Genomic DNA, 256,317 nt, shown 5'->3' with positions numbered 1-256,317 from the left:
ATCAGTAAGTAAATTACAATTAGACTATATATAATAATATTTTTAAAGTACTTGGAACCTTCTGTATCTTCAAGGGAATCAATTCTTCGTCGCTCACCACCAATGTGGCCTGCAACATTCCCGTACTAGCAATACGGGAAGATCCAGGAAATGATGGTATGTTATCAGCAGTACTCGCCTCTGGCGCATCCTCATGTGCATCTCCTGCCACAATAAATGAATCCACTATGAAATGCCTCCAAGAAAGAACACTTCAAGGGTAATACACACATAACGAAAGAGAGAGAAAAAGGGGGATCTACCACCAGTGGGCGGGTCAACACGAGCCGGTGCAACAGACGATGTCTGCATGATACGTGTTGCCGACATTGCAGTTGGCAATACAGTTGGGGTCGACCTCGAACCCATGTCAGCACCTGAAGAGTAATACATTAAATATGTAAAACATTAAAAAAGCACGTTCACAAGTCCAAAGGAGTGGTTTTAATATATAGAACATGGTCATCACCTGAACTACCCGCAATACCCTGATCATCGCCACCAGGATGATGAGGCCCTATAAATTTCTGTAAAAACAACACATACATATTTTAGTTAATGACACAAAAGAGAAAAAAATATAAACCATTATTGAACTTTTGTTATGATTAAAGCTTTCATTACTGTTTACTTGCAAGTTTTCCATTGTCCGCAACAATAGTTGCACCCTCTCTGTTATCTCATCAGTCTGAGGGCTTATGGTTGCCAAATCAACAATCTCTTGTCTAATTTTTCTAATATTCTTTTGTACAAATTGTATAGGGTTTGCGCTAAGTGCGATGTCATCAGCGCATAACACTGTCAAGTGCCCCACATCCCTATGAAGGTGCTGAGGTACTGCAGGTTCCTTTCCCTTATCCCGAACATCCATCTGTGACAAGAATATAATTAACACTATCAACATTACTTCAAAACACTCAAGAAAAAGATCATAATGTAACAGTTTGCTTCTATCTAATTTGTACAATTACAATGAGGTTTTCCTGCTCCGTAGAAGTGTCGGGACCTACAACCCTATTCGTGCTATGTGATGGATCCATGTGGGCCTGTGAAAAAGAAAAAATATAAAAACGTTAGCGAAATGAAACCAATAGACTTAGCAAAAAAATTTAATAATACAATGGTTTATTGGATTCATTAATTGGAAGTTGGCTTAAATGGTATATATATAGTACATACCACCCCCATGATAGTAACTTTGTTTGTATCTATACGATTCAAATTGTAATCGATTAGCAGCTCTTCCCCTGCACTTATTGATTTTATCGCACATACAAACACACAATTTCCCTCATGTGACTCAAATATGCAATTGGGTTGCTTATTAGTTGACCTAGGTCGTGTACTATTTATAAAACCTGCAATATTCCCTGTTGCTTTTGGACTTCCATCAATGTATACAACCACTGGTTTACTTTGATCATTATCTTTTTGTTGTATATAATTGGCTGACAGTGCCTACCTACGCATACTTTTTTTTATATTGAACAATCTGCATCTAATCATTATAATTGTAACAAGGTCCAGCAAACTCCATCAATTCAACAACTTTGTTGTAACAGACCTTTATGCTGTCCATGGAAAATAGGCCCAAACCATGTAACGACGAAGGTGCTATGCGATATATCCTCTCATTAACACAAAAATCAGTGTTTATTGGAGGAACTTCCTTGGGTACACATTATTTTAGTAGATGTTTGTACCTCAAGGGCACCTCAATGTCGCCTTTGGTCTCATCATCATAAGAACATGACCCCCCTTGAGCAAGAAAAAATTCCATGCATTTATTGAATTTTCTTCTAATCTTTTGACCTCTAGTTGATCTCCCTTTTTGAGATCTACTACATGTCTCACTTTCCTCTTCTATTCCTACATTTCCCTCACTCGAGGAAGACACATCTGACAAATACCTATTTGGTGATACCTGTGCACTATCAAATGAGAGAGTTAGTTGGTAATGAGAGAGATATTTTGCAAATGAGGGTAATATTGATGAAGAAGTCGGCCATAAAGTTGATGTTGAGATTAAAATTTGTGTAAGTCCAACTGGGGCCTCAAGTGTTGATAACTGTATTAGATTTGCTGCTAATGTTGAGATTTGAAAAACTGAGGAAGTTTGTTTTTCTTGTAATTTTTTAAAAATATATTATTTCTATAAGGTGTATTGACTTATACCTATCGATCCATGAGACTGTGCTGGATCCTCGTCAAAGGGGTTCAGGTTCCTGCACCAACAATTGAGCATCATAAGCATTATATTTGTAATTTGATAAACAGTAAATACTGCAGTATCATAAGCATCATAAGCATCACATATGTATCATCATATATGTAATTGAGCATCATAAGAATCACATATGTATCATCACAAACATGTAATCCATCACATACGTATCATAAATCACCATCCATCACATAGCTAATAAGTAGTCCACATTCCATAAATAAACACAAAGTTCAAAAAATGTCACATGTATCATCATAAGCATGTAATCCATCACATATGTATTATAAATCACCATCTATCACATAGCTAGAGGTGTATCATGAATTAATTAAGTAATGGCATTAGAATTCAAAACATATTAATTATTTATGTAACCATATAAGTCAAATCAATTTCTATCAAGATATCAATATTAAATAGATAATATAATAATCGCATCTCAAACATTTCATTCATGTCATTGATCTTCTTCTTCATCCAACTCATCATCATCATCATCATCATCATCATCATCATCATCATCATCATCATCATCATCATCATCATCATCATCATCATCATCATCATCATCATCATCATCATCGTCATTGTCGTCGTCGTCGTTGTCATTGTGTTCGTCATCATCATCGTCATCACCATCACCATCACCATCACCATCACCATCACCATCACCATCACCATCACCATCACCATCACCATCAGTAGCAGTACCATCATCATCATCAGCGTCTTCTTCGTGTACATTTTCGTTGGGAACATCATCGAGTAACTGTCGATCGTGATCATCTATATCATCTTCTACTTCTTCGGTATCTTCTTCTTCCATCATATTATACATTATCGGCCTTCTTCTTGGATCATGTCTAACAACAAATAATCAACCCGGTTTATGTGGAACCTCCGAGTAAAATACCTGCTCACATTGACTTGGAAGAACATAGGGCTCATCCCCAACTCGTTCAGACGACCTTGTATTAACCATTGTAAATCCATTATCATGTTCGATAACAGTTCTATCAGGATCATTTTTATTCAGTCGTAGCCTATACCATTTGATGACGAACAAAACTAATTTGAAGGAATTAAAGTCACACTCAAGTATATCATCCAAAATGCCATAGTGTCGATTTTGAGACACTTGAGGATGTATGTCGTTTCTAGATGAAATATTGGTCACCTCAAAGATTGCGGTTATCCCAGAATCACAAGTTTTCTTTGTGTCATCCAACTGTTTGATGTGAAATTTATGACCATTGCAGCACATAGCCTTGTGGTGTTTGACCTGCAATATGTCTAACATATTAAAATTTTTGCATCATGAGTTGATAAACATACGGGTGATTAATAAAATTATACGTAATTGTTGATCTCTTAAACCGTATGCTAAATCAATTTCCCTTTGTGTAACATTGGAATCTCCATTACGATGAGCTTCTTTAACCAATGAAGCGACACCATCCCATGTTAATGTGCGACCAGAATGTTGACATCGTTCAATCCACACCGTCATCCAATCAAGATTGTTTGCAATATACAAATGTAGCGCATCCCACTCCCGACCAACTGTACAAATAATTAATAGACCACTTACAACTAATTTATTTAGAAGATGAAGAATTAATTTACTACAATAACATCTTATAATTACCTCTCACTTTCTTCAATCTACCTTTCCCCATCAAGTGCTTCCCTTCGAATTTATTAATGGGGTTGGGATCCCAAATGCGATCTACGTGGATTTTTGTTGCAAACTTAGGAAGATATTCAGTAATGTACACCATAGTTTGGTATACCATATATCCCTCCACCATAGAACCCTCAGGATGTGCTCTTTGTCGAACCAAAGCCTTAAAAAATTTCAAGTGCCTCTCAACCATCCACATTGACCTAGTGTGTATAGGTCCACACAATTCGATCTCCTCAACTTGGTGTATGAGGTAGTGTTCTTGTGCATTGAAAAAAGTTGAAGGTAGACACTTTTGCATTTCACACATTAGATGAGGGATTTTTCTCTTCCAATATTTTATATCTTCCTTGTGGATTTCTTTAGATGACAACCACCTAAAAGAGATTGAAGACGCAAAAATATATAAACGAGACTTTACAAAATAATATACAATATATTGCATAACAAGTAAAACAAATGACAAATATAATATCTATACAACAAATTGAACAAACATCACTACTTACCTCATGTATTTTCCAAGATCATATATGAGTTGCTTGATATTATTGTCGAAGTGGTCTGGGAGAGATAGAGGTAGAACGTACTGCAACAATTATAAAATGATCTCTTCATTGTTTTCTAACATAATACAATGAAAAGTACATGCGCAGTATACAAATATATAGTAAATACACAAGAACGTGAATTACCTTAATGAAGGTATGCCAATCATGCATTTTCATCCCTGGCCCAAATTCACTCTTCTTTGATATGAGATTGTTTATGTTCGCAGCAAATCCTTTGGGAAATCGAATTTTTCGTATGACTTCTTTTATAGAATTGCTTTGCTGATCCGTTAATAACCAAGGAAGGGCACTTATATTAATCTAATCTCCATTGCTATTTGATTGAATGACATTTTTCATTGTATGATTGGATTCCACAATGTCACTACAAATTTTGACAATTTTTTCTTTGTCACGCCCTCCATCCAATATTTTCCATAATGTCTCTGTTATATTATTTCCAATATGCATTGTATCAAACAAATGCACAATTTGTAGCTGCTCGTAGTAAGGCAACCTACTGAATTGTCTGGGATAACTTTTTAGTCCCTTTGGAAGGTGGCCATCCATGCCTTGACGACCTTCAGTATCATCAATTACATCATCAGTAAACAAAGCATGATAGAAAAATTCAAATTCCAAACATAAACCATTAGATGGAATGACATTACCTTGACGATTAATTCTATTATATTCCAACTTCCATAAGTGAGGAGTCATTCTTTGTGGCTTTGATGTAGTCTCTTTTTTCCCATTGAAAAGATGTTTTTCAGTATTTCGGTACTTATGATTTTTGTGAAGGAAGTGCCTATACTCATCAAACCCCTGCTTTCCTAAACTTTTTGAATGACGGGATTTCATCTTTGGACCACAAACTGGACATGCAAATTTTCCCTTTGTTTGAAGACCTACAAGATAATGTATAATTCTATTAAATCTGTTAATTTTTATAATTATAATTATCATGCACAACTTGAATACTATAACGTGCCACAAAAATGTGTTAGCCCTAGGGCATCATGTATTGTCCATACAAGCATTGCATGGAATTGAAATTGTCTTTATCCTATTGGTCTAGAGATGTCATACATGGTCACACCATTCCATAACTCCAACAATTCGTCGATAAGAGGCTCAATATATACATTCATATCTTTAACTTGGTACTTGCCTAGTGGAATGAACAAAAACATTACATAATTATTATGACCATTTTATAGCAATATTTATAATTAAATGTAGATGACTATTAAATGATAAAATACCTGGAACAATCATTGCCAACATTATGTGCTCCCTCTTTATTGACATCCATGGAGGAATATTATTGTTGATAAAAAAAATAGGCCACACCGAGTAAACAGATCTCAACTCTCCAAATGGATTGACACCGTCCGCTGCCAATGAAAGCCTGAGATTACGAGGTTCTTCTTTAAAGTGTGGCCACTTTTCCTCTATGTCCATAAATGCTGAACCATCTGTAGGCATTCGAATAATGTCATCTCGAATTCTATTGCGTGCATGGTAATCCATAAATTGTGCCAAGCTAGTGCCCCTGAATAATCGTTGCATACGTGAAATAATGGGAATATAACGAAGAACCTTGCGAGGCACCTTTTTTGTTATTTGATCTGTCCGATATCTACTGATATGACATTCAGGGCATTCTGTTCCAAATTCATGTTGTTTATGATATATAATATGATCATTGGGACAAGCATCTATTGTTTGATACTCCATTCCAATATTTTTCATAATGGCAGATAATTCTCGGTATGAGCGAGGTAGAATATTGGATGGTGGTAAGAAAAACTCACCTATCAATCTACAGCAAAAAAAAAAGTTTGAGGTGTTAATATAAAGAATATTAATGGTACATGATTCACCATTTATTAACTGTAATGACATGTATGACACACCTTAACATACGTGAGATTATTATGTTGGATAAACCATTCATAACCTTCAAGTTCACCAACAACAATACAACAAAGAGAAGAGTTGTTTGGGAGCCTTTGTAAAGGGGCTCATATGCCTTCTCAAGAAGAGGTAAATCATGAACATCAAGGTCATCCTAATCATCATGATTAGCTGTGCCAGTACTAAATGTGTCATGGATCAGTGTATTTGTACCATCATCTTCAATTGTGTTTTCTGGTGCATGATCGTCATCTTCCATGGGATCATTATCTTCAGCTTCGATATTCACACCTCCATGTTCCTCCGCTTCGAAAACCATATTCTCAGGGTTTTGTTGATCCATACCATGTGCTCCAGGGTGCTCCACCTATATAAAATTGATATACATAAATAAACCATGATCATGATCTCATTATCAAGTGATTTCTTATGTATATAAATTGTTAAAACGATATAATGAACAACTTACTAGTGGATGATAATCATGTCCCCCTTCAATGTGACCATGCTGCCTACAATGTTTCTTAGCTGATTTGATTAGAAGTCTTCTAGTCTTTAAGCCCTTACAAATTTTGTAGGGACAATAACATTTCCCATCACCTTTTCTTTTCAAGTTAGACCATAATCTAGCAATTGTCTCCTTATTTTGTTCTTCGCTGATATTATCTGACATGGTCTTTCTTCACAGGCAAAAAAATCAGGCTATGGAAACTTCAGTGCAAAAGCTTCACAAAAATTGCAAATCGAACCAAAACCATTTAACTCTTCTTTTTCATCTTAAAACATTGAACTTAATAGAGAACGTATTTAATGTAGCAAATTGTGTGAATTTCTGAGCATAGTGTCTGCAAATTCTTACTAAAAGTTTGCCTGTTGCAGACTTTCTGAGAGACATTTTTGAGTATTCTAAGCTAATTAGGCCATGAAAAGATAGTTTTACACCTTCCAAGGGTTAGAGAAAAAGGTTTACAAAAGTTACTCATAAGGAGTATGCAACATTGACAACTTTTCCTTTCTTGCTTTCTACAAACACATCTTTAGTATGAAAACCAATTACATTCTAGAACATGAGAACATGTCTATCATTAAAGACACAAGAGAATCACATTAGCCCTCCACAAAAAGACATTGGCAATTACAAAACAATAAGTTGTTCACTGTCAAGTTAATTATGACTGCATTTTTGCCCTTTCATTGGTTTTTCACTTTGGACCTGCACTTTACACTGTCTAAACTCTTTCCCAAAGGTCTGATTTGTGCTCTTTATTAATGCCCTATCTTTGGATGCTTGTTGTCCTTCATACCTGCTATTTGGAAGAGGAAGATAGCATAAACAACTTCAACAAAAGTGTAAAAATCAGTCATAATTGACTGTGACAGCCAGCTGGGCGTTACTACTTTGCCTAAAAGATCATTAATTGATCTTGGCAACCTCAAAACCCATGGGCAGGGTCAAAAACCACTCCTTGATCTTGTTTGCAAACAAATAGAAGGAGGTTTAAAGCTTTACAAACTCCAATGTATGGTGGAGAGTAAGCAAGTGAATGGAAATCAACTCCAAAACAGTGACTCACTAGTATTCTAAATGATCATTCGACTAAAGCTACAAACATTAACATGATGCGTTTCTAGCATGTCTACATGAATATCTATGGTTACTGTAATGTATTTCTATCATCATGAGATTTCTACTTTTTTGGTCAGTTTAGAATAGGATGTGTGTAGATGTATATATGTAACCACAGTTATTACTTCTGACACATCAAATAGACCTACAATTCTAGGTACTAGTTTGGCTAATTTTCCCAATGATATAGAACTCTTATGAGGTTTAACCCTCAAAAAGACTTTGTTTTGAAATTCCCATTCTTACGTGCATAGCTCTTCTATATGTTTTCTACCTCCTTTAACCACCCCTTGGTTAATCTCATTTCATCATGTATCTCCTAAGAATATTTGAACCAATTCCAATCTTGTCTTCAACTAGATATCCCAAATGATATGTGTACAATACTTTCATCCATAAAGATATTTAAATGGTGTCATACCCAAAGATGCATGATAGGAGTTATTATATGCAAACTCTTCCAATGGAAGATACTCCTCCAACGTAGACTATTAATCCATGGAATACATCCTAAGGAGGTCTTCGACTACTTGCTTCACTATCTTTGTTTGTCAATTTGTCTATGGGTAGTATGTCAAACTAAAATTCAATATTATCCCAAATATTTCATTCAATATTTTTCAAAATTTAGAAATTATATGAGTATCTCATTTTGATATGATCATCTCAAGTACTCAATTCAAATGAAATATCTCTCAGATAAACTTCTTAGCTAATGTAAACAATCCATCCTGAAAAATCCTTTGGGTGAAGTATGCTACCTTGGTCAACTTATCCACAACTACCAAAATGACATCATGTTTATTCTTTTATATCGGCAACCCTTAAATAAAATCCATGCTAATAACTTGTCATTTATATTTAAGTATGTCATGTGAGTATACAAACCCTACTAGGTGTATATGCTTAGTCTTGGCTTGTTTGCACTCCAATCATCAAGCTACAAATTCAATCTCATCATTCTCGATTCTTGGCTAAAAATATAAAGATCTCAATTTTCCTACCATCTTGGCTAGTCCTAGGCACCTTGAATAAGGTGTCCCGTGGATCTCCTCTAACATCAACCTCCTCAAATCCCTAAGTTTAGAATGTACATTCTCCCTTGGTATCTTAATAATCCATCTAACTAAAACAAATATCTATTGAATCGATGGTGCAAGGGGTTTTTCTCTACATCTTTCTCCATTATGGAATAATATCTTTGAAGATTATGAGCCAATTTCTCAAATTAGACCTTTTAATAATAATGGCTGCTAGATGCCTTCTTCTACTAAGGGCATCTATTTTTCTATGTTTCATCTCCTTGTAGTAATCATGTTTGCACTCCAATCATCAAGCTACAAATTCAATCTCATCCTTCTCGAGTCTTGGCTAAAAATATAAAGATCTCAATTTTTCTACCATGGTGTGTTGTGGATCTCCTCTAAGATCAACTTCCTCGAATCCCTAAGTTTAGAATGTACATTCTCCCTTGGTATCTTAATAATCCATCCAACTTAAATAAATATCTATTAAATCAATGGTCCAAGGGGTTTTTCTCTACATCTTTCTCCATCATGGAATAATCTCTTTGAAGATTATGAGCCACTTTTTCAAATTAGACCTTGTAGTAATCATGGCTGCTAGATGCCTTCTTCTACTAAGAGCATCTATTTATCTATGTTTCATCTCCTTAATGTATTCAATCCCAAATTTATATTCAATAAGAAACTATATCCATTTATTTTTGTGAGCATTGAGATTGGGTTGAGTAAATATATATTTAAGGCCTAGGTCATCCATCTTCAATTCAAAAGGCTTACCCAAAAGATAGTGCCTCCACATCTAAAACACATGAACTATGGCTAATAACTCTAGGTCATGGGATGCAAAGTTTAACTTATATTATTTCAACTCGGACTAGACTAATAAGCAACCTCTTGCCCATTTTGCATTAGCACTCCTCCTACTCCTTATCTTAATTCATTTTGTTATCACCATGAATTACCCATTTGGATTAGCTACAGTCAATATAGGATCTGAAATGAGCTTCTTCAAAAATTGGAAAGCTTGGTCACACTTCTCATTCCACTCAAATATTTTCCCTTTCTGTGGAGTGAAGTGATTGGTGCTACAATTTTAGAAAATCCTTATACAAACTCATTGTAGTATCTTGCAAGTCCCATGAAGCTCTAGATTTTAGTTACATTATGTGGTGTACGCAACCCCACAATTGCTTTTATTTTCTCTAGATCAACTACAATCCCTCCCACTAAAATCATAAGGTGTAGATAATTCACCTTGTCCTTGTAGAAAGTACACTTGAATAGCTTACCAAAGATCTTATTCTCCCTTAAGAATTATAAAACTATCCTCAATCTCTTGGTGCAATGTTCAATAAATTCATGAAAGTTGTAGCATTATTTGACTCAAATGACACTAATGTGAAATCGTGGTAGCCATAATAAGTCCTAAAATCGATCTTTTAAATATCCTCTTCCTTAATCCTCAATTTGTGGCAGCCATATCTAAGGGACCTATCTTAGATAATATTATAGATCGTCTCATATGATCAAAGAGATCATTAATCCTTCATAAGGGATACCCATTCTTGATTTTTACCTTGTTCAACATCCTATAGTCAATACACAAGCACAAGGTCCCATTCTTTTTCTTCACAAAAATGAGTAGTCCACTGCATGGAGATAGACTAGGTCTAATAAGCCCTTGGTTCAAAACTCTTGCAACTATGACTTCAATTCATTCACCTTTGTAGTTGTCATCCTATATGGATATTTTTATTGAGGCTCAATACCTTATAGAAACTGAATAGAAAATTCAAACTCCCTCTTAGGGGGCAATTTTGTTAAGTCTACTATGATTATATCATAAAATTGCTTGTCAATAGGGTAGTAATGAAGTATTGGCTTCTTTTTGTCAATGTCACTAACTTGGATGGCATATATGGAACAACCCCCCCTTAAGGCCTTCTTAAGTTGCATAGCTAAAATTTGTCTAAGATCAAGAGGCCTCTGAATGCTATGAATCATTTTACACCCCATTTTATGACTTTGATATAGTTTTAACTTTCATGTTAATGTGTGTGTATTTATGCTTATCAGAAACATATGTCATGCTTCTCAACATATGGGAAGTTTGCCTTGCTTTGTCTCGAAGAGATATCCATAGGAACAACAAAACAGTTCTTACAAAATACAATTGATGTCTTAAGATTACAAATCATCAAGAGGAATCCTCAGATTAAGAAGATTTATTCAAAATCATTGCTTGGGGACAAGCAATTTAGGGAGGGGAGGACTGTCATGTCCCCACCTATCAACCACTTCTTATCTGCCCTCTAGCATGAACGAAAACAGAAACAAATAAATAAAGAGAACTTGTTGATCGAAAAATTGTCTCATTTATGAGACTTCACAATTTTCTGAGGTGTTTGAAATGAGCGATTAGGTCAAACAAATTATGGTATGTGTTGTTTTTTGAATTTGGTAAACTAATGTTTGGGTATGTGTTGTTTGAATTGAGCAAGTTGGAAATTAAATGTTTGTGTATGTATGTTCTATCGAATTGACCAATTAGCTGGCATATGCAGGTATTTATGGGCCAAGAGGTGTGCAAGTCCCTGATCCTCTCCAAACAGTGTTCACAAGATGGGGTAGTGATCCCTTCAGTCTTGGTTCCTATTCACATGTTGCAGTTGGGGCATCTAGTGATGACTATGATATATTAGCAGAGAGCGTGGGAGATGGTAGGGTTTTTTTTGCAGGAGAGGCCACCAATAGGCGTTACCCTGCAACAATGCATGGTGCATTCTTGAGTGGCTTGAGGGAGGCAGCAAACATTTCTAGAGTCAGTTAAGAAGGTGATTGTCGTTGTTTTAGATTAGCTAATAGATTTTATTGGCACGAGAATAACAATGAATCCACCATACATACATACTAGGAAACAAAGATGAGGCCAGAGGTGGACAAAAGCGAGCCAGAGGTGGAAAATTCACCTGGACAAAAGCGAGCCAAAAACCCTTGCTTGCAGTGCAGAGATCGCTTCAGCGGGGGGGGTAGCGGCTTGCTTTCAAAATGAAAATGCGTTGTCTTTTTTTTTTTTTAATAAAATGCCCGGGGTCGTCGGAATTCCGACGAACACAAGCATTTAAAAAAAAAAAAAATCAAATTTTCACACAATGCTCCTTGTCCGTCGGAAACCTCCGTCGGAATTTGACCCCAAATGTATTAGTGTGTATTATTGGAAAAATAATTGGAGATACAATTACAATGAATTAATGAATGCTTATAAAGGATGAATTAAATCCTAGGTGCAAAACCCTAATATTAAAATTAGGAGAACTAAAGCAATCCAAAGTAGGAGCAAAATTAAGCTTATTGCAACTAGAAAGCAAACACTAGATAACAAATAGCACCTATTTAGCTTAAGTGAAAAAGCAATTAAAAGACCTAATTAATTAAATAATTGGAAAATTGCTCTAATTACTCCAACAATATGTCATATTAAGGGCTTGCATTCTCAAAGAGGGTGATGTTTGAGCCTCAAGAGAGTCCTAAATAGAATAATTGTTCCATAGAATTTCAACTAGATCCTCTTAGCCAAGAATGTTGAATGATTGTCTAAAGAGACCTTCCTACATGCAAAAGTATGATCCAACCAACCAATGGGAAAGAAAAATATTCAACATAAATAGAGATTCTTAAGTTTTCATTTCCAAAACCTTACAACATCCTTGGTTGAACATTTTTATATTTTAACTTGAGAAAATAAGGAAAATTCATAGAGAGAGGATTGTGTGAGGATTGTGTTAATGTTGGTTACTCTAGATCATTTCTTCCACGTAGATAGGTTGTTTAATGTTTGTTTGTGCTTGTTGTTATTGGCATGCAAACTAAGTATTTTGGTTAGTTTGTTTGCAATTTGTTGAACCTGTGAGTGCCAGCTAAAGCACACAATTGTAATCATATTTATGTATAAATTATCTTCCATAATGCAAGTAATAAGGTATTCGATTGCTCTGCAAGTTCTGATATGGTATAGAGCAGGCTTAGTGACAGGCAAATTTATGAAGATAATATTGTTTAAGCATGGGCGTCAGAGGAGACCTGGACTCACATTTTGAGACTTGCAAATCATTTCGTTGATAGAATTTTGGCTTATGTATTGTGCCATCAACATCATTTAGCAGCTTCATATTATTGTTTGATGGCTATGATTTGAGAGTCCCAGCAGTCCGTGGTGGTTTGGAGGTCGTAGCTATGGAAGAGGAGCGTTTGTATTCAAAAGCGACTTTGGTGTTGCTGACTCTAAATTACCCAATGGATTGCCAGAAACATCACGTGGCATTGGCAACACCAGATCTGCAACAGTCCCTCAATTGACTGTCTACTTCGCTTCCATACTTCACAAAAGTGGGTGTTGTAACATGTGTATCGTGATTTGCTCTTGTCAAGCTTGAAAATGGAAATGAAAGGAGGCGTTCAAAGGGCGTGAAATTCTAGGGATGGAGAAGCATTCTTGACCTTGGCCTGCTTCAGTACTGTGTCTTTGTAACATTTGGAACAAAGATTCATGGTTGCTGCACTTCCAAAGAAGCCACAGTTGTTGGCTTGTGCGAGAATGATGCCAAACCTATGTAAGCATCCAAGTCTTAAATTATTTTGATTTTGCTACGGTTGAAAATCCCTTGAGTACTTGAATTGCCACATGGACTTTTGCAAAGGCAAACTTGCAATATGATAAATTACAGTAGCCTAGAAATTTGTATTATCCTCAGTTCCACCGGTAGCCATTTCATTGCGTGGTATTCTTCATTTCATTGATTTTCCATCAGCAAATTCCAACCAGTCTGATCTGGTGCTCAACGCTGCAGTATGTTGCTAAATTAGATAGATCCCGAGGCATCGGGTCTAATATCAAATCTGCAGTCGGAGCATTTACAAACTCTGATAGGGGAGTTTCTTATTTACAACTCAGTCAAGGTGTCCACTAAGTTGTCAATTAGTCAGTTATTCATATCAAATCAAGAAGAGATTTATAAGCTCATGAGGGAGTTATTTTTTATTTTTTCTCAAAGGTGGGTGCTATTTTTCTTCTTTCTCTAGCAAAAATGGCAGGAAATTCTCCCAAGTTTCTTCTTCCAGATTCCTAATTGCTTCATGGGAATAATTATTCACTCTGGAAAACCAAACTCAAAGCTCAACTTGAGTTTGAGGAAGTTTGGAATGTGGTCAGTGGAACCACATCATGCCATAAAATAGACATTGATGAGTAAAAGAAATTTGATCAAGCCGATAGAAAGGCAAAATTGATCACTTTGTTCAATGTGTCTGATTATGTTCAACCCTTTATCTGTGATTCGTCCACAACCAAAGACGTGTGGGACAAATTGAACACGGTGTATGAGGCAAAGAATCAGAATCAGAATCAGATCCTAAATTTGTAGAGTCAGCTACAAAACTTGAACATGAAAAATGGAGAACAGTTGGAATCTTTTCTCAAAAGGATTGTAGAGTTGAGAGCTTCATTATAAGCGTTGGGAGAAAAAACTGAAGATGCATTTTTGGTGCCTATTGTTCTGCAGGCACTACCTCCTAGATATAAAGTTTTTGTGACAACTTTCAATGTCATTGAGACAACACCCACTTTTGAAAAGTTGGTGAATCTACTTCAAAAAGAAGAATCTCTAAGGCATGAACATGAGGAGGAGGATCATGCCATGACTACTCATCATAAAGGCAAGAAACCTAAGAAGCAATTTGGTGGACCACCCAAATCTGGCCATTCATCCAGAGCTCAGAAGAAGTGTCCAATTTGTGACAGAGTTGGACATGATGTGAAGAATTGTTGGTACAACTCCTTTAAGAATGGATCTTCCAACAAATTACATCCAAAGAATCCCTTTCAAAGCGACAAACCACAATGGGAGCAGAAGAACAAACAGAAGCAACAAAGCAATGTTGTTGAAGCAGATGATTCTCTAGATGAGGACTACGTGTTGTCAACCCACACTTCAGAAGATGGTTCACAATCCACCTCTATATGGTATGTGGACTCAGGTGCTACAAAGCACATGACAAGACAACATAAGTGGTTTCTCACATTGAGACCTTATCATGGTACAATAACTCTTGGAGATGATACCACCCATGAAATCAAAGGTATTGGTGACATCTCTTTACAGTGTGGCATACATAAGTGCAGGATTACTAATGTTTTGTATGTGCCAGGGCTTACCAAAAATCTTCTTTCTATTACTGAGTTTCTTGATCACAACCTTAGGATTGAATTTGATTCAACTAAGGATAAAAAGGCGTGTCTTGTCAAAGATAAGTCTAAAAATGAAAAGATTATTGCTAGTGCTATTGAGGTTGGTAGAATGTCCAGGCTTGATACAGTAGCAAATCATCAAGCCTTAGTGACTAAGGAAAATGATCTTTTGATGCTTTTGTTGGCAATTTGGAGGAATTGATTATGTGTTGCATTGATGTCAACACTAGCTTCTTTGGTTGTCCACCGGATTCCGGTAGAGTTGTTGGACTTTGATGATGATCAGGAGATTTTTCTTCGGTATATTCCGATTGGTGGAATTGGTTTGGTTCAGTCATTCATGTGGTTCAAATGCTTGTCACATTCAGTTGGTTCGGGATTTGGTGATCCAAAAGCTATCATATGTTCTAGTAAGCCTTTTGGTTACCGGTAAGGGTTCTATCGACAGAGCTTCATTGAAGATCTTTTGATGGATTTGATAAGTGGTGTTGGTGCGGCTTCTAGAAGGTTTTCAGGATGCTGATGGTTATCGTGTTCGTGTTCCATTTGATTGGTGGTATTTCATTTGGCTTATGGTGACCTATTTTAGGTCTGGTGTTATTCTGCTAGGTTATGGACCAGTTTATGTAACGTGTTGGTGGATGCTCCCGATGCGTTACTAGTTGGATTTATTGTTTGGTTAATGTTGTTTCGATCTTAGGCCGACTTGGTTTATCATTGGTTTGTGGTTTTATGTAATGGATTTATTGTATCATCTTTTAGGTGGTCGACCTAATTGTTTAGGTCCCGAGTTGGTATAAATATGATGTAAGATCTCTTTGTAGATCGTCGATCAAGGTTATGGGATTATCTGTGTGCGAATAAATTTGTAATCATATGCAAAAGGTTTGGTTAATCATAGGTGATTGAATTGGGTTTGTGTAAGAGGTTTTAGACCTCCGACATTGAGCTTAACCGAAACTGTACTCAGGCATAGGAGATGCTATTCTTGTAGTTCATTCTTATTTTCGGATTGTAATCTGGATTTCTTTTGTAGTCAGTGAGGCTCTTTTGTGATGAGAAGTGTGCTCTAGGTTGTTGGCCTTTCTGCATGTGCAGGTGCAAGTCCCTTATTGTAATCACATACTTACTGCATAAGTATCATTTGACTGTGGGTAGGCTTCCCACCGTGGTTTTTCCCTTTATCGAGTTTTCCACGTACAAATCTTGGTGTTATGTGTTGTGGATGCATGGTATTTGGTTTGTGATCTATGTCTGTGCTTAATTGATATATCTGTTATTCCGGTATTTGGTTTATGTATTCTGGTTAAAGGTTTTGTGTGCTTAAAGTTTCATAATTTGTTAACAACTGATTCACCCCCCCCTCTCAGTTGTTCACCGGTTATCCTATCAATTGATATCAGAGCTTGGTCCTCTTTGTAGAAGCTTAATTGCTTGAGGAAGATCCTATGGTGATCCGAATTATGGATTCAGATGACAACACCTGAGTGAGAACCTGCGGTATTGTGGATTTGTTTACATGAACAAGGTAAACACATAATTGAAGCAAGCCAAAAAGTAATCTATTCAATTCAAAAATCCAACATATATCAGTTCATGAGATTTCAAGGGTCACCAAAACCCCTTGAAAATCGAAACCCAACAGTCACATCTATTTATTTACATAATAAAATCTAAAACTACGAAAATTTTAAAAAAACTATATGAAATTTTGTCCTAACTTTAACTAGGCATAACTTTCTACTCAGGACTCGAAATTACTAGCCGTTTAACTCGTTGGAAAGGTCTCAAAGATCTTAAGGCGAAGTCTTGAAAGAACCTGCCTACGATAGCATTCTAAGGGATAGGCCAAAGTTTCAAGGGCTGAAAATGCCCCGAAGGCCTTCAAAAACGTCAATTACTAACATATAGAAAAACTAGAAAAAATATGAAAATATTATTTTCAATATTTTAAATTTGCTTTTGATCATATGATGAGTAATCATTCAACTTAAACTGCTTACCGGAAGGACAACCCTAGGCTTGAAGGAAAAAATTACAAGGTTTGGAAGCTTCAGATGGAGACTCATCTGAGATGTCTTAGCAAGGAGATTTGGGAGATCACTGGGAAAGGCTATACACCTTATGATCTGACATCTGGCAACCCTCCTTCGACAGACTTGGATAAGAACATTGAAAATGACTGTAGAGCTAGAGAAGCCCTCTTGAGTGCCCTTTTAGATCAGAAGGTAATGAGATTAATGGACAAATCATCTGCAAAAGCTATATGGGATAAGTTGGAGACTCTGAATGAAGGTGACCCTACTGTTAAAATTGCTAAAATTGATGGTTACCAGGTAATGTATGAGAACCTGAGAATTGAGGAAGATGAAAGGATTACTGCTTTTATGGAAAGAGTTAATGAAATTGTCTTGGGAATTCAATGTTGTGGTGGATCTCTAAGCGAAGATGAGATTGTTTCTAAAGTATTCAGAGCTTTGCCTCTAGCTTACAAGATGAAGGTTACTGAAATTAATGAGTTGAGAACTATGTCTAACACTTCTGTTAACAGGGATACTTTGGTTGGAAAGTTATCTGCTTTTGAGCTTGAAGAATTTGGTCCTCAAGGAGCTGCAAAGACAAATTCTGCATTCAAGGCATCTACATCATCAACCGACAAGAGTGATTGGAAAACATTATATGCGAAAGAATTGAAGGATATGAAGAAAGAAGATGAAGAGATTGAAGAACTTGAAGCCCTATTTGCGAGAAGAGTACCTAAAGGTTCGACAATAAGTAAGTATGAAGGAAAATCACCTTTCAAATGTTTTGCATGTATTAAGATAGGTCATTTTGCATCTAGATGTCCTGAGAGGAATTCAAGATTTGAGGAGAAAGCTAGACGATCTATTAGGCCTAACCATGATTATCAAAACAAGGATAAGTACAGGAGGAACAAAGACAAAACATGCTACTATGTTGATGAGGAAGGTGTAACTGATGATTTTGATGATGAACCGGCGAAAGATTCAACTAGTGGATCCGACAATGGAAAGGAATGGGTATTCTTGGCTATAAAGGAAGATACTCCGGAACTTGTCATTCATAATGAAGAGAAGGCACTTGGTGCTAAGGTTGAAGACAAGAATGAATGGGTGATAGACAGTGGATGTTCACATCATATGACTGGAGATAAAATGAAGTTTCTATCTTTGCAAGAATTCGATGGTGGTCTTGTCAAATTTGGAGATGACAAAGCATGCATGATCAGAAGAAGAGGAACTATATCATTGGATGGTAAGAATAACACTGATAATGTTTATTATGTTGAAGGTTTAAGGCATAATCTTTTGAGTGTAGGACAGTTACTGGATAAGGGATTTCAATTACAGTTCAAGGATGGAAAATGCAAAATCATTAACAAATTTGGATTGGAGATTGCAATCAACACTTAGACTAAAGGTAACATCTTTCATTTGAACTCTAGTGAGAAGACATGTTTGATTGCACATATTGATGAGAGTTGGCTATGGCATAAGAGGTTGTGTCATGTGAATTTTGATTGCATTGTAAAGATCAATTCAACTAAGGCAGTTAGAGATATACCTAAGATTGTGAAGCCTCTTAATCTGGTATGTAAGGAATGTCAAATGGGAAAGCAAGTCATAACTTATTTTAAGAGTATACAAGACAAATCGAATGATGTTCTTGATCTTATTCATATTGATTTATGTGGTCCTACTAGAATAAGAAGTTTTTAGGGTCATAGATATTTTATGCTAATCATTGATGACTATTCTAGAATGATGTGCGTTACTTTTCTAAGGGAGAAATCTGAAGCCTTTGAAAAGTTCAATATCTTTAAAGCTATGGTTGAGATAGAGACAAGATTGAAAATCAAATGCTTAAGATCCGACCAAGGTGGTGAATTCACATCTGGTGAATTTAACAATTATTGTGAGAAACATGGGATAAGGAGACAGTTGTCTGCATCCCGGACACCTCAACAAAATGGTGTTGTGGAAAGAAAAAACATAACTATCATGGATGCAGATAGATCTATGATGATGGAAGCTAATTTGCCACATATGTATTGGAGAGAAGCTACAAGCACGACGGTTTACACATTCAACAAAGTTCATATCAAAGGAGACAACGGTAAGACACCTTATGAGTTATGGTTTGGTCATACACCTACAGTTAAGTATTTCAGAATCTTTGGTAGTAAATGCTATATCAAAAGAGAAGATTCCATTAGAAAGTTTGATCCTAGATGTGATGAAGGAATATTTCTTGGTTATTCTAATCAAAGCAAAGCATAGATGTTATAAGAAAAGATTGCAGAAAATTGTGAAGAGCGTTAATGTCAAGGTAGATGAGCAGAACCGAGATCAAATCAGAATTTATGAGAGAGAACTAGAAGTGGAAGTGGTTATAACTGAACTGGTAGCACTTGTACCAGAACAGAATGTTGAACCAGCTACCTCGACAATATCGGAAAATTCAACAATAACTAAAGATTAGAGCAGTGAATCAGAAAGTCAGAAGACTCCTCAGTATGAAAGGTTGAATCATTCAGAAGATCAGATCATTGGAGACAAGAGAAAAGGAGTAATGACAAGAAGAAGGTTGGCATCTAAAGAGGTATGTTTAATTTCTCAAATTGAACCGACATCAGTAGATGAAGCATGTAAAGATGAATGTTTGATAAAAGCTATGGAAGAGGAATTGGATCAGATAGAAAATAACAACACGTGGATTTTAGTTCCCTGGCGTAAAAATAAGGATGTTATTGGAACTAAATGGGTTTTTAGGAATAAATTGAATGAAGATGGACAAGTTGTGAGGAACAAGGTTAGATTGGATTGTAAAGGATATTCTCAGAAGGAAGGAATTGATTATGATGAAACTTTTGCTCTGGTAGCTAGGATTGAAGCTGTGAGATTATTTCTTGCTTATGCTGCCCAAAAGAACTACAAGGTTTATCAGATGGATGTTAAGTGTGCATTTCTGAATGGAGATCTTGAAGAAGAAGTTTATATTGAGCAACCTGATGGTTTTTCACTTCCAGATGACAAAAATATGGTTTGTAGGTTAAGGAAAGCTTTATATGGATTGAAGCAAGCCCCAAGAGCTTGGTATGCTAGATTGGACAAATATCTTTTGAAGCTTGGTTTTACTAAAGGTAATGCTGATAGTAACTTATATTCTAAGATCACTGATGATGACATATTGATTTTTGAGGTCTTTGTTGATGATATAATTTTTGGAGGTGAGGATAAATTATGTTTGGAATTCTTTGATAATATGAAAAATGAATTTGAGATGTCTATGATTGGAGAAATGAGATTTTTCTTAGGTTTACAGATTACTCAAACGGATAAAGGTATTTTCATCTGTCAAACTAAGTATGCTAGAGAGTTGTTGAATAAATTTGGTATGGAAAATTCCAAACTGGTTGGTACCGCTATGGTTACTAGTGAGAAATTGACAAAGAAAGATGAATCAACTCCGGTAAATCCTACAGGGTATAAATCTATAATCGGAGGTCTGTTATATTTGACTCAGACTAGATCGGATATAATGAATGTTTGTATTGTATCAAGATATGATCGGAAGAGCATATTCGGTAGAGGTTTCTTTCTTGGAAAGAAACTTGTTTCATGGATCAACAAGAAACAGTCATGTACTTCTTTATCTACTGCTGAAGCTGAGTATGTTGTTGTTGCTACAAGCTATACACAAGTTCTATGGATGAAGCAAATGCTGAAGGATATAAAGGTAGATTGCAATGAACCGGTAGTTATTCACTGTGATAACTATGCTTCTATTGACATATCAAAGAATCCGGTATTTCATTCTAAGACAAAGCACATATCAATCAAGTATAACTTTTTGAAGGAGAAGGTGGAAGCAAATGAAGTTAGATTGGTTTATGTGAACATTAAAGAGCAGATTACAAATATCTTCACTAAACATTTGCCTAAGGAATCATTTGAGTATTTTAGAGACAGATTGGGAGGTCTCTACCCCTCCGATAAAGACTTGAGTGATGATGATTGGCATCAGTCCAATATGCATTTATCAAAACTATTATTTATTCCGAATTGATGAGATGGTGCTACTACTCAAGGGGAGTAGTCAGCTATATGGTTCAGAGGTTTTATGATTTTTCTTTGATGTTTATGTCAGATTTCTGGCATAGATGTCAAAGGGGGAGAGATATTCATGTGAAAAACAAAAAATAGAGCTTACTAGAGATATTAGTCACAAGGGGAGTTTGGTCTTTGGTTCAAAACTTCTTTGTTATATCATCTTGGGGAGATTGTTTGCCATCTTCCATTGGGGGAGACTTGTTTGGCACTTGGATGTTTTTCCCATCTAGTGTTGCCATCAATGCCAAAGGGGGAGGTTGTTGGCAATTTGGAGGAATTGATTGTGTGTTGCATTGATGTTTGTTATTGATGTCAACACTAGCTTCTTTGGTTGTCTACCAAATTCTGGTAGTGGTTGGACTTTGATGATGATCAGGAGATTTGTCTTCGGTATATTCCGATTGGTGGAATTGGTTTGGTTTGGTCATTCATGTGGTTCAGATGCTTGTCACATTTAGTTGGTTCGGGATTTGGTGATCCAGAAGCTATCATATATTCTAGTAAGCCTTTTGGTTACTGGTAAGGGTTCTACCGACAGAGCTTCGTTGAAGATCTTTTGATGGATTTGATAAGTGGTGTTGGTGCGACTTCCAGAAGGTTTTCAGGATGCTGATGGTTATCGTGTTCGTGTTCCAGTTGATTGGTGGTATTTCATTTGGCTTATGGTGACCTATTTTAGGTCCGGTGTTATTCTACTAGGTTATCTATCGATTTATGTAATGTGTTGGTGGATTCTCTCTATGCGTTACCGGTTGGATTTATTGTTTGGTTAATGTTGTTTCGGTCTTAGGATGACTTGGTTTATCATTGGTTTGAGGGTTTATGTAATGGATTTATTGTATCATCTTTTAGGTGGCCGACCTAATTGTTTAGGTCTCAGGTTGGTATAAATATGATGTAAGATCTCTTTGTAGATCGTTGGTCAATGTTATGGGATTATCTGTGTGCGAATAAAGTTGTAATCATATGCAGAAGGTTTGGTCGATCACAGGTGATCAAATTGGGTTTGTGTAAGAGGTTTTAGACCTCTGACATTGAGCTTAACCAGAACTGTACTTAGGCATAGGAGATGTTATTCTTGCAGTTCATTATTATTTCCAGATTGTAGTCTGGATTTATTTTGTAGTTAGTGAGGCTCCTTTGTGATGAGCAGTGCGCTCTAGGTTGTTGGCCTTCCTGCATGTGCAGGCCCCTTATTGTAATCACATACTTACTGCAGAAGTATCATCTAACTATGTTTAGGCTTCCCACCGTGGTTTTTCCCTTTACTGGGTTTTCCACGTACAAATCTTGGTGTTATGTGTTGTGGATACAAGGTATCTAGTTTATGATTGATGTTTGTACTTAATTGATATATCTGCTATTCTGGTATTTGGTTTATGTATTTCGGTAAAAGGTTTTGTGTGCTTGAAGTTTCATAATATGTTAACAACTGATTCACCCCCCCTCTCAGTTGTTCATCGGTTATCCTAACAACTTTGGCATCGTAGATTTGGTCACTTGAGTACTAATTACTTGCTCAAAATTTTTAAACATAACATGGTCAAAGGGCTTCCATCCCTTGAAAAATCCAATGCAATTTGTTCTAGCTACATTACTGGTAAACAACATCGAACACCTTTTCCTTCTAGTGAGCATCGTGCCAATCAACCTTTGCAGTTGGTGCATACCATTGGCACCTAGTCACAATGGATACAAGTATTTTCAGCTTTTTGTTGATGATCATACAAGGAAAATGTGGGTATACTATTTGTAGCATAAAGATGAGGCTTTTTCATACTTCAAAGAGTTTCATACTCTTGTGGAGAAAGATACAAATCATCGTATTCTTGTCCTCTTCTTAGATCGAGGGGGGGAATGCACCAGCACAAAATTCTCCACATATCTGAAGGAAAATGGCTTTCAGCGTCAACTAACTGCAACATACACACCTCAACAAAACCGTGTTGCAGAACGAAGAAATCGCATCATAGTGGAGATTCTTTATAGTATGCTGAAAGATTTGCAACTAGAGCGTGCATATTGGGTTGAAGTTGTACACACTGCAGTTTATCTTTTGAATCGTGCTCCAACCAAAGCTCTTGATGGCATCACTCTAGAAGAAGCATGGACATGGGTGAAGCCTTCTATTTCACATCTTCATGTTTTTGGATGCACTGCCTATATGCACATTCCTAAATAGAAGAGAAAGAAGCTTGATGAAAAATCCATGAAATGTATTCTTCTTGGTTATAGTAGTGAGTCTAAGGCATATCGCCGTATGGATCCTGACAAAAGGAAAAAATACATTAGCAGGGATGTAATATTTGATGAGAAGAGTGAGTCAAGTTCTCCTCCCACATCATCACCTACTTCATATAGTGCTCCCATATTTAACATGGATGGTAAAATTGATGAAAATGTTGATAGTCAATCACAACCCACCAATGTCACAAAACCATTCCCAAAATGGTATACTAGTACCATTCGAGATGCAAAGCTAGATGGAGTTCCAGACACTTCAACATGAGGTACGAGGAATCGTAACATGTCTCGTAATGAGGTAAATTTTGCACTAATGACTTCAGTTGTTGAAAATTTTGAGCCATCTACTATTCAGGAGGCACTTGAATCAAAGCCTTGGAAAGAGGCTATGGATGTAGAGTATTAATCTCTGATGCAAAACAACACTTGGGAGCTTGTTGATCTACCACCTGGTAAGCAAGCAATTGGTTGTAAATGGATTTTTAAAATTAAGTATAAAGCATATGGTATTATAGATAAACATAAGGCTAGACTTGTAGCCAAGGGCTATGCCTAGAAAGAAGGTATAGACTATGAGGAAACATTTGCTCCCACTGCAAAGATAAAAACTATTTGAATGATTTTTGCTTTAGCTGCCCAATTTGGATGGAAATTGTACCAAATGGATGTAAAAAGTGCCTTTCTTAAAGGAGACCTTAAAGAAGAGGTCTACATGACCCAAACAGAGGGATATGTTGCACCTGGTAAAGAAGAAAAGGCGTGAAAGCTAATCAAGTTCCTACATGGTCTCAAATAGGCTCCTAGAGCCTGGTATATCAAAATTGATGAGCATTTCCTAACACATGGTTTCACTAGGAATCCATATGATCCAAATCTCTACCTCAAGGATCAAGGGGGGGATATTGTGATCATTAATGTATATGTTGATGACTTGGTTATCATAGGTAGTTCAGAGGAAATGGTTGAGTCAACCAAGAATGATCTCAAGAAGGCTTTTGATATGAAAGATCTCGAGCTACTGCATTATTGTCTAGGCTTAGATGTATGGCAAACAAATCACCATATCTTTGTGTCACAAAGGAAATATGCCAAGACACTGCTTGAGAAGTTTAGAATGATGGATTCCAAACCCATGTCTACACCTATGGAATCAGGTTCGTAGATATCCACATCTGATACATCTTCTCAGGTGAATGCAACTCTCTATCGTCAAATGATTGGAGGTTTGATTTACCTAACTTATACTAGACTAGACATTAGTTTTGTTGTTAATTACCTATCTAGATTCATGCAAGAACCAAAAATTTCTCATTGGAATGCAACAAAAAGGGTCTTAAGGTATATTCAGGGTACGATGGATCATGGTTTGGAATATAAGAAGAGTGATCAATTCTTCTTAACAAGGTACATTGATGTAGACTATGTAGGTTCCGTTGACGATAGAAAATCCACTTGTGGATTTGTTTTCTTCCTTGGTTTAGGACATATTTCTTGGGGAAGTAAGAAGCAATCTACAATTGCTCGTTCTTCAACAGAGGCAGAATATCATGCAACAGTTTGGTTGCGTCGCATATTGGAAGGATTGGGCATACCTCAAAATCAGCCTTCCATCCTCTATTGTGACAATCAGAGTGTTCTCAAGCTTGTTTGTAATCTAGTGTTTCATGAACGAACCAAGCATATTGAAATTGACTATCACTTCATCCAAGAACATGTTCAACAAAACAACATCCAACTCCAAATCTGCTCAACTCAGAAACAATGTGCTGATATCTTCACCAAGCCTCTTGCACGTGTGAAGTTTGAAAGTTTTCAGGGTTCTCTTATTAGTAGTTTAAAGAAATGATGTAATAAGGGGGGAATGTTGGTTACTCCACCATTTCTTCCATGTAGATAGGTTGTTTAATGCTTGTTTGTGTTTGTTGTTATTGGTGTGTAAACTTAGTATTTTGGTTAGTTTGTTTGGAATTTGTTGAACCCATGAGTGCTAGCTAAAGCACACAGTTGCAATCACATTCATGTATAAATTATCTTCCATAATGCAAGTAAGGTATTCGGTTGCTCTGCAAGTTCTGATAGATCCCATGCATCTTCCAAAAAATGAGTATGGTCACTATATCTAACAATCTAGAAGAGGCCAACTTTAATCATATTACTTCTCAATTTCATTATTTTTTATATTTGAGAATCCTTGACAAGAGTTGACATCCTAGGAATGAAAAAGACATTATAAATAGTTAGATATTTGAGCTTAAGTATTCTCCCTCATAAGGCACGTCCGTCCACAAACCATCTTGAATACAATTTGGTGCTAGCACCACCTTGTTAATTATGGAATATCTCATACCTTATCCACCTTTCTATGGGTTGACAAATTTTATTCAAGTTAACCAATTGCCATTTCTTTTTCTCATAGTTCCCTTCTTCCAAAATCTCTCATTCTATGGTCCAAATCATGAAGGATGACTAAAAAAATTCAAGAGAAATAAATCTATAAATCATGAGATATTGTATCACAAATTCAAGGACCATGTGACCATTAAAAGTAATGTTGAAGAGAGAAGCAATAAATAATACTATATTGGCAAAAAATAATAAAATGCAAATGGACACAAATCTTTCTGTAAATAATTAAGGATGAGATGAGACATGAAGGTAAGAAGTGTCATAATCACATGACTTTAGACAAAGTAAATGCTATAAGGAAACTGAGTATGAAAACAACTCGAGATGGAAATTGGATAGGAAAGAGATTGATCCACAGAAACACCCCTTAGGTGTAACTTAGGGAGGAAAAAAGGCTCAAAGATGGATCTTAACAACTACATATGATTAAATACAATTGAAGATGCTAAGGTGATGCCAAAGGTTTAGTGAAGATATTTGCAACTTTCTCATCTATAAGAAAATACTCCAAGCCCAAAACACCATCTCGAAGAAGTTGTCAAATGAAGTGCATATGGATTTCATGTGTGTTTTGTTCATTGATACTACACTAGGTTATGAGAAATGTGTATAACACTAATTATCACATTAAAGAGTAGTGGTTGATCAAGGCAAACAAATTCTATCACCAATTGATGAAGCCTAAGAACCTCATAATTAGCAAGGATTACTCTTAAATACTCAACCTTTGTAGTGAAAAACCTTAAATATTAATCATTTTTGTAAGTATGGTTCTATGTGCAAATACTGTGCAAATCAAATTTACCTAAGAGCATCTCCAACTATCATATATCTATAGTTTACAATCATGTGAGCTAGGACTACCAACTAAACTAAAAATTGGACTAGCAATACAAATTGGTAACATGTAGGAGTAAAAACTCAATTAGTAGTGAATTTGGTGAAGTATTAAACATTAAAAAAAGTGATTGACTCTCTCCAACTAGCCTAACTATAATTTACCAGTGCACAAGTTGAGACTATCAACTAGATTGAAAATTTGACCAACTATGCAAATTGGCAACACATAGCACTCCAAAATCAACTAGTAGTGAATTTGACAATAGTGAATAAATGAATTTTAGATGCATCTATGCAAAGAAGTGCTTCTAATGAAAGTTTCTCAAAATTAGCTCTTGGAGTGACGTGTGATTTTTTTTTTCTTTTACCTTGTTTATTTTTATACAAGTTCTCATTCACATTCTAGTCATTAGCATTCAAGTTATAATTTTATTGCATTTCAATGCACTTGCATATTTCACTATGTGGTTAGAAATTCATGTTTCATATTTGATCATATAACATTATATTCAATTTTGAAGGAGGTTTGGATGATTACAAAGTCATAATCCATTTTTCTCCCCACTATTGCACATACAAAGTAAGCAATCCATTTCATCATTAGTAGTTTTTAACAAGTTTCCAAAGTGTGTGACAAAAAAAATAATATTACAAGATACATTGGATCCATATAAGCTTATGATATGAACCACATCAAGATTTTTTGATCCATGATCACCAAATTTATTCCAAAAGATTCCTTGACATGTTTGGTTGAGTCCATGTACCATATGACATCAAGCTTTGTGGCTCCTTACATTGGTGACTAAGATCATTCGTAAGGATAAAAACTAATAAATAAAGAACTCATATGCTCATTTGAAAGGGTTCAAGTTCAAGCTAGTGAGTTAGCTTTGGGTTTTAACTCAACATTCTTGCATTTCATTCTAATATCATTTGAATTCTATATTTTCTCCAATTTGTAATCAAATGACTATCATGTTGGAAGCTCATTATGGCGATTGTAATTCCTTCATGATTGAGAATCAATAAAGATCACATTATTATTTTACTATTTAATTGAGGTTTGACATGCATTGTTTCAATTTGCTACATGATTGGATAATCCTCATTTAGATCCTCCATCCATGAGTGCATCACATCTTAGCTCAATCATTTAATTTATAATATTATTTACATATACATGAAACATACTAGTTCACTATGCGATGAATTAGGTGGATTCATTCCATATTCAAGATTCTTCTATCTATAGCAACAAGTGAAGAACAACCATTGGACCATCCCACCTAGCCCTACGCAAAGAAAATAATACTAAAATAACATTAATAAGATCCAACGTTGAGTGATCACAAATAACTTAACACAATCACATTACTAATATATTATGCACCCTTGGAATGTGACATATAAAACTTGTGAGTGAGCAAGATTTCACTTATGATTGGACACTTTCACTAGTTGTTACAATGGAAATTAAGGGCATTGCTCAATATCTTTACAAGCCAACTCGAACATGCTCAAATGATGCAATTGATATAATCCAATCATGCAGTCTACACTATCTCATAAAAGAAACACATCCTCATCAATAGTTTAATTATAAGGGAAGAAAAGACAACTCCTTTCCAAGTAAAACGAATTCTATAATAGGCTTGAGATCAATTTTGAAGAAATTATTTTAGCACTTTAATCGTTTAGATTGTAACCCTTATTTATCTAAAAACTATGTTACTCTTGGCTAAGTGATTGTGTTTGACATTCAAACTTAAAAATTGCTTGTGATCTATGAAATATTCTACCATAGAGCCACTTGCTTTTCATGATAGCAATTAAATTCTATCAAGAAGTGTATTTCAATTGCAACACATTCCTCTGAGGTACATTCATGTTGAGGTCAACTACCATATTCATAATTTTAGATGGGATAGATTTTAGTTCTATAAAAGTATCAAGAAATTCTAATAAATTTTATAAGAAACTACCATATTCATAATTTTAGATGGGATAGATTTTAGTTCTATAAAAGTATCAAGAAATTCTAATAAATTTTATAAGAAATAGAATTTCAACTATAATATACAAATTTTAGTTTTAATAATTTTTTTGCTACTTTACGATAAAAAAATATTGCATTGATTACTATTCTATAAACAAACCATTTAATAAATAACAAAAAAATATATCACTTTTGTATGCAGAAAAATGGGGTGACCAAACGGAATAAATCGAGATCAAAAGACCCACATACCAATGAGACTCTTGATGCAAGTATATAAACTAATTGAACTAGTTTAACTTCCCAAGGGGTGTCCCATTGTTCTCTATCTCACAAGATTCCTAAAGTCATTGTTTTGCTCTCAGATCATTGAGCAAATGACGGAATGACAACTCCAAGAACGAGTGATATTGTGATCTACATGCATGAATGCATTTTAAGATCTATATGATGTGTTAAAACTATGATGATTAAGTTAATATGAAGATAGTGATATGATACAAGATTAACAAATTATCTTAACATGATATACTAGCCTAGCATGAATATTCTATGATATGGAAAATGCTTTTAAATGCTATGATGATGTTTTAACAAAGAGAGGTTAAAATGCTTAGCAAATTAGGCTATAATGTAGATGCATAAAAACTTGGATATATGGATAATGAAGAATGAGAGCTCTATTTATAGGGAAAATAGGGCAATGAATGGTTAAGATTGAATAATTTTAACAAGCGCTAGGATTGAAAGTTAATCAATCCATGTTTACAATTTTCACCAATGAAATGGTGACAATTGTCAACAATAGGTTGCTTGAGAGGAGATGCGAGAAGCATTAAATGCCTGAGAAGACATGACAGTTACCTTAGGAGGTAAGGGTTAAGGTTAGGTTAGGGGTAAACTCTTGTGCAAGGGTTAAATGGATAACTATGGTCAAAGCCACAAGTGTTTGATGAGATCCTTGAGTCAAAATGATGGTTAAGTTAGAGGAAAGTCTCTAACCAAAGGTCAAAGGTGAGTTAACCATAAATGGTTATGTAAGAGCCTTTAATGGTTTGGAAGACTTTAGAGGTTAACCATTTGAAGACACAGAGCCTTTAATGGTTATTGAAGACTTTGAAGGCTTTGAGAAGTGACTTCCTTTTACTTATGAATGTGACAATAATTAGGAGATGAATTAGGCTAAATTGGAAGTGATTAGAAAAATCTAGAAGGGGTTTAGGAGGCAAGTGGGAGATGTAGGAAAATGCAAGTGGATGACGGAAAAAGATTTTAATTAAAATAAAATTGCTTTATTTCAACCAAAAATAGATGCAACTTGCATAAATACAAGTGGGGGGATTTTATAAATAAATTTGATTTATTTATTTGCAAGGATCAATTTATTTATATATAAATTTAATTAAAAATGGAGAAAGGGGAATTAATTAAATAAAGTGATTTATTTAATTAAAAACTAGAAAATGTTTATGTGAATTTAATTAAATAAATTGAGTAATTTATTTAATCAAATAGATGAATGCGAAGAAATCAATTAAATATAATTTAATTAATAAAGGGATATGGTTATAATAAATATTAAATATTTATTTAGGAAGGTGGTTAGATTTATACGTCTACAACTTTTTATAATTAAAAAATGATAATTAAAAAAAATCATCTCTAAAATATTTATAATAATTTAATAAAAATGACTTTAGACATGTCCATTGAACCTATAAAAGTAATTTAGATATTTGTAAAATCTTTTTTCCTATTTAAAAGCCAATATGAAAGATTCACATAAAGGTGAGATCCATGGTCAAATTTGGCGCTCTCTATGGGGTCCATACGATGCATCAGCCCCATAATGCGATTATAAGTGTTGGACTTATAGATACACTATGGGACCACGACTAATAGTCAAAACCGCCAAATTTTAATAAATTTGATGCTTTCTATGGGGTCCATAAGATGCGCCAACAGAATAATGTTATGAAATTGAACTTATAAATACACTATGAACCGGATACAAATTTTGGTCCTTAATTTCACGAATATCTGCTACAAATATCTACCACACAAAAGACTGCGGCTGGTATATACTCATGGAACGGTGGTTTTACTATGAAATTAAGGCTCGCCAGCAATACCAACAACAAATCAAAACCGCAATTACTGACGTACTGATCTAAACGTTAAAAACATTAACATCATAAACGTGTCGAACTAGGTACAATAAGCCCGCGGTTTTTTACATTTCGAGGTCTCCAGTTGGACTCCACTTTAGAAATAATATAAACACAAAGTTCTTCACGCTCAATTGCACTGCAAAATAAAAAATCACACTCACAATGTTACGAATTGCGCAAAGAAAAAGCAGGCAGGTTGCGCGTTCGATTCTCACCCAAAGTCTCTATGCCATTTCGCAAAGTCTCTCCAGTGCTTCGGAAAATTTGTGGTATCTCGCTTCCGTTCGACAAATTCACAATGCAACGAGAGATGCAAGTACGACTAGAGATGCAATTTATGTTTACGACACGTCCGGCAATCCAGGGTTCGAATCTGATGCCGTCACTCTGGGATTGCTCAATTCTCTGGCTAAGCTTAAGCCAGGCCTTGGATTATTTTGTCCGGTTGATCGCTGTATGAGACGCGGCTACAAGTCGGAGTTATTTAATAAGATCATGATGTTGCATGGCTGCGATGTTGCTGTTAAGAAAGGTGTCACTATGGACCGCGCTTATCAGCTCTTGGCCGCCGATAGACAAGATGAACTTCTTGGTGAAATTCTCGAAGGTCAGGTTTAAATGTTTGGACTAGACTCAGAAAAAGTTTTAGTAAAAGCACAGGCTTAAAATAATATGCAGAGTATGCATGAGAGCAGAGAAAGCTTTTGTTTTACCATTAAAGATTATTCTGCTTAATTCTCCTTTTGAATTTTCGTCTAAGACAAACTTAAATTTAAAATTATTTGGGTCTAAATTTTCTATCTAAATTTCAAGTGACACAGAATTTTAGATCTTAAATTTGTTCTGATTAAAAAGTTAGAAATAATTTAAACTTTTATGTGCTTTACTTATAAACTGAGAAAAATACGCTGCATTTGACTATAGAAATACAAATTTTCTTCAGAGAAGAAAGAAGTTTGTTTGCACTTGAGATTAAGTAATATTTTTAAATTTGTTTTCCGATTAAATTGTTTGATGTATTCATGAAAATGACGGAAAATTAGTCTGCATTATAACACACGTGTTTCAATTTTTTGGATTCATTAAACAGCGGAAAATTAGTCTTGCGTTTCAACAAAGATTTCTTTTAGTTAATTTATTCATAAAAATAGGGGAAAAATTGTTTGCGTTTCAACACAGGAGTTTTTTTGGTTTGAATTATATTAACTGATACAGGCGAAAATTTATTTGCGTGGAATTATTATTTTTGCTAAATATATTTTTTCAAACAGCTGAAAAGTTATTGAATACAACAATTATTTATTTTTCATTTTTTATTTCTGTGAATTGCTTTTGAATGTGGATTTATTTAGAGAGCTAAAATTTGTGCTTGAACAAGGAAATCAGTTTGTAGTCTTTAAAAAGGAAAAACTAATGTGCATCTGGATTCTGAACAGAGATGTTACGTTTTTTTTTGTTAACAAAGAACTTAGGTTTTTCTTTAAACAAGAAATTTTTTGCCTCGAGTTTGGTCATATTAATTGGAAGGGAAAAATTAGCCTGCGATCAAAACGGGGAGTCAGTTTTTTCTTGAGGGAAAAGTTATTACGCGTTTTGAATATAATTAGTAGTTTTTCTTTTGTTTATAATTAATCAAATAGGTGGAAAATTAGTCTGTATTTCAACCTAGGAATCGGAAATAAGTTTTTATCTTAGACTTTGCTAATGAATGTGGAAATAAATTATTATTTAAACATGGAAAAATTGATCTATGTGTGAACGGAGAAATTAGTTTTATCTCTAAACGATGAAATTTTTGTTAGATTCTGAGCATATAAGTTAGATCTTCTTTAAAAAGGGAAAGAGTAGTTTGTGTTTGAACATAAAACTTTTTTTCTTTTAAAATTAAATAGCAAAAGCTTAATTTGTGTTTAAACATAGAAATTAGTTTTTTTTTAGTAAAAAACGAAGGAGAAAATTAAATTGAATTGGAAAAAAACAATTTATTTTTCTTTTTTTGTTAAGTTTCAGTTATATGACAGATCCTTCAGCTTAGATGTCACAACTATGTGGTATGCTCCTGGTTTTGAATCTAGAGTTACACTACATCTTCATAGCCATTCAATATGGGGTAGACATTTGATGTAGTGGGAAATCCAAACCCACTTCAACAACCACCTGAAACACAGTTCTAGCACTACGCAAATCTGACTTGAAACAGCAAATATTAAGAATCAAACACCAATTTTGAGCAAACAAAAACTTGAGATTTTCTATTAACCTTTTAATCAGCTTTTCATTACATAAACTTGAGCCTATTGGCTTCACATTTCATTATCCCAATCTGATATGGGTCTACACATAGACCTGCAACAAAATAAATTAACAACGACAAGGGGCTTCTCCAAAAGCCTTCTTCAAACTCTCCACCTAAAGCTACACCTGCAGCTAACAAATTAAATTTTCACCCTAAAACAATCCCCAACACTGAATCCTTAGAATCTCACCTTCCAAACAAAACCACCCACCCACACTTCCAAAACTCTCCTCTAAAATGCTACCCCCCCTGCCCGCCCCCCCTCCCCCCAAGAATCACATTTACTAAGTTAGGGACTTACGACAGACTCCACTACCCCGAGGATGTCAGCCTTATTCTAAAACTACTCCCCACTACTCCCAGCTAGTCACACTATTTTTAAATTCCCACTACTTGCAAATTCAAAGTTGGTCAGAGTGTATCAATGCCTTTTGTAGAAAAAAAATAAAATTGAAATTCAAATTTGGGCTCCTCCATGTGGATGCCCCTGCATCAGATACCCATGGTAGAAAGAAATGTTTCATGAGTAAAACTCATAAACATTTATAATTTCTATGTTTGTTCTGCATCCATTTCTTTGCCTCGTCTTCTTGAATAGGCTTAGCTAGTTTCCTTTGTAATTTGACGCCTTTGCCATTCTTCTTTTTTCCTCTTTTTCTTCCTCTTGTCACATAATCCAATTCCCACCAATATGCACTAGGGAACTCTGGAAAATAAAAAATATCAATGTCATTCCTTTCAGTTAAACAATCAAATTCTTGTATTATTTCATCCCTTGAAACTGCTGCAAAAACTTGTTCTTCATCTTTCTCCTTTGCAACATTGTGTTCCTCTCCCTTTGTGTCTTTCAAAAGACACTGCTTTGCTGTAAACTTTTCCTCCTCTGCGTTCACAACAATGTTAGAAAAACAACCAAGGGATTCTTCTTTCCCATCCTGCAACAAGCTATTAGTTACAAAACCAATATCTTCAACAATCTCTTTATTAAACATAAGATCATCCATCAATACAACCTTCTTTTGTTCATCCTCTTCCTCATTTATAACTTCATCTTGCAATGGATTATTTGATGCAACATCCTCTTCTACATCCTTAAATAAATCATTTTCAACAAGATTTTCACATAAATCTAATTTTACCTCTTTATTAGCTAAAAACAGTTCAGCCCATTCTTGTTCAATCCGCATTTCTAAATCAGCAATGTCCTCCAAAGGACTCTCGACCATTGCTGCAATTTCTTCTTCTTGTTTGCATTTATCTTTTCATCTTTGACTTCATCAAAGTTATCAACTGCTGCAATTATTTCCTCTATCTCTTTACGCTCATTCACCTCAAAGAACACATAAAAATCTGATTTTACTTTACCTTCTGCTGCAACCTTTGTTGAAGATTGGCAGCGTCGGTTATCACTTCCAGCCCGAGGAAGACAAATATGTAAGTGGCCTAATCAGCCTTATCGGCTAAGAGGGAGTGTTGATGCTATGGTCAAATTCCTTCAGGCCAACATAAACAACATAAAGGTTGTGATAATATAACTATTGTGATATAATAATTATATTGATAATATAATTATTATATTATTTTGTGATAATATAATTACATTATATTGAGACAATATAATATAATTATATTTATTGTGATAATATAATATAATTAATTGAATTAATTAATTGGGCCAAGAGTGGTGACCCTTGGTGAAGGGGCACCACCAATATATATATATATATATATATAAAGGAAGATCACATCTTCCTCTTGGTAATTAAGAGAATTAAAATATACAACAATGTGTATACCACAAAAACAACATGGTATCAGTGCATTCGTTTTCTGTGATAAGGAGAGCAAAAAGATTTCCAGCACATATTGAAAAAGAATGGTGATGACAGTAATGCTTGTAGATGCAAAGTTGCGTGAAAAGAAAGAAGATGCGATGGATTGTTAACAATTTTTAGGCAGTTAAATCATTTGTTCTCGGTTTTGACAATGGTCATTTATAACTCAATGATGATCGAATAGTACCAAACCGGTACTAAGAGGGGGGGGGTGAATCAGTACAGACAAAAAAATACAGTCTTAGACCGGTTTGACAGCAGACACTCCAAATGACTGGCAAACAGTGACACCGGTTTGAAATAGAATGCAACTGGTAAAGCTAAGAACGTCTGAGACAAGCATTAACCAGTTACTCACTTAGCTTTCCACTCAACTCAAGACTATACTACCATTTCACCCTTATGCATAAACAAGTAATCTATCATCAGATCATAATAACAGCTAGTTCAACATGTTTTATTGACAGGCATAAAACACAGAACCATCATATGCTTGACAGACAATAGCAAAGCGTCACAAGATAAAAGCATCACACATGACACACATTTTTCACGTGGAAACCCAACTGGAAAAAACCACGGTGGGGATGAATACCCACAAGCTGTTTTTGAACTCTTTAGAAGTCCGCTCTGTTAGAAGCCTTGTCCTGTTAGAGACATTACAATAGGTTCTGCTAGGAACCGATCCTGTTAGAGATCACCCGGTTAAGGGATGGCTAAAATACCCGGTTAAGGGTTAAACCCTGTTAAAGGTTACCCTGTTAGAGGATTTCAAGAATTCAATAGCTAAAGGATTCCGAACTCAGTAGCTTTGAATTACCCTGTTAAAGGATTTTTAGCAAGCCGGTTAAGGCTACCCTGTTAAGGGATTTTCCAATTGTTGAGGTGGTTAGAGATCAACAGGTATTACAATGATCTGGTAACAACACTCAATGCCAATGCAGATCCACTTAAGCTCCTCTTCACCTTCTGCACTTACACTCTGCAGGTATCACTTCTCTCCTTTTGGTCTGGCAAGAATCACGTATCCCTTCTCTTGGATACACACACACAACTTTTGCCAACAACCTCAGAAAAAGACACAACATCGACCTTATAGGAAAATAGATAGGTCGGTAGCATAAACCCTAAACCCTAAACTTGTTCGGTATAGGAATTCAAACGGTTCAATCCTGACCGTTGAGCACACTGCATTAAATGCAACAGATCTTGATCCAAACTCAAGACATTCTCTATCGTCCATTTCCATCGATTTTATGGTGGCTGATAACCCATCACATGTTATCACCGTTTTACAGACTTCGCACATTATAGGAACAATCTCCCTCATGCAAGATCCTTCACGCACATAGGCTTACATGGCAACACGATCTGTTCTTCTTTACAATGCTAACTCATCACACAATGTCACCGGTTGAGCCACACAGGCTTGAAGCACATCAACGGGAAACCCCGAAGTTGAGACTACCAACCGGTAGTCATACAATACTTCCATATGCCGGTTCCCATAACTATATGCCGGTTCATCATGAACAAGCACACCGCTTCACTTTGGCACAAATGCCGGTTCACAGTGTTATACCGGTTCTCACATATGCCTATTCACACCTCTTCAACATATTGATATCAATGACAACATACAATGTCATTATGTCCACATACCGGTTCACATAATGCCAACAATCTCCCCCTTTGGCATTGATGGCAATATACAAAGATCTTTCTCCGCTTCACATCTTCTCCCCCAATGTCTGCAGATATCTTCTCCGCTTCACATCTTCTCCCCCTTTGACAACAATGCCAAAGTGGAGGCACAAGTTTCCCTGTTCCATTATGCTGCTCCCCCTGAGGAGTAGCATCCTTCACACATCAATCCTGAAGAAAGATTTGACTATGCAATACATGACTGATGTGGAGCATATACCTTTAGTTCACCTCCGGAAGAGGCAGTACCCCTAATTCACCTCTTAAGTATATGAATGTAGTCTTTGGGAGAGGCTTGGTGAATATGTCTGCTAACTGCTCCTTACTGGAAACATGCTCCGGTGCAATCTCTTTGTTCTGAACCTTTTCCCTCAAGAAATGATACTTAAGCTCAAAGTGCTTGGTTCTAGAATGTAAAACCGGATTCTTGGAGATATTAATTGCACTAGTATTGTCACAAAATATACTTACCGGTTCAGATACAGGAATTTTGAAGCCATTCAATACATGCTTCATCCAAATTGTCTGAGTACAGTTCATGAAAGCTGCAACATACTCTGCTTTCGCTGTAGATTGAGAGATACAACTCTGCTTTTTACTCATCCATGAGACCAGTCTACCACCAAGGAAGAATGCACCACTGGTTGTGCTCTTCCGATCATCTACATTACCAACCCAGTCAGCATCTGTGAACACTTTCAGGTTAAAATCATTATTGTATGGATACCATAACCCATAGTCAATAGTTCCTTTCAGATACCTAAGAATCCGCTTGACTGCAACCAAGTAGGATTCTCTTGGACTTTTCTGGAACCTTGCAGTAATGCCAACTGCATGTGCAATATCCGGTCTGCTATGCACTACATAATGCAACTTACCAATCATTGATCGGTATTCCTTCTCATCAACCAATGCAGAGTCATCCTCTTTGGATAGTTTACAATCGGTCACCATCGGTGTACCAACCGGTTTGCTATCTTCCATGCCAAAGGTCTTCAACACCTCTTTGACATACTTGGACTGAGTGATAAAGATTCCATCTTTCATCTGTTGGATCTGCAGTCCAATGAAGTACTTAATCTCCCCTATGAGTGACATCTCAAACTCTTTCTTCATCTCATCTGCAAATTCATGACTCATCTTGTCATCTCCGCCAAAGCTAATGTCATCAACAAATACCTCACAGATCAGGATCTGATCTCCTTCAAACTTCAAGTAGATATTGCTATCTTCACTTGTTCTCTCAAATCCAATGTTCACAAGATGGGAAGGCAGGCGCTCATACCATGCTCTAGGTGCCTGCTTTAGCCCATATAAGGCTTTATGTAGCCTACATACCATGTCACTGCCTTCAGATAGGGCAAACCCATCTGGTTGCTCAATATACACCTCTTCTTCAAGTACACCGTTTAGGAATGCAGATTTTACATCCATTTGATATACTTTGAAGCCTTTAAAAGTTGCATATGCAAGAAGCATACAAACTCCTTCCAATGTGGCTATAGGAGCAAATGTTTCTCCATAGTCTTCTCCTTCTTCTTGGGCATATCCTTTGCACACCAATTTGGCTTTGTTTCTAATCACTGTGCCATCCTCATTCAGCTTATTTCTGAAGACCCATTTGGTACCAATAACATTTTTGTGCTCCGGTTTGGGTACCAAGGACCATGTACCATTTTTCTCTATCTGGTCAAGTTCCTCTTCCATTGCCTTGATCTAGTCTTCATCCTTATGTGCCTCTTTGAATGTTTTAGGCTCGAATTCAGAGATCATACATGAGTTTTCTCTGACTTTTCTTCTTGTAAGGATTCCTGCATCCTTATCTCCTATGATCTGCTTAGGATCATGATTCAGCTTGACATACCGAGGAATGGTCTTGATAGATTCCTCTTGCTTTTCTTCCTCATCCTCATCTCCATTAGTATCAGCATCTACATCTGCCGGTGTAGGAACACTGTGACTGGTACTCGGTTGACTGACAACCGGTTCCAGAAGCTTGCAACCGGTTCACTTACCGCTTGCTCACTACCGATTTCCTCAGTTTTCTCAGAGGTTTCATCAACTCTTACATTGATGCTTTCCATAATTCTCTGAGTCCTATTGTTAAAACACTTGAGAGCTTTGCTCTTGGTGGAATTTCCTAGGAATATTCCCTCATCACATTTCGCATCAAATTTGCTCTGGTGTTCACTCCTCTTGATGTAACATTTGCTACCAAACACTCTAAAGTAGCTAACCACAGGTGTCTTACCGGTCCAATACTCATAAAGAGTTTTATCCTTACCTTTCTTGATGAGTACCCGGTTCATTGTGTAGACTGCAGTGCTCACCGCTTCTCTCCAAAAGGTGTGAGCTACCTTTTCTTGAATCAACATGGTTCTAGCTGCTTCAACCACAGTTCGGTTATTCCTCTCTGCTAGGCCATTCTGCTGTGGAGTCCGGGGGGCAGACAATTGCCTCTTGATGCCATGTTCTTCACAGTACTTGTTGAATTCACCGGAAGTGAATTCCCCTCCTTGATTAGTTCTCAGGCACTTGATCCTTTTACTGCTTTCCTTCTCCACTAATGCTCTGAAAGCTTTGAACTTTACAAAGGCTTTAGACTTGTCCTTCAAGAATGTGACCCACATAATTCTTGAGCAGTCATCAGTGAGAATCATAAAGTACCTATCACCCTGCACACTTCTAGTTTTCATAGGACCACACAAATCAGTATGCACAGGATCAAGCAAGTTGTCAGCAGTGAAAGATTTACCTTTAAAGGTTGAGGAAGACATTTTCCCCAATTGACACTCTCTGCACAAGGTATTATCCGGTTTGCTTAGCACCGACAATCCTCTAACTGCCTTGATCTTACTAGCCTTCACAATGTTATCAAAGTTTACATGGCAGAGTCTCCTATGCCTGTAATAACCCAACTTGGCTCTCCTCTGCTGACTGTTTCTTTTGAATGCAGTAGATTTGAATTTGTTTTGGTTTTTGAATGTTTATGGTTTTTTTTGGTAATAATGAGCAATGATACAATACTGAAATAAACTCCTATGCTTAAAATAATACTGAAACAATAATATTACTACTGGAATTAATTTACGAGACTATCAAGGGAATGTTTGTTCTGTTTTATGGCCAATATGCCTGAAAAACAAATTCATTACAATGTAAGATAAAAACCTGATTTTTGCTGTCCCAGTAGATGAAAAAATCTGCAAACTGCAAATTTTAATTTTTAAATTTTTTTACTGTTCATGCGGCACTGTAGCAGTCCGTACGGTGGCACTGTTCACGCGGCACTGTTCACACGGTACTGTAGCAATCCGTATGGCGGTACTGTAGCAATCCGTACCGTACTTGTTAATCACCAAAATTTCTTCAATAAATCTGTAATAATTTCTCATGAATTTATTCTTCAATTCTGTGCAATTAGATGCAAATAAGACCTCTGAATGAAGTCTTCCTGAAACCAAATATCACTGAATATTTCATTAGCTCAGATGGTGAACAATGAAGCAACTACGTCTTCCAATGGTGGCTGAAAACCCTAGTCTCCAGAGCAAAACCCTTTCAATTTCACAAATGTCAAAATAAAAAATAGCAATCCTCCCCTTCTTCCCAAACTCAACGCTATATATCCTTTTTGGAAATCGTACCCTAATCCTCTTAATTACAATTTTGCTTGTAGTTTCATTTAATTTCACTTTGGGTGTCAAAACGATTTTAATCATTAAATGGGCATTTAATTTTAATATTTCAATAGTCTAGCTCAGATAATTTAATTAAAAACATGGCCCCGTCTAATGATGAGTTGACCCTCAAGTTAAGTGATTATAATATAAAGTCACTTTATAACTTTATTATTAAATCACTTAATAATAAATGCTAAGTTATTCAAACTTGTCTAACTCCATGAATATTTTGAATTTAGCTATGCCATCTGAAACTGGAGCTCACCAGTTGACCACCCATCTGACCGTGATGTCTGCTAAAAATCGCAGGGGTCCATCTCCAACTGCTAAAAATAGCCTGGCCAAGCCAAACTCAAAGCCAAACTCATCATAAGCAAACTCTGGCAACCCAGAAATGTACTCTGCTCTGTCCCCAGAAGATCTCCACGCCAAGGTGACCCTCTATCCAATCCTACTAGCCTATGAGGGTCTTTGATAGGCTAATCACAAGCTAGAGTGATGTCTCTAGCTAGAAGGGGACATCACAATGCCATATCAAGCTATCATCAAATTTAGCCATAAGACATGTACTTGTATTTGCATTCAGATGAAATAGGTTACCTTTGGTCTGCACGTCGGTGTCCACCAATTCACCATTCTTTCCTTTGATTCTGCAAACTCCATTATTGAATTTCAGAGTGAGGCCATTGTCATTCAGCTGGGCAACACTCAGAAGGTTGTGTCTGAGACCATCAACCCAATACACATTGTCAGCACTACTCTTTCCATTCAGAGAGATGGACCCTTTGCCTTTGACCATGCATGGTGCATCATTGCCAAAGCGAACCACACCACCATCATACTCCTCCAAGGATAGAAACTTGCTCCAGTCACCAGTCATATGGTGAGAACAACCACTGTCAATGATCCACTCATTGGAATTATCAAACCGAGAGACAAGAGCCTTCTTGTTTGACACATCTTCTTTGACAACAACAAACACAATATCTTCATTTTCTTCATCCTCTGATTCTTCATTTGTGACCCCTTCATCAACTGCCACAAAACAGTTTCTTCGGTTTCCTCCTTTGAATTTCTTGAACCTTTTCGGTTTGTCCTTGTTGTAGCCATTAGGACAGTTTACAGCAATATGTCCTATCTGGTTACAAGAAAAGCATTTCAAAGGTAGCTTGCCTTTGTATTTGCCGGTTCCTTTAGGAAGCTTCGTGGCAAGGAGAGCTTCAAATGCCATCAAAATCTCCTCATCATCCATTTCTCTGCTCTGTCTTGGTTCACCACTAGTGCTAGCTTCTTTTCCTTTTCTGGATGGTACAGTAGAAGCTTTAAAAGCTGATTCAGTCTTTTGAATACTGCCATCAAAACTATTTAGCTCATAGGCTGTTAACTTTGCTATGATGGAGTCTAGGGATACCTCAGTCTTGTCTATTGATCTCAGCTCCTGAATAGCAGCAACCCTTATTGCATAGACCGGCAATAGGGATCTCAAGACTTTGCTTACCACAGTGGAATCTTTTATTTTACCACCTGCACTCTTGATATCTCCAACAACGGTTTTGATTCTTATTCCATACTGTTGAATAGTCTCACTTTCAACCATCACATATCTTCAAACTTCCCTCTCAGGCTTTCTTCCTTAGCCTGTTTTACATGCTCATCACCGCTATAGATATTTTCAAGAGTATCCCATACCTCTTTGGGATTTACCTTATCCTAAACATCAATAAATTCAATGTCAGATAAACTACTAATTAGGGCTTCCATGACTTGCCCATTCTCCTGCATCTCTCTCTTTTGGTCATCGGTAAGGGTACCGGTAGGAGCAACATAGGCAGTCTTAACATAGCTCCAGTGTTGAGCACCCATGCTTCTAATGAATATTTTCATTCTGTCTTTCCATATATTGAAATTTTCCCTGTTAAACTTTGGGCCTTCCCTCTTCATCATTTGACTGAGGTCTTTACCTCAAGCGGTTAAGCTTAAAACACAGAGGACTTGGAGGACGCTCTGATACCAATTGATAACTCAATGATGAGCGAATAGTACCAAACCGGTACTGAGAGGGGGGGGGGTTGAATCAGTACAGACAGAAAAATACAGTCCTAAACCGGTTTGACAGCAAACACTCCAAATGACTGGCAAACAGCGACACCGGTTTGAAACAGAGTGCAACTGGTAAAGCTAAGAATGTCTGAGCCAAGCATTAACCGGTTACTCACTTAGCTTTCCACTCAACTCAAGACTATACTACCATTTCACCCTTATGCATAAACATGTAATCTATCATCAAATCATAATAATAGCTAGTTCAACATGTTTTATTGACAGGCATAAAACACAGAACCATCATATGCTTGACAGACAATAGCAAAGCATCACAAGATAAAAGCATCACACATGACACACATTTTTCACGTGGAAACCCAACTGGGAAAAACCACGGTAGGGATTAATACCCACAAGCTATTTTTGAACTCTTTAGAATCCGCTCTATTAGAAGCCTTGTCCTGTTAGAGACATTACAATAGGTTCTGCTAGGAACCGATCCTGTTAGAGATCACCCGGTTAAGGGATGGCTACAATACCTGGTTAAGGGTTAGACCCTGTTAAAGGTTACCTTGTTAGAGGATTTCAAGAATTCAATAGCTAAAGGATTCCGAACTCAGTAGCTTTGAATTACCCTATTAAAGGATTTTCAGCAAGCCGGTTAAGGCTACCTTGTTAAGGGATTTTCCAACTGTTGAGGTGGTTAGAGATCAATAGGTATTACAATGATCTGGTAACAACACTCAATGCCAATGCAAATCCACTTAAGCTCCTCTTCACCTTCAGCACTTACACTTTGCAGGTATCACTTCTCTCCTTTTGGTTTGGCAAGAATCACATATCCCTTCTCTTGGACACACACACACAACTTTTGCCAACAACCTCAGAAAGAGACACAACATCGACCTTATAGGAAAACAGATAGGTCGGTAGCGTAAACCCTAAACCCTAAACCTGTTTGGTAAAGGAATTCAAATGGTTCAATCCTGACCGTTGAGCACACTGCATTAAATGCAATAGATCTTGATCCAAACTCAAGACTTTCTCCATTGTCTATTTCCACCGATTTTATGGCGGCTGATAACCCATCACATGTTATCACCGTTTTACAGATTTCGCACATTCTCGAGGTAGATAGGAACAATCTCCCTCATGCAAGATCCTTCACGCACACAGACTTACATGGCAACACGATCTGTTCTTCTTTACAATGCTAACTCATCACACAATGTCACTGGTTGAGCCACACAGGCTTGAAGTACATCAACCAGAAACCCTGAAGTTGAGACTACCAACCGGTAGTCATACAATACTTCCATATGCCGGTTCCCATAACTATATGCTGGTTCATCATGAACAAGAACACCGCTTCACTTTGGCACAAATGCCGGTTCACAGTGTTATACTGGTTCTCACATATGCCGGTTCACACCTCTTCAACATATTGACATCAATGACAACATACAATGTCATTATGTCCACACACCGGTTCACATAATGCCAACAGTCATTTGACAGGGAAGAAAATAATTTGAATTTTACTGCCTGGGGGTCTGCGAAATTTGGAATCAAGGTGTCATTTTCGATTATTTTGCTGTTCGAAAACGACCGATGAGGGCATGTTAAGGAAAGATTAAAAACAGCGTCGTGGATTGTTATGGAAGTTGCCTCCTATTCGGTGATGTAATTTTGGAACAGATGGCAGTCTGAACTTGCATCATCGAATACCCATCTGATTCTTCTGCCACTCCAACTGCTGTTGTATTACAACAAAGTAAGAAAGCATGATAGTAGAAAAAATTGGAGTGGGTGTGCAATGGGGGCCTACAAATATTTTCCATCGACATTCAGCCCATTGGTTTGCGTTTTGCCATGGCTGGGGGAGATCACAAGATTCACATATGGAGCATGAAGCTAGTGGCAAACGAAGTTGATAATGATCAAGCAAGACACACATTTCTCGCCACTCTTCGTGACCACTTTGGGTTTGTTAATTGTGTGAGATTGGCTAAACATGGTCGACACATAGCTTCAGGTTCGAATGATAAGGTAATTCTCATCCACGAAAAGAAAGCTGGGTCTGGCACTACTGAATTTGGGAGCGGAGAACCTCTAGATGTTGAGAATTGGAAAGTTGTGATGACATAGCAAGGCCACACTGCAGATGTGGTGAATCTCAACTAGTCTCCAGATGATTCAATGCTAGCCAGTTGTAGCTTGGATAACACAGTTCATATATGGAATATGAGTGATGCAACTTCTATTATTTTTTTTAAAGGGTCACACTAGCCTTGTCAAAGGAGTTGCATGGGATCCAATTGGCTCTTTTCTTGCAAGCCAGTCGGATGAAAAAAGTGTCATTATCTGGTGCACAAGTGATTGGAGTCGAGAACATAGAACTGAAGGCCATTGGGGAAAATCAGTAGGATCAACATTCTCTAGGCGTCTTGGATGGTCACCCTGTGGACATTTTATTACGACAACACATGGGTTTCAAAAGTTGAGCCACTCTGCACCAATATTAGAAAGGGATGGAAATTGGTTTGGATTCAATACAACACCAGGCACTTCTTTATATCTTGAATATCATTAGCATCGGGGAGGTCTACACATCAGCAACCAATTGGCAGTTCAAGACTCAAGTATCTTTCATTTCATTGTAAGCATTGGCGTAAATATTAATATTTGCCAGAAGTAATTAGAGAAGCTGGCTCAAACAAGGATCTCTTTCTTTATAATAAGATCGATATATCAAAGTTAATATTTATTGGCTTTCCTGGTAATTGCATTTCATATCGCTTCATTTCATGGTGCGATATAGTAATCTCTGCTGAAAACTACATGTGGATGAATAAGAGATTTGTGGTTGCCATGAATAATCTCTGCAATTATTTTGAGTCACAAAGGTTAAACGGAAGAAGGAAATATTAAAGCTGTGGGCCTCTAATGTTTTACTGCAACATTGATTAGGAAGATTGATCAACATCAATGGAGACAATAATATTTTGGCTGAATATTGTTGTAGTGCATAATATTGGTGGGAGATGATTATTCTTGTTGCTAAAGCTTCTGTGGTAAATGCGATCCCTTTCCCATGCCATGGAACTCTCCATTCCTTCCCATGGAACAACGAGCTTAGCTGGTGGTGCGCAAGACTTTGCCAAAGATCGATAATAGTTACAATTCGGGCGTGACTTCATCCCTAGTCTTTGACAGTGATCTCATGGATGACAATGATCATACCTGGATGCCATGAATGTTTCAGATGAGTGCGATTTCTACATGTAGAATCTTCTTTCTTTTGGAATGCCACACTTTAGAGATTTACAGGTTGTTGGGCATGATAAGTTGTTCATTATATGTATGTCGATGGAAATAAACTAAATGCTATGTGTTAATGATAGTGTTGGGCAACGCTATGTAGTAATACATTTCCAATATACTTCTTGATCGCTACAACACTGGAGGTAGCAAAGTTGAGACAAGAGGACTCTCCCAGTGAGAGGGAGTAGACTGCAAGGGGATTTTGTTCTAATCTTAGGATGGTCATATTCCTATTTGGCCTAGGGCTCGATCTTTTGATAGGAGGTCCAAGGTGGTCTTGGATCTTGCACTTTCAGCCATATGTAGATCATACTAGATGATGAGAGTCTCTTGAAGCAAGATATCTTCCATGATTGGGACCATGTGAGCAGGGGATGCTTCCGTGACAGAGGGAGCAGCTAAGAGGATGTACCTCAATTGATATCCGAGGATCTTGGTCATATTGGTTTAGAGGGAGTGGACCATGTCAAGATGGTTTCTCTAGTGATCAGTCAAAGGACTATAATTCATGGGATGGAGCCCAATGTATGTAGGCTGGAAGGCCTTTATGCTGACTCCTAAGTCATGACATTCCCGAACAGATGAATACTTGGTGAGATTGAAATACACCAAGAGTGATGCAGACTCCAACCTTGTATGTCATGAAAGGTCAAAGCATGTGGAGATCAAGTATCACTATGTTAGAGACATGGTGGAAAGGTATGTTATTCAGTTAAGATACATTAGTACTAATGAGCAGACGACATACATTCTCACCAAGCCTCTCTTCAGAATAAAGTTTGTGTACTTTCGAGGTAAACTTGGTATGATGGAAAATGAAGGCCTAGCTGAGATTGATTCTCAGCATCATTGATTTGTTTATATTTTTTGTACTAATGTATTCTTCTCTTTATAAGATGTTTAAAGTGTAAACTCTTGTTATTGCATTTCTCTTTGAGAGGACTTAAGGTGAAAGCCCTTATCTACACCCTCCGATATGGTTCATGGTGGATGTCATGTGTGTGACGCCATGACAAACATCACATGAGAGAGTCCGTGATGATTTTATTGTACTTGTGTGTTTACCCTCTGGATGAGCCATGGTGAATATCATTGAGAGGTGACGATCTCACAATGATGAACACTTGTACATCTCACCATTATTGTGAGGTGACGATCTCACAATAATGGTTGATATCACGTGAGGTGATATCAATGTATAAACCAAAATGGTGGATGTCACATGAGGTGATGTCTATGGATATGCCATAATGGTTGATATCACGTGAGGTGATATCTATGTATAAACCATAACGGTTGATATCATGTGAGGTGATATCTATGGAGAAGCCATAATGGTTGATATCATGTGAGGTGATATCTATCGAGGAGCCATGATGGTTGATATCACAGTGAGGTGATATCTTTACTTTCCTCATATGGGTGTAGTCATTGTGGTTGACATCACGATGAGGTGATATGTCTTGTGCAGCTGGAAGTATCCTCCCTAGTTGAGAGGGAGTGTTGAAGATTGGCAGCATCGGTTATCACTTCCAGCCTGAGGAAGACAAATATGTAAGTGGCCTAATCAGCCTTATCGGCCAAGAGGGAGTGTTGATGCTATGGTCGAATTCCTTCAGGCTGACATAGACAACATAAAGGTTGTGATAATATAATTATTATTGTATAATAATTATATTGATAATTATTGATAATATAATTATTATATTATTATTGTGATAATATAATATTATATTGAGATAATATAATATAATTATATTTATTGTGATAATATAATATAATTAATTGGGCCAAGAGTGGTGACCCTTGGTGAAGGGGCACCAACTATATATATATATATATATATATATATATATATAAAGTAAGATCACATCTTCCTCTTGGTAATTAAGAGAATTAAAATATACAACAATGTGTATACCACAAAAACAACAACCTTTGCCTCACCTAAAATCAGCTCTTTCCATTCTCTATCAACCGCTTCAATATGCTTTAGCAAATTTTTCTTCTCAACTTCTTCTTGGTTAGCTTTAGCAAAATCTAACATGTTCACATTTCATGCCATCTATATCATCTACTAAACAAACTCTTGCATTGCTACATACCTTTTTGATCACATCATGCAATGGCTTTAGTTTATGTTTGACTCCATCCTTCATCAATGAGTAAACATTAGTATATCCATCATGTGCTGCTCTCCTGTCAACTTGCCAAGGGCTCCCTAACAAAACATGACATGCATTCATAGGCATAATATCACACATTATCTCATCATAATATGTTCCAATATTAAACTTTACCAAGCTTTGTTCGCTGACCAAAACTTTCTTGTCATCTTGTAACCAAGCTATCCTATATGGATGCGGATGCCTCCTTCTTTCAAGCTGCAATTCCTGCACCATCTCTTTAGAAACGAGATTATTAGTACTCCCACTATCTATGATAACATTACATACCTTTTCTTGACACTTGCATCTTGTCCTGAACAGGTTCTTTCTTTGATTAGATGCATTGTCTTCGTTCACCAATGCCCTTCTAGTCACTAGAACTTCACCTCTTTCAACTTCCTCTGATTGTGATGATTCACCATCCTCATTAACATTTGCAACTCTTGCATTGCCTTCATTTCTTCTTCTTGTGTCTCCACATTCTGGACATTCATACGCTTTATGTCCTTCTTCTCCACACTTGTAACAAGTTATCTTGTAGCTTCCTCTTCCAAACCCTCTACCTGATCTTCCTCTTCCTCTAGAGTTTTGTCCATGGGGGTAGGAGTCATCTTCCCTCCACGCTCTTCAAATTCCTGATTTTTCTGGTTTGAATCCTTATCCCAATCTCCATGTGATCTTCCCTCTTTCTTTCCATCTTGGCCTCTTCCTCTTTGCTTGTTCTCAAATTTCTTATTTAATCTTTCTTCAATCTTCAATGCAAATTGGAATGCATCTTCCATTGTAAGGACTTTCATTAAAGTCATTTCCTCTTGTATGCTTGGCCTCAAGCCATTAATATACCTTGCCACCTTCTCCTTAGTTGCTTCAGCATGCCCGGTTCTAATGAGGATTTTTTGAAACTCTTCTATATACTCTTTTACTGTCTTGGCTACTTGTTTCAATCCTTGCATCTTCTTGAGTAGATCTAATTCATAGTCTACAAGAATGAATCGTCTCTTCATTTTCTCTACCATTTTATCCCACTTTGTGATTCTTTCTTTTCCTTTTCTTCCTCTTTCTAATTGGACTTCTCTCCACCAAATTGAAGCATGTCCTTTTAGCTTGGTTTTAGCAAACCTCACTCTATCAGGATCTCCTATTTCCTCAAACTCAAAATACTCCTCCATATCATTCAGCCAATCTACCAATTCTTCTAGATTTAAATTCCCACTAAATGTAGGAACATCGATCTTCGGTCTTTTTCCTATCCTCGATAATGCAATTAGCAATGGGTCATTTGCAATTGCTGCCACTATTTCTCTTTGCTCAGTTGTTTGGCTAGCATTCTCTGAAAACTCTTCTCCTTCATCACTCACTGGTTCTCTTATTCTTGCGAATCCTCTTCTAATCTTCTCTTGTAAAGTTTCAACTTACCTTCTCAAGGCTCTAAAATCATCATCATGAACAAAATTATCACCTCTTCCTCTACCTCTAACTCCAACTCTACCTCAACCACGTGGGACTCCTCTTGCATACATTTTCCCAACACCTACAAACTCGACCCTGGTGCAAGCTGCCTCCCTCCGGCGAATTTTCTTGCACACTTAGAATCTTTTGGCTCTGATACCATTGATGCAGTGGGAAAACCAAACCCACTTCAACAACCACCTAAAACACACTTCTAGTGCTACACAAATATGACTTGAAACAACAAATATTAAGAATCGAACACCAATTTTGAGCAAACAAAAACTTGAGATTTTTTATTAAACTTTTAATCAACTTTTCATTACATAAACTTAATCCTATTGGCTTCACATTTCATTATCCCAATCTGATATGGGTCTGCACATAGACATGCAACAAAATACATTAACAACAACAAAGGGCTTCTCCAAAAGCCTTCTTCAAATTCTCCACCTAAAGCTACACCTGCAGCTAACAAATTAAACTTTCACCCTAAAACAATCCCCAACACTGAATCTTAATCCTTAGAATCTCACCTCCCAAACAAAACCACCCATACACACTTCCAAAACTCTCCTCTAAAATGCTACCACAGCCCCCCCCCCCCCAAGAATCACATTTACTAAGTTAGGGACTTACGACAAACTCCACCACCCTAAGGATGTCAGCCTTATTCTAAAAATACTCCCCACTACTCCCAGCCGGTCACACTATTTTTAAACTCCCACTACCTGCAAATTCAGAGTTGGTGAGAGCATATCAATGCCTTTTGCAGAAAAAAATAAATTTGAAATTCAAATTTGGGCTCCTCCACGTGGATGCCCTTGCATCAACATTTATCTTCATTACATTGTATTTACCTCTCCCTTCGCATTATGGCAACACAACTTGCTCGCACCATGGCTGCCATTCTCTTCTTTTCATCAAAACTTCAGCTCTACCATGCTTGAACAATGCAAACAATGAAATGCAGACATGCACCCCATGTTATTGATTTAATTCTTCAATCAAATTTAAAGTAAATGCTGGTTGTTTCTTTGAATCCATGTATCTGATGTTGCTTGAGGAATCTTAAGACTGATAAATTGCCTATAATGATGACATATTTTGTGGTCTATGTGATATCCATTTCAGTGTTGGTAGTGAATATAAGTCCATGGTCATCCCATGGGATAAGGAATTGCTTGTTACTCTAAAATACAGCTTTTCTGGCTTTATCGTGTGTTGATGTGTTTTTTATGCACATGCGAACACAGAATAAAATACCTAAAGGTACCTTATCCTCTCTTGAGTAAAGCTTTCGAATGCTAAAGATATCGTAGAAGGATCAATCGGAGAAGCTCCAAGGTTCTGTTTTGTAGGATCTCTACTCGTGGATAAGCTCTTCGTGGTATGATGTGATTTGCTGGAATCACAAGGGGACTTACACTTGACCTAAACGTCTGATTTGCTGGAATCACAGGTCCTATTAACTAACTGGAAAACAAACAAATGACAAAAGATGCAGGGTTCAGGAAGTCTACTCTACTATCTAGAATGCGAGAAGATGGATGAATGACTAGGTGGAGTCCTACTGGGCTGGGTCTCACCATCAGGTTGAACAATTCAACACCAACTCAGTGCGATCTTCTACGGGTTGCCTCCAATACGTTCAAATCGTACACCATCTGACAATGATCACCATTCAAGATAATGCATGAACAATAGACGTGTAACGACTTAAGATTAAGCTCATTTTATGCCAGTTGACCACGCAGGGCGTACTTACCATCAGTAAGAGGCTAGTGGTATGGACTAGACAGATTCCACACAGGTGCATTCAACAATTTTCTTCACTCAATCTAATCATCTATCATCAAAAATGAAGATTCAACAAGAGACCATGCACATTGCAAAGAAACAACATATTCCACCATATCTTCAATGAAAAGAAGTCTTTACAATTAAGGCAACAATGTCTTGCCTTCTCTTCTTAATCTTACTCTAATTGCTATTCTACTATTCTGGTCTCTATTACTAACTATTAACTATTAGCTATTAGCTAACTATTAGCCATTACAAATGAGGAGCTAGGGCTTATATAGTGCCCTCAATTCAATTCAATGGCTCAGATCAATTTGAGATCAATGGCCGAGATTTTACAATGAAAACCCTGATTAGGGTTAGCTACAACAAACTTAATTCTGACCAATGAAATAATTGCATTATTTGGACACATGACTTCTCTGGAATATTCGACCAATGGATAGCCGGGGTAGGTACATCAAAGTTAGTGCCATCTTTGATGAGTCAGGTACATTGAATCTGGACATGCTGAAGTGGACCAACCCGATTGGAGGAGTGATGACTGGGATGCCACCTTGGCTTTCCTTCAAATGTTGGACTGGAAGAGGTCATCCTTGATGAGGCTGGGCTGGAGAAGGTCGTCCTTGTCCTGGCCTGGTCTTCTTTCATCTGCGAACACAAACCAAAAGATGATTAAGGACACATGATAAATTCATTTCAACATGGCATTTTCAACTTAAATCATCAACAAAAAGATATTAACATGAAACTTGCCCAAGATTTTCTCCAGGAACAGACCCTATAAGAATTTCGCCCTGGACCCTCTGGAAGGGTCAGGAGTGAATTTTCAACTTTAGCTCAAAATTCACATTTTTGAAGGTCAAACATCTTTCCAAGGCATTCCAAATAGCTTTTCTCACCCTAGTCCAAGCCTGACTTAGCACAAAATTTGGAGAAAAGGATGGTTTTAGTGTTTTTTGCTTTGGACCCTTTGGAAGGGTCAGGAGCGATTTTCTCCTCTTGTAGCTCATTTTTTATCGTTCCAACTTCAATCCACCTCACAAAGCTAGGAAATATCTTTCTTCTTTCACCCAATCTAAGTTTGATTTCGTTTTGCAAGGCAGAATAAGAGATTTTAGGATTTTCGCCTTGGACCCTTTGGAAGGGTCAGGAGCGAAAATCCTCCTTTGGCCTAAAATCATCACTTTTGGAAACCAACATCAAGTCAAAGGTAGTCTCAAGGGCATTTCTTACCTTAATCAAGCCTTGTCTTAGCATAAATTTGAAAGGAATGGGTAGGTTTTAGGATTTTCGCTCTGGACCCTTTGGAAGGGTCAGGAGCGAAAATCTTGTTTTAGGGCTATCTTGCCATCCTTCCAACTTCAAATCACTTCCAAGGCATAGAACATCTTGTCTTTCTCCTTCCCATGGTATAAAAACCAAAATCTTATCTTGAATTGCAAGGAAAAAGGGGAATTTTAGAAATTTCGCTCTAGACCCTTTGGAAGGGTCAGGAGCAAAATTTTCATTAGGCTTTCAATTTTGCATTCTTGGCAACCAAAATTCATTCTAAGGCAATCCAAATGCCTTCTCACACCCTTGTCCTAGCTTGGCCTTGCCCAAAATTTTGAAAAAACAATGTTTTCAAGGATTTTCGCTCTGGACCCTTTGGAAGGGTCAGGAGCGAAAATCTTGTCTAGGCTCAATTCCTTCATCATTCATGGTCTTTGACAACTTAAAGTCATTCTTAAGGGCATGCTCTTCTTGATTTTGCCTCATCCCACATTTGACCTAGCAAAAAACTTGATAGCAAAAGTGGTTTTGAGAAAATTCGCTCTGGACCCTTTGGAAGGGTCAGGAGCGAAATTTTCATTTTTGACCCAAAATCATCATTTTCTAAACTTGAAACTTCTTTTCAAGGTAGTATTTCGTCCTTCATCAGCCTAGGAATAAGATTTCATGTCCAAGAAAGGTCAAAAGGTAGGTTTATAAGGAATTTCGCCTTGGACCCTTTGGAAGGGTCAGGAGCGAAATTTCCTATCCTGGCTAGAATTCTTCATTTTCACAACTTCTAAACATCCCCAAAGGCTAGACCATGTTCATACTTCATCTCATCATGCCTTGGACATCAAATTTTGGCCAAATAAGGCAAGAAATGTGTCTCAGAGAGATTTTCGCTCTGGACCCTTCGGAAGGGTCAGTAGCGAAAATCCCTTCTTGGGCTAAATCCTTCATTTCTACTTTCCAAAACGACCCCAAGAGGCAAAAGCAAGTCATTTTCCTTCCATCCATGCCATAACAAATCAAAACTTGATTTCCTTTACTGCAAAATTAAGAGCTTTTAGAAATTTCGCTCTGGACCCTTTGGAAGGGTCAGGAGCGAAATTTTCATTTTTGTCCAAAATCCTTCATTTTCAATGCTTTCAAGCCTTTCAAAGGCAATAAGAATGTCCAAGCTTCCTTCCAAGGTACCCTGCAAGTCAAAGATTAGCCAAACTTAAGATGAAATGTGCTTTGGGAATATTTTCGCTCTGGGCCCTTTGGAAGGGTCAGGAGCGAAAATCTCATTCCTGGCTAAATTACTCATTTTTCAAGCTTCAAACCACTTCACAAGCAAAATTAGATCATCATCCACATTAGGAGCAAGGTTCTTAATCCATTCAAGTCAAGAAGCAAGGTTTATGATGAATTTCGCTCTGGACCCTTTGGAAGGGTCAGGAGCGAAATTCCCCTTTAGGTCAAAATCTTGTCCTTAAAAATCAATCAAACTCCCTCTCAAGGCAAAAACATACCCATTCTTCTCCCATCAAGCCAACGCCTAGCCAAAATAAGGAGGAAAACAAGAGTTATAAAGATTTTCGCTCTGGACCCTTTGGAAGGGTCAGGAGCGAAATTCCTAATCTTGGCCAAGATCCTGACTTCATTTTCACATTTCTTCATTCAAACAAGCATTTTTACCTTCATTCAAGCCTAGGAATGCATTAGTTCTAGGTTTTGGTCAAAGTAGAATGTCTTACGGAGAATTTTGCTCTGGACCCTTTGGAAGGGTCAGGAGCGAAATTCGCTTTGGACCCTTTGGAAGGGTCAGGAGTGAAATTTGACTTTTTGAACTCTTCGTCAGGATCATTTTATGGAATATAACATTTAAGTATAACTTATACTTTAAGTTATATTCCATATATACTTTCAGGATGTTTGAGAGTGGTTTCGGACCTCCAGGAGTTATATTGCAAAATCTAGTTTTTGGAGGATTCTTCAGTTTTCCAGACTTAGTCAAATTTCAGGATCAGGACATTCCAGACTTAGCCAAATTTCAGGATCAGGACATTCTAGACAGCCAAATTTCAGGGCATTTGAAGATCAGGATGACATTTTAGACTTCATCACTCACCAACTCGACCTAGCTCGGACCTTCAAGAATGATACCCACTCACAAAGCAAGACACAATTAGCAACGAGAGCAAAACCAGGCCCTAAGGAAGACTCTCAAAGAAACCCTAATTTTGGGGCCCTGTGGACTCACCCTGGCTCAAGCAAAACCTACCATCCTATTGATCCCCTGGCAACACTCAAAATGCAAATGCTAACAGGCAAACCCTAGACACCTAGAAAGCAAAACCCCACAAAGCGAAAAAAAGTAGGGGTCCCCATTTGCAATGGGGCAATGTGTGAATACGTCACAACACCGTGGAGGATTGGGTTGAAGTCTTTGCAATGACTCAAAAATTCATACCAATCTTGTTTCCCCATTTGGTCATGAACAATAAAGCAAAGCTTATATCTACCAAGAGGATTGCATGTAAACACTAGGGTGTTCTATTCGTCATTCAAATTAGAGTATCACTCTTCAAGCAAATAGAGTGTCATACTTTGGCTTGTTTTATACAGATAGATGTCTCACTCTAATACATATTCGATTAGTAGTATCTCACTCCATTATGGATTTAATAGCCAAAGAGTCTCACTCCATTAGACTTTTGATAATCACACTCTAATAGGTTCTCCTAGGCAAAGTGTCTTACTCGAACATGTCACCTGATTTTTCCTTGATGTTGTCACATCATCTTGCTACACATGTCACATGCACTAGCATTGATCCTTACTTAACAAAATGAGTTGTATTCTTGAGCTTTAGTGGATGAGCTCTCTAATGAGTTAAAGAGCCTTAATCCTAATGAGTTAAAGAGCCTTAATCCATGTGCATAATACTTCAATTTGAACGAAATTCCCTAGCCCATTCTGCCCATGCATTTACCATTGTTAGAGAATTGTTCATGGAACTCATGGTTAGCTTTGATAGAGAATTGTTCATGGAACTCATGGTTAGCTTAGTGAGTACACTTAACTCCAAGTGAATTCTTATTCACTTGAGTTAAGCATCGTACCTGACCAAAATGCTCATCCTTAAGAGTTGTGTCACACAGCTCAGGATGACTAGGAGGATCAATGTTAATTTCTCTCATTCTGTAATGCAGTCAAGGATTGTGAACCCAATTAAGGGCCATCAATCCAAGCAGCTTCCTGCACAGCTGATTCACAATAACAGTAGTTTCAGAAATTACAGTATGATAGGCAAAAGTTTCATCACAGCATTATGCCAGAAGCTCAGAACTTCTGATATCAAGACGAAAGCACTTTACCATTGCCAATGCAACTATTATGTGTCCCTAATTTAGGTACTTAGCCCATGAACAAGTTCTGTTGAAAACTCAGAAAGTCATAATCCAAATTTTTTAGATTTAATCCTAACAGCTGCAGACATAAAGATCAGTGCAGCAGGTAGTCTTGATTCTCATGACCCTATCTGAATACTCTCGATTTCTCTCTCTCTTTATATATATATATATATTAAATTGCCAAATTGGGTATGGAAACGGGAATAGGTATGTGGGTATGAAACGCCGATATGCAGGGGATGGGAATGTTTTAGATATGTTCATACAAATATAAAATACACACACACACATATAAGTACATTTATATATATATACATATATACATAGATATGCATGTATACACATACACATACACATACACATACACATACACATACACATAGCTAAAAAATAGAATTAAGTTTAGAATGTCATATGCCAATACATATGCTAAACAAAACCATTACAAATTTTAAATTCAGTTTTCAATATCAAAAAGATCAAACTAGAATCTCATGATAGATAAGTTCTGGTTCACTAATCAGCACCGTAGGTCTTAAGAATATCAAAAAGATCAAACTAGAATCACTAAACAACTGGCATCTAAAAACAGGAACCCCGGATGCACCCACAGAAGATTCGTTTCAGAATCCAATTCCGGTACATTTTGTACCCGGAATTGCCTGAAAAGTCCCACGATTCAGTAACTTAGTGTGTATATATATATATGATTCCAATATGTATGTATATATATGTTTTGTACCTGGAATCGCCTACACAGTCCCACAATTCAGCAATATATATATATATATCCCTTGCGAATAAAAACTGCAATGATCTGTTTATTGTTCTTTATTGTTGTGACAGTTGTGTCTTAGCTTCCAGAGAGTACTTACAGTAGCTGCACAGGGAATTGTAACAGTCCAAGATTCTCTCTGCTAATAATAGTGAACATTGCTCATGATTATTGTGCTAGATATCCTTAAATTTGGTAATCACCCAGCTTGAGGAAGTTAGACTGCTGCCCGCCAAATAGGGTTGACCCATGATCCAAGTTGGGAATAGTTAAGGATAAACTGCCAAAGACGATGAAATGCCTCAGCTTAGAGGAATTACTCATAATGTCGTAATCCAAAAAATTTAGTTTTAATCCTAACAGCTGCAGCCATAAATTTCAGTGCAGCAGCTAGTCTCGATTCTCATGACCCTATCTGAATACTCTTGATTTTTTGTTTGTTTTGTTACAATCTTTTCATTATGTGGGACTTGGGAGTATATATAAATATATATCACTATTGTGAATGGAAACTACGATGACCTTTTTATTGTTGTGACAGGTGTGTCTTAGCTGACAGGGAGTGCTTAAAGTAGCTGTACAGGGAATTGAAGCAGTCCAAGGTTCCTATCTGCCAATAATAGTCAACATTGCTCATGATTATTGCGCTTGAAATCCTTAAATTTGGCAATCACCCAGCTTGAGGAAGCTAGACTGCTGTCCCTCAAACAGAGTTGACCCATGATCCAAGTTGGTAATAGTCAAGGATAAACTGCCAAATACGATGAAACACCTCAGCTTAGAGGAATTGCCAACTGTTTGGGCTCTATTGCTAGTTGAAGTTGATTGAAAATTTGAAGAAATGCACATTGGAGAATGAATTAGTAGAAACCATGGGCAAGAGTTGGATCCAGATTAGACAGAGATGCCCAAAAAAAAACAATCGCTCTTAGGAAAGGTATGGAAGAACATTTTGCCTCCCTGTCTTTAGGTTCAAGGGTGATTTGGTGGGTTCCATCACATTATCAACAGCAGCCAACCAAAAACAAGTCTGCAACATACAAACCTGAGAAAAGAAAAGTAAAGTCCTGCAGTCATATCATAGACACAAACTGTCATGCCAAAATTGGATAGAGTAGTATTTTTGGGTGTGTAGGATTGCACAAGCTTTGGATGCCCCTACATTAGATACTCCATGTAGGTAAAAATGTTCCATGAGTCTTGTAACTCATGAACATTTGAGAAATTTTAGATTTGAAATCCCACACTTGGTAACCTCAGATGCATGCAAGGGGGTTGCTTCATCTGCAGTCTTATTGCTCCATTCGATCAAATATATAATTTCCCTTGCTTAATATTAGCTCAAATCCACAAATTGTTTTTGCAATCACTCAAATCTTGGTTCTTTTTGATCATCAAGTGCCCAATGTGGGCAAGATGAGAGCATACAAAGACTAGAATGAGGACAATGGAATTAAATTGAAAGATATTGGTGGCTAGTTGACTGATTTACAAGAGAAGCAAAGCCGTAAAATTGATCAATTCCAAAGTGGCTGATATTGATATGCGAATTCCAATCAAGCCAAACTGACTGAATACAAGTGGAATTGTGTCAATACCATAATGATAGACTATCACCTAATTTCAAAACATGCCAAGAATGAAAAATAATATACTGAAAAATTGTAATGTCCCCACAATTCTTTTTCAATTTATTTCCAGTTACAACACAACAAGAACCCGTTAAGGATTAGAAATGGAAATACAATAATACTGAAATTGTAACCCTTCCACTTTTTGGTCACCAAGAGCCCAATATGGGAAGGTGAGAGCATACGGTGTTGAGGGGATTTTTAGCTTCAAACAACTAGAAATATTACAAAGCTTGGGCGGCAAGCCAACCCCTTCCGCTTATCCAACGGGTGAAAGAAATGCTGATAACAACTTGGCGGTAAACCAGCCAAGAACAACCAAGAAACTGAAGCAACAATCACTCAACCGCTTATGCAACGGAAGGACTGGAAATGTAATAAACAATCTACTCTACCGCTTATGCAACGGGAGGATAGTAATGCAAATAAAGATATAGGCGGCAAGCCAGCCTCTTCCACTTGTTCAATGGGCCTTCTTGCACAATCTTGAAAATAGCTGTAGTACTACTACCAACTTTACAATGAAGTACTATGAATTTAGAGTAGAAATGATATTGTCCACTGCTGATAAGTACTTGTATGCTCACCACACTCTGCAACTCATAACACACTCAAATAACTCCCAAAACTCCAAACTCTAATTCTGAAATATAAATTTTAACAGCATAACACACACTCAAACAACCACAACAATTCCAATAGAAATACTCACAACTTCTCTGAAACCACACAGATTGACACAAGAATTGAAACAAACAATTGCCAGAGGGAAGGCGACTAGCCTAGGAACTCCAAACCACCACAAAAATCACCTAAACAGATCTGCACACAACCCAAGGCAGCCTCGACATGGTACGACCAAGCATGGGGCAATTTTGCAATATAAAATTCAAATGTCCAAACTAGACTCTGCAAATTGGAGGAAACTATCGCCTAGGGTCAAGAAAGATTTAGAGAAAATTCCCAGGACGCACAGATGAACTCACGATGACTAATGAAGACATACCTCCTTCAACACACCCACACGAACTCAAAAAACACTCCAACACACCTGAAAGACAGTTACATAAATTTGCAACATCATATTCAATCCACTCCTCTGAATGAAGAGCAGTCAATGCCCCGACTAGTTGCTGTATTGCAAGCAAGAAATTGAGCTATGGCTAGGAGGTAAGGGTTCCTTGAAGCTTCACCTAACATTTTGGCAGCATTTCGTTATGATATGAACAAAAGATAGTCTCAAATGAAGGCCAAGGCACTTATTTATAACCTTCTCCCAAATCGAACCTCCTTTTCCCTCTAATTTGGGACTAAACAATGACATTCAAATTCACTTTAATTTGCATTTCATTTCATCCCTTCACCAAGTCATCCCATTTTGCCTAGACAAGACACCTTATTAAAATGCAAATAACACAATTTGAGCGCCCAACATATAATTGAGAAAATGACTTTAATATAACTTAAGCAACCCCTTTAATCGTCCATATTGCCTTAAGTTATAATCCAATTTAAACAACATTTTCCAACAAATTGACCCCCCTCAGGGTAACAAATATACTTCATAAAAATATCAATAAAGTGTGTTATGGCCTCCAAGGTAATAAAGTGAATTATTTCATAAAATTAACTTATTTCTTTCTAAGGTGTCCATCATGCCTTATAAATAATTCACTTATAAAATATTTTTCCTCAACCATGAAGTCGCTCAACATAAGCTCATACTTGCTAAAATAGCTCCAAAAATGCTGGAAGACCAATTGCTCAAACTGACCTACCGGAAATAGCCATCTGAACTGACCTACTGAAACCCTGCTAAAAATAACACTTACTAAAAATAGCATACTGCTAAAAATAGTAAGTTTGTTCAAATGCATTTTAACCACAGTCTAAGCAGTCTTCACAACTTACTAAAAATAGTAAGTCTGGAAAAGTCTTCGGATTCGTTTGCATGTCACACCATCGTGAGGCTCTCTGAAAGCCCAAAAGGAATCCTAAATCAGAACTATAAAATTTCAACATGCAAGCCACCAAAATTGCCAAAGCATCCTCCTAGAAAATAAGAAACCCTAATTTCTGCCTCTGATTGACCAACGGATCTCGGAATTGGCCAATAGTCCCCAAAACCAACTAGAGCGGAAAAGGGGACATTACAAAAATAGAGAGGATTCAATAGACAGACCACCCAAGATTTTTTAGAATAATAAACAAGGATCCAACAGTGAACAATCCAAGATCTTTTATAAAATCAATTTTTGGCAATAAAGTATCTAGTAATTATAATATTGGAAAGATTCAAATTGAGATATTTAGCACAAATTTAAACCAGCAACTACAATTTAAAACATGATTAGTTTCTTCAGCCATCGATTTCATCAAAATAAGATAACCTCAAATACTAGAATTATAGAATACTATTATACCATTGAGAACTAGTTAGAACAAGGGGCTGAATGTAATGTGGAGTTGGTAAAGAAATTGCTGATGTTCAAGGAATATTTGTATTTGCTGTTCAATACCGAGAAAATGGAGATGTATGGTCCAGGTTGACCAATAGAATCACAATCACTTCCCAATAAAAAGATGCCAAAAAACCACATAAGATTAATTCCAATAATAAATGATTTGGAAGGGTAAAAAGCTGCAATCAGGTTTGAATATACTACAGTGATTCAAGAATTGAAACATTCCTTCCAATGAAGGGCATGAACTGTAATACCAGCTCATCAACAACCCACAATTGGTATATTCCATCATCCAAAGAGGCGATAACCACAAATAAGCAGGCTAGAAATGCAACGCTTAGCCCAAGCAAGGTCATGCCCAGATTAGGACTGTATGGCTTGACAGAGGTAGGTATGGCATGTAGGAATTCTATACACAGAAAACTGCACTCAAATCTGAACTATATGATAGGGTATAAGGAGGGCTTCCAAAATCATTGTTATCATCTTTTCACCATGTACAACTTTCCAAACATTAATTATTCTTTCTTCATAGCACAACTAGGTTGATATCCTCATACAGCAGCAATATGACCTGGTAAAATAGATAAACTCTCCAAAATACAAACATGAATGCATACAGATTGATATCGCTACAAACTAAATTTAAAATCACAAACTTGAAGCAATAAATTGAATATTGATGTTGTTGTGTTGTAAACACACACACCTCATTGCAAATGGTGAAATGACCCCCTTAGTTTTTTCCCAATTTCAACACAACAATTTCACTCATTAGCGTTAGCAAAGATGAAACATTGAAAAGCATTACATGTTGGCGGTTGGACCGGCCACTTCCACTTTTATAGTGGGATAAGAAAATACTGAAAATTAAACAACTTGGTGGTATAACTTGCCACTTCCACTTATTCAGTGGGGAAATTACAAAATCAAAGGAAGGCTCAACCACTTATGCAGTGGGAGCAATACATCATTAGCTGACAACCAAAATGCCCGAAAGCTAAAATAACTGTGCAAGGCGGTAAACCAGCCTCTTCCATTTATACAGTGGGTATTATTGAACTAATCAAAATGACGTCTATTGTTAGTACTACTAATTAGCATTACATTATGAAGCATGAATTGCAAATCAAGTATTATTGCTGTCCAACAGCTGCAAATGATATCCAATTTTTTCTCCCAATTTTCAAGAGGCTCACAACCAAGGAAAACAACCCCAAACTCAAAATGCTAAAGTCTAGAATACTTAACTAGCAAACTGAAAATACAGACCAGCAACATGAGACACACTAAAATGCTCCTATCTCCTCCAAAACACAATGGATTGACTTGAAATAAAATGTCAATGAAGCCTAGAGAGGAGACATCTAAGCCAAGACCCAAAACCAGCTGCGAATCTGATCTAACAATTAAGCACACTTCCCAAGACAGCCACAGGCATGGTATGGTCTGAGAGGAAAGGGCGAACTTCAAGATCAAATTCCAATCTGCAAATTAGAACTTGAAAATCAGCAGGAAGGGGTGCCTAGACCCTAGGAAAACAATAAGTGATTACCCAAAAGCAACAAGAAATCCCTCGTAGACTTATGATTGAAAATCACTTTCATCTCCACAGTAAACCAGCAACCTGGAAACTTACAAACACCCCAAAAACATCAGAAAACATCAAAGACACCTTTACAATGAACTCCATCTGTTCTTCAGTGTAAAGAACAACCTCACAATCTCAACTAGTTGCTATTTTTCAAGCAAGAAGCCAAGAACATGCTAGGAGGTATGCATTCTTCGAGTCAATCTCAATTTTAGCAGCACTTCGTTACAAAATATTCATGGATAAAAAATAACAAGAGCCCAACACTCTTATTTATGGCCTTTGTGAATCCAAATTCAAATCTCCATTCCCTCCAAATGGGCGCCAAACTCAAATGCACAATCACTTCTCATTATTTTGAAATTTGCATTTCATTTCTCCTTTTTTCCCAAATCGTCCTTCACAAAGAGGCAAATATACTTTATAAAAAATATCAATAAAGTATAATGTGGCGTCCATAGGTAATAAAGTGAAATATATTATAAAATCAACTTATTCCTCCTTAAGGCGTCCATCATGCCTTAAATAATATTTCACTTAATAACACTTTTTACCTCAACAATGAAGCGCCCAACATAAGCTCTGAACTGCCAAAAGTAACTCCAAGAATGCTGGAAGACCATCTGTTCAAATTGACCTGCCAGAAATAGCCATCTGAACTAGCCTGCTGAAACCTTGCTGAAAATAGCATATTGCTAAAAATAGTAAGTGTGTCCAAATGCATTTTAACCACATTTTGAGCAACCGTCACAACTTACTAAAAATAGTTCGGAAAAGTCCTCAGATTCAGTTGCATGTCACACCATCGCGAAGCTCTCTGAAAACCCAAAAGGAATCCAAAATCAGAACTGTAAAACTCCAACATGCAAGCCACCAAAACTGCCAAAGCATCCTCCTAGAAAATAGGAAACCCTAATTACTGCTCCCGACTAGCCTACGGGCCTCTGGAATAGGATAATGACCAATTGAACTGATCACTATTGAGAAGGGGACATTATAGTCCGCCCTCCCCAAGATTGCTTGTCCTCAAGCAATCGCAAGCCTGGATGCTGCAAAATCTCCTCACTCTTCCAAGTAGCATCCTCCATAGGCAAATTCTTCCACTTCACCAAATACTCCTTGATTGTCCTTCTCCTCAAATAGCACTCTCCGAAATCGATGATCTCCTCTGGAACCAACACCAACTGTCCTTCCTCATCCAAAGGACGCAAATCAGAAGAGACAACTACATTGTGTCCAAGTGCCTTCTTGAGACGAGACACGTGGAAGACTTTGTGAACTTTGCTACTCGTTGGTAGCTCCAACTCATAAGCTATTGCACCAACTCTCCTGATGACTTTGGACGACCCATAGAAATGTGGCTTGAGTTTCTCCGCTCTACTCTTCTTGAGTGTAGACTGTTTGAAAGGCTGAAGTCAAAGATAGACCATGTCTCCAACCTCAAATGTGTGCTCTATACGCTGTTAGTTAGTGTACGACTTTTGCTGATTCTGTGCAATTTGGAGGTTATTCTTCAAAGACTTCAAAATATCTTGACACTGTTGCACCATATCCTTTGCTTGTGGGGCTTTGCTTAGTTTTGCTTAACTTGGCAATGATTTTGATCTTTTAGCCTTTGGGGAAGGTGGTGATGTCTTGTCAGTCTAGGAGAGAAAAATTCATCAATCCTTGAAATGAGTTAGAGTGCAAAACTTGTCCTTGGAAATGGATAGATTAAGTCAGGAAGTTAATTGAGTCTAAGGTCAATGAATGGGATCTTCATGTTGAGTGGGGGTATAAGGTAGTGTTGTGACCATTTCACACATCACCCCATCACAAATGGGGACTCCCTCTTTTGTTTTCAGTTTTTGGTTTTAGATTAGTTTGGTAGCAATCAAATCCCTTAGAGTGGAGTTGAGTCTGTTAGCTCTCAGGGCTTAGGAGAGGAGCGATTTGAGATGATCATTTCATTTGATCATCAACATCATATGCCTCCAAAATCAAAGATGAAATTGAGTCTAAGTATGAAGGGTTGTCAAAGAGAATTCAAGGATGCTTGAGAAGAGGATAGTCAAAGCATAGGCAATCAAGATGAGGTTGTGTTGATGACAAATGACCCTAAGATTGATGAAGTAAGTGGCACTATCAATGAAATTGCACAAGTGAGGTCATTGCCAGTGACGCCCTAAATCCCTGACCTACCTCATCCCTATTGTTAGCGATCCCCAAAAAGTCCGACCTGCCTCTTCCAACATTGCTAGTTGGTGGTAAGATCTCTGACCTCCCTTGAGATCACTTCTAGTTGCCCCCCTAAAGTCCGATTAGGCTGAGAGACTCATGAATTTGATAAGATTAGTGTTCCTTGAAGTCAATGCCTTAGAATTTTGAGGCTAATCATGTTTGAAATGGATGAGGTCACATAAGGGTAAGTGGAAGTATGTTGAAATGACTAAGTGAGTAAGATGAACTCACACCTTGAGATCACTTCCACTTCACTTCAAGATCTCTGACCTGCCTTATATCTAGTCAGAAGGTGTCTGTAAGTCCGAATTAATTGCATCATTTCTAGTTCAAGGCCAAATCCACAACCTTATTGCATAACTTTTAGTGAAGGGTCAAATTCGTGACCATTGTCAGCGAGGGGTTGAATCCACGTCCTATCACTTCCATTGTTAGTGCACCTCAAAAGTCTGACCACTGCTATTTGGGGTTAAAAAGTCCGACCATACTGAATACACTTCCAATCAGGCTTGAGAAGTCCAATCTAAGGTGAAAGAGAGCAATTTTTTTAAGGTTGATCAAACAAAAGATCAAGGGCGATAATCAAATGATGTAGAAGGCAAGATTGGAAGCTTTCACTTCCAACCAAAGGATTTAACCACGAACAAGGCATTGTCAATGCCTACCCAAGAGCTTGACCTTCCTAATGTTATTGCTAGTGAAGGGTCAAAAACCCGATCACTTTTGGTGATAGCAAGTGCCCCTTGTAGGGGAGGAGATTTGCCCCCTCCAAGATGACAAATCTTAGAAGGCAAATCTATCCACCGCTACCTCTTCGAACAGGCGCCAAGATGAGCCAGGGGATAACAAACAACTAAACTAACTATATTACACAAGTGATAAATAACAAAATTACAATGCAAAAACAATGAATATACAAAACTGAATTTACAAAACAGTGCAGTGTTAAAAGCAGATTATACCTGCCAACTGGGGAGCTCTTAGGTTCTGGACCCCAACGCGGGGCGCGGCACGCTGTAGTCCGTACGGCCCACGGACAAGGAAAAGTCCAGAAAAGAACCTGCAGATGGTCTCCTGCACGCAGAACTTGTTCGTCGCCTACACACATTGAGACAGGGAAAATTGTTGGGGCTGTATAGGGGCCTGCCTCAGTTAGACCCCCGTTTAGGTGTATCCACCACCACAAACAGCCAGATAGATAGATTGGAAAAATAAATTGGAACTTGGTAAATTGGAAAGTAAATGCAAATGGAAACTAAAATTCGTTTAAAAGAAGCTAACTCCTATTGCATGCAATAAATATTGGAATATTGGAATGTTGGAAATGAATATTTAACAATGCAAAGGACTCATTGCATGTAAAAGAAATTGGTAAAAGAGAGAGAGAATGAGCATGGAGCGAAACCCCTCGTATTTGGAATCGTGAGCGTGACGAAGCCCACTTGATTGCTTTGTTGGTAAGAAGCCACCACAAGATGGTTGTAACTTGATATTGGTAGAATGCATGTCCAAGAGCATAAAGAGAGCTTCAAAATATTGAGAGCACGATGAAAGCCAAGAGCCAAGAACCCAAGTTGGGAACCCTTCCAAATGAGAAAGGAAGGGTTCTTAAACCCAAAAGGGGTGCGGAGAGCCGTTACGACAAAACGTGAGCCAAAGGACACACGTCGGCTAGCGTCTGACTCTCTGCCAGATTCGAGATTCGGCCAGCTTTTCGGGACGTTAGTGCAGCGCGTAGATGTCCCTGTGTTGCACTTCCGTCCATCAAAAAGTAGGCCCAAAGGGGCTTTCGAGGCATTTCAAGGCACTTTGTCCTTCAAGCCCATGATGCTAAAATAACATACTTTTGATCATGGATTCGTCATAAATGCACTAGGCATCATGCGTAAGTGTCATAAATGCATCGGGCACAATTTAGGACACTACACCCCTCAAATTCAACAAACTTCTAGTGAGGGGTAAAAAACGCGAACTTCCTATGCTTATCCAAAACCCCGATCACTTCTTGTGATCATCAAGATCCATGACCAAGGTGAAGAGATATGAGTTTGAGCGCTAATATTAAAGGAGGGGCTCACTTAGGGATAGACGTTTCATTTCAAACTTAAAGGATAAAGCAAGTCGGCCTTTTGCATTGGGAAACAAAATTTGAAAAAAACAAAATTGCAAAACATTTAAAAGAAATGAAAAGCACAACAAGTCAGCCTTGAGATGAAAAGTTGCTCCCCTCAATGTCTATAAAGAAATAGATTGATCATTTCATTTGATCAACAAACGTTTTTGTCTTCTAAGTGCAGCGGTTTTGATCAAGAAATGCAGTGATTCATCTCTTCATCAAACAACAGCGAATTTGTTGCTCCATTAGAGGACAGCGACATACTTCAACATCAAGGTTGGTGATCAGACATTGTCAAAGCCCAAGATCAGCAAATTCACCTTCAAAGGCAGCGATCTTCAACATCAGAAACAGCGAATTCAAGATTCAGTATCAGCAATCAACTAATAGTGTTATCCAACTAACAAACCCTTATCAATTCGTAGAGGATTATGGATAATTTTTCCAAATTGAGGGCAATTCTGTAATGTCCCCTTTTTAGCACAACATGATATGGGGTGTCGTTAGCCTATTCTGACATGGTCCCAAAGGCTAACAAGGACATTGGTGGGATCCTGAGGTGTTTTGGCCTAGGTGTTTTCAGTTTCAGGCCAATTGGTGTTGCTTTGACAGGGTTTCTAGACACTTACTATTTATAGTAAGTTAGTCTCCAAGCAGTGACTTGAAATTTTTAGTGTTTCTCTGGTTGGCATAATTATCAGTAAAAAATATTTGAAGGCGACAATGATTTAAAAGGATTATCAACAATGTTTTAATATTTAACGATAAAGTGTAAAGTTAAATTAAATATTTAACTTTATCGTTATATTATACGGTTGGGAATATAAAGTAATGTTTAAAATATTAAAAGTTCCCTTTAATGTGTACATTGTGGGAAATAATATTTTATTCTAAAATGTATTATCCCACATTTAGGAAATGAAGTGTTTGCATCCAGGAAGAAGATATAAATGGAGGTTGAGAGCTCTTTTTTGGGATATGCTGGGATGAGATTAATGTTATGCTGTTGGATTTCGTAGAGATCTGATTATTGGGCTTGGAGGACGGAATCCCTCTTTGCTAGCATTCTCTTTGCTGTTGAAAGACACAGTCAGGAGGATTAATGGTGTTTTCATTCAGGAAACACATTGGGCTTCATTTGGTGCTCTCGCATGATGTTTTTACAGGGGTTTGAAAGTGCAGATTTGAAGATATTGATTTTGCTACAGTACCACGTGGATAGTGTTTTTGCTACAGTACCGCGTGAATAGTGTTTTGCTACAGTGTGAGTGAATAGTGTTTTGCTGCAGTGTGCGTGAATAGTGTTTTGCTACAGTACCGCGTGAATAGTGATTTGCTACAGTGCCGCGTGAATAGTGTTTTGCTACAGTGCCACGTGAATAGTAAAAATGCTACAGTGCCGTGAATAGTGCAGCTACAGTGTGTGAACAGTGTTTTCAGCAGGTTCTATACTTGTGGAGTTCAGGTTTGAATTTGTTTATTATCATATGGTCTGTAATATTCTTCAGATCTGATTTGTATGCTTGGAGTTGGAATTAAATAAATACCATCAGCATTAATCTTCTTGTTTTTGGTATTTGATATGTCTGGTTGTTTTTATATTGAATAAACTTTGAAAGCTTTACAATAAATATCAGTTTATCCAATTTATCCTATTGCAAATCAAGAACCAAAAAAAATCCAGTAGTCAGCTTGCAAGCCAACTGTTTGACAAAATTACACTAATTAAAAAGGACATAAATTTAGTGCCGAACAGGGGGTGCCCATTATAGTGGTATCAGAGCTATAAGTCCTGCCATCCTGTGGAGATCTTATAGAGACTTTGGAACAGCTGGATAGAGGGAAAAGTGTTTGACAAAATATCAAAACACTAAAATCAGAAATTAATGAATTAACAAACATGCTAAGCATGTATGTTTAAGCATGCAACAGGGGCCTTATAACTTCCGCCATACCAAAGCAAGACAAAACAGAAATTTGAACTCACAAAGCGAGCAGTCTAGTTCATCCATGCAGGTGGACATAGAATCCAGTCATACAGACATAGAGGAGATATTCTTTGATCAGGACAGCAGTATGGGTGACCGAGATGATAGGAATACCGGTCCAGATCAGGGAGAGGTAATGTTCAGACAGTTACTGGGTACATTAGAGCAAGGGCAGCGTATGCAGCAAGAGCAGAATAGGCGAATGGACATGATGTTGCAGCTTATGGCTAGACAGATGGGCATCAATATTAATCCAGGTGATGCCAACAATGGAAACAATAACAATGGGGGAAACGATAACAATAGGGGCGATGATAATAATGGAGGCCGAGGCAACAACAATGGCCCTGAGAATAATATTAATGGTAATAATGGACATGGCAACAATGGGAATGAGGCGGATAACTTTAGACACGTTGCACGCCCAGCTCGAACAGCGAGCTCGAGACCTCTTCTACCCACCTTCCCACCTAGGGATCCGGTTCAACCAGTGAATGAACCGCAGATTACTGAGTTACAGGGTCAGTTCAGGAGGGACTGGGAGGCCAGTGGACCCGAGTTTCAAGCAGATATTTCCCTTAGAGATTATATGGACTTAAGGATGAGACATATGCCTAGAGCAGGAGGGAGGAATCAGAATTTTGAGCTGAGAAAGAAAGCTGGAAAACTTTCCCTGCCTTATTATGATGCTTCAGGGAAGATGACCGCACGAGCTTGGGTGCAGAAGGTAGATACATACTTGTAGCTAAATCCTATGCCTGAGGAGAAGGCTATCAAGTATGCGGCTATGCATTTGGACGGCGTTGCGCATGAATGGTGGCATCATGGCATGGTGACTTTGGGGCATAATTAGATTACATCCTATGAGGAATTCACAGAAAGATTGATTGAGAGATTTGACACTAGGGATCCCGAGTTACATTTCAAGGAGCTAGCACAGTTAAAACAGTCAGGTTCTGTGGATGCTTACATCGCCGAGTTTCAGCATTTGTCTGTACTTGTTACTGACATCTCTCCTAGGAGATTGGTGGTGTTATTTTGTGATGGGCTTGCTGATCCATTACGTGGTTGGGTGAAGGGACATGATCCACTCACCTTAGCAGAAGCAACTAAAAAGGCACGAGATTTAGCCCCTTCGGTATACAAAGGAAAATACCATTCAACAGATTCTTCCTACCGCAAGGACAAAGACAAAAAACCATTTCAGAAAGATTATAACAAACCCAAAGAAGGATCAAAAGGACTAGACAGTGAAACCTTGAATGAACTTCGAAAGAAGAAACTGTGCTTCCAGTGTAGAGAGCCTTGGGACTTATCTCATAAATGCCCTCTCAAGGCTAAGGCAAATCAAATGGAGTATTTTTCAGCAGAGGAGTCAGAGTCAGAGGGGGAGGATCAGCACTCCGACTCAGATGAGGGTAACACGATAGAGGAGAGCAGCATTCCTAAGGAGGATAGATCGTTGGCACACTTGACAGGGGCCCAAAAGGCAATCACATTTAAAGTCAGCGGGACTATCCAGGGGCAGAAAGTGATATCTCTCATTGACACTGGGGCTACACATAACTTTATAGATACACAGTTGGTAGCCAGGAGAGGCTTACAGACAGAGGAGCATGATGGTTTTAGAGTCATGGTGGCTAATGGCCAAAAGCTATTATGTACTCAGAAGGTTTCAAATCTTCACATTAGATTTGGAGATGGCTATGAGTTGGAGGATGATTTCTATGTTGTGGACATGGGAGATTACGACGTAAGTCTCTTTGAGGAGAATGGAGAGACTTTTTCGGCATAATGACATAGAGTGGGCAACAGAGTGCTTAGTTATGTCATCTTCACCGGAGCCTCGAGTGAAGAGTCATCCACCAAATATACAAGAGATTCTTGACAGACATGCCAAGGTATTCAGTGATATTCCTCATGGGGTTCCTCCTGATAGGGGTGCAGAGCATGTTATTGAGCTCGAGGAGGGATCCAAACCAGTGATGATCACTCCTTATCGTCATCCTAAGAAACACAAAGATGAGATAGAGAAGGCAATTAAGGAGTTGTTGGAGATGGGGCACATTAGGCCTAGCAAAAGCCCATTTACTTCAGCAGTAGTTCTGGTGAAGAAGGATGGGACGATGCGCATGTGCATCGATTACAGGGCACTGAATAAGAAAACAATTAAAAACAGGTATCCTATTCCTAGGATTGATGAGCTGATTGATGAGTTGCATGGGGCATGCTTCTTCACCAAAATTGATTTGCGATCAGGATACCATCAGATCAGGATGAGAGCAGAGGACATTGAGAAAACATTCTTCCGATGTCACTATGGCCACTTTGAGTTTATGGTTATGCCATTTGGACTAACCAATGCACCTGCTACATTTTAGAGTTGTATGAACCAGGTATTCAGGGAGCAGTTGAGGAGATTTGTCTTGATCTTCTTTGATGACATCTTGGTCTTCAGTAAGACCTGGGAGGAACATTCACAGCATTTGGAGGAGGTATTATCTATCCTAGAGAGAGAGTCTTTATATGCCAAGGAGTCTAAGTGTGAGTTTGGTATGATAGAATTACTATACCTTGGGCATATTATTAGTGCAGATGGAGTTCAAGTAGACCCTGAAAAGATTAGAGCTATAGTTGATTGGCCTACTCCTACGAACCTCACACAGCTTAAGGGATTCTTTGGTCTTTGCGGATTCTACAGAAGGTTTGTTAAGGGTTTTTCACAGATGGCAGTGCCTTTGACAGATCTCACCAAGAAGGGGGCCTTCGTGTGGACAGAGGCAGCACAGAGGTGTTTTGAGCATTTCAAGCAGGTAATGTCTTCATGTCCAGTTCTAGCTCTACCAGATTTCACGAAGCCTTTTGAGCTTCATTGTGATGCATCGGGTGATGGGATTGGAGCAGTATTGATGCAGGAGAAGCATCCCATTGCATTCGAGAGTAGGAAGCTCCGGGGAGTTGAAAGGAGTTATTCTGTCTATGACCGGGAGATGTTGGCCATAATGCATGCATTGGCCAAATTCCGATCATATTTGGTAGGTGGGCGTTTTGTGATCAAAACTGATCACAACAGTATTAAATACTTCATGAACCAGCGTGATCTTAATGACCGGCAATAGAAATGGGTTACTAAATTGCAGGCTTACGACTTTGACATAGAGTTTGTCAAAGGTAAGAAAAACGTGGTGGCTGATGCCTTATCTCGGAGACTTCACTTATGTGCTCTAGCAGAGATTTCAGGAGATTGGAGAGATCAGATTATAGTAGAGTATGTCGGAGATGCTTGGGCTTCTGGATTGATTTCAAGTACTATACAGGATGATCGCTATGAGGTGATAGATGGATTGATCAGAGTTCAGGACAGGGTTTATTTGATTCCGTTATCACATTTGAGAGAGGTGATACTGAAGGCATTTCATGATGCACCCACAGCTGGGCATCCGGGGATCTTCAAGACCTACAGGCAGATCTGAGAGCGGTTCTCATGGAGAGGGCTCAAGGATGATGTTCAGAGGTATGTCAGGGAGTGTGCGGTTTCTCAACAGAATGAGGGAGAGCACACATTTCTTGCAGGTTTATTACAGCCCTTGCCCATTCCTGATAGGAAATGGGAAAGTATTTCGATGGACTTCATCACTGGTTTACCACGAGTGCAGGGAAGGGATTGCATCTATGTGGTGGTGGACCGCTTGACGAAGTTCGCTCACTTCTTTGCTATTCCGTCCATTTACACAGCAACACAGGTGGCAGATCTTTTCTTTAGAGAGATATTCAGGTTACATGGGTTGCCCAGATTCATTGTCAGTGATCGGGATAGTAAGTTTATGAGTGTTTTTTGGCAGGAGTTGTTTAGGTTGTGTGGTACAGATCTTACACCTAGCACTAGTTATCATCCGCAGACAGATGGGCAAACAGAGATTGTGAATAAATGGGTGGAGGGATATTTGAGGAACTATGTAACTGCACAACAAAAGGCTTGGGTCAGATGGTTGCATATGGGAGAGTATTGTTATAGCACCACTTATCATATGTCCATCAGGATGACTCCTTTCATGGCACTCTATGGTTATGACGCACCTAGCTTCATGGATTTAGTTTTGGGGGACAGCAGAGTGCCCAAAGCCAAAAACTTATTGCAGGATAGTCAGGACATCCTGAAAGTGCTCAAGGAGAATATACAGCAGGCTCAGAATCAACAGAAATTGTACGCTGATCAGCACCGAATAGAGCACAGTTTCGAGGTAGGGGATATGGTTTACTTGAGGCTACAACCACATAGACAGTCATCACTCAAGAAGAGCGGAGCTAAAAAATTGAAGCCTAGATTTTATGGTCCCTACAGGGTGATTCGCAGAGTGGGTGAAGTCGCCTATGAGCTTGAGCTTCCAGAGGGCAGTCGGGTGCACAATGTGTTTCATGTGTCTAGGCTTAAGAAAGCCATTGGTCAGAGTGTAGTGCCTTCTGCAGATTTACCCCCTTTGGATGAGGAGGGGAAGCTTGTGTTAGTACCCGAAGCTATTCTGGATGTCAGGGAAAGGACACTGAGGAACATAATCGTTAAGGAATACTTGGTGAAATGGAGAGACCTGCCAGATGAGGATGCTACATGGGAGAATGAGCAGGTATTGCAACATTCTAGACCGAATTTGCTTGAGGACAAGCAATGTCAAGGGGGGCGGACTGTAATGTCCCCTTTTTAGCACAACATGATATGGGGTGTCGTTAGCCTATTTTGACACGGTCCCGAAGGCTAACAAGGACATTGGTGGGATCCTGAGGTGTTTTGGCCTAGGTGTTTTCAGTTTCAGGCCAATCGGTGCTGCTTTGACAGGGTTTCTAGACACTTACTATTTATAGTAAGTTAGTCTCCAAGCAGTGACTTGAAATTTTTAGTGTTTCCCTGGTTGGCATAATTATCAGTAAAAAATATTTGAAGGCGACAATGATTTAAAGGGATTATCATCAATGTTTTAATATTTAACGATAAAGTGTAAAGTTAAATTAAATATTTAACTTTATCGTTATATTATAAGGTTGGGAATATAAAGTAATGTTTAAAATATTAAAAGTTCCCTTTAATGTGTACATTGTGGGAAATAATATTTTATTCTAAAATGTATTATCCCACATTTAGGAAATGAAGTGTTTGCATCCAGGAAGAAGATATAAATGGAGGTTGAGAGCTCTCTTTTAGGATATGCTGGGATGAGATTAATGTTATGCTGTTGGATTTCGTAGAGATCTGATTATTGGGCTTGGAGGACGGAATCCCTCTTTGCTAGCATTCTCTTCGCTGTTGAAAGACACAGTCAGGAGGATTAATGGTGTTTTCATTCAGGAAACACATTAGGCTTCATTTGGTGCTCTCGCATGATGTTTTTACAGGGGTTTGAAAGTGCAGATTTGAAGATATTGATTTTGCTACAGTACCACGTGGATAGTGTTTTTGCTACAGTACCACGTGGATAGTGTTTTTGCTACAGTACCACGTGAATAGTGTTTTGCTACAGTGTGAGTGAATAGTGTTTTGCTGCAGTGTGCGTGAATAGTGTTTTGCTACAGTACCGCGTGAATAGTGATTTGCTACAGTGCCGCGTGAATAGTGTTTTGCTACAGTGCCACGTGAATAGTAAAAATGCTACAGTGCCGTGAATAGTGCAGCTACAGTGTGTGAACAGTGTTTTCAGCAGGTTCTATACTTGTGGAGTTCAGGTTTGAATTTGTTTATTATCATATGGTCTGTAATATTCTTCAGATCTGATTTGTATGCTTGGAGTTGGAATTAAATAAATACCATCAGCATTAATCTTCTTGTTTTTGGTATTTGATATGTCTGGTTGTTTTTATATTGAATAAACTTTGAAAGCTTTACAATAAATATCAGTTTATCCAATTTATCCTATTGCAAATCAAGAACCAAAAAAAATCCGGTAGTCAGCTTGCAAGCCAACTGTTTGACAAAATTACACTAAGTAAAAAGGACATAAATTTAGTGCCGAACAGGGGGTGCCCATTACAAATTCAGAGACAACCAGTCATTTAGAAATCCATTTATAGGTCTGACTTAAGTTATTATGATCGTTTTTATTAAGGATCAGACCTGAATTTGATGATGGCACAGCTATAAAGCTAGGTTTTTGAAGAAATTTCAGTCATAGGATCTCTTTTGCATCATGCTTTAAAACACTTCATTGATCATTTGACAATTTTTAATGCAAAATCCATGATGATTTGATGATTATGTTCAAGTAGGATCAGATTTTACAAGCTAGGGTTTTAGATTGAAAACCTAGGGTTTTATAGCAATTTGAGGATTTTAATGAGTTATCAGCCGCAGTGAAGGAAATTGCTAACTTAGATGATTAATTTCAAATTGTAAGCATTGATATCATAATAAGAACCTAACTTGGACAATTCTTGCAGGTAGAGCATGGCAGCCCCAAAGGCAGCAATAGCTACAAGACAAACCCTCATCAAGGAGGACTCGAAGGGAGTGATGTTTGAATTGAAGATCACATCATTGTGGAGCAATATAGGAGACATCGACCTAGGTCAAATCGACATGAAGAAGTTCCAGGGTTCCCTATACACAAGCAAGCCTTTTGGATTTTCAAAGAAAATGATTGAGAGTAGGATAATACAAGTAGTAGGCTTCCTTCTGGCTATCCAATGCAATGAGTTGATAGTTGAGTGTGCCAAACGTTATGATGTCGACACGAGTACGATAGTAGCACTTGATGGTAAAGTACTTGCCTACCTATCTGAGACAGCCATCACCGAAGCCTTCCACATATTAGATCATAAAGGCATGGTCTACAAGAGTAAAGAAGGAGCACAAGCATTCTATGAAGATGATCCCGACAAATGCCTTGGCATCATCAACAAGTATTGGCTGTTGAAGAGTAATCTCGACATATCCAAGATAACCAGCGAGCTTCACGGATTGATTTTAAGGAAGAGTTCAATGATTTGATTACTTTGCTCGACCGATTTATGGAATTTCTCAAGCATCTTAGTTTCAGAATTGGATGTTCTACTCTATGGAAGTAGTGTTAATTGGTGGAGAAAAGATCAATTGGGCGAGAATCATAAGCAACAACCTTGATTTATAGTTGAAGAGGCTTGGGCATACTAAGACATTCTACATGAGTTCATACCTCATATATTCACTTGCTAGAGCTCATGAATATGCGGGATTGATATATAGAGGTCCAGTTGGAACTAGAGCTGGAGAGATGAGAGCATGTGAATCCTACACACAGTTGCGTTACCCCGACAAGGCACAGTTCAGGAGGGTGAACGATGCTTTCACCATGCACTTGACAAGAAGACTGCAAGGCGACATTCATCAAAGATTATCCCTGCAGGCGAAAGAGTTAGTAAAGAACTATGGTGCTTGGTATATTCAATTTCCCAAGTTCACCTATATAAGAGTTCAAGGATGTTCTTGTTTGCCATACATGCTACCATGCTACCCTACCGACAAGATGGTGTTGCCAGAGTTAGTGAGACAGTTGATCACCTATGACAAGATCTAGAATAACAGACACAAGATAGGAATTGCTTTTCCCATCTCAGTTGGGCAATCAATAGAAGTGTGTCTATCCTTATACGCAGCTGAGAAATCAAAGGAGGAATTGAAATCCTATTCCCTTATTCCATATCCTTCCAGAGAAAACTTTGATCCTTATGGCAACATGAGAAGAGCTAATGGGAGAAGGCACAAGCATAAGCTACAATTGGATGACTATTGGATGAATGCCCAAGATGATTTAGAGATAAGGATGAAGATGTGTTCAAGGCTACCAATTGACATCGTCGGGATGTGTAAAGTTTGCAACATTCCAAATAAGCATAAGATAGTGGAAAACGCTTCCAGCCTGTGTATGAATGAGAGAAAGACAAGAAGGTAGAGGTCAACTGGATTGATGTTGAGATCACTGATTTGAAAGACTTGATTAAACTAGTCTTAGCCTACACACGATGATGGGTAAACATTCAAACTCAGAAGTTGACAGGCCAAAGTGCACAACTGAGATTTGATTTGATGGGAAATTCAAACTCATTTGATGAAGATCCAAAAAGTATGAGCGTGAGTGAAAGTACCATCGAGTCAGCTCACTCTAGAGGCTCAAAGAGGAAAGAAAGTCATAAGGAAGGTTTATCACAAAAGAGGCATAAATCAAATTTAGGTCGTTCTTCTACTAGCACCTCATCCATACATGAAGTATAAATGAATCAGACAGTCGCCAAGCCACCCAAAGGAAGCATGAATCATAGTGTGAACAAATCCATGGAGTCTACAATCCAAGACAACAGATGTGAGGAGACAAATAGAGGGAAGCAATCCCAAGTACAAGACAATTCAACACCACAGGAGCAAGCTAGCAATAAGGCAGCCAAAGATGAGTATGTTGAAATTGAGAAAGAAGATGATGAAGTAACCTCTCCACTCCGAGAAGATCAACAACTCAAGGAGGTGCAAGTGGGAGAAGAACGATATGCTATCCCAACATGGTTTAAGGAGAGACTAGCAAAGGAGGTCATAGTGAAAGAAGAAGAGCCTATAGATGTTTTGTATAGTTTCCTAGATAAAGCTCAAGAGACAGTTGAAAAGAAGAAAACCACCAAGATGTCTAAAATTACGAAGGATAATGGAGGATCTCGAGTGATACAGGCTGCCACTCCAAGAGTAGATAAGCCTGAAGGTGAGATCACAGCAGAGGAGTATGACTTGGAGACTAAAGACTTAGGTCCTCCTACTACTAAGCAGGCAATGGAAGACTTGAATGACACAGTGAAGACAATTCATGATATGTTGAAGCTTGAGGTAGAGAAAAACAAGAAGCTCGAGAAAGAGGTGAATGCATTGAGGAACTACCTACAACAACTCAAAGAGCTGATAAGGCAACATGATCCTTCAAGAACACCTCCAACATTGCTTCCTCTAGATTTAGTTGTTAATTTAGAAGAAATGAGGACTTCAACTCATGTGATGAAGAATTGGATAAATAAGTCTTTCAAACGGGCAAATGCATTTGTGAAGGAGCTAGTGAGGATATTTGACAAAGTTTCTGGTGTTCTTTGTTGGTATTTTGGATATGTTGATATGGTTTTGTCATTGATGTCAACACTTGTCAACACTTGAGAAACACTTGGAGATCTTTGGTTATGTTCACCGGCATGATCAGTGACTTATGCACAGTCACCGACATCTGGTTAACCGGCAGGATTATATTGTTCACCTGCACTGAGGATGATCTGTTTTCATCTGGAGATTACTTGGTTATGTCGAAGACATCGTTTGGACACTTGGTCTTGGTAATTTGTTCATTGGTCGAATCGGGTTTGCATATTTGCTGTTATCGGCAAATAGGTCCAGGATATGCACCGGCACGCTTATCTATTCCAGATCAGCACGACACCTTATGAAGATGATTTATTATTATTGTAAATGCATTGAGCTAACATCATGCATCGCATATTGATTCATTTGTAATTGATTTTATTGTAATATCTTTTAGTGAGCCGACCTACATTTGGTCTTAGGTTATGGTATAAATGTAAGATCTTATTTATGAGATTATGTGGAAGAGTGTGGAAAAGGATTGTAATAAGATATATGTGAATATATGCAAAGCTATACACGCAGACATTATTCAAGATTGAAGGAAGGTTTGAAGAAGGCATATCAGAGCTTAACCAGTATTGAATCCAGCATATGAAGATGCTATTTTGAGCAGTACATTATCATTGGATTTAACCATCCAATTGTAGTCAGTGTGACTCCCATTTTGTGATTGAGCAGTGAGCTCTAGGCAGTTGGCCTTTCTGCATGTGCAGACTCCATATTGTACACACATACTATCTGTAGTAGTATCATCTGATTGTGGGTAAGGTTTCCCACCGTGGTTTTTCCCCTTACAGGGTTTCCACATACAAATAACTGTGTTATGTGTTGTGTATGTTATTTGTGTTTCTGTTTCATGCATTAAACTTTACCGGTACTGCAATTAACTGTTAAACTGTCTACCGGCATTAAAGTTTGGTTTACCGGCATTAAGCATTAAGTTTGGTTAAGTAAGTTTTGATTTATATTTATTGGACAACTGATTCACCCCCCCCTCTCAGTTGCCTCCGGGACCTAACATTCTTGATAGGACTCAAGTCCTCATGGCAGCTTATGATGTTTTCACTTTTAGCAAAGATTACACCATCCTGAGACTACAAGCAATGAAGAGCTTACCTAAGCAGACTTTGGTGAATGGAGGACTGTTGAAAGAAGGACAATCACATGATTTCCAGCATTGGTATAACTTGCTTCAAATGAGGAAGGTTATGTTTGAAGACATTAGTAGTGGTTGCACTCAAGTAGAAAATGCTATAAATGTGATACATGATAAAATCGTGGAAGTAGTTGAAATCATACTTGAGAAAGAGATTAATGAAGGAATCCATATAGATGCCGATCAGCTGGTTGAGAGAGCAAAATTCATATTCTTTGGGACAGCCAGATCACTTTCAGAGAAGTAGCTAGAAGACATACACTCATTCATGGTACTTGCTAGCAAGACTAAGGATTTCGGGCTAGGATGGGAGAAATCCTTTGCTATTGCCTTAGACAAGGTGAGCTTCATGGAAGATCAGTTGAAAAGCATACCTGTTGCTCCAATGAACGAGATTGAAAGTAAAGTGTCCAAATTCATTGAATTTGCATTGAAAGAAAAGGGTAAAGGGAACAAACTTCTAGAAGAAAGTTTGTTATGATTCCATGTGGCATCTTTTTTTTCATTGGAGGATCTTTCCTCGAATTTTGTGCCAAATGGATGTCACATTTCCATTGGCTGATTTTAAATAATTTGCAATAGTTAGGTATTTTGTTGTAACAAACCCTAATTAGAGTTTAGGTGGCAAGATCTTGGCCCTTGATTTTGATTTAATCTCAGCTATTCATTGTATTTGAGAGCTCTATATAAGCTCCACCCATTTCATCTGTAAGGGATTGATTAGAAGAGTTTTGAAGAATTGTTGCTTTGATGCTACCAAGAATAATAAAATCATTAAGTGTTGGTGACTTACTGTGTTTTGGAGCATTTTCTTGTTTCTTCATCCTTTTAAGAGAGAACTTGAAGCGTAAAAAACAAAAAAAAGAATAGAGTAAAATTTGCTTAAGTATTAAGATGAATGAAAGATTTATGTGCATGATTGATGGTGAAACTCCTATTGTTCATACTAATAGTATTTCATCGATGGTTAAGTATCTTGTGTAGTCAATTAAACTCATTTTAGCCAAGCTTAACTTCAATTACTACTTCTTCATTGATATGCATCGTCTTGATGGTGTCTATATTTGTAAGTAGTGATTTGAATATCATTAGCTATCCCTTGAAGATCGCACTAGCTTTGTGGAAATGTTCTTCACATGTTAAAGAAAAGTTTAATTGAGCCTCATTTGAATTAGTCCATCATTCTTGCATTCCTAGTGTTAGTCTAGCATTCCTAAACCTTCATACACCTTTTTTTACATTTTTTTATCAAGAGATCATTAGTAGTAGTAGAAAGAACTTCATTGCAATATCTTTCATAAGAATAGCATTCCTTGTGATTAAGAATTTTTATCTCTTTGAAGAACAATTATGTAAGTCCCTTTGGAGGAGCAACAATCACATCGACCATTGAAGCTATCCAACACAGGAAGACTTGACATTGTTAACCTTGGAGTCGTCTCAAGTGATCTTAGAACTCAGCACTAGAGAGGTCTTTGTTCAAGAGAGGATAGAGTATTCAATACTTTATTTTGTGTTTGATAGTGCATAAAACACACATCAATAGGTAGGATGTGAATTGCATGTCGTCTTTGTCAAATTGTGGAAATTCAATGAAAATGTGTAAGTGTTCGTTAAGAACACCCAATTCGTGGTCTAGGAATTTATCAAGTTTGAAATCCACGAGTGAACTTCAAATTTGAGAATTGAGAGCAAGATCATGGGGAAATTCACAAAGTTCACTTGACAAAGCATGGAGTGCAATAAGTTGTCAAAAATGCAAAAATTGTCAAATGTTGTCAAAGTTGTCAAGAAAGTGAAATTTTGGAAATGTTAAGTGTGAATTGAGATTCAAAATTCAAGGATGTGATGTCTTGTCAAGGTTGGATTTTCCAACCTTGACAGGAGAGGAAAATGAAGAAAATTTTGTGAAAATCCGTGGATAAAGTGCATTTTTCAAGATTAAATCGTTGTTTGAGATATGGAATTTTTAAGATGAAATGTTAAAATCCTAAGTTGAGATTAGGAATCCCTAAATTCAAATATTGAATACATAGTTGAGATAGGGAATTCCAAAATTGAGCTTCAAATTCCATGATTGAAATGCAGAATTTCATAAAATTTGTTTAAAATCCTTGTTGAAGTGTGAAATTCAAAGTTTAAATGCTTAATCCTTAGTTAGTGTGTGGAATTCCAAATTTTAGATGCAAAATCCAAGTTTCAAACATGGATTCTCACACTTAAGTCCTAATTTTCCTTAGGCGAGTCATATAAATTCCTTGGTAAATTCACCATAACACTCACTTATCCTTGCATACCTAGAAATTGCACTCATCTTAGCCCTTGATCACCTTGCACAAGTGTTTGGAAAATCCTTGACTACATCAAGAGTGCACCCTCAAGTTCGGAACAACTCATGGAATTGTGCTCTCTAATTTGGAAATTCCTTGACAACTTAAATGTGCTCACTAGTTCAGGACTAGCCCTCAAACTCGCTCTCTTGTCCATGCACAAGTTAGATTTGCGCTTAGGAATTCCTTGTCAAACCTTGTTTAGCACCTAATAGTTCCGGACACCCCCTAAATCCTGCCCTAGTTGTCCTTGAATACACCTTAATCCCGCTAGGGTAAAGTAAAGATAGGGCTAACTTGGAAAAGATGAAAGAAATTTAAAATTCTAAAGGTGAAACATGAACTTAAGGCTTGGCCGACTTGGTATGAGGTAAATGCAAATTTAAAATTGCAAAATATAAGCACAAAATTCTTGCATATGTCAGCCTCCTTAAGGATTGAGATTCCTAAAAGGTGGAGCGTTATATATGAGGGATTTTAAACTTCATTTCACATCATTCAAACACAAATTTAAGAAGATCAAAGTGTGAATTTCCCAGCAGTCCTTTTGCAGGGCAGAATTAATGTTGTAAGCAATGTGGAATTTGCTTGAAATGTCAACACTCAAACTTGCATTTATATCATTCAAGAAAGGCCAAAAAATACATGATGAAGCTGGCCGACCTGCAGGAGGATGAAGGAGATTCGAAATTGCAATGTGAAAAACAAAATGAAACCCTCACCTTGGCCAACCAGCAGGGAAGTGTAATCTGAATGCCTATGTATGAGAAATCAAAATGTCATGTTTTCAACAATTCAAATGCAATTCAAGCAAATTTAGGAGCAGACCTAGAAGGCAATTTAAATCAGGTTTCAAGGTGAATTTTAAGGAACAAGTACGCAGTCTAGCAGATTGGAGACAATTTTCATCAACATAAATCAGGTTTGAGGGAACGTTTCTAGAAGTTAACAGCAACAAGGGTGTGAATTTATCAAGAGGAAGGTGAATTTTTGTAATGTCCCCATTTTAGCAGACATGGTTTTTTGGTGATTAGCCTATCATTCTGACCCTCTTAGGCTAATGAGTATGGATAGAGGGTCTCCCGAGGCTTGTATCAGCTCCAGAGTTCAGTGTGTTTCGATCTGGCTTTCATTTGGTATCATTTGGACTTCATTTGCTATACTTACTATTTATAGTAAGTTTGAGATGTTAGAGATGGACCCCTTCTATATTTAGTAAAGGGGTATGGTCATATGCAGCTTCATCATGTTAGCTCCCAGCTCAGACGGCGTTTAAAAATGTTGAGTATTAATGGACATATTAATGTTTATTTAGTTTAAATAAACATTAATGTTTTGAGCTTATATTATTAAGTTATAATATAATTTTATATTATAACTTAAGTAAGGGTCCAAGTATCATTAAGGGGGACCATTTAATTAATTAATTGTGGCTCTTTTACCAAGGTGAAATATTAAATGACAAAGTGAAAATATTATATCATTAAATGTCATTTAATATCATTAATTGATTTAATGCCTTATTGGAGAAAATCGAACCTTCATGGGAAATATATATAAGGCTTTTGAAAAGAAGAGAAGAGGGATTGATTATGTGATTGGAGTTTTTGATTGAAGTTTTTCTGGAGCATTGAAGTGTAGAATACCAAGGGTTTCTGCAGGATTCAAGGCTTGTCGGCATTGGAGAGCGTGGCTTCTTCATTGTAACAGCATATAGAGGGTGTGCAATATCATCTGATTATGCTTGTGAGAATTGGCTTCATTCAGAAGTCAATATTGAGCTGATTGGAGGGTTTATTTCAGAGTTTGTTTGCAGATTGAAAGAGACTACAGTGCGCTACAGTGCCATGAACAGTGCGCATGAACAGTGCGCTACAGTGCCGTGAACAGTGCGCATGAACAGTGCCGTGAACAGTGCGCTACAGTGCCGTGAACAGTGCGCATGAACAGTGCCGTGAACAGTGCGCTACAGTAGTTTGAGTTCTATAGAAGGGGATTTAGAAAGGTTGAACAGCTATATATATTTGACAAGGGATTTGCATATGAGGAGAATCAAACCAATATATCAAGGCAGCCATTGAAATACCAGGTTTTCTATCTATGGTCATTGTATTAGAAAATCATTACTTCATTGCATCATTTTCTATTATGATTATATCATGAAATACTTGGAGGTTGCATATGTTTAATGGAGATATAATTTGCATATTCCACATTCATGGTAACATTCAACATTGATCAGCCACTTAGCTTTCATGCCAATTGTTTGCTTAAATGCCTAATGGCTGTAGGTATACATTGGGATGCATGACAAGTGTTTGTCTTAATGTCAACTAGCTGTACTAGTTAATTTCAGTCATTACATATGTGTGGAAAGGTCTAAAACAGCTAGTATATCATTTCTATAACAACTTTGCATTGTTAGAAGCTTTCCATAACTTCATTTGCAGCCTACAAACCTAAAGAAGACAAATAAAGAATTCACTACAGCGGCTTCAAACATTGTATGCCAAGTGTTTGACAATATTCCTTGGGGTTCAAACAAGTGAAACAGGGTCAGATTAGCCAAGGGATATTACAATTTTCCAATAGGGAAGGAGATATACACTCTGATTTAAGCAATTTCCTTCACCAAATTGACCATTTGCAGACCTGAAATTGCATTTTCCAGACCTGGATCATCATAATTTAAGTTTAAAAATGTAATAAAATTTGGATACAGAGATTAATTTTTTTCTTTTTCTTATCTCAGATAGATGGTTGGAATTGTTTGGTAATGATGCACCAAATCTTCAGAGGGTGGCAATTTGCATATTGAGCCAACCATGCAGTGCTTCGGGTTGTGAGTGCAATTGGAGTATGTTTAAGCACATACACTCCAAGAAGCACAATAGACTGTTTATGGAGAGGTTGAATGATCTAATCTATGTTCATTACAACCTTCATCTTAGACATAGATAGGTTTTGGGACATGACTTCACCACCATTATGCTAGAGGAGGTCGATCCAGAATTTGAGTGGATCACTGAGGTTGAGGATCCCATCTTTAGTGATGAGGACCTCGATTGGGTTGACCAGGCAAATAGAGATGCTGAGGTTGTAGCCATGTCAGAGGAGGAGGCTAGAGCAAGAGTAGACAAAACTGATGTTGGTGTGGGTGGCATAGAGTCATAGGCAGAGATCTGGCCGCTTCATCATCTTGGACCTACCTTAGACGCCTTCATAGGAAGGATCTAGGCTCCTCTGAGCCATAGACTTCTAATTGTTGTTCTGATATTTGTTTGAAACTTTTGATGTCATGTGCTTCATATTCCATGAGTTTTGTATACACTTGACTATATTTATATGTCTAAATGTGCTATTTCCTTTAGCTACAATTTGTGTTTATACTTATGTGATCGATGTATACTTGTGTATGTGATCAAATTAGCTTCTATTTGATGATGTTATTGTGTCTTTAAGGTTTATTTAATAAAGGGTGTATGAAACAAGTTTTAAATCCTTAAAAATCTCTGAATTTCTTGGGTTTTTCACTTTGTCAAGTTTTTGTTGTTTTTTTTCGTTGAGTCCAAGTCTGAGCTCGAAACATTCTTGCCGAGTATGAGTCTTGTTTATATGGTCTAGACTATAGAGAAATCAAGTACACCATCAAAAAGAAGTATCCCATTCTAGTCATTGATGATTTACTAGATGAATTGAATGGAGCTATGATTTAAAAAAAAATTGATCCTAGATCAAGTTATCACCAAATATATGTTAAGGAAGAAGATATTTCCAAGATATCATTTAGGAATCATGACAGTATTAGGAGTTTCTAGTGATGCCATTTGTTTACTAATGCTCCTACATTTCAAAGTTTGATGAATTCCATCTTTAATCCATTTTTGAAGAAGTTTTTATTAGTGGTCTTTGATGATATATTGATTTATACCAAGACATGGGAAGACCATTTGTGCAATGTAGATCAGGCATTACAAGTTCTCCAATTACATCAGCTTTATGCTAAATCTTCTGAACGTGCTTTTGGTCTCAAAGAGGTGGAGTACTTGGGTTACACAGTGTTTGATTCTTAGTTGGTGATTCCACCCAAGAATCACATAGAATTTCAAGAGTATTTTAGTATTCAATTTTGGAGTTTTCTGACTGACTTTTGAGAAGGTACCGATTCATATCATTTGCTATGCAAATCTAATTGTCAAATATGAAGTGTTTAGTGTTGGGCAAATTTCTGTGAAGGGCCATAGATTTCCATTGCTGGATGTGACTTTAAGGAGTTAAAAAGCGAGCTGTACTTTTTTCTCATCCATTCTTCTTGCTGGTCGCTATTCTTTGCTTTAAGGAGTTAAAAAGTGAGCTGTACTTTATTCTCATCCATTCTTCTTGCTGGTCCCTATTCTTTGAAGTATAGTTCTATTTTCTGGTTGTACTCTTTAAGTCAAGATCACACCTTTTCTTACAGCCTGTACACTGTTGTAGGGGATGATTTAAGTCATAAGGGAGGCATAATGAATGTATTTTTATATTGCATGTTCTTCAGAAATAGCTGTACCTCTCAAGGGTTAGATCTCAGCCTATTGAAGGGTGATTTTCTTATGATTTTGCAATCTGTTTCGTCACATAGTTGATTGCAGATCCTTGATAGGCATTTATTAGGACATACTTCTGGCCATACCTGTTGGAATTATATGTAAGAGCTACAGATGGTTTTTAAAAACCATGTTGATTATTTAGCTAAGTTGCCGAATCGGGTACGTGAACGGGTGTGAGTATGTGGGTATGATATGATGGTACAACAAATTTTTTTTGGGGGGTCAAGTACGTTCATACAAAAATTATATAGCTGCATATATATATATATATATATATATATATACAACTAAAAAACATAATTTAGTTTAGAATGTCATATAGCTGGGTTTTTAAAAACCATGTTGATTATTTAGCTAAGTTGCCGAATCGGGTATGAGTATGTGGGTATGATATGATGGTACAGCAAATTTTTTTGGGGGGGTCAAGTATGTTCATACAAAAATTATATATATATATATATATATATATGCAACTAAAAAACATAATTAAGTTTAGAATGTCATATACCAATACATATGCTAAACCAAACCATTACAAATTTCAAATTTTGAAACATAACATATTAATTGAAATTCAGTTTTCAACATCAAAAGGATCAAACTAGAATCTCATGATAGATTATCATTGTTTAACATAGATATAATACAATTAATAATCAGTTCACTAATCAACACCATATGGGTGGTCATCAAGATCAAGATTGTCATCAATATTAACACTATATGATGGAACCCCACTTCCACTTGCACTAAAAGTATATTGGCTACTCGACTCCTCAATAATTGAAGATTGTGCAACAATAGAAAGATCCAATTCAGTATGCTCCAGTTCTACATCCCACAACTTTGTTGCCCCTTACTTGTTCTCATCATTTTTGAAATTTTGTGAGTAAGAAGGTGCAAGTTGGAATGCATGTAGACTTGATCCTCTGCTTGATGCCAATCGATTGCGCTTCACTGAATGGATGAAGGAGTATGTACTCCAATTCCGTTCAGCTGAAGAAGAACTAGCAACCCAGTGAAGCAAAGGGAACTCTCATTATATTTTTTAAATTAACAATTTTGTCAAACTTCTACTCTGAAAATAGTAATTTGTAAATGACAACCAAATTTAGAGAGTGGGTAAAACTTTATAAACTTGTGCTAAACTTTGATTGCGAGCACTTGGAGGTGTGGTGATTGAGGTACCACCAAGGGTGAGCATCCTTCCTATACTTGTCATGAAGAGCAGAAGGACTTTGACCAACGGAGGCTGTAAAATCAGCAAATTCACTTGTAACTGCATCTTCCATTTCAGTATCAGGGAAGAATTTAGAAAGAGCTTTCCTAAACCCATCGCTAACTTCTATATCACGATATGGTGGCACCCTTTTTGGCATATTTTTTCAGACTGGAGGAATCACAAATTTTACTGAGTGTTTATTTAGGTTTGTATTTATTTCTAAATCCTTTCCACAGTCCTCAATGCCATCCATGATTGTAACAAACATTTAATTGCTTTGTTTTTACCATAACACATCCACCTAAAATCACATTATATCACATTTGGACATATACCTCGAAAGCGACTTCACAAATTACATGATAATATTCTCTTGGTTTGTTTGAAAGCATTAATCCTCAAAAGATTGAACAATGTGACTTCCATACCATTTCTTTCATATCAGTGGTGACTTTTCTCTTCAACAAACTCACACAACCTCACTAGCAATTGATATTTTGGTGTGCATTTTCATTCTTCTGCAACTGACAACAAAATTTGGTCATGTTTATCCATTCTTCCCTAATCCAATCTGGTTAAGCTTGGAGTTGGCAGCTGTAGTATAGAAATACAAGAAACTTGTCCAAACTCCCTAACATATATATAAATATTTTTGGAACTATATTCATGAATCTCCTAATTGATCCATCTATATAAACACAAGAAACTTGTCCAAACTCCCTAACATATATTCTGTGTATATATAAATATTTTTGGAACTATATTCATCAATCTCACAATTGATGAGATATTTTAGGGGTTTTTAGCCAAGGGATTTGAGAATTAGTCATAGTGTGTTTGCTATCCAAATAAAAAGTGTAATTAATGTTTGTTACTTGTCATGTCAGCTTGCAACAATATTTTGAGACTTGAGTAGACCATATTGGATGTATTTCCCAAGAACTATGCTTTGGTGTCTCGCTAAGTTTCACATAATCACCGGGAATCCATCAAAGTACATTTTTCAATCATATGTCACCATTGTCATGGTGATTTTTGTTGGTATATTAGACACCTTGAGATTCCTAAATGGCATTAGGTGCATTTTGAGGCTTCCCAGGGTGGTGAATTGGGCACACATGTTCAAATTGAATATGGTGCAGTGTTGGGAAGTTTTTAAATATTCTATTTTAGTAGACTATGATGCATCCTGTAGTCTTCACAATCTTGGGCTGGAAGGCTGATCTGGGATTCTTTTTGCAGGTCAAATATTTGTAAGATACAAATTTATCATGCCATTCTATGTTCTGTATTGATAAGCAAATTCAAATTTGTAATTGTATTATTATATTATATGTAGTGGAATGCTGTTTAGATTCTGATTGTGTTCTTTGGGCAATTCCTAGATGTAGTTGTGGTAAGTTTTGATAATAAGTGCCGATATTATGCTTGAGCTATGTTATTGTACTTCTTTTTCGAATGTTTTGTCTTATTGTTGTAGTTTGTTGGGAAATTCTTCATTGCTATCTACATTGCCAGTACTTCATAGGGTAGTCAATATAAATCTATAAAAGAAAGATTGATTAAATAATTTAACAAGACTCAGGCTGCTGATTGTTTGTGATTTAGTTTCTAGTGTAAGTTGACATTAGATATAAAATTTGGGGTTACAATGCTGATACTTTTGTCATTCATATTGCAGCATACATGACTTTCAGAGAGAATCATGATTTTGTTGTCCTGGAAGGGACGAACTTAAGAGGCTCTGGAGATGTTGCTTTGAATCTGAATGTAGATATTGCATATACATTGAATACTGCTTCACTACTGGTTGCAAATGCTAAAAGGTCTTTCAATCTCAATGACAGAAGTGTTGAATTGGAAAAATCTGATTGGAAACAAACATTACTTGATAATATCAAAGTCAATGAGTTAGCTTTTAAACACAACCACGTTGATGTCATGGGAGCCCTGGTGTACAACTTACCAGGGCTAACTATAAATAACAATTCTTTACAGAACCTTTTTGAGGATAGAAGGATTGCATGCTTTGGTGCAATACCTGAGGATAGTTTTCTGCAATCTTGTCAGGTAGTGTCTCGTTATTTCTTTAGTTACCTTTTGCTATAATATTTTCAGATCACTCATCCTGTTTTATACATAATATTGATATCTCTCTGATTTTTGCAAAATAGTTGATGGAAAATAAAGAAAAATGTAAACAACTATAGTTCAAACTTCAAGCCTGCACCACAATGACTAAATTTTTATGCCTATCCATTTTAAAGCTTCTTTCTAGAAGGACATGCATTTTTGATTCGCCATCTAATTAATCTGGATAAGTAGTGAGGGCACTTTTGTTGGATTGTTTATAATGAACCCACCAGCAAGTCACAAATCTGTTTTGGCTATTGTTTTTCTAGCCTAAATGTAACAGGATTACTAATTCCTGCAAACTATACGATTTGCACCAGTTGAAGTTTTACTCCTGTTTACTATTGCAAATTTTTATCTCACTAATGATAATTCTGTGTTGATAGATTCTCAATTTCTCTTATATCTACCTTTCCTATGGAAAATAGAAAATCTTTTTTCAATTTCCCTTTGTATTTGGAATTTCTTGTACAAATATATGATATTAAATTATCAATAACAGGTCCCAACTGTCTTGGTAAATGTTTTTTATATTGTTGAACCTTTCCCTTGTTTTTTGCTTATTGGCCTCTGATTCTGCGGTTGTCCTTCTAATGCAGGACCAAAATTCTAACCCTATGCTTCCAGTTCGTGCAACTCTGTGTACATCAACTGAGACAGCATTAGCCTTGGAGAATTTATGCATTGAAATTTCATCAGATATGCCTTGTAAAATTCTACAAGCATTGGTAAGTCTCATATGAGCTCTGTAGTTTTTATCTCTCATATCTGCTCCTTTTATTTCAAGAAAAAAGTTTCTAGTTTGTTTGTAAAATTATTTTGATTTTTCCTTTCTTATTTTGCTTCATTTTTCACTATTTTACATAGGGCAGATTGGTTTTATAAGAATTGGAAAATATTTTGGGTTCATTTTTTCTCTAGTTTCTCAATAATTTCTGATTTGAAGCACAACTGAGTTTTCTACTGCACAAGCCATTTGTTATCACACCGAGAAACATGAATTTTACATTGTCTGAGCATTAAAGTAACACAGAAGATCCGCAGAAGATCTTGTCCTGTGAAAGCTAGAAAAGTAAGCATTTGGGCTTTAGCTTCATATAGCAAAGAGTTTACATCCTTTCACATGTCACTAGTTCTGTGTTTAACATGCATATCGGAATTACCATTAAAATTGTTCATATGACTTGAATCATAAATAGAGTTAGGCTTTATTTTCATTAAAAGTAGTTATGCATCTTGTCTTCCCAAGTAAGTATATAGTAAATTACTAAATTGTTCTTTGTATTCCTTCTTTACCAAGGGGCAAAGATAATCTACATTTTTTAGGAAACATTAATTTGATGTTTAATATGCATAACCATATACCCTTTAAAAACATTCAGTTTCTTAAATGGAGAGGATAATTAATTTCATGGAAACTGGCTTTACATCTCATCTTCGGAAGGTCTATGAGAATCAGCCTTAGTGTATATCACAACTCTTCAAAGATATATCTAAACATCTAAGTTTTCCCTAGAAAGGGGTCTCACTAAGATATAGAGGGATGATGAATAATAGAGGGATAATGGATAATTAGCTTTGTTTGTTTGTGGCTGCAGCCGAAAGGCTTTGGTAGATTAATGTTTCTGGAATATGTGTTGCATGAATTCTTCTTTCCTGCACCAAACATGTAAGGAGTTTGATATGGTGGCCTTATTTTTAGCTACCTGAATTTTGTGAAACACTAGCCTCACAAAGATTTATAGAAGGAAATGTTTTGATTGCCAAAGAACCTAGCATCTATTGTGCTACCTTTCTTTAAGGTAAGGAATTTCCTATCCGATATTAAAATGTGGTGCAGGATGAGACCATAAACTATCTCATCTTTAGCCAAATATAATCATCTCTTTCTTCTTAATAAATTGGTTTTGAAGTGGATTTTCATTCGGGTAATGATTGGAAGTTTTTTAGCTTGTTTAAGGTAGAATGTAAAGTAGATGTTTGGTTTATTTTAGTACTCAATATGATTTGAATTGCTTCCTAGATTCTAATATCTCTCCACAAGCATGATGTACGATGTAGGTGAACGGATTATTAAACTCAGCGCAAGGCTCCAGATATTCTAGCAGTAGAGAGCTCTGGGGTTACTAGCAGTGCAAAGAGCTCCAAAGAGCTTCAAAAGCTACAACAGATTCCTCCATACTACCAACACACTACATAATTCTTGCAAGGATCATTGAGCATTAGTCATTCTTAAATTAATGGGCTAAGTATTTATTCCACGCTGACTCTAGAGATCTCTCACAGATTAGATTTCAGGTTGCCTTCTTCTAACAAGGCTAATTCTAGTTACTAAAAAATTTAGTGCCACTACATGCGAATTGCATGTTTTACATAGTAATAAGATTAGTATACTGAAGATTAATTTCTTCCTCCACCTTGAGCAAAAGAAGATTTCCTAGAAAATAGGCCAAGAAGTAAAAAATTTCGTTTTAGTAAAATAGTGAAATCTTTGTCGTTAAATTCAAAATGATTGAAAAAGCTAGAATCATCAAGAACAAAACCTAGAAACCATTTGAGGAGGTCTAGATTAATGAATGAGCAGTGAATGACAGAAAATGACTGATGCAAAAGGCAGCCGAAATTAAAGACAACAATTTTAGTTTGCAGGAGTTTGAATAAATGACTCCTCAAGAGTAGGATATCAGATCCACTTTCTTGGTGGATTGATTGAGAAGATTAGTAATAAGTATTCTATAAATACATTGTAAACAATTAATCAAGGGGGGAACACAGGGCCTATTTATCTTGAGGAAGGAGGTTATTTTTTAGCATTGTATTTCTAGAATTTTTGAGTAAATTTGAGTCCAGAAAGCATTTTATTTAAAGAATTCTTAGAGTACATTCAGTTTGCAAGTGTTAGATAGATTAGCCATTTCCCTCTCTGCAAGTGTGCTCATTTTCATTTCTGCAAGTGTAATTCTTAGAGTAGATTCAATTCCTGCAGGTGTGAGATGGATTAGCCATTTCCCTTTCTGCAAGTGTTCTCATTTTCATTTCTGCAACTTGCTTCTTGGAGTAGATTCAGCTCCTACAAATGTGAGATATATTAGCTATTTCCGTTTCTACAAGTGTGCTATAGAGAAGCTTTGATTTCCTCATGTGTGCTATAGAAGAGATGTTGTTTGTAACTAGGGTTATGCATGGGTTCGGATTGCCTTAAGGCAACATCCGAACCCCTTTAGGGCCGGGCCCTATCCTAGGGTAACGTGACCCTATCATATGCACAACCCAATATCCACACTATGTTAAATTCACGCAATCTAATATATTGGCGCCAAACCCAAAGGAGGCCGACTTGCATCCAAGGAGTAAAAGATGTGTATAAATAAGTGACATTTTGCAAGTCAATACACACTCATCCATTCTACAAGCAAATGCGAAAACTGCTCTGCTAATAAGGTGTGAATTAATAAGGAAGAAGGCGAATTCATCCAGATTGGTGCGAATTAGTGCAAGATTACATAGGTGGTGTTATACAACTTGGAGAACTTAGGAGGAGTAGATCTGCTACACAAATAGATCAGATCTGACAGAGAAGCTAAGTATTGTATTTGTGCATTTAAGAGGAGAATATATAATCTGACCTGTGGGTCTTTCATGTTGGGTTTTTCCTCCTTGGAGGTTTTCCTAGGGTATGTGTGTTTGTCTACTGATCACTTACTTTCTGATTTTTACTGAATGTTAACTTATTTATGATAAATCTAATTACAATCTAGGGCATAAATAAAAGATATAAGTCTGATTAACAAACCTAGGGTATAAAATTACATGGTATCAGAGCTAAGGTTCCACTAACATCTGATTTTTAGCAAATCAATTGTTGTATATAGCTGTTGTTTGTTTTCAGATTAAAATGTCAGGTTTGAAGGCTGAAGATAGACTTGAGGGAGCCATTGATTTTGCTGCTTGGAAAGTCTGTATTCTATTGATCCTTGAAGAGAATGATTTGCTGAAATTTGTAGAAGATGAAAGTCTGTCTCTTCCAGAAGATGCTAAAGAGCTGAAACAGTTCAAGAAAGATTCCCTCAAGGCTAGAAGAATCATAATTGAGTCCGTCAAGAATCATCTTGTCACTGTCATATCAAAGTTTTTATCTGCCAGAGAAATGATCAAACACTTGGAAGGGATGTATGAAGTCAACAATCTCAGCAGGGCCCTTGCCCTAAGACAGCAACTTCTTCACATGAAAATGAAAGAAGAAGACTCAATCATAGCCTACTTCATGAAGATCAATGAACTAAAGGACAAGCTAAGCACTCTTGATTGCCAAATCTCAGATAAAGATCTTGTTATGATTGCTTTAAATGGTCTACCTGATGAATGGGAACCATTCATTCGTAGCATTGGTGGAAGAGCCGATCGTCCCAACTTTGAGTGTCTTCAATCTGATTGCATCGAAGAGGAATCTCGAATTGAGGTAAGAGGAAAACTCAAGAACTCTCTCAAAGATAATCATGTTCTCTTAACTAAATCTAGGAAAGGTGGTCATTGGAAGAAAGAGAAGAGAAGCAAAGATTTTAGATCCTCCTCCTATGATCCAAGGAAAAAGTCAAGAGATTCCTCTCACATTCGTTGCTTCAGATGTGATAAGTATGGTCACTATGCCAGAGATTGTCAGAATGATCCAAAGGAAAGGGAAGCCAACTTAAATGAAGTTGCCGAACAAAGTGAGGATTATCTTCTTATCTCTGCTCTATCCAGCAATGTTCCTACGGACAACAATACGTGGATACTTGATAGTGGTGCCTCCAGACACATCTCAGGATTTCGTGAGCATCTCTCAGATCTGATTGAAAAAGACACCAACCTTCATGTAGTAATCGGTGATGATGCTCGATGCTTGGTAAAAGGTTCTGGCACTACCTCTTTAAAACTAGATTCTGGTATTTCCTTACAACTCTGTGATATTCTCCTTGTACCTGGTATTAAAAGAAATCTTATTTCCATTTCGGCCTTAGAAGATAAGGGTTTGCAAATAGCATTTTCTGAAGGGAAAGTACTTGCTTGGTCTAAGAAATCTAATTTCAAATCTGCTCGTATTATTGGAAATAGATGTGATAGTTTATATAAGCTTGCAGCTAATCCAATTCAAGCTCTCATTCATGAGACCCCTGAATCATGCGAGCTATGGCATAGAAGATTGGGTCATCTTCACTTTCAAGCTCTTCCCACTCTCGGTAAAATGGTCAAAGGTATGCCTAAACTCAATTTATCTCAGGATGATGCTTGTAAAGGTTGTGGAATGGGTAAGAATGTAAAGAATCCCTTTCATAAAAGCGATAGTAGGGCTAAAGAAAGGTTAGAGCTTATTCATTCAGATTTATGTTGTCCTATGTCTGTAGCATCTCCTAGCGGTTTCCTATATTATGTTATCTTCATAGATGATTTCTCTAGGAAAACATGGATCTATTTTCTTAAATCTAAAGAGTCCGAAGAAGTCCTAAATAGATTTAAAGAATTCAAAGCCTTAGTTGAAAATACTACAGGAAATCGAATTAAATGTTTGAGGTCTGACAATGGAGGTGAATACACTTCAAGTAGCTTCTATGACTTTTGTGTTAAAGCAGGAATTAAGAGGGAGTTCTGTGTTCCCTACAACCCTCAGCAAAATGGAGTTGCTGAAAGAAAGAATAGGACCATTGTTGAAGCTGCAAGAGCCATGATACATTATCAAGACTTGCAACCTTTTCTATGGGCAGAAGCATCCAAAACTGCAGTTTATATTCAGAATAGATGTCCTCATCGTGTCCTAAAGGATGTGACACCTGAAGAAGCCTTTTCAGGAATCAAATCTGACATCAGTCACCTAAGGATATTCGGAAGCCCTGTGTATGTTCATGTGCCTAAAGAAAAACGAACCAAGTTGGATCCATCTAGAAAGAAAGGCATCCTAGTAGGATACAATGAATCTTCCAAAGCCTTCAGGATCTACATTTTAGGTCAAAGGTATGTTGAGGTAAGTAGAGATGTAACTTTTGAAGAAGATATTGCTCTCAAAAGATCTAAAGGTTCATTAACCAACAATAATGATATAGGGATTGAAAAACAAGATTCATTAGTTGATGCTAACCCTGAGTTACAGGAGGAGTCTACTGACCTTCCAGATCAGGAAGTTCAGAATGACCCATCAGAACCCATGCAATCTACCGATATACCTCAGGATATTGTGGTCTGCAAGAAGAGACCACTTTGGGTTAGAAATACGATTCAAGATGCTGAAGGGTTTGCTGCTCCCAGAGGAACCTTTAGAAATAGCAAGAGTTTCCAAAATCACGCCAACTACATTTCTGTGATGTGTAATATAATTGAGTCTGAACCTCACAATATCGAAGAAGCTATGTCCCATCATGCTTGGAAATTAGCCATGGATGAAGAGTATGGGTCTATCATCAAGAATGATGTCTGGGACATTGTACCCAGACCCAAAGGTAAGTCTGTTGTTTCCTCTAAATGGTTGTTTAAAATTAAACATAATGCTGATGGTAGTATTGAAAAATACAAAGCTAGGTTTGTAGCTCGTGGCTTTTCCCAAAAGGAAGGAATAGATTATGAAGAAACCTTTGCCCCTGTTGCTAGATATACTTCTATTAGATCTATAATAGCTATTGCTGCAGCCAAAGGTTGGGAGCTGCACCAAATGGACGTTAAGACAACATTCCTCAATGGAGTTATTGAAGAGGAAGTCTATATTGAGCAACCAGAAGGTTACGTAATCCATAAAAGAGATTGTCATGTTTGCAGGTTGAAGAAAGCCTTATATGGGCTCAAACAGGCTCCTCGTGCTTGGTATGAAAGAATTGATAAATACTTACTAAGCTTAGGATTTTGCAAGAATGATGTTGATGCTAATATTTACTTGAAAGTTTATAATGGTGAGATGCTTATTTTAGTTCTATATGTGGATGATTTATTTCTCATTGGTGAAAGTAAATTAATCATAAGATGTAAGAAGGAATTAGCCTCAGAATTTGAAATGAAGGACTTAGGTTTAATGCATTACTTCCTAGGATTAGAAGTATGGCAAAGATCCAATGAAATCTTTCTAAGTCAAGGAAAATATACTATTGATATTTTGAAAAGATTTAGGATGATGGATTGTAAACCTATGCATACTCCTATGGAATCTAACTTAAAGAAGTTAAGTGTTTCTGCAGTTAACTCTGGTTTTGCAGATCCATCAAAGTACAGGCAGTTGATTGGATCCCTGATGTACCTAGTCAATACTAGGCCAGATATCTGTTATGCTATGAATGCTCTTAGTCAGTTCATGAGCTTACCTAAACTTGTTCACCTGGTTGCTGCCAAACACATTCTAAGATACCTGCGGGGCACAATTGGCTATGGGCTGAAGTATTCACTGAATACTCCAATCCTCTTGGAAGGCTATTCAGATTCAGATTGGGCAGGAAGTGTCAAGGACAGGAAAAGAATTTCAGGTATCTGCTTCAACTTGGGCTCTGCAGTGATCTCTTGGGCATGTAGAAAGCAATCTTCGGTAGCATTAAGCACTGCAGAAGCTGAGTACATTATTGCATCTGTTGCATCCAGAGAAGCAGTATGGCTTCGTAAGCTCCTTGTTGGTCTATTTGGTCAAGCTAGTGGTCCTACCACCATCCATTGCGATAATCAAAGTTGTATAAAGATGTCGGTAAATCCTGTATTTCATGATCGGTCCAAACATGTGGAAACACACTATCATTTCATTTGGGATATGGTGCAAAGAGGCGCCATTCATCTAAAGTACATCAGCACAGATGAACAGATTGCTGACATCCTCACCAAACCTTTATCCAAAGTGAAGTTCGAATACTTCAGAGACAGACTTGGTGTTGTGGAAAACGAAACCCTGATTGAGAGGGAGCTTCAATCTCAGTGACTCTATCTGTAGCACTTTGAATCATTCTTTGCTTGTGTGCAAGAATGAATTATATCCAATCTATGCTTGTGTGCTAGATGGATAATTGTAATAATGTAAAGACCCACTGGTGTATTACACTTTCTATGCTTGTGTGCTAGAACCATCCTATGCTTGTGTGCTAGGTGGAAGATGTCATTCTATGCTTGTGTGCTAGATCCACTCTATGCTTGTGTGCTAGATGGAACTTAAAGGTTCAGATTATGTATTCTCCTCTTCCCTAGTTAAGAGGGAGTGTTGTTTGTAACTAAGGTTATGCATGGGTTCGGATTGCCTTAAGACAACATCCGAACCCCTTTAGGGCCGGGCCCTATCCTAGGGTAACGTGACCCTATCATATGCACAACTCAATATCCATGCTATGTTAAATTCACGCCATCTAATATATTGGCGCCAAACCCAAAGGAGGCCGACTTGCATCCAAGGAGTAAAAGATGTGTATAAATAAGTGACATTTTGCAAGTCAATACACACTCATCCATTCTACAAGCAAATGCGAAAACTGCTCTGCTAAAAAGGTGCGAATTAATAAGGAAGAGGGCGAATTCATCCAGATTGGTGCGAATTAGTGCAAGATTACATAGGTGGTGTTGTACAACTTGGAGAACTTAGAAGGAGCAGATCTGCTACACAAATAGATCAGATCTGACAGAGAAGCTAAGTATTGTATTTGTGCATTTAAGAGGAGAATATATAATCTGACCTGTGGGTCTTTCATGCTGGGTTTTTCCTCCTTGGAGGTTTTCCTAGGGTATGTGTGTTTGTCTACTGATCACTTACTTTCTGATTTTTACTGAATGTTAACTTATTTATGACAAATCTAATTACAATCCAGGGCATAAATAAAAGATATAAGTCTGATTAACAAACCTAGGGTATAAAATTACAAGAGATTGTCATGCAAGTTATCTCTCTTCTCTCTTGCATATAGCCATGGACACTGCCTTGGATTGATAATTAAATGATATGGATTACAAAACCCCCCATGAGTGCAACAGATATTGTGTCTTGATTACAACACAAATCCTTTGTACCATAATTATAAAGATTTCCTACTTCTTTGCTTCTAGTCTCTCCAATAAGGGCCCAAGCCCTGACATTGAAGCTTAAATTGGTTTAGGAAGGTTGGTTTGTTTTCATGACATAAGTTTTGAGGATGGTTTGAAACTCTCCACTAGTGCCGTCTTTTTTGAATCCTTATTTCAAAGTTCTCCCCAATAAAAGAAAAATCTTTCCATTCCAATCTTTTCTTTGCAGGAAAATGACCAAGTTGACATTGTAAGGAATCGAAAATCCAATTGACCTTGCTAAATCTGAGGCACCCCTCATAGTTTCATTAAAGATGGTCATTTACCATTTTATAGCCAGTCCATGTTATCTTTAGGTGTGTTGGCCCTAGGAGTTTGAAGTACTTTCTATTGCCAATTATATTACGTATTGTGAATAGTCATCTGATGCTTTGGGTATGTTGAGCTATTGATATGCGTGTCAAATAGGATTTTCTCTAGAGCTTCTCCAATCATTGTTTGGAATGTCCATTTTTCTGTCAGAATTCTACTTTGGCTTCCAATATCTATGATGACTAGGCCTTCATGACTTGGGAAAGTTCAAGTGCCCCATGTCACTGTAGCCTTTTCAACACCACCCTTGGTCTTTCATATCCTGTCAAAACTGGGTAGAGAGAAGGAAAATAGTGAATGTGTATGAATATTTTGCCCATAGTTGTGATTCATCCAGCTAATAAGAGGTTATTGTATCCCAAGTTTAGATCTTTACTTCACGCATTTCTGGATTTCCCTTCAATTCTACAATAGATATCTTAATATCAAAGGTGTTCTAATATAATGTTTATTCTATGTAATGTAAGGTCAAGCCTTCAAGGGTTATGTGTTATATTCCCCCTTTATGTTGATGTGTGGCACTTGCCATGTTTAGATTAAGTGACTCGTGTCTTGACATTTGACATACTTGCAAGGGATGCACCTTACGTATAAACTATAAATATGCAAGTTTCTTTCATATTTGAGCAATGAAAATAATCTGTGCTCTCTGCTTTCTTTCTGAAACCTGTCTGATTTTTTCAAGAAAAGGGAACATTGAACTACTTGATGATTTTGTTTGGGTTTATAATTTCCAGTTTGTCAGCAAGCTCAATGGATTTTTTGATGAAATAAAGATGCCTATTTTTTTTCCACTTATTACTGCTTTTGAAAAACTACTTTGACGACTGAAAAATGAAAGCTGGGTCATTTGTAAAATGCATACTAACTAATTGATTGCCTCTCTAGGTGGAAGGATTCTTTCAGCTTTACCCTGCATTGTAGCTGCCTGAAATATATATCTAAAGGAATCTGCAACATTGGTGAAGATGTTGGGTACCAAAGGGAAATTCTATGTGAAAGATCTTCACAATTGAATTGAGAAAATGGGTATCATTGAAATAAATCCATTTAAAAAAAACCTCATTGTATTAGATAGAAATCAAAGAGTACATATTCGACTATGTCAGGCCTGAAAGCTATTTGTCCAAGCCTAGGCAAAATGGAGAGAAGGATGCATATTAGAATTCATTGGATCAAATCAAAATTTTGAATCTTTCTCAGATCCTCTTGAAGCTTCGTTGGTCACCAGAGAGGGGGTGAACATAACAAATGAGGTTTTGGTTGTCAAAAGCCCAATTGGCTAGTCCATTTGCTATTTTATTGCATTCTTTAGGAACATGGATGAATTGAACTTCCTGGAACTTATCTTGCAAGCTTTGAATCTTCTCCAACTCTCTTGGTGTTTGCCAATTTTTGCTACGGAATCCTTGAGGATCAAATAGAAAGATTATGATTACCTTTGAATAAGATTTAATTTGGAGTTTTTGCTACCCAATTTTGAGCGCCTCTTGCATCCCTTTTAAACAGATTTGATCTCTGCTAAATTATTAGCTAATGTCGCTATTTTTTAGCAAAGGAGACTACAAACTTATCCGAATATCTACCAATACATCCCATGGTAGGTTGTTGTAGATTTCCACTTGAAGCACCATCCATATTACTGTAACCAAAAGAAGGAGCTGTCGAAGGTCTCTCCAACTTATATTTCTTTTTAGATCGAAATTGTTGAAGTCCTGAGTTGCAAAGAGAGTTGTTTTCATAAATGCTTCCATTCTGGAGTGAGAATTTGAGGTAGAAAAATCTTATGATTGATAGATTCAGCTATACTCATTTTGATCTTCTTCCAAAAGTAATTGGTATTGAAATAAATCCTTTGTGGAAAATACGTAACTGCTTTTATTTTTCTTGGGAACACTTTTTGATAGAGATGCAAAGATATGGGTTCATATTGGAACAAGTATATCGTGATTTCTCATTTATAGAAAATACTGCGATAGGCTCCTTCGTACATAAGAAAATCTCTATGCTCTTGAAAAGGCATTGAGCAATATTTAAGATTACCTCCACTTCAATTTCTTGGCTTGTTAATGGAAGGCAAACCATTTCTGTCATTTCCAAATTTCATTCTCCCTTCTTGTTGTGGTGTTGATGGAATGCCTTAACCAATACCATCATTTTCTTTAGAATCTGGGGTCAAGAAATACTCACTTGGACAAAGAATTAATGATGAACTTGGTTGGTTGCAACCTTCTTGCTCATTTTCGTTGTTCTCCCATGAGTTATATGCATTTGAGTTGAATTGAATTTTATCATTTTGCCCTTCAGATTTGGTCTTTAAATCTTACTCTAGGATCTAGAAGTGTGCCATATCTTGTATCCAGTCAATCTAAGTTTGTAAATATTATGTCTATACTTGTGTCTTCTTGTTTCTATTTGCTTTGTGTTTTCCTTTCTTGAGTATGCTTTTTCTTCGAACTCCGCTAGTCCCTTCTTCCTATCAAAATTTTAGACTTAATCCATCTTGTCATGCCTTCCATCCTTCCCTCATCCTGTTGTTGTATTTGTTGGAGTTTTGTACTTTCCCTTACCAACACGGCCGTTGCTCAACCCTCGACACCTCGGTCTATAGTTTGAGTCTTGTGGTATAGCCAATCCCCGATCTCTGATATTTGCACCTGTGTTTTTGTTCCTCTTATAACTTCCTAGCACATGTCATATTGTTTCTGGTAGTTTGTTTTTTGCACCATAACATTCAAAATGGAATCTTTCCTGCCCATGGTCATTGTTCAAATTTGAAGTTGTGTGTGTGCTTGGTGGCTGACCTATTTTGTTTGTGGAGGATATTAAATAGTGAATGTTTTCATTCAAGTTCATCATCTACACTTAACCAAATTTCCTTTCAAAATCCATTTCGAGCACTTGTGTTTGAGCATGGGAATCCTAGGACAAAAAACCTAGTGATTTTAGAGGGCAACCTCATACGAAGTTTGTATTTGTGATTCATTGTATGCGGACTCCAGCTGCATTGTATTGATCAAGTTTTCTGTTGTTAGTATAAAATGCTGTTGTAGTTATTGCTATTGTAGAACCATTTGAATGTACTACTGTCATTATTGTAATAAGAAAGAGATCAGGATTGACATCCATTATATGCTATTGATTGTGATAAAACAAGAGTTATGATTATCATTTGCTGTTTGAAATGTAATGATATCATTGATGGATAAACAATCAATTAAATTTGAGTTGCCCTAGATCTGATCAAAAATTAATACCTGATAGTGTTGTTATTCAAATGATAAGTGTTTGTGGAAGGTTAAAAATTGGATTTGCATTATTGTTTTGGCTTAGGACATTACATAGTGTCCTAAAGGAAGAACGAAAAATAGGAAACCCTTGGCGAAAATAATCACTAGAGCATTCACATGAAAGGGATGAAATTGCTTGAGTTCTTAACCCATAGATTCAAAGCTAAAGAAACTCAAGTATTAAAGGAAGGATCAAAATACTTGAAAATGACAAAGAACTAAATAAGAGGGGAGAGAGCAAATACAATCCCCTCAAATCAAGAAAATATACAATTCCATGGGGTCTCCAAATCCTCTCCATGTGAAGAATTACAATTACCAAAGGGAATTTCTCAACCAAATGTCTAGATCAATAACTACAATCGGCAGTGAGGGTTTTTGAACCCAATGATCTATTTAAATAAATGATTACATGTGCCAAGAAGTTTTTATCCTCTTTTATCCTATCAAAGAATAAGATATAATTGTTGAGGAGGCTCAACTATGCATTTTACAAATGTTCAAGGTATAGCAACATAGTTTCTATCCAAGCCAACTCACTGGGTAAGCAAAATATATTCATATTTATTATTGACTATATGATCCAAACTAGATCCTTGAAAAACAACATTTCATCTTTATTTCTTAGTTTGTGTGATTAATGAAGTGCATTACAGAATGTTTTCTCTTATCTAGAGGAAGCGTAATTTGGCAAAGGAAAGGTACATGAAAGTTTAGGGATGATCTAAATATCTTGGAGGTTGCTTTACTTGACAAAATTGTTATAATTGATAGTTTGGCTCAAGATAAACCCATCAAGTAGCTTTGGTCTGTGAAAAACAATCTAACATTAGATAGGCTTACAAAAATGAGTTTGGCTTTGATCAAATCTATCTATATGAGATGAAATTACAAAGCCAAGCAACCAAAGGGAAGTTTAATATGTTCTTTTGTGTTTTCTAGCTTCTAGGAATTTGAGATCTTTGTTTGAGTTATTATTTTGTCTAATTGTACCCATTGTGTGATATTAATGACACTATTTCATAATTGGCGAATATTAGGCTCCGAAAGAATAAGAAAGAACATTGATATGTGCTGGTTTTAAGAGATGCCAAAAAAATGATATCATTGTACAAATTGAATACCAAAGTGAGTGAAGTTGATTCATGTTATTGAAAAGGTGGGGAGGCATTGCCTTCCTTTGTACAACTTTCAACATCTTACAAAGGGGTAGCTTTATCCATTAAGGATCTAATGCCAATACAATTTGTATTGGATGAAAATGGAATTAGGTAGTATTAGGGCCTAACTCCACTTTCATTCAAACATTAGAATACGAAAGCAGCTAAAGGAGTGATTCTCTTTCACCAACTCTTGTGAAAGAGAGTCAAGGAATACTTTTATGGTTTCTATTCCTTCGCTGCTATTAAAGGGAATGTGCAAAATATGAGAGATGTGAAGCTTTGTAAAGAAGATGAATACAAGTGACTACAATAGCAAAACAACAGACTGATAATCAACAAAATTGAGACAAGTATAGATTTGAGAATAGAATTCTGATGTGCACTTGTAATAAAAAATTGAGCTTGAATTGACGGGACCAGGGCACTGTATGCCTTGGTTTGAGAAATAGTGATGACCTACAAACTGGAGGATTGGTTTTTGAGACTATTCGGACTTCGATCTGAAAAATTGATGCAAAACAAGGTGGACCAAGGCGTGGAGTTCCCTGGTCCTTGGAAATCAAGACCAATTTATGTCAGTGAGCCTGCACTTGTCTGTTAAGATCTTTCCGAAACTTCCCGCTCCGTCGGATACTTGTGATTGCACACAAGAGGAAAGAAAGGGGGTTGTGGATAGGGGTTTGCCTTAGGTCAAACCCTGAGTTTGGAATTAACCCTAATTGAAATAGAAATTGAACTTGAACTGAATTGGAAAAGCTTGCCTTTTGAGGGCAAGGGTGAAATGCTTGAATGTAGATGATTATACCTTCAATAGGTGATGCAATGCTCTTAGATAAGTTCTCCATGTGGATGTAATAACATGATAAATCACATAAATCCATCATGAAATCATAATATGAATATGCTTTGATGTAATTCGTTGCTCCTTGAATCAGATCTTCTCTTGAGGAAGAAGAATTGCTCTTGAATTGATGATAGTTTTAACATAAGATGTAATGTTGAAAATGAATTGAAAGAGATGCCTTATATAAGGATTTCATAATTAAAATCAACATTAGGCTGACATAGATTTGATAAAATTTGACACCAAGTGGGATTTGAATAAGATAAGACTACCTTATTATCCTCCTGAAATTTGGGGAAAAAAGTTCGGGACCAGGTAGTATACTACCCAGTCCGACCAACTTTTTTCCGATTTTCTAGGGATGCGAGATATCATGATTCTAATGTTAAATCCAGCTTGGTAGATCAAACTAAGATGTGTAGATATGCAAAATATTCTTTGAGAGTTGAAATTAGGGTAAGACAAAAGATGAATAAGGATAAAATAATAAAGGGCACACCTAGAATTAAGGGCCCAAATAAGAGTGTGATGATGTAATAAAGTGGAATAACCCATAATATTGAATTAACTATTAATTAATTGCAATAAAGGTTCTATAATGCATAAAGGAAAGGGAAATACTAAAATAGGTGCTAGGAGTGTGTGAAATTGGACACACTAATAAAGGTGTACAATTTACAACGCTACACAATTATAGTGCAAGTTACACATCAAGGTATACATACACATGTATTTAATTTATTCCTAAAGGTACACATAACCCAATGGTATACCATTAATATTGGAAACTCAAAGATTCCAAAAAGATGGGGTTTACATGTTGACATCACCTCTTAAACAAAACATGGAGGACCATAGGAAGGTGGCACGGACAAGTTGAAACTCTTGAAAGAAGAGAGGCCTTAACATCCTCCCAATGCTAGGTTTTAATAGCTAAAGCAACTTTTGCAATGTAGTAAATTGATTGCTAGTTTGTGCAAATATGAAATCAGGCATCCTCTATGCCTTTTACCATTCCTTCTTGTCCTTCTTTCATGTGTCTAATAATATAATGATTAGAGAATACTTGGCTTGTTATTTTTGATTGGGTCCTCAATGGTGTATTCAATTTTGCTTATCTCTATTAGACTATCCAAGTTTGTAGATTAAAATATCTTGAATATTGTTCTCTCTTGAATGACAAATGCATCTTATTGACAAAGATACATTAATCCCAAGGTTCTTGAAGGTTAGGTCATGACTGCATTAGATAACTCAGTAGTATCAATGTGCATTCGCTGGTAACACACAAGGGGTAAATGGGGTATCTTAGGATCTTACATATTTATCCAAATTACTAATGGCTATTACTAGAATTCTCAGATGATCCTTTAGATCTGATTTTCAATTACACGCAAATTGATTGTGGACTTTGAATAAACAAAAAAAGATGAGGGGAAAGAGATAGAGAAGAGAGAAAGGGCTATAAAAGAAACTAAACTAAAAGATCTAATCATTGATAAAACAAACATTCGCATTGACAAGCTCCTTGAAAACCCACTTAGCCTTTTACTAGAATAATCTCACATCTTAGAAAAAGGGATGCAAGCTTCAAAGGAATTTTTTTTTCATATTAAGCACAATAAGGTTGAATCAACATTCACATTTACTTCACAAAATCATGAAACATACATGAATTGATTCAAGAGTTCGTCGAATATACAAACATTAGCATTTTGGTGCAGGAGCACCTAAGTTGTCATCAAGCCTCTATGAGGCAAATTATGAAAACTTTGTGTTTTGAAGAGTGAAAAGAGATAAATAAGGTCTTGAAAGACCATGTGTCATGTAATAAGGTCATTAAGACCATTGGGTGGTGTATTGAGTCTTCGTTTGAGCCATGTTGGCACATATTGGCAAAATTGTCTTAGTATGGAAACTATGTACCAATGGGTCTAATATGATGATTTGTGTTGTGTAAGGGTCTTTTAGGTCTATTTGGACCTATTTGTATCATTTTTGAGTCATTATGGTCTTAAGTTGAGTCTAGGATTAAAATTGGACAAAGTTGCTAAAAATTGCCAACATTGTCACAAGCAACTTTTGTGTTTGTAGGGGTAATTAGGTGTAGTTAGTAATGCAAGTTCAAATGGTGGTTACAACTGATGGGAGGCCTGAAAAGTGTTTAAAAGGCCCTTCTCATGTTGATTTTGGGGTTGGTTGACGATCTCATTGAGGAAAATAATAAAAAGCTTGAAGTTCTCTGCAATTTTCTTGAATTTTCTGAATATTACAGTCTGTTCTCACGTGTTTTTCACCATTAATCTTTATTCAACTGCCTTGATCATCCATAGGATGCCTTGATCATCCATAGGATATGAAAGAGAAGTGAATCTAGAACATTTCCCTTTTGGTTTCATTTAATTTCGTTTGGTTTTGAGAAAGTTATAGCAATTTTAGTAAAAACTGTCCAAACCCTACCTAGGGCTGGCAGCAAGCATAAAAAGATGTAAAAATTTATTTCTGTTCAATGTAAGAACCCCAAAATGGGTGGAAAACTGTATTATACAATGATCTTTCATGTGAATGTTCTTGCAGGGGAATCATGCTGAAGTTTGCACGTGCATTCATGGAGAAGACTGAAAATCTGTCTCAGACTGTCAAGACTGAGAAAGTTGGTTGTGTGGGGGTGTGGAAGTGTTAAGTTGGGCTGTGTGGAGGCAAGTAGAGGTTTGGCTGAGTGTGTGGGAATAAGATACATATGTTCCAACTGATGGTGACCCCAAATATTCATCTAGCAATTAATATTCATGACTGTCCTCTTAATGTGTTGACTATCCTAACTTGACAGTGATGTGAACATTTACAATTTGGTACAAGCATTGAGTAAATGTTGATGTGTGAGGTCTGTAGAAGGATTAAGAAGTTCCTTGTAAGCCATTTGAAATGTTTGAAGGCCCTATGGAGTGTGAACATCCAAAGTATATATGACTGCCCCTTTGCCTATGTCTGTCCCAAAGCATCTATTGGCTGTCCTAGAAAACAGTGTGTTGGTTGTGAGTAGTCGATAACCTTGTTGGGTGGTTGGGAGGGTAGAGAGCCTTGTTTAGGCATGTGTTGAAACCTTTGAAGAAACGTCCAAGGGTAACTGGGTTGTGAGAATCCATTGTATGATAAAAGTGGAGGTTGGAATCTTGACAAAGCATTGATGTTGAGTAAGAGACTATGAGGGTGTTGATGATGCAAGTGTTGGAAAATTGTCAATGAGACTAATTATGTTTTTTTGCCCCATTTGAGAATATGCCAATGGTTGGAAGAGAGTCAATGAATGAAGAATGTGTCCTTAGGGTGTGAAGACCTTGTGAGTAACCTATAGCCTTGTGAAGGGTTTGTGAGTGAGTGAATCTTGTTACCTATTGGAATAGGTAAGTTGGGAGAAAGAAACCCCAAATTGGAGTTTAGTGTTGGATGCTTTGTATCACATTTGAAATTGTTTTCACCACTGGAATGAGCACCATGATAACAGGACGAATCACAAAACTTCAACAAAGTCTTTATTTGCTGGTTCAGGCAAGCAAAACCTAAAAAGTGACTAGGGGTGAAGCCCAACTCACAATCACTAATCTAGATAAAGGACGAGAAATGGTTGCAGCCCCCTTCTTTCCCCAAGAAACGGTTATGCCAACTGAGTGGGAATGGTAATCCTTGAAAATTTTGACACTTTCCCGTTTTGTGTGATTGATTCTTTTTGCACATGGGTAACATAATTGTGTCTAATTGAATGAGGAAATGAAAGATGCTCATGCTGGCCTCGTGATTGGGTTTGGAAATATCCTTTGTGTTGCAACGGTCTTGATTTGGGAATACTTGGTGCCTTTTATGAATTTCCCCTTTTTGCATTCTCTTCGACCAATCGAGGCAGACGGTCCTTTTTCTTATGCCACTTCGAGATTGTAGCCGCAAAATAGCTCTACAAACTCCTCTTTAAAAGTCCACTATGAGTCTTCATGTGACCGGTTCATTTCATCATTCTCCCCAATTCCTGCAAATGAGAAATTTCAAACATTATAAACACAAACATCATTAATTTATAATTGAAATTGCTCAGACCAATACACACACCTGCATATTAAACAATTATTAGCTTTGGACATCAAAATGCCTTTCACGTTGGGCGCATGGATTAAATTCAGAAAACCCCAGAGAGAGAAATCAAGATCAAAAGATGCCTCACGATGTTTCAAAGATAATTGTGGGCTTCTGTAGTGCCCTACGTGAATATCGAGCAAATATGGCCTCAACAGGCTCTGATCCAAACCTGGTCACATGCTTTGCAGCCTTCACATGGTCTATTTAAGACCTATCACAATTTATAGGATGGGCAGGAGTCAAATCTAATCATTGGATGTGACTTTTGGTTAGAAAGGAGCCACGTGGCGGGATGATGTAAGCCCTTAATCTTGCAAAGTGTCGGCCTCTCTAAATGGTGCAAGAGTGTGCCATGTGGTGAGATAGCGTGCAAGGATTTCAAGCTAAGGGCTTGCAAGACTTTGTATCTTGACTTGGCGCAGGATGCACCACTTTTCATGATGGCACACACTTCGAGGAGTGTGCTAGCCCTTGCGAGCATGGAAATGCAATATTGGTTGCACATTCCTCTAAAGCTTTCAAAGGCTGACTAAATGGTAAAAAGGGGGGTCTCAATTTTGTTGCGTGTTGTGAAAGAACCACAACAAATTGCCACCCATGAAGAAGAAAAGGAAAGAAACAAATTATGAAAGGAGATTTTAGTAAGATTCACGACAATAAAAACTTTCTTTCCCAAGGAACTGTTGTGACCTTTTCACACATCGCCCCATTGCAAACAAGGACCCCCTCTTGCTTGCTTTTTGCGTCATGTTAGGTTAGGGTTTTGACAGTCAGGTGGCAAATTTTGAGTTTTCAGGTGTCTGAGTCTCAAGTTTTGATATGATCATGCCTAAGTGCTATTAGGGTTTTTAAATTTTGAATAGGATCAAGTGCGTGTAAAATGTTAAAAGTCTAGGTGATCCTAATTGTGTCTAAGTCTGGATTTTGAGCGTAGTTGAGTTTAAATGAATTATGTCGGTGATCTTTCGTGCCTAAGAATCAAGAGGTCCTTTAGGGGTTATTTTCTTGCTCCTAGGAGGTGATTCGAGTCAAAATTACACTTTATCTCGATGAAATCCCTATTTTCTTGATCAAATTCAGATAAATTTGATTGTCCCAATGTGTAATGATGAAATTTGACATGTCTAGGGGTTTTTGAGTGTGGAAATCATCAAATTCTTGATGGAAATCCATTAATTTAAGGTCTAAGGGTCAATTACCCTGATAGGGGACATTTTTCCCCAAGTTTTTGAGCATATTTCCAATGACCCGTGATTTTCCCCATTCAAAATCCCGATGAGGAGCATTTTTCCCCAACTGTCTTGACATTTGTCCCGATGGACCACATTTTTCCACTAGGGAGTCCAAATTTTGTCTAAGTGTTGGAAATTATCCTAATGACCCATTTTTTTCCCTAGGGATGAAGTATGAAGTTTTATGGGGATGAAATTGACTATCCTGATGGAGGTTGATTTTCCCCAAGTCAGTTCACGAGCAAATTTGATGGAATTTAGTGCGGATAATTGCCCTGATGATGGCGAATTTCCCCAAAATGTGTTTTGTGATCAAAATTGATCTGGATTGATTTTCCCCAAAAGGTGGATTTTGACTTAATGAGCTAAATGACAAGATCTTTATGTATCCAGATGGGGGTCAATTTTCCCCAAATGCCAATTGTGATGACTTATGATGATTTTAAATGTGGATTTTTATGTAGACATGGGGCGATTTTCCCCAATTGGCTAAATTTGATAAAGTTGAATGATTTTAAATGTGTTAATGAATTTAGATCAGAGATAGAGAATACAATAGTCTCGTAATATTTTGTGAGGATAGACTTTAATAAGATCACTGCAATGAATATGTTTTACCTCCGATGTGTATATATATATATAACTCTAACAATTAATCTTCTATGATAATATCAATAGCTTGCTGGTTCGTGAAACTGCCACAGTTATTGGTTTTGGTTCACAGCAAGTGTCGATGCCTATAAATAAAAGGATGAAGAGTCATGCCCCTACGTAGAGTCATTTATGCCACGTAGAGTCATGACCCTACGGGGACATGACCCTTCATTCAATGTTGTTATATATTACTTGCTTCAATCCAAATGAAGCTATATCCTTAACACTCCCTCTTAGCAAAAGAGGATTGAATTTCATAATTAAGTTTTAAGGAACAAAATTCTAGATATACACATTTATTTGACATGATCATTCACTTAGTAACACTTACTGGTGAAATACTTCATATCTCAGAGAGATATGGATTATCTGATATCCAGCACTCTGGGACAACAACTACTTGAAGTCTTATCAGATTACAACCTTGATTCTAGTGACAATTGTAACATTGTCATTATCACAGGTGAAATAATTTTAGTATCATGATATCCGACACATTCCGGGACAGAAAATTAATGTAGTCAATCATGATATGATTGTTATCATAATTTCCAACATATTTCGGAACAATCATTTAATGATAACAATTCAGTAACTCATCATAGCAAATTTAGTATCAAGATTTCTGGCACATTCCGGGACAACAACTTAATGTAGTCAATCTTGATAACAGATCAGGCTATTGTGAAAGTCGTCACCTTACAATAGCGATCTTACACTTACATCACATGAAAGGTCGTCACCTTCCATGACATAACACATACATGCAATATTGCATTCAAGATATTCATGAATATATCAATTACATATGATTAAGATTAATATCAAAAATTTCCATTATAATTTAGTCATACCAAGTTTACCTCTAAAGTACTCCACTTTCAACTTTGCAAGAGGTTTGGTGAATATGTCGGCACTTTGCTCTTCATTGCTGATGTAGGTCAATTTGATGATATCTCTATCTACCATATCTCTTATGTAATGGTATGGGATTTCTATATGCTTGGATCGATTATGAAAAACCGGATTTACAGAAAGTTTGATGCAGCTTTGATTATCACAGTGAATCACAGTGGGGTTTAGCGGCTTCCCAAATAGTTCTACTAGCAATTTCCTTAACCATACTGCCTCGTGTGCTCCCATGGAGGCAGCCATATATTCGGCTTCAGTGGAACTCTGAGCAACTGCTGACTGTTTTTTGTGTAATATCCCAGTTATTTTTATTTTTTTGATTTTTAAGGCCAACAATAAACATCAACAAGAAATTAACCCATTAAGGTTAGAAATCATAAACTGAAACATGCTAGGAAAGTAACCCTTCCACTTTCTGATCACCAAGTGCCCAATGTGGAAAGGTGAGAGCATACGGTGTTGAGGGGATCATTAGCTTAAGAAACTGAAATACAATGCAATGCTTGGGTGGCAAGCCAACCCCTTCCTCTTATCCAGCAGGAAAACAAGGAAACTTGGCGGTGAACCAGCCAAGTGAGATTCACAAAATAAGAATCACTCAATCACAATATTTCAGCGAGAGGACTGCAATTACATAACAACCTCAACTCGACCACTTATGCAGTGGGAGGACCATTACACATAACTATCACTCGACCACTTATGCATTGGGAGGACTGAAATTACAAATTTGCTTGATAGTAGGCGGCAAACCAGCCTCTTCCACTTTTTCAGTGGGATGAGAATTACAAAGCAGAATTGGTTAGTAGTACTACTACTTAACCTTACAAAAATAGAGATAAGAGAAGGAGAGTAATGCAGATTATCACCATAAGAACATGAATTTCTGCTAAAACCAATCTCAGGCCGGAATTACGAATCAACAGCTTATGAAAATACTAAAAAGCTCATAACTCCCTCAATATACATCCAAATCACTTCAAACCAGTCCCAAACCCACAATATATCAAGTGCAACAACAACTAACCAAAACCATGTTACCAAAAACCCCTCATTAATTTGGCACACATCCCAATGCAAACAAAAAACCACGCTAAGCCTGGGAATTTCGATTTAGGTTAGAAAATTCAAAACTTAAACAAACATGCTATAAACTCACAAAGTATATCGCCAATGCTAGGAAGGAAGAAAGAGATGATACCCATAACCGTCAGTCGCTTCAGCAAAGAGGTATGATCGAAAAGGTACTTCAGCCACAGGGAAACCAGCAAGTCTCCAAAATCACTTCAACACCAAAAATGTCTAAGGCAAGCTCTGAGAATGTAGTAGAATACAACACGCAACTAGGTACTATGTTTCAAGTACGAAACCGGGAAGCACTAGGGAGACACACTCCGAAGCCTCAAGTTTCCCGTCACCAAACCGGCAGCATAACATTACAATTTTTCAAGATCCTGAAAAGGAAGCCCAAGGCTCTTATTTATAACTTCTCACCAACAAAATTCAAATGCAAATTCCTCCAAACTCCACTTCCTTCATTTGCATTCCATTTCACCTTCATGTGGACCCAAGTGTAGCGCTATTTTCAAGAGTCAAACTTCACGCCAAAGGTATGGACCCACGTTAACCACTTTGGCAAAAATTAGAGATGCAATATAAAAATAATACTCCTCTAAATAATTTTGACATCCCTTAATACAAATGAATTTCGCCAAAATTAGGAGATAATAGACATTAATCCCAAACTCCATAAATCAGTAGCAATTAATCAGATTATTTAAACCTTAGGATAAGGAAATAATATTTAATTGTGTCACATATGACTCCCGTACTGATTACTGTCAGAACCAGGATGAAACTGAGCCAGGAAGACCACTGAACTGCTGCAGGATCAAGACCCTATCCACTGCCAGAAATAGAATTATGCCATACTGCTACTTACCAAAAATAGTAAGTCAAGAACTAATGCTTCGAAAAGCATGATCTTCGCACCCAATGACAGAGCATGGAGAGCTCAGTAGGATAGTATCACCATAGCCATTCCCTAACTTACTAAAAATAGTAAGTCCTCGCTTCATCAATGCTGGACCCTCATTCTTCATTCCACCTAGCCTACGGGTCTCAGGAATAGGCTAATTGACCACTGGAAGGTCATCAATGAGAAGGGGACATTACATTCTGCTAAACCAGGATATCATAGCTGATCCAAGACTAAAGCAACACCCTGTTGTACTTTTATGATCAATTTAACTTCCTACCTAGTCGGAATTAGAATACCCTTGGAGTTGTATCTCAACATTTTTATACTTCAGGCCAAGTCCAACAGTGCCACGCAAGTATCTCAGAATATGCTTAGCAGCCATTAGGTGAATCTTCTTAGGTTCACACATGAAATGACTTAACACATTGGTAGCATAACAAATATCAGAGCGAGTGTTTACCAGGTACATAAGAGATCCAATAATTTGTCTATAGGATGTAGGATCTGTAGGTTCTGAATCTACTGCTTCACTTTTGAGCTTATGAAGATTTGTTTCCATTGGAATGGATAGAGGCTTACAATCTATCATACCAAATCTGGTCAGGATATCAGTGGTGTATTTTCCTTGATTAAGGAAAATATAATTCTCTTTTTGCCATACTTCTAGGCCCAGAAAATAGTGTAGTAGACCTAGATCCTTCATATTGAATTCAGCCACAAGATCTTGTTTGCATTTTGCAATGAGGCGATCTTCCCTTGTTATCAACAAGTCATCAACATAGAGAACAAGTATTAACATGTCACCATCCAATATTTTGAAGTATATGTTAGAGTCTGCTTCATTTTTGGAATATCCTAGTTTGGAGAGATAACTATCTATCCTTCCATACCATGCCCTGGGAGCTTGCTTAAGGCCGTAGAGAGCTTTTTTTAGTCTACACACATAGATATTTCTATCATATGTAGCAAAGCCTTCAGGTTGTTCTATATATACTTCTTCCTCAATAACACCATTCAAAAATGCGGTCTTCACGTCCATTTGGTGTATCTTCCACCCTTTGGAAGCTGCAATGGCAATGATGGTTCTTACAGAAGTATATCGGGCAAGTGGAGCAAATGTCTCTTCATAATCAATTCTAGCCTTTTGAGAGAACCCCCTGGCAACGAATCTGGCTTTGTGTTTTTCAATACTACCATCTGGTGCATATTTGATTTTGAATAACCACTTTGATGAGACAACTGATTTGTCTTTTGGTCTAGGTACAATGTCCCAGACATCATTTTTTAAGATAGATTGGTATTCCTCAATCATTGCATCTTTCCGAGCTTGACGTGTTAAAGCCTCTTCAACATTTGATGGTTCGGATTTTGTAAGTTCGGTCATGAGGGCAACATAGCATGATTGACTTCTTGTTTTCTTATTCTCTTTGAAGATTTCGTCGGGTTCCACATTATTTTCTTCAATCATCTTTTTTGCCCATAGTGGTCTTTTCTTGTTGTTAGGATTTTCAGTATTCTCGAAATTAGGTGATTGAAGTTCATGATTTTCTATGCTATTCTCCCTCTGATTTTCAATTGTAGGATTTTCATCTGATTCTGCGGTTAGATCATCTTCTGCACTTAGAGATAGTTTATAAGCAACATCTTCTTCAAATTTGACATCTCTACTATTTCAATGGATCTTCGTCCTAGAATATAGACTCTGTATCCTTTAGTGGTTTCACTGTAGCCAACAAATATGCCTTTCCTCCCAGAGGGTTCTAGTTTGGTTCTCTTTTCTTTAGGAACGTGAATATACATGTGGCAACCAAAGATTCTTAGATGGCTTAAATCTGGTTTATTTCCTGTAAAGGCTTCTTCAGGTGTTATATTCTCTAGGATTGCATGAGGGCATTTGTTTTGAATGTATGTACACAACTGTATTTGAGGCTTCAGCCCAAAATGAGATATGTAGATTTTGATCATGCATCATGGCTTTAGCAGCTTCGATGATGGTTCTGTTTTTTCTTTCTGCAACTCCATTTTGTTGAGGATTATAAGGTACAGTACACTCCCTCTTAATCCCAACAGAAATGCAGAATTCTTTAAAATTTTCAGAGATGTATTCACCCCCATTATTTGATCTTAGAGTCGTTATTTTCTTCCCAGTTTGATTTTCCACTAGGGCCTTAAATTTTTTAAATTTCAATCACTTCTTTTGATTCTTTGAGTTTTATCATTTATGAAATAGATCCAAGTTTTCCTAGAGTAATCATCAACAAATATCACGTAATACAAGAATCCCCCTAGTGATGGTAATGACATTGGACCACACAAATCAGTGTGGGCAAGTTCTAGTACAAATTTTGATTTGTATTCACTTGAGGGAAAGGACCCTTTTGAGTTCTTCCCTAGAGCACATCCTTTACAAGTTCCAACATGATCAGATTTTAGATTGGGTATTCCTGTGGTAATTTTTCCTATAGAAGGTAAGGCACTAAATCGAAGATGTCCTAATCTTCTATGCCAAATTTCATTAGAGTTTGATACTTCATGATTTAGTGCTTGTTTTTGAGTATTACATAATTTGTATAAACCACCATCTCTAGATCCTATAGGAATAGCATTCTTTATGTTAGAGTTTTTAGGCCAGAGTAGAACTTTATCTTCATGGAAGGTGACACGATATCCTTGATTAGCTAGTCCTGAAATAGAGACCAAATTCCTTTTGATACCTAGTACAAAGAGAACATCTTTCAATTGTAATGTAACTTCTGTTCTTAATTGAATTGAGCAGGTCCCAATTCCTTTCACTGGATAGGTAGAATTGTCTCCTATTGTAACTTCTTCATTTGAGTGGCCTTCAAAGGTTTCGAATTGATCTGTAAAACCGGTTATGTGTCGAAATGCTCCATTGTCGATTATCCACATATGTTTGTTTGAGTTTAGTTTGCTTGATAAGGCTAAGAAAAATAGAGGATTCTCTACTTCCTTGACTTCAGCTATGGTTGCTTGAGCTTTCTTTCTTTCTGGGCAGAACCTGTGAGTGTGTCCAAATTTATCAGACTTGTAGCATTGAATCTTGGAGAAGTCTTTGCTTTTGTGATTATTTCCTCTCTTCTGTTTGAACTTCCTTTTCTTCCCTTTGTTGCTTGTGTTAGCATGTAGTGCTTGAATTTCTCCCCCTTTGTTTGGACCCAATCCTCTTGTGATTAGTCGAGATTCTTCTTGAGTACAATCATTCTTGAGTTGATCAAATTTTGGTAGTGTCGGACGAGCACTAATGCCTTGAATAAAGGATTCCCAACTGGATGGTAATCCCTTAAGTGCTATTAGAGATAGCTCTATATCATCTATATTATTCCCAATAGTTGACAATTGGTCTTTTAATTCTGAAATCCTCATGAAATAGGATGTGATTGTTTCTCCTTTGTTCATGTAGATATGCATTAATTGCTGTTTTAAAGTGAGCAATCTGCTTGCATTATTTATTTCATAAGAGTTTTGAATGGTCTTGAACATATCATAAGCTGTAGTTAGTTTTGAGATGGTTGGGAGAATGTGATCTTTAACAACATCAATTATGATTTTCTTAGCCTTGTTGTTGTGTCTTTTCCAGGTTGTTTTCTCTGGCTCGTCTTCGGGCATCTTAGTATCTTCTTCTATGTATGCATCTAGTTCGAGTTCTTGAAGAATTGCTGTTATTCGAATTCTCCATGAGACGAAGTTGGATGCACCTTCGAGTCTATCCTTCACTCTAACACTGTTCACCATGATTGATTTTCCTTTGATTCTGAGTGCAAGTCAGAATTTTTTTTAGAAAAGAGGTGTCACTATTTTATTATTTCTCTACCAACGTGGCTCTAATACCATGTTAAGGAATTTAGATTAGAGATAGAGAATACAATAGTCTGGTAATATGTAGTGAGGATAGACTTTAATAAGATCACTGCAATGAATATGTTTTACCTCTGATGTGTATATATATATATAACTTTAACTATTAATCTTCTATGATAATATCAACAACTTGTTGGTTCGTGAAACTGCCATAGTTATTGGTTTTGGTTCACAGCAAGTGTCGATGCCTATAAATAAAAGGATGAAGAGTCATGTCCACGTAGGGGCATGACTTCTACGTGGCTTATGCCACGTAGAGTCATGACCCTACGGGGACATGACCCTTCATTCAATGCTGTTATATATTACTTGCTTCAATCCGAATGAAGCTATATCCTTAACAAAATGCAAATGTGATTGGAATTTAATTGTTTTTGCCTTGGTGATGATTATTTAATAATCAAAACAATTATTTAACGCTAGGAACAATCATTTAATGATTAAAATATTTTTTTCCTAAGGCAAATCGATTTTCCTAGGTTGTTATAAAGGCAAAGTGTTATCCCACATTGCTTGTGTGGTGATGTGTTGAGGTGAAAACAAGTTTAAAAGGGGCTTGCCAACATTATAATAATATTATAAGTGGCTGATGTGACAGTTAAAGTGACAGATTGGAGAGTTTCCAGCTGGGTGATTTTGCCTTAGTGTCCATTGGACACCATTTTTCTGAGCTGGAGTTGTAGATTGGAGGGCGATTTTATGCAATTACACCTTAGCGCCCCATTGAAGAAGGAGGTTACAACGATTTTGAGCGGCTAATTAAGCCACATTTAGCGATTTTATGAGGTGGCACCATGATTGGGGAGGCCATGATTTAGCTTGGTGGCTGGTTGCTTCCCTTTGTGGGGGCGATTTCATTGTTTGTTGAGCGCCATTGTTACTGGGAGGCTTTTACTGTGATCAGATCTGAACTTTTCACCATTGCTGGAAGTTGTATTGACACCATGGTTGGCTGAAGTGTGCATTCTTAGACTCATTTTTTCCATTTCCAGCCACTTCCACACTTAGGCGATTTTGTTTGCGAGCCTTTTTGGAGAGTTTTCTAAGCATTTTCTTAAGTACACCATTGCTGGTGTAGGTCTGGAACTCCATCTGCAGGTTGTCTTGAGACAAATTTTCATTTCCAGCTACCTCCATACTAGGGCGATTTCATTTGTGCATCATTTTTTGGGAAGTTTGGGGGCATTTTCTGAGTGCACCATTGTTGATACTGTCTGAAACTCCATTGTTTCAGGGTGTCTTTAGACTTAGATTCTTATTCCAGCCCTCTACTTGCGCCCAACTTTGATCATTCTAACCTTGGGGAGGTAAAATTCGTCAAATATGAACATTTCCTATGGCTGCAACCTCTTCAAATGACTGATTTATGAATGTTGCAGGTTGTCTTCAGACTTTGTGCAGCCATTGTTGACCTTGGAAGAGTGTCTTTAGACATTGAGAATTGAAAATTAGACCTTTTACTCACCTTTTCCAAGTAAAATTTGACTTTTGGTATACTCTTTTGACTTCATTTTTACAATTTTCTGAGTATACTGAGTTGTCTTCAGACAGTTTTTACAATTAGATCTCATATAGGTCTGAAAGCGAGGGTTTTATAAGGGTTTTGTACCCTATTTCTATTTTCAGAATTTATGAAGAATATTGTTAGAATTTCTGATTTTCATCCCTAAATTTGTCTAAATCATAAGAAATCAGAATTTATACAATTCTGAAAATAGGTTATTTGGATGTTTTTCCATGATATCGACTTCGAGTTTCCTACAGGGGCCATGTCTAAATCTGAATCGGTGCAAGGAAGGATCAGTTGAAGATAGTTCAAGAGGAATTCTATTTGGAATCACAGTTATCCTCCCGATGGAAGCAGATCATAGATACAAACAGAAATTCCCGAATACGGAGCGGGTGCGACAAAGAATGTTCAGAATGAAGAATCGGCTTCCTTCTCCCCTTTCCGCCAATATCATGAATAGTATAACTATATACCACGCCACTAGGTTTCCTCAATCCATACAGTGAAGTGAACTTATTTTGGAGTGTGCAAAGCATTATGATCCAACTTCTAGGATGATCCGATCACCCAAAGGGGTAACTCTTGCCTACCTTGCCGAAAATGCAATTGCGGAAGTATTTGGAATTCCCAGGAGTGCAGATATGAAAGAAAGAACCAAGGATGAGTATGAGGCCAAGTACAAAATGAAGGCGGATGCATGTATGACAATTGTGAACAAGGAATGGATGATTGAGCCAAGCCCTCACCATTCCAAGGCACCTAAAAGACTTATGTGTACTGACTTCAAGGATGAATACAGTGACCTAATATTCCTGCTCAATCGAGTGATGGGGATGCCTCAGGGTCCCTTGTTCGAAGGATGGATGTTTTATTTTATCCAGGATTGTATAAGAGGAACATTGGTCAATTGGGTCAAGATAATAAGCGACAATCTGAATTTTCAGTTGAGGAATGTGGAAAAGACTAGGTCATTTGGCATGACTTGCTACTTTGTATACCTAATTGCAAGATTTGTCACATACAAGGGATTGATATGCAAAGGCGAAGTCGAGAATGGATCAGGACAATGCAAAAGTTATAAATGTTATCCACAACTTCGTATGCATAGAATTGAAGACTATAGAAGGGTGAACGATGCTTTCACCATGTATATTACAAGAATGTTGCAGGGTGGGATCCACAAACGGTTGTCCAAGGCGGCTACGAAGATAATTGAGAAATATGGATCGTGGTACATATAGTTTCCCACCTTCACATACCTACGGATTCAAGGATTCAGATCCTCACCTTACAAACTTCCTAGGTATCCAACAGACAGAATAATCCTACTTGACGTGGTGAGACAACTTTTGGAATTTGATTTCATCCAGAAGGAGAAGCACAAAACAAGGATAACATTTCCTATTGCAATAGGAAAGACTTTGGAGGTGTGCCACACTGCCTCTATAGCTAGTTTAGTGGTCAATGAGCTTGCATTTTATCGCCTTGGAACTTACAAGAGCAGAGATAGATTTGATCCGCATAAGACTGTTGTAAAGATCAAGGGAGAAAGATTCATAGATAAAGTTGACATAAAGGATTACTGGGCTAATCTCATGGATGAACAAGCAGTAAGGAAGAGAATGTGGTCCAGAACGTCAGTTGATTTCATGAGGAAATGTGAACTTTTTTCCATTCCATATTAGATAGTTGATGATAGTGATCATACTCATCCGCAATATGAAAATGAGGTGAATAGGCCTATCCCTTTGCCTAGTTGGTCATAGCCAGAGGTGGTGGATTTGAATGTGCTTATGAGGGAAGTTATTGATTTCTCCAAGGAGTGGGTAGACAAGTATATGAACAAGATGATAGAAATGGGCGTCGCCTTCACCTATGAGAAAATGAGACAAGAGGGGTCCTTCCTTGAAGAAGAGCAAAGAATAGTCAACGATGCAAGGATACATGCAGATGAGGAGTCATGCTCCTAAACGAAGGAAGGGTATGCCTGGAGAATCAAAAATGAGGGGGAAGGAGACAGTTAGTCAGCAATCAAAGAAGAAGAAACATAAGCCTAGCACTCCTTTACCCACCCCTAGTTCCTCATCAATAAAGGAGATAGATATGCTAAAGAGGAGCGAAGAGTTTGAACAATGCTCCAATATGGTGATTTTGCAAGAAAATATTTAGGAGTCACATGCTACAACAACATTGGCACCGCGACATGAAGATGAAGAGAAGCTAGGATCTCCCATTGTTCAGTTGGAGGTTAGTTTGGGCAACAACGTTTATGATTTGACTAAAGACAAGGAGGAAGATGATGATGTTATCTTAGCGTTGAGGGGACTTGATCAGGAGATGTGTCTTGATGATGGGATGGAGATTTCCACCATTCTCGATTGGTTGCTGCGGAGCATGGAGAAAAGCAAGAAGATGATAGAGGCGCAACCTATTGATGATATTGATAATGTCTTAGCAAAGACAAACAAAGAGAAAGACCCGAAGAAGGCTAAGATATTTTCAAATATAGCTTGAGATGAAACAGGTGTGTGAATTGCACAAGTGGCTATCCCGATGGGTGATGTGACTAAGGATGTGGCTACTCCCATGGATTATCAGATTACTTCGATTGCCCTTGGACAGACTACGAAGACGTAGGAGTTCCAAGAACTCGATTATACGGTCCAGGCGATCAGTGCGAGGTTGGATAGGGAGATTGAGAAGAAGAATATGTATGAGGAAGAGAACATGAAGCTTAAGGAGTATATTGCAGGGATGAGGCACGAAGATCCCACCTTTGTCTTACCTAATGCAGTTGATCGTGGATTTCACTTCGATCATGAGGCAGCGAGGAATACACATATAAAATTTGGGAAGTGGATTGAAGATGTGACAAAGCAGGTAGATGATTTCCTAACTCAATTTGTCTAGGCATTTGACAGGACATCAATGCTCGCATTTAGGATACAATATTTGGAAGGAGTTTGGGATGATTTCCAGCCGATATAGGAGAAGACCATTCCCCACCTCAGAGTGTTGAAGAGAATTCCAATGCCCACGTTGATCCATGAGGGAGTTGTGCATGAGGGAGATATCTATGATTTCCAGGGTTGGTATTGTTCATTGGCCATGCGAAGATCTACCTATGAGCATGCAAGAAAAGATTGTGCAGAGATGGAAGGATTGATTCAAGAAATTCAATCCAAAATCCTTACGTCCATTGAAGAATTGTTAGGGGTAGATGTCAGTGCTTCAAGCGGTCTACACCTAGAAGAGTTGAGAGGAAAGATGAAGTTCATGTACTTTAGGCAGTTGGATTCTTTGAAGAAGAATCAAATTGATGATTTGGTTCCCCTACTGATTCATGTCCATAGTTCGTAGAAGCTTATGCCAGATTGGGAGAGTGTTTTGGATGCTTGTTTCAATGCATTGGATGTGATAGATGCGCAGCAGGAGGCTTTGCCCAACATCACCATGATGGAGATAGATTTAGTTTTGGCCAGATTCTTGGAATATGCTGCTAGAGAGAGGAATGCAGGCCGAAATCTTCTAGAAGATACCTGTTGTGATGTTTTCACACATCACCCCATTGCAAATGGGAACCCCCTACTCTTTAGGTCTTCTTGGTCTTTTGGCTTTGGTTTGTTGGGTCTTTTCGTGGCAATCTCTTTGGTCTCTGTGGTTTGAAAGTGTTGTGGGGTCAATTTGATTAAGTCTGCAAGTCGTTTGAGCAATTTTGGCTAAGTTTGGAACTCTTAGGTCCATTTTAGGGTTTTGCTCTTCAAACTTAGATTTGAGGCCTATCTTTTAGAGTTTTGGAAAAAATGAGCATTGCATTGAAATCAGGACCCTACAAGGAACCTGCACGTGCAATTTGAGAAAATTCTGAGCAGCTTTCTATTTTTAGAAAGTTCCTATTTTTTAGGGATTTCACTACCTCTTGGACTGATCGAATTTTTCCAAAAATCAAACTTACTATTTTTAGCAATTTCTATTTTTAGTAAGTGCTTTCCTGACTTGTTTTGCCCTAATCTTAACATTTTCAAGCACTTACTATTTTGGGAAAGTTGCCCAATCAAAACATGCAATATACTGTTGCCCAACTACTATAGAATCACATGCCATAGGTTAATGAAGTTGCCTAGTTCTCGCATAAATATGGCATTTGAATCTTCCAATATCAACCTGTAGAAATAAAGTCTACCCAACAAATGCAAGAAATAACTATGGTGTCCAAATTTTCTAAAGATTTGATGGCTGCAGTAAGCTTCTGAAAATGTCTCCTCAATTGCTCAAATACAACAGCCTATCGGCTATGGCGTCCAATACAAACTCTCCAACAATTGAACCGCAAAGCACAACTTGAAATTTGCCTTTGAAAAAAACTTCACAAATTTCGATCAATGAAGCTCATGTGAATTTTGATCAATGAAGCTCAATTTGAATTTTGATCAATGAAGCTCAATGTGAATTTTGAAGTGATTCCACCCAAATTGGCTGAAATGGGTTTTCGTCCAATCAACCAAGAACCCAAGGGTTTTCATCCTAGGGCTTGTTGAACCTACAAACACAAGCTCTCAAAGAAACTCTTAGGAACATAACATGTCAAGGATGAGAAAATGACTTTGCCTTCACCTCCTTTTGAAGGCCCAGAAGAATTCTCTAGACGAATATGATTTAATCTCTTTTAAAGGTTCTACAAGAAAAACTTTATTTAATAAAGTGATTAAATAAATTTTATTTATTTTTCACTCAAGTCAATTAAATTAATTAAAATAAAGTTATCCTTAAGATTTACTTTATTGGAACAACTTTAAAATAATTAATTCAATTTATTCCCTTATAATCTCCCACCTTTGCCTATGGAAATAAAAATAGGCTAGAGAACTCCGCTGGATGATCACTTGAAAAAAGGGGACATTACATAAAAGCATGTTAATTATTTTCTGTGGGCGTATCTTTATCATATGTTTGTTGTCACAAAGCTTGCTTGTGTGGATATTTTTTCTAGTTATTGAACATCTCTAGGGTTGTATTGTAATTTAATAACTAAACCTCTAGATCCTTTTGGTTTAGTCATCATTAGTGGGGGTATTAGAATTTTAGTTTAATTTTATAATAAATTGTGTGTGTACTCTTTTCTATTTTTCATATTTAACTACTTTCTAGTTTTACCATTTGATAGAATAATATAATGCAATGCTCTCAACCTAAGAATGCATGCTATTTCCTCTCAATCTAATTGTTTGGTTTTTACCAACGAGTATTGTTCTTTGTAGCTCTCTATATCCTACTCTATTTTCTCTTGTCACCCAAGACTTTAGAAAAAAATTTCCATTAGATGTTAATTGTGTCTCATTGTATGGAATTGTATGCTCTATTTGCAACTGTTCTCCTTGGTTACATATTTATTTTTATTGTCATTATCTCTTTATCTGTATTAAAACTCAATATGGGATGCCTTAACAAGGGATAAATTGAAATATTGTTTTCAAATGATCTTTTGCAGACTTTATTGTCTGACAACATCAATTCAAACATGCTTGAAAAATCGCTACAGCAGGTAAGCAGTTTTTGCTTAGTTTGATATTATATGTGTTTATGTATGCATGTGATGCGTAGACATACATAGATATGCCTGTAGATATATGGGCACTTTCTAGTGTTGATATAATTTATTTGAATTCTGCTCAATTTGAGGTGATTGGATTCCACTCTTTTTAAATTTATTTTTCAATATTTAATATTTGCATTCAATGATTCTTATATTTTCTTTAATCATGGTTTCTGTATGAGATATTTTTAGTCCAAACATTAAAGATTTGTTCTTATCTTCTAAAACTTTTACAAACTTGATATGTTTGCAGGTTCAATCCAAACACATGAACCCAAAGATATTTCAATACAATATTTTTGCACAGGCAAAGCAAGAGAGGCAGCATATTGTCCTTCCTGAGGTATTTTGTAATTATGAACTAAATATATTGATTTTTACATCTTAGGCTAGAAAGTTATGTATGTTTTTCCCAAAGCTTGAGGACTTGGACTCGCCACGGACTCGACAGCCCAAAAATTGGACTCGGACTCGGACTCAGCAAAAACTCGGGAAAGGACTCGACAACAAAAAAACTGCAGTTTTACAAAAAAACCAAAAAGAAATTAATGCATTTAGAGAACATAAGAGCCATAATTGAAACATTACACATGTCATATGATCTCCAAACACTCAATATTTGAAATTTCATCATTCATACTCATAGTTTCAAAGTTTAAAATGTGTAACAGCAGCATAAGTTTATAAGTGTTTACAGAATTACATATAATGATATGTTCAAATGTGAAAAACAACAAACTAAAGAGAAGACTACATCTTCCTCTTTGCTTTCCTTATATAGCTCAATTTTTCAGGCCTTGAGCTAGTAGTAGTAGCAGTAGGTGTTAAGGTACTTAAATGGTCAGATGATTCTTCTTCAAAATCAAAGTCCTCATCTTCGTCCTCATCTTCATCCTCCTCCATTTCATCCAATCCTGTTGCTTCCGCTTCTTGAGATGCTCCTCTCTCTATATCTACAAGATCTTCTTCCGTAAGGAGGACATCATCACCATCATTTTGTTCATTGATGGTCCAATCACCATATGGATCAATTTCATCCAAGTCAATGGCCTCATGTGAAACACCCTCCACCTTTCTAGTGCGAAGGCGAAGGTTGTACCAAACGAAGACAAGATCATTGAGGCACTTTTGTGTCAACCTATTTCTCTTCGTTGTGTGAATGCTCTCAAATAAACTCCAATTCCGTTCACACCCAAAAGCACTACATGGCTGGGACAAAACATGGATGGCTATCTTTTGAAGATGAGGCGTGCCAGTACCATAATTCTCCCACCATAAATCTACAAAAAACATTTAGAAATATTAAAATTGAGAAAAATATGTAACAATCAAGTTTCTAGTTTTTTCCTTGTAGCATTGAACTAAATTTTTTACCTGGTTGTTGTTTTCCTCTCATATCAATTGCTTGTTGTGAAAAGAAGAGTCTCCCCTCTGCACCCTTGTAGATCTTGAACAATGAATATTTCCAAATTCATAAATAGATAGTCAAACTCAACAATGAACATTTCCAAATTCATAAATAAAGATATAGCAAATGTCAAATCTCACCTCCAACTCATCAAAAACCTTGTCTCTAAACTCAGGATCAGGTGTCATCTTATCAATGCATGCAACAACATCTGCCATGACCTCCTCATCAGCCCTAAATGAATCAGAGAAGTAGAATTTCGGGTTCAAGAAGTAGGCAAAGCCATGTATTGGTTGGTGGAGTTGGTTTGTCTACCTACGATCAATGATGCGCTAAAGGATTTCACATTTTCTTGTATTTCCGCCATAGTAATGTGAAATGGCCTCTTTGACCCTATCCATGGCCTCATAAATGAAACCCATTGGCATGCCCTCTCCATCCACCATATGAAGAACCCTTACCAAAGGTTCTGTCACCTAAAAAAATGAAACATGTAATGTCCCCATTTTTTGTGGCAGAATAATTTAATTAATTAAGTTGTCCCAATTAATGATATTTCTTATGGATAGCTTAATTAATAATTATAATTAAAAATATTAAGTTAATTATTTACAAAGTTATCAAATAAATAAAAATTAAAAGGTGACTCTATATTTAATTAATTAATAAAGCGACTTAAATAAATATTATATCATAAAGTCACTTAAGTGAAATAATATTATTTTAATATTATTCCTAGAAGCTTTGGGAGATGAACTGAAAAAGTATAAAAGGAGATCTAGTTAAGCTTCTAAGCAGCCAGGAATTGATATTTGTATTGATTGAGTTTTGTGAGCCAAGGGTTTTTGCAGATCTATTTGTCTTTGGGAACGAAAACTCCCATTGATAGCATAACTGAGGGAGTGAAAGATCTCTTGAAGGGTTGCATTTGCGGAGGTGATACCTTAGTCATCTCTTTTGTGCTTAATTTGTGGCCAAAGGCCAATTTGCTAAGATTCGATTTTGGAGGAATCAAATGGAGACATGATGGTGTGGAAGACTTCATTGATTGTGCTACATTAATGCTGATTACACCTTCTTGTTCACTGAGTTTTATCTGAGTCATTTTCAGACCTGCCATGGCTGGGGGAAACTCACGATTTTTCTTATAGAAGTCCACTTTGGCATCGACTTCACTTCCTAATTGGAGTGCTCCTCTCCTAAGGTGGCATCGATGGTATTTAAAGCAAGGAAGGGAACTTAAGAGCTGCAAATTATCTATTCTGATCTGCAGTGGAGTCACTTTCAGATTTTTCAACAGCTAAAGGACAAGACCACATTTTTGCTCACACTGGCCTATGAATGCAGCATTTCATCTTCCAGCCTGGGCGCTTCCTTTGTGAGGGAATTTAGATGGGTTTGATGCTTAGAAGGGGACAAATGAGCTGTTACTAATTGATAACTGTCTGCAGGAAATTCAGAACAGGGGCGGCTATGATGAGGGGCACGATTTTGGCTTAAAGAGGTCTCTTTTGGTGGCTATTGCTTGCTTCTTCAACTCCAACATTGGGCGATCCATTTTCCAGTCTTATAACAGCAGGCGATATTACAAAACAAATTTTAAATTAGTACAAAATTAACCCCTAAAAAAGAACAGCAAATAGATTGTCTTGCATAAAGTTTATGTTTGTGTTTGTTACTTACCCCAATCAACTCCTCTCCACTTTTGGTGAACCCTTCATCAAAAACAATGCTTACAATTTTCTCTGCTTCAGCTCTTTTGGAGTATGCAGACTCCAACCAAGCATCAGACACAAACATTTGCTTAAGATGAGGAATGGCACCAAGAATGCTCTGCAAAGTGAGGAAGTGGCTAGCAAATCGTATCACTCCAGGTCACACAAGGTCCTTGCCATTTGTGTGTTTTCTCATCAAAGCAAGGACCCAAGTATGGTTGTAGATGAATTTGGTGACATTTTTTTGCATCTTCAACCACCCTTTTCACCCATCCAATCTTCCAAATGTCCTCTAACAACAAGTTCAAGCAATGTGTAGCACAAGGACTCCATGTAATTGTAGGATGCCTCTCCATAAGCATTCTACTTGTAGCTACATATGCAACTATGTTGCCCGTGATAATTTGGACAACATTCTCAACTCCAACTTCTTGGATCACCCCATACAATAGATTACACAAAGTTTTTGCATTTTTTATTTCATTTAAGGCATCAATAGACTTTAGGAATACCATTGCACCATTTGAAGCCACCAAGAAGTTGAGTAGAGTCCTATTCCTTCCATCTGTCCATCCATCCTATAAAATGTTGCATCCTTTTCTCCTCCAAAATCTTTTTTGTTCATCAACCACAACTTGTGTATTTTGGACAGCTTGCTCTAGCAATGGCCCACTAAAGTCTCTACTTGTTGGGGCCTTAAACCCCTTGCTTGTAACTGTAAATGCATTAACCAAACCTTCCCAAAACGCATTGTTCGTTGCATTGAAAGGTAAGTTATTGTGATACCAAAAGTTTGTTGCTGCTATCCTTGCTTGCTCATGTTTCTCTCTATTCCATCATGTACCTTCAAGTGAAGGTTGTGCTCCTGGAACATTGTGTGGAACAAAGTAATTAGGGTCTGATCTAAGAGGAGTCTCACTAGCCTCACCCTCATTGTCACCAAAAGATGAAAGTGGTTGACGTAAACTTGGGCTTCCAGGACCAAGGGGACCTGAAGTGGATAGTGTGGGATCCATTGCATATGCTATGGCTTCTTTCGTTTTTTGCCTCTCTTCCTTTTGCATATCATACTCAGCAAGAAGGACCTTCATCTCTCTAATAATCTCCGGAGTAGTTTTGTCACATTTCTCCACATTTTGTCCAGGTATTTGTGCAAGGTGGTATATTAATCTATCGATTCCACCAGTCATCCATTTGCCACATTCGGTACAAGTGACCTCTCCCTTTTTGTTTCTTGGTATCTGTTGTGCAAATCGCACACCCATCCCCGTCTTGGACAGGGACCCCCCCCCGGTTTGTGCCTTTCTGTCTTTGCGGAAGAGGAGGGGGATATGAAGGGTCAAGTTGGTGAGTGATGGAGTTTGGAATGTCATCTTGATCTCCAAATGCCCTGAAATTTGGCTAAGTCTGGAATGTCCTGATCCTGAAATTTGACAAAGTCTGGAAAATTGAGGAATCCTCCAAAAACTAGAATTTGCAATATAACTCTTGGATGTCCGAAACCACTCTCAAACATCTTGAAAGTATATATGGAATATAACTTAAAGTATAAGAAACTTATACTTAAATGTTATATTCCATAAAATGATCCTTCGGCGAGATCTTGACAAACTCGCCCAAGTGCCCAAGCTTGCACTTCTTGAGGAAAAAGTTGCAAAAATGCCCATAAGGTCCGAAAATGCTAAAAGTTGCAAAAACTGGCTAGAGGTCTGAAATTGCAAAATGTTGCAAAAAGCCCCCAGAGGTCCGAATTTCACTTAAGTCCTCCAATTTCGGACCCTGGGGCCAAATTCAAAATTTCCCAAAAGGTGCTTTAGGTCCGAAATTACAAAATGTTGCAAAAAGACCCCAGAGGTCCGAATTTCACTTAAGTCCTCCAATTTCGGACCTTGGGGCAAAAACTGGAAAATGTTGAAAGTTGCCAAAAGCCCCTAGAGGTCTGAATTTCACTTAAGTCCTCCAATTCGGACCCTGGGGCCGAAATTTAAAATGCTTGGAAAGTTGCAAAAAGCCCCCAGAGGTCCAAATTTCACTTAAAGCGTCCAATTTCGGACCCTGAGGCCGAAATTTAAAAATGTGGAAAAGTTACAAAAGCCCCCAGAGGTTCGAATTTCACTTAAAGCGTCCAATTTCGGACCCTGGGGCCGAAATTCAAAGTTGTATAAATTTGCAAAAAGGTGGTCTAGGTCCGAAAATGCCTCCAGTTCGCTAAAAACATCTAAACACTCTGAAATTTGTGAAAAGGGGCTAAATGTCCGAAATTTACCTTGAATTTTCGAAAAGGTGGTTAAGGTCCGAAGTTTTTAAAAGAATTTGCAAAGCATGTTAAAAGTCCGAAATTCATAGAAATTGAAGAAAGTGCCTTAGGGTCCGAAGTTTTCTTTAGAATTGCAAAAAGTGTTCAATGGTTCGAAAATTACCCCTCGACTTGCAAAACTCCCTAGGCTCCGAAATATCTCCAATCGCAAAAGGCGTTCATGGTTTGAAGTTTGTTTTAAATTGGCAAAAATCGTGAAAACTCCGAAGTTCTGGTAAAAATGCCAAAATCACAAAGGGCGCCCAATGGTCCGAAGTTCGCCCTTAGGGTTAGAAAACGCAGTTTAAAGTTTGCAAAACAGCGCCATATCTCCGAAATCCAGAAAGGGGATGAGTGTTAGGATTTTAAAATTTGTAGGACCTCCTCAAACCTCTAGTATCGCGCTATAAGAAGTTTTCAAAACGCCATAAACCCATTCGAAACGCCCAAGACTCCAAAGGTAAAATCACGTAGAAGTAAATCGCCCAAACACTATCAAGACCAAGGATCAAATTTCACATTCGAAGAGAAAGGAGAAGCATTTTCAAGATACATCTCACAAAGAGCTTCTCAAGCCAGACGTTGTAATTAAATTTAATATTCATTAAATTAATTAATTAATTTCAAATTAATTTAATGAAGTGAAATTGATCATTCGCAGGTCGCAGGACGTCATAGAGAACCGGGAGAAAAACCTGAAACGCAAATTGAAGAAGGATCGCAATCAAGATTGGGAAAAAACAGATGTGCGAACACGCTGTAGGAGTGCGAGAGCAACCAAACATTGGGAACTGTGCCGCTGAACAAAGATGAAGTCCACTGGCGAGATTGAAGACAAAAAGCAAAAGAACACTCAGTTTATGCATTCTCAAGAAAGTGCACAGCTGGATTTAAGTCCAGAAATTCAGTTTTAAAATTGAAACTACTTTATTGTAAACTGCCTATGGGTTCCGCACAAGATATTTTTGTGGATAACTATTCCCAACCACCAAGAAGATTGGATAGACTTGAATTAAAGTCAAATAGTGGCAGGTAGTTGAGATAGTTGCTGGTTGGATAACTGAGAATTTAATGGGCATGGGTTAAGGCTGCTAGCTTTTGGATGGCAAGTTGCAGCCCTTGGATGCAGTCCATCCTAGCCTTTGATTCAAAATTGTAATATCTATAAAAGGCAGAGGCCTTTCTTTTGTAAAGTGTTAGATGGTTAGATAGTTAGATTTAAGAGTTAGAATAGGTTAGATCTTAGCAGTAGCATAGAGATGTTGCAGAAATTGTTGTAATAGGCAGCTGAAATCAATATATAGACATTGAATTGGTGTTTATTGTCTTGTTTTCATCCTGTTTGCATGGTTTTTCTCAGCATTTTAGATAGATCTTTCTATTTTGGGTGTGCAGGTATTTGATAGATTCAGGCTCATACCATTGAGGATATACTGATTGCATATCCTTTTGTATGGTTAACCTGAGCCTTTAATTGTGCTTAGTTCAATTGCAGGTGTCCGTCTGAGCTACGCCAGAATTGGGTGCTTAGCCGTGCGTCTCCAGTCTGAAAATCTTCCAAGTCCCTTTGAAGATTGCACCATTCTTGCAAGGTTGTGAGTTATTCAGGCCAAGCAGGAATTGGTTATGTTGAATCCGTCTACCTGCATACCCATGTTGTTAGTTTTAGATCTCCTAACCCTTTTTGTTTGCTCTTTATTGCGTAATTCGAGAACCACAGCAGACTAGTTTGTTGGAAATCGTAAGTCCCCCTTGTGTTTCCAGCAAAAACACATCAAACCACTGAGTAGCCCCGCAGTCAAGACCTGACAAAAGAAACCTTGAGGTTGTCCCCTTTGATCAAACCAAAAACAGCATTAGGGACTTCCTTATCTCAAGAGAGGATAGGATACTCAACTGGTTATTCTATTCTGTGTTGGCCGTATGGAGTTTGCAGCAATGCGATTTCAGACACGTCAACAGAATTGGCGTTAGGAGGGCCGGTATGATGAAATGTGTAGACAGCTAAATCCACATCATATCAGTCCACAGTTGTGAGGAGTAACCCTACAGCTTTTTTTTACCCTCCGCACGCAACAAAATTGGGGAGGGCACCTTAATAGTTCCTTGCAGCAAGTTGAGTCTAATCGACCTTTTAAATGCTATACTTGGGATATGCAAGATCCCTGTTAAACCAGAAAAGCCAAAAAATCAGAAAACTTGAAAATACGAAAAATATTTCCGATTCAGTATGTCGAGTCAGTCATTTCATAAAGACTGTCTGCAGTTCGAAATTTTTCAACTCCAGCAAGAGCTAAGTTTGGAGTTCTATCCAAGGCAGCTGTCTGAATTTGCATCTTCAGCTCATTGCAGAATTCATGACACCACAACACATGATGAATTGAATTGTTTGACATTTTTGTCAAGGGTCGAGCTCGCATTACAGGGGCAGATATTCTTTTGGGATGTCCCCAAACCAGAGGTGACTGTACAGCTGAATATCCCCAGTCCTCCGTCCAGCATCGAATAATTTACAAGATTCAAGAATTTGATTGAGAATCAGTTTGGTCTCGAAGATGAGTTATGCTTGGAGAACGTGCTGTCACCTTAGTGGTGCAGAATTCACCACACCCCACATTCAGAGTTCTCCTGCTCGCTATGCATAGAAGCAGTCAGTCAAGTCAAAGCCCAATTTGGACTACCGGAAGAACCAGAGGAGAGCATCACCAGCAAAGTGTGGAGTGCCTACCTTGCTGCAGACGAGTATAGAAGATCGCAAAATCAATACAGCACCACACCTTCTGACGATGTTAAGTTGGGGCTATCAAGTGCTGAGCAAGATGAACCAATCAAGCAGACCAAGGTAGCAGATGAATTTATTATCCCTGCAACTGATTAGAACAGTTTTCAAGAGGACGATCAAGGGAGCTTTGTGGATCAGCCACAGGTTGAAGAGCAGTTTGCAGAAGCCCCACAAATGGACGATGTAGTCCAAGAGTCCGTCGAGGATGTTTTTGAGAGCCAATCAATCAAAGAGTCTCTGCTGTTTGAGGACTTATTGATACAAGTGCATAAGGCCGCATTGTTCATACAGCCCAAGGATTCACTGACAGATGATGCGCCTCTCTTTCCTGAGTTCGAGTTTGGTTTCAAGACTAATTTTCAGCCTACGCAACCTAATGTGGAATTTGATGCTGATTTGCATACACCAGACACTATCGAGATGCTGCACCACCAATGGCGACCTCCTGATACAACTGCTGAAGCCTTCCCGCCGTACAACCCACCGTACAAAACTCTGCATGACTCGGAAACCTGCCAGTTTGTTTCTTCCCCCCTGCTGTTAATTTTGAAAATTTTCCGTTTAATTTTGAATATTCTGGAAAAACAACCTGTAAATGGATTAACCACGTACCTAATGAACTCCCTCAACTAATAATTTTGCCCAATGTCCTGGTTAAATTCGAGAGTGGCCAACTGAAAATTTTCTTTTCAGAGTATAAAGACAAACCAGCCAAACTGAAAACTGTTCCCACCGCCCTGTTACTGCTGCATATACTGAAAAATCATCATGGATCGGGAACGCATGTATATAGTCCACCTTTTGTACAATCAGTCTCTTCTTGTACATAGTTAGTTTAGGTTTTTGTTCGTTTTCTATTCTTTTAGCTTAGATTTCCTGTTTTCTGCTTTAGTTTTCTTTCTATAGTGTAGGTGTCCTTGCGGAAGGGGTTGTCTCCCTGTCAGTTTTTGAAGGGGTTTGTTTGCTTTTCCCAGCTCTGGTGTACGAAGTCGGGATATTTTTTCCGCCTCATTTCTTGGATGCCGACTTTGGTAGAGCGCCTAATTGACGGTTGCCCCCGTAGTCAGTCCATTTTGGTTTGAGGCTTAGTCAGTCTAAAACTTTAGTTGCTTACTGCGTCTTGTCACCAATGTTGTGATCACTGCGTCTTGTCACCAATGTTGTGATCACTGCACTTTTAAACGCTTAAAAAGGCTTAAGTCTGTCATTTTATCAAAGGGAGGTCACTACAAGTGAAAAAATTCTGAAGCTCTGCTTCAGCGACCACTGTAACGCTCAATCCCACGTAGGCTTCACTGCTTACCAGCCAAGGTGAAAAAGTGAAAATAAAAGAGAAAAATCAAAAGAAAAGAAATTGAAAAGAAAAGAAATATCAAGTTGCTTGGCTTTGGGAATGCAGACACCTTTGCCGATTTTCAACAAGAAAATTTATCGGAAACAGAGCAATCTCTGTGAGCTTACAGGCGATAACTCCGTCGGGGCTATAGACACTTGCTGGCAGCGGGGCTCTATCCAGGTTGCTTTTGGAGTTAGAGTCGCTCTACGTAACTTGCATTAACTAAACAATGATATCTCAACCTTCTTTAGGCTTGAATGATCTTCACTTCATGCACTCGATTTCTCAAGGTTGGTGACTTGATTCAGTTTGTGACCTCATTTTTACTTTGAATTTGTCTTTTGTCATTTGGGTTGTTTTGTGGGGTATATACCAGAGATTCTCGGGTTCGATCCGGATAGTTATCCTTGAAATGTTCAGGAACATTTCCCAGCCGAGTCGCCATTTGTTGTGTGAATCGTACACCCATCCCCGTATTGGATAGGGACCCCCCCGGTTTGTGCCTTTCTGTCTTTGCGGAAGAGGAAGGGGATATGAAGGGTCAAGTTGGTGAGTGAAGGAGTTTGGAATGTCATCTTGATCTCCAAATGCCCTGAAATTTGGCTAAGTCTGGAATGTCCTGATCCTGAAATTTGACTAAGTCTGGAAAACTGAGGAATCCTCCAAAAACTAGAATTTGCAATATAACTCCTGGAGGTCCGAAACCACTCTCAAACATCCTGAAAGTATATATGGAATATAACTTAAAGTATAAGAAAGTTAAATGTTATATTCCATAAAATGATCCTTCGGCGAGATCTTGACAAACTCGCCCAAGTGCCCAAGCTCACAAGTGCCCAAGCTCGCACTTCTTGAGGAAAAAGTTGCAAAAATGCCCATAAGGTCCAAAAATGCTAAAAGTTACAAAAACTGGCTAGAGGTCCGAAATTGCAAAATGTTGCAAAAAGCCCCCAGAGGTCCGAATTTCACTTAAGTCCTCCAATTTCGGACCCTGGGGCCAAATTCAAAATTTCCCAAAAGGTGCTTTAGGTCCGAAATTACAAAATGTTGCAAAAAGATCCCAGAGGTCCGAATTTCACTTAAGTCCTCCAATTTCGAACCCTGGGGCAAAAACTGGAAAATGTTGAAAGTTGCCAAAAGCCCCCAGAGGTCCGAATTTCACTTAAGTCCTCCAATTTTGGACCCTGGGGCCGAAATTTAAAATGCTTGCAAAGTTGCAAAAACCCCCCAGAGGTCCGAGTTTCACTTAAAGCGTCCAATTTTGGACCCTGGGGCCGAAATTCAAAGTTGTATAAATTTGCAAAAAGGTGGTCTAGGTCCGAAAATGCCTCCAGTTCGCTAAAAACATCTAAACACTCCGAAATTTGCGAAAAGGGGCTAAAGGTCCGAAATTTACCTTGAATTTTCGAAAAGGTGGTTAAGGTCCAAAGTTTTTAAAAGAATTTGCAAAGCATGTTAAAAGTTCGAAATTCGTAGAAATTGTAGAAAGTGCCTTAGGGTCCTGTTGACGTGTATTTTATACACAATCATACACAGAATAAAATACCCAAAGGCATCTTATCCTCTCTTGAATAAAGTCGCTAACTACTGAAGATTCGCAAAAAGGATCAATTAGGATGACTCCAATGTTCTTGTAAGTAGGGTCTCTACGTGTGGATAAGCACCAGTGGTCGTTGTGATTTGCTGTGTCATCAAAGGGCCTTACGTTGCCGAAGATTTTGCTAAACTAAACAAGCTTTTTCAAAAAATAACAAAAGAGTAGGGTTTACAAGAGGTCTAATCTAGTCTAACCCTAAGAATGACTTAATGTGGACAAGGCTTGGTAAGATTCTACCAACTTCAATTTTGCCATAAATTAACAACTCAATTGAAATTGATGCGATCTTCTAAGGTAACAAATGATTTTTCAATACATCAAAGATCAAAGATACTACCACGAAGGTACATATCCAAGATACAACAACGATTGAAGGTTAAGTGATTCAAGTATTCTCCAGTCGACCACGCAAGGCGTTCCTACAATCAGCAAGAAGCTAGTGGTTTGGAAAGCGAATCCTACCAAAGATCAAGTCCAACACTTTGTCTTTCGAATTAACACACTACTTTGATTGAGAATGATTCGAGAAAATTGAACAACCATGAAGATAACTAAGAGAATTGCAACAAAACACCATAACTTCAATATTTCATTGATCTCAAAGCCATCATGTACAACAATTGTTTGAATTCTTTCTTCAAAACTCAATCTTGCTACAAAAGTAAATTGCTTCTAAACTCTAATCTCTCTAATGATTTCTAACTCTTTGATATCTAATCTTCTCTAGTTTCTAATTTCTAATCATGACAAAATGAAATGAAATGAGGGTATAAATAGCATCCTCAATTACAATGAACGGTCCAAATCAAAAAGCAAATCAACGGTCAAGATCATGACACCTAAACCCTAATTAGGGTTTGTTACAAATAGCCTCCTTTTTACTGAACAATATTAAATGCATAGCCAAATATTAAATTCGGCACAAAAATCTAGGAGACATAGACCAATGACAATTAAGGTGCCATGTCATCTATAACAACCTCTCATCTAGAATTTTATTCCCTTTCCAATGCTCCTTTTTAGCATATGCAATGAATCTTGATACGATTCCTTCGATCTCAGCAATTGGAATCTCGGGAAGATTCTTCATTCTTTCTTCCAAGTGGATGACCTGATCAAATGCCTCTAGAAGAGCAGTGTCCCATCCAGGTTCAAGTTCCTTAGTCTTTTCAATCAGGAGCATGATAGCAAACATCTGGTCCTGTTGCTCATCTGTAATATTAGTGTCCTTGCAAAAGATGACCTTGATTCTATCCTCCAATTCCTACAAATCCACATCTGTCTCAACTTCGATCCTCCTGCCAAGAATGGTACGAAGTACCTCAAATACTCTGTCCTGGATCGGGTTGATCACCTCCTCAACATGACTACATCTAGTACTGATGTCCTCAAAGAGAACTTCCTTCATCTGGAGTAAGGTAGACCATTGAAGCAAACTGTGAGGTCCTCCATCCATGATCTTTTCCTGCGCTAAGACCTTCCTAGATGTTTGTCTGATTACTTTCAAGACAGGAATGATAACATCTTTGGTATGAGCAAAAGCGGCTACTGTTATCATCAAGTTGTGGATAATCTCAAGAACCTGGATAGCCCTATGAATAGTCTTCATCATCCTTGTTGCAAATTCCACAGCAACTGTATGAGATTTATCCATCCAAGTACTCATACGTTCGACCATACTCCTGAATCTCTCTGCCTCACCAATTGATTGAAGGGGAAGTGCCTGTACGGGTGATCTTGCTGGATCCTGACGTCCTAAAGGCTCATTGAGATGGCTGAAATATGTTCTCCATGCACCGATCTCTCTCTCAAGCTTTCTATTCTTCTCCATTTCTTCTCTAAGCTTGTCCTTCAAGGCTTCAAATGAATCGGTGGCATCATCCATTGTCTGTTCGACTGTGGATGGACCTAGCTCAAATATCTCTATATCATATTCCTCTGCTAGGATCTCACCTTCATACTTGTCCACTGCCGGTGTAGCTATCTGCAACTTTCTGGATCCAGTCTCATCTCTAATCATCTTGGACATCTTGGTAGCCTTCCTCTTTTCTGTCACTTCCTGGGAACGTCCAACAAGGCTCTCCAAATCAATTACATTGTCTTCGTCCTCGATCACAATCACCTTCGTTAATCTTTCCTTCAACCAATCTGGGATGGCAGATCTTGTCTCTTTAACCTGTATCTCCTTATGCAATGTTTCTTCTTCTCTGGGAGGAGATGTTATTTCATTATCTTCTCTATCTTCATGTAGCTCATAATCTTGGAGAGATCCATCTGGTGACCCTTGCGGTGCTTGTCCTTCTTCCTGCCTATCATTCTGTACCATTGACTCCATAGACTCTTCCACTTCAAGTGTCCTCTTCTCTGGTTGAGAAGATGTGCCGGATGAACGATCTCGGTTGGCCCCTTGCTTCTTCTTGGAAGATTCTCTCTTTTCAGGTCTCTCTTTCCTCTTCGAACCTCTTGGATGGAGATTGCCTTCACTTGCACTTCGAAGGTTGCCTTCACTTGTATTTCTGGGATTAGGATTGCCTTCGCTTACACTAGCTCCACCTTCGGCTGATTTCTCTTCCAAAGTGAAAGTCATAGCTATGCCTTGCTCTCTCAACTTCTGATGCTGCACATCAACCTATCTGCAAGTACAAGACAAGACTTGAGCCATCAAAGCATCTAGATCCACAACCTCGGGCTCATTGCAATCTAACCTTATTGATTTGCTTTCTCGATCATAGGATGACTGGAGATGTCTGCCACTGTCCTGAGCTTGGTCGGCCACTCTATAAATCTTGCATTTCCTGATGAAATCCAAAGGCAATCTAGAATGCATCTTTCTTTTCACTTCAAGATCGTCTAAGAGATTCATCATAAAATCTCCTATCTGATATTCATGCTTAAACTTCCTACCGACTGTCTCCTCTATATATCCGTGTGGATCAAAGCTTTCTCTCAAGGCAAAGAATGAAAAAGAATACAAAGCTAACTCCTTCTCTGCGTCATCCATGGCTAAAGCATTAGGACATACCTCAACTGAATTGCCCAATATGATAGGTACAGGAACTCCATTTCCATGTCTGTGTCTGAATGCCTTCGCATAAGCTACCAACTGTCTTGTTACTTCAAGTAACACAATTCTGTCTGTCGGATATCTCGGCAACATGTATGGAGGTGAAGGACATCCATGAACTCTAATATAAGTGAACTTCGGAAATTGGATAAACCAAGCACCATACCTCTTCACTAGTTCCTGTGCATCCTGAGATAATCTGTTGTGAATCCCACCTTGCAACGTCCTTGTGATGTTCATCGTGAAGGTATCATTAACTAACTTGTAGTTGCTTCCTGGCGGATGATGCAAGTGGACATAGGAATCACAAACTCTAACCTCGCCGGGTCCTCTTCCAATCACTCCTCTGTGAGGTAGTCCTGCGTACTCAAAGCTCCTGATCAAGGCATATATGACGTATGAACTCATGTGGAAGGACTTGGTAGCCTTGAGTCTCCTCAACTGTACGTCCAAGCAATGGCTAATCATCCTAGCCCAATGAATCGTTCCTTTTCCCTGAACTATCACCTGGATGAAGTAGAACATCCACTTCTCAAAGTAGAAGGCTTGAGGGGCTCTTGTAACTCGGTTGAGCATTGTAATCAAATCTCTGTACTCCTCCTGGAAATCAATCCTATGCGGTGTGTTCGGGATCTTGCTCAGGCGAGGACGACTCTTGAGTAACCAGTTCTTGTTGATGATGCTTAGACAAGCATCTGGATCATCTTCGTACATGGACCTGGCTCCTTCTATGCTCTTGTAGACCATATCTCTGTGCTCTGGAAGATGGAAAGCCTCACTTATAGCTTCCTCTGAAAGATAAGCTAAAGTGTTTCCTTCCTTGGACACGATCGTTCTGGACTGAGGATCATAATGACGAGCACACTCGATCATCAACTCATGGCACTGAACTGCTGGAGGGAAGCCGACCGCCTTAATGATGCCACTTTCGATTATCCTCCGGGCGACAGGTGATGGCTTCCCAATGTAGGGGACCTCTCGAAACTTCTTCATGCTGAAGTTGCCCAAGTTGGTATCTCCAATGTTGCTCCATTTAGACACGATCTTGGTCTCCAGTTCTTCGTTCTTTTGATCTTCCTTCATGAGAGCTGGACGACTGGTGGATGCTCCCGCCTTCGGGGTTGCCATACCTACACAACATTTCATAATAAGTAACAGATTTTGCAATATATAACATAGATTAGATTAATTTTAGGAAACTTCATGATAAGTCCTTGAGTTATCATTTCCTAAATGACGATTGAGCTATTACAATTCAAAATTTCAAAATTCAAACTTTAAGGCAATGACGATCAAAATTCAAAACAAAACAAGGGAGTCACATCGCCATACCTCACTTGAGAGTTAACTCTAAAATGCAAAATAAAGAGAATCGCCTAGGTAAAAATCGATGCTTGAAGCTTTTCCACGTGATCCTTTTCAAATGAACGTCCACTTTAGCAATTCGCCACCTTTGGGATGTCTTTGACGTAGTCTTTGGCAAGTTTGCTCAACTTGAAACTAACACGCACTCTCCTTTTGATGATGCTCGCACCACTTCCTTTGCTAAATTCGCACTTCTCCTTTGAATACAATTCGCACACCTCTAGATCGCATGTGAATGAAGTTTGAATGATGATGTGAAAATGAAAATTATCACCTTCCTTTATAGGCGCTTACCTCTACAACTACCTCAAGGCCGACTTTTGCAAAATAAGGCAAATTGAAAGCAATTTTTTTTAAATAAAACCCAAGGCCGACTTTGTAAAAATAAAAGAATTTAAATCAAGCGCTCCAATTTGATTTTATTTAAATTAATAATTTACTTAATTAAATGCCTTTATTTTTTAATTAATAAATTCGATTTTTTAAATAGGCAAGATTAATTAATTAAATGCTCATGCGTAATTTTTTAAATGCCATTTAATTGAATATTTAAATTTATCGATTTTTTAGCATTTAAAATAATTTAAAATTTGTGTTAGCGCCAAAATTTGGAGAAGTGGAAAAATACGAACCATATTGCTCTGGTCCCTGACTGAGGGACAGGAGCGAATTATCATCTTAGCCTTGATTCTCGCCTTTGACGTTCAAAATCACCATCTCCACGTTGAAACTGACATTTTCGCTGGGAAACCCGAACTTGATTGACTTGATTTTGTGGATGAGTGCCTCCTGAGGTTGATATCGCCCTGGTCCCTTGGTGAGGGACAGGAGCGAATTTTGTGTTTTCTCCTTGACCTTTGTCTCTTTGATTGCCAATCTTCATTATGTGGCAAGTAATGACGTTATCCTTCCAGTCCACGCCTGCTTTATTCGTCTTTAACAAGGCATTTTGATGCTTGAATGGATTATCGCCCTGGTCCCTTGGTGAGGGACAGGAGCGAACCTTGTGTTCTAGCTCAAATTTGCTATCTTTCAACCTTTGCTCCTTGTTCATTGCCTTCCAAACGATATCTTCGACCTTGTGTACCCTGGCTTGATGTGATCTTGTGGAACGAATGATAGATTTAGTGAAAATCGCTCTGGTCCTTGCCTGAAGGACAGGAGCGATTTTGTCTCCTTGTTCAAATTGATCATCTTTTAACGTTTGATTTCTTTGCATATCATCTTCTTAAGGACAGCTTGAGCCTGTGCAACCTTGTACGTCCTTGACTTAGCGGGATTTTTGGATGAACTGGCTAGTATAGTGAATATCGCCCTGGTCCCTGACTGAGGGACAGGAGCGATCTTGAGCATATAGTGAAAATCTTCCATCATATTAACTTGCAATTGTCTTCAAAGTGCAAAACGATGTTCTTTACTCCCTTTCAAACATTTAAAAATGTGAATGGCAACTTAAATTTGGCCTTATTTGAACATTTCGCTCTGGTCCCTTGGAGAGGGACAGGAGCGATCTTGGATTTTTAGTGCAATTCTTTCAACTTTGGCGGTCCTTGTAACTTCGTTCTTCGTCAAGACACTTCAAACATCATTGCCACCTTACACCCTGACTTGGAGTGACTTGGACTTGGGTGGAAAGCAAGATAACTACTATTTCGCCCTGGTCCCTGGCTGAGGGACAGGAGCGAATTTGCACTTGTAGGCTCCATCACACTTTGCTAACTTCAAAAATTATCTTCAACGATCTTGTTGTGCACCCTTTCATTCATCCTTGGCCTGGATTTCGTTCTAACTTGGCAAGAATTTGGCCTAAGGCAAAAATCGCTCTGGTCCCTGACTGAGGGACAGGAGCGCCTAGGCCAATATGGAGTTCATCATGCATCTTGCAATCTTCAATTTTGTCTTCAACGGGTTCATTTCACCCTCCTTTCTTGCTTCAAATTCAAAACTTGCTTGCTTTTTGCCCAAAACATGCCTTATGAGAAAATTCGCTCTGGTCCCTAGGAGAGGGACGGGAGCTACCATTAAATTTCGCCCTGGTCCCTGACTGAGGGACAGGAGCGATTTTGCTTCTAAGTCAAGTTTTCTTCACGAAGGCACTTACAAATCATATTCAACTGATGAAACATATCTCCTTTGATCTCCTCAAATCATCAAATTGTTCAAATCCTGCAAGGACAAGGCAATGTTTGATTTTGAGCTCCGGTCCTTCATTGAGGGACAGGAGCGATTTTTGCTCCTGGCAGATTTCTGTCTTTGCGAAATTCTTCAAATTATATTCAACGGAAAGAACATGCCTCCCTTTATCACTTCCAATTCGAAATTCGTCTTGACCCTGCAGAGACAGTAAAATTTTGAGAAACAAGCTCCTACAGGCCAAAATATCATGATTTCAAGGGTTTAATCACTTCACAGGGCAAAAAACAAGTCATTTCTAATGCTCGGGATCAATTATCAAAATTTTCAAAATTTGGTCAAAATTACGCAATCAGACAAAATCAAAAATCTCATCATTCACACTTAGACAAATTTAGACTCTGCATTCAAAATTCCAATTGAAAATAGACCAACTCACTTAGCCTCTGGCGAATTCACTTTATTCAAAATTGCATCCTACGAGAGGCAGCTCAAAAAAGCTCTCAAGACTGACTGGACTCTAGCCTGAAAATGCAAAAACGAAAACCCTAAGGCCTGACCCTAATCCAGACAACTGACAAACTAAACCAAAACCCTAAAAAGCGGAGAAAAAGGCGAGCAAAAACGAGCAAAAAGAGGGGGTCCCCATTTTAATGGGGCGATGTGTGAAATGGTCACAACAGGTCCTGCTGATGTGTATTTTGTACATGACCAAACACAGAATAAAATACCCAGAGGTATGTTATCCTCTCTTGAGTAAAGTTTCCTGACTGCTGAAGATCTCGCCGAAGGATCAGTCGAGGCAACTCCAAGGTTCTTGTATGTAGGTTCTCTACTTGTGGATAAGCTCTTTGTGGTATGATGTGATTTTGCTAGAATCACAAGGGGACTTACACTTGATGACTAAACGTCTGATTTGCTTTGAACATTGCTGGAACACAGGATTTCACTAGTCTAGATTTTTTGAAAAAAAAAGGAAAAGGATGAGGGCGAGGAAAGGATCTAATTTTGACACTAAGAATGTAGGAGCAATGATTGATCTTTGACGAAATTCTAACTAAGTCTTGTTTTGACATCCCAGGACCATCTCCACAAGATTAGTGCGATCTTCAGAGGAAAGCTTTATGATGTTCAGATCATTGCTACAGACATAGACACCATTAGGTTGATGCATGTCAATGAAGAAGCGACAATTGAAGTTAAGCTCAAGCTGAATGATTCCAGTTGACTACACAAGGCAAGTCTACAATCAACAAACTGCTAGTAGTATGGATATACAAATTTCACCATCAATCAAACACATTTCTTCCACTCATCTAATAACATGAAATCAAATCTGAGAAGTATAAAGACCATGCAAATTGTTGAATCGACCCATAGATTTCACCATTTCTTCAATGAAGTTTTACAAGTCTTTTACAACAACATCTTGGCAACAATCTTTGCCTTCTCTTGCTATTCTACTCTAATTGCTATTCTATCAACTGACTATTCACTATTAGCTAACTATTCACCTACTATCAACTATTGACTAACTATATTCTCCTTTACAAATGAGGAGCCAGGGCTTATATAGCGCCCTCAATACAATTCAATGGCTTAGATCAATTTGAGATCAATGGCCAAGATTTTACAATGAAACCCTAATTAGGGTTTGTTACAACAAACTCAATTCTGGCCAATGAAATAATTGCATTATTTGGACACATGTCTTCTCTGGAATATTCGACCAATGGATAATTGGGGTAGGTACATCGAAGTTTGTGTCATCTTTGATGAGTCAAGTACATTGAATCTGGACATGCTGAAGTGGACCAACCTGACTGGAGGAGTGATGACTAGGATGCCACCTTGTCTTTCCTTCAAATGTTGGAATGGAAGAGGTCGTCCTTGATGAGGCTGGGTTGGAGAAGGTCGTCCTTGTTGATGCTGGGCTAGAGAAGGTCGTCCTTGTCCTGGCCTGGTCTTCTTTCATCTGCCAAAACAAACCAAAAGATGATTAAGGACACATGATAAATTCATTTCAACATAGCATTTTCAACTTAAATCATCAACAAAAAGATATTAACATGAAACTTGCCCAAGATTTTCTTCAGGAACAGAACCTATAAGAATTTCGCCCTGGACCCTTTGGAAGGGTCAGGAGCGAAATTCCAACTTTAGCTCAAAATTCACATTTTTGAAGGTCAAACATCTTTCCAAGGCATTCCAAATAGCTTTTCTCACCCTAGTCCAGGCCTAACTTAGCACAAAATTTGGAGAAAAGGATGGTTTTAGTGTTTTTCACTTTGGACCCTTTGGAAGGGTCAGGAGCAAATTTCTTGTTTGTAGCTCATTTTTTTTTCATCATTTCAACTTAAATCCACCTCACAAGGCAAGGAAACACTATTCTTCTCTCATCCAACCCAAGTTTATCTTGATTTTGCAAGGCAAAATAGGTGATTGAAGGATTTTTGCCCTAGACCATTTGGAAGGGTCAGGAGCGAAATTCTCATTTGGCTTCAAAATTTGCATTCTTGGCAACCAAAATTCACTCTAAGGCAATCCAAATGACTTCTCTCACCCTTGTCCAGGTTTCACTTTGCTCAAATTTTGGAAGAAAAGATGGTTTTTAGGATATTCGCTCTGGACCCTTTGGAAGGGTTAGGAGCGAAAATCATTTTTAGGCTCAATTCCTTCATCTTTCATGGTTTCTAGCAACTTAAAGTCACTGTAAGGGGCAACTTCTCCTTGAATTTACCTTAGCCCACACTTGATCTAGCAAAAAATTGATAGCAAAGAGAGGTTTTGAGAAAATTCGCTCTGGACCCTTTGGAAGGGTTAGGAGCGAAAATCTCATTCTTGACCCAAAATCATCATTCTTACAACTTGAAACTTCTTTGCAAGGTAGAATCTCATCCTTCATTGCCCTAGGAACAAGGTTTCATGTCCAAGAAAGGTTAAAAAGTAGGCTTATAAGGAATTTCGCTCTGGACCCTTTGGAAGGGTCAGGAGCGAAATTTCCTTTCCTGGCTAAAATCCTTCATTTTCACAACTTCCAAACACTCTCAAAGGCAAGATCATGTCCATTTCCCCTTTCAACATGCTTTGGACATCACAATTTGGTCAAATAGGGAAGGAAATGAGGTCTGGAAGGGTCAGGAGTGAAATTTCCTTTCTTGGCTAAAATCCTTCATTTTCACAACTTCCAAACACTCTCAAAGGCAATATCATGTCCATTTCCCCTTTCAACATGCTTTGGACATCACAATTTGGTCAAATAGGGAAGGAAATGAGGTCTAGGAGGATTTTCGCTTTGGACCCTTTGGAAGGGTCAGGAGCGAAAATCATGATTTGGGCTCGATTCTTCCTTTTTCCAACTCAAAATCACCTCAAGAGGTAACTAAACATCATCCTTCACCCAAGGGATAAGGTCTTAAGCCAAAACAAGGTCAAAAGAATAGGCTTGCAAGGAATTTCGCTCTGGACCCTTTGGAAGGGTCAGGAGCGAAATTCACCTTCTTGGCTAGAATCCTTCATTTTTTCAAGGCTTTCAAACATTTCCAACGTCTAAACATGTCTACTCTTCCCCTCAAAATGCCTTGCAAATCAAAATTTGGTCAAATAAGGCAAGAAATGAGTTTTAGGTTGATTTTCGCTTTGGACCCTTTGGAAGGGTTAGGAGCGAAAATCTTGATTTAGGCTTTAATTGCTCATTTTTCAAACTTCAATCTTCTTCTGGAGGCAAATATAGATTGTTTTCCACTTGAGGAACCAGGTTTTAAGCCCATTCAAGGTAGCAAATGAGGATTATAGTGAATTTCGCTCTGGACCCTTTGGAAGGGTCAGGAGTGAAATTCCTATTCTTGGCTAAAATCTTCATCTCATCCACCTTTACTCACCTCCCAAGGTCAAAACATGTCAAAAATCCCCCAAACATGCCTAAGGAACTATGAAATTGGTCTTGACAAGTGATAAATTGAGGTGCATAAGGATTTTCGCTCTGGACCCTTTGGAAGGTTCAAGAGCGAAATTCCTAGTCTTGGCCAAAATCCTTCACATTTCTACATTCCATTACCTCAAAAGGCAGAGACATGTGATTTCCTTCCCAAATTTGCCCATGGAACAAGGTTGGTATCCAAAACAAGGGAGCAAATGAGGCTTATGAAGAATTTCGCTCTGGACCCTTTGGAAGGGTCAAGAGCGAAATTCCTATTTTTGGACAAGATCCTCAGTTTTCAAAACACTTCTCAAGGCAAGAACACATCAAGACTCACACACAATGCCTAATAAACCAATGCCCATCCAAAACAAGGAAGGAAAATGAGGGTTATAAGGATTTTCGCTCTGGACCCTTTGGAAGGGTTAGGAGCGAAATTCCTCTCCCAGGCTAGAATCCATCATCCCAAGGTCTAAAATCTCCTCTCCAAGGCAAAGTTGCATCAAACCTTCTTAATTATGCCTCAAAAGTCTACAAACTTGGTCAAGCTAAGGAGAAAAATAGAGGAAATATGAATTTCGCTCTGGACCCTTTGGAAGGGTCAGGAGCGAAATTCACCTTAGGCCATGATCCTGACCTCATTTTTTCGCATTTCTTCATTCAAACAAGTGCTTTTGCCTTCATTCAAGCCTAGGAATGCATTAGTTCTAGGTTTTGGTCAAAGTAGAATGTCTTATAGAGAATTTCGCTCTAGACCCTTTGGAAGGGTCAGGAGCGAAATTCGCTTTGGACCCTTTGGAAGGGTCAGGAGCGAAATTTTACATTTTGAACTCTCCGTCAGGATCATTTTATGGAATATAACATATAAGTATACTTATACTTTATGTTATATTCCATATATACTTTCAGGATGTTTAAGAGTGGTTTCGGACCTCCAGGAGTTATATTGCAAAATCTAGTTTTTGGAGGATTCTTCAGTTTTCTAGACTTAGTCAAATTTCAAGATCAGGACATTCTAGACTTAGCCAAATTTCCGGATCAGGACATTCCAAACCTAGCCAAATTTCAGGGCATTTGAAGATCAGGATGACATTTCAGACTTCATCACTCACCAACTTGACCTAGCTCAGATCTTCAAGAATGATACCCACTCACAAAGCAAGACACAATTAGCAACGAGAGCAAAACCAGGCCCTAAGGAAGACTCTCAAAGAAACCCTAATTCTGGGGCCCTGTGGACTCACCTTGGCTCAAGAAAAGCCTACCATCTTATTGATCCCTTGACGACACTCAAAATGCAAAGGCTAACAGACAAACCCTAAACACCTAGAAAGCAAACCCCAGAAAGCAAAAAAAGTAGGGGTCCCCATTTGCAATGGGGCGATGTGTGAATACGTCACAACAGGTCCGAAGTTTTCTTTAGAATTGCAAAAAGTGTTCAATGGTTCGAAAATTATCCTTCGACTTGCAAAACTCCTCAGGCTCCGAAATATCTTGAGTCGCAAAAGGCGTTCATGGTCCGAAGTTTGTTTTGAATTGGCAAAAATTGCGAAAACTCCGAAGTTTTGGTAAAAATGCCAAAATCGCAAAGGGCGCCCAATGGTCTGAAGTTTGCCCTTAAGGTTAGAAAACGCAGTTTAAAGTTTGCAAAACAGCGCCATAGCTCCAAAATCCAGAAAGGGGATGAGTGTGTTGTCCCCATTTTTGTTTCCAAAAATGAAGAACCACTACGGTGAAATTTTTATGAAAAAAATGAAAATTTTTACTCTATGTCATGCTTCCCGAGGCAGAATTTCTACTAATCCTTGGACTAGCTTAATCCTCAATTCATTCTCGAACTACGTTTCGAATTTCGTCCAATTCTGGGTTCGTTTGCTATGCCTTTCCTTCAATTTCGGGTTTTGAAACCCAGACTGCAGGTGGAGAATTTTCTTCAAACTGCAAGTTTTAATGATGTTCATTGTTGTGGTCTTTGTAGGGGAATTTTTGATCAATTACATGTGCATTTTTATTTTAAATATGTCACTTGTAATTTATTTTAAGTTTCCCCTTTAATGTTTTTATCTTTTTATTGTTTTTTGGTCTTTTTAGTTAAAATAGGGATTTTTTGGCTCAACTGCAAGTAAACTTGCAGTTTGTTCAAAAAACCCCTACTTTAATGGTTTTCACATGTAATAGGGATTTTAAATCCCCATTACATATGTGCAAGTGTTTTTAACTTGTTGTAGGGATTTTATTTTCCTTTTACAAGTATTTTTAAACTTGCAGTTTGCTCCAAAAAACCCGATTTTGACATAAAAGTGCATTTTTGACAATTTTAAACTTGTCATCTGTCCAAAAAAACCTGATTTTGGCTTGATGAGTGAAAAAGTGAAAAATTAAACTTGCTATTTGTCTTAAAAAACCCGATTTGCTTCATTTTGGACAAATCGAACTTGTCATGTGTCTCCCAAAACCCGATTTTCATGCAAAATTGATTTGTTGAAGATTTCAAAGCAATTTTTTGTGGAGATTTTTTAGGGAAGTAAGGCGTTTTTGCTTCTACCCTATTTTCATGCAATCATCAACATCTTTCATGCCAAATGGAGGTTATATTGATTGGTTTTTGGAGCTAAATCAGCAAAAACGTGGTTCTTTAAACCCACATTTTGGGTGCTTTTTACCTCATAAATTTGCACACTCCTAAATCGTTTTGCTCTTTCCTACTAAGGTGTGGAGGGTGAGAGGTTTTTCGCACCATTTGATGATGCCGTTGGAGTTTATTATGGTGGCCATGTGATTTCCTTTGGCCACATTTTCTCCCTTTGGCAGCGTTTTCAACCATTTGGCGTCATTATTTCTTCTTCTACCTTAGGCGTTTTGCTTGGATGCACACTCTCATTGGCATTTTGGTCCTCCAAGTTTAAGATTGCTGCTATATTTGGGGCATTTTTACAAAAAACGTGATAAGGGTTTGATATACCGGTTTTGCTTCTCCATTTCAAGAATTGTTGCATTATTGGAGAAACATTTTGCATTTTTAAAGAAAGGTATGTTCTCCTTCCCTTCTTCTCTTCATTTTATTATTTTCTTTATTTTTCGTTATTAGTTGCATTTTTGGCATGTGATGTTCTTCCCCAAAAAATTTGGTTTTTGTGAAAGAAATCTTCCCTTTGAAATGCAATTGTTGAATTACTTTGTTCTTCTCAAATTCCATCTTAGCTTGTATTCGGGATTTTTAATCTCGATTACAAGTTCGCTGGAAATTTTTATTCTTCCCCTACGGTTAAGGAATTTAATCATTTTTGGTTAAAATTCCAAGCTTGAAAAGTGTGAAATACCCCTCCCTTGCAAATTCGGGTTTTAAAAACCGGATTACATGTTGAAAAGTTCTTCCCATTTTCATGAAAATGACTTTCTCGGATATTCCGGTTTCTATCCATTCATGTTCCCCATATCGGTACTTTCCATTTCCATCATTTCCCGCGAGTCAAAATATCATTTTTCGTCCATTTCTCCATTTTCGAATTTACAAGTGTACTTTTATTCGGGTTTTAAAACCCCGATTGCATGTATGTCCTTTCCAACTTGTATACTTGCGAAAATTCTCCCAAGATCTGAAATTGGTCAAAGTCAAGATTTTCCCATATCTCCCCTCTTCCTCTCACAAAACCATGAAATTCAGAGATCAAAGTTTTACCCATTTGAAGAAGAAAGAATGATATTTGTAGCTGATTATGATGTTGCCTTAACTCTTTTGAGTCTTCATCACAACATTCCAGGTTCACAATCAATGTCAGATTTGCCGGCATCGCCAACTCCAAAGAAAATGAAATACAAATATGACAAATACCAGAATGAGGTTGCACCTTCCCAGGTTTCTTCTCCTTTGGATCGCATCAGGGACACGGAAATAGGGCACGTTGATATGGCAGAATTCATTCACAGGGTAGAAGATCCACAGGATAACAACTTGCAGCGGCTGTTGGACAGCCATATCCATCATGCATCTTCTTTCCCAGTGGCTGCCTGTTGACGTGTATTTTATACACCATCATACACAGAATAAAATACCAATAGGCATCTTATCCTCTCTTGAGAAAATAGTCTCTAACTGCTGAAGATTCGCATAAAGGATCAGTTAGGAAGACTCCAAGGTTCTTTTGGTAGGGTCTCTACGTGTGGATAAGCTCTTCGTGGTGTGATGTGATTTGCTGGAATCACAAGGGGACTTACATCTGATGATTGAACTTCCGATCTGCTTTGCTGGATGTTTCTTTGTACGAACCTTCTGAAGTTTTCAAACATCCCTTCGTCCTCTTGATCGGATCCTTGATCACTTTCAATGACGATCTCTGTTGATTCCATGACTTCTTGCTGGGTATCTTCATCTTGTACATTTTGTATCATCAAGACTTCCTCCACTTTGGGTTTGTACGTTCCCAGGTCGGACTCTAAAAATAGGACTTCGTTGTCTTCCCCATATTCAGTTATCATCAACCTCAACCTTGGAGTGCTATCAATTTTAATCTGGTTCGGGACTCCTCTCCATGGTAGCCACATGTGTGCGAAATCGGTCGATACATATCCATTAAATTTTCGGGACCAATCTCGACTTAGGAGCATCCCATATGAATCTGGAATATCCACTACTGATATATCTATGAAATTCTGGACTCTTGGATCTGCGGCCAATTGCATGTGAATGTTGTTCAATTCTCCCATGACTGGAACTTCTGTCTTGTCAAGCTGAGTGACCTTCCTCTTGGTAGGTGCGGGAGTTATTCCAAGTCTTTGACAAACAACCAGGGGCATGACATTGCTTGAGGCTCCGGAATCATAAAGGCAATTGTGTAATAATTTTCCAAATATCCTAACTGATAATAGGAATGGGGCCGGTTCGTCTTTTCCTTGAGAAGGGACTGAAGTTTCCTCACTTAATTCTTGATGTTTGACTTGATTAATCTTTGAATGATCATCCTTTGCTGGGCTCTCCTCCTTCGAGTGACTGGCCTTGCTTGTAGACTTTCCTTTTTTAACCACATCTTTCTTGATTGCGACTTCCTTTTCGGGAAGAACCAAGTTAGTGGTGAGGTTCTCTTTGACTGTAGGCTGAGCTTTCCTGGTCTCACCCCTTTTGAGTAATACTTTCCCTTCCAACATATCTTCTTTTTTAGCTGGGAAGGTTATAGTTTGAACCATGCACTCATTTTGTTCGGATTGTTCTTGGGAATCGCCTTCCTCTTGAGTCATGTTGATAGTGGCTTGAACATTTGACCTTGTTGTACTAGGTTCACTCAAACTATTGATCACTGCCTCTTTAATTTCTGACACTTTGAGCAACTCATAGAGTGGTAGACTTATCTTAACTTTCTTGAGTTCATCTAACACTAAGGCGGCCAATCTTTTCATTTCATTTCCCGCGGGAGGTGAAATATTCCTTTGTCTATATTCTTGGGTGTTCTGTGGATATTCTGGAACATTGCTAGCTTGGGGATCCGGCGGAGTTGAGAAATTATTTGGAGGAATCGACGTTGTTAAAGGTTCAGGATTCCTCTGATTCCTGTGATAAACTCTTTGGTTCACTCCTCCTGATGATTGATGGAACACTTCCTTTATTCCTTCTACTAGGACACTGTCGTTTAATGGTGGGAAGTAGTATTCTGAATCCTCGACAGGTCCATTTGCAGATGCTGGCGGAAACTGGGATCCTGGTGGTACCATCGGTCCATTGGCTGACTCTGGAGGAAATCTTCCATTTTGCACTTGACTAATTTCTTCTTGTGAATATCTGCAGGTTTCAACGATCATGGCTTGACCATATTGCGTGGTTGGAACAATTTCATATCCTGTGGTGGGAGGATTTTCAGGTGGATTAGTGGTACGCATCTCCTGTTGAAAAATGTCGGCTGCAATCTTGAACTCAGGACACTGCAACTCGGAATGTTGATTCGTGTTGTGGAGTCTGCACCAACTGGACAAGGTTGCCTCGGCTAAAAACACTTTGCTTGAAGAGGGGTTCTCTTGACTTTGCGAATTTGGCGGATTGTCCAAGGGTGTCACCACATTTCCATTGTTCGGAGCTGTATTCCAAGGTCTTCTCTGGAAACCTTGATTGTTATTTCCTTGATAATTGTTTCTAAATCCTTGATTATTGTTTCCTTGGAAATTTTGATTGTTCGTGTGTTGGCCATGGTTGGCCCTCTGCATGCTTTGGAGCTGGTTATTTTGGTTCCTCAGGTGGGTTACCTCGGTCGATAGCCTCTTGACTTGTTCGATCAACTCTTTCATTTCATCTTTTTCTTCTTGTGTCCTTGACGAATTTGTGGCATTTTGCAGGTACACAGGTTGAGCGGGTGGGGCTTGAGAAATTGGAGCTCCTGGGTGAAGGACCAACTGATTTGCCGGTTGTATGCTCGGATAGGTTGCTTGCGGGATTGGATTCATGACTGGAGTTTGGTTGGCCAAGGCCGTACCAACCGCCTGCATCTGGTTCGGTGCCGCGACAGGTCCCATGTGTAACAGTGGTCCAGTGATATTTTGACCCATGTGCTTACTCACTTCGATGGCCTTTGCATAGGCCGCATTTAGATCATTCGGAGTTGGATGCGTCCTTACGAACATAGCTGTGAGATGGTCTAAGGCTCCATAGTAAATTTCTCTTGGATCTGCAATAAGATAAGGAGGACGCAGCATTGTGTATGCGCGGTGAAATCTGTTGTTGAAGGAAGTAATAGGTTCATGCTCTCTCCTTCGAACTTCAACAAATTGTCTGTATAACTCAGCTGGTGTAGTTGGGATACCAAATTTAGCAATGAATGCGTCTTTCATCGCGTCCCAAGTCCTGATGGACCCTGTAGGCAAGTGAATAAACCAAAAGTATGCCTCTTCTCCCAATGAGTAGGGAAAAAGCCTACATGCCACATCTCCATATTCAATTTGTCTGTTACGAAGAAGGTCCTCGAACATCTTGATGTGATCCTCTGCCGTGCGATGGAAATCACTGACATTGAACTTGGAACAAAAGTGCTCTGGATTCTTCGGCATATCATGATAAATCGCGAATTCCAACGGTGACGGATTGTTGACTAGCCACGTCGCACCATTAAGTATATGAGGAGGAGGAGGTGGAGGTGGAGCACGTTGAGCCATTGTACTCTTTGAAGCTGAACTTGATGAACTAGCTTGGTCCTTTGTTTGAGAAATTGCCTGGATACTGGATTGGATCGCCGCTTGAACTTGCTCTTGAAGAACTTGTGATGACTCAGGAGATCCTTCCAATCTTAGTTCGAATTCTTTGGGAGTATCTTCTCTTTTAACTCGCTTTGCTTTGGAAGTAAACTGAAGTTCACTTAGATCCTTGATGCCTGGTGTGGACCTCAACAACCTTTGATGTTTCTCGGGCGAGAAAGAACCAATGCGATCCAGCGTGAAGTCTTGCAAGGATTATTGTAGGTTCCTTTGATTGCGAAGATCTCTAGCTATGACCCTTTGATGTTCTTCGGCTCTATCTTCCTCTTGCTCTAAGATGATCCTGACTCGGTTATATTCGACTTGACTTCTCCTTGCGTTCCAAGCTACTTGATTCAATTCGGAAATGATGTCTTCTTGGGTATTGCCTACTTGCAAATTGGGTTGCACTACTTGATTCAGTCCTTCATTCGGCAACACCATTGTACTTCATGATCATGCTTGCAATGTATTTCTCTTTTCAAAATCTTCGGACTTCGAACTTTCGGAAACTAAGGGCCCTCCTTCTAGCGCCAATTCTGTTGACGTGTATTTTATACACAATCATACACAGAATAAAATACCTAAAGGCATCTTATCCTCTCTTGAGAAAATAGTCTCTAACTGCTGAAGATTCGCGTAAAGGATCAGTTAGGTAGACTCCAAGGTTCTTTTAGTGGGGTCTCCACGTGTGGACAAGCTTTTTTAGTGGTATGATGTGATTTGCTGTTTCCTCCAAGGGGTCTTACGCATTCTAAAGCTCGAAGATTTTACTAAACTAAAGGAACTTTCAAAAAAAAGCAAAAGGATAGGGTTTAAGAGGTCTAATCTAGCCTAACCCTATGAATGACTTAGCATGGACGAGATTTGGCAAGACTCAACCAACTTCAATTTTGCCATAAGATAACAACTCAATTGAAATTAGTGCGATCTTCTAAGGTAATATAATGATGTTCAATGCATCAAAGACCAAGGACACTACTACGAAGGTACATATCCAAGACACAATGATAATTGAAGATTAAGGACTCAAAGTGTTCTCCAGTCGACCACGCAAGGCGTTCCTACAATCAGCAAGAAGCTAGTGGTTTGGATTGCGAATCCTACCAAATATCAAATCTCACACTTAGTCTTTCAAATTAACAACTACCTTGATTGAGCACGATTCAAGTGTATCAAACAACCATGAAGATAACTCAAGAAATTTGCAACAAAACACCATAACTTCAATATTTTATTGATTTCCAAGTCATCATGTACAACAATTTCTTGAAGTTCTCTCTTCAAGACTCAATCTTGCTACAAAATAAAATTGCTTCTAGCTTTAATCTCTCTTCTCTATTACATCAACTATTACTATTATTATCCCCCAATGAAATGAAAAATGGGGGTATATATAGCATCCCCAGTTACAATGAAAGGTCCAGATTGAAAGTAAATCAACGGACAAGATCATGACACCTAAACCCTAATTAGGGTTTGTTACAAATGACCTCCTTTTTACTGAACAATATTAAATACATAGCCAAATATTAAATTCGGCACAAAAACCTAGGAGGTATCAACCAATGAGAAATAAGATGTCATGTCATCTGTAACAACCTTTCATCTAGAATCTTATTCCCTTTCCAATTCTCTTTCTTAGCATATGCAATGAATTTTGTCACGATTCCTTCGATTTCTGTGATTGGAATCTCGGGAAGATTCTTGATACTCTCTTCTAAGTGGATGACCTGATCGAATGCATCTAGAAGAGCTGCGTCCCAAGTAGATTCAAGTTCCTTCGTTCTATCAATCAGGAGCATGGTGGCATACATCTGATCATACTGCTCATCTGTAACATTTGCGTCCTTGCGAAAGATGATCTTGATTCTATCCTCAAATTCCGGCATATCCACATCTGTCTCGACCTCGATCCTTCTGCCAAGAATGGTACGAAGTACCTCAAATACTCTGTCCTGGATCGGATTGATCACCTCCTCAACTTGACCACATCTAACACTGATGTCCTCGAAGAGAACACTCTTTATATGGAGTAAGGTTGACCACTGGAACAAACTGTGAGAATCACCTTCCAAGATCCTCTCCTGCGCTAAAATTCTTCTGGATGTATGTCTTATTACTTTCAAGACAGGGATGACAACGTCCTTGGTATGGGCAAATGCAGCTACTGTTGCCATCAATCTGTGGATAATCTCAAGAACTTGGATAGCCTGATGAATGATCTTCGTCATCCTTGTAACAAACTCTATGGCCACTGTATGAGATCTATCCATCCAACTACATGTACGCTGGACCAGGTTCCTGAATCTTTCTGCTTCATTGATCGATTGAAGGGGCAATGCCTGCACTGGTGATCTAACTGGATCCTGACGTCCCAAAGGTTCGTTGATGTGACTGAAATATGTCCTCCATGCACCGACCTCTCTCTCAAGCTTTCTATTTTTTTCCACTTCTTCTCTAAGCTTGTCCTTCAATGCTTCAAATGTGTCGGTGGCATCATCTAAAGTCTGCTCTGCTGTGGATGGTCCTAACTCAATAGTCTGTATATCATAATCCTCTGCTAGGATCTCACCCTCGTATTTATCTGCTGCCGGTGTAGCTATCTGCAATTTCCTAGATCCAGTCTCATCTCGAATCATTTTGGACATCTTTGTAGCCTTCTTCTTCTCTGTTATCACATGTGAACGTCCAACAAGGCTCTCTAAATCAATTGCACTGTCCTCGTCCTCAACTACGATCACCTTGGTCAATCTTTCCTTCAACCAATCTGGGATATTCGATCTTGTCTCTTGAACTTGAATTTCTTTATGTACTATTTCTTCTTGTCTGGGAGGAGATGTTATTTCATTATCTTCTTCTAAATCATAGTCTTGGAGAGATCCATCTGATGAAACATGCTGTGCCTGTCCTTCCTCCTGTCTGTCATTTTGTACCATCGACTCCATGGACTCTTCCACTCGAATTGTTCTATCCTCTGGTCTGGAAGAAGTACCTGGTGTTTGATCTTTGTTGGCACCTTGCTTTTTCTTGGAAGGCTCTTTCTTTTCTGATCTTTCCTTTCTCTTCGAACCTCTCGGATGGAGATTGCCCTCACTGGCACATCGAAGGTTACCTTCACCTGAATTCCTAGGATTAGGATTGCCTTCACTCACGCTTGCTCCACCTTCGGCTGGTTTCTCTTCCAAAGTAAAAGACATAGCTATGCCTTGTTCTCTCAACTTCTGATGCTGAACGTCTACCCATCTGCGAGTACAAGACAAAACTGGTGCCATCAAATCATCTAAATCCACGGCCTCGGGCTCATTCCAATCCAACCTTATTGTTTTGCTTTCTCTATCATAGGAAGACTGGATGTGCCTGCCATTGTCCTGAGCTTGGTCGGCCACTCTGTAAATCCTGCATTTCCTGATGAAATCCAAAGGCAATCTAGAATGTATCTTTCGTTTCACTTCAAGATCATCTAGGAGGTTCATCATAAAATCTTCAATTTGGTGCTCATGTTTAAATCTTCTACCGACTGTCTCCTCTAAATGTCCATGTGGATCAAAACTATTTCTCCAAGCAAAAGATGAAAAAGAATACAAGGCTAACTCCTTCTCTGCGTCATCCATGACTAAGACATTAGGACATACCTCAACCGAATTACCCAAAATAATAGGTACCTGAACTCCATTCTGATGTCTGTGTCTGAATGCCTTCACATACGCTGCCAACTGCCTTGTTACCTCAAGTAACACAATTCTGTCTGTCGGATACCTCAGCAACATGTATGGAGGTAAAGGACATCCATGCACTCTAATGTAAGTGAATTTGGGAAACTGAATGAACCAAGCACCGTACCTCTTGATGAATTCCTGGGCATCCTGAGATAACCTGTTGTGAATCCCTCCTTGCAACGTCCTTGTGATGTTCATCGTGAAGGTATCATTAACTAACTTGTAGTTTTTCCCTGGCGGATGATGCAAGTAGGCATAGGAATCACAAGCTCTGACCTCGCCGGGTCCTCTTCCAATCATTCCTCTGTGAGGTAGTCCTGCGTACTCAACACTCCTGATCAAAGCATAGATGACGTATGAACTCATGTGGAAGGACTTAGTAGCCCCGAGTCTCCTCAACTGTATGTCTAAGCAATGGCTAATTATCCTAGCCCAATGTATTGTACCCTTTCCTTGAACAATCACCTGGATGAAGTAAAACATCCATTTCTCAAAATAGAAGGCATGAGGTGCTCCTGTAACTCGGTTGAGCATAGTAATCAAATCTCTGTACTCCTCCTGGAAATCAATCCGGTGCGGTGTGTTCGGTACCTTGCTTAGACGGGGACGACTCTTGAGTAGCTAGTTCTTGTTGATTATGCTTAGGCAAGCATCTGGATCATCGTCGTACACTGATCTGGCTCCTTCAATGCTCTTATATATCATGTCCCTGTGCTCTGGAAGATGGAAAGCTTCACTTATAGCTTCCTTTGAAAGGTACGCCAAAGTGTTTCCCTCATTGGACACAATTGTCCTGGACTGTGGATTGTAGTGACGGGCACACTCGATCATCAATTCGTGGCACTGAATAGCTGGAGGAAAACCGGCCGCCTTAATGATGCCACTCTCTATTATTCTCCGGGCGACAGGTGATGGCTTGCCAATGTAGGGGACCTCTCGAAACTTCTTCGTGCTAAAGTTCCCCAAGTTTGTATCTCCAATGTTGCTCCACTTCGACACGATCTTGGTCTCCACCTCTTCGGTCTTCTGATCTTCTTTCATGAGAGCTGAGCGGCTGGTGGATGCTCCCGCCTTCGGGGTCGCCATACCTACACAACATTTCAATATAAGGACTAGATTTTGCAATAAATGACATAGATAAGAGAGAGAATATTTTAGGAAACATCATGATAAGTCTCTAGAGTTATCATTTCCTAAAAATAGCAACGATTGAGCCAAGAAAATCAAAATTTCAAAATTTCAAAACTTAAAATATGACGATGAATGAATAAAGCAATAAAATCAAATCGCCATACCTCAATAGAGGGCTAACTCTAGAATGCAAAAAGGAAAAGATCGCCTAGGCAAAATTGAGGTAAAAAAAATGATCTTCAATGTTATCTCCTCAAGAAAATCCACTTCGCCACCCTTGGATTAAACGTGATCCTCAATTGCACCTCTGACAATTCGCTCAAATGGACCTTCAAGTTCGCCCAAACAAATCTTCCAAGTCTCGCCCCTTTGACGTGGTCTTCGATCCTTGGCAAATTCGCTCCAATGAAGTCTTCAAATATCGCACCACCCTTTGATAGACTAGCGCCACCTTTGGTTTGAATTCGCACCATACATGAAATACTTCGCACTATCTTCGCTTCTCCTTAATTCGCATGAAGGATAAAAATAATGATATGACAATAATAGTTCTCACCCTCCATATATAGCGCTTGCATTGCATTCATTCCTTAGGCCGACTTGAGGATATAAAACAATTTTTTAATGATTTTAAATGAAATAACAAGGCCGACCTCCCTTAAATGAGCGCTCCATGCGATTTTTATTAATTAATTAATTAATTATTAAATGCCTTACGTTTTTTAATTTGCAAATTTCGATTTTAATAAAGGCAAAATAATTAATAAATGTTCAACGCCGTATTAAATGCCAAATTAAATAGGATTTTCAATTTTTTATCGATTTTAGCATTTAAGGAAATTCGAATTGTCTATTTGGCGCCAAAATTATGAAAATAAAAGGGACGTACCTCATCGCCCTGGTCCCTTGGAGAGGGACAGGAGCGATCCATGATTTGGTCGTGATTTTTGCATTTTTTACGTTCAACTCCTTCATCTCCACGTTCAATATCGATCATTTTAATGGGTCCTCCGAATTAGATCATCTTGCATGCGTTCATGGGTGCCTTTTGGATGTTTATCGCCCTGGTCCCTTGGAGAGGGACAGGAGCGATCCATGATTTTCACGTTCAATATGCATCTTTGATCTTCGATCTTTGTTGTGATGTCTTCCAAACGCCGTCCCTTGCCTTGCTTATCCTCGCCTTGCCTCGTTTTGAAGGAACATGAGTGCCTTTGATGAGATCGCCTTGGTCCTTGTCCAAAGGACAGGAGCGATGTGAGTCCTTTAGCATGACTAGCAACGTTTGGACGTTCAAAACTCTTGCATATTATCTTCAAACGGTGTCTCGAACCTTGTATGACCTTATGAAGTCTTGACTTAGCTTGAACTTGAAGCAAAATAAAGAGTCCAAAGCAAATCGCCCTGGTCCCTTGGAGAGGGACAGGAGCGATATGGTCCATATGTTCAACTTGGTGATTATTTTACGTTTGAGATCTTTGTATACCATCTTCAAAAGGCACCACGGACCTTCTAAGACCTTGCAAAATCTTGTCCTTACATAAAACTTGCATGAAGTGGCCAATATATCCAACATCGCCCTGGTCCCTTGGAGAAAGACAGGAGCGATCTAGGTCTTAGAGTGCAAATCTCTCCATTATAATGACCTTCGAGTGCCTGTGCTTGATGAAGACGCCTTGAAATGTCCTTTGCCACCTTGTCTTGACTTGGATCGGCTTCAAACTTGAGTGAAAAGCAATATATTCACTAAATCGCCCTGGTCCCTTGGAGAGGGACAGGAGCGATCCTCCTTTTGTGGCTCTTATTTCACTTTGTCAGGTTCCAAGTTTATATTCAACGGACTCGTCATGCTCTACTCCATTTGTCCATGCCTTAACATTGCTTGTAACTTGGCCAGAAAATCAATTATAACAAAAATCGCTCTGGTCCCTTCCTGAGGGACAGGAGTGAACTAGGCCTTTTGGGACCCCTGTGGACGTTTTAAAATATTCAATTTATATTCAATGAGTTCATCTCACCGTCTTCCTTGCCTTTGACCGTAAACTTGTCTTGGTTTTTTGCCTGGATTTTGCCCAATGAAGGACATCGCTCTGGTCCCTTGGAGAGGGACAGGAGCGATTTTCCTCCTGGAGGCATTTCTGTGCTCATGAAAATCTTCAATTTATATTCAATGGAAAGATCTCGTCGTTCTCCATCACTTCCAACCCGAAACTTGTCTGGACTCTGCAGGAATAATGAGATAGTTGAAAACGAGCTCCCGTCCTTTACTGAGGGACAGGAGCGATTTTGCTCCTACAGGCCAAAATAACATGATTTTTCACATTCTAACACTTCACAAGGCAAAAACAAATCAATTCCAATGCCCAGGATCAAAAATCAAAAAGGTCAAAATTTAGTCAAAATATTCAATCGGACAAAAATTCACATTTCACTTTCAATACTTAGACAAATTTAAGCTCTGCATCAACATTCCAATTGAACATTAGACCACTCTGGCGAATTTATTGCATTCAAAATTTGCATCCTAGAAAAGGAAGCTCCAAAAGCTCTCAAAAACGACTGGATTTTGGCCAGAAAAGACAAAATAAAAACCCTAAGGCTTGACCCTAAATCCAGACAACTAACTGACTAACAAAATCCTAAAAACGAAGGCGAAAACGAACGAAAAACGAGCAAAAAGAGGGGGTCCCCATTTGCGATGGGGCGATGTGTGAAATGGTCACAACACTGCCCTAGAACCTGAGTTTGTTCTCGCATGCGCCCATCATTTTGACAAAGAGTCAAGAGTCATCAAAAATGATGATGGTGAAGCTATAATTCGTCTTGATGCGGATACGATCGAGAAGGTCTTCAAAATACCTCCTGCACCTGTTTATATGGAAATCACCAAAGAAAGTGCAGCAGAGTATTATGTGAAAAGGGAAAAAGATTGCAAGCGACACATCAATAGGTGGATTCAAGAGCCACGTCCTTCCTTCTCAAGATGGGCAAAGTTGTACCGTTGTGATTTCAAGTGGGAGATAGGAGACACCATCACTCTTCTCAGCAGAATGTTGGGCCTTGAGCACTCCAATGTCTTTGAGCCATGGATGTATCAATTCGTCATGTTCATACGGCAGTCGCATCACATTTCATGGGGTGAAATCATCAGCGATGCTTTGTGCGAACAACTTGCAGCAGTTCCTACCACTATGACCTTTTTCATGAATTCTTATTTGGTATATTTAGCAGCATCACTTAGACACTTTCCAGGTCTTTCTACCAAGGGTGATCGCTCGCTTATACCAGTTTGGAAATATTATGACCAATTGCCATTGAAACCTAGCAGACTGCATTTCAGAAGAGTCCAAGATGCATTCTTCGGATATTTCATGTGTCAGTTTGACGTGGATCTCAGAAACAAAAGAGTATCAGATGAGGCATGGGTCAAGGTGTCTAAGTATGGGTGTTTATTCCTGCAATTTCCCACCTTCACCTATATGAGGATTGGATGCTATGATGGTCAGCCATACATGCTTCCAAGATACCCAACCGATAAGACAATTCTTATGGAGTTGGGAAGACAGATCATGGCTGTTCATACTTTTCAGTCTGCTAGACACAAGGTTGGAATGGGGATCTCCAACACAAACCCATTGAAAATTGGTCAATACTCCCTTGTCACATCTGTGAAGGCTAAGGCCATGGAGGTTGAATTGCAGGAAATCAAGCTTAAGAGGTTCAAACCTAGAGCTGATTTTGATTACAGAAGTATGAAGGAGAAGATCAAGAAATCCTTTGTGCATGTTCATCGCATTGAAGACATCTGGGCAGATCTCCACACAGAAGCCGAAGTTTTGAAGATGGATTACGTCAGGCTCACTGTTGAGCAAATTGTTGACTTGAAATTGGCAGATATCCCACAAGGGATGATCGATGACGGGCATATACTTGATCCTGAATACACTTCACGAAGGGTTGAGGAAGCTCCACTTCCTTTGATCCAATGGTCACACAAGGAGTGCGTCTCCATCCTTGACAGATTTCAGCCGACAGATTTCAGCCTATCTTGGCCAACACTAACGCATGGCTGAAAAGTAATGCTGTTAGACTTATCAAAATAAGATGATTCTACAGGGCCTCTTGGACGGAAGTCTGAGATTCAGATTGATAATAAGGAGGGTGCTTCATCGTCAGGCACAAGGATCAAGTTACGAGTTAGTCGTGCAGTAGTGCTTCCTCCTGAGGAGACAACTACTCGTGGGAAGGAGAAATCACGGTTCCATGTTCGGGTGATCGATCTGGATAATCCAGAAGAGGGGCAGCAATCTGATGATGCGCCTAAGTCTCCAGTTTCAGACACTCCTCACGAGGTCATTCCTCTAGTTTCCATTGAGACGCCTCTTTCTCCTCCTGATTTGCTCATAGATGAGTCTCCTCAGAATGCAGTTCCCATTTCAGCTTACGAGCCTTCTCCTGATCAACAACGAGAAAGTGTGTTGAAAGTTCCTGAAGATAATCCCATTTGCATTCAGTTATCAGAAATTGATACTTCCACTTCTGGTTTTGAAGAATTCATGAGGCAATCTTCATGTCCATTGGTAACTGAGCAAACCGTGGTCGCTATTCAAACAGATATTCCTCCCAGGGTGACCACGGTAATTCAAACAGAAACTGCTTCTCTTTTGCCTACGGCTACTACTGGAAGTGAGTTGATGACTTTGCCTCCATGGCTTAGTTCTTTCACCCCGAAAAGAAAGAAGCAAGAGATCTCACCTGATGCCTTTGACTACCAGCAACTCAAACAGTCCAGATCCAAAGTTGCTAAGAAGGCGAAGACTATCTCTAGGGTAACTGTTGATAGCAACAAGATGAAAGTAGCTGAAATTGTGGAACCTATTGCAGATAAACCACTTGATAAAATGTCAGCTGCTGATTATAAGGTTACAAGGGTAGAATTGGGCAAGCAAAGACATGAGGTCATTAAACATGATGCTCAGTTTTCTGTTGCTTCACTAGTGCAAAGGTGTGATGATCTTCTTGCAAAGAAAGACAAGCTAGAAGAAGAAAACCGATAGCTCATGGCAGCCATTCATAAAATCACAAAACCTGCTGCTGAAGGGAGTAACTCCATAGGTTCTTCTGGTTCCCAAGAATCGATTCGTGGAGTGGAAAGAGCTGCTCAGAAAGTACAAGCACTGGATTCCTGGGTTGATCAGCTTCATGATCAATGTGTACAAGTGGTAAAAGACATTTTTCAAATAATGTCTAAGTTGGAAACCATTGAGGAGAAATTGGATCAGACTTCTAACACTTTCAAAAAGAATTTGGAAAGTGTTGAGAAAAGTCTGGCAATCTGGCGTACCATGCCCCAACAACAGCTCAATATCTTGCAGGAGCACGCCATCATCTCTTCCAGGGTCATGTACTTGGAATTTGAAGAACTCATGGAAAACAAGACGCTTGTTCTTAAATCCCTCATTGAGGAGATCAGTGATGCAAGGAGATTCCGGGATGAAGTTTATCGAGGTATTGTCTCACATTGTGAAAGGGCTTCTTGCAATATAGTAAGCCAGGATGGAGAGTTGATTCCAGAAGAAGAGGTTCTTGCTGATTTACAGATGAGGATTCATGATGAATGGAGGAGCGAACAATTCTCGGCAGCTTCAATTCAAGCATTGATCAAACACCAAGCCTTTTTGCATGAGATCCAGTCTACCCTGGATAAAGACAATTCCGCGCTCCTTCGCTGTCACGACATTATTGTGAAGACTATGGTTATTGCTAAGAACACCCATGAACCAAATCCCGAGGAACTACAAGCGAGCATCCGGAAATTTCAAGGATTCGTGTCTTCACAAAATTCAACTTAAGTGTTTTTCAACACTTAGTTGAATTTTCTCTCTTTTGTAATTTTTAGTTGTAATTTTGTTTTGACAAGTTACATGTAAAAGTAATTTATGTAAAATGCAAGTTACACATTACTTGCACTTTTGTAATTACATGTAAGGCAACTACAAGTTGTGTCTGATTAGGACTGTAGTTGGAATAAGTCTTAGTTAGTTAGAGTAACTCTTAGTTAGTTAATGAAGTCTCAGTTATTTATTGAATGAGTCTTGGTGGTTGAGAGAATTTCTCAAGTTAGTTAGGATCCTCCCACCTTTTTCTCAAGGCTCCTATTCTATAAATACTTGAGAGGTCCATTGTAATTATCATCTTTTGAAAAGCAAGCAAAAACTCTGCCAAATTTACAACAAGAAGTCTTTGAGCTTATGTATGTGAATTGAAGGTTTTGAAGAATAAGAAAGAAGGATTACTCAAGTTTTGAGTCTTGGAGCTACATGTTTGAGTTTGAATCTTTTTATTTCTTCTATGCAAAGTATTTTTAAAGGAGCTTAGTCCAATCTGATTTGAAGTCTTTGAGTTGCAAGTAGAGAAGATTAATTAAAATAGGAAACTCTCTTGAAGGAGCAGCAAGTCTTTGAGCTTGCGTCCATTCTTGAGAAAAATTATTGTTTGATAAGAAATAGCAGCAAGTCTTTGAGCTTGCATTATTTCTTGTCTTTGTGTTAAAAGAATAGATTATTTCAGTCTTTGAGCTGTTATCTTTTATTCGTTGTAAAATTTAGTATAGCAAAGGGTAGATAGGACTTCCAATAGTCAAGTCTTTGAGCTTGATATTGCTGTCCCATCCCGAAGGAAGTGACGGAGGTCTTTGCGCTTTCAGGAAACTTCATTTCCTTTCTCTTATTTCACTTGAAAGTGGTTACTGCTATTATTCAATCGCTATCCTTTTCTGTGAAGAGAAAAGGATATTGTCTTTCTTGAAAAAAGAAGAAAGATTGTTGTTCCATCCCATTTTATTTTCCAAGTTGTAGTTAGATAGGGGGAGCCTTCCCTTAATTAAGAGAGTTTTTACTTGTGTGTTGTGGTTGAAACCACAATTTTGTATATTTCCCCAAGTGTACAAAATTTTCAACCAACAGAGTGTTAGGATTTTAAAATTTGCAAGAGCTCTTCAAACCTCTAGAATCGCGCTATAAGAAGTTTTCAAAACGCCATAAATCCATTCGAAACGCCCAAGACTCCAAAGGTAAAATCATGCAGAAGTAAATTGCCCAAACACTATCAAGACCAAGGATCAGATTTCACATTTGAAGAGAAAGGAGAAGCATTTTCAAGATACATCTCACAAAGAGCTTCTCAAGCCAGACGTCGGAATTAAATTTAATATTCATTAAATTAATTAACTAATTTCAAATTAATTTAATGAATTGAAATTGATCGTTTGTAGGTCGCATGACGTCATTAGAGAACCGGGAGAAAAACCTGAAATGCAAATCGAAGAAGGATTGCAATCAAGACCAGGCTCTGAAGACTAGAAAAAAAAAGATGTGCGAACACGCTGCAGGAGTGCGAGAGCAACCAAACATTGGGAACCGTGCCACTGAACAAAGATGACGTCCACTGGCGAGATTGAAGGCAAAAAGCAAAAGAACACTCAGTCTATGCATTCTCAAGAAGGTGCACAGCTGGATTTAATTCCAGAAATTCAGTTTTAAAACTGAAACTACTTTATTGTAAACTGCCTATGGGTCCCACAGAAGATATTTTTGTGGATAACTATTCCCAACCGCCAAGAAGATTGGGTAGACTTGAATTAAAGCCAAATAGTGGCAGGTAGTTGAGATAGTTGTTGGTTGGATAACTGAGAATTTAATGGGCATGGGTTAAGGCTGCCAACTTTTGGATGGCAAGTTGCAGCCCTTGGATGCAGTCCATCCTAGCCTTTGATTCAAAATTGTAATAGCTATAAAAGGCAGAGGCCTTTCTTTTGTAAAGTGTTAGATGGTTAGATAGTTAGAGATTGTTAGATAGTTAGATTTAAGAGTTAGAATAGGTTAGATCTTAGCAGTAGCATAGAGATGTTGCAGAAATTGTTGTAATAGGCAGCTGAAATCAATATATAGACATTGAATTGGTGTTTATTGTCTTGTTTTCATCCTGTTTGCATGGTTTCTCTCAGCATTTTAGATAGATCTTTCTATTTTGGGTGTGTAGGTATTTGATAGATTCAGCCTCATACCATTGAGGATATACTGATTGCGTATCTTTTTGTATGGTTAACCTGAGCCTTTAATTGTGCTTAGTTCAATTGCCTTTAATTGTGCTTAGTTCAATTGCAGGTGTCCATCTGAGCTGCGCCAGAATTGGGTGCTTAGCCGTGCATTTCCAGTCTGAAAATCTTCCAAGTCCCTTCGAATATTGCATCGTTCCTGCAAGGTTGTGAGCTATTCTGGCCAAGCAGGAATTGGTTACGTTGAATCCGTCTACCCGCATACCCGTGTTGTTAGTTTTAGATCTCCTAACCCTTTCCTTTTGCTCTTTATTGCGTAATTCTAGAATCACAGCAGACTAGTTTGTTGCAAATCGTAAGTCCCCCTTGTGTTTTCAGCAAAAACACATCAAACCACTGAGTAGTCCCGTAGTCAAGACCTGACAAAAGAAACCTTGAGGTTGTCCCCTTTGATCAAATATAAAAATCGCATTAGGGACTTCCTTATCTCAAGAGAGGATAGGATATTCAGCTGGTTATTCTATTCTGTGTTGGTCATATGGAGTTTGCAGCAATGCGATTTCAGACATGTCAACAGTATCCCATACTTCCATGTCTTATCTTTTTGTCTTCTTGTCTTTGGGGTTGCCCTTGGAGTTGAACTTGCCATTGCTGTTTTAACATGAAAAAAAAAAATCAGCAGGGTTTTGTACAAATTAACAAAAAAAAATGACTGAATCATTTGAAAAAAAATAGTATTTAAAAACAAGAAATAAATGTAAGGAAATCAATTAGGAAGGGAAATAGAAATTTTTTTGGTAGCATTTCCCCTTTTTTCAAGATTTTTTTGATTTTCAAAACATAGAAATGAAAAAAAAAAAAGAGACATAAATCCTTACCTAGATCTCTTTTGTTGTTTTGATGTTGTTTCCTCTCCTTCTTCAAACCCTATGGACCCGTTTTGAGCAAATACCAATGCCAAATGAGTGAAAAAAAAACACTTTAATATGTTGGCTGGGTGTTTTTTACTGTGTCGTCAAACTCGCCTGAGTCCTTGTCATGGACTCGTGAGTCTACGCCGAGGACTCTCCTAGACTCGGTCGTGAGTCTGTGGTGAGTCGACTCAGTCCGCCACGGACTCGCGAGTTTGAGCGAGTCCGTCGAGTCTGAAAACTATGGTTTTTCTGTAATGTCCCCTTTTTGGGACATTAGGAAAATCCATTTAATAATTAAGTTTAAGTTGTCTACACGTAATAACTTTAAAGACAACTTAATTTAATTATTTATCTAAGAAGATTAAAGTGACTTTTTATGTCAACATCAAATTATAAAGTAAAGTCACTTAATAAATAGAAGAGAATTCCAAGAGACAGGCAGGGGAGGAATGAAGAGTCACAGGTTGAGCTATTTAATAACTTGGAGAGTCTCATTTTGGCATGCTTGGATATATGTTTGGAGATTGTTTCTTTGGAGAGTTTCTGGGAAGCTCTAGTTTTTCAATAGGTTTGAGGACGCAAACCCTTGAGCTTGGAGTCAGTGGACGGAAACCCATTGTCAGTTGGAGTTATCATTCAGGTGGCTCACTTTGTGCTTTAGGTTTTATTTGCTGGTTGTCCAATCCGACTGTAAATGCTGTGGCTGGGATTGGTAATTTCTGCTGTTGTTCTACTGAGGATTTTAATGCAATGTTGATTTCTAATTTCAGAACTATTATTTCAGTCTGAAAATTAATGAATTTCAGTTTAATCTGATGGTGTATTGAAAACAATTGCATGCAAATTGTTGTTTAAATTTTCTGTTGATCATTTGGTCAAAATTTGGAATTAATATCCCTAGGGGGATAATTCATTTTCCTACAGTGAAGAAGTATCCTAGACTGTCTCAAGAGTGATCAAATGTCGTAAATGAGTGGATGAATACATGAATGTTCAAATTCAAAGCATAAACTATCTAAACATGGCATCACTGTGTGATGATAGGATTTCACTTATAAAATATTGTTGAATTGTTTTAAACCTGAAAATTAGATTATTTGTTTTTTTTTGAAGGAAGAAATGTTATATTATTTCATGGTTCACCAAATTTCCAAAGTCAGTGGCGAAGAACATTAATATTCCATGTAGAATACAAAGCCTAAAATATGTAAACTTGAATCTGTTACAATATGCTATGTCCTGTCCTTAGACTGTATTCTAAAGAATCATAATATATTTGGATGCTTTTGTTGATTTGTAAGGTGAGAAAATAATCGGTTCTCACCATTTTGAGTTTGTTATCTACAATTTTCTTATATAGCATTTCTGTTAAGACATATAAGGTCATATCTCCAAGTGTTGGCAAGCATTTATTTCTTGGGACGTATCTATTGAAAATAAATCGAGAATACAACTGATCTGGAACTTAAAACTTTTTATTAAATCGCAAAATTAGTAGAAACTGAGTGCCTTGGTGAGTTCAATTTTCAGTTGTAAAAACTCAAATTTTGATCCTACTTTTTGTATTTGGTGTTACTTTTGAATTGATATCATCATGTCTACTTTGTTAGATATTTGGTCTCTATTAAGTCTTTACCATTTCTAGAAAGAATTGAAAACTTACTGCCTATACTGGTGGAGTCAATTAGAGTTGCGAAGGTAGGGAATTGTTCTTGGTATGGAAATTTTGTTGAACCAAATTCATACTATATCACCTAGAGGGTTCTGTTAATATATGAAAACTTTTCTGCCCATATGAAAGGTGAGTATTGTTTTGGAAGGTTGAACTCTGCATGTTTTTACAATCCTCAGCTTTCACATTCATTTATTCAAACTATATTCTTTAATTTGATTAAATCTATATCAAAAAGGTAACCTTCCATTTGATGCACTATGTCTGGGGTACTAAACCCGTGCGCATGTGGGTGTGTGAGAGAGAGAGAGTCAATTAGAGTTGCCAAGGTAGGGAATTGTTCTTGTTATGGAAATTTTGTTGAACCCTAGAGTGTTCTATTAATATATGAAAACTTTTCTGCCCATATGATAAGGTGAATATTGTTTTGGAAGGTTGAAATCTGCATTTTTTTACAATCCTTAGCTTTCACATTCATTCATTCAAACTTTATTCTTTAATTTGACTTAATCTATATCAAAAAGGTAACCTCCGTGTCAGGGGTACTAAACCCCATGCACACATGTGTGTGTGTGTAAGAGAGAGAGAGAGAGAGAGAGAGAGAGAGAGAGAGAGAGAGAGAGAAGAAATGTAAAATTCTATTTCATGCATTGTGTCTTACATCCTAATGCCCAAATATTTACACATCTAGGATGGACTAAGAGAGGGAGTGAACAAGAGTGTAATGTTCCTACTAGTTAGAGACCACTGTCCTACAAAACAGACTGTTAGAATGCAACAAAATATATATTACTAATCTAATTTGCAATTAAACTTCAATTATTTAATAGGAAATTTATTCTAATATTCTTTGATGATATACTTATTTACAGCAAGACATGGGAAGAACATCTCCGACACATTGAGGAGGTATTAAATATTCTTGAGTCTGAATCATTATATGCCAAAGTCTCTAAGTGCGAATTTGGGATGAAAGAAATCATCTACCTAGGACGCAAAATTAGTGAGGCCGGAGTGAGTGTTGATGAAGAAAAGATCAGGGCCATCAAGGAATGGCCCACCCCTAGAACCTTAACACAATTAAGGGCATTTGTGGGACCATGCAGCTACTATAGACGTTTTGTAAAAGGGTTCTCCAAGATTGCAGCACCCCTTACTGATCTAACTAAGAAAGGGGCTTTCACATGGAATGACCAAGCCCAATAGGCTTTTGAACGACTTAAAATAACCATGAGCTCATGTCCAGTATTGGCCATTCCCGACTTCTCTATACCTTTTGAACTACAATATGATGCGTCCGGGGAGGGAATTGGGGCAGTCCTCATGCAAAAGAAACACCCCCTAGCCTTTGAGAGCCGTAAATTTACTGAAACAGAAAGACACTACTCTATTTATGACAAAGAAATGCTAGCCATAATGCACACCTTAGCCAAATTTCGCCAATACCTTGTCTGTGGGAAGTTTAGTGTGAAAACTGATCATAACAGCCTACGCTTCTTCTTGACCCAAAAGGATCTTAATGATAGGCAACAAAAATGGGTGAGTAAAATACAAGCCTACGACTTTGATATAGAATATGTAAAAGGGGTGAATAACGGGGCAGCAGATGCATTATCCCGAAGAGCCCACCTCAATACCCTTACCAACATTTCTAAGGACTAGAAGGAAGAAATCCTTAATGAATATGACCAAGATCCACAAGCAAAGGAAATTTTGAAGGGAAACCCTCCCAATGAAGATTTTAAAGTTAGGGGAGATCTCATCTTATACAAGGGAAGGGTATACTTGACCCCTCAAACCAAATTCAAAAGAAAAATCCTAAAATAATTCCATGATAACCCCCTGGCAGGACATCAAGGGTACTATAAAACTTATAAACACATTAGGGAGAAGTATGCATGGAAAGACCAAAAAAGAGATGTCTAGAAATATGTACAGGAGTGCCTAACCTATCAATGCAACAAAACCGAACTCATCCACCCAGCTAGGTTTCTTCAACCATTACCTATTCCCAATCAAAAGTGGGAGAGCATTTCTATGGATTTCATAACAGGGTTGCCAAGGGCACAAGGAAAGGATAGCATTTTTGTGGTGGAAGATAGACTCACGAAGTATGCCCATTTCCTTGCAGTCTCCACATAATACAAAGCCTACCAAATAGCCGATCTATTCTTTAGGGAAATTTTCAGACTCTACGGACTCCCTTAGAATATTGTCAGTGACAGAGATAGCAAGTTTATTAGCCAATTCTGGCAATAACTCTTTCGAATGGCAGGAACAGTCTTGACCCCTAGTACTAGTTACCATCCTCAAATTGATGGGCAAACTGAAATAGTGAACAAATGGATAGAGGGCTACCTAAGAAATTATGTTACAGGGCAACAGACTGCTTGGGTTAACTGGCTACACCTAGGAGAACATTGTTACAACACGACACACCACATGTCAATAGGGATGAGTCCCTTCCAAGCCTTGTACGGCTATGAGGCCACAACTTTTGGGGAATTAATAACCCAAGAAAGCAAAGTACCAAGAGCACAAGATTTTGTTCAATAGAGTGGGACATCATGAAGTGATGGAAATGTTGTCATTGATGTCAAAAGAATTAGATGTCTTTGATGTCAAAGATGTAAGAAGACAATTAGTCTTGTCAAAGGTGATGATTAAGGAATTGGATAACTATGATTTATATGAAGAAGACATCTACATGAAACCATTAATGATCAGAATTGAAGGCATCTCCATGATTAGACTAGTGATCAGTATTGAAGATGAACTCCATATACAAGATGAGGGTATACAGTGATCAATGCAGCGATCTGTTTACAAAGACAATGAACCACTAAGCAACAAACTGATATATAATATTGTGCATGCACAACAAGACATGACTACAGCAACAAATGGCTACAGAATACATATATGTTTATATACAGCAGCATATAGATATATGACTAAAGTAAATACACATACAACATATAGATGACTATCTGAAATTCATCTATAACATACAGGTGCATACATGTACACAGATACACAGAGAGTATATTATGCAGGTGCAGAAATTGAAGGAGTTTGGATGTGTAGCAAGTAATATGTAGAGATCAAGGATTAGTAATTAACAAACTGTTTGATAATACGTATTGTTGATCTGTTTTTTATGCACATGCGAACACAGAATAAAATACCTAAAGGTACCTTATCCTCTCTTGAGCAAAGTTTCCCGACTGCTGAAGATCTCGCCGAAGGATCAGTCGAGGCAACTCCAAGGTTCTTGTATGTAGGTTCTCTACTCGTGGATAAGCTCTCTGTGGTATGATGTGATTTTGCTGGAATCACAAGGGGACTTACACTTGACGACCTAAACGTCTGATTTGCTTTGAATATTACTGGAACACAGGATTTCACTAGCCTAGATTTTGAAAAAAGAAACAAGGATGAGGGCGAGGAAAGGATCTAATTCTGACACTAGGAATGTAAGAGCAATGAATGACCTTTGATGAAATTCTAACTAAGTCTTGTTTTGACATCCCAGGACCATCTCCACAAGGTTAGTGCGATCTTTGGAGGAAAGCTTTATGATGTTCAAATCATCACTACAGGCATAGACACCATCAGGTTGATGCATGTCAATGAAGAAGCGACAATTAAAGTTAAGCTCAAGCTGAATGATTCCAGTTGACTACACAAGGCAAGTCTGCAATCAACAAACTGCTAGTAGTATGGATATACAAATTTCACCATCAATCAAACACATTTCTTCCACTCATCTAATAACATGAAATCAAATCTGAGAAGTATAAAGACCATGCAAATTGTTGAATCGACCCATAGATTTCACCATTTCTTCAATGAAGTTTTACAAGCCTTTTACAACAACATCTTGGCAACAATCTTTGCCTTCTCTTTCTATTCTACTCTAATTGCTATTCTATCAATTGACTATTCACTATTTCTAACTATTCACCTTCTAACTACTGACTATTGACTAACTATTAGCCTTTACAAATGAGGAGCCAGGGCTTATATAGTGCCCACAATACAATTCAATGGCTTAGATCAATTTGAGATCAATGGCCAAGATTTTACAATGAAACCCTAATTAGGGTTTGTTACAACAAACTTAATTCCGACCAATGAAATAATTGCATTATTTGGACACATGTCTAATCTGGAATATTCGACCAATGGATAGCCGGGGTAGGTACATCGAAGTTAGTGCCATCTTTGATGAGTAAGGTACATTGAATCTGGACATGCTGAAGTGGACCAACCCGACTGGAGGAGTGATGATTGGGATGCCACCTTGTCTTTCCTTCAAATGTTGGACTGGAAGTGGTTGTCCTTGATGAGGCTGGGGTGGAGAAGGTTGTCCTTGTTGATGCTGGGCTGGAGAAAGTCGTCCTTGTCTTGGCCTGGTCTTCTTTCATCTGCTAAAACGAACCAAAAGATGATTAAGGACACATGATAAATTCATTTCAACATAGCATTTTCAACTTAAATTATCAACAAAAAGATATTAACATGAAACTTGCTCAAGATTTTCTCCAGGAACAGACCCTATAAGAATTTCGCCCTGGACCCTTTGGAAGGGTCAGGAGCGAAATTCCAACTTTAGCTCAAAATTCACATTTTTGAAGGTCAAACATCTTTCCAAGGCATTCCAAATAGCTTTTCTCACCCTAGTCCAGGCCTGACTTAGCACAAAATTTGGAGAAAAGGATGGTTTTAGTGTTTTTCGCTCTGGACCCTTTGGAAGGGTCAGGAGCGAATTTCTTGTTTGTAGCTCATTTTTTTCATCATTTCAACTTCAATCCACCTCACAGGGCAAGGAAACACTTTTCTTCTCTCATCCAACCCAAGTTTATCTTGATTTTGCAAGGCAAAATAGGTGATTGAAGGATTTTCGCCCTGAACCCTTTGGAAGGGTCAGGAGCGAATTTCCTCTTCTGGCCTAAAATCATCACTTCTGGAGACAACCATCGACTTAAGGGCAATCACAAGGGCATCTTTTACCTTGGTCTAGGCATAGCTTAGCATAAATTTGAAAGGAATATGTAGATTTTAGGATTTTCGCTCTGGACCCTTTGGAAGGGTCAGGAGCAAAAATCATGTTTTAGGGTTATTTCCTCATCCTTTCAACTTCAAATCACCTCCAAGACTTAGAACACCTTTCCTCACTCCTCTCTAGGCCATAAAAATCAAAATTTTACCTTGCCTTGCAAAGAAAATAGGTGGAATTGGGATTTTCGCTCTGGACCCTTTGGAAGGTTCAGGAGCGAAAATCACTTTTAGGCTCAATTCCTTCAAGTTTGATAATTATTGACCATTCAAGGACATGCCTAAAGACACCTCTAATCTTGACCCACACTAGACTTGGCATAAATTTGAGGGAAAAGATAGGTTTTGCACAATTTCGCCTTGGACCCTTTGGAAGGGTCAGGGGCGAATTTCATGATTTGCTTGTTTATCCTCATTCAATTCCATTCTTTTCACTTTGTTTACTTGGACTCTTATGCTTGGATCCCTCTCCCATGCTTGCAACATTTCGCTTGACCTCAAAGTGACTAGAAAAGAGAATTTCACTAGAAATCATGGCCAGGGACAGGACCTATAATGAATTTCGCCTTGGACCCTCTTGAAGGGCCAGGAGCGAAATTCTTCCTCTAGCCCAAAATCATCACTTTTTGAGACAAAAATCCATTCAAGGGCAATCTTAAGGGCTTCTATCGTCCTTGTCTAGGCCTGACTTGGCACAAATGTGAAAGGAATAGGTGGATTTAGGATTTTCGCTCTGGACCCTTTGGAAGGGTCAGGAGCGAAAATCTCATTCTTGACTTGATCCTTCATCTTTTCACCTCCAATCTTCTCTGGAAGGTAACAAAACATCATTCTTCACCCATGAGACAAGGTTTGTGGTCTAAGCAAGGTCAAAAAAAATAGGCTTGCAAGGAATTTCGCTCTGGACCCTTTGGAAGGGTCAGGAGCGAAATTCACCTTCTTGGCTAGAACCCTTCATTTTTTCAAAGCTTTCAAACATTTCCAACGTCCAAACTTGTCTACTCTTCCCTTCAAAATGCCTTGCAAATCAAAATTTGGTCAAATAAGGCAAGAAATGAGTCTTAGGTCGATTTTCGCTCTGGACCCTTTGGAAGGGTCAGGAGCGAAAATCTTTATTTAGGCTTTAATTGCTCATTTTTCAAACTTCAATCTTCTCCTGGAGGCAAATATAGATTGTTTTCCACTTGAGGAACCAGGTTTTAAGCCCATTCAAGGTAGCAAATGAGGATTATAGTGAATTTTGCTCTGGAGTCTGGACCCTTTGGAAGGGTCAGGAGCGAAATTCCTATTCTTGGCTAAAATCTTCATCTCATCCACCTTTACTCACCTCCCAAGGTCAGAACATGTCAAAAATCCCCCAAACATGCCTAAGGACACCTCTAATCTTGACCCACACTAGACTTGGCATAAATTTGAGGGAAAAGATAGGTTTTGCACAATTTCGCCCTGGACCCTTTGGAAGGGTCAGGAGCGAAAATCTCATTCTTGACCAAAAATCATCATTCTTTCAACTTGAAACTTTATTGCAAGGTAAAATCTCATCTCTCTTTGCCCTAGGAACAAGGTTTTATGCCTAAGAAAGGTAAAAAAAGTAGGCTTGTAAGGAATTTCGCCCTAGACCCTTTGGAAGGGTCAGGAGCGAAATTTCCTTTCTTGGCTAAAATCTTCATTCCTCAATGCTATCAAACACTCTCAAAGACAAGATCATGTCCATTTCCCCTCTCAACATGCTTTGGACATCACAATTTGGTCAAATAGGGAAGGAAATGAGGTCTAGGAGGATTTTCGCTCTGGATCCTTTGGAAGGGTCAGGAGCGAAAATCATGGTTTGGGCTTGTTTCTTCCTTTTTCCAACTCAAAATTGCCTCAAGAGGTAACTAAACATCATCCTTCACCCAAGGGATAAGGTCTTAAGCCAAAACAAGGTCAAAAGAATAGGCTTGCAAGGAATTTCGCTCTGGACCCTTTGGAAGGTTCCAGAGCGAAATTTCCTATTCTAGGCTAGATTACTCACTTTTCAAACTCCAAACCACTTCAAGAAGCAAACTTAGATCATTTTCCACCTGAGGAAGAAGGTTTCAAGGTCAAACAAGGTAGGAAATGAAGTTTATGATGAATTTCGCTCTGGACCCTTTGGAAGGGTCAGGAGCGAAATTCTCCTTTAGGCCAAAATCTTGTTCTTCAAAATCAATCAAACTCCCTCTCAAGGCAAAACATACCCATTCATCTCCCATCAAGCCAATGCCTAGCCAAAATAAGGAAGAAAACAAGAGTTATAAGGATTTTCGCTCTGGACCCTTTGGAAGGGTCAGGAGCGAAATTCCTCTCCCAGGCTAGAATCCATCATCCCAAGGTCTAAAATCTCCTCTCCAAGGCAAAGTTGCATCAAACCTTCTCAATTATGCCTCAAAAGTCTACAAACTTGGTCAAGCTAAGGAGAAAAATAGAGGAAATATGAATTTTGCTCTGGACCCTTTGGAAGGGTCAGGAGCGAAATTCACCTTAGACCATGATCCTGACTTCATTTTTTCGCATTTCTTCATTCAAACAAGTGCTTTTGCCTTCATTCAAGCCTAGGAATGCGTTAGTTCTAGGTTTTGGTCAAAGTAGAATGTCTTATGGAGAATTTCGCTCTGGACCCTTTGGAAGGGTCAGGAGCGAAATTCGCTTTGGACCCTTTGGAAGGGTCAAGTGCGAAATTTGACATTTTGGAGTCTCCTTCAGGATCATTTTATGGAATATAACATTTAAGTATAAGTGACATTTATACTTTAAGTTATATTCCATATATACTTTCAAGATGTTTGAGAGTGGTTTCGGACCTCCAGGAGTTATATTGCAAAATCTAGTTTTTGGAGGATTCTTCAGTTTTCCAGACTTAGTCAAATTTCAGGATCAGGACATTCCAGACTTAGCCAAATTTTAGGGCATTTGAAGATCAGGATGACATTCCAAACTTCATCACTCACCAACTTGACCTAGCTCGGACCTTCAAGAATGATACCCACTCACAAAGCAAGACACAATTAGCAACAAGAGCAAAACCAGGCCCTAAGGAAGACTCTCAAAGAAACCCTAATTCTGGGGCCCTGTGGACTCACCTTGGCTCAAGCAAAGCCTGTAACCCAACAATCCCCTCGACAACACTCATCCTGCAAAGGCTAACAGACAAAACCCTAAAAGACCTAGAAAACAAACCCTAGAAAGCAAAAAGAAGGGGTCCCCATTTGCAATGGGGCGATGTGTGAATACGTCACAACACGTATCAAAGTGAAATATATACCATACATGTTGGTCAATTTCCTCAGTAATACATAATAAAAATAATAAGACAAAAAGCTATAAAGGCCAATCACGTTGAAGACATAGAAATTATGGACTTTAGAAGCAACCATTATCATTGAGGCATTTATTAATTTGTTTATAAGAAGCAATTATATGCTAAGATGGTGATTTGTTTAAAAAAGAAGTAATTATTAAAAGATAGTGTTTTTTTAAAGTGACAGACAAAGACAAAAAGTCAGAGAATAAGACAAAACAGAACAAGACAAAGGACACATAAGACAAAAATGCAAATAAGACAAATGTCTTGGAAAAGGATATGGCTCATTAAAGGAAATACGAGTATTTTTGTTAAAAGAATATTTTCCGAGAAAGATGTGATTAAGAAGACTCGTCAAATGGTAACCTACGATTATTATACATTCAAAGGTGCAAAGTCTATCACACGAAAGAAAGTGATTAATATTCTTAAAGACAACGGTCTTCACATGAGGACAAATTGTTTTACTAAAAAACAAATTCTTTGTCTCATATGCAATGTTGTCTTATTCAAAAAGGTAAACCTTTTTGTCTTATTCAAGGTCAAAAGGCAGCGCTTGAGATAAGAAAGGTTTGTCAATTAATTAATATAATATGTCTTTTAAGACAAGTCAGCAAAAAGGTACGATTTATTTGGAAGAGTTATATTTACGAAAGGACGCATCTCAAAGGAGGTATAAAGATATAATTTGTAAGAAAAAGAATATAAGTATTGTGAAGCATCGTCTCTCTTATATGAGTCGTATTCTTTCAAAGAAGATTTAAATACAATAAGAATATGAGAGTGTAGTGTGCTAGGTGTAAATATTGAAAAGATTTGAATAGAAGAATTTGAGCAGATTAATGAAGCAGATTATGCAGATTTAAAATTTGTAAGAATTCCTTGGTCAGTCATAGAGACGAATGAATGCAGTTCTGACAGCTATCCAGAGGAAATTATTAGCAGATGTTGATACGGAGAGATTAAAAGAATACGATCAGAAGAATCTGGTGTGTATAACTCTAATTGGAGATCATAAGAAGAAATACGACTGTAACTGAATATATAGAAAGAAGCTTTATGTTGAGAAGAATATTAGAGTGATCTTTAGATTGATTCTATGTAAATTTGGAAGCGAAATAAATACAGAGAATATGTTTGTTAAGAATAAAATAGTAGACCGAGTGTCTCATTTGTGAATAACTACTATTGAGAATTTTTGAATGTGTAAGAATAGTCTTTGTGAAAAGAAAAGTTTATGTAACTTATATATTGCAGTTTGTTGAGGAAATTATGATTAAGATTTAATCAGTTTATTTTCGTGAGTGAATAGGGTAAAGGGTGAGCTTTATCCTTGTGAGTGGCAGCTCACTAAATTAGTGAAGGGGTTGGACCCTGTTGTAGGTTGAAGCCTACAAATTGGAGTTAGGGACTTAGATCTTCCTGTAGGTTGGAGCCTACGAAAAACAGTGAGAGGAGTTGGAGCTCCTTGTGGGAGGTTGCCCACAAAAAGAGGTTGTGTACCTCTAAACATTTTGTAAAAAGAAATTATTAAGTTATAATATACTGATTCACCCCCCCTTAGTATATTTGAGTACTCTTCATGAAGATCTTGAAAGAGAATTTACAACAAGCCCAAAACCAACAAAAGATCTATGCAGACAGGATGCGTACCGAAAGGACGTCCGAGGCCGGAGATCTGGTGTTTTTAAGGTTACAACCATATAAACAATCTTCCCTCAAGAAGAATGGGGCTGAAAAATTGAAATCCCGGTTCTATGGACCTTACAAGGTAATTCGAAGGATTGGGGAAGTAGCTTATGAAGTAGAACTACCCAAAGACAGTAAAATACATAATGTGTTCCATGTCTCCCGACTTAAGAAGGTTCTTGGACAACACTTGGCTCCATGCAGTGAACTACCTCCCCTAGATGATGAAGGGAAACTCACCTTGTACCCTGAGATCATTCTAGATACGCGAAAAAGGGAGCTTAGGAACCGAACCATTACTGAATACCTGATAAAATGGAGGAATCTTCCAAATGAGGATGCTACTTGGGAAAAAGAAGAAGATTTAAAAATGCTTGAGGACAAGCAAAGTTGAGACGGAGGGACTGTGATAACCCTCTATTGTATCACATGATGTAAATCTTACCTCAGTATCTACTCTTTATTTCTTTTACATTTGTACACCCTACTAGGATTATTACTCGCAATATATGTATGAAGTTATTAATAATAATTAAATAAACTTATGCAAAGGGTGAAAGAATGCACCAATAATAATAATAATAGCATATATTAATGAGTTCCTTAGAAACATATAAAATAAAGAAATAAATTATCAAAATAATGTTAATATATTAAATAAGGTTAATATAAGAAATAAACTATTAAATAATGTTAATGAAGAAAAGATCAGGGCCATCAAGGAATGGCCCACCCCTAGAACCTTAACACAATTAAGGGGATTTGTGGGACTATGCAGCTACTATAGACGTTTTGTAAAAGGCTTCTCCAAGATTGTAGCACCCCTTACTGATCTAACTAAGAAAGGGGCTTTCACATGGAATGACCAAGCCCAATAGGCTTTTGAACATCAAAGAATATTAGAAGAAATATCCTCAATTGTTGCCTGAACGTATGATTCATGCGTGACTGGAAGGTGGCCAGGGCGTTAGTGAGACCAAATGGTAGGACCAAAAACTCGAAATGCCCATAATGACATCTGAATGTTGTTTTGGGGATATCCTCTTCCCTCATTTTAATCTGATGGTATCCTGACCTTAGATCAATTTTAGAGAAATATCTTGCCCCATGTAGTTCATCCATTAATTCGTCAATTCTCGGAATAGGGTATCTGTTTTTTAGTCTTTTTATTCAGGGCCCTGTAATCTATTCACATTCTCATCGTCTCATCTTTTTTCTTGACCAATACCACTAATGAAGCAAAGGGGCTGCTGCTTGGTTGGATATGTCCCATTTCTAATAACTCTTTTATGGTTTTTTCAATCTCCTCTTTGAATTTGTGGGGGTGGCGGTAAGGAGTTGTAATGACGGGTTTTGCTCCTTCTAACTCAATGGAGTGTTCAAATCCTCTTTTTGGGGGTAAGCCCTGGGGAATGTCTTCAAAGACCTTTTTGTGTCTCTTAAGGATGGGTTGAATATCTCTATGAACGGCTTGATCTTCGGTCGGAGATTTATCCAAGACCATACATTGGGCGACCCACTCTCCTTGATCATGCCTAAGGATTTTTTCCATTTTATTACATGATACTATCTTTGGAGAGCCATCACGGATTCCTTTTAAGGTTATTTCTCTCCCTTCATGTTGGAAGCATATTTCCAGATTTGGACTGTCCATGGTGAACCGGCCCAATGAGTTTATCCATGGCATCCCCAAAATGATGTCGTTCTCTAAATTCACCACAAAGAAGTTCCTCTTAATTGTATGTTCCCCCAAGGTGACTTCCAATTGAGGTATAATTTTAGTGCACCTGTATATGACTCCGTTGCCCATGATCACTTCAAACCCTCCAAACTCTTGGGTTTTTAACCTTCTCTTTGTCGTTAAGTGTTTGCTAATGAAATCATGTGAGGCTCCTGTGTCTACCAAGGCGATTACTTTTTGTCCTTTGATTATCCCTTTGAGTTTGAAGCATCTATTCTCACTTCCTTGAGTGATGACTGCCAAGGTACCCGGCTCGTTGCCTTCAAACCTGGCCTTTTTATAGGGTCTTTCCTCATCCCGTATTTCTTCTGTGTTATTTAACTGTCCTCTTTTACATTCGTGGCCCTTCCCCCATGGGGCCTTGCATTTGAAACATAACCCCTTCTCCATGAGTTCCTCTCTCTCCTTACATCGGTGATTCATACTCCAAGTTTTTTTGCAAAAGCAACAAGGCCTCTCTCAGTGGTCCCTCTGGGGCCCCTTATTCCTATGTGGTGTTTTGGCTGGGATGTTCTTGGGGGCATTATATTCGACCATCCTAGTTTTCTTAATGGCCTCTACTAAATTTTGTGGTTCCAAGGGTTTTACAAAATTTTTAATAGTCTTTCAAGCCTTCTAAAAACATGTAAGTAAGCCTTCTCTGGGATAGGTCGGGGACCATTACTGATAGGTTTTCGAATAGGTCGATATAGTCTTCAATGGTTCCAGATTGCTTAAGGTGGGTTAACTCTTGGAAGTACCATTCTGAGTCCTTCTGATCAAACCGGCTGATGAGTTTTTGAGTAAACTCATTATAGGTGGAGATATTTTTGTGGCCTAGGGTAATGAGACCATTATGCCACTAATTATGGGCTGCTCCGGTTAAATGGAGTATGGCAAACTTTATAGCATCTCCTTCGGTCATGGGGCTGTATGAAAGGTATGTATCTAGTTTTTGGACCCAAGCTTGGGCGATATCCTTTCCTGACCCATCAAAGCATGGTAGGGACATTTTGTTAACTTTAGCTTTGAGGTCTTTACCCATATGCTTTCTCCTTCTACCTTCATTAGTCTTGGATTCACAGAAGTACCTGAAGGAAACCACCCTCTGAACTTCCAGCTCTAATCTAGCATAAATTTTGGCAATTTCTTCCACCCCAAGTGTGGCTTGCTCCTCTTCATCTCCCATATGTTCTTCTCCTGGAAGAAATTTGGGAATTGTTTGTCTAGAACTTTGAGGAGATCGTTCGTTATCGGCGTGATTAGAGTGTGTCTCTCTTCCACGGTTTGGAATATCTCTATTGTTGCTATTTGTACTTTGGAGGATTAATTGGCTCATTCTTTCGAATTTCTCATTGGTTTGCTCCATGAAACTCTGAAGTTGTTTGGCTAATTGATCGGCCATTGCTTTCGTGCCTTTCTTCCTCTGATATGTGATCATAAACTAAGTCTCCCTTCCACAGGTTGGCAAGATTATGCTCTGATACCACTGTAATGTCCCTACTAGTTAGAGATCACTGTCCTGCAAAACAAATTGTTAGAATGCAACAAAATATATATATATTACTAATCTAATTTGCAATTAAACTTCAATTATTTAATTAAAACTAATCTCAATTCTTATTTAATAAAAAGGATACGAATGCAGTATTGGGATATGCCCTTAGGCGGTTGTAATGCTCGCCTTCTTGGAACCCATCATGGTTCCAAGCCTTACCAGGGAAATCGATGGATAAGTCGATCCCCGTCTTGGATGTAGCATCTTACAACCAAGCCTACGAAGGAAGATCGTCATATATGATCTATTCTTTGCCTTGGATGATACATTTTATCATCCAAGTCTGCCGAAGAGGACCGACAAGATCCGTCTCTTCTTGGGTTAGCCTTTGACACCCAAGCCTTTAACACATATGCATATGAATACTCAGTATATACTGCCTACCAGGGATTATCATAATCCTTGAATTAGGCTAAGGGAATTTCCTTCCAATAGCCTCCATCACATAGCCAAATTATTGTTATTCATATAACATTTTATATGTCATTATCGTTTATATTTTATGCCTGCATCTACATATTCCTTAATTACTATTATTGATCTTATATACATACAAATATCCTGCATACATACATATATCTATTGCTACATATACATGAGACAATATTAGTATAAACTGTAACTCTGTCAAAGAGATTGGTATACTATCACATACGACAGAACCATCATAAATATATATGTGTGTGTGTGGCACACATGTCCACACACATATATATCCCTGTGGCATGTAAATCAACTGCTTACCTGTTTCACAGTCTGCAACCTTCCTTTCCTCCCGTTTTCTCCTCCTCCATGTCCCCCCCTTTGCTCTGCGGTTGTCTTCCTTTATACCCCGTGGAGGGGAAGGGTTGCGTCCCACCACGGGGTCCCTTCCGCGGGAAGGGGTGTGACAGTGGTCGCAGCCCAGGGCTGCGACTCCCGTCCCATCACTTCCCGCAGGGGGGGGGGGGGGTAATCAACATGGCGTTAACTCCTAAAATGAACTTAGGATATATTAATGCTATTTAATAATTAACATGAATCATTTAATAATTTATTTCTTCATCGTTTAATATATTAAATGTATTAACATTATTTAATAGTTTATTTCTTATATTAACCTTATTTAATATATTAACATTATTAATAATTTATCCCCTCATTTAATATATTAACATTATTTTGATAATTTATTTCTTTATTTTATATGTTTCTAAGGAACTCATTAATATATGCTATTATTATTATTGGTGCATTCTTTCACCCTTTGCATAAGTTTATTTAATTATTATTAATAACTTCATACATATATTGCGAGTAATAATCCTAGTAGGGTGTACGAATGTAAAAGAAATAAAGAGTAGATACTGAGGTAAGATTTACATCATGTGATACAGTAGAGGGTTATCACAAAGAGAGAGTTTTATATTTAAAAAAGACAACCTTCCATTTCATGCACTGTTTCATGGGCACTAAACCCATGTGTGCGTGTGTGTGTGTGTGTGAGAGAGAGAGAGAGAGAGAGAGAGAGAGAGAGGGGTAACTAAAGCAAGGGAACTCAAAAGTACATTATGTTGCATTCAAAATGTATGTGTGAGAGAGATGTTTGGAAAAAATCAAAGCAGGTAATGGGGACTCAAAAGTATATTCAATTGCATTCAAAATGTACCAAGAGAGAAGAACCTTATGTTGTGAAAAATTTAACAATCTCCTAAAGCAATGCAGATACAACTAGAGGAGATAAACCCAACAAGATTGGTACAAGTGGTTGTATCTCAAGTTGTATGATGAAATAGAAAGATCAAATTTATGCATCTGATAATAACATCTATGCTACTATTAGTATGTGGCCAGCACTCATTCTATTGTAGGATTTGAAGGACCATTTTTATAGATGTCATATGGTCTTGACTTTTTATGCATGCAAGCAAATGTGAGCTCAATTTGTTGTTATTATGAATTTCTAATTCCAAACAAGCATGTAAATCATGCCTGCATTGTTTCTTTACTTATCCTGCTTCTATTTATTTTGATCTTTAACATGGTCTTGTGATGCTTATGCTCATTGTGCAGGGTGAGGAATCTAGAACTATTCAAGCAGCAGGAACTCTGTTAAAGAATAAGCTATGTAATCTTACCCTTTTGGGAGATCCTGAAAAGATAAATGAACTTGCTAGTCAATTTAAAGTTGATCTTAAATGTGCTCATATCATCAATCCATTAGAATCACCTTTGAGAGACAAGTATGCCACAATGCTGTATGAATATCGCAAGGAGAAGGTGCGTCTTCATTTATTTTAGTGCTACCATTAGAGCATTATCTTAATCATTTTCATTTTTTTCAGTAAAATGTGCTTGAGTTGTAATATTCACAAACATTTTATGCTTTTTCTATTTAATATGGGCTAAAATATCTATTTCAAAACCAAAAAGCATATGCATTGCCAACAAACATAAGTTACTAAAGTTTTTAATTTATTTTTTCTTTATCTGAGATTTTTGGTTCTTTAATGAAGATCTTCAGCTTGTACAAAATGAACTTGCTAGTCAATTTAAAGTCAATCTTAAATGTGCTCATATCATCAACCCATTAGAATCGCCTTTGAGAGACAAGTATGCCACAATGCTATATGAATATCACAAGGAAAAGGTGCATCTTCATTTATTTTAGTACTACCATTAGAGCATTATCTTAATGATTCTCATTTTCTTCAGTAAAATGTGCTTGAGTTGTAATGTTTACTAACATTTTATGCTTTTTGTGTTTAATATGAGCTAAAATATCTATTTCAAAACTGAAAAGCATATGCATTGCCAACAAACATAAGTTTCCAAAATTTCTTTTCTTTACCTGAGATTTGCAGCAGCTGGATGACATCATTCCATATGTGATATGTCATGTTTGGTGCTTTATTTTATAAGTGAAATAGCCCTAGGAAGGAGTGTCCATTTTGGGTTTCTAGCATGTGGGAGGTATGAGAGGGATATCTGCCCCTTTTGATTTGCATATTCATCTCCATTGAGGCATTTAGGCCTGCTAAACAAATCTGGGTGAGGTCTAATCAGTTTGTGGTCAAAGAAGGTGATTATCATCAATATTGTGATTTGCCCCTGTGCTTTACATGTTACCTATTTTTCGCTCCTGGCTGAAAAATAGGTTGAGAAATGCTAGCATGAACAAAAGAAAGCTAGTGGATACTTATTCTCTGTTTTTGTGTTTTAAAGATGATGTTTCTAAGTACTTTTATTCTGTAACATCAAAGAAAAACATCTCATTTGCAAAAGAAAAGTATTTTTTTATTCATTTTCAAAAATGCGTCCCACACAAGGAGCCGTGGGACTAGCTACGTACATCCAATGCAGAAGGGAAATATACATATATGTATGCAAGTACAAAGAAAAAATAAGGCATGTCAGAAGTGGAACCAGTCATTGCCTGAATGACTGGAACAGTTGAGAGGCGCTCGTCGTAGCCTTTGTCTTGCTGCTCCACCCTGGTCCGTTGATGTTTTCCTTCTGATATCTGCAAAAAAAAAAAAGGTTGAAACAAACAATGTGTTAGAACATTTTGTTCTAAGCAATAGCTGGCTGCATTTCTGACATATGTACTAATGCACGCATATATATATATGATCCCTACGTACATCGAATGCATATAGCTCGCATCACAAAGGAATCTCCAAAAGGCAAAATCAGATCAAAGGAAAGTCACCATAAATATGCATTTTTTGCTGACAAGTTTGTTTCATGTGCAGGAAAAGGAAAAGGAAAAAGGACAGTTTGCTGGTCATAAAATTCACTAAGATGAGTGGAGACGAATGCGGCTCCCACAAGGGTTGAGCCCAGCTCATGTGAGGAAAATCAAGGTTTAATACAATCAAATCATGTCAGGGCTGGTGATAAAGGGGAGAAGACATTCAAATTCTAGTCATTATTCCATTTGAAATTAACAGTCTTTATCCTTATTACGGGGGTGGAGTCACTGTCAGAAAATATTCAGATTGTGGTACTAGTTGCAAAACAATGGCAGCCATTGTTTAAAGATAAAGTCAGATTTATAGGAGATCAGTCACCTGGGCCACACCAGAATGAGGATGAAGCCCTGCTCACAAGTTCACTTCAGCCTTATGTGGGTGTGGACAATCAAGAATCAAACCAATTATCAGATTCCAGCTACATGCGAGGTATGATAGTCTACAGTGAGATTGATTTTCCTTGTTTCATACACATGATTACACTAAGAAATACTTGTTAAGATCAGATGACCAATATTGTCTAAGAGAGCTGATTTTAGAAACTAGGAGATTGCCTAATAGGGAGGTCCTACAATTTGATAATGAAATTGGTTTGTCATGGGTACTTCACCATTGTGGGGTTGGTTGGAGGCAAATAAAATAACAGCTAAGGAGATGCAGGTATGTATCAGTTTTATGACAACTAAGGCAGCTAAGAAAACGTGTGTCTTCCAGCTGGACACCTCATAGACCAGCACTTATGGGGATACAACCTACTCTGGAAAAAGATGCAATTAAGTACAACGAAGACACTTTGAAGAAGCATGCACATGATTCTAATTTTCTGAAAGTGACCAGTAGTCCTTTGCCATCACATGAGCCTTGCATTGAGGACCACTCAAGAATGGATTGATAAGTATGAAGTTAAAGATGAAAATTCAGACTTCTCACAGTCTGATTTTGCATCAGCAGTTGAAAAAGAGCTTGAGGTAAATGATCCTACTCTCTGTTGTGGCGATATTCCCTTGATTGAATATGATGTTGACCTACCTTTAAAACGTGAGTTTTGTGGAAGACAAGTTACGAAGGAAGCTGTTTTTAAATGGCATGATGATGAAGGCAAGTCAGAACATTTGTTTGAAGATGTTAGTTTTCAAGAATCACATCACTTGGAAGGTCAAATGAGGGTAAACAAAGACATGATTATTGTTGTCCTGGCTCACGTTGGTGACACTCATAAGATCCTGGCAGCTTATTTTTGGAAGACTCTAGGAGGACACAAAAGCCTTGAAGGAGAGCTATCTCTTGCATTTTTACAAGTATTCAATGAAGCTTTGGTTGTGATGAAATTAAATTATATACACCTACTTTGGATAGAGATCATTGCCTCCAGCTTGATGAGATATATTTTAATACATTAAGAAGAAAAGAAGATGAATCATCTCTTGCAGCCACACCTGAGGAAGAGGAAAATAAGAAAATAGTAGACGGGATGGAGGATCTTCAAAGAGAAGAGGATTTAGTTTGCAACCATTTTCAGTTAGATACTTCTTTTGGACCAGCCTTTGTTGAAGAGCAACTTCTTAGTGAAGAAGTTACAATGAAGGCCCAAACTATGATCAAAGATGAAAAGATTGTTTATACTCCTTCTGGGCCATCAACTGATAGTGGTGCATGATGCTGCCCTAAATTCAGAAAATTCAGAAAATTCAGATTTTTCAATCATTGACAACAGTACTTCAGTTGACAACCTGGAGGAGAATGGTTTTGGGTGTGGTACACACTTTGGCAAAACAAAAATCAATGGCGCACCTATGAACATGACAGCCAAGAGGATGGAGGCTTGAATCAAGCTTGAAGCATGTGATTTTCAGTTACAGACATATCTTGGTGCAGCACTAGATGAAGAACCTTCAACAAAGAAGAAAGGAGTGTTTAAGCTCTTGAGGACACTACGGAAAGGTATGACTGCCATTCTATTTTTTTGCTTGGCAACAAAAGTCCCTCGCCTTTGCATAATCATGAGGTAGCAGCCACTTCAAAGAGAATAAATGTCGAAGGAGTCTCAGGAAAAAACCAAAAAATCAAACAAGAGGTTCGAAATAAACAAGGACTTCGTTCTGCTGGCCAGAATGAAATTGCCAATGAAGGAATGGGCTTTAACAAGAAGAAGTGGTTGTGAAGCATGGTGATCAATGGGGTCGAACCATGCAAGCGTCATGTACACTTTCCTTTCTTGATCAAGTTTGTCATATACTTCTTCAAGCTCTTTTCTGCCATTCATGAAAACAAAGTCCTCTTGTACATGCATGAAGATTTCTTGCTTTGTTTGTTCTTTCTGAGAATGAAATACAAGGTTTGAATATGAAGTTTAGGCATTGAAATTATGCACGAGCCACTGTACATTGGTAGACAGAAATACAGAGATATCAACACCAGTTGCAAAACAAAGGCAGAAATCAAGGGCTGCATGGGCTAGTGTAGACAGAGCATCTATGAAGAGGGTAAATACAGTTATAAAGGCTTGAGACAGTCTCAAGGGATTTCAAATAAGACATTTGTGGCATGAATGGAGAGGAAGAATATAAAGAGAGAAAGACAGTCCTATGTTCATAACAGTCTTGCACCCAAAGGGTTTGACACAATCATAGGGCAACTACACACATAGATGACAATGAATGAGATCAAATTGTAGCATTAAGATCATGTAGACACAAAGGAGACCTTGTGACATAGAATATAGTCACAATGATGTATATCGCAGTAAAGGGCTATTTGTGAGTATGAGCAGCCATGGTGTTTGACAGAGAAGAAAAGCTTTAAGGACAAATGATGTATGTCACAATCTTCATACTGTGTCTAGCAAGCATAGTTTTGGTACACAAAGTCTCAGTGACCTTTAAAGATGAATACAGTCCAAGTACACTATGGGAAAGTTAGTAAAGGAACTCTCATCGAAAGCATGCCAAGAAAAACATCATAATGATATTTAGTTTAGAGACTACAGGTTTGGTTTGTGAATGGATTACAGCAAGGGTTGTCAGTTGAAGACAAATATGCAGAGGCATAGGTGGAGGGACAGTCATAAACAGATTGTCAAGGAACATGTTTGGCATTGTGTGAGTTTTCCCAAGAGATGAAGGAAACTTCAAAACATATTTCAAGGGGATATATGGCAAGTGTGAAGAGCTTTTGTAATGCAAATCATGACTGTTAACTATGAAAATGGTGTAAGCAAAGAGCAGATCCAAGGAGGTTAGACACCGTGAAAGCCCTTACCAGCCACAAAGCAAACTATTTCCTTCAGTCAGAACTATCAACACTACAAGATTTAAAGAGACTGTAATGGTTGTACAGGGGGCAGTCCTATGCAAGAAAAGGGACGGTCCAGAGGTCTATTACATCATAGATGACAATCATTAATTCTGATATACATGAAACTCAGCTGCAAAAAATTTCCATAAAGAGTGGTTGCATTGAGAAGGAGGGATGAGTAGACAAAGAGTTCTCATCGAAAGCTTCATACAGTGCTCAGAAAAATTAAAAAAAATGCAGTAATTCGAACTATTTTTTCTCATAATTATGATAGAAAGGGGAAAAATAATCCTGCAGTACCAAGGAATGAAGTTTTTCAGAAAAAACAACAGATCACATAAGTGGATTTTCTCAAAAAATGCAAGCAAATGCCGGACAGATTCGAATACATGAAAGATTTCAGAAAGACAGAGAGGAAAGCCATACATATTACAAAAAAAAAGGGGCATTTTTTCTTCCAGAATCGATAAAAATGGCGGACCTGTGCATTTTTCCTTCCTGAAACGATAAAAATGGCGGCCCTGTGCAGAATAATGGATGCAAAGCGATAGCATCGCGCCCAGCAAGGAAGCCGAACTCCGAACACCCAGAAAGTATCCAGAAACGCAAGGAATTTTCACAGCGGCTCTGCAAAATAAGCCCGAAACTAGCAGATACGAAGAGAGAAGAACAGGTCTCAAGCAAAAAGAGGGCCCAGCGCTCAAAAATGCGCCCAGAACTGAAGAATGCATGACTTTTTTCCCTTCGAACCCTAAGCGGCGCCCAGAAGTGCAGAGCCGTTTCCAGAATTATCGAGAGCAAAAGTGAAGAGGCGAATCAAGATTTTAGGGTTATGTTTCCCTAAAAATGTCTTCATAATAAAAAATCATTTTCGATTCCCTTCTATGCCACGCAATATGGTTGGAGGCCAAATGGCAAGGGTTCGCATTGCTTCTAAGTGATTTTAATCACTTTATTTTTTGTAACTTTCTTTAGCTTCCTAAGTGATTTTTATCACTTTGTCCCCTTTCAAATTTCCTATGCAAGATGACTTTAAAACTCAAGAAATGCGCCCTCTAAGGCATATGAGCAAATGTGTTTTTTAAGGTTTTTCTTTTTTAAAATTTTTTTATTATTATTTAATCAAACATAGGTTTGATGTTATTTTATTTTATATTTAAAATAATAATAAAATATAATAAAATTTTTTTTGTTTATTAAAGTGTTAATCAAACACTTTTATTAAATATATTTTTTTTTATTACATTTTATTATTTAATAAATAAAAATAATAAAATTGTGTTATTAAAGTGATTTATTTATTTTTGTCACTTTAATTAAAACAATTCTATTACTTTTATATTATTAAAGCTTTTAAATATAAATAAAAATAAAGTCAAACAAATGTCTGACCAAATAATAATAAATCTTTTTAAAAAAAAAAATCACTTTATTAGATATTTTTGTTTGGGCAAAGGGAGGGATATTTTTGCATTTATGAGGGCTTGCAGGCCTGTCAGAGGCATTTCAGGAGCATTTATGTTGCATTTATGAGGTTTTATGTTTGCAGAATGGATGACTTAGCCTTTTGGCTCAGGTTTATCCCTTTTGAGATATTTTTGAGGCCTAAAAAGTAGGGTTTTTGAGTTTGCTCGACCTAAAATGAGGAGGTGGAGTCTTCTTGATAACTTTGGAAAAAGGCATATATACTAGGAGCCTTCATTTTTGTAAGGGTTCCGATTCATTCATCTTGGAGCAGACTGTAATTTTTTGGTTCTCTCTGCAAGAATGGATGTCTTTGTAACACATTTTCAGGATTTATAAAGCTTGGTGATACCTGTTTGGCAAGGATAATAGCTTGGTTTGCTGCTCTACTTCTCATCCTTCTTTGTTACTGCATCTTCAGGGTTAGTCAGTTCTTTGGTGGTTGGCTTTTGCCCCCCTTAAAATTTACATCTCCTTTTGATGCCTTATGCAGAAATACATGTACTACTTGCAGGTCATAAGCTGTGTTTTAATGATTAATAGTCTTAGGTTGTGAAAAAGGATTTTTTCCCTCTTAGGACTGTGATTATCCAGCTTGTTTATGAAGCATTGATGCAAGGGTTATGAGTTGTTGGTCAGTGCAAAAAAGGGTTTATTATCATTGTTGTACTGTGTGTTTTTTGCTTATAGATAAATTCCAAAAAGAATACCATCTGGTGCAATCACCTTAGTTTCAAGTTTTAGTTTTGCATTTTCTCCTCCTTACTCTTTTCCCCTGAAGAAATTGTTAGTTTAGGTGCAGAATCTGAAAAGAACCAGCTTACTCTGGAGGTTCACTCCATTTTTTAGGCAACCCACAGGCCTAGGAGGGTTCCCATGTGTCACAAGCCTGCTGAGTTGATAGCTTAGCAAACAGGGGTGCAGGTTAAAGTGATAACATTACAAACACTCAGTTTGCTTGAGCAGCTGAGTTAAAATTGGCCTGATTATGTTGAAAGATGATTGGGGTATGATTGAAAAAATTATGGCAGACCTGTGGCATTTGGTGAAGATTTGGAAAACATTTCAGACCTGTAGCAGCAAGAAGACATAATATTTTGAAGGTACTCATGTTAGTTGTATTGCCATGTTCATACTTGATCCTATTATTCATGTCGAATGCCAAACAAATCCTAAATTTATGAACAGCAGTATTGTATGGTTAGATATTTGAGATTGGATAATGTTAATGTGCTTTTCATTAGTCATGTACTTGATATGAATGAAACAAAATCAGATCAGATTATTGCTAGCATTTATTTGTATTGGAAATGCTTTTGTATGTCAAACTACTTCAAGAGAAAAAAAAATAAAAAATCAGGGGTATACATTACAGATGCCACACATAACTTCATTGATGAGTGATTGGTGGCCAAGTGAGGTCTCAAGATGGAGAACTTTGATGGATTCAGTATTATGTTGTTCGATTGTTTAACCATCCAATGCAATAGGAAGACCTCCCAACTAAATCTTAGTTCGGGAGGATATGATCTCAAGGATGACTAGTATGTTTGTTAGCATAAGAGACATGGATATGGTGCTAGGTATCTAGTGGTTGCACTCATTAGGAGAGATCCACAAAACTTTCAGACCATGGTATTGAAGCTTAAGTTGGAGGAACAAGAAGTGGTACTATAGGGAATGACAAATAAAGTGCCAAAGATTTAATCAGCTAAGAGAATGGAGAGGATTTTCTATCATTGGCAAGCCGCATGGGCAGCTTAGTGTTTGGTGACTGTAACAAAACCTGCCAAAGGAAAGGAATATCATGTGGATGTACAATTCATCTAGGACAAGACTAGTAAAGTATTCAGTAGCATTCCTCCTAGGAGATTGCCAGACAGAGGCTTTGAGCATGTCATTGAGATGGAGAAGAGCATTAAGCTCGTCATCACTACTCCATACTGCCACCCTAGGAGACATAATGTGAAAATCGAAAAGGCCATTAAAGAACGGCTGGAAATGGGGATCATTAGACCCTGGTCAACTCTCTTTGTCCTCTGTGGTTTTGGTAAAGAAGAAATATGCAAAATTTGGATGTGCATCGACTATGGAGCACTAAACAAAAAGACTATCAAGAATTGATGCACCATTCCTAGGATTGATGAATTGATAGATGAGCTTCACGAAGCAGTTTATTTACCAAAAATAGATCTTAGATCAGGCTACCATCAAATCAGATTCCGAGAGGAGGATATTCACAAAACAAATTTTTTATGCTAGTACGAGAACTATGAGTTTCTAGTCATAACATTTGGTTTAACAAATGCTCTTGCAAATTTTCATTCATGAATGGATCAGGTTTTTCACAAGAAATTGAGGAAGTTCGTCTTTGTCTTCTTTGAATGTCATGTATTTAATTTTTAGATGCCCAATCTACCACAAGTTGAGCCCCCAAGCCATGCTAAATGACAAATATAAAATTTCAGATGCATAATTGTGCTTCTTCATGATACCAACAATTATGCAGGATTGCAGGTGTGTTGAATCTCACATTTAATATTCTGTTATAAGATTGAGACAAACAAAAATCCTAAATATATTCAATCTAAAACTAAATCATATTTATGAAAAAACAAAAAACCACCAACTGAAGTGCTCGAGTATAAGCAGAAATTACATTGAGTGTAATTATTCAAATTAATTTTTCCACAACCAAATCGTTGGATTGATCTATTTTTCCACAACCCAAACGTTGGATTGATCTATTTTTTTGAATCCCAAACTCTAAATAGATGAAGAAGTGAACAGATAAAAACAATAGACTTAGGTAATTTGAAAAAACAAGAGTTGATTTCATAGCATTGGGTTTCTTCCCTTGTTGATACCTTAGTCTCGCCTCTGCAAATTGCTCCCATCATTTGCCTTTAAAAATGTACTGCTCTTTTTTTTTATTAAATTTATTCTAGCTCTCTAATTATGTAACAAAATTCAGTAGAATCTTGTTTTCCTATTTGTTAATAAGTAAGATCAAAATAAAGAGAAAATGTTAGTCTTATATTCCTTGTTACTTGGGTATTATAGTGACTTCTCTAGTTATGTCTAATGATGATTTTATTCACAGAACCCTTATATTTTAAAGATTGCTTTTAAGAAATTTATGCCTCTATAAAAATAAAAATAAACAAAAAACAAAAAAATAATTATGCTTCTATTGTACAGGGTGTCACAAAGGAAAAAGCATATGATCTTGCAAAAGATGCAACATATTTTGGTACATTAATAGTTGCTGCTGGAGATGCAGATGGCATGGTTTCAGGTGCTATACACACAACTGCAGATACCATCCGGCCTGCCTTGCAAATTATCAAGGTAAACATATCCTATTGACTTTGTCTTGTAATGTGTTCTACATCAAACTTCAATCTGGATATGATTTATGTATTAGATACAAGAAATATGACCTTTGAAATGTGCAACTTATTGCATGTGGGTAATTAGTTTGTGTAAAACCATCTGTTTCTGGACTCATATTCAAGAGAGCTAAGCAGTTGTTCCATTCTCTGCAACTCCTTTTTAATCTTTATATTCAATTCGAAGTGACCATATGTGTCTTGTGGTCTGTTACCAGACAGAACCAGGTTTAATAGCATCAAGTGTCATGTTCATCTGCTTAAAGGACAAAGTGCAAGTTTTTGCAGACTGTGCAGTTAATGTTGAACCAACAAGCAAGGAGCTTGCTGCTATAGCAGTTGCATCTGCTGAAACAGCAATGGCATTTGGCATCAAACCATTGGTTGCCATGTTGTCATATGCAACCGGAGACTCCAATGATGGTATTTTATTTTTCAACTACTATGTTTGGAGTAAAATTCTATTTATAATTTTTCTTTTTACACGATTTCATAGGTTGGAGATCCTAAGGGGTTAATCTTTTGGTGCTTTTTTTGAATTTTACAAATTTAGTTTCATGTTTAATGAAAATTGCAAGAAAGAGCATGACACCCCTTCTATTGCTAGTTTTAGACCATTTCTGATTTTCATATCTATTGAAGTTTGTGTTTTGTAGAAAAAAAATGAGAAATAAATAATTTGTATGAATGGTTGGCCAACAGGACCCAAGGCAAAACCAATGGTTATTTGTAGTAAAAACATGAAAAGAAACAAAAGAAGGTTTATAAAGGGATGTAAATCCTAGAATGAAAGCAAATCTTCAAAGTTCTAAGAATTTAAGAAATGAAGACATAGGGTGACCATTTTAGAGAGGCAGGTCTGCCAGGTACATAATCCCCCTAGCATCCAAGGATGATTAGCATATCATAATTAATAAGATACTTCCCATAATGGATCTGAGTACATCATTTGGAGATGCTTTAGCTAATAGGGTTTGCTGGAGTAAGGTAATCCTAATGTCAAAGACTGAATTTATATTGCTAACAAATATAGTGATACGTTTCTGATCACAAGTTCTCAAGTGGGGATAGAAAGAAAGAAAATATATTAATGTTCACAAATGACTGAAAAATAGATCAATGGGACTGGAACATAATATTAGGGAAAAGGAGGTGGTATACAAAAAGCAGACACAAATGGAGGCTAACCTAAAATTAGGGCAAACCTCCAAGCAAGAACAGTAATGAAAGAGGAGGGGGAAAACCTTGTATGGTAATAAACAGAAGAAGACCATCCAAGTGAGAAACCAAAATCTTCGAGTGTCTATCTTTGGAGACATGTTGGAGCAGCCAACGACATTATATTGATCACAGTGGGAATACCAATGCAGAATCTAAGAATACTTTCTGGGGTGATTTTAGAGATGAGGGAACCAGGCTGGACAATTCTAGGAGGCAGCCAATGTCCCAAAGAATTCCCCAATGTTTGAGCTGAAGAACTGCTGGTAGTGAAAAAAAGAGCTGGTAATGTGAAGCCTGCAGCAGAGATCTGCACCATGGAAGTGGACAACTGATGTATATCACAAAAAAATTCTACAAGTAGTGCATTTATTTTAAATGTATGTAAGCATATATTTCCCATAGATATATTTTTGAAGCTTCCTAGCATATGTATATAATTGTATATATATGCATATAGATACAATTCTTAAGATAGATTTTTTAATGCTTAGAGATTATATTTCAATGAACATATTTTACCATAAACTCAAGATAGAGAAATATTTTAAACCCATCTTTGTTTTTTTTCCTGCTTTTAATTTCACTGACATAACTTCTGGAGTTGATGACATAAGTTTACTTGCCTAAACATAGTGGGTTGATATATGTATGTATGTACATATATATGTAAATATCTACATATATAGATATGTATGTATATATGTAGATATATACATTATATATTAATATACACATGTATGTGTGTATATAGTTAAATCCTATGATGAATTATATTGAATTTACTAACCCAAAAAATTACCATTTATATTTCACTTATCTAATTTGAATTGCTCCATGAACTTAGATGCTTAATGTAGTTCCCATGGCATTCTTTTTAGCTTGCTATACTGATCTTTTGGTCTATTGACTCTTGGTTACAGGTCCCTCGGTACAAAAAGTTAGAGATGCTAAAAATATTGCCCTACAGTTGCAGCCCAATTTATGCATCGAGGGTCCTTTGCAGGTGAACAATCCTTCCAAATTTATTTGTGCAATTTTTTTTTGGATTTTATACATGTTCTGGAATTTAAAATACTGAGATGAAAATAAGGATTGTCTTTCTTGTTTGCAGTATGATGCTGCCGTGAATTTGACAGCAGCAAAAATAAAGCTTAAAGGACAAGAGAGTACAGTGGCTGGAAAGGTTTGTCTTTGTGACTTTGAAATGATATAGGGATTTCCTTTTTCACATTTAAAATAAAATAAAATGGATATCTGAGTTTTAGACTTTACAGTAAATCATTTTGATGGCATGATAAAAAGAGTGATTTTTACTAATAATATACTACTAACCTAAATGGTAACTGTGCATTTTTTGTGGATTTCTTATTGCAGTGATAGTTTTCATAAGTTCTTTTCTTCCCTAATACAATTATGTGTGTGTGTGTAGTCTATGTATACGAGTATCTTGTGGTTTAGTATTATCATATACATTAATAATATTAATAGAACTGTTAAATAATGAATCAATTACGAATGAAGCATGACTATCCCAAGACGTATGCTTATGATTTAAAAGTCTTCCAATCTAATAAGAGAAAATTGCTAATGGTTTTTATACAATAAGAGCACATCTTTAATCATGTTGTTGGATATATTTTATTTTCACTTTGTTCACTCTAACATTGAATATGTAAGTCAACTCATGTTACTCTACATTGTACTGTACACCATTATTACTTGTTATGCCATTGTCATTTGCCATTTCAAATTCGTCTTCTTTGTTCACTATTTATTGTAAATACACATCTTCTTGTTGCATTTTTCTAAAAAATGCCATCCTTCTCAAGTGATATCACCTCTGCACTATTCTATCCATTTTTCACGTCCCTTATTTGTTCAGTCTAAATTTGATCTTTCACTTGAAACCACTATGATGTTTCTATCTTGCTTTGATTTTATTGAAGTGTTCACCTTCAATTCATTGTATGTCCCTACTTTTGCACTTCCATGTGCATACTGTATGTGCCTCAAAATGACTTTACTAACATTTTACTTTGCCAAAACCCCAAATTTAGTTGGGGGTGGGCCAGCTTAAGTAGTTGTCGAGGATTATGTGCAGGTAATTTTTATGGCTATGTTTGCTCTTCCCTTGGGTTCCTTCTTGTTTCCCTCATTTGTCCCTCAACCCGCTGATCAATCTCGTCCTCCTCCATGTTTGTCCCTTATTGTTCTCTTCTATTATAAACATCACTGCCAGTCCAATGGCATTTTTTTCTGCCACCCATCTTCTGCACATAATCAATTGGTTTGGGGATGTTGTCCATTTTTGAAAATGAATTTTAAGGAAACCCTATTTATATGTTACTCTCTGACGTTTCTGAAAGAGGAATTATCCAGTCTGCTTGTGCTTGCATTACTCTTGGATTAAAATCCATAATAGCGTGTTGCCCCATGGGTCGCCCTTGGGCCTTGGATCAATTGTGATTGGAAACAAGTGTATTGCTTATTACCTTTGATTTCAACATTTCATGATCTTAACAAATTGTGAACATATGTAGCATTCTTCAGTGCTAATGGTTCATTTTGAAAGGATGTGATTATCCAATTTTAATAGATATAATAACCTCTTCTAGTCTTGACATCTATGTATTTGAACCTGTGATGATTGTACTGCCTTATCCTGGTTTATTTGTCAGCCTCTCTGAAAGCTGAGAATTGGAAGATCTTACAAATGCATTGCACTAATCATAAATAGCATATGATATGATTAATTTTTTTTCTATCAAATCTTTTCAAATGAAAAATGTGTTTTTGCTTTGTATGGTATGACATAATTCAATATGTTTTTGTTTTATATAGTGCCATGCAATTCATCTTTGTAATTATTTCTCTATAACAAGAACATTCCATTTGACATTTTTTCTTAATTGCAGGCCAATATACTTGTTTTCCCAGAACTAAATGCAGGAAATATTGCCTACAAAGCTGTCCAGCAGGTGATTCATTTTCATATTTTTCTTTAAAAAAATTCCTTGTTTGATGACAATTTATACTCTACGTATTGTTTTGCTAAAATATCCATGAGAAGAGCTCTACTGCACATTAGTATTTGATTTGTGTGATCATTATTTGCTATTTTATATTGTTATTTCACCTTTTGATTACTATTTATCCCTCTTATTTCTTATGAACTCTTTGCAAGTTTTCCCCTTGTTTGAGAATATACAATTTAGAGAAATTAGATCCACACACCTTTAGGCAATGTTATTAAGACAACCAGTTGCAAAATCTACCCATTTGTGTCTGGCATTCAAAATTTAAACTCATTTGTTGACAGCCTAAGAGTGTCTGACATTGTCTCATTTATGCTTTTTAATTCTTGAAGGAATAAGCACTGTAAATGGCAGTTGAGGCCATAGAGATTTAAAAGGAATGTACTTCAATTCTTGGGCTGCACTCATATACCTTCCTATCTGTCATTCACTTTAATAGTTTCACTTGAAAGTTTGGACTGGAATTTTTCATCTTGTGATCTGTACTACTGAATAATGTTATTGAAGGATATCATTGAACTTTTTCTTTCTTTGACATTACACAGAGCACTGGAGCAATAACCATGGGTCCATTGCTTCAAGGTTTACGCAAACCAGTCAATGATCTAAGCAGGGGATGCACTGTAGATGATATTATATCCACAGTAGTCATGACAGCTTTGCAAGCTGCTCATCAGAAAAAGAAGCCAACTTCTATGAAATAACGAAAGTTTGATTCCAATTCCTATATGAAGTGAATCAATCTTTACCTGTCTAGAATTTGTACATCGTATAGATGGAACCTTCTTTTTCAAACAACAGCTGTCATGAAAATATAATAATTACAGGGCTATTCTCTAAAACAGTCAGTATGGAAGCATGTCATGAGATGAAAAAATGGTTCCTTGTTACAAGTGCAGGTGTTTTCAAGTGTATTCCTTCTTATCACACGATTATAACATAAAGTGGCTATAAATATTCATATTTACACATCTTGGAATGTTTAGATTTATATAAATGCAGTCTTTTGTCAGTCAGTAGCCTTGTATCCATATCATTCCATACATTTGTCATATATTTTGTGCGAATTTAAAGCCAATCTCAGAAATGGCATGGATCTAGCATATTAAGTGAGAATAATTTTAGTTGAGGGAGACCAATAAAGTACAATACTAAGCCATTATGAAGAATCCTAATTTGAAAGGGACCGTAGAAGATACTATCATATTATCATTGAGACCTTTAAGTATTTTTTCAGTTGGGAGGTTAAACACCTTGAAACACTTTAAGCATCCCATAGGCATCAGGTACAAGAAGATTTATCAGTCTCCTTTGGCTTACTGTCAAGGATCGAGGGGCATTCATTCTACCAGATTTATTGGAGGCACAATCCCCACCTCAGACTTTATGTTGTTGGGCCTATGCATTTAGTGAGCCTTGATCTTTGATGAACTCTTTGTGAGTCATTAATTCCACCAACAAACTAAGGGCCACTTGACCCTTTAAGTTGTTGAATCCTTCTAATACAAAAGACCACAATATATTATGTCATATTATACTGGTGAATGGTGCATCCATTTAGTAGTTGTGAATCCTCTGAATTTGAAAGAGATTGAATTGAAATTCACATCAAATTATTTATGAGAGGTGAATTCCTTTTAAGAATCATCCTAGTCTAAAAGAGATTGCAATAAGTTGTATCATTGTGGAGATAAGGTTGACAACCTCTAAATACATACAAGCATTTTATTTGAATTGTGATATAATTTGAGAGAGATGAATGTAATATCCCGGATAATTTTTTTTGGTTTTTAAGTGAAATAAGAATTACAAACAAACACATAACCCGTTAAGGTTAGAAAATATAATCTCAAAGCTTGCTGAAATTGCAACCCTTCCACTTTCTGATCACCAAGTGCCCAATGTGGGAAGGTGAGAGCATACGGTGATAAGGGGTTCATTAGCTCACTGATCTGCTGGAAATTATAAAGCAAGTACAATATTGGGCGGCAAACCAGCCCCTTTCGCTTATCTAGCGGGAAAACAAGGAACTTGGCGGTGAACCAGCCAAGAGAACAATACTGCAAACACAATCACTCTACCACAATATTTCAGCAGGAATACTGAATTACAAATTACTCAACTCAACCGCTTATGCAGCGGGAGGATCATTACAACCAATATCACTCAACCGTTTATGCAGTGGGAGGATTGATTTACAAATTATCAGATATAGGCAACAAGCCAACCTCTTCCTCTTTTCAATGGGATATGCAAATTACAATCCAGAATGGGTTAGTAGTACTGCTACTTAACCCTACAATAAAGAGGAAAGTGAGAGTAGAAGTATATTGCTAAACATAAGAGATAATGATCATCAAACTAATTCAACACCAAAAAACAGCAGGTTGGAAATGCATAACCAACAACCCATAAACTCACTAAATTACTCATATCTCACTCAAATCTCTCTCAATTCACTCCAAATCACTCCCAAACCAATACTAGACAAGAAACAACTAAGACAATCCAAAATGGAGTTACAAAAACACTTTAAATAACTTGACAGGCATCCCAATGCACTCTCCAAAACCCACACCTAGCTAGGATATTTTGATTTGCATTATTAAATCCAAAACTCAAAGAAAGGTGCTACAAACTTACAAAATGTATCGCCAACAACAAGAAGGAAGATTAAGCCAATACCCAGAATGATCGGTCGTTTAGGCAGAGAGGTATGATAAAAAACTTGTTTCAGCTACAAGGAAACCAACAACTCTAGAAATCACTCCAAACTCCAAAAATACTGAAATATGCACTGAAAATGTCATAGAATACATCACACAGCTAGGTACTATATCTCAAGTACGAAACTGGAAACACTAGGGAGCCGCACTCCGAAGCTTCAAAGTTCATGCGCCAATCCGACAGCATAACGATGCAATTTTTCAAGATCAGCAAAATGAGAACCCAAGGCTCATATTTATAACTCCAAGCTCCCCCAAATTCAAATGCAAAATGGCGCCCAAATTCAACTCAAATTCCCTTTCATTTCGTTTCATGTCTTCCAACATGGCGCCCACTTTCCTCTTCCTAGGCAAGTTTGAACTTTTGCCTTATGGTGGCATTTTTTTGCAATATAAAAAGCATTAAACAAGAGATGTTTTATCCTCCCAAATTGTCACCAACAAATATGCCTTTTGACTTACGAAAATAGCACATGGATATCAATTAATTATTTTTCCCTAAGTCATCCTCAATACATTTAATCAGTAAATGCAAATATTTAAATATTAAACCTTTGACAAGGAAATAATATTTAATTAAATTACTTATGACTCCCATACTGATCAATAACAAAAACTAGGATGAAATGGAGTAAAGAAGACCATAGAACTACTGCAGGATCAAAACCTTGTCCATTGCCAAAAATAGAAATGCTCCATACTGCCACTTACTAAAAATAATAAGTCATGAATTACTACTTCGAAAAGCATGATCTTTGCACCCAATGACAGAGCATGGAAAGCTTAGTAAGACAACATCATCCAAACAATCAACCCCTAATTTACTAAAAATAGTAAGTTCTCGCTTCACCAACGTTTGAAACCCTAATTCTTCATTCCACATAGCCTACGGGTCTCAGGAATAGGCCAATGGACCACTGAAAGCACATCATCGAGAAGGGAACATTACAATGAATTTTATATGCTCATGTTTGTGTTTGGTAACAGATTACATCACCTTTGACTTTGTAGCCTCTCATCCAAAGATTTAATTTGTGTTCATGTAGAAGTTCAATAGTGTTTAGGGATAAATACTTGGGAAAAAGCTTTTACAAGGTATGGTATTTTTTTCTCATAACAATAGATATTACCATAGCTGAATTGGATTATAATTTGGTATTCTTATTTGCCTCCTTTAATTATTTTGATTATGATGAACTTTTTCATAGATTAGTTAGAGTCAAACTAAGGACCACCCATTTGTTATTGGGGTGCTTTAACATTGAGCTACCAATCTACTTGGTGACCAATGGATCTACGGTTCAAGTGTGGCTTATTTCCAACACCTTACCCTTGAGCCACACTATAAGAGCTCGAGGCTTATAGCTTTGCTTGGCTCTAACACCATGATGAACTTTTGTATGGACCAACTAGGATTTGAACCTAGGACCACCCATTTGTTATTGGGGTTCTTTACCATTGAACTACCATCCCACTTGGTGACTAGCTGATTTATGGTTTAGGGATGGCTTATTTTCTAAGAGATTAAAGATGTTTGGCTTTCCTTTAGGTGATGCCTCTCAAGTCATTAAACTTGTTCTTCATATAAATTCTTGATATAAGTTTTATAAAGATGGGGTGTTGCTTTGTAAAACATGTCTCTAGCACATGCCATTATCAAAACATCAGTATTTTATATAATTTTTAAACATACGCCATGCACTATTATTTTTTATGATTCTCTATATTAATGCCTATTTTTGTTGATGTATTAGTGCAAAAATGAAATAAAATTACCTTTCGTATTTTTTATTTTCTTCGATACATCATTGTAAAAATTGTGAATAATGATTATCCAATGTATTTAAATTAAAAAAATTAGAGATATGAGAGTTCTATATTTTTGAAAATAGAGTGAGGAAATTTGGACAAAATGCAAATATCAATTTAACAAAAAATTGTAGGTAGATAAATATGTAGCATTGATCAAATGAGGAATATCTAAAGAAAATTTGAGTAAACTAAATTCCGAAATTGGAGGGAAAGGTTTGTTCAAATTCATAACGAACTTTGAGAGATAACTACCTCTCTAACTACCAACTCGCCACCTAGACAATTGATTAATCTATAGGTGAAATAAGTCTCGTAAATGATGATAAAAAAAGGTTTACACCAATACTCCCCTAAGTATAGCTTAGGTGGGGATAAAAGATTGGGTCCCAACAAGGCTTGCTAATGTACCGAAGTACTGCAAACTCATAAATAAGAGAAGAAAACCTAACGAGGGTAAAGGAAGAGGACTAGAAGGCCCACCCCAAGGATGATGTTGTTGATGAAATGAGCCACACCCCAAGATCTTGTAGATGAATGAACTTGCTTCTAGTAAAAGGTTTGGTGAAAATGTCAACAACCTACTCTAAAGACTAGAAAAATATTAAGTCAAGACTTGGCCAGGAAAGAGCTTCCAAATGAAATACATATGAATCTCAATGCATTTTGTCTAGGGTGTTGGAATGGATTTCTGCAAATTTAAAAAGTACTATGATTGTCACAATAAATGAATGTAGGTTGTTTGAAGGAAATAACAAATTGAATGACAATACCTTGAAGCCAAATAACCTTAGCAATTGCATTAACATCTCCTTGATACTTATATGGAGGATAAAGCAATAACATGTTTCTTTTTGCTAAAACAACTAATAAGACTAGAGCCAAGTGAGAAATTGTAACCAAAAGTAGACTTTCAAGTTTGAGAATCACCAGCCCAATCTAAATCTTTATAGCCAACCAAATTAATCTTTGTACCAAATATGTAGTGAATCCCAAATTTGATAGTGCCCTAAAGATATTGGGGGATTCTTTTAGATATCTTCCAATGCAGTTCATGAGGCTCTTGAATAAATTTGGAAACCATGTTGATAGCATATTGAATGTTACACTTCCCGTGGGTCAAATAAATGAAATTGCCAACAAGTTTGTGATACAAGGTAACATCAATCAAAGTTGAAGTGGCATTAGCCTCAAGCCTAACCCTGGATGGAAAGGCAGTTTGAGATTGCTCGTAATCAACCATTTGAAATTGAGAAAGAAGATTAATAGTGCACTTGGGTTGAGCAAGAGTGATCCCTATGTCCAATTGTGAAATTTCAATGCCAAGGAAGTAATGCAGTAAACCCAAGTCAATCATGTCAAAACTATTTTGGAGAGTTGACTTCATTGCAAAAATAGTAAATGAAGAGCTCCTTGTAATTAGGAGATCGTCAACATAAAGTACCAATATTAATAATGAATAATCCTTGCACAAGAAAGTACACTTTAGGATATGAATGACAGATTAGAACTAGAGGCAAGAATGAAGGAATTCATCTTGGCATACCAAGCCCTAGGGGTCATTTACACACTAAGGATGAATCTTAAACAAACCCTTATGGTTGCTCCATGTAGATCTACTCCTCAAAGTCTCCATAAAGAAAAGTACTCTTCACATCCATCTAATGCACATTCTATTCGCGTGACATGATAATAGCAAGTGTGATTTGAATAAAAGTTAATGTCAACTACTTGTGAAAAACCTTTGGCAACCAAACATTCCTTGTACTTATCAGCTGACCCATTTGCAACAAACCTGGTTCAATATAGCCACTTACGTTGAGCCATCTTCATTCTTGGAAGTGAAGTCAAATCCCAAGTTTGATTTTTGAGTAAGGAATCATATTCATCCTACATATAGTATGCCTAACACCTCTTGAAATGTTTGTGGATTGAGGGCGAGAGAAAAGAAATCATGTGGCCCATTATGATAATCTAACTGTGTACATTTACCATATGCTTGATTCCCTACCCAAGTACTTGCACTATCAAATGTCTATCTAACCCAAAGAGGGTGACAAGTGGGTGATTTAGTGTTGAAATATCATCCTCCAAAGCATATAGTGAAGTAGATGAAGATGACTCTCCATTTCCTCATTGTCAAAACTAGAAGAAGAAGACTTCACCTCAAAAGCCTAATGTGGAGGATCAGATTTATCATAAGAATCATCAAAAGCAAGTGAATCCTCAATTAAAGGAGAAATGTCAACTGTACAGTTAGTAGGACCCTCTTGAAACATAACATTTCTCTTAATGAACAACTCATGTGTGATTGGGTGGAGTAGCCAATACCCTTTACAATATTTGGATATCCTACAAAGATGCAAGGTTTGGATTTAGGATCCATATCCTTGTGATGTTGTTGAGGTATTTATGTTGTAGTTGGAGATCTAAAGACCTTGAAGTGCTCAATTGATGGTTTTCTTCCTATCCAAGCTTGAAAAGGAGTGATACTCTTCAAGGTTTTGCGATGAATGTTGCTCTATATTTAGCAAGCATAGATGATTTCTTCTATCTAGTATTGTGGTGTAAGACCCTTGGAGTGTATCATACAATTAGCCATCTCTTTTAAGAATCAGTTCTTAGGTTTTGCAACACCATTTTGCTAGGTAGTATAAGGATTTGTCCTTTGTGTGTATATCCTCTTTGTTGTGCAAAATTGTTCAAACTTATTGTTGACATATTTCCTCCCATTATCAGTTATAAGAATCTTGACGACACTCCCTGATTTTTTTTCAACTATTGCCTTGAAATCTCAAAACTTGTCAAAGACTTCAGATCTCTATATAAGAAATTACGCCTATATATATATATATATATATATATATATATATATATATATATATAGAAAAATCATCAATGAAGGTGAGAACATATTTTTCCTCAATAAAGGATGGATGGCAAAATGTATATATAGATTGTGTTGCCCTCTAGGATTTTCCTTTGTCAAGTTTTTCCTTGGGATTCTTACAAGGGTACAACCATCACAAAGACCCTTAGAGAATGTGACTCTTGGGAATTCTATGACCATGTCTTTTTTGTTGAAGATATTGTAGCTATGGTCAGATTACTGAGATCTATTTGTATGTGTGTGTGTGTGTGTGTGTGTGTGTGTGTGTGTGTGTGAACATATGCCTTGCATACATTCTCACATATATATACAAACTGAAGTACAGACCATACTGATGTAAGACTTGGATTAATATCTTCACATCTAAGATGAAGTTGAGACATATATGAATCAATATCAAATGTTAAGTGCTAGAGATGCGATTGAATTATAGTTCGATCTATGTTTGTATTGTTAACATACTAATAGTTAGTTAGTACCTACTAACTAATCAAATTCATATGAATTGGGTTACTAACTAACCATTAAGAAATACTGTTTGATATTGAAGAGACACAACCGATCATGGATCAATTCTACAATTCATATATAGCCTCATTCGATGGAAGAATGCAATCATCGAAATTGATAAATGACTTGTATTCTTCAACAAAGATAATCCCAGCGACTCATATATTCACAAGATATAGTTCAACATTATATATTCATTTGATATTGCAAATTGATAACAATATCCAAGGCATTCTGTATCGCAGATCGACATCATATTAAGGGCAGTTTATACTGCATATTGAATATATATTTTCAAGTATTGGGCATTCACTATTAGTGAATTAATCATCATATCAGATATTATTGTATACTTACTTGGGCGAGGTCTATCGGTGATCAAGGTGGACTTGAGCAATATCATATATCAGGCACTGCTTCATATCAGTCAAAGTACAGATAAGTAACTAATTATATACTAGTTGCAAATCATCTACTGCATTCTTTGATATTAGATTCTAAAGACATCTTTACATACTTGTGATTTGTCTTTCTCTACTTGAGTCTAAAGAAGTTAAAGAACTGAATTTAAAGATACTTACCTGCAAATAGAAGATTGAATTTGATTTAGTTCACATCTATCTATATCTATAATAAGTTCAATTTGCATTAACATGGTATCAGAGCTAGGATATAATCTGATCCTAAATTGAACTTGAGTGACTAAAGATCACATAATTTGAAGACTAATCAAATTCCTTCATCAAACATGGCAAGCATGATCAGATTCGAGGATCGATTAGATGGAGCAAATAACTTTTCATCATGGAAGCTAAGAATCACTATGTTGCTAAAGGAAAACAAAGTATACTCATATGTATACAATAAAATCACCAAACCTAAAGATGAACCAAAAAAATCTCATTGGATAGAAAACAATGAGAAGGCCATGAGATTGATCATAGATGTTCGAGATCACATTGTTCCAATCCTAGCAAGACAAGAAATTGCACATCTCATGATGAAATCACTTGAAAATGCATTTGAAATCAATAATACAGGTAGGACACTCGCACTCAAGAGGCAAATAAACAACATAAGCATGAATAAAGATGAAACTATAAATGCTTACTTCATGAGGATAACAACACTTCGAGATCAACTATCTTCAGTTGGATGTAAAATTGATGAAAAGGAATTAACCTACACTGCCCTAAGTGGATTACCTAACTCATGGGAACCTTTTGTACAAGGCATAAGTGCAAGACTTGAACTTCCTAACTTGGATCATCCCGACATATCAATGGATATCGAGAAAACATGGAAGATATGGTGGAAGAAACTGATGAGGAAGTTACCATTGGAGATGATTCTGTACATCCAGTGAAAGGAGTGGGGACCTGTACAATCAAGTTAGAATCAGGCATAACTATTTAGTTGAAGGATGTACTATATGTACTAGAAATCAAAATGAACCTGATATCCATTTATGTCCTTGAGGATAATGGCTATAGGGTCACCTTCATGGATGGAAAAGTCCTGGCATGGCCTAAAACATCTACATTCAAGAAAGCTCAAGTTATAGGAAAGAGGCATGTATATCTTTACAAATTGTGCATTGAACCTAAACAAGCCCTTGTTCATGAAACTACAGACTTGAGTGAAATTTGGCATAAAATATTAGGGCATTTACATTTTCGTGCTCTAAACTCCTTAGACAAGATGGTAACATGATTACTTAAGTTAAACCCCTCACATTGTGGGACCTGCAAAGGATGTGCTCTAGGAAAGAACACCAAAGGTTCTTTTCAAAATAGCTCAAGCAAAACCAAAGTTACATTGGAGCTAATCCACTCAGACTTGTGTGGACCTATGTCCAAATCCTCCATAGGTGGAGCCTTATACTATGTGATTTTTGTGGATGATTTTTCAAGGAAGACTTGGATCTATTTCTTAAAGTGCAAAGAATCTAAAGAAATTCTAAATAGATTCAAAGAATTCAAAGCCTTGACAGAAAACTCATCTGGGAAGAAAATCAAGACTCTGAGAATAGATAATGGGAGAGAATATACTTCAGAATTGTTTAAAGAGTTTTGTGCAACTGCATGGATCAAGAGGGAGTTTACAATACCTTATAATCCCCAACAAAACGGAGTAGCTGAGAGGAAAAATAGAGCTATTGTGGAAGTTGCAAAATCAATGATGTTCAATCAGAACTTAGATACCTCATTCTGGGTAGAAGCATCTCAAACAACAATTTATATCCAAAACAGATGTCCGCATTCTCATCTCAACAACAGAACTTCAAAGGAGGCATTTACAGGCCGAAAACCAGACACAAGTCATTTAAGGATATTTGGTTGTCCTGTATATATTCATGTTCCAAAAGAGAAGAGAACAAAGTTGGAGCCTTCCGGAAAGAAAGGTATTTTTGTGGGATACAATGAGACTACAAAGGCTTACATAATCCACATTCCTGGACAGAGACAAATAGAGCTAAGTTGGGATGTAATATTTGAGGAGAATATTGCCTTCAAAAGGGCAAATAATTATGATGAGTTGGAAATACAAAATCCTCCCTCAAACGAGGAAACATGTTACTTCCCTGAAGTTCAGACAAAAGTTCCTAAAGACACTTCTTATGAAAGCCCACCTGAAGCTAAAATTCAGAGGGAGTATCAAGAAGAAAATCCAAATATCAACAAAAAGAAACAACCACTCTGGGCTAGGAAAATAGTAGAGGAAGCAGGAAGCTTCGTGAGATTTGATGGTACATTCAAAGAAAGCAAGAGGCCTTAGAAACTAACTTATGATGCATTGATGAATGAAATCCTAGACTCAGAACCTAGAAGTGTTAGTGAAGCCCTCAAGAGTCAAGAATGGAAAGATGCCATGACGAAAGAGTACCTATCCATCTTGGAAAATGATGTTTTGGACATAGTTCCCAGACCTGAAGCAAAATCAGTTGTGTCCTCCAAGTGGTTATTCAAGATTAAACATGTTGCAGATGGTAGTATAGAAAAACACAAGGCGTAGTATAGAAAAACACAAGGCACAGATTGTTGCTAGAGGTTTCTCATAGAAAGAAGGTATTGACTACGAAAAAACTTTTGCACCAGTAGCTCAATACACCTCGGTTAGAACAATATTAGCCATTGCAACATCCAAAGGGTTGAAGGTTCATCAAATGGATGTTAAAACTACTTTCCTAAATGGAATTATTGAAGAAGAGGTTTGCTTGGAACAACCTAAAGGCTTTATAGTTCATGATGCCACAACTCATGTGTGCAGATTGAAGAAAGCTCTTTATGGGCTAAAACAGTCTCCCCGAGCACGGTATGAAAAATTGACAGCTATCTCATGAACTTAGAATTTTCAAAGAATGTTGCAGATCCAAATCTCTATTTTAAGGTTATTAATGGTGATTTGCTGATCCTAATACTTTATATAGATGATCTCCTAATCACAGGTAAGGACCATATCATTGTCTAGTGTAAAAGGGATCTAGTTGCAGAATTTGATATGAAGGATTTGGGACTCTTACACTACTTCCTAGGTTTGGAGGTATGGCAGAAACCTGATGGTATTTTCTTGAATCAAGGAAAATACACCATTGATATATTGAGGAGATTTGGAATGATGGACTATAGACCGATGTCTACACCCATGGAAACAAACTTGCACAAGTTGAAGGAAGCTACAACAAAGTCCAAATTTGTGGATCCTACTCATTATAGACAGATCATTGGATCACTTATGTATTTGGTTAACACTAGACCTGGCATATGCTATGTAGTTAATGCTTTAAGTCAGTTTATGTGTGAACCTCGAGAAATACATCTTGTGGCAGCAAAACATATCATGAGATATCTATAAGGCACTATTGGATATGGCCTTAAATATGAGAAAGTTGATTTCGACTTACATGGATACACAGATTCAGATTGAGCTGGAAGTGTGACTGACCGTAAGAGTACTTCTGGATACTGTTTCAGTCTAGGATCTACTATGATCTCTTGGACAAGCAAGAAACAGTCCTTTGTAACTCAAAGCTCTACCGAAGTAGAATACATAGCAGCCTCTATGGGAGCCTGAGAAATGGTGTGGCTTAGGAAGTTGATTGCAGGACTATTTGGAAAGCCTCGAAAACCTACCACTCTTCTGTGTGACAATCAAAGTTGTATAAAGCTTTCTGAAAATACAGTATTCCATGATCGATCCAAGTATATTGAAATCCCCTATCACTATGTAAGAGACATGGTGGAGAGACGTGCTATTCAATTAGAATATGTTAGTACAAGTGATCAAACGACAAACATTCTCACCAAGCCTCTTTCAAGAGCTAAAGTGGAGCACCTCAGGAAGAAACTTGGTATGGTTGAAATGTAATTGAGATAGTCTCAAAATTGTTTTATTTGTACTTATATATATATATATATATATATATATATATATATATATATATATATATATATATATATATATATATATATATATATATATATATATATATATAAAGTTGTTTAATGTGTAAACTCTTTGTTGTCATATGTGTTGACTCTATGACTTTAATGGGCCTGCCCTCTTGTGTACATTATGGGAAGGTGACGATCTTTCTAATAATGAACACTTGTATTCAGTATTGTAAGGTGACGACTTTACAATGCTTACTATCACAACGAATATCATGCTGACTTGATATTTATGGAAATGTCTTGATAGTTATCATCCTTTGGAATTATTGATAGATATCATGCTGACTTGATATCGAGTATGTATCAATATTCCTTATGGATGAATCATGGTGGATATTATGCAAACTTAATATCCATGGATATGCCATGATGAGTTATTGTAGACATCATGATGTTAGTATGCATACCATATCTAGGACATTTAAATATCATGCTGACTTGATATTTAATATACTCCTTGATATCACGAGTAGTGTGATATCTAAACTTGTTCATACTTAGTTAATCTTCCCTAGCTAAGAGGGAGTGTTGAAGATATTGTAGCTATGGTCAGATTACTAAGATCTATTTGTATATATATATGTGAACATATGCCTTGCAAATATTCACGCGCACGCACGCACACACACACACACGCACACACACGCACACACACGCACACACACACACACTGAAGCACAAACCATACCGATGTAAGACTTGGATTAATATCTTCACATCTAAGATGAACTTGAGACATATATGAATCGATATCAAATGTTAAGTGTTGGAGATGCGATTGAATTATAGTTCGATCCATGTTTGTATTGTTAACATAGTAATAGTTAGTTAGTACTTACTAACTAATTAGATTCATATGAATCGGGTTACTAACTAACCATTAAGACATACCGTTTGATATTGAAGAGACACAACCAATCATGGATCGGTTCTACAATTCATATATAGCCTCATTCGATGGAAGAATGCAATCATCGAAATTGATAAATGACTTGTATTCTTCAGCAAAGATAATCCCAGTGACTCATATATTCACAAGATATAGTTTGACATTATATATTCATTTGATATTGCAGATTGATAACAATATCCAAGGCATTCTATATTGCAGATCGATGTCATATTAAGGGCAGTTTATACTGCAGATTGAATATATATTTTCAAGTGTTGGGCATTCACTATTAGTGAATTAATCATCATATCAAACATTACTGTATACTTACGTGGGCGAGGTCTATCGGTGATCAAGGTGGACTTGAGCAATATTATATATTAGGCACTGCTTCATATCAGTCAAATTATAGATAAGTAACTGATTCTATACTAGTTGCAAATCATCTACTGCATTCTTTGATATTAGATTCTAAAGACATCTTTACATACCTGTGATTTGTCTTTCTCTACTTGAGTCTAAAGAAGTTAAAGAACTGAATTTAAAGATACTTACCTGCAAATGTAAGACTGAATTTGATTTAGTTCACATCTATCTATATCTATAATAAGTTCAATTTGCATTAACATTTTTGACTTAGTTGCTCAAGATAATATTAGTTAAGATGGCCAAACCATTCATTCTATAATTTACTAAATTCATTTGAATGAGTAAGCAATGTTGTGGAAGAAATATCAAATGCAAAATGTGAGAATGTAGACAACCTAGAAAAAAGATACGTCATTCCCACAACTATTAAATCATTGTTGTGCAACTCTATGGTCTCAACCATGTCTAGAGAAAAAATTGACTCTCATTCCCTTCCTTATGTGATTAATTGTCATGTCCCCTTTCTAAAATGGTAAATTAAAGATCAATATTAACCCATTCTATTTTCTTGTGAGTTAACTCAAGTAGTTAGGGAAAATATCCTTGTTTAATATCTAATTTTTTAAAGATCTAATTCACATTTTCCAACAAATTAAAATCTAAATAATTTATTATCCAACTCAAGAGGGGCATTGGATAACAAGGTGTCAACATTATTATGTATGGTATCATGAAGAGAAAAACTCACATGAGTATTCTCCCTATAAGCTTTCTAAAAGGAAGTGATAAATCTTTGTCAACCTATAACAATTCTAAGAGTTCAAATAAAAATGAACAAACCTGATTTAATATTCAATTAAATAGACATCTAACACTATTTTAATAGTTTGTAAACTAAATTGTTAATTAAATGTAAAATGTTTCGATCCAAGATTTGATTTATAATAAATATAGTAAATATATAAAACAAATATATAGTTATTAACTACATGAATAATTCAATTTGAAGAGCTAAAAGATTTAGACAAATTTTATGGTAAACATTTCAACATTAATAAAAAAAACAAAAAATATTAATTAAAATTCCAACTCAAGTCAAATCAACAATGTAACTCCCTTCCTACATGCTCTTATACATCTTATAATTTTCTAAGTTGCTCTTATACCTCTATAACATTAGATACTCTTACTACTTACAAACGTCACTTATTACATTGCATATGAAAATATTCCTATCATAGTGGGATGCTATTTTTATGATCGATAAATAAATTGAATATATTAGAATTATAAAGTCAATGACACACCTACCCCAATGTATATGACCTATATGATGATGATGATGATGATGATTATATCTAATTATTTGTTGTCATTTAAAATTGAAGTTGAATGTAATTAACATTTAATTATTATCAATTTACCTCCTTATTGATAAATTGGACATTGAATGTTTTTAAATACCATGGTATAATAACATGTCACATAAACATTTAAACATTTGAATTTTGAGGTCATAGTTGCATTGGGATTGAACCAAGTTGATCTTACATTGTCTGGAAATGAAACAAAGGGGTAAAGGCATAAAAGTATGTGTGAATGAGGGTGAAACATATACAGATAAGAATTGGGCGATTAGCTTTACCAAACGCAATGTATATATTTTTTAACCAAGTTCTGCCTAGGGGGCATTACCCATTCTATTAATCAGCAGAAAACAGCACATAGAGAACTGAGAATATTCAGCCCACCCCTCTTCTTCCTTGCATGTTCACTTGACTCCGAAAGACTCTGCCCTTTCCCTTGAATAAGGAAGACCTTCGCCCAATCTCCTGCCTTGTAGAATCTTCCCTCCATCTCGAGTCTTCTTCCACAATATCTGGGCCTTACATTGACCTTTGCCAATTTACTTATGATAATATCAAATCTACTAAACTCTATATCATACCGTGCCGTCAAAATTTGTTGTCTCGTGGTTGGAGTCGATGCAATCGCCTCTAATGCTACCACGACTCCCCCAACTCATAGTAAATTCTATCCTATCCCCTCACGAGGATGTGCTTCTGAATCTACTACCAGGATATCAATCAAATCCTTCTGCGAATGCATCCCATCAACACAAATAATCTCTGCTCCAGTCCTGATCCCCTCGTTGGCCAACCAGTCAGAAGCTCGATTCCCTTCCCGGTAGATATGGGCTATCTGAAACTCTGGAATGCACCTTACTTTATTTTCTATAGATGGCAGCCAATTATTTAGTTTCCAACTGCAAAAATTAGACCGCATAACCCAATTTATTACCACCTGAGAATCACCTTCAATATAGATTTTTGATAATCCTTTCTCTACACAAATATTCAATCCTTCATCAAGAGCTCTTAATTCGGCTTCATTATTTGTAGCTCTACCCATAGCACCCATAATTGCACCTAACATCCTCCCTTCCTTATCCCTCAAAATTGCTTTGTATCCCGCCACCCTTGGATTACCTTTACTTCCTCAATCGAAATTGAGTTTTGTCCAACATTCCTCCGGAGCCTTCCACCAAATCTCCTTCCTTCGACTCTTTTTATTGGGGGCTATGGAAGCTTTGAAATCCTTTAGTGCCCACCCTTTAGTGCCCACCTGGCTTCCATCAAAATATCCCATTTGGAAAATACTTTGATATTGTTTCCTGACACCTTCCCATTCACCACCTCTTCTATCCCTCTCCTGATGTGGTCTATGATGTAAGCCACTGGGTTTATCTCCTCCTTATATGTTCTCCTATTTCTCTCTTTCCAGATCTGCCACACTACCATTGAGGGACCTATCACCCAAAGATTCCCCCATTTTGAATGTCTTCCTATAATTGGCTAAGTCAGCAAGAACTCCAAGAGATTCCTATTTCTCACCGATCGCCACTCTAACATGTCTAAGAGCCAGTCCCAACTTTCCACTGCCACTGGGCACCACAAGAGGAGATGATCTGGTGTTTCTTCCTCCTTGCACATGATGCACACACTTGGTCCAACAATGCCTATTGATTTCAACTGACGGCCCGTTAGGATTCTATCGTGCGGGGCAATCTAGAGAAATGCACCTGCTTTTGGTAACACGCTCTTGTCCCAACAAATCTTTGAGGGCCAAGACAAGTCCTTCGCTCTTTTTCGTTGGACAACATAGCTCAGGTTTACTTTATAGTTCCCATATTTTGCCGCATACCATATTCATGAATCCTCCTCCTTTGAAGGGAAGACAGATCTATTCTCCGAAATTGCAATCATACTTCTACTGTTCTCCTGATTCCAAGTACCCACTTCTTTCCTTTTGACCCGTGAGCAACTCTTCCCAGAACTGTCAAAATAATCTGCCACCCATTCACCGACACTGCCCTCAACCTCCACCATCCAATCATTGTCCTCTATACATTCCATCAATGATCTCTCTCCTTGCCACAAATCTCTCCAAAATCGGGCTTTTCTACCGTTTCCAATCTTTCAAGAAAGATGCTCCATAATGAGGCTTCTGCTCTCCCAGATGAATTTCCAAACCGCCGACTCTGCCTCAGAATTAGAAACTGTGAATATTCTCTCCGGTTCTCCAGAGTCAAGATATTTGTGTGTCATGAGTTTACACCAGGGTTTATGTGGATATTTGTACATCTTCCAAGACAATTTTCCCCCAATACTAGGTTTTGCAACTCCATTTTCCCAAGACCCGCACCTCCTTCCTCTTTCAGCATCTAGGCTGTCTCCCAATTGATCAATGCGATTCTTTTGGAATCCTTCGACCCTTCCCATAGGAACTTATTCAGCAAATCGTCCAATGCCCCTATGACTCCCACAAATAATCTGAAACAAGACATGATGTAAATAGGGATTGCAGAGAGTATTGATTTAATCATTTGAATTCTGCCCGCCTATGACAACCATCTGTTCTTCCACAACATCGTCTTTCCTTGACATATGTTTATCACTTCTTCCCACACTTGCTTGTTGTTCCTACCCATGGACAAGGTAACACCCAAATACTTCATAGGAAATTGGGCAATGGGAAACTCCAAAATGTTGCCAATCTTGGTTTGCACCCTTTTGTTTGTGTTCACGAAGAACACCTTAGATTTATTCTTGCTCATACACTGTCCTGAAACCTCAACATATTGCTCCAGAATATTTTTAATCTCTCTAGCTTCTGACTCAGAGGCCTCCCCAAATAAGATGGTATCATCCATGAATTGCGAATGAGTAATAGACTCAAAGTTCTTGTGCACCTGCAAACCTTTCCACAAGCCCCTCATTTGTGCCTTCCTAATATTCCTCCCTAAAACCTCGACCATCAAAACAAACAGAGATGGAAACAGGGGATCTCCTTGATGCAAACCATTAAATGCTTTGAACAATCCACAAATAGATCCATTAACAAGGACAAAAAAAATGAAGTAGAGAGACAAAATCTAATGTAGTCCAACCATTTCCTATGAAACCCAAATCTCTCAAGAAATTTCCTTAGAAACTCCCAAATGACCCGATCATAAGCCTTATTGACATCTAATTTTACCACCATACCTTTCTTGTAATCCTTGCACATAGAGTGAATGGTCTCTGCTGCTAGAATAATACTATCTAAGATTTCCCTCCCTGGGGTGAAACCTTGCTGCTCCTTCGAGATAATTTGTTCAAAATCGTCTTGAGTTGAATATCAAATGCCTTCGAGATTATCTTAAATAAAGAGTTGCATAAAGAAATCAGATGAAAGTCCGCCATAGTTTCGTAATTCAGCTTTTTTGGAATGAGGACTATAATGGTGTTGTTGATTTCTCTCACAAATCGTCTCTTCTTCTTGAAATCTTCAACAACTTTCCAAATATCCTCTCCCATGAAATCCCAACATTTTTGAAACACCTCGATTGTGAAGTCATCTGGGCCTGGAGCCTTATTGGGGTGCAAGGAAAAAGTGGACTTCTTAACTTCCTGTAACGAGAAAGGACACATAAGCATTTCATTGTCCTCTCTTGAAACCTCCTCTTGTATTACTTCTATCATGTGATCGCTCCTATCATTATCTCTACCATTATCCGTGTTGATGATATAGCATCGGTAGAAATCCTATAGGCCGACTCAACAAGATCAAATGTGTGAATGGCCTATTGGCCTTACACATTTGATGAATGTATCAACTTATTTTAATCCTTTAATATCTTTATTAAGTCACATATGCATTATCAAGTTTAATGATTAAACTTACATTATCGAGTTTGACTTATCGGATTTGTTTCAAAGGGGCCGACTTTTGGTTAAAGTCCGCCACCCCTTATTTGAAGGCATGCGATGCTTCATGAAGGTCATGCCTCCTTGATGAGAGCCGACTCTTGGATATCTCCTTTCGATGGATATATATGGACTTGGCCTTCCCTCTATGGAATTGAGATCAGACAAGTAGTTCGATCATAATCAAGTAGATTGAATTCATGTACAAGCAGATCAATTGATGGTGAGAAATTTATGTAGCGTGCTCGGGGGTGACGATAAAAGCTTATCGTCTATGGTTTGGAAGGCAACATATCTGATGTTTGCCTGTGGTTAACGTGCACTACCTTAAAATCAACATGGTATCAGAGTCGGGTTCCTTCTATAGAGCCTAACCACTTGAAGGTAGATCATGTGCTCTCAAGGAAAATTCAATAAAAAACAATTGCAGATTTATGATCTCTTCCAGATCAAACTAGAAAGGATAATGCAACGATTACACTCATTGACCTCCGTCCTTCACAGTGGCATCGGTCAAGTATCTAAACAAATCAGGTGGTAATCAGGGGATCGAGTCTCCCCATGCCTCAAGAACAAGTATGATGGCCCAAAATCCTTTTCGTTTGAAGTTCCGTGGGGAACACATACAACAACTTGTGCAAAAAGTTGTCTTCTGCCCAGTCAAAGGATTTCGCCCAAGATTTTAAAGCTCGACATTCTCAGCATTGAAAGATGTCGGCTTGTGACTTGGACTCGGGCTACTGTGGCTGGGGAGGTTTCTGTGCTTGATACATTCTTTGAAGAAGAAGATGAAGAAAGGGATAGAGACGGAGCCCACAACCTTGTGGAATTGGTACTTGGATTGGCTTTATCAGGACAAGGAGCTCAGATTGTATATTGATGTCAGCCGAAATGGGTTTACAGATGAATTCGTGGAGGCGATGGAACCCAAGTTTCAAAGTGCTTTTAAGGCCTTGGAAGAGCTTGAGATTGGTTTGATTGCCAATTCGGACGAGGGCCACATGGTCAGGCATTATTGGCTCAGTAAGTCTAGTATTGCTCCCAATCCTAATTTGCGGCAGCAGATTGATAGAACGCTTGTTGCTATCTGCAAGTTTTCTGACAATGTAATTGTTATCACTTGAACCTGCACCCCTGTTTGCTAAGCTATCAACTCAGCAGGCTTGTGACACATGGGAACCCTCCTAGGCCTGTGGGTTGCCTAAAAAATGGAGTGAACCTCCAGAGTAAGCTGGTTCTTTTCAGTTTCTGCACCTAAACTAACAATTTCTTCAGGGAAAAGAGTAAGGAGGAGAAAATGTAAAACTAAAATTTTGAATATAAGGTGATTACACCAGATGGTATTTTTGAAATCTTACTAAGCAAAGGACATGCAGTACAACAGTGATAATAAACCCTTTTTTACACTAACCAACAACCCATGACCCTTGCATCAATGCTTCATAAACAGGCTGGATAATCACAGTCCTAAGAGAGAAAAATCCTTTTCACAACCTAAGACTATTAATCATTAAAACACAGCTTATGACCTGCAAGTAGTATATATGTTTCTGCATAAGGCATCAAAAGGAGATGTAAATTTTAAGGGGGGCAAAAGCCAACCACCAAAGAACTGACTAACCCTGAAGATCCAGCAACAGAGAAAGATGAGAAGTAGAGCAGCAAACCAAGCTATTATCCTTGCCAAACAGGTATCACCAAGCTTTATAACTCTTGAAAATGTGTTACAAAGACATCCCTTCTTGTAGAGAGAACTAAAAAATTACAGTCTGCTCCAAGATGAATGAATTAGAACCCTTACAAAAATGAAGGCTCCTAGTATATATGCCTTTTTCCAAAGTTATCAAGAAGACTCCACCTCCTCATTTTAGGTCGAGCAAACTCAAAAAACCTACTTTTTGGGCCTCAAAAATATCTCAAAAGGGATAAACTTGAGCCAAAAGGCTAAGTCATCCATTCTGCAACCATAAAACCTCATAAATGCAACATAAATGACCCTGAAATGCCCCTGACAGGCCTGCAAGCCCTCATAAATGCAAAAATATCCCTCCCTTTGACCAAACAAAATATCTAATAAAGTGATTTTTAAAAAAAAGATTTATTATTATCTGGTCAGACATTTGTTTGACTTTATTTTCATTTATATTTAAAAGTTTTAATAATATAAAAATAATAGAATTGTTTTATTTAAAGTGACAAAATAAATAAATCACTTTAATAACACAATTTTATTATTTTTATTTATTAAATAATAAAATGTAATAAAAAATATATTTAATGAAAGTGTTTGATTCACACTTTAGTAAATAAAATTCTTTATTATATTTTATTATTTTTTAAATATAAAATAAAATAAAATCAAACCTATGTTTGATCAAATAATAATAAATTTTTTAATAAAAAGAAAAACTTTAAAAAACATTTGTTTACATCTTTGAGGGCGTATTTTTGAGTTTTTTCAAAAAAATACTTGCTAAGCTAAAATGCAAGAGGGGACAATAAGTGACATGTCACTTAGGAAAAAAAGAAAGTTACAAAATTAAAGCGATCAAAATCACTTAGGAGACATGGCGAGTGGCCTCCATGCATATTGCGTGGCATAAGAAGGGAAAAGAAATAATTTTTTGTGAAGACATTTTAAGGGAAACATAACCCTAAAATCTCCATTTGCCTCTTCACTTTTGTCTTTCGACAATTCTGGAAACTGGCTCTGCATCCTTTTGGGCGCCGCTAGGGTTTGAGATGGGCGTGGAAAGAAGAAAATGTTGGTCTCTTCACTGTTCTGGGTGTCGAAATGGTTGCTGGGCCTCTGTTTCTCCTTACGGCCTGCTCTTTGACTGCATTTTTGCTAGCTTCGGGCTCATTTTTTGGAGCCGCTGTGGAAATCCGTTGCGTTTCTGAGCATTTTTTGGGTGTTCGAAGTGACTCCTTCCTTGCTGGGCACGATCCTTCCACTTTGCATCCGTTATTCTGCACAGGTCCGCCATTCTTTACCGATTCTGGAAGGAAAAATGTTTTTTAATGTAATATGCATGGCTTTCCTCTCTGTGTCTTTCTGAAATATTTCATGGCATTCGAACTTGCTTTCCATCTGCTTCTATTTGTAAAAATCTGCTTATGTGATTTGTTGCACTTTCTGTAAGCTATTAACTCAGCACTGCAAAATTATCTTTCCCCTTTCTATCATAATTATGAGAAAAATACTTCGAATTACTGTGTTTTCCATTTTTCTAAGCACTGTATTGAAGCTTTCGATGAGAACTCTTTGTCAGCTCATCCCTCCTTCTCAATGCTTGCATACACCGATGTAACTTCATAAAACATCTGCTCTATATCTTCCATGGCTTCATGAATTGTTACTTTATTCAAAGAGATACCCCTTTTTTCTAGATCCATTCCATTTTCCCCTTCACTTGATTGCTCTGAAGCTGCTAATTCTACCATTTTGAGGATTGCTTTTCTGCGCTCTGAATTTGAAGCTAATATACCTTTATGTGGGTGTCTGGGAAACACTTGACCCTTTTTCTTAAATGCTTAGAGTTGTATCGGCAAGGTTGATACTGCAATCTGAACTTCTTCCCTCCATTACTGTTAACTTTATCATTACAGGTATCACTATCTGTCTCATCTTTATCCAATGGGAGAATTACATTCCCATTCTTGTTCTGTAACTGAACAACTCCTTGAAGATCATATTTGGGCACAAAAACAGGGAGGTTCCTTTCAAATATGCCCATTACCAAGCCACATTCTGCTTCAGTAGGTATGAGAAATAGTGTGATCTCTTCATATCCTTTAGATGCAGCCAAATGCAAAGCTGTCCTTCCATCATAGTCAGCCCGAGCTGGATCTTCACCAGCCCTAATCAAAATCTTTAGATGATATAAATCACCATGGTAAGCAGCGCTGTTTACTTGTAATGTTAATTCGGCTTCTTGCTTTGCAATTAGAAGAATGATATCTGATTCCAGCTGCTTGATTCTCAGATCTATTTCTTTTCCCTCAAGGAGGTTGGTTAGGACCTGTCGTCCATCTTTGAAATAAAGTTGTAGAATATTAACAAAAGATTGTTTTTCTAGTGGCAATAGTCTACACAACTCACAAACACGAACTGTGTAAGGCTGTGGAATCTTGCAAAGCACAGCAATTTCACCAAATATGCTATGTGGTTCAAGCCGTGAAATAGCATCCTCCAATCCATGTAAATCCTTCCTTTGATTCTGGAAGGGTTGCTGCCAGATAATAAAAAATGCAAGCAGCAGTATGTGTGCAATAGAGCTCTACAGCTATAAGTTTCACTATTCTTGTGAATAGATAATTTATACGGATATCCTTTTCCATTTTCTGGAAAAACTCTGTAAGCTTCCTCACTCGATATAACCGAATCCACAACAGGTATCTTAATCCTTCCTCTGCAATTAAAATCCTGCTATCTGAAACTCTTTGCAAGTAATCGAATTTCCTCTACAGCAGTTTCACCAAATATGCTATGTACATCTATCTCTCTACAAGAAAGCTTCTGAAACAAAATATCTATACCTCTTTAATCTTCAAAACAACCATTAGAGCTGTTACTGCATACACTGGAGCCACTGGGACCTGCTTTACTTGGTACTTCAACACCATGAGTTTCACACCATTGAGTAATCAAGCTTCAAAGCACATAATCTGGTGTCAAAATTATGTGAGGCAAGACTTATTGAGTCCTAGGGCATGTTTTGTGACCTGAATCAAACCATTTTCTGACTAAATAATTGGTCATACGTCTGTCCTGTAGCAACAATAACAGGATCTTTCATCAACTTTAATGAAATTGGGCAACGGAAATCTTCTGGAACAGTAGGGGAAGTAGTCTCTAAAGCAAGACATTCAACACCATACCTATCTTCTTCCAGGCTCCCAATCTCCTGAATACCTTTCATCTTTTTCAGAAGATAGATAATATGTTCAGCAGTTTCACCCATCTCACCACCTTTTTCCTCCAAGAGATCCTTTACTGCCCTTGACTCTGTTGTGTACCACAAGTAATCAGTGGTGTCTTTTGTTGTATTGAAGACAACATTTTTACAATCCGGAAGGATGCTCATAGACCATGCAGACAAGCTATAAGTGTTTCCATTAAATGTTGTAGCTAAATCTTTTGTCTGATCAGTATTGGCAATGAATGCTGAATATGTTTCTGAGTCTGTGTAGTAAAGGTGTGCCTCTAAACCAGGTCCAAGATAGCGATATTCAGGGCCTGAGCTCATAGTAGCTGGTTCACAAAGTTTAATGGCTCTATGTAGATCTTTAATGTGCCCCCATCTTGGTTGTCTCACCATTCTAAAAGTTGATTGCCATTTACACTCACAGCTGATTCAAGTACATCCTCGTCTGATCATGACCACTGTGTACTCCTTTGATAACTTTACTGCTGTGTGCATCTTTGAATGACTGTTTGGACTGAAAATGGTGAAAAACAAACACTAGAAACCATCCCTTTGTCATCTGCCATTCAAAGCTGTGCATTAAAAATAGATATTTTATAAAAACTGTAGCTGCCATTTAAACATTATTCTCTTAAAATCTGAATATTATTTTCAAGGACGCAGCTGACTTGAATTTGTTGAAATGTCTGATCAATCACGCCTTTTCCAGCTTATCATAAAAAATCTTTTAGGCTTGATGCATAAAATGTCGTCTTGTTGATCTGATTGTATGAAACCTTGCGATTGTCCACATGAGCTGGGCTCAACCCTTGTGGGAGCCGCATTCATCTCCACTCATCTTAGTGAACTTTATGACCAGCAAACTGTCCTTTTTTTTTTCCTGCACATGAAACAAACCTGTTAGCAAAAATGCATATTTATGGTGACTTTCCTTTGATCTGATTTTGCCTTTTGGAGATTCCTTTGTGATGCGAGCTATATGCATTCGATGTGTGTAGGGATCATATATATATATGCGTGCATCAGTACATATGTCAGAAATGCAGCCAGCTATTGCTTAGAACAAAATGTTCTAACACATTGTTTGTTTCAACTTCTTGCAGATATCAGAAAGAAAGCCTCAACGGACCAGGGTGGAGCAGCAAGACAAAGGCGATGACGAGTGTCTCTCAACTGTTCCAGTCATTCAGGCAATGACTGGTTCCATTTTTGACATGCCTTTTCCTCATTTTTTTCCTGTGTACTTGCATACATATATGTATATTTCCTTTCTGCATTGGATGTACGTAGCTAGTCCCACGGCTCCTTGTGTGGGACGCAATTTTGAATATGAATAAAAAACTTTTCTTTTGCAATGAGATGTTTCTCTCTTTGTTGTTATAGAATAGAAGTACTTAGAAACACCATCTTTAAAACACAAAAATAGAGAATTAGTATACACTAGCTTTCTTTTGTTCATGCTAGCATTTCTCAACCTATTTTTCAGCCAGGAGCGAAAAATAGGTAACAGTAATCAACATCAAGGACGACCTCTTTGCTTAGAGCATCGCCCAATTCTTGTTGCCATCTTCCCAGTGTGAATTCACTTTGAATTTGGTTTTGGAAGAGTTGCAGAAGGATCCATGGGCAGCGCAAATGGATGCAAGAGCTGCATGTTGCACTGACACTTCTCTGAGTGTGGCTGCGGGGTTGGTTGGGGCTTGTGTGCTTGGAACTGCTGCCAGAATTATGCTTTTCATTGGCGGTCCCTCTACCCAAGGTTTAGGCACTGATGAATCTCTATTAAGGTAGGATGATTGCTTGCATTTCTTTGTAGAGGAAGAATCAACATTCAGAGGGAGTCTGACATATCGTCAGAAGTAACCTTGGATGAAGAGATCAGAAGGTTGATATTTGCTTCAAAGGGAGCTTGTTTTTCAGCTTCAAAGGGAGCCTAACATTTCAACTTTAGAGGGAGCCTAACATTTCAGCTTTAGAGGGAGCCACGCCATCATGAAGATTTGGTTAATGCATTTTTCTTTATGATGGAGAAATTTGAGGTAAAAGCCCTTGTTAATGAGTTCTTCTCTTAGAGAGAGAAGTTTGAGGTGCAATCCCTTGTTAACGAGTTCTTCTCTATGAGAGAGAAGTTTGAGGTGCAATCCCTTGTTAATGAGTTCTTTTCCTGTGAGGAGAAGTTTGAGGTGCAATCCCTCGTTAATGCATTCTTCTCTGGGAGAAGTTTGAGGTGAAAGCCCTAGTTCCATCCTCTGCAAATAGGTATGGTGGATCCACCCTCTACGAGTAGGCATGGTGGAGATGCATTCTTCTCTGTGAGAGAAGTTTGAGGTTTCAGCCCTTGTTATGCATTCTTCTATGTGAGAGAAGTTCGAGGTATCAACCCTTGTTATGCATTCTTCTCTGTGAGAGAAGTTTGAGGTATCAGCCCTTGTTGTGCATTCTTCTCTGTAAGAGAAGTTTGAGGTTCTAGCCCTCGTTCCACCCTCTGCAAGTAAGTATGGTGGATCCACCCTCTGTGAGTAGGCATGGTGGAGATGCATTCTTCTCTGTGAGAGAAGTTTGAGGTTTCAACCCTTGTTATGCATTCTTCTCTGTGAGAGAAGTTTGAGGTATCGGCCCTTGTTATGCATTCTTCTTTGTGAGAGAAGTTTGAGGTATCAGCCCTTGTTGTGCATTCTTCTCTGTAAGAGAAGTTTGAGGTTCCAACCCTTGTTCCACCCTCTGCAAGTAGGTATGGTGAATCCACCCTCTGTGAATAGGTATGGTGGATGTCATGTAAGAGACTCCATGACTTAGCATTTGTGTGTATTCACCCTCTGCGAGTAGCCATTATGGTCAAACATCATGATGAGTTGATATGCTATCATGATGAGGTGATAAGATTCTTTCATTCACATGAGTGTAGCCATTATGTTAGTCATCGATGAGGTGATGTGACTTGTAGAGATTAAGAAGGATTCCTCCCTAGCTAAGAGGGAGTGTTGATGATATAATGTTGGTGGAAATCCTATAGGCTGACTCAACAAGATCAAATGTGTGAATGGCCTATTGGCCTTACACATTTGATGAATCTATCAACTTATATTAATCCTTTAATATCTTTATTAAGTCACATATGCATTATCAGGTTTAATGATTAAACTTACATTATCGAGTTTGACTTATCGGATTTGTTTCAAAGGGGCTGACTTTTGGTTAAAGTCCGCCACCCCTCATTTGAAGGCATGAGATGCTTCATGAAGGTCGTGCCTCCTTGATGAGAGCTGACTCTTGGATATCTCCTTTCGACAGATATATATGGACATGGTCTTCCCTCTATGGAACTGAGATCAGACAACAAGTTTGATCATAATCAGGCAAACCGAATTCATGTACAAGCAAATCAATTGATGGTGAGAAATTTATGTAGCGTGCTCGGGGGTGACGATAAAGCTTATCGTCTATAGTTGGGAAGGCAACAGATTTGATGTTTGCATGTGGTTAATGAGCACTACCTTAAAATCAACAATCTGAACCAAGCAAGGATTGGAAATGATGCACTGCAACGCTTTCAATCCCCCCCCCTTGATACACCAGGAGCCTCCCTCGTCTTTGATCGCATCTATTCTATTGAGAGATATTTTGGCCTTCACTGAAGAGTGAATTTTTTTTGTGTTAAAGTCCCCTACCACTATCCACAATTCCCTGGATTTGTCCCTCCAATATGACTCTTCTTTCTTCAGGACCTCAGCTAAGGAGTCTTTCAAATACTTTTCTCTTTCAAATTCTGAATTTGTCATCCCCGACCTCAGCACCTCCTTGTTCAAGGCTTATAATTCTTCTTCCAATCTCAACTTCTCTGCAAATATGTTCTTGAAAGATACTTGGTTCCAAATCTTAATTTTATCCTTCAAACTATGTAGCCTTTTAACAAAACAGAAGCTGGGAGAACCTACAAATGTATTACTCTCCTCCCACTTCTTTAAATTATCCAGAAAATGTTCATCCCTCCACCACATACTCTGGAATTTGAAGTTCCCTTGTATTCGAGGCTGACCCACATCCAATACCAACTGCACTGGAAAATGATATTAGCCAGAGATTGGCAAGATAGATGAAGTGACTGTGTATTCATCCTCCATCCACTTGGGTCCCACAAAGAACCCGTCGAGTCTCTCCGAGATCCTGGTAAAGTTCCTCCTTTTGTTTGTCCAATTAAAAGTTCCATTCTTCGAGACCACATCAATAACCTCATTGGCAGCAACAAATTCTCGTAAATCCTCCATTATCCTATTATCCCTCCTAATACCTCCTTGTTTTTCCTCTAGATTCAAAATGGCATTAAAGTCCCCACCAATCACCAACCATTCCTTCTCCATAACAAGAGTGTGATCCAAGATCTCCATCCAGACTTTCTTTTTATCCTCTGTTTTAACTGGGCCGTAGACATTTATCAGGGGAAACCACCGATCTATCGACAATATATGCACATTGCATAATATCCAATAATTTGCCATCTCTATTGGGATAGTATTTACAACATGTGGGTTCCACAAGATGCTCAAACTGCCTGTTGTCCCTCTAGCCCCCTAAAAGAAGCCTTCCACTTCGAACAATAATGGAGAAAGCTCATAGCCTTGTCCAAATTAATTTTGGTTTCTTGAATGAGTATCACGTCATTAGAGCCATTCTCTAACGATCGCTTCACCAAGCGTTTCTTGTCAGGGGCTGCTATACCCCTAACATTCCAAGTGAGAATTTTCATGGCATTCCAAGGGAGGTTTTACCCCCCTCGGATCTCTTCATAAAATCTAACACACTGATAATCCCCTTCTCTTTTGCCCTATCTTCTCACAATTGCTTATTGCTCCTCCTTCCCTTGGAACCTTTTGCTCTCCCCAATAAAGAATTAGCTGATTGACTAATGCATCTCGGGTCCAAATTGTCCAATTCATCTTCAATATCACATTCATCCTCAGAGATCGAAAAATTCACCTCTGTATCCAAAAGCCCTTTGCTACTCACAAAGGCTTTGTTAGACGTCTCCCCCTCTTTGTTGGTGTCTCCTATAGGGGTTGCTCCACCATTTATGGAGATAGCCCTCATACTATCCACACCTTTGGAGGCAACAAGACCAACCGGATTCACATCTTTGGAAGATTATGCCTTGTCCTTACCTTGAAGAATAACTGTCTGGTCATCCCTCACTCGTCTGTTTGGTTTTGGCCTCCATCTCCTTGCAAGCCTTACAAACATCCTGCATCCGTTTTCCGAGTGTGTTCTATTGCCGCACCAACCACAAAACTGTTTGTTTACTTCCACTTCTAATTGCTGGGACCAGAACCTACCTTCCGAATTTAGATGGATAAAGGGGGGAACTTCCTTTACTACAACCATTTTAATCCTAGCATACAGATAGGAATCGTTTTTGTGAAAGTTGAGAAACACAACACCACAGGAGCCCAAAAGATCTCTGCAATGAAATAAACCTATTACAAGGAGAAGCAAGGAAGCAACAAAGGAAAAACAAATACACAAAAAATATGCTCAAAAAGATGAGAGCTCAATATTCACAAAATGTGTAATGTGATAATAATACAAAAAAACCTCTAATAGGTCAAGAAACCCTAAAAGGGAAAACCTAGGCTTGCACATAATAATTAATAAAATAATTAATTATTATGCACCTAATGTTAGCTTAAGTATAAAAAGAGATAAAGGGAACTTAAATAATTAAACAAATGTTGTTTAATTAATCAAGTAAAGATCTGATTACTCTAACACCCCCCCTTAAGATAGACTTTGGGAGAAGCTAAAACCTAGAACAACTACTGAAAGCATGAAAGATGGGTCCCGACAACAAGGCCTGATCAGGGACCCAAATACAATGAAATCTTTATGAAACGAAGAAAAATGAGAAAACCCAGTGGGAAAAAACTCCTCTCCAAAAAGATATAAAAGAACATGCTGAAAGAAATAAGAAGGAAGGCCTCATAAAGACCCCCCAAGGACAACTTCCTTCACCCCAAGCATAGAGCGCAACTGAAGATAGCGCGGCGATGCAAAAGGTTTCGTGAAGATGTCTACAACTTGCTTGGCAGTGGGAATGTACTCCAGCATGAGAGAACCATCCTGAATCAACTGGCGGACAAAATGCATGTGAATCTCAATGTGCTTCATCTACTGATGCTCTATCAAGTTGCGAGAAATATGAATAGCACTCTGATTGTCACACCAAATAATAGTGGGACTATCAGGAGGAAAACCAAACTCAGTCATCAACTGTCGAAGCCATAAGATCTCTTGACTGGCGAGCCCAACAACTCAGCACTCAGCCTCTGTAGATGATAATGCATGAGAAGTCTGCTTCTTGCAAGACCATGTGATAGGACTAGAGCCAAGACAAAAAACAAAGCCAGAAGTAGACTTTCGATCAGTGACATCACCAGCCCTATCTGAGTCAGTGTAGCCAACAATGTGAGGTTCCCCTGATGTGTAGTGAATGCCATGAGAAATAGAGCCCTGAATGTACCACAAAATACTTTTGGTAGCTTGCCAATGACTCTCATGAGGATCATGGGAGAATCGAGAGACAAGGCCAACTGCAAAGGAAAGATCAGGACGAGTGTGTGTCAGGTACAACAAACTGCCAACCAACTGCCTGTAAAGTGTAGAATCTACTAAGGAGTGGGGCAAGTAGTAATCAAAACAACCCCTGACTGAAAAGGAGTAGGAGAAGGCTTGCAATCAAGCATGCGAAAGCGCCGAAGCATGTCAAGAGCATACTTTTGCTAGTAAATGTAGATCTCATCAGAAGAACGAATCACCTGAAGACCAAGAAAATAGTGCAGAAGACCGAGATCGGTCATCTCAAACTGGTCCATCAGAGCTCGCTGAATATACTGAATCATAGAGGATGAGCTACCTGTGATGAGGAGATCATCAACATATAGCACAAGAATCAGGATCTCACCCTCAAGAAGCTAAATTTACACTGTGTGATCGAAATGACTGCGAGTGAAACCAGTGGAGAGAAAGAAAGAGTCCATCTTTTCATACCATGCCCGAGGGGCCTGTTTGAGACCATAAAATGAACGTTGAAGTATGCAAACCAAAGAACTGTCCTGCACAAATCCCTGAGGTTGCTCCATATAGATTTCCTCCTGAAGGTACCCATGCAAGAAAGAACTCTTCACATCCATCTAAAAAACGGGCCATCCTTGAGAAGCTGCAAGAGATAGTACAAAGCGAATAGAGTTCATCTTGGTGACATGGGCAAATGTCTTAGAGTAATCAATACCCTCAACCTGCGAGAAACCCTTCACAACAAGACGTTCTTTGTACTTATCAATCGAACCATTAGCAACATACTTAGTGTGATACAACCAGTAGCACCAAACCATCTTTCTGCCCTTAAGAAGAGGACAAAGATCCCAAGTATTATTCCTCATCAAAGAAGAATACTCCTCCTGCATAGCACAATCCCACTCAGGGTATCCTGTAGCCTCTGAAAACTTTTGAGGATCATCTGAAATGGCATGACTCAAAAGACTAGAACCCACAGTATGAGAATGGTGCGACGAGTATCTGAAGGATCACCGACCATAGATCCTGTCGCCTCAACAGTAAAGAGAGCCCACTTGGGCATCTGAGGGGGGGCAGGTGGAGGTGGGGATGGTGGATCATCACTAGCATCATCAAATCATCCTCAAAATAATCCTGAAGAGATGCAATGGGAGGAGTAGGCAGAGGAGTAGACACTGGAGACAGGGTATCCATTGTGGGAAGGCGCTAATCAAACTAAATATCCCGTCGAAACAGGACCTCTTTGGAATTAGGAGCAAACAACCTGTACGCCTTAACATCCTCATAGTAGCCAACAAAAATGAGGGGTCGACTCTTCCGCTCCATTGCTTTCCTCTGAGCATCAGGAATAAATGCCCATGCCTCACTGCCAAAAGCTCGGAAAAAAGAAACATCGGGCTTGTCATGAGACCAAGCCTCCTCAGGAGTCATATGTTGAATCACCTTGTGAGGCATCCGATTTTGAATGTAGTTGGCACAATTGACTGCCTCAGCCCAAAAAGACAAATCCATGGACCTGAACTGAATCATACAATTTGCCATCTCCCGTAAATTTATGTTCTTTCACTCAGCGACACCATTCTGTTGAGGGGTGGAAGGAATAGTAAACTGATGCTGCAAACCATGCTCAATGCAAAAATCTCTGAAAGCCCGATTCACATACTCCCCTCCATTATCTGTACTTATTCGTCGAATAGAAAAACCAGACTGCTTCTCTACAAATGTCTTGAAGATTCGAAATGAATCAAAGACATCAAACTTGTACTTAAGAAAGTACACCCATGTGCATCTAGAGAAGTCATCAATAAAAGTGAGTACATACTTGGCCCCAGAAAAAGAAGGAGTAGGAAATGACATGAGATCACTGTGAATCAACTCCAAGGGTGCCAAAGCACGAGGGGCTCTTTCCTTCGGAAAGAGATCCCTATGATGCTTGCCAAGCACACAACCATAACAAACACCATCAGTGCAGGAAATTTGTGGGAGCCCAAGAACAAGTGCCTATGTACTCATATGCTGAAGATATCTGTAATTTACATGGCCCAAGTGCTCATGCCAAAGCTTACTCACTGAATTTGCATGTGCTATAAGAGACAAACCTGCACCCGCAGAGGGCTCAAATCCATCAAATCTGTAAATACAAGATGCAGCATCAACACTCCTAGTAGCCACAACCAAATCAGAGTCATGGAGGTCTTGAATAACCACATCATGTGGTGAGAAATCAACTGTCTTACCAGAGCTAGAATGACAAATCTGATAAATGGACAGGAGGTTCGTCGAGATGTTAGGGACAACCAGAACATCTTGTAGAGTACCCCCATCCAAAGAGATAGAATCTAAACCCAAGAATGAAAGTTGAACTGAGTCACCCACGACAATCTATGAAGTACCACAAGAGGCAAGAGAAGTAACCAACTGATGAGTGTGAGTCATATGGTGAGAAGCACCAGAATCTAATATCCAAGTGGATCCATAGGTCGAACCTTGAGCAGTGAGAGCATGACCTTTCCCTGTGGAAGGAGAAGACGCCTGAGGTAAGGAGATGCAATGTTGCTGCATGGCTTCCTTTAAAACCTCTAAGCGTTTCCAACACCTGGAAACTGGATGTCTTTCCTTGCTACAAAAACTGCAAGTGTCTCCTGATTTCTTTTTAGTCCTAGAGGAAGACTCACCAGACTGTGAAGATTTCCCATGTTTCAGAGGAAATGGTGGTTTTGAATCTGTAGCGTCCTAAAATTGCGACACTTGCAATTTCGACTGCATTTCGGTCTTCACGATGGCGACGCAACACGGAACCTGAATGGAGACCCCGAAACTTGTCCATGACACCAAAAACTGCATTTTTCCAGCACCCTGGCCTGATCCCTCCTTGCACCCTGTTGTCTCGGGAGGTGGGACCAGAGCGCCCAGCGCCCTGGTCCCCCAGGACCATGGCGCCCAGTGCCCTAGTCCCTAGCCCTATTTTGGGCCCGGTCTCCTTTGGGGCTTCGGGTCTTTTTGTTTGCAAATTGGAAAATTAACTTTCCTGGTCGGCCCAAGGTCGGGAAAATCAGTCTATCAGCCCTAATTGACAAGTATATAAACGACATTTCCTCTCTCATTTTGGTAAGACGAAAAAGGCGTGGAAACGATATTCAAACATTCAAGCATTCAAGCATTCAAACATTCCTTCAAGCAATTGATCATTCCAAGTCTCCATTCAAGGCTAAGTGTTGCATTCAAGACAAGGATTCAACCATTGAAGAGGAGATCACATACTACAACATACAACATACAACATACAACAACATCTATACCTTCGCACATAAGGATACAAACAACCTTACAACAATGTATTAGTACTTGTTTTACATTACAATCATTTACATTTACAGCATTTCTCATTTCTTGGTTAATTCCAAAACCGGGGTTTGACCTAAGGGCAAACCCCTAATCCCTAACCCCCCAATCGTCTTCGCTTTTCTGTGTGTAGGTTGCAGGTACGCGGCTGAAATTGAAGATCTGGAATCCTTGTGCAGAGACGAACAGATCCCCCTTCGTTTCGCGGATTTTTTGGAGGACCGTGTGCACGCTGGGCGCCATCGTCCCGTCAACTTTTGCTCAAATTTGCAGGACAGCGTCGTATCAACATTTTACTGCTAATTCCAGGTCCGCAGCTTCATCCTATATCCCTATCTCAGTTTATAAGCGAATCTTTCTCACTTTCTATGCATTCCTAGCTTGATTATTCTATGCACATTCTTTACAAAAGAGGGTAGCCTTGCTGTCTTAGCCCTTGAAACTCATTTAGAATCCAATCTTGCATTGTGTGGGATTGGATCTTGTGGGTTTCAACCCCTCTTTTGAATGTAAAGTCTCCCCTAAGTGAAAACCGTCAACCCTAGTAACCTCCCTTCTCTCTCCTTGGAGTTGGAAGAGGGGAGAGCAACTAGGGTTCGATTATTTTCCGCTTTACATTTTGGTGAACCCGACGTGAACATCCTTTCTAATTATTCATGGTTAGATCTGAAAATTGGATTCCTTGATTACATTTCCGTGTTTGATCTTTTGCAAAATTTTAGAGGTTGATTGCATAAAAAACCCTAAAATTTTCTTTTTAGTAATTGAGCTTGCGAAATGTTTAATTGTTAATGCTTGTTTCAGATCTACCCTTCTATTGCAAATTATCAATCCATATCTGTGCTTTAATTTTGAAAATTAAGTGGTTAAGTGTCAAAACCCTAATTTTGAAACCCTCTTGATTCAACCTTTGTCCGACAATTTCACTGATCAAAACATCTCCAAATCAGCTGTAACTTTGGATTCCGCAACAAAATCATAATATCTTTCATCCCTGAAAATTTGGAAAAAAGTTGCGAGAACCGTGTGCACTCCGAGCGCCATCGTCCCCGACATTTTTTCCGAAATTTCAGGAGCTAGATCTTACTGTATTTTTTTGCTAAAATCCAGAATTTTGGCTGATTTTATCAATTCTAACACTTTCAAAATTACAGTCAAAGTTGGTCTTGTGATTGCTTGGATTAAGGCTTCTAATTATTCAAAAATTGTTGAAATTGAAATTTTGTGTCAAAATTGTGTTCTTACTGTCCTAAATCTGAAAAGTGTGTTAGTATTCATTCAAAATTTCAGTACTTTATTCAAATTCTTGCAATTTGTGACTTTTGAAATTAAGTGCTTAATTACAACAACTCTGATTTCCACTTTCAAAATTGAATTTTGCGTGAAATTGAGTCAACTTGTAAATTTCAAAACTTGCATTGATTTTGGTATTCCCTCTAAAATCATAAAATTCAAAATTTCAGTTTCCCTCTCTTTTTCAAAATTCAAATTTTGCATTTTTCGACAATCTGGGTAGGGTTCAATTTTGAGATCGCAACTTTAATTTGGCCTATCTACAGATCGTAAAATCACTCAATTTTTTCAGATTAGCTCTAAAATCATCATAACTTTCATCCCTGCAAATTTCGAAAAAAGTTGCGAGGACCGTGTGCACTCCGAGCGCCACGGTCCTTGACATTTTTTCCGAAATTTTGGGAGATTGTCGTGATTGCATTTAACAGCCTAAATCTAGAAGATTGGCTGATTTTACTAAAATTTGCTACCTCTAAAAATTCAAAATCTTCTCTCCCTCTCTAGTGCATGAGTTTTACAACAATAAGCCCTACTTACACTATTCCCGTTAGACGAAGCTGTAGAATTAAGTCTTTCCGAGGTTTAATTACTGAGGAGATGGAACCTAATTTGAATAGCCTTTTTAATGAGGACATGGGTAATTCCTCTAATCCTCCTAATGATGAAGAAGCTCTCCGTGAGGTTTCTGTAGAACAACTTGCGAAATTGGATAACCAATTTGACGATTTTCGACAATGGATGTCTCAAGAATACCCCGATAGTCAAGCTCTTCCTTTAATTGAGGGTCTAAAACATATGCTTCAAAGTAATAAGAATGCAATTGATATCTTGCGTGGTATTGCACACATTGTGGATTCGAATGTGATGCCTATGAAGAGTTGTGCTGAAACTTTAGGTTATACACAACCTCCCACTCAAGTCAATCATTCTATTCCTTTGACAACTTCTATTGCTAGCATACCTACCTTTACATCAAACATAATGGCTACTTCTATACAAGACATTCCGCCTATGATTACCAGTCATGGGGGCAATCCTTCTTCTTCAATTAATCCTCTTCCTTCATTTAATCCAACTTCTTGATTCATTCCTTCAATGAGTGTTCCTATTACATCTCCACAAATGAACATGACGCAAGGGGGCAATTCATTCAACCATTCCATTCCTCCTTGTAGTGTTCCTCCTTTCCAATCCTCTCCTATGATTAACTATCATAGTGTCCCGCCACCTTACTCTTTACCTTCTTTCAATAACATAACACCTCCATCTCAATCTAACACATCTAATATGAATCCTTCGACTGAAGCGACCATTAACAATCTTGCACAAACTGTCTCTTCTTTACAGCAACAAATTGCCTCTATGAATCAATCTAAGTTTAGTGTGCCCACATTTGATGTTGCGAGCCCACTTTCTCTTGACATTGTTCGAGCTATCCCTCCTAAACATGTTGAAATCCCGCATTTGGAATTTTATAATGGTAAAGGTGATCCTCTAACACATGTTAAGACTTTTCAAACAATATGTACCGATTTTGCTTATGACCAAAGGTTGCTTGCGAAACTGTTTACTAGAACATTAAGAGACAAAGCCCTGCAATGGTATTGCTCGTTGCCTTCTTATTCTATTACTTCTTTCGAACAACTTGCAAATGCTTTTATTCAACAATTTCAAAACAATATAAGTCCTAAAGTTACTTTGATTGATTTAATGCATTGTAAACAAGGTGTTAAAGAAAAAGTGACTGATTTCATTGGTAGATATAAGCATTTGTATGCTCAAATTTCTTTTCCAGTGCCTGACAATGATATTCAAAGAATCTTTATTTCTAATTTACAAAAAGATATTCGAGACAAACTTCTATTTTCTGAGTTTACTTCTTTCCAACATTTGTGCGCAACTCTTCACAATTATCAACTGACTGTGAGTCAAATGGAACAATCACATCCTATGGCTCCGAGTGATAAGGGTGATAGCAGTCAACAACCATTTGGAAAGTTTAAACCGAACAGAGATTCCGTCAAATTCAATGAAAACATCATCAACAACAATGTGAATGCAGCAACAGGTGTGCCTCCTATTTCTAAGTTTTTCAAGAAAGAAAGAAAGTATACTCCTTTGAATGAATCATTGCATAGTATTATGAATAAGTTATTGGAACAAAATGTGCTTACTCTTCCTCCTGTAAGGCAAATTGATCCTACAAAGATTAATTCACCTTATTTTGATAACAAATCTTTTTGTCAATTTCATCGTCAACCTGGGCATGATACTGAAAAATGTTTTGCTTTAAAGGGTAAAATTCAAGATTTGATTGATAATAATACTATCTTTGTTTCTGGAATGAATGATAAAGGCAACACATCTGTAGCTCCTCCTAACCAAAATCTTCAGATTTTTACTGATCCATTATCTTCTCATACCTCTAATGTGATTGAGACTAATGATTCCTCTTTTTCATCTGATGGTCTTGTGTCTATGACTCCAAATGTGATTAACTTTGTAGAGCAGCAAGAAAACCCTAAAGAACCTTCCATCACATTTGATTCTAGTGAAACTATCAGGGCACCTGATGGTCCTTTATACATAGTTGCAAAAGTCAAGAATACACCTTTCCGTGGAGTGCTTATTGATCCTTCGTGCATGGTTAATGTTATTACCAAAGAATTTCTTTTTACTTTGCAATTGAATCAAGTGATCTATGACAAAACAGATGTGATTGTGAAATTATTTGATGCATTTTCTTCTCCTGCAATTGGTTCTATTACATTGCCTATTGAGGTCCATAATAAATCCCTTGATGTGAACTTTGTTATTATTCCTTCATCCGAACAATTTCGTGTGAAGCTTGGCTATCCTTGGCTATCTTCCATGAAAGCTATTGCTTCTCCTATTCATAAATGTTTAAAATTTCCCCATAATGGTGAAGTTGTTACTGTCAATCATAGTCTCTTTAAACCAGCTGAAAGAACTTCTAGTGTTCCTATTGATTATTTCTGGCCTAAACAATTCCAATCTCTTCCACCGTGAAGTGATCATCTTTTCAAATCTTATCAAAAGTGGAAAACATATATGATCCTATCTCTAAGTGAGCCTAGAACACCCAAACTTGATATTCCTATCATTCTTGAGAAGGAAGTTCTTCCTTTGAAAGATAAAACTAATGTCTTTCCTCAAGAAGATTCCCAACCCATTCCTATGGATGTGACTATGTCTATGCCTAATAAACTTTCTAAAAGTAGACCTATACCTCCTCGTCATGATGGACTTGGTCTCCTTCCTAAACCAAATATTCCTCCTTTATACGGAGCAGTTCCTCCTCCTTCTTTTTATAGAGAGAAGAGACCTTCCTCTTCTCCTATTATCCAGCCTAAGAGACCACAACCTAAACACCCAAGTGATAAGGATGAGAACATTCCTCCTCCTCAATCTTCTCCACTTCCTACTAAGACTAGACGAAATCGTTCTGCACGTGAACGCCGACGAAAGCGTCGTCGTAGGGCTCAAGCAGCTGCTTCTCAAACTTTGCAATCTCCAAAAACACCTTCAACAAGCATTATTCCATTTTCTCCAAAATCTCCTAAACATAAGATGCATGATGATCTTGATCCTGTGCGAGTTAAAGATCCTATTTTTATAAATCTTGATGATGCTATAGATGAAAATGTTATTCATGATGAACATGTTACTCCTCTTGCTTCTGATAGTGAATATGAACTTGTTGATATTGATAACCATTTATCTAACGAATTTTCTAAAGCACTTATCCTAGCTCCTAGACAAGAACAACGTGGCTTGGAACATGAACATAGCCCTTGTTTGGATCTTGTGATAGCTCCATCTGCTGTGTTGGATGTTCCTCCTCTAGCGTGTTCCCTGCCTTCCCGAAACATTGATCAGCAAGATCGGGGGGTAGATGACGTGCTAGACTAGTTACATTAGCATAGCAGATTCTCTCCTCCTCTCTTTTGTTACTTCTTCTATATGTTATTCTCATTCTTCTATTTGTTGTCCTTAGTGTTGTCTACTTGAGGACGATGCAAAGCATTGAGATCTCTTTTGGTCTCTCTCATGTTGACTCAAAAGACACATGTGTTCCCTTCTTCTAGGTGACCTTCCTTGATTGGGGAATGAAGAACAATTATGCATACATAAATATGATATACATGAACTATCATACAGCATACTAACCCCGAGGAAAGCGAAGTCACCTTGTGCTTTGTGTTTTGTATCTATTATCCTTGGGTTTATCTCACACTTGGGGGCTAAATCTTTGTGATAATGTGCTCCTTTCCCTTCTTATTTCTTATGTGTATCACTACGTTAAAGCAATCACCTCCGTTGAGGCATGTGCGATCGCTTTAACGTAGGGGGGCATACACCCTGTCTATCCCTTCAGGATACTTGAAAATTTCTTGGCGAACTTAGCTTTGCCTTGAAAATTTTTGGTATTTTTCTTGCATGACTCATAGTGAGGGAACGTTACTACTGACAGTCATGGTTCTCCCTCGTGATCTTCCCTTTTACTTTGTCAATCGAAGTCGTAAGATCCTTAGTCCACTGGGGGCTTGGTGTGTCTTGCCTCCTTGACGTGGTGAAAGTCTTTCAATGTTGTTTCCTTGTACTTTACCGGAAGTATGAGCGTATGCCTATACTCCCGCTAAAGTGGGGGCTAAATGTAGTGTCCTAAAATTGCGACACTTGCAATTTCGATTGCATTTTGGTCTTCACGATGGCGACGCAACACGGAACCTGAATGGAGACCCCGAAACTTGTCCATGACACCAAAAACTGCATTTTTCCAGCACCCTGGCCTGATCCCTCCTTGCACCCTGCTGTCCCAGGAGGTGGGACCAGAGCGCCCAGCGCCCTGGTCCTGAAGGACCAGGGCGCCCAACGCCTTGGTCCCCCAGGACCATGGCACCCAGCGCCCTGGTCCCTGGCCCTATTTTGGGCCCGGTCTCCTTTGGGGCTTCGGGTCTTTTTGTTTGCAAATTGGAAAATTAACTTTCCTGGTCGGCCCAAGGTCGGGAAAATCAGTCTATCAGCCCTAATTGACAAGTATATAAACGGCATTTCCTCTCTCATTTTGGTAAGACGAAAAAGGCGTGGAAACAATATTCAAACATTCAAGCATTCAAGCATTCAAACATTCCTTCAAGCAATTGATCATTCCAAGTCTCCATTCAAGGCTAAGTGTTGCATTCAAGACAAGGATTCAACCATTGAAGAGGAGATCACATACTACAACATACAACATACAACATACAACAACATCTATACCTTCGCACATAAGGATACAAACATCCTTACAACAAGGTATTAGTACTTGTTTTACATTACAATCATTTACATTTACAGCATTTCTCATTTCTTGGTTAATTCCAAAACCGGGGTTTGACCTAAGGGCAAACCCCTAATCCCTAACCCCCCAATCGTCTTCGCTTTTCTGTGTGTAGGTTGCAGGTACGCGGCTGAAATTGAAGATCTGGAATCCTTGTGCAGAGACGAACAAATCCCCCTTCGTTTCACGGATTTTTCGGAGGACCGTGTGCACGCTGGGCTCCATCGTCCCGTCAACTTTTGCTCAAATTTGCAGGACAGCGCCATATCAACATTTTACTGCTAATTCCAGGTCCGCAGCTTCATCCTATATCCCTATCTCAGTTTATAAGCGAATCTTTCTCACTTTCTATGCATTCCTAGCTTGATCATTCTATGCACATTCTTTACAAAAGAGGGTAGCCTTGCTGTCTTAACCCTTGAAACTCATTTAGAATCCAATCTTGCATTGTGTGGGATTGGATCTTGTGGGTTTCAACCCCTCTTTTGAATGTAAAGTCTCCCCTAAGTGAAAACCGTCAACCCTAGTAACCTCCCTTCTCTCTCCTTGGAGTTGGAAGAGGGGAGAGCAACTAGGGTTCGATTATTTTCCGCTTTACAGAATCAAACTTAGGAGGTGGCTTGGATGAATGCTCACTGCTTGCATGATTCTTCTTTGGCTTCGATTTCTGCTTTGGCTTCTCCTTAGAGGATTGAGCAACTAATGCTTTGTTCTTGGACCTTGAAAGCATGTCCAGCTGAGAAAGGTGAGACTGCTCACGAGACAAACACTCACAAAACACATCAAAGGTAGGCATGGTGGAACGAGCACCCAAGCCATCCATGGTGGAGTAGAAAGCAGAGGCAAAAAATTGAAAATGAACCCGAAGCTTCGAAAGAATCAAGTGAATGCACTTTGTGTCTATCTTGATCTTGCCACACGCCTGAAGAACAGATTTGGTAGTCTTGAACTTGTTCAAAAAATCCTCAATGGTGGGAAAGGAATTAGGTGATAAGGAAACCAACTTTGCCTCAATCTGTAATGCCTGAATCTCATTAACCCTCCCGAAGGGAGACTCAAACTTCAACCACATAGTGCGAGGAGTGAGCAACTCATCAAGTTGAAACAAAAGACTGTTAGAGACATGCAAAGAGAGCAAACCCATGGCCTCATCCATCTTGTTTATGTGCTGAAGAAGCTCATAAGGACACTGCAATAGAGGCTGAACCTCATCCAAACAAGACCACAACCCTCTTGCCCGAAGAAGCCTCATGATGCGAGGCTTCCAGGTGCGATAGTTGTGTGATGTCAACAACTCAACTGAAGGATCTGCCATGAAACTCTGCACCTGCACCTGCTTGTGGTTTTTTTTATTATGTGATATTTAAGAATAGACAGAAGATGCTGAAGGTTTTGTTTGTTTAGAGAGTTTTTGTGTTCTAGATTTTTGATATAAATGACATAAAGTGAGAAAAAAGCACCCCCCACAATAGATAAACCCAAACCCTAGTACATACCGATGAAAAGGAAGTAGTGCATAAGCAAAAAAACTTCAAACATAAATATCATGTACCTGATGAAAAATCTGAGAAACAAGATCACATATCTGAATAGAGCATGCTGAGAGCTTTCCAACGCCTATTCTTTTTCGAAAAATGGAGTCTATTTGCCCATTCTACGGCCCCGAAAGTGTAAAAAAGAGACCCCACTTTGACTGGAAAAAATTTCAGTCAAACAACAAATTTTGAAAAAAAAAATCCAACACCACGAGGTCCGGCTTGGAACCAGCTTTCCAATGCCTATTCGTTTTCTAAAAAATGACTCTGTATGCTCAAGTTATGAAGAAAAAACCAAGCCCCCCTTCAAAGGCAAGAAAGAGGGGCAATAGGGCCTAACTGGTGGTAGGGCCGGGCGGAGGTGGCGCTCTGGCGGTGCTTTGGGGTGGAGAGACAGAGTGGCAAAGCTGGGCGGAGGCACGACGGTGGTGAGGCAGCGGTGGCGGGTGGGTGGCACGGCGGCGAGGAACGGGGGCCGGCGAGCGGGGCTTGTGCTGGCAGGGCCGACGGGGGTCGGACTGTCAGGCCGGCGACAGTGGTGTCAGCCCGGCAGGGACCCCCACAAACAAAACCCCTTTTTTGATTTTTAAAAAAAAAAAACTTTGCCCTTTGTTTTTTTTGAAATATTTTTTGATTTTTGATTTTTTTTTGGTAAAAAATCAAAATTAGGCCTGCATATCGTAAAAAGGGAAGAATTTTTTTTTTCGAACTACGTGCCAGGGCCGTACGACCTGGTACTGAAGAAAAAATACCCCCAGAGGCTCAGGAGTCAAAACAGGTCAAGTTTTGTATGACCATAGGGGTTTTTGGGCCTTTTGAGCACGATGGTGAGGACCGTTTAGGCCCAAAGTGCTGAGAAAAAAATGCCTATCCCTAGGTGCACAAAAAAACTTCTGAAAAAACCTCAGATTTGCTTCCAATGCAAAATACTCAAAACAAGAGCAGGTAGCTGTAGATCTAAAGCTCTGATACCATGTGAGAGTTGAGAAATACAACACCATAGGAGCCCAAAAGATCTCTGCAAGCTGAAATAAACTTGTTACAAGGAGAAGCAAGGAAGCAACAAAGGAAAAACAAATATACAGAAAATATGCTCAAAAAGATGAGAGATCAATATTCACAAAATGTGTAATGTGATAATAATAATAATACAAAGAAAAGAAAATTAACCTCTAATAGGTCAAGAAACCTTAAAAGAGAAAACCTAGACTTGCACATAATAATTAATAAAAGAATTAATTATTATGCACCTAATGTTAGCTTAAGTGTAAAAAGAGATAAAGGGAACTTAAATAATAAAACAAATGTTGTTTAATTAATCAAGTAAAGACCCGATTACTCTAACAGTTTTCCACTATCTTCTCATCAATCTCTAATAGAGTCCCCAACATCCTGCCTATTTTCTCCAGACTACTCTCACCCCAATATTCAATCGAAAGATTATATAGGCCGATCCAAATGGGACTCTCATAGAATGCCAAAGGCACCTGATCGAAATTGGGAAACCATGGCTGCATGTATATCGGGTGGTTGTCTATGAACCAATTCCCGCTCTGCAAAACCTTACCCTTCTCCTCCTCTATTGCAAATATGATGATGAAATAGTCTTTTGGGATGAATTTGATTACCATATTGGCATGCCAATTGCCCTCAATCCAGGATTTAATCTTCCTCCTCTCAATCTTGGGACCGACCACCCTACATATCATCGCCAATTTATCCCACAACTCCATATCTTCCACGATTTCGTCAGTAAGATCGATTTCGATCGTATCAAACACATCTACGACCCCCTTTCCCTGAAATTCTGGGGTATTAACCTTCTCCAAGCCTGCAAATCCGCCATTATTGCCAGACCATTTCCTCTACTCCTCCCTCATTCTCCTACCAAACACAAAATATATTATAAGTGTGAATATATTATTAAAGTAAAACGTCCTCTAAAATTAAATAGGTAGTAACATGAATATACTAATTGCATCATTAATATTGATGTTTTATTAAATCCATTTTTAAATTACTCTACTTTCACCTTTTTCTTGAAAAGACACACACATATATTACTTATAAGGGGAACCAAATAATTATACCAAAGTTATTATGATGGCAAACAATCTTCAATTTGATTATATTAACATTAATAAAATAATACTTTGATATGATGATTATGTTTAAATAATGGATAAACATAACTTATATATAGTATTAGTCATGTTAAAATAAGAATTAAAATGGTTCACATATTGATTCAAATTATACCGTCATTGTCAATATCTTTTAGAGATCCTAAACGGGTGGCATAGTTGGTTAAGGGTTTTGAGTTCTTCCCACATAAGTATGGAGATTGATTCTCTCTACTTGGATCAACATGATGGTTGTGTGGTTCAAGTTTGATCCTTCAAACCAAGAGGCTATAAGGGGGGCTCACCTTGGCATAGTTGGTTAAGGGCCCTGGGTTCATCCTGTGCAGGTCTTGAGATTGATTCTCTATGCCTGAATTGATCCTCCAAACCAAGAGGCTATAAGGAGGGCTCACATTGGCATAGTTGGTTAAAAGCTTTGGGTTAATGTCCAAATTGGCCCAATAATTGGTTGGTTCGAGCTCAATCTTCTAACTAGAGAGATTTTAAAAGGAAATCGTCTTGTCAAAGAGCTAAGCTCCATGACTTTATTACCAAAAAAACTTTCTAGAAATCATAAAAATCATACTCATTAATTATTGAATTAATTTAAATAAAATTTAAGGCTTTTAGATAGAATTGTGTACAATTTTTCAAATTTGTGAAAATTGCTACCTAATTTGTTTTAAATTACAAATTAAAAAATCAAATAATCCACATTTCATGTATAATTTGGCACCAATATTACGGTAAGTTTTGGCGCAATGAGAGTTCCAGCAGAAAAAGATGGTTATTTCGAGCAACATTTTGAATGTTTTTCTATCTATATTGATTTTCCTGATTTTTTTGCTTTGATGTTTACATTCTATCGCAGGAGCGCTCTTTTAGGGATGCTGTTCTGATTTCCAATTCCGACTTGCCGTTTATATTGCGAAAAAATCTTGCATTCCAAAAATGTCGGCATGAGAAAACGGTAAGATGTAGAGCTTCACCTTGATTTAAATTTGATCCGGTTCAGTAAAGAATTACAGTTTGGTTTAAATCTAGTTTGAGAAAAATTCAGGCGTCATTTGTTTTGTATTCGTAGTGTTGTTAAAGCTCAGCTGTTCAACATGGAGAACGTTTTACAGGGTTATTTTGCTCAGCTGTTCAATATGGAGAACATTTTACAGGGTTATTTTAACGCGGCTCTGTGGATTTTACTGGTTAGATGTAGAGTAGAACTTAATTAGCTATATCTGTTTAAATAGCAGGATTTTGAAAATTCTTAGCTTGTAGCTCCATGTTTGCTGCATTTAGAGCCGTTTTAATCCGCATATTTACACACCCTAGCTTAGTTTTTGAAGAAGATCATACGGATTAACGAGATAGTTATAATTCAGTTAGGAAATGACGGAATTTTTGTTGTTTTTACAGGTGATTGCTAGCGTTGCAGCGATGCGGAGGTTATTTCCATTGAAAGCGGTTACTGCAAAGAACAGTAATAAATTTCTCATCCAGCGCAAGGTTGATAGGGATGGGCCATTCTTTTGCGATTACCTGAAGAAGAATTCATCAGCCTCTTCCATCTTTGTGGCAAAGGACTCGGAACAAAATGCAGGATTTTTGTGGCAAAAACAGAGCAAGGTATGTGATGGAAAAGGGATCTTAGCACTTAGGATTTCTTCAGAAGGTGAGAGCCGCAAGAGAGACAGATCTTTAAAGTTGATCCAGGGAGAGATGGAATCTCGCACAAAGATATTGGAGAATGAGAAGACTGATTTGCAGGAAGCATTAGAAAAAGAGATAGATAGGCGGTCGAATGAATGGGCGTGTATGCTGGAGAAAATTAGGTCTGAGGAGAGGAGGATGAGAGAGAGGGTCAGAGATCTTGCAAAGCAAAATGTAGAATTGCAAAGAGAACTTTTATCTTTAAATAACCGGGAAATTCATGTAAAAACTCAGGTGAGGGAATCTCAGCAATGCATTGATTTGTTTTGTTATTTTGAGGATTTGCATTTTTATCCAGCCTTAGAGATAACTGAAGTTTACAGATTTTTAAGCGGATGATATAAATCCAACAGTTTTCTTTTAAAATAAGATGTATTTAAATATCTTCTGTGTGCATTAACATGCTTTTGTTATCAACTAATATTATTTATTGTTATTTCAGAGTGAGGAGGAGTTCGAACAAGTACAACAAGAACTTAAATCCGAAACTTTACTTGTCAAAATTCTACAGGAAAAAATATGTTCTAATGAGGCTGATTTAGAACAACTTGAGGAAGAAGTTGCAACTTTGGTAAGGAATCAAGATGTTTTGACAAGTAATATTGAAAACTTAGAGGGCAGGCTAAGTAGCTCAAACCAGAAAGAGAAAGAGTTGGAGCTTCTGGTATGTATTGTTTATAATTAGGATGTCAAAGTTCAAACACAAGATTGCAATTACTTTTGACTGTTTTTGGATTTGATTGTGAGATTTTTGAAACATTATTATATTTCCTTGTGAGATTTTTGAAACATTATTATGTTTCCTTCAGATCATGAACATTAATGCTATCATATATATCATATATATTTTATTCACAGCTTGGAGGGAAGGAAAATACCATCAGATGTTTACAAGCTGATTTACAAGAATGTCTCAAAGAACTGGCATTGTTAAGAGGAGAAATACCCAAAATTTCAGAAGAAAGGGATGACTTTCAGCAAGATGCAGAACGACTTAAATGCCAAAACATGGAACTCATTTCTGAAGTGGAATCGCTTAAAATGAGAGTGGAGAAACTTCAAGAGGATGTACTAGTCAGGGAGGGACAGTTATCAATTTTACAGGAAAGCTTAAATGCATAGTTTAGTTTTGTAGTAGATAGTAATAGTGTGTGGGTTCATTCCTCTTTTTATGTTGACATGCATTTTTCAACATTCTTGCTCATTGTATTCTACTTCTCACAAGTGTAACATAGCTGATGTTTTCAAATAGTTTTACATGTCAAAGGTGATGAGGAATTTTAAAACAGCAATAAAACAGAACAACAGTTAAGACATGATAGGACATACATACAGAAGTTTACACAACAAAACGAATTATGTGCTTCATCAATGTATGGTTACATTCACAGAAAAAGTAGGGCAATATCTTTTATTAACTATTACAACAGATACGGAGCCTTTTCTCATCTCTGATACAAATCTTTTTAACTCTCCAAATATGAAGAGACAGCAAGTAAATGAAGATGAAGTGACAGGAAGAAGAGTAATGGTGACAATTGTTGGACTTCATATACTCAACAAAAAGGGTATATAATAATATCTTTTTGAAGATATAAAGGATTCTTTTGTAAGAATTTCATCTCGCATTGTAAATTTTGAAACTAGAACTCTGAGGTTTGTTCCCTTCACATGAAGATCATACACTAAGTTCTCACTTCTTTGTGTAAGTTTCAATTTTATTGGTATTATTATTCATTAGTATATGTTTGTTTTAAGTTTTAATTTTATTGGTTAATATTTATTTTAATTTTTAAAATTATACAATGGCAAATATATGATAATAGTATGGGCTATTTAGAAAGGAATTTAAGCATGTAATTTAAAAAATAAAATTATAAATATACTTTTAGGAAATATGTTGTAGTTAATTATTCAATTGAAGATCCAAGTTTTCAAATACATAATGAATTTTATTCATATTTTTAAACAAATAATGAGTACTTTGAATATAGTGCCATTAGTTAAACTTCTTCCATTTTTAATATTCATGTGAAAATATTATTTTCAAAAGTAACCTTTAATGTATAATGTATCATGAGTAGACCTATAAGAGAACTAAATAATTAAGAAATAAAGTTGGATGCCATTAACTTCTATTTGTAATACATTATCAAGAGAGAAACGCAAAGAGGAAAAATTAGTATTGCTTCTCATAAAATACATTTTAGTATTCCTCATAGAATTGAGCTTGCAAGATTAGTTACATTGAAAAGGAAATTGATGAAAACAAAGGTAAAAGATATTAAAAATGGAATTAATTTGGATGAAATATTGAAAATAGAATGTGCTGAAAGGGAATGATCATGAGCAGATTTTAGAAAAAGAATGGAAGTCATTTTGAAATATAATGTACATGTATCCATACTTACCTACTTTACAAAGAAATAAGGCAACTATTGATGTCAAAAGTGTTCTCCTAGTTGTTATGCATGTGTGCTAACATTAACCGTTTGTGGTGACAAATAATATTCTAAGGAAAAACAATTGAAATGGAATGTTATTGAGTGATAAGTGTACTTCATCTGCTTCAAGACCATTTATAATACAAATTTTCATATTGCTATTGTTTCATGATGCTTTCAAAAAACTATAATACAAGTTATGATTTATTAATATATGGTGCTCTTAACTATAATAGGGTTCGGCAATCGACAAGATATTTTATAAGTAGTAAATAAATATTTCTCAACATGATATTGTGTATCTGCTATTTGTTAATGTGATCTACCTAATTTATATCACAGTGGTTTGAGTAATATATAGACTACCCAACTATTATTTTGTGAGATGTGATATGACCCATTTGAATTCTCATTTAGAACATAAGACACAAGTATCTAAGCATACAGGTTCAGGGGGAGATATACTTGATTTAGATGTTAAGGTTTAATGTAACTCATTGCTATTCTCCCAATGGTATTTAATATTAAATAATATAAGTATCATTGTTTTACATAACTTACAATCTAGGAAATAATTGCATGATAGAAAAGACAATGTATACAAAATTATTGTATAGAAAATAATGTTGTGTAATATTTGTATTGGCTATTAACAATATAAATCTACAAACGTGGAGATGTAGCTCAAGAACTAGACTTAGGGACATATGTTGATCCAAATTAATGAGACAAATTCATAATAAACTCGTGGAAATTATGGGTTAATTGGTAGAAGCGGGAAACTCCTTTATACTTTTGGCTCTAGAGCGCCAAGAAGAGTGATCCTAGAGGTCTTAAAAAGAAAATTATAGAAAAAATATGACACATAATAGCTCTTCATTCAATACATGCCCTATATACAAACACCCCAATGATTTGTCATTAAGTATTTTGTATATTGTCTCACTATTAATAAGACCTAAAAGGTGTCTTATTAATAGTGAGAGAGGGATATAGAGAGGGAGAGAGGAAGAAAGGAAGGGAGAGACCTATAAAGGGGAGAGAGATAAGAGAGATAGAAGAACAAAGAGAGGAATGAGAGGGGATGGATGGAGAGGTAGACATGGAGGAAGTGAGATACTAGGGAAGGAGGAGATAGATAAGGGAGGGGAGAGAGAGAAGAGGATAGGGGTAAGTGGGGAGGGAGAGAAAGGTGGAGAGGGAGAGAGAGAGAACTAGAGAGTGGACAGATAGAAAGGTGAGAGACCTAGAGGGGGAGAGAGATGTAGTTAATGAGATAGGGAGGGAGAGACATTGAGGTAAAGAGGGAGGGAGGGAGAGACCTAGTGGTGCAGGAGCACCTAAGTTGCCATCAAGCCTCCATGAGGCAAATTATGAATTTTTTGTGTTTTAAAGAGTGAAAGTGATAAGGTCTTGTAAGGCCAAATGTGATTTAATAAGGTCATTAAGACCATTGAATTTTAGATTAAGTCCTAGTAGGGTCATGTTGTCAATATTGCTAAAAAATTGTCAAATTGTCAAAAGTTGTCATTTTGTGGGAAATAGGTCTCAATGGGTCAAAATTGTTGTTTTATGGTATGTAAGGGTATTTTTGTACTATTTGTACCTATTTTCATAAATATTGAGTCATGGGAGTCATGGATCAAATCTAGGTGCAATTTGGAGCAAAATTGTCAACAAGTTGTCACAAACAACTTGTGTTTGTAGGGGTAATTAGTTGTTGGTTTTTAAAACAAATTCAAAAAGTAGTTATGGGCCTTGGAAAGGCTTGTGTGGCCTTTAAATAATCCCTTGATCGATCCATGGAGAGTTTGGATGGAAGTTAGTGTATGAAGCAAACAAAAATCAATAAGAATTATCACTAAGTTTTTGCATTTTCTAAGTTTTTCCATACGTACCAGTCTGATCTTCTTCATATTTCATTCTAAAAAGTTAATCATAAACCCTGGAATCCCATTGGATATGTTTGAGGGTTGAATATACTTCATTTCTACCTTTGTTTCAATTGATTTCATTGTGATTTGACAAAGTTATAAGGATTTTGGTAAAATCTATCAAAACCCTTACTATGGTAACCCGAGAGGGGAAAATAATGAGTTTTGGGCCATTCCACGTTCATTAATGAAAAACCTTGTGGTGGATGGAATTCTTGTATTTTTATTTTGTTTCTATTATTTTGCAAGGGCACCATGAAACATTTGGCACGTGCAATTTGAGTGCAAAAGATTGATTTCTGTGTCTCAGTCTAAGAACATAGTGAGTTGAGAGGGTTTGAGTGGAGAAAATGCAAGGGTAGGTTCATCAAGATTTGATGAAGGCTTGGAGTGATGTATTGGGATTCCACACATGTGTATTGAAGGTTGGGAGCCCCATGAATAAAGTAATCCACAAGAGTTTATGACCGTCCACACAAAGGTCTTGTCTCTGTCTAGCAGTGCACCGATATCATGCCCTTTACAAGATTGAGGGAGTAACTGCTTGATGGGTTTGGTGGTAGAGAGAGAAGAGGAGAATCCCTTTGCCATAATCCCATTGTTTGAAGACCAAGGATTGAGTAATGAATCAAGAATTATTGACTGTCCCTGCACAAGTATGACTATCCTAAATTACCTACTTGTCACCGTGAACAGTGCTATAGCAACAGGGTTCTTGTATCTTCTAGGGTGGTTGGGGGTAGATAACCATGTTTGTTCATGTTGAGGAGGCCTTACATGAGTGTCAAGGGGTGTTTTTTCTTGTGAGTGTCTATTACATGTTGTTGGTGGAGATTGAAGCCTAATAGGGGTTTGGTGTTGGGTGAGAGATTGCCAAAAGGGCATGGATAGTGATTAAGTGTTGGAAAGTTGAGGTTGGGGTTTGAACATGTGTTTGGCCCTAGTTGATTATATGTCAAGGGTTGGAGATGTGTTGTGGAGCATGGGTGTGTTGTTGGGGTATGGAAGCCTTGTGAGTAACTAGTGAACCTATGAGGGGTCTTGTGAGCCAAAGAAGGGTTGACACCTAATTGAATAGGCGAGTTGGGAGAAAGATCTCCCCTATTGGTTGAGTTTGTTGGATGCTCTATATCACCTAGTAATAAGGAGAGAGGGTGAAAGGGTGGTGATCAAGAGAATGGAGAAGGAGAGGAGAGAAACAGTAAGAGAGGGAGAGAGAAGAAGAGAGCGGGATGGAGTCAAGAATAGAGATGGGGTAAGGAGGGAATGAGAGGTAGAGGGTGGGATATACCTAGAGAGGGGAGAGAGAAGTGAGAGACACAAGAGAGGGAGATAGATAGGTCTAGAGTTACGAGAAGAGAGAGAGAGAGAGAGAGAGAGAGAGAGAGAGAGAGAGAGAGAGAGAGAGAGAGAGAGAGAGAGAGAATGCTAATACCAACATGCTGATTACTGAAATTTGACTGTCTAAAAATGTATATGATCCTCTAAAACCTATAATATATGCATTATAACTCCTATAGACCTCAAACCACTCAAACATCCTACTAATATATACATGAGATATAACTTAAAGTATAAGAAAGGAAAGACATATTGAAATGTGACTTACAAAGGCATAAAGGGAGAGATGGTGGGAGAGACCTAAAGAAATAGAGGTAGGGAGAGAGTGAGGGGAAGGTGTGTAATGAGAGAGGAGACATACAATATTGAGTAAAGGGAAAGAGAGAGAGAGGCAATGCTAGATCTTGGGGGATAGAGAGAGTGAGATAGAGAGAGGTGGATATGGGACATAGAAAGAGTGATAGAGAGAGATCTATAGGTCAGGTGTTTGGGGAAGATAAAGAGAGTGAGAGAATGTTGATAGGAGTGGGTCGATTACTTAAATTTGACTAATTCTGAAAATTATATGATCTTCTAAAACCTAGAATCTACATGACAACTCCTAGAGATCTGAAACCACTCTCAAACATCCTACCAATATATACATGAAAAATTACATTTAAATGTCTTTTTCCTTTCTTATACTTAAATGTTATAATCTTCTTTGGGGATTGGGTATAACTTGTGTCCAAACTGGAACATTTGCCCATTCACAACATGTCCTACAATCTACCAATGCAGAACATTTGGTGAGCGACAAATTGTTTGCATTGGAATACACCAACCCTTTGGGTTGTATTGTCTTTGGGCATACAACCCAAAGAGTGTGATGACCATTTGAAGCCTAAGATGTATTTTTATCAGAAGATTAAAAAATTTCACATATTTTTTGTCACGTTATCCATCAGGTTTGCATGTGTTTCAATGCAAATTAAAAAAAACACCACAGTGGCATTAAGCTCTCTCTTAGCTATCCAACCACGCAATTTGTTTCACATTTTGATTTTGTTAAGCATTTCATCTTTAATTTATTTTGTTAGTGTGTCTGTTTTTTTAATCAAAAACCAACATGTGCTAATTTGGGTATAGTTTTTTACATATTCATCGAATTTTGAAACAAATTACATTTTTAGAAACTAGACTCTATTCCACACACATTGAAAAAAAATGTTTTAATTTTTATTAGTTTCAATGATTTTAGGGGGGAGCATGCTCAAATTTCTATTTTCAGGATGTGTCCACTTCAAAAAATAGTAAAAAATCATATATTTGTTAAAAAATTAGCCAGAAAAATTGGTATAAACTAAAAGGTGTTAGCTAATTTCTCACCGAAGTGATTTTAAAAATTCTAAAAACAAGTTAACATTTTAGGGGGGTACAATGGATGCTAAGTTGTGTTTTTTTGCATAAAAAAGGACCACTTTATGTGGCCCCCCTTTTTAAAAACCCTTAATTTATGAAATTTTCAAAACAAATTAGTAGTTTAGAAAGTATTCTCAGAGCACTTTGACTCTTATTCTTGTTTCATCTTCAAATTTGGAATGTAACTATGTTCAATTTGTAGTCGAAGTTTAAACTTTGCTAATTTCAGGAATTAAAAAAAAAAAAAAAGAGTGGCATCTTAAGACCCCCTTTTGGTACCACATTTTGGTGCTCATAACCTAACATGCATAAGATTATTATTGGTAGTACTTGACATTAGGAAATCCTATTGTAATTAGTATTTCTTAATTAGTTACTAGTAGTTACATTTCTCAACATATTATAAATAATTATTTTATGCACGAGGAAATTTAGCATGCATATTAGACATAAAAACTAACCATCAAACCTCTAAATCTAATAAAAAATCCAAACGCTACACAATAAAGGAATACAAATAAAATCAACAAAACAATCATAAAATTTATAAACCCATGTTGACTTCAATGCACTTGGCCTTCAATGCTCTCCTTCTTCTTGTGTGGATAATTGTTACACCCGATTGTGACAATACTATTTACTATTACTTGTTTTTTTGTTAAAATGCTTTATCACATGCATATGTTTTGAAAATATATATATATATATATATATATATCGGGCTGCCTTTTATTTAATACATGTCGATCAAGTCAAAGGCCTCTTAGGCATCACTCGGGCTGCCTTTTATTTAATACATGTCGATCAAGTCAAAGGCCTCTAAGGCATCACACATATTGATGGGTGCAATAAGTGCATATCACTGACCAAGGGGTGGCAAGGGTTATGGGAAGCGCCATATACCTAATAATAAGGCGGACTTAGTCAATGCATTTGTGTAAACCTGCCACCTTTCTAAGTACGTAGGAGTAGACTATGCCTTGCGTAGGTCACTATGTTTAGATGGTGCAAGTTGTATATGGTAGGAGCTAAATATTAATATGCCAAGTGTTAGTTTAGACTCCCTTAACAAGTGATGAATAAAATGATGGGGAGGTCGTTAGACCAATTCAAATGGGAAGCGAACCAAGTGTTATTGACACCCTATAATAAGGGAATGGAAATGTGAACTAGTCAACTAGAAATCAACCTAATTATTAAGGAAAACACATTTATTCCTAGTGGCATTTATAGATAATTCTATTTGACTTAGTAAAGGATGATTCATGGTAATATTTGATAGGACTATTATGTGTCAACTTTGTGATTAGTAGGGAAGCCACATAGTCTTAGTGGAGGTGATGAGTAAAAGAGATGTGACAAATTAGAGAGCTTAATTATAGCACTAAGTCTCTCAAACTTATCTATAAATAGAGGAGTATATCTCATCTTTTGGATATGATATCATCTCTTGCACTCACTCTCGTCTTCATAATGTCTTTCCATTTTGGTCATTTCTCCTTGTTTTGTTGTACTTCATTGAGAAAGGAGAATAGTTCAAGAATTATGTGGGAGTGGGCTTGTTGATATTATTGAAGGCATGGGAATTACTATGTTAGTGGATAAGTCATGAAGCTAGCATAATTGGAGGAATGAATTGGTATTGCATGGTAGCTATATTACAGGCATGAGGATTCTTCCTTTCTTTTATAATTAGATATGTTATGTATAGATTATGAAGTTGCATAAGCTTTATCAAAGCAATGATTGGAATTTGAGTTACTTGTAGGATATGCATTCTTGTGTTGATAGAAACTTGATAATCTTTATGATTAGATTTACGTATATGTGTGTAATAGCTAAGACAAAGCTATGCTATGATATGTATCTTTAGTATTTAGGAATGATTGATTTGGTAAATCTTGGGATTAGGGCAATCCGTGGATGGGAATAACTTAGATAGTCATTCTATTATTTAATCTGTGGGAAAGACATGGGAATAGGATAAATGATCAGTTTACCAAATAGACCAATGAAGTGGGTGGACATATGACTCTCACTCAAAGTACTCGGTGATAAATTCTTCGGCCAAAGTAGTGTAGGTTGCCACTATCTACACTGTCAGTTCACTGTGATCCAGGTTTACATACTAGACAGGGAACACCATACATGTAGGTTGTAGCCAATGTATGGTAGCTCTAGTTATGTAGGATACAACACTATGCTCACGAGGCTATATTATTATGAGGTTTCTAAACCAAACTCTTCATTGAAGGGTCAGGTCGCTTTAGTTAGAAGAAGCACGAGGGACTGTAAAGTCTTGGTTGGGTGGAAAAGCACTTGAGTGATGCTCTTCCTCATGCAGTTGGCGATCATTATTTGAGGATGTATGCCAGGAAGGACATGTGGACCATTTGTATTACTTATGTTTCATTAAGCTCATAGAAGCTTTCTATGTATTCAAATATTCCTAAAGTTGTTGGTGTTGGAAATAAGCCACACCCGGATCGATGATGGACTAGTCCAAGAGGGGCCAATAGCTCAGTGGTAGAGCACTCCACTAGCATATGAAAGGTCCTAGGTTCGAGTCCTAGCTGGTCCATGTCTCAACATGGTATCAAAGCCAGGCCCGGGCTAGGAGTTCCAAGCACATGAGAGGTGTGGATTAAGGAGGGGGTGTGTTGGTGTTGGAAATAAGCCACACCCGGACCGATGATGGACTAGTCCAAGAGGGGCTAGTAGCTTAGTGGTAGAGCACTCCAACATCATATGGAAGGTCCTAGATTTGAGTCCTAGCTGGTCCATATCTCAACAAAAGTAAATGGAAATTTGAAAAGGAAAAGGAAAATACTTTCTTATCTTTAATGAATATGATATTATATATGTTTTATGATGCAATGGAAAAAGTGAAATGGGATTTATTTCAAATATGCATCTTGTATATTGATATGGAAATAGGAAAATTTTATTACTTGTATTTTGACAATGCATTTCTTTTACTTGTGGGTTAAAACTTCGTAAATCAACTGGGTAGAACAATTGGCATGTTACAATAATGGCTCTCAAAGTTGTACTTCATGAAAACCTGCAAGATGCAAGCACAAGAATTATGAAGATAGTGGTTTTTGAAAAAGGAAGATTGATGTTCAATTTATAGATTTTGAGGGTTCGATTCAATGGTGAAGATTCAATGAGACAGGTTGGTGAGAGACAATTACTCATTTTGACTAAATTTTATTGAGAGAATAACTCACTTGACTGACTAGTTAAGAGATTTGATTGAGAGTGGAACTTAATTGACTAAGGAGTTAAAAAAGTTAATTTCAAAAAAGGGGGAAGTGCCTAACTAGTTAGAAAAAGTGATTGAGAGCTAACTGAGAGCCAGTGGCATTTATGAATTTCCACATGTGATGTAGGAAATTTAGAATGAAATGTCATTTAGATTGAATTTGGGTTTTCAAAAATATCAAATGAAATTAGGATGAGAGGGAAATGAATTTGAAGAGAAGTTAAATTCATTTGATTTGAAGGTTAAATTACATTAAATAAATTTAGGAAATTTATTTAATGAGAGGACATCATTAGATAATTACACAATTTAAATAAATTATTTAATTATAAGAATACAAAAATCAAATTTAATTAAACAATGAAGATCATTTAATTAAAGTGGAAAATTGAGATTAATTAAATAATAAGATTCTTTAATTAATTTAGAGGAAAAATGGTTAATCAATTAAATCATAAAGAGGAAAATTTGAATTATTAATTTGAAATGAAAGGAGAATATTAATTCAAAAGAATGAGGTCAGATTAATTAAATAATTAAAAAAATTTAATTAAGAGAGAAGAATAATTAGTGACATTAACATTTGCATGTGTAGGACAATTTCAAGTGTCTACGTTTTGCTCCTCTTTGAGACAGTGCATTTTTAGGTACTGTTTCAAAGAATAATCAAGAAAAACTGCCCTAGTGGCAATAGGGTATTATGGTGCCCCTTTGGAAATTGGTCAATTTTTTTTATTTGAAGGCCAATTTGACGATAATGTGATCAAGATCCCAAATATGCAGTTTGGAGAAGTTTCAGGTTCTTTATGAGGGACCTACAAGGCATTTGAAGGTGAAGAAGACCAAGACCAATAGGGTAGGAAACCCTAATTAGGACTCTATGTTGGCTATAAATAAGAAATTAGGGCTTTATTTAGTCATTTGCACTCTTGGAGCTTGAAGAATTTAGAGAAAATTTGAAGCAAAGTTTGAGCATTTGAAGAGCTATGGTGGGTGTCGGATGGAGGCAACACTTGTCGAAGCGAGTTAGGACATTTGGTAGACTAGAGGGCTTAGGCTTTAAGGTATGTTTGAAAACCTATCTTGTACTTTTGTAGCTTTAATTGCACTTTGAAAATTTAATGCCTGGATTGAATTTTGTAAGAGTTTCACATTTCCCTAGCAAAATTTTTGCATTCATTATTTCTATTTCACATTCAATAAGAGTTCTGCATTTGGCTGTTAAATTCCACATTTTCTTATTATATTTACGCATTTATTAAATGATTTTTGCATCTTTGAATTGTACTCCATGATAATTACATTTTGGATTTCACAATTGCATAAAAATTTCATATTTGATTATTTAGAATTTTATAATTGCTATTTTAGGGTTTTTTTCTATGTTATGAGTATGAGATCAACATTTGCATAGGTTGATTAGGTTATGTTGTGACCAACTCACCCATCACCCCATTCCAAATAGGGACCCCCTACATTTTTGGTCCCCTTGGTCTTTTGGGTCATTTAGTAACAATCCCTTCAATCTCCCTCGGTCTGCAAATGTTTTGGCAAATCCTGATCAAGTCTACAAGTGTTTTGAGCTAATTTGACTAAGTCTAGAGCTTGTTTTGTCTATTTTAGGGTTTTTACCCTTTAGACTTAGATTTGAGGTCAGTATCTTAAGGTTTTGGAAAATCTGAATGAAGCAATGAATTCAGAACCCTTCAAGGAAGCTACTAGTGAAATTTGAGCAAAATCTAAGGACTTACTATTTTTAGTAAGTTTCATTGTGTCCTAGATTGGCCTAATTTTGCATTTAAACAATCTTATTATTTTTAACAATGTTTATTTTTAGTAAGTGTCACCTTGTCTACATTTGCTCTAATTTGATGTTTGGAAGTACTTACTATTTTTAGTGTCTATTTTTGACAAGTCTATCTCAGGTAGTGGGCAAGACACTAATGGTAGAGCATGCCTAAAAAATCCAAGTTCTAAATCTGAAAATTTGAAAAAGCAAGCAGTTGATCAGAAAAATGGTTAAGTCTGGAACTCCTTCCAAAAGTGAAAAAAGAATTTAAATTTATTCTAAGGCATGAAAAGTTTTCCTTCACTTGAGAAAATCCATTTAATCCAAAAATGGCATTCAAGTCCAATTGAGGAGTGCAAAATCCAAGGCAAAGTGGAAAGTTCAAAACTCGCAAAATTCCTTCACACCTCCCAAAAAGTGCTCCAAGGCAAGGAAGGGCTCTAGAATCAAGACTCCATCATCGAAGAATGACGCTCAAGGAGGAAGTAGGGTGCCAAAAGCATGAAGAGGGGGAATTTCTTAAATTCCTCAAAATTCTCCTTCCTATGCAAAATGTGCTCCAAAGGGGTAGATGGGCGATAAAATCGGGTGATGGAGGAATTCTTTCGTTCAGCCAAAATTCCCGCTTCCCTAGTA

At 37.6% G+C, this 256,317-nt stretch overlaps 2 protein-coding genes across 4 annotated transcripts; both read left to right on the top strand.

Moving 5' to 3' along the window:
• Positions 1–31,193: 31,193 nt before the first annotated feature.
• On the top strand, positions 31,194–198,785 carry LOC131061425 (uncharacterized). Of its 2 annotated transcripts, XM_057995088.2 has the most exons (12): positions 31,194–31,718; positions 88,969–89,357; positions 90,020–90,148; positions 123,859–123,912; positions 124,217–124,306; positions 183,682–183,888; positions 193,323–193,472; positions 193,732–193,936; positions 195,655–195,737; positions 195,846–195,917; positions 197,650–197,712; positions 198,315–198,785. In XM_057995088.2, the coding sequence occupies exons 1-12, from the start codon at positions 31,274–31,276 to the stop codon at positions 198,471–198,473; spliced, it is 2,046 nt and encodes a 681-aa protein (XP_057851071.2). In that variant the 5' UTR covers positions 31,194–31,273; the 3' UTR covers positions 198,474–198,785. The 2 variants fall into 2 exon arrangements, with proteins under 2 accessions (XP_057851071.2, XP_057851072.2); XM_057995089.2 differs by lacking the exon at positions 88,969–89,357 and having other exon boundaries at positions 31,349–31,718.
• A 43,794-nt stretch (positions 198,786–242,579) lies between these two features.
• Positions 242,580–245,200, top strand: LOC131061426 (uncharacterized). 2 transcript variants are annotated; one of them, XM_057995090.2, is made up of 5 exons: positions 242,580–242,767; positions 242,882–242,999; positions 243,211–243,738; positions 243,947–244,168; positions 244,363–245,200. In XM_057995090.2, the coding sequence occupies exons 1-5, from the start codon at positions 242,757–242,759 to the stop codon at positions 244,624–244,626; spliced, it is 1,143 nt and encodes a 380-aa protein (XP_057851073.2). In that variant the 5' UTR covers positions 242,580–242,756; the 3' UTR covers positions 244,627–245,200. The 2 variants fall into 2 exon arrangements, with proteins under 2 accessions (XP_057851073.2, XP_057851074.2); XM_057995091.2 differs by lacking the exon at positions 242,882–242,999.
• Positions 245,201–256,317: the final 11,117 nt, after the last annotated feature.

Source organism: Cryptomeria japonica, chromosome 8, assembly GCF_030272615.1.
Source record: "Cryptomeria japonica chromosome 8, Sugi_1.0, whole genome shotgun sequence".
NCBI classification, from domain to species: Eukaryota; Viridiplantae; Streptophyta; class Pinopsida; order Cupressales; family Cupressaceae; genus Cryptomeria; species Cryptomeria japonica.
The sequence above is the reverse complement of the archived record's forward strand: the minus strand, read 5'-3'. Positions and strand labels throughout refer to the sequence as shown.

Excerpts from the sequence above, each read along its gene's own strand:
- LOC131061425 (XM_057995088.2), top strand. The coding sequence starts at position 31,274 with ATGTTACGAATTGCGCAAAGAAAAAGCAGGCAGGTTGCGCGTTCGATT. Across the intron at positions 123,913-124,216 it reads TTGAAAAATCGCTACAGCAG|GTTCAATCCAAACACATGAA; the intron begins GTAAGCAGTTTT and ends ATATGTTTGCAG. Across the intron at positions 193,937-195,654 it reads AACCGGAGACTCCAATGATG|GTCCCTCGGTACAAAAAGTT; the intron begins GTATTTTATTTT and ends TCTTGGTTACAG.
- LOC131061426 (XM_057995090.2), top strand. Across the intron at positions 243,739-243,946 it reads AAATTCATGTAAAAACTCAG|AGTGAGGAGGAGTTCGAACA; the intron begins GTGAGGGAATCT and ends TTGTTATTTCAG. Across the intron at positions 244,169-244,362 it reads AGAAAGAGTTGGAGCTTCTG|CTTGGAGGGAAGGAAAATAC; the intron begins GTATGTATTGTT and ends TTTTATTCACAG.